This window comes from Melanerpes formicivorus, unplaced genomic scaffold, assembly GCF_026170545.1.
Source record: "Melanerpes formicivorus ecotype bairdi unplaced genomic scaffold, bMelFor1.0.p_v2 SCAF_23, whole genome shotgun sequence".
Lineage (NCBI taxonomy): Eukaryota > Metazoa > Chordata > Aves > Piciformes > Picidae > Melanerpes > Melanerpes formicivorus.
This window is the reverse complement of record NW_027142375.1, coordinates 3,724,160-3,991,828: the sequence shown is the minus strand read 5'-3', so window position 1 is coordinate 3,991,828 and position 267,669 is coordinate 3,724,160. Positions and strand designations below refer to the sequence as shown.

The 267,669-nt window shown below is 45.1% G+C and overlaps 5 protein-coding genes across 10 annotated transcripts in view; 2 read left to right on the top strand and 3 right to left on the bottom strand.

Moving 5' to 3' along the window:
• Positions 1-11,300, top strand: part of GALNT15 (polypeptide N-acetylgalactosaminyltransferase 15) — a 24,479-nt gene extending 13,179 nt beyond the window's left edge. Inside the window, exons 6-10 of the mRNA XM_068152344.1 lie at positions 502-696; positions 4,652-4,783; positions 5,908-6,009; positions 7,380-7,520; positions 8,670-11,300. Coding sequence (XP_068008445.1) covers positions 502-696; positions 4,652-4,783; positions 5,908-6,009; positions 7,380-7,520; positions 8,670-8,816 — 717 coding nt within the window. The 3' untranslated portion in view covers positions 8,817-11,300. The remainder of the gene's footprint in view (positions 1-501; positions 697-4,651; positions 4,784-5,907; positions 6,010-7,379; positions 7,521-8,669) is intronic.
• A 17,035-nt stretch (positions 11,301-28,335) lies between these two features.
• DPH3 (diphthamide biosynthesis 3) lies at positions 28,336-31,859 on the bottom strand. The gene is made up of 3 exons (XM_068152350.1): positions 31,735-31,859; positions 31,522-31,596; positions 28,336-30,063 (listed from the first exon to the last, which is right to left on the bottom strand). The coding sequence occupies exons 1-3, from the start codon at positions 31,840-31,842 to the stop codon at positions 29,998-30,000; spliced, it is 249 nt and encodes an 82-aa protein (XP_068008451.1). The 5' UTR covers positions 31,843-31,859; the 3' UTR covers positions 28,336-29,997.
• Positions 31,860-31,931: 72 nt separating this feature from the next.
• Positions 31,932-54,324, top strand: OXNAD1 (oxidoreductase NAD binding domain containing 1). Of its 4 annotated transcripts, XM_068152349.1 has the most exons (9): positions 31,932-31,966; positions 38,230-38,392; positions 38,655-38,718; positions 43,084-43,190; positions 49,057-49,198; positions 51,778-51,814; positions 51,920-52,020; positions 53,062-53,170; positions 53,968-54,324. In XM_068152349.1, exons 2-9 carry the CDS (start codon positions 38,262-38,264, stop codon positions 54,120-54,122), a joined length of 846 nt encoding a protein of 281 aa, XP_068008450.1. In that variant the 5' UTR covers positions 31,932-31,966; positions 38,230-38,261; the 3' UTR covers positions 54,123-54,324. The 4 variants fall into 4 exon arrangements, with proteins under 4 accessions (XP_068008450.1, XP_068008447.1, XP_068008449.1 ...); XM_068152346.1 differs by having other exon boundaries at positions 51,778-52,020; XM_068152348.1 differs by lacking the exon at positions 31,932-31,966 and adding an exon at positions 32,352-32,464 and having other exon boundaries at positions 51,778-52,020.
• Positions 54,325-60,557: 6,233 nt separating this feature from the next.
• Positions 60,558-181,937, bottom strand: RFTN1 (raftlin, lipid raft linker 1). Its single transcript, XM_068152345.1, has 10 exons — positions 181,734-181,937; positions 171,000-171,155; positions 131,790-131,976; positions 116,373-116,481; positions 98,046-98,454; positions 93,156-93,359; positions 83,402-83,517; positions 70,846-70,949; positions 69,485-69,566; positions 60,558-62,995 (listed from the first exon to the last, which is right to left on the bottom strand). The coding sequence occupies exons 2-10, from the start codon at positions 171,142-171,144 to the stop codon at positions 62,567-62,569; spliced, it is 1,785 nt and encodes a 594-aa protein (XP_068008446.1). The 5' UTR covers positions 171,145-171,155; positions 181,734-181,937; the 3' UTR covers positions 60,558-62,566.
• Positions 181,938-195,644: 13,707 nt separating this feature from the next.
• On the bottom strand, positions 195,645-210,471 carry DAZL (deleted in azoospermia like). 3 transcript variants are annotated; one of them, XM_068152534.1, is made up of 11 exons: positions 210,265-210,471; positions 207,235-207,369; positions 206,884-206,975; positions 206,310-206,361; positions 202,893-202,959; positions 202,489-202,622; positions 201,089-201,166; positions 200,717-200,767; positions 198,004-198,108; positions 197,193-197,291; positions 195,645-196,530 (listed from the first exon to the last, which is right to left on the bottom strand). In XM_068152534.1, the coding sequence occupies exons 1-11, from the start codon at positions 210,268-210,270 to the stop codon at positions 196,477-196,479; spliced, it is 873 nt and encodes a 290-aa protein (XP_068008635.1). In that variant the 5' UTR covers positions 210,271-210,471; the 3' UTR covers positions 195,645-196,476. The 3 variants fall into 3 exon arrangements, with proteins under 3 accessions (XP_068008635.1, XP_068008636.1, XP_068008637.1); XM_068152535.1 differs by having other exon boundaries at positions 197,193-197,288; XM_068152536.1 differs by lacking the exon at positions 197,193-197,291 and having other exon boundaries at positions 210,265-210,470.
• Positions 210,472-267,669: the final 57,198 nt, after the last annotated feature.

Sequence of the window (267,669 nt, the reverse complement as noted above, 5' to 3'; positions counted from 1 at the left end):
TTCCATTCCATTCCATTCCAACACAGGAACCCCCCTGGACAAAACCACGGGGTTACCCACAACTTCTGCCCCCTTCCCCTGCCTTATACAAAGTAAAAGAGAGAGAGAGAAGAGCAGAGAGTAGGCTGTTAGTATTTAGCCACAACAAGAATGCATTCAAGGTCACTAAGAACTAAGCAAAAGCACCAGCTGAAAAGAGAAAAAGTTTTTACAACTAGCTTTGTGTTATTAATCAGACCAATTGGATTATCTAGAGTTTATCATTACTTCCCCTTTTACATCCATTGGTAATGTATTTACATTCTACCACCTTCTACTCGAGATCTGTGGAAACTTTTGTAGGCACAGCCTAGAACTACCACCGAGCCCATAATAATGGTGCTCCCAGAAATGTCCAGATGAGGATTTCCTGAGGCAGAGTCTATAGCATAAGAGCTTCTCTGTTTGGTTTTTTATTAGAGAAAGGTAATCTCTTTTTGTGCTTTCACCTCTGTGTTTCAGACCTGGCTTTGTGGTGGCTCTGTAGAAGTCATTCCGTGCTCCCGAGTTGGGCATGTTTATCGAAACCACTTCCCCCATGCTTTCTCCTATGAAGAGGCCATTATGAGGAACAAAATCCGAATAGCAGAGACCTGGCTGGGCTCCTTTAAAGAGAACTTCTACAAGCATGACACAGTGGCCTTCTTAATCAGCAAGGTAAAGCCAGCAGTAGTCATTCATTTCTGAGGGAGGGAGTGTGTGTTGCGGTAGGTGAAGGGGGTGGAGCAGAGGTAGGGGTTGCTGTGTGAAGTCAAATGCTCAACATGGACAACGCTAAGGATAGTCTCTCTATGAAATCTTCCAGTAGAAGAGCTGTCAGATCAGACAGAACTGTCTGTAACTGAGAAAGCCACATTTTAGCATAGCAGCTATTTACAAGTTGTTTTTATTGTCGGAAGCATCATGCAGGCAGCAGTCCAACCACTAGGGATTTGAGTTCCCAGCAGCCTGTGTGCTAAGGTTTGCAGCATGGCATGTGGCATAGCCCTGGCATGTAGTCACACTTGAAGAATCTACAAACTACCTGCTGTATAGCAATTCCAGAGCAGCCACACTTGTTTTTAAGCCACTATATAATCAATCCATTGCAGATCAGGATCAGGCAAGGGACTGTATAGCTACATATTACAAACCAGTGGAGGTTTGTTGACTGAGAGTCATGCAGCTGTGGTTAATGTCATTAATGATGAGGTTTTAATAATGTGAAGTTCTTAGTGTCACTGCAGTTCTCAGAAATTCTCTGGCTCCATGCCTTTTCTTGTAATGGTTGGGGGTGTTCAGGAGGAGACTTGATAGGGTGCTTGGTTGCATGGTTTAGTTGATTAGGTGGTGTTGGATGATAGGTTGGACGTGATGATCTCGAAGGTCTCTTCCAACCTGGTCTGGTCTATTCTATTCTATTCTATTCTATTCTATTCTATTCTATTCTATTCTATTCTATTCTATCCTATTCTATTCTATTCTCTCCTACAAGGCAGCGGTGAGCAGCTGTGAAGGAATATGCCATGCATCTTCTTGTTCACTTAACAATGCCATACCTTCAAGAAGAAGGTTCAGTGAAAACACTTAGGCAGAGCACGAGTAGGTGCTATGCAATGTTGCCCACCCAGTTTTGCTGCTGAATTTCAGTCCTGCATGCCTCCATCAGTGCAGAGCTGGCCATCATCTAATTAAAGCTAGATCCAGGAGGAGCTACATTGTAGTGGAGAAAGGAAAAGGACTGTGAATTGGTGCGGCCTTTGTCCTGTCAGCTAGTCTGACCTCCAGTGGATCTGCCTCTCTAGGCAATCTGCTATGCTAATCCTAGAGTCTGAGGCTGTCGTATTCCTCCCCCTCCTTTTTTTTTTTCCAGTTCTATTTTCACTTTTTAAAAAAGCTCCTCCCTCCTTGTCTGTGTTGTAGGTTTGATCTCCTCTGGCCAGAAGTTCACCATTTGACTCACAAGAGTTACAGCCATGTTAATTGCAAGGCAGATGTTAGGCCAAGTCATGGAAGATGGTCAGATAGGTCTTCAAATCATAGTATAATTCCCTGAAAGCCTTTCTTGTCAACTCAGAAGCAATCTTCTGTACTAAAAACTATAGCCATCAATGATACTAGCTGCACTAGCTGTAAGCACCATGACCTTTAGCCTGAAAGAATATTTGAATCAGACAAGCACAGAATCACAGAATGGTCCCAGCTGGAAGGGACCTACAGAGGTCATCCAGTCCAACCTCCCTGCACTCAGCAGGGACATCCCCAGCTGGATCAGGCTGCCCAGCCACACCTTGAATATCTCCAGGGAAGGAGCCTCAACCACCTCCCTGGGCAACCTCTTCCAGTGTTCCACCACCCTCATAGTGAAGAATTTGTTCTTAACATCCAACCTAAATCTGTTCTTCTGTACTTTGAAGCCACTGCCCCTTGTCCTGTCACTGCAGGCCTTTGTAAAAAGTCTCTCTCCATCCTTCTTGTAGGCCCCCTTCAGGTACTGGAAGGCTGCTATTGGGTATCCCTGGAGCTTCCTCTTCTCCTGGATGAACAACCCCAGCTCCTTCAGCCTGTCACAGGCTCACAGGCTCACAGGCTATTAGGGGTTGGAAGGGACCTCCAAAGATCATCGAGTTCAACCTCCTGCCAGAGCAGGACCATCCAATCTAGCACAGGTCACACAGGAATGCATCCAGATGGGTCTTGAAAGTCTCCAGGGAAGGAGACTCCACAACATCTCTGAGCAGCTTGTTCCAGTGCTCTGTGACCCTGACAGTAAAGAAGTTCCTCCTCACATTGGGGTGGAACCTCCTGTGCTGTAGTTTCTCTCCATTACCCTTTGTCGTATCACAGGGTGCAACTGAGCGGAACCTAACCCCTCCCGCTTGACCCCCAGCCCTCAGAGATTTAGAAACATTGGTTAAATCCCCTCTCAGTCTTCTCTTCTCCAGACTGAACAGCCCCAGGGCTCTCAGCCTCTCCTCACAAGGCAGTCCTCCAGTCCCTTCATCATCCTTGTAGCCCTCCATTGGACTCTCTCAAGCAGATCCCTGTCCCTTCTGAACTGGAGAGCCCAAAACTGGATGCAATATTCCTGGTGAGGTCTCATCAGGGCAGAGGAGAGGGGGAGGAGAACCTCCCTTGATCTGCTGGACACACTTCTCTTAATGAACCCCAAGACCCCCTTGGTCCTCTTGGCCACCAGGGCACACTGCTGTCCCATGCAGAACTTGTTATCCACCAGCACTCCCAGGTCCTTCTGCAGTTTATTCTTCCTTCCCAGATGCAGGACTCTGCACTTATCCTTGCTGAACCTCAGTAGGTTCCTTGTCTGTAGAAACAGTTACATCTGCCCTGATCTCCAGGGCCCTTCATTTGTCAGTGTTTCTCAGGCATGTTGCAAAGTCCTCTTTCTTTGTGTCTTCTTTTTCTTTTTTTCTTTTTCTTCTGGCTGCAGAGAAATGGCTGGTCTGAAGAGAAGTTATTTATGGGCAATCTTTGCTTATGTTACCAATTTTAATTTCTAGGAATCCAGACCCATTTCCTGGAATCCCAAACTGCATTTTTGAAAAGCAGAAATATCACAGTATCACTAAGGTTGGAATAGAGCTCAAAGATCATCAAGTCCAACCTGTCACCACAGACCTCATGACTAGACCATGGCACCAAGTGCCACATCCAATCCCCTCTTGAACACCTCCAGGGATGGGGACTCCACCACCTACCTGGGCAAATATGAAGGGCAAGATCTACTGCTATCAAGAAAGAGGAGAGAGACCCTTAATGGTGGTGATATATTTTAGTATGGGGGAACTGAGAGGTTTAGGAGAATGTTTTGTGTGGTTTTGAAACAGAAGGATTAGAAACTTACCTGCTTTGAGGTTTTCAGCACCCTGTTAGCAATCTTGAGTGCTAAATACCCACAGATATTCCAGGCAGGTGCCCACAGCTGCACCAAGGGTTGAAGGCACCTGGGGTTTTTTCAGAACAGAATTGCTAGAGGCAGGGTGAGACTTCATCCTGAGTGCATAGCATTCAAGAAAACACATGTATCATAGGATAGATTTTATGCCTGTACAGCCACAAAAACCATTCTCCTACTGGATTTAGTGACATATCAGATGATAATGTGATAGACTATATTCTGGGCCACATTGGATCCTCTTGTCATGGAGAACTGACAATAACTGGATAATGTGGGCTGCTAAAGGCCAGGAAATTGAATTGTAATCAGCAGGGCAAATTGTATACTTAATGACAATCTAATACAATTCCACTGCTTTCACTGCAAACTTGGCCCTGACTTTCTTTTTCCTCCCCTTCTTTTAATTAAAATGAGGACAAAGACTGACTTATCTTGCAATATAATCATATTTTTTAGAGGAAATACTTGTTTTCACAGTGTAGGCTGATCCTGAAATGTTTACTTCTGACACTATGCCAGACTAAGTACTGTTTTAGCACAAAGCTATAACTGGTCCCTCTCCTCTGAGTGCTTGTAAGAGATACATATCAAAATCTATGACATGCAGTATAGAAGAGGTGGTACAAATAATTCCTATGCAGTCATTTTAACTTCTAGCATCTCCAACACAAATACTTGTTGTAAACTTGTTGCCCCTCTGCTTTCTCCATAAAGGCAGAGAAGCCAGACTGCAGTGAGAGACTTCAGCTGCAGAAGAGACTGGGCTGTAGGAATTTCCAGTGGTTTCTATCAAATGTGTACCCTGAACTCTCCCAACGTGAAGACACACCAAGACTCTCTGGCAGGGTAAGAGAAATCACACTATAAAGAATGATTTGTGGTTTTGCAAGGTTCCCAGACCCCAGCATTGCTGCCATGTGCTAAGTACTCAGTGACCATAGGGTGAGAAGCTGTGCCTGCTTTGAAATGTTTATTGTCCAAACAGACAATGCAACAGGGAGGGGATAAGTAAAGAGGAGGCAAACAGCTGGTCCAGATTCTCACATGAGCATTGGAAACCACCCAGTGGCCCAACCCTGACTCAGTTCAGTGTCACAGCTCAGAGGATGCTAACCTTAGATTCTTTAGGTGCTGTTAGTAAAGGAAAAGACCTTATGCAGACAGCAGCTGTAACAGCAGCTGAGGCATCTCTGTGCTGACCTGTGTGCATGAAGAGAAAAAAAAAGCATTTCTCCAGTTCTGCACTACTCCCAAGGGCAGAATGAGTAGCAATAGCAGCTCCTTGGCTGGCTGTGTAGAGAAGGCAATGTTCTTCTTTTTAGTTACTCTTTTTTTTAACTCATGAGTTGAAAATGATAATTAATTGAAATATTCATTTATTTCAGGCAGCCTTCCTGGAAGGGAAGCCTGGCAAGGCAAGGAGATCCACTAATTAAATCACACTCTGCTATCTGTAGCCAGATTTTGTCATGTGCTTTTAATATTTTTTTCTGTTCTTAGTTAGGGAACTTAGCTTGAGTGGAGTGTGAGAAGTGAGTGTGGGTGACAGGAATTGTCACGTGGGGTTGTTGTTTTTCTTCTTCTTTTTCTCACCTTGGATTTTTTTTTTACTGAGCACACTGTCCAGCTGAAGTGCAATTTCTCCATTAGTGTAAAACATTTTGGCAGGGTTTCCTCTGTCTGCCAGAGTAGTTAAAACCAGAAGTGCAAACAAAACCAAACCTCAGGCAAACTTCACTGGGTGACACTGACCTTTGATGAGATTGCCTTTTATGCCAGATCAGTTTGCAAGACCGACATGCAAGATCTCATCTGAAAGAAAAGAATAGTGCCTAATTATGAGCAAAAAAAACCCCAAAACACCCCAACCATGTAAACAAATATAATCACACCACCCAAAAAAAGTTAGCTGAAGGCTATGTAGGTTGTATTTGATTGTGCTTTATCTCAGTATAAACCTTTCCTTACAGCTTTACAATACTGGTGTCGGCTTCTGTGCGGATTACAGACCTGGAAGAGCCATCGCAGAAGGCTCTATCAAACTCTCCCCTTGCAGTGACAGCCTCACCCAGGTACCATCTACCTTAAGTATCAGATCTAGGGAATCATCCAGAGGACACTCACTCCAACATGTAAAGAGCTGGGCTGACACTAGTGGCAATACTGAAGTGTCCAAAATGAGGCATGTGCTAAGGCAATGGAGCCCACACTCCTGCAGCTGAGTGTCACTGGAAAAATGACAGCGTTTCATGTCTTGCTGAGGCCAGATACCCACACTTTGCTCTAGCAGACATCATTAGGTGCCTGTTTGTTGGTGTATTTTGTAGTGTCTGAAGAACAGAACAGCTGGGAGTAAAAATGCATGTAACCATTTGTGGTGGGTTGAAATTACCCCCCCCTCCCCCCAGTATAAAATTGCCAGGCCAGCTCAGTTGAAAGCAAATGAAGCTGTATTTACAGGGAAGACTGCAATCTAAAATATGAAATGCAATGAATCTGTACAAAATATACAATATTTGCATATATTTACCATTTATAAACAGCACAAGAACCCCCCTGGACAAAACCAGGGGGTTACCAACAGCTTCCCACTCCCTGCCCTGCTGTAGAAGGTGAAGAGAGAGGAGAGCAGAGAGTAGCTGTTGGTACTTAACCACAACAAAGTAGCGCAGCCAAGGTCAGCAAGCCAGCAGAAGCACCAGTTAGTATCTGCTAGATAGAAGAAGCAGAAAAGAGTTAGTGTACAAAACTAACTTTATGTTGGTTTTCAGACCAATGGGAATAGTTAGACCTTATCATTATTTTCCCTTATACATCCAATGGTAATTTATTTACATTCTATTTCTTTCTACTCAAGGTTTGTGGAAAATTTTCCAGGCATCACACAATTGTAGACTGATGGGAAAAGATTTCTCCAGTAGTGTCTAAAACTCTAGTTTAGTGTCTAAAACTCTAGTTTAGTGCCTGAACAGCAGAGAAATGGATGTAGACTCCCAAGCTGGTCTTAGACTACCTAGTTCATCTATTGAGAGAAACCAAATCAGTGTAGGGTGACTGCAGATATTTACTCCAAGCCCCAAGCAAGTTTGGCTGCTCGGGGTGAGCTGCAGGCGCATCTCTAACTGCAATGCATGTGAACACTGTCAGAAACACTCTTCTGTTCAAATAGTTATTAAACTAGACATTTTTATTATAGGATGGGTTTGCTTTATGCATAATTACACTCCACAAAGCCTCTCCTTAGGTAAATATTTATGCCAGAATTAGCTTCAGAGGGAATCGCTTTGCAGGGTCAAGGCTGTTGGGTCGCCATCGCTCATGTTTGGGTTGCATCTTGACAAACATGTAGAGGAAATTGTTTGGGGTTTTCTTTGAATTAGCATTTTTAAAGTGAATTGGGATGTCCATCCATCGTTGTTCAAACAAAGCCTCCCTTTTCCAGCACTTTGAATATAACAGCGTGAAGGAAATCCGGCTTGGTGCTGCTCCACTGTTTTGCTTTGATGTCAGACATGGGAAGGTCATCCCTCAAAACTGTACAAAGGAGACAGACAACAGCCACCAGCACTGGGATGTCCAGGAGGTCAGTGGTGACTCAGTTGTGAGGGGAAGGCAGCTGAGTGACTGTGGGATTACTAAGTGACTGACAGGGTTTGGGGGGCAGGGGGAAGGAATAAGGTATTTGAAGGACAAGTTTCACTTCTGTACCATTTTTACACAGGAAATTTAGGATGCCTCTTGCCCTTTTACACTATCTGAAATAAATTAGATTTTAAAGTGCAAATTTCAGGAATCCTCATAGAATAGAATAATAGAATCACAGAATCAACCAGGTTGGAAAAGACCTCAGAGATCATCAAGTCCAACCTCTTACCTAATATCTTATGACAACTAAACCATGGCTCCAAGTGCCACATCCAGTCCTTTTTTGAACACCTCCAGGGATGGTGACTCCACCACCTCCCTGAGCAGCACATTCCAATGGCCAATTACTCTTACTCTACTTAAATCCATATGCCCTTTTTTAACTGTTTGTCTTACTGGCCTTACAGGAATAGAATCTGCATCAGTGGCTGTAAAAGGAAGAGCCAGGCAAATACTTGCCTACTTTTGGGTAGAGAAAGAGTCTGGGAATCCTGAAACCTCCCAAATGAGAGAACCCTGTGGGAGTAGGGGAAATATTTAAAATTGCTTCTGCATTGTGAGAGAAAAGCAAACTTCCTATTAGAGGGATTTGGTGTTATTCAGTAGACTTCAGCCAGCAGAGCAGAAACTCTTACTACGAGACTGGAAAATGTCATGCTTTAGGACAGCCCAGGAAGATAGCAGTTACTGCAGTTGTAGGAATGCTGCAATCCTCTGGTACACTGGCTGCTGTAATTTGCTTTGATTCCTAAGGGGAGCACTTGTGCTTTTGAAATTTTGTGGCCTGCAGTACTGGAGTTGATGCTGATGGCAACCAACCTGTACCCATAGGAAACAAACAGTAGGAGAAAAGGCATTCATTGGATTCTGCACCACCACTCCTGTCAAGTTTGGAGGGAATTATGAAAACTCACCATGCCCTAGGCTCATAGTTAAACTTAGTCATTATGTTTAGAGCAATACTTAATATTTTTTACTGTGCAGTCATTACTGGTGATCTGTTGTATATAAAATATTCAGCCTTTCCAGCTTTTACTGGAAAGCCTTCATTTTTAATTCGTTCTTTCTTCCCCTTTTCTTCTTGTAGAATGGAATGATTGTCCATGTCCCTTCTGGCAAGTGCATAGAGGCAGTGGAGAGTGAAGATGAGAAGGACTTGCTTTTGTTGGTGTGTAACAAGAATGCAAATCAGGTGTGGCAATTTGAACGTTCCCATATGCTACGTCAGAGATGACCAACAGGCCTCTGTGGAAATCAACTCTCCAAAGTTTGACATGGCTTCTGCTTGGGGTTTAAGATACAGTTCCTGCACAGACAAGGAAGAGGTTTTATGTTTGCTGTAGCATGCAGAGAAGTTAGGAAGGTCTCTCTTTTGAAAGCCTGGCTCAGATACTTTGCTGTCAGCTCTTGGTTTATTCGGCTCCAGCTAAAATGTCTGTTTAATTCCGTGGAGCAGGGAATAAAGATACTGTGACCATCAACAGATTCTCAACCCCCCTGTTGCAGAAGACATTTAAGTTTGCCCTTTGAAGGAAACATGGAGATTTGGCTGCCAAACAGCTTGTCTTTAGCATATTCTGTGAATTCTGAAGATGCAGGAAAATGAGTTGGTGAAACTTCTGAAATTGTAAGAGGAAGCCAACCAAACGAGGGTAAATTTGGCCTTGTTTTATAGTGCATTTGATACATACAAAACAAAGCTTTGTATGCATGAAAATAGTAGATGTTTTCACATGAAATAGACAAAATTTCATTTCCAACCAGCTTGAGCCAAATTTCTACCCTCTATGAGATTGCACAGAGCACAAACCAGCACTTAATTAGGCACTAGCTGCTCTAACTGACTTGGATTACCAACAGTCCTCAGCATTTGGCCCATCATTCCTTAAACCCTTGGTCCACCGTATGATTTGGATGGGAGAGTAAGACTGAAATATTAACCAACTCTGGGGTTGTTTTAATGAAATTCAAGAACAACTCTTCAGGAAACTTTGTGAAATGTGGAGGAAGATTGAGCCAGATTAGAAAGGATGGTGACAACTTCCCTGCTTAGTTCAAAATGCATAATATCACAGAATTGTAGAACAGCGAGAGTTGGAAGGGCCCTCTGGAGATCATCTAACCAAGTTAGCAGGTTTGCACAGAGCAGGTTGCACAGGATCATGTCCCACTGAGTTTTGAAAGCCTCTAGAGAAGGAGACTGCACAACCTCTCTGGGCAGCCTGTTCCACGGTTCTGGCACCATCAAAAGAAGTAAGTTTAAAGTGGCATCTGTTTGCTCTTACAGAGCTATGGGTGGACTTTATTGCTATTCCAGGGACAAAAGTGCTGTCTGAAAACAGCAAACTAAAGGAAAAAGCAGGTTTCAACAGTGGCTACCTATACCTAGTGGCTACTGGTGCCTGACTTCCACTTGCTTGCAGCCTGGGTGTTCAGTCTTTCACATTGTCAGTTTCACCCAAGAAGACCTTTTAGATTCTTCCTGTTTTGGGGCTCCAAGCTGATCCTCAAAAGACAGTAGCATTCAGAATTTTCTTAACAAGCTACTTCTGCAAAGCTATCATCTTTGCTGTCTTTCAGAGAACTGAATGAGAGTTGCTGATGTTAGGTGATGAGAATGGTCTCATAGAGTATGCACTAGCAAAGCAAACTTTATCAGTCTTTCGTTAGGACACTTCCAGCTTTGGAGTTAAAATCAGTAATGTTGACACTTTCCAAGAGCCTGCTAAGACAGAAGAACAAAGATTTGGGAGTCTTCCCATGTCAGCACTACACCTAATTTATGGTATAAATCAGTCATAGCCATATGTATTTATTAAAGGGAAGGGCATCATTAATGAAACTTGGGTTTGAGGTTTTTTGAAGAAAACAGATTTTGGTTTGTTTTGGTTCGTTTGCTTGTCTGGGTAAAATGTACAGCACATTGTTTGAACTTTAGAGAAAGGAAGGAGTAAGAGAATATTCTGCTCAGAGCCTTCCAGTCACCTGCACTTAGTAAATCATCAGAGATTGGTTTCAAACATATAAAACTGGTCACAGCAGCAGACACAAGTGGCACTCTGCTTTATGTTGTCCAGAACATTTCCCAGCAAGGTCTCTGTTTGCTTTTGAGCTTTCAGGTTTCACAGTGTTCAGGCATCACCCTAATCACCCTAATTATCACTTACCCTTTCTTTGGTAGCATCAGAATCCAATACTATTTGCTGCTGTGTCATTTAAAATTGCCTGTGACATTCTTCAGATTGCTTCACCTTTCAGCTGAAAGGACGGTAGCAACCTCTTCCAGAGCACCAAGTGATCCCTGGTCATTGCCCAAACCTATTTAAAATTGCTTAAAATCTGACTGAAAGGCTATTTTAAATGACATGTGATTCCTTTATTTTAAATTATAAGTGTGCCAGATGTTTTAATTATGTATTATTTATTACATTTTGGACTCTGCACTGGGAATAGAATTCCCTCGGCATTTAGTTTAATGTTAGCAAAAGTGTGCACAAATATGACAACTGATCACAAGTGGGATTTAGCACCAGGAAGAAGGAAAATATGTTTTGGGTTAGAGGGGAAATGATTGGGATTAAACTTCAGAGATGTGGATATCCTCATCTTTCACTGCTTTTTTAATATAATGATAAAAATAAGGTTTGCTGTAGATATATGTACGATAGAAAAATGTTACATGATACCCCTTCCAACAATAAAATGAAAAGACATGGTTCAGCACCATTTAAAGAATGAGTGTTATTCTGTTTGCTTCTCTTAGTAACAGTGTAAATAGTATCATAGTATCAGTCAGGGCTGGAAGGCACCACAAGGATCATCTAGTTCCAACCCCCCTGCCATGGGCAGGGACACCCCACACTAGATCAGCCTGGCCAGAGCCTCATCCAGCCTGGGCTTAAACACCTCCAGGGATGGGGCCTCAACCACCTCCCTGGACAACCCATTCCAGGGCTTCACCACTCTTATGGGGAAGAACTTCCTCCTCATGTGGGTTTGGTTTTCAAGGGACCTAAACTCCAGAGCATAGGCTAGAAGGGAGCTGCAGTGTGGTCTGGGAGGTCTCTGTGTGGGGACAGCCAAGGAATGCGGATTGTGGGCCACACTATGGAGCACCCTTCCCTCTAATGTCAACTTGTAATTGCACCCAAAATAACACCCCAAAGGGAAAACACTTGTCCTCTGTTTTTCCTAGCTTTCTTCCTGTATGCCTTTTCTATTGTTTGGGTTGTTGTATCAATGCTGTTTCCCCACTGTGGTCATTTACACATTGCTTCTGTGGGTCAGACTCTTGTCTTCATGTAGGTTGTACAGAGGACTCAACAAAGGGGCTCTGCTAAGGTTGCTGGTGTGTTTTCCTCATTCTCACCCATATTTCAGACAATGCAAGGAGGTAGTGATGCTTTGAGCACCACAAAATATGGAATTACTTTTGGCTTTGTATTTAGACAGGGACAACATTCCAGGTTTCCCTAATTCCTGGTCATAGGAGGGAGATGTAAGAACAAAAAGTTTCAGGCAAGAACGGAGTTGCCATTTTATCTTTGAAGACCTCCAAAGTAGAGCCCCAGACAAAATCAAAGACTTTCCAGCATAACATGAGTAAAGATGTTATAGTTTAACTCCACATGTTTCTTTGAATTTGGCAAGCCAGGCAAAATCAATGTTTTGAGCCAAACCCACCCATGAAGCTGAGCTAAAAGGTCAGATTCAGGAACAGGTCACTTTCAGTTGAAACACTTACTAAATAGCCTGGGTTTATTCCTCTGCCAGCTAACTATAAATGGAAGAACATAGAGGCTTGAAGCATATTATTTAGCTTACTTTTAAACCTAGACCCAGTTAATGCAATTGGTACTGGCCATGGTCTGAAGTCTGTCCCATGAGGTGAGGTGTCATCACTACTCAAAGAAACAGAATGGCAGCGTTTTGCTCTGTGTGTTAACTCGAAGGCCGAGCAGTGAGAATGTTAGAGCAAACTTTCTGTCAAATCCTATAGCACAGAAATGTTCAGGGCATCTCTCAGTCCATGTGTAGGTTCCTTCCTTTGAGATGTCACAGGCTCACAGGACTGAGGGATTGGAAGGGACCTCTGGAGATCATTGAGTCCAGGCCCCCATACCAGAAGCAGGTCCACATAACCATAGAATCCAGTGCAGGTTGCACAGGAATGTGAAAGTCTCCAGAGGACAAGACTCCACAACCTCTCTGGGCAGCCTGTTCCAGTACTCTGTGACTCTCCCAGTAAAGAAGTTCCTCATGTTGAGGTGGAACCTCCTGTACTGTGGTTTCTATCCATTGCCCCTTGTCCTATCCCAGGGTGCAAGTGAGCAGAGCCTGTCCCCTCCCTCTTGACACCCAGCCCTCAGATATTTAGACACATTGATTAAATCCCCTCTTAGACTTCTCTTTTCCAGACTAAAGAGCCCCAGGGCTCTCAGCTTCTCCTCATAGGGCAGTGCTCCAGTCCCTTAATCATCCTCAAAGCCCTCCATTGAACTCTCTCCAGCAGGTCCCTGTCCCTTCTGATCTGGGGAGCCCAAAACTGGATGCAACATTCCAGGTGAGTTCTCACCAGGGCAGAGGAGTGGGAGAGAAGAACCTCCCTCTATCTGCTGAACTTACTCCTCTTAACGCACCCCAGCATCCCATTGGCCTTCTTGGCCGCCAGGGCACGTTGCTGTCCCATGCATGTGTCTAGGGAGGTTCTTCTCCCCTCTGTTCTGCCCTGGGGAAACCACACCTGGAATATTGTGTCTAGTTTTAGGCTCCCCAGTTCAAGAGAGACAGGGATCTGCTGGAGAGAGTCCAACAGATAGCCACAAGTATGACTGGGGGACTTGAGCACCTATCCTATGAGAGGGGTTGAGATCTCTGAGGCCGTTTAGTCTGGAGAACAGAAGACTGGAACATAGAAGATTTCGCCTCAACATGAGGAGAAACTTCTTTACAGTGAGGGTGACAGAGCACTGGAAGAGGCTGCCCAGAGAGGTTGTGGAGTCATTCAAACCCCCCCTGGATACATTCCTGTGCAGACTACCCTGGGTAATCCTGCTTTGGCAAGGGGGTTGGACTCAATGTCATCTCTGGAGGTCTCTTCCAACCTCTGATGTACTGTGATACTGCAATATTGGAGGGACAACGAGAGAAGTCCTCAGACCACGCTGCCCATGGCAAGGCACCAGGCTCTGCTTCCTTGTCACCCCACCATAAGAAAGGACATTTTCCACGGGGATGTCTTGCTTTCAACAAGCTGGCCAGGTTTGCTAACAAATTGTTTTGCTGGATTTCTTTGCCAGCTCTATTCACCCTGCTTATAACAATTACGTGCTGGCAAAGACTGCAGGCTCAGCAGAATGAGGGAAATTAATAGTCAGTTTTTAACAGAGGGAAAGCATAAAGAAAAATGGCAGAGGGCAAAAGCTGAATTTCATTTCAATTCCCAAGTATGTCCACCCATTTCTTTTTTTGCAGCACTGGAGCACTGCAGAACAACCCAACAGGGCTGTAACAGTAACAGCCACCTCAGGTTTATTTTGCAAGTACTAGCTCCTAATGGTGTGCCTGGCAGGCAGAGCTTTTCTCCACATTCTCATGCTTTCTGACCATTTGCATTCTCTCTGCTTTCCTCAGCACCTGGGGTGATTTCCATCTCTCCCTGCCTGCAAAGAGAAGCTCTGAAGGGGAGAGGATGAAGCAGGAGGCTGGGGATTAATACACAGAACCAAGAAGGGATTTAATATGAATATCTGAGGGCTGGGTGTCAAGGGGCAGGGGACAGGCTCTGCTCAGTTGCACCCTGGGATAGGACAAAGGACAGTTTATAGAAGCTACAGGACAGGAGGTTCCACCTCAACATGAGGAGGAACTTCTTTACTGGGAGAGTCACAGAGCACTGGAACAGGCTGCCCAGAGAGGTTGTGGAGTCTCCTTCCCTGGAGACTTTCCAGACCCATCTGGATGCATTCCTGTGTGACCTGTGCTAGATTGGATGGTCCTGCTCTGGCAGGGGGAGTTGGACTCAATGATCTCTGGAGGACCCTTCCAACCCCTAACATCCTGTGATCCTGTGTGAAGTCTTCAAAGCTGTTTCATTAGCTGCCCTGCTGTTTAGTATCTTGGCATTCAACTCACTCTTTGTTTTCCCCTAACATTTCCCTCATCAGGTAGATCTGAGCAGGCTGAGCCTTCCTCCACAACTTAACCCTCCCTGGTCTAACTTGAGTGGTCTGACAAATAAACTGAGCATCATCTAAATGTAAGAAAAGACTACCTCCCACTCCTCGGGGACATGTGTGGCAGTTTTAGGCTGTGCCTAGGAAAAAAATCCTCAGATTGAGTAGAAAAGTGGTTGAATGTAAATAAATTACCATTGGATACAAAAGGGAAAACTATTATAAGGTCTACAGAGTCCCATTGGTCTGATAACTAACAAAGTTAGTTGTGTAAACTGATTCCTTCTCTTTTCAGCTTTTGCACTCTAGCTGATACCAGCTGGTAGCTTTTGCTTGGCTGCTGCTGACCTTGGCTGCATTCATTGTTGTGGCTAAACACCAACAAGCTGCTCTCTGCTCTTCTCTCTCTCTCTCTCTCTCGGGGTTGGGGGGAAGGGAGCAGAGAGGGGAAAACTGTTGGTAACCCCCTGGTTTTGTCCATGTAAATGTTGTATATTTTGTACAGATTCATTGCATTTCATATTTCTAGATTGTAAATACAGCTTCATCTGCTTTCCATCTGAGCTAGTCTGGCAATTTTATTGTGGAGGGAGTTTCAGCCCACCACACCATGGCAGGAATGCACAAAAAATCACTCTGTGTCAGAGGCAAAGCCCAAACCCATCTTTTGGGTTCCCAAGTCCAGTGCCATTCCTCTAGTCTGCCTAGTGCTAACCCATACTGTCAGCCAACCCACAGGGGGTTTGGTGACTTGACGCTCGGGTCCACCTTGTGAGAATGCTTCAGTGTCAAATGTATGAGTACTTTGTGCCTCCTTTCCTTATTATTTTTAGGACCTCTAGTGGCAGAAAAAAAGAGGGAAAAAAAAGAAAGAAAGAAAGAAAAAGAGTTTGTAGAGAAGATCATTGTGGAAATCTCATAACATGAAAGCAAGACATGAAACACCAATATAGCTATGAACTGTGGCCAGTAAGGAAAGCATGCCCAAATACCATTACTTTAATTAACATTCTGGATTTGCTCCAGGAAGAGTTATCTCATCTTTTTCCTTCTTATACAGGATACTGTGAAAGAAGAACCTGAAATGGAGCTCTCAGTTTGCAGAGGGAAATAGGCTTTTGTGCTAACCAAGGAAAATGACGGTGTACTGATAGAAAACAAAGCTGTCCTTTCTCCCCTCTGGCACCCCAAAAACCATCCTACTGTTCTTCTGAGAAGAAGTTGTCTAAATCCAGGGCTACTAATGCATGACTCAATGAAGGATTAAAGTCTGACAGGACAATATCCAAGACATGAAATACATTTATAGCTACTGGTGATTGTTTTTTCACACCCATCCATAATCTGTTTTGCAAAGAGCTCTCCTCAATTATTGATATGTCATTATGGGGTTTCAAGGTGAGTCTGTAGATGACAGGTTTAACTCCTAATTTTCTCTTTCTCAGTGGGAGTACTCTTGGCATGGTGAACACTGGAAATGTACAGCAGGTCATGAAACTCCATTCTCCCACATAACCTTCACTTTGACCCTTGACAACAACAAACTGTTGCTTCTTGTCTGCAGCTCTTAGCCAGATCATTCCAGCTGTGCAGGTATCATTAACCACACACACACACACATTGTGTAGCTCTAGTTCTGCTGGGCCAGCAATGTTTCCCCTTGAGCTGAGGAGAATATTAAGCTGCAAAAAGGGCAAGAGAATTTTATACCTGCTCCTCTACTAGGTTGCATCAGTGCAATTAGATTATTTAAAACACTTACACACACCACACACACACACACACCCCCCCCCACACACACAGAGCCCTGCAAAATAAAGAGTAAAATGAACAAACCCTCTAGGAGAGGACAAAGTCTGTATCCCTCAAGAGCATGGGAGAGCTGTATAATTCTTTTCTTGGTTTTGGCAGGTGAAGGACAAAATCCTAATGGAGAACACAGGAGAGCAAATAACAGCAGGAGAAGTGGGAAGACAGAGGAGGTTATTTCTCAGACTGAGAAAGTGCAGGTGGTTATTTGTTCTGATGAGACCAAGATTTCTCTTCTTTTTTCTGGCTGGACGTGTCAGAGATATGCACAAAGCTATACTTGAGGTTTCCTCCTGCCCTGTGTGAGAGGCTCATCTCAGCTCTCTGGTTGCTTTCTGCTAGTCTGGCTATAATGAAAAAGAAATATGGAATTTCCACCCTCAGGATAACTATATTGTGAACTATGGGCAGTCTTGGAAGTGTCATTTCTTGGCACTCATGAGCAATGAATTACAATACTCTACATCCTGAGGGGGGAAATACCGGAAAGAGTCTGCATGGTAAAGATCTGGACAGTGCAAAAAGTAGCAGAAGTAAACAGTATTTCACATTGATAAAACACACTTGACAGGTTCTAATATGACAGCTTAGTAAGAAAGTAGAATATTCAAGTGAGCTGTTTCAGATTTTCTTAGAGGAGTGTTTCTTAACAGCTGCTGTGCCATGGATGGAGCTCTTCAAATCACAGTATCACAGTGTATCACAATATATTAGAGGTCGGAAAGGACCCCAAGAGATCATTGAGTCCAAATCTCCCTGCCAAAGCAGGATCACACAGGGTAGTCTGCATCCAGGTGGGTTTTGAAAGTCTCCAGAGAAGGAGACTCCACAACCTCTCTGGGCAGCCTGCTCCAGTGCACCATCACCCTCACTGTAAAGAAGTTTCTCCTCATGTTGAGGTGAATAACCTCTCGTTCCTTGACTTATTACTGCACACCATTAAAAATAGCTTGGCCCCCTCCACTTGACACCCACCCCTCAGGTATTTATAGACATTGATCAGATCCCCTCTCGGTCTTCTCCAGACTAAACAGCCCCAGGGCTCTCAATCTCATAGGGGAGATGCTCAAGTCCCCTAATCATCCTCGTGGCTCTCCATTGGATTCTCTCCAGCAGGTCTCTGTCTCTCTTGAACTGGGGAGCCCAAAACTGGACACAGTATTGCAGGTATGGTCTCACCAGGGCAGAGTAGAGAGGTAGAAGAACTTCCCAAGCCTGCTGGATACACCCTTCTTGATGCATCCCAGGATTCCATTGGCTCTCACTAAGCATGTTCCTCACTGAGGCATTTTGCTCTCACTAAGGCATTTTGCTCCTCAGCTGGTGGTGTACAATCAACCAGTCAGGAGCACCAAGAGTGTACATAGCATAGCAGGGGTGTGTTCAGGTGCATCCTACGGTGGGGCCAACAGTCTGACCTCAGGAAATAGAACCATAGAATGTTAGGGTCTGGAAGGGACCTTGAAAGATCATCTAGTCCTAATGAGTTATAGTGGTTGAGGCTGACTCTGATTAGACACCTTACATCTGGAGGGTATCCTAGCAGAGATTGCATAGCTGCTGAACAAAACAAGTGAGTAGAAACAAATGAAACAGTATTGTACAAAATAAAAGAGAAATCAGAGTTATTCCTCCCAGAGTGCAGTCTCCTGAAAAATCACAATCTGGAGGAATCAAAGCCACTCAGAGGTTGATGTCAAGGGTCAGCCTGCACAGAGGGATTGTGCAGGGTAAGAAAAACTGTAATATTTTATATTGACCTCCTCAGAATGAAATGATTCCTTTCATAAATGCCGAAATGTTTCAATGAATACTTCTGGACAAAACTGATTTTGTGCATTTCAAATTGCTTTCCCTCTCTCCTCGCTGTTGTTCAGTTCAGCAAGAGATAATGGGGAAAAAAAACAAAACAAAAGGGGAGCCAGAGCTGATCAAGAGACAGACATTCCCCATGGCATTCCAAATACATCACTGGTCAGGACAGGGTTTTGTCTGTGCTTCTGCCTCTACCTGAGCCATAACAGCCTCAGATGTGAAAGACACCAAAATGCACTTGCTCAGTCTGATCTTCTGGCTGATACAGTGAAACAGCAACCAGACTGAGCCTGCAATATTTATGAGAGAGAGAGAGAGTCATGAAGAGCACAAACCCCAGAAATTTATTATTTACTCTACATGTCCTTCATTCTCTGTTCATTGGTAATTCATACAAACTCTGCCCTTTGGGTGGGTGAAGTGGATCTGAAGTAGTATCCCTGAAGCAGCCTGAGTTGCTCCAGATTTCCACAGTTGTGTGGGATGGCAGGATCTGCCTTGGAGCATCTGAGATTAGCTGTGTCTCAAAGGGCACTCTCAATCCGTGGCTCAGAGCATCCCCAGCTCCTTTAATCTTCACAAGCTGCCCTTGCAAGGCAACCTGCAAATGTGTTTACATCTCTAGCACAATACTTTCCTCTTCCCCAGGTTGATTGACCTGTCAGAAATTAATCTCTCTCTTCAGATCTCTATTTTTGCAGGTGCTCCTGGAGTAAAGGCCTCAACCCGTACGAAAACAAACGAGACAAAACGTGCAGACACTTTATTTGGCATGGAAAGAAACCAAGGACACAGCTCTGCTATGGCTGCAAAAATAAAAGAGAGTGTGGGGAACTTGGCCTTCCTCAATGGAAACTCAACATTTGGGTGGCCCTGCTGCAGTCTGTGTGGGGCTGGCAGTCATTGTCTCTGAATGAAGAGGCTGGCTTAACCTGGACCGCTATCAAATCCTCCCCTCTGTGAGACCATGCATTTGGCAGAGATACTGACAGAAATTCTCTGGCTGAGAAAGAGCAATCAAATCCTGTTAGGCATAATACCTTGAGAAGGGGCTCTAGTCGTTTAAAACACTGAGAAAGTTTGACTGTGGCTGCTTGGCATTTTCTCCACTTGATGATTGCTTTGAATTCTCCTTCCAGTTACAAAAATGCCAGATCTGAAAAAAAACTATCAAAGCACAACAAAAAAAAAGGATTTGCAAAGATCAAAAAGTGCTTTGTCAGGAGCAGATTAAATTCTTCCAGTCAGTATCTCTTCTCCACCATTCTTCGCTTGCTGGTGTGGTAGTTTTAGGCTATGCCTTTAAAATTTTCCACAGATCTTGGGCAGAAAAGTAGCAAAATGTAAATAAATCACTACTGGGTGTGAAAAGGAAAATAAAGATAATTCTAAGCAATTCCATTGGAGAGATATTTACCATAAGACTGGTTGTGCCAAAACAATCTTCCCTTCCCTTCCCTTCCCTTCCCTTCCCTTCCCTTCCCTTCCCTTCCCTTCCCTTCCCTTCCCTTCCCTTCCCTTCCCTTCCCTTCCCTTCCCTTCCCTTCCCTTCCCTTCCCTTCCCTTCCCTTCCCTTCCCTTCCCTTCCCTTCCCTTCCCTTCCCTTCCCTTCCCTTCCCTTCCCTTCCCTTCCCTTCCCTTCCCTTCCCTTCCCTTCCCTTCCTTTCCCTCCTCCTCCCCCTCCCCCCCACTCCCTTCCCCTTCCCCTTCCCCTTCCCCTTCCCCTTCCCCTTCCCCTTCCCCTTCCCCTTCCCCTTCCCCTTCCCCTTCCCCTTCCCCTTCCCCTTCCCCTTCCCTTTCCCCTTCCCCTTCCCTCCCCTCTTCATTGCTCTGGAGAGTGACTAACTTGCTTCTGCTTGACCTTGGCTGCATTGTCTTGGTTAAGTCTAACAGCAACTTACTCTGCTCCTTTCTCCCTTCATTTGTACAGGGGGTCTGGGTAGGCAGGGAAGGAGAAGCTGGTAGCTTCCCCTGGTCTTTGGCCATGGGGGTCCTTGTGCTGTTTTATTAATTGTAAATACCTGTAAATATTGCAAATCCTGTATATTTTGTAAATATTAATTTCATTCCATTGTAGAGTGTAGGGCTTAGAGAGCACGAAACAAATACTGAGATTAGTGCCTGAACAAGCATTTGGAATGGGGAGAAAATCCCTCCCCTCGTAAGCAGGAGGAGGTGCTGTACCAGCACATCCCCCAGAGCCTGCCCCACTACCTTGTGCAATCAGTGTGCCTACAGAGGAAATCCCCCAAAGAAAGTTTTGGGTATGGACCTCTCTCCCACTCACCCTTGCTTCCACAGCAACATCTCTAGATTGCTAAGCAGCTTGCAGTGGAGGTGGAGCTGCCACAGAAACATATTTTGATGGCCATGGCAGGATGCCAGCTTGGCATGCCATCACCTGCTGCCCCTCGGGCCTTATGTCAAGGAATATTAAAAATACAGCCTGGGTTCCAGTTCCAGGCAGTGCTTGAACTTCATGAACCCTCCCTGTCAGGGAGTGTGTTTTGCTGCTTGCCATGTCCTATTCACAGGCCTGCAGCATGGGGTTGCATTTCCCCCTCAGTGACCCACTGTGCACCATCCTGGGGTTAGTGAATTTTGCTGTTTCTGTCAACAAAAAATTAATTAAGCTGCTGACTCCACGGCTTTTACTTGCCCAAGGAAAGCTCACAGGCTCTGACCTCAGGCTGTTTGCAAAGCCTGTCAAAAACCATTTGTGTATGGAGATCACAGCAGCGAATCTCACAGTCGAGGCTAAAAGGCAATTCTATGCCAAGCTCATTCTAGGTCACTAACTTCCTAAGGGTATTCTTCCAAGAAATAGTTCTATCTTGAGTAGTTCAGCAAGAGGAGAGAGACTGAGAGTTACAATTAACCCCTTCTTCAAAAGGAGAATGGAATGGAATGGAATGGAATGGAATGGAATGGAATGGAATGGAATGGAATGGAACGGAATGGAATGGAATGGAATGGAATGGAATGGAATGGAATGGAACGGAATGGAATAGAATAGAATAGAATAGAATAGACCAGACCAGACCAGACTGGAAGAGACCTTCAAGATCATTGCATCCAACCCATTATTCAACACCACCTCATCAACTAAACCATGGCACCAAGCACCCTATCAAGTCTCCTCCTAAACACCTCCAGTGATGGTGACTCCACCACCTCCCTGGGCAGCCCATTCCAATGGGCAATCACTCTCTCTGTGTAGAACTTCTTCCTAACATCCAGCCTAAACCTCCCCTGGCACAGCCTGAGACTGTGTCCTCTTGTTCTGGTGCTGGTTGCCTGGGAGAAGAGACCAGCCCTTGCCTGTCTACAACCTCCCTTCAGGTAGTTGTAGAGAGCAATAAGGTCACCCCTGAGCCTCCTCTTCTCCAGGCTAAGCAACCCCAGCTCCCTCAGTCTCTCCTCATGGGGCTTGTGCTCCAAACCCCTCCCCAGCTTTGTTGCCCTTCTCTGGACACATTCCAGCAAGTCAACCTCCTTCCTAACCTGAGGGGCCCAAAATTGGGAGGGATTGTCTACAAGGGTTTGGTTCCTTGCTGCCTGTTCCTGATAACTCACTTATGGTCTGCAATTAAATAACAACCAAAGCACTAGAGAATTGTTTGCTGCTTTTGATGTATGACTCAGTAAAAAATGACCCCAACACAATAAAAAACCCTATCTTGGTAGCAAAATGATAACATAATCCCTAAAAGGTTCAGTATGAGAGAAACAAAACAAATCAACCCCCCCCTTTTTGTTAATATTACAGTTTCAGAACAAACTTAAGATCTTCAGGGGCTCAACTCATGAATTTTTAAAGCTTGGTTTCAGCAACATCAATGAACTGACTGCAAATCTGATAGGGAAGCAACCCTCAGAAGAAAATGGGACACTGCAAGTCCCCTCACCCAACTGAAAATATGGGAAAGAGTGGAAATAAAAGATGCATTGTTAACAATATATATGTGGGGCAAATAGTCATGAATTAATTACTACTCCACAAATGCAGATGAAATTGCTTCTCCACTAGAAAGAAGAGAGCAGGCATAAAAATCATACTACTTATGAGCTAGTTGTGTCTTTAGGAAGTGTTTCACGACAATGAGCTGGGATTTGGAGGGCCCAGAAGGTTCCTTCTCAGTTACACAGCTGCCAGCACTGGTGCCACATGTATTTGAATCATTTCCTTGGCTCACCATATACTGGCAGAGCTTCTCCCATCTCTATGGAGAAGAAAGATAATACCAAGAACAAGGGCAGACATGGTAAGCAAAGAGAGAAGGCTGACAGGGCTGTTCTTGCTTCAGAGCACATTGGGTGGACACTAATCAAGCTTTTGGAAAACAAACAAACAAATGAAGACACATTCAGCTCTAAACTCTTGGAGAGCCCCACATTCTGTTTTGCCTGGTTAGAGGGCTAGATTTGTGTGTTGCAGTGTACCATCTAATGCAGAAAACACCAATTTGTCATTGAATTGGGTTGTTTTAGAGAGAGAACTCTCACAGCAGCTGTGGTGCCTTGCCTGCCTGGCCAGACAACCGCACGGCTGGATGGGGCAGCTCTGCAGCTGACCTTCACGCACCAGGTAGCTGTCAAGAGTAAGCTTCTCCTGGCTGGCTGTGCTCAGCAGCAGGGTAAACAGCATGGCAATTATTTACCATGACACGATGGGAAGCCTGTGCTGGACTGGGGAACTGCCAAGATTTTTGGAGAGGTGACCTGGTATGCAAACAGATCAAAACAGGGACAGCAAGGGGTGAGGAGTGGACAGGTCGCTTAAGCTTTTGCACTTTCATTAGTTCCTTTTGAGCCACTTCCTCCCTGAGTACAGGTGACATTGGGACAGCTGTTTTCCAGCTTGGCCCTGTTACTCAAAGGGTTTGAGTAGTTTCAGGACCACAGGATGTTAGGGGTTGGAAGGGACCTACAGAGATCATTGAGTGCAACACCCTTGACAGAGCAGGACCATAGAATCTAGCACAGGTTGCACAGAAATGCATCCAGATGGGGCTTGAAAGTCTCCAGAGGAGACTCCACAACCTCTCTGGGTAACCTGTTCCAGTGCTCTGTGGCCCTCACAGTGAAGAAGTTCCTCCTTATGTTGAAGTGGAACCTCCTGGGCTGTAGTTTAGATCCACTGCCCCTTGTCCAGTTTCAGGGCTGATGAGCCCACTATAACCACACTTACACAGGAACCTCTGGATCTTCCCTGCCTCCTCCATGCCATGGCTACTATGAAGCGACATTAAGATACCAGTGGTTTAAGTTTCCATGCAACAGAATCCAAGTTCTGTCCTGACTAAATATAATGAGAAAGCAATCCACAAGGAACTGCACTAGGAGAAAATCATAGCAGACTTTTGTTACTACACTATGTGATGAATTCTATTTGTTAAAACACTTCAAGCAGTTGTCGGTGTAACACGTGCCTATCCCTAATTAGCCTGACCTGAATATTAAACTGGAATGGAGAAGAGGGAGATGTGGGAACTGTTGGGTTCTTTGTGTGACAATATATAGCTGTCACTCCACTTTCTTAACTGCACATTGGGATGGTTTCTTTGAAATGTATCAGTATTTGATTCTTGGAAAATAAGCTCGCTTACCGAGGTGACAACCTTCATTAAACTCCTGCTCTGCAGGAGATGTCTCTTCCTTTCTTTCTTTTTGTTTTAAATCAGTGCTGGGATTCAAAAGAATTGTGCTGGAGGGTAAAAAACACAGAATGCTAGGGGCTGGAGGGGATCTCAAAAGATCATCCAGTCCAACCCCTAGCCAGAGCAGATCACACAGGAATGCATCCAGGTGTTTACCTAAGAGTCCTGTAGGACATTAGAACTTCCCCAACACAGAACAAGGGCTGTAGCTGAAATTGGTGGCCTAATGACCTCAATGCTTGGAGGTCCAGGGTCTCTCTCATAGACTTCTAGAGCAACTATTCAAAATTAATCATGTATGCCACTGATATACAAGCACCATGAGCCAAAAGTACATGACCTTCTCAGCAAGTTTCTTTGAAATGCAAACAAGCATCTGACTGCTCAGAGAAGCTGAGCCTCTATAATTTCATGGGAGTTATCTTCCATTTCTGCCCATAAAACTGTGGCAAGAGAGTGCATTGTTTGTTTTAAACACTAGACAGAAGCTTACTGGAGTTTAACAGTGTTAGCCATTTCAGAGCTTGACTCTCTGAAACTGCTCACAAGTGATTTCACTGGCTCTAATTTCTAGCAAATGCCACTTTGTTCCATTAACATTCACATGATGCTGTTTGCATCACACTGGACTCTGTGCAGAAGTCAAGGACCTAACCAAATACATAATCAATCAATCTGCTTGTCAGCTACAAACAGCAAGCAAAAGGCTTCTCTGTGTCCCACACAATTGCCTTTTGAGAAGACAAGTGAACCATTGGTTTCCAAGAACATGTGACACAGGAGTAGTGCATATGGGGCCTGCACGCTGCACAAGAGCCTGTGGCGCTGGGAACAAACCTTGTGACTGCATTCCTGAAGAGGAACATTTCTGATGGGTTACTCAGATTGCCCAGAGTGAGGTTTTGGAATTTGTACTGCATGGAAGGGTTTTTAAAAAGCCAGCTGCAATCACTGGAGTCAAAAACTTCTTACAAATGAACAGAAGACAGAAGCAGGCAGCTCTTTGCTTTTAGTATCACCGAGCTTTCAAGCTGGGTAAACTGTTGCCGCAGCACTTCTCTCTGGAGAGCAGAAGGTGGCAAGGCAATGGAACAGCTCAATGAACTCCAAATACCTCTCTCAGATCAATCCTCACTACCAATACAGTCTGGGGGACGAGGTGATAGAAAGCAACCCTGTGGAAGAGGACTTGGGGGTTCAAGTCCATGGGACCCGACGGGTTACACCCACGGGTACTGAGAGAACTGGCAGATGAGGTTGCTAAACCCCTCTCTATTATATTTCAAAAGTCCTGGCAGTCTGGTGAAGTCCCCACAGACTGGAAAAGGGGAAACATTGCCCCCATCTTCAAAAAGGGCAAGAAGGAGGAACCAGGGAACTACAGGCCAGTCAGTCTCACCTCTGTGCCTGGAAAGATCATGGAACAGATCTTCCTGGAGTCACTACTCGCTCAAAAGAATAGTGAAGAGGTGATTGGGAACAGTCAGCATGGCTTTGCCAAGGGCAAATCCTGCCTGACCAACCTGGTGGCCTTCTATGAGCAGGTGACAAAATTAATAGATGAGGGGCGAGCAACTGATGTCGTTTACCTGGACCTGAGCAAAGCCTTCGACACTGTCCCACACCACATCCTGGTCTCCAAACTGGTGACACATGGGTTTGATGGGTGGACCACTAGATGGATAAGGAACTGGCTTGATGGCCGCACCCAAAGAGTGGCTGTCAATGGCTCCATGTCCCAGTGCAGGCCAGTGACAAGTGGAGTCCCTCAGGGATCAGTCCTGGGACCTGTGTTATTCAACATCTTTGTGGGGGACATGGACAGTGGCATTGAGTGCACCCTCAGCAAGTTTGCTGATGACACCAAGCTGTGTGGTGCAGCAGACACGCTGGAGGGAAGGGAGGCCATCCAGAGGGACCTTGACAGGCTGGAGAGGTGGGCACAGGCCAACCTCATGAAGTTCAATAAGAGCAAGTGCAGGGTCCTGCATCTGGGTCGAGGCAATCCCAGGCACAAATCCAGGCTGGGCAGTGACTGGCTGGAGGATAGCCCTGAGGAGAGAGACTTGGGGGTGCTGGTGGACAAAAAGCTCAACATGAGCTCTCAGTGTGCACTTGCAGCCCGCAAAGCCAATCAGATCCTGGGCTGCATCAGGAGAAGTGTGGCCAGCAGGTCGAGGGAGGTGATCCTCCCCCTCTACTCAGCCCTGGTGAGACCCCACCTGGAGTACTGTGTCCAGTTCTGGAGCCCCTATTACAAGAGGGATGTGGAGGTGCTGGAACGTGTCCAGAGAAGGGCCACGAGGATGAGCAGAGGGCTGGAGCACCTCTCCTATGAGGACAGACTGAAGGAGTTGGGGCTGTACAGTCTGCAGAAGAGAAGGCTCCGAGGAGACCTAATTGTCGCCTTCCAGTATCTGAAGGGGGCCTACAGGAAGGCTGGGGAGGGACTGCTCAGGATATCAGGTAGTGATAGGACTAGGGGGAATGGAATGAAGCTGGAGGTGGGGAGATTCAGGCTGGATGTGAGGAGGAGGTTCTTCACCATGAGAGTGGTGAAACCCTGGAATGGGTTGTCCAGGGAGGTGGTCGAGGCCCCGTCCCTGGGGGTGTTTAAGAGCAGGCTGGATGAGGCTCTGTCCAGGCTGATCTAGTGTGGGGTGTCCCTGCCCATGGCAGGGGGGTTGGAACTAGATGATCCTTGTGGTCCCTTCCAACCCTGAATGAAACTATGAAACTATGAAACTATAATGGATGAGAAGCTGGACATGAGCAGGCAGTGTGAGCTTGCAGTTCAGAAGGTCAATCACATCCTGGGCTGTGTCAAAAGCAGCGCTGGCAGCAGATCCAAAGAAGTGATTCTGCCACTTTGCTCTGGTGAGACCTCACTTCGAGTACTGTGTACAGCTCTGGAGCCCTCAATATAGGAAGGACACGGACCTGATGGAGAGGGCTCAGAGGAGGGCCACAAAAATGATCAGAGGTTTGGAGCACCTCTGCTATGAGGACAGGCTGGGGGTGTTCAGCCTGGAGAAGAGGAAGCTTCATGGAGACCTAATAGCAGCCTTCTAGTACCTGAACAGGGCCTGCAGGAAGGATGGAAAGAGACTGTTTACAGAGGCCTGCAGTGATAGAATGAGGAGCAATGGCTTCAAACTAGAGAAGGGCAGATTTAGATTAGATTTAAATATCAGGAAGAAGTTCTGTACTATGAGGGTGAATACTGGTACAGGTCGCCCAGGGAGGTGGTTGAGGCCCCTTCCCTGGAGATATTCAAGGTGAGGCAACCTGCGCAGCCTGACCGAGTTGGGGATGTCCCTGCTGACTGCAGGGAGCTCACACTGGATGACTTTTGTAGCTCCCTTCTGGGCCAGACCATTCTATTATTAGTCCATGCCAAATGACTGTTTTTTACAACCATGCAGTACTTCAATCATATGCAGTATAAATAATAATTCTCTATGGAAGTTTCATAAAATATTTATGGTCAAATTACTTCTGTAAAATCTATGCACCTGGAGAGGAACTGCACCTAGCAATTCACTTTGATGTAATTCTATCACTGTATACATTCCCTGATAGAATCATGGAATCAATAAGGTTGGAAAAGACCTCAAAGATCAAGTCCAACCTGCCACCCAAGACCTCATGACTACTAAACCATGGCACCAAGTGCCACGTCCAATCCCCTCTTGAACACCTCCAGGGATGGGGACTCCACCACCTCCCTGGGCAGCACATTCCAGTGGCAAATTACACTATCTGAGAAGAACTTTCTCCTCACCTTGAGCCTAAACCTCCCCTGGCACAACTTGAGACTGTGTCCTCTTGTTCTGGTGCTGGTTGTCTGGGAGAAGAGACCAACCTCCACCTGGCTACAACCTCCCTTCAGGTAGAGAGCAATGAGGTCTCCCCTGAGCCTCCTTTCTCCAGGCTAGGCAACCCCAGCTCCCTCAGCCTCTCCTCACAGGGCTGTGCTCCAGACTTCTCCCCAGCCTTGTTGCCCCTCTCTGGATACATTCAAGTGTCTCAATGTCCTTCTTGATGCTCCATTTGAAACTTACCTGCTTATGTGGAAGACTTGTGGAAAAATCCTTAGGATACTTGAGCAGGCAAAATTTGAACAGCAGCTTAAACAAGGCTCCTGTCGATTTGCTTTCTAGCATCTATTGATAGAATTAAACTAACTAAAGTGTAAGAAATTCCAGGGTCATTACCACAGCAGCAACTCAGCACCTCTGGGAATCTCTGTGGTGCACAAACTGAATAAACAAGGGCTCAGTATAACCACTGGGGGAGTTCTCAGTGTCTTTATTTAAATAATCACAATAAATATTTGACAAGATACAGCTAACCTAAGCACCACAACTTCTGGTTTGGTTTGGCAACACAGCTACCGAAGTGACACGAGTGCCACCTTCTGGTTCAGGCATGGCAACGCTCTGGGTCGTGCATACTGCATTCACAACTGAAGGGTGTAGTTTGCTCTTGTTTTTACTGTTGTTTATTTTCTTTTTACATGAAAATTAGAGTGTGTTCATCTAAGACATTCACAGAATGCTTTAAGAACCAAAACAGTTAAAGGCAAGAATTCAGTAAGACTTGCTTATCTTTAGTGGCTGGAGCAAAATAACTACCTCAATGCTATAGAAATCTCTTTTCCCCCCAGTTTAATTCACAGAATTAAACACGAATAACCTTGATTTTAAATAAACATTTAAATGCAGTGGCTTGTAAATACAAGGCAGTAGTCTTGGAATCAATGTACTTTGGAGTATATTCTTTCCACTCTTTTCTACCCCAAAATATTCCTTTGTTTTAAGGTTAAGTGTGCATCTCCTATCCAGGAAGTGACAGAATCTAACATGGGAAGACTGAGAAACTCAGCAAATGTACTACTGCAAATGGCACAACGAACTGCAGCCTGGTTTGTGTTTGCTGTAGTGCTCAAGTTGCAAAGTTCTTGAGAGAAATATATGGAAATGACAATCTACTTCCAAGGCCATCAGCACATTATTGGCTTTGCAGGGCTTTGATCCTTTTGTTTCCTTTCACACAACCTCCACAAAAGTGTTAGAGCTGTTATGTCAGAGAGTCATTTGGCAACAGCTACCAAAGTTGTTCCAAAGCAACTGGAATTGTGAGAAACAAACTCAGGTGCTGCCTCCACTGCAGCTATAAATACAACTGCACTTACTTTGTGCTTTAGGCTGGAGGTTAGGAGGAAGTTTTACACAGAGGGAGTGATTGGCCATTGGAATGGGCTGCCCGGGGAGGTGGTGGAGTCACCATCACTGGAGGTGTTCAGGGGGAGACTTGATGGGGTGCTTGGTTGCATGGGTTAGTTGGTTGGGTGGTGTTGGATGATAGGCTGGACACGATGATCTTGAAGGTCTCTTCCAACCTGGTCTATTCTACTCTAAAAACCATTTGCTAACAACGTTCTAGGTCTTATTTTTCCCCACCACAAGCCCACGGGCAGGAAGCACAGGAGCCACATCAGGCAGGTGATGCCATGCTGTGTCAGAACGGCATTTCTGCATTGCATCATGTCCTATACACTTCTGTCTCTCAACGTTTCAGCTCCCTATGCCATTTCACACTGGTGTATGCCCATGCAAAACCTGCTTTTCCCCACTGCCTCAAAAGCCACTTCCAGATAAACGCTGGGATCCCACAGCTCCGCAGGCTTCTGCGGCGCACTGACCGGCTGTCGGCTAGCTCCTAGAACACAGATGGCAACTCACACACCCTTCAAAACGTACAACCCTTCTGAACAGAGCCCATTCACGTCTTGATGTCCCAGCAAACCCTCAACCACATCAGGAAGACAGCCAGTTATTGCACTTTTATCTCACAGCAGCAAGCACTTCCACGAGGAGGACCACGTCTCTTTCCGGGTCTGCCATCCCCACACGTTCTTATTCCACAGCAGCAACAGTTCATGATGCATTGCTCAGCACTTAACCAGTTCCTTGCTTGCCAAAGGCTCTGCAACGACTTCGTCACGCATGAACTGCTCCTACAGACAGCAAGAAGAGTTTTAGTTGATTTTTGTTATTTCAGAGATCTCCTCTCCCTCAAAAACCCCCAGAGAAGCATCTTCTTTTCTAGCCTGGGTATAACTGGATTGAATCTGCCTCCCAGAAGAAAGCTACAGAATGCCTGCTGCGTAAGAACAATGGCTGGGCTGGCTGAGAGGGCTGCGGTACCATCGATAGATCTTAACATCACACAGACCCCAGGGATCAGTGCTGGGCCCTGTCCTCTTTAACATCTTCACTGATGATCTGGATGAGGGGGTCGAGTCAGTCATCAGCAAGTTTGCAGATGACACCAAGTTAGGAGCAGATGTTGGTCAGTTAGAGGGCAGAAGGGCTCTGCAGAGGGACCTTGACCGACTGGACAGATGGGCAGAGGCCAACAGGATGGCATTCAACAAGTCCAAGTGCCAGGTGCTGCACTTTGGCCACAGCAACCCCATGCAGAGCTACAGGCTGGGGTCAGAGTGGCTGAGAGCTCCCAAACAGAGAGGGACCTGGGGGTGCTGATTGACAGCTGCCTAAACATGAGCCAGCAGTGTGCCCAGGTGGCCAAGAGGGCCAATGGCATCCTGGCCTGCATTAGGAATAGTGTGGCCAGCAGGAGCAGGGAAGTCATTGTGCCCCTGTACTCTGCACTGGTTAGGCCACACCTTGAGTCCTGTGTCCAGTTCTGGGCCCCTCAGTTTAAGAAGGACATTGAGACACTTGAACGTGTCCAGAGAAGCACAACAAGGCTGGGGAGAGGCCTTGAGCACAGCCCTGTGAGGAGAGGCTGAGGGAGCTGGGATTGTTTAGCCTGGAGAAGAGGAGGCTCAGGGGAGACCTCATTGCCCTCTACAACTACCTGAAAGGTGGTTGTAGCCAGGAAGGGGTTGGTCTCTTCTCCCAGGCAACCAGCACCAGAACAAGAGGACACAGTCTCAAGCTGCATCAGGGGAGGTTTAGACTCGAGGTGGGGAGAAAGTTCTTCACTGAGCGAGTCATTCGTCATTGGAGTGTGCTGCCCAGGGAGGTGGTGGAGTCACCGTCCCTGGAGGTGTTCAGGAGGGGATTGGATGTGGCACTTGGTGCCATGGTCTAGTCATGGGGTCTGTGTTGATAGGTTGGACTCGATGATCCTCGAGGTCCTTTCCAACCTAAGTGATACTGTGATCCTGTGATACCGCTGTGTTTCACCCCACGCCCACACAAGCAGGCATGTTTCAAATCCCAAACACCACAGGAAGTGACCAGAAAAACAAGAGACGAGGCAGGAGCCACACTCACAACCAGCAGGGCCACTACCTCACACAAGCCTATCCCACGCTTCTCAGGGACTTGCAAAAGCTGCCACCACTGCTTCCTCAGAGCACGGTGAACCGATACCGGACCCAGCCGACACACCGCTGCGGGCAGCGGGCCGTACCTACATGGGATAGTCCTCTCACCGCACCCACCTGGTCGTAAATGACACGCAGAATCAGAGAGCAGCTGGGGCAGGTGGCCACGTCCTCACCGTTCTCGAGGTCCTCCTGCAAAAGCCCCGGGAAAACTGTCAACGACTCGCCGCCTGCCCGACCCACAGAGGCGGCCGGCGGAGGCGGCCGCGCGGCCTAACGCTGTCTCCCCCTCCGTCTCCCGCCGCCTCGCTGCTGCCCGGCCGCCCTTACCCGCGTGATGAGGAAGCGGTCCCCGCAGGGGCACGGGTAGCTGTAGGTCTCGGTCTCCTCATCGTACTCGAAGTCCTCAATCTCCACCTCATCGTGGAAGACCGACATGGCGGCACCCAGGCCGGCACCGGGGCGGGGAGGAAGTGACGCAGGGCCGCGTGCGCCGCCGCCGCGCGCGCGCCGTGTCGCGGGGCGTGTCTCGCGCGTGCCTCGTCACGTGATGCGGCGGCGGGTAGGGGCTGCGGCGGGGCTGGGGGGGACGGCCGGCGATCGCGGCCCCGGGGCTGCTGTGGGGAAGGGGGACGGGGCCCTCAGGGAGCGGGGCACGGGGCCGCAGGAGTCTCCTCGGCTCGTTCCGCCACACACACACTGCGATCTCTCCCCACATCGCCTGCAGGCGGGGGCCTGCCTACCCACTCCCACTGATGCCTTCCGTTCCTCGGCCTTGCCGGTTCCCCGTCCTGACAGCCTGCTGCCGGAGGGGCTGCGCGGAGGGGCGATCGCGAGCGGCGGCAGGGGCTGGCAGGCTGGTGCGACGACCTTGGCCGTCACCACCTCCCAGGTCACGGCGGGAGGGCGGGCAGGGCGGCGGCCGTCCTGCCTGCTTCGTGCTGCCCTGCTTCAGCGAGGCGCAGGCTTCCCCGGGATTCAGTGTGCTGAATCCTCGATCGAGGGGGGCAAAGCCTTTTTCAGCCTTGACCTTTGCAGGAGGGACAGTTTGTACGGAGAGGTGCCTCTTGCACGTCTGTGTGCATGCTTTTGGTGAAAGATTTCCAATTGTGCTTGCTTGAGTGTCCTTTCTGCACCCTCCACACTCTCCTGCATTAACTGTTGCAGTAACTGGCTGCTCAGTGTGCTACAGGATAACTACAAATAACTGCAGCTACAGTTATCAACAAGCAATGCTAAACCAGGGCCAGTGGGTCTGAGGGTAAGGAGAATGAGCAAATTGCTTGATTTCTGATTTTAAGTGAGGAGAGGAAGGAGTCATATAAAAAAGTATCACATTTCTCTCAGTGGAGCAAAGGAAGTATTTGGTGTCGTTATTTCTGTGAGGGCTCGGGTAAGAAGAGAAGAAAAAATGAGGGAGAGCGTCCCACCAGACAGGAGCTTGGGAGGCTGAAGCGTTGCCCTTCCTGGAGGGCAAGGAATTGCCAAAGAGCTGGGTGAGCCAAGACAATCACGGAGATGACAGATGGAGGAGAGGCTGTTCATGTTTTTTAAAGGCATGACTCAGACTTGCAGAGGAGATCCAGGATTCATTAAGAGAGATTTTAGAATTTATTAGCTACAGACTGGAAGTTTCTATTTCCTGACTCTCAGGATTGGAAAGTGACTGATGGTAGTGTAAATGGAACAAGTATCTTCAACTGCCTGTCAAGAGTTATTTTTAACTTAGGCTAGAGTCTCAGGCTTGAAATAGTCTGTATCAATAGGATCTTTCAACTCAAGACTTCAAAGTTGTAGCTCTTAAAATAAGGTTAACATTTACTTTGTTTTCACTATTATATATTGGTGTTGAACCTGGGTTGAGTTTGTTTTGATTTTCTTGTGTGGAACTGGACTTCCTAAAGTGGCCCCAGTGAAAATGAGAGTGAGGGCAGCTTTAAGTAACAACAGAATTAAACCAAATACATAAAATAAGCAGTTGAGTCTTTGCATTTGCTTCTAAAGTTAGGCCACTTGTTTAACCAGGAGTGTGTAGTTGTGTTTGTGTAGTAGCAATTAATTGATCTGCTGGAGGGTAGAGAGGCTCTGCAGAGGGACCTTGACAGGCTGGACAGATGGACAGAGGCCAAGGGCATGAGACTGAACACATCCAAGTGCCAGGTTCTGCACATTGGCCACAGCAACCCCATGCAGTGCTACAGGCTGGGGTCAGAGTGGCTGAGAGCAGCCAGGTAGAGAGGGACCTGGGGGTACTGGTTGATGGTAGGCTGAACATGAGCCTGCAGTGTGCCCAGGCAGCTAAGAGGGCCAATGGCATCCTGGCCTGCATCAGGAACAGTGTGGCCAGCAGGAGCAGGGAGGTCATTCTGCCCCTGTACACTGCACTGGTTAGGCCACACCTCGAGTCCTGTGTCCAGTTCTGGGCCCCTCAGTTTAGGAAGGAGGTTGACTTGCTGGAACGAGTCCAGAGAAGGGCAACAAAGTTGGTGAGGGGTTTGGAACACAGCCCTGTGAGGAGAGGCTGAGGGAGCTGGGGCTGCTTAGCCTGGAGAAGAGGAGGCTCAGGGGTGACCTTATTGCTCTCTACAACTACCTGAAGGGAGGTTGTAGACAGGCAGAGGTTGGTCTCTTCTCCCAGGCAACCAGCACTAGAACAAGAGGACACAGTCTCAAGCTGCACCAGGGGAGGTTTAGGCTGGAGGTTAAGAGGAAGTTTTACACAGAGAGAGTGATTGCCCGTTGGAATGGGCTGCCCAGGGAGGTGGTGGAGTCACCATCACTGGAGGTGTTCAGGAGGAGACTTGACGGGGTGCTTGGTTGCATGGGTTAGTTGATTAGGTGGTGTTGGATGATAGGTTGGATGTGATGATCTTGAAGGTCTCTTCCAACCTGGTCTATTCTATTCCTCTTCTATTCTATTCCTCTTCTCCTCTCCTCTCCTCTCCTCTCCTCTCCTCTCCTCTCCTCTCCTCTCCTCTCCTCTCCTCTCCGAACCTCTCCTCTCCTCTCCGAACCTCTCCTCTCCTCTCCGAACCTCTCCGAACCTCTCCGAACCTCTCCTCTCCGAACCTCTCCTCTCCGAACCTCTCCTCTCCTCTCCTCTCCTCTCCTCTCCTCTCCTCTCCTCTCCTCTCCTCTCCTCTCCTCTCCTCTCCTCTCCTCTCCTCTCCTCTCCTCTCCTCTCCTCTCCTCTCCTCTCCTCTCCTCTCCTCTCCTCTCCTCTCCTCTCCTCTCCTCTCCTCTCCTCTCCTCTCCTCTCCTCTCCTCTCCTCTCCTCTCCTCTCCTCTCCTCTCCTCTCCTCTCCTAACCTCTCCTCTCCTCTCCGAACCTCTCCTCTCCTCTCCTCTCCGAACCTCTCCTCTCCTCTCCGAACCTCTCCTCTCCTCTCCGAACCTCTCCTCTCCGAACCTCTCCTCTCCGAACCTCTCCTCTCCGAACCTCTCCTCTCCTCTCCGAACCTCTCCTCTCCTCTCCTCTCCTCTCCTCTCCTCTCCGAACCTCTCCTCTCCGAACCTCTCCTCTCCTCTCCTCTCCTCTCCTCTCCTCTCCTCTCCTCTCCTCTCCTCTCCTCTCCTCTCCTCTCCTCTCCTCTCCTCTCCTCTCCGAACCTCTCCTCTCCTCTCCGAACCTCTCCTCTCCTCTCCGAACCTCTCCTCTCCTCTCCGAACCTCTCCTCTCCGAACCTCTCCTCTCCGAACCTCTCCTCTCCGAACCTCTCCGAACCTCTCCTCTCCGAACCTCTCCGAACCTCTCCTCTCCGAACCTCTCCTCTCCGAACCTCTCCTCTCCTCTCCTCTTATTGTGGAGAGCATTATGTGAGGTGATTCCTAAGGACAGTGCAAATCAAGAAGAATGAAGTCTTTATTCTCAGTCCTTCTGAAGGAAAGCACGTGATTCATTCTGGGGATGTGGTGATATAAGTAAAGTCAAAGCTCTTGGCAGACATCCATCACGTTCACTTTGAATGGGTTAATGTGGCGCAGAGCAAGCTTGAAAACATGAATCAAAAAGCAGGAAGCCTAAAAGAGAGATGTAGATGGATGTAATGAAGATACACTGTCTGAAGACTTCAGCTCATAAAAATCTTATGAATTTGAGTCATTCGTGGATTCTTGAGCACTCTCGGTTTACAAAGGGGATGTGCTGAAGTAGAGGAAGGTGACTTCTTCATTAGATGTGTGCTCTGTGTTTTAAGATTGTTAATCCTGTCATCAAAAGCTGCTTCTCATTTGCATGTAACAAGTGCTGAAGTGTTGTTTTGGGTTGTTTGTGTTTTTCAAATGGAGTGCTCTGTATATGCTGTGGCCAAAAAAAAAGGAATAGTTAAGTAGTTTTGTTCATTGTTGGTGAAAGAGTTCTAAATAATCCCACTTTGAAAAGTTGTGAAGCTGTTGTAAGTGCTACTAAAAATGATGGGCAGTTACAAGCTGCAGGAAGTGTTTCTTGAAAGTAGGCATTTTGAGTCCTTGGAGTAAATGTACTCCATTTCTGAGCAGCCTGATTGATGAAAGCCCTGTCTCCCATTCGTAGAATGGACAAATTACTGAGTGACCAGCCAGTGCAGCTGTCAGTGAGAGCCCAGAGCCTATGGGCCTAATTGAGTTGGCTCTTCACCTGGCAGAGCTGTGCTTGGTGGGGTGGACAGTCTCAAGCTGCACCAGGGGAAGTTTAGGCTGGAGGTGAGGAGAAAGTTCTTCACTGAGAGAGTCATTCGTCATTGGAATGTGCTGCCCAGGGAGGTGGTGGAGTCACCATCCCTGGAGGTGTTCAGGAGGGGATTGGATGTGGCACTTGGTGCCATGGTTTAGTCATGGGGTCTGTGGAGACAGGTTGGACTCGATGATCTTTGAGGTCTCTTCCAACCTTGGTGATACTGTGTGATACTGTGATTAGTTAAACAGGATGGATTGTTGCCATTTCAAAGGATTCAGAAAGAGAAGCAAAAAACATTTCAATTCCATGCTTTATAAGAATGCAGGGAAAGGGATTGAATGGAAGCAAAAGATAAGAGTGCTCTGAAGAAGCAGTGGGCTGCCTCGTAGAGTTGATGTAATTTGCTAGGTGGGGATAATAGGATGGAGAATTATGCTGGGCCATTTTAGGAGACACAAAGGCAGATTAATGGAATGAAGCTGGAGGTGGGGAGATTCAGACTGGATGTGAGGAGGAGGTTCTTCACCATGAGTTGTCCAGGGAGGTGGTTGAGGCCCCGTCCCTGGAGGTGTTTAAGCCCAGGCTGGATGAGGCTCTGGCCAGGCTGATCTAGTGTGGGGTGTCCCTGCCCATGGCAGGGGGGTTGGAACTAGATGATCCTTGTGGTCCCTTCCAACCCTGACTGATGCTATTTACAAGCAATGAGAAATAGCTCGTGGCTCACTGTGAACCTGGTCCTGTGCTTGATAAACTAAGGGTGTTTCTGACTGATTTCAGACAGTGTACATATCATTTTCTCTGCAGCACCTCTGTTTGTCTATGAGTTTTGGAAGCTTCACACCATGTTCCCACTGTAGCAGATGTGTCTGCTACGTGCTTAACTGTTTAGAGATGTCAATATTATGTGGGATATAGGGAGGTATGAGAGGTAATGTTTATACAGTTTTCTGGCCAGAGCCTTTCTTTACCAATAGAAAGGAGATGCATAGTCAATGTTTGATCTTCTTGCAAACATAGTATGAGCTTTTAGAACCACAGATATGCTGGCTGGAAGGGACTTCAGAGGGTCATCTAGTCAAAACTCCTGCTTGGTGCAGGACAGTTGCTAGCACTGGTTTAAGGCAGTTCCAGGTAGACCTTTGTACCTCTTGAAGTTCCTGGGGTTTCTCTTTTCCAGAGCTGCAGTTTCTCAGTGCCCCCTTGAAATGAAGCTCCACTGTTCAGCACGTGAGCTATCCCTCTGATGTCGTAACATCCCCAAGTTTGCTGATGGTGCTTTCTATCTTATCCAATTTACTGAGCTGTGTCAGACACAGTATTAACCCCAGGGTACTCTTACTAGCCAGCAAATGAAGCAACTTAAATCCATCAGGTTTTCAAACTTGCCAGCCCAGACAGTTTTCAGCCACTCCCAACAGTCCATCTGGCCTCAGCTTCCTGATGTATATGTGATGGGAGATGGTGTCAAAAGCTGCAGGGCAGTCAAGGTGTGCTGTCCCCTTAGCTCTGTGACCAGATATTTCATCACAGTAGGTGTTTATATTTATCAAACATGATTTGCCCCTGCTAAATTTGTGTTGAATCTCCCTGATTGCTTTCTTAGCTTTTCTGTGAGCATTTTTTCAGAGGGGTGATGCTGACTGGCTGAGGTCACTGCTTCTTGCCTCTTTGGGAAATGACTGTGCATTAGGCTTTTTCCAGTCAATTGGAGACTTGCTGTAATAACTGTTTTTCATAGGCAATAGAGCATGTCAGCTGTGTCTCTTAGCAACCTTGAGTGTAACCCATCTGGCCCTGTGGGGTTGAGTATCTCCAGCTTCTCTAAGCAGTTGGTGGCCCCACTCCTACTTAACCCTCTCTTTCTCAGACATCACTGGTACAAGAAGAGATCTAGGTACAGGCTTTGCCTGTGAAGACTGACTAAGAAGAGGTGTTGAGTACTTCAGCCTCTTCCATCTCATCTGTGACAAGGTTATCTTTTCCTTTGATGGCCAGCTGCATGTTTTCACTTCTTTATGATGCTTCCATACTCCTAAAATTCCTTCTTGTTACACTACATGCTTGTTGCTAGTTTTAGCTCCAGCTAAGCTTTGGCCTTTCTGGTTTAACGGAGATGACAGGTGGCAAACAGTGAGTATTTTATTTAACCACTATTTATCTGCATTTTTCAGGAGCTGGTGATTCTGAAGACACCTCAGCCATCATGGCTCATGCTACTGTTTGTGTGGGGTTTACTGTTTCTCAGTTACTGAGAGGTGCCAGAAGAATTTGTGTCACTCAGTCTGCTCTGATGGTGTTGAGGCACTCTGCTTTTTGTTACTGCACAGTGAATGGGTAGGTCATCCACATACAAAAGCTTCTGTTGCTGTTTTCAGTAGAATGTCCTGATAATGCTGTTAAAGCTGAAAATTACTACAGCCCTGTGAATACTTATTTACCTACTAATCACATACTTAATCCTTAGTTAGATTTATGTCATCTGTGGTCTGGGTGACACTAGGAGATTGTTATGGTGATAGAAATTCCTATCAGGGAGGGCCAGCAGCACAGCTGCCAAAATGACAGTTATCTTTGGGTGTTTTTGTTTTGGTTGCAGCACAGTAAAATCAAAAAGGAAAATGGATCATCTAGAGAGGACAGCAAAGAATTTTCGCCAGGAGGTCAGTATTCTCTTCTTTAAGTATGTAAGTTGGCTACTGGTTTGGTTTGTTGTTTCCTTAATGTGAAGAAACTGGATAGTTATTTGATTCTTTCTACTGGGCTGTCTGACTTGCTTTTCTCATTGTTACATTTGATTCTCTTGTAAAACAAGCTCCTTTTTTTGGTGCCAATGTGTGAATTGTTATGAGTTACAAAACTTGCCAGTTCCATGGGATGCAGTTCACATTGGACAAGGCATTTATTAGGATTCTTGCCCAGCATGGATTATGGTAAGTAATGGAAGCACACTGATACCTGTCATCTCCACATGGGCTTTTTATGGATTTCTACAGTTGTGGTTTGAATTTGAGAGTAAAAACAATGTGCAAAATACTCTTTTGTAACACAGGAGGTAAGATGAAAAGGCATTTTGATGGGAGAGATGATAGCCACTTGTAGAAAGGATTGTATCACATTGTCACTCTACCTTAGAGGTTGGAAGGCACCTCCAGAGATCATCAGGTCCAACCCTCCTGCCAAAGCAGGATCACACAGGGTATGCACACAGGAATGCATCCAGGTGAGTTTGGAATGTCTCCAGAGAAGGAGACTCCACAACCTCTCTGGGCAGCCTGTTCCAGTGCTCTGTCACCCTCACTGTACAGAAGTTTCTCCCCATGTTGAGGTGAAATCTTCTGTGTTCAAGCTTGTACCTGTTGTTCCTTGGCTTATTACTGTGCACCACCAAAAAGAGCTTGGCCCCCTCCACTTGACACCCAGCCCTCAGATATTGATAGACATTGATCAGATCCCCTCTCAGTCTTCTCGAGTAAACAGCCCCAGGTCTTTCAGTCTCTCTTCCTAGGGGAGGTGCTCAGGACAATTGTGTGTATGCACTTTAATTCACAAGCACAAGAAAGACCTCTCCATCCAAATCCAGACATGCTTATTCTGGATCTCAGTTTTGTGCACTCAGCATTCTTCTTCATCATGGTCAGAGGTGAACAATACTCTTGTGCTTCACAGAGATATTTCACTTCTGTGGGTAGCTAAAGTAGGTGTTTCTAAGTTTTTTGTTTCTGGGAGAATATGACTTCAGGTCTCAAAAATGTTTCACTAGTGAAAGAATTCTGCATTTGTCATAGACCTTTGGGGAGATGTGGGGCACTTTGCCTCAAGAGTCCCATCTTGAACTTCCTGTAACTGGAGAACAGTGCCTGGTTTTATTCTCTCAGTCATGATGGGCTAGGTTGGCATGTGTCACACAGCAGGACAAGCTGCCTTCTCCAGCACACTGCACAGCTGTGAATGTGCATGTGCAGGAATAATTAACTCACTTGTCTGCTGGGTTCTTCCCCAGTTACAGTTGAGAAAGAACCACAGGCCAAGTGAATTCTTCTCAAAAGGCAGCTGGGAGCAGGGGATATATAGGTAGCCCCCAAACTGAAGGTTCATCACTTGACACACAGTGTGTAGCAGGATGAGCTGAACACAAGGGTTTTTTGCCTGTTAGCAGAGCTGCCAGGGTGTGAGCCAGCTTTGGGAACCATGTGTCTCTGAGCTACCTCCCCTCCTCACACATAATGTCAGCTTCTCCTGGAGTACAGGTTGGCATGGCCTGTGGACTTACAGCTGCTCAGGTGGTTGTGACTCATGCAAGATTAACTCAGGACAGGGGGAAGAGGAGACAGGGACAGACAGGTGCACATTCTTGTTCACTTCTAATGTGGAAATAGCCTGGAAACAACTCTTGCACCTTTGAGTTTTGCAACCACGTGCTTTTTCATCTGGGATCTTTTTGATTGCTTAACTTTTCTGTTCAACATACATGCTGAATAGTTGGAAGACATGTAGGAAATGGATCCCTGAGAGGTATTGGAAGCTGTGGGGTGGTACAGGGAGCTAAGGCCTAAGAAAGAGAAGCAAGGTAGGATAGAAGAAAGAGCAGGGCTCACTTCTTGCTGCCACAAATTCTCTGCATATCAGAAGACCATGCCATTTCATTTTCTAATGCTTGATTTATTCTTTGTTGCTTTATTTCTGACCACTTTGAAATACTTCTTTTCAGTGCTCTGCTAGGTTGCAGATTCCATATAATTAGCAGTTGTTGGCTTGCTGCAGGCTGTATTTTGCCTTGTAGCCATTTCAGTCCTCTATGGAGGTGAAAGACTCAGAGCTCTATGCTGCCTTAGTGTGCATGCCAGACAATACTGCCTGATGAAGAGGGGAAATGGGAAACAACAGGGCAAGAAAAAGCATCTAACACTCTCTTGAACTACAACAACAAAGTCTGGAGTCCTGTGTCTTCCTCTCACTGCAGCCTTGATCTAGGGCACTTGAATACTCTAGGGACAGTCCAAAATACTGGTTGAATGTCTTTCATCACTCTGACTCTAATCTGATTTTTGTCATGGCTCTGCACTGATCAAGAATTGAATTTCCAGTGCTCTGTCAGCCAAAGGAATTAGGGAGTGTACTGAAGAGTAAGGAGGGGAATGAAGAATATCAAAACTTCATGTCCATTTCCTGCACTTAAGGTTTCTCCCTCAGAACAAACATTTAAGTCATGTCAGACATTTGTTAATTTGGAGTGATTGCATTCCTCATTTCATACTGGCTGCTAAAGTGGAGAAGAAATGTATGCTCCTTTATTTCAAGTTGGCAAATGTCCTGCTGCTTAATGGGACAGTTCAGATGCTGTTTCATGAATGAATTAGTTGCCTGCCATGTGTTTAAAATTAGACCATAGCTGCTTAATGCTCAATTACTACTTTTTTAAACCAGTTTGATCTTAATGAAATGAGAAATGGCAGAGTTGCAGTGATGTTGTTAGTGTTTCCTAGTGTGGTAGGTGACATCAGCACTTCTTTTAACAGAGTAAAATCTGTATGTTGGCCTCTGCAGAAAGTGCCTGGGGCATCACTTTATTTGTAGAGGAAGGAGTTTAGTCATTATAACTCAAAAATACCTGAAGAGGAAGTGTGGGGAGGGGAGGTGATGAAAATCCATGTTGCACTCCTGGGGCATCAATCATCTCCAGTGATCCTTGTTGCAAAATATGCTTTTTATGTAGAAAAGCATTCTTTGTCTTCTTCTTAATGTCTTTTCATAGTGTCATAGTATCAGTCAGGGTTGGAAGGGACCACAAGGATCATCTAGTTCCAACCCCCCTGCCATGGGCAGGGACACCCCACACTAGATCAGCCTGGCCACAGCCTCATCCAGCCTGGGCTTAAACACCTCCAGGGACAGGGCCTCAACCACCTCCCTGGACAACCCATTCCAGGGCTTCACCACTCTCATGGGGAAGAACCTCCTCCTCACCTCCAGCCTGAATCTCCCCACCTCCAGCTTCATTTCAAGAGCTTTTGAGCTATGGCTCTTACATCCTCTTCCATCTGGATGCCAAACCAAAACTCTTGTGTTGGCTGGTGATGAATGCTGTGTGGCAGTTTCCCTGTGTTCATGGATTGTACATGTGGTCAAATGGGTATCTGCCTAAAAGCAGTAACACAAAACCTGTTGGTTTTCTTTCATTAATGCATAGCACTTAGTGACCTCAGTGAGATGCAAATCCAGAATTCTCCTTGGGACTTCAGTAGCAGCTGATCTTTTTATGAGTTTGCTTTGTTCAGCCTGAACATGAGCCTGCAGTGTGCCCAGGTGGCCAAGAAGGCCAATGGCATCTTGGCCTGGATCAGGAATAGTGTGGCCAGCAGGAGCAGGGAGGTCATTCTGGGTGGCACTGGTTAGGCCACACCTTGAGTCCTGTGTCCAGTCCTGGGCCCCTCAGTTTAAGAAGGATGTTGAGTTGCTGGAATGTGTCCAGAGAAGGGCAGCAAAGCTGGGGAGGGGTTAGGGGTTTGGAGCACAGCCCTGTGAGGAGAGGCTGAGGGAGCTGGGGTTGCTTAGCCTGGAGAAGAGGAGGCTCAGGGGAGACCTTCTTGCTCTCTACAGCTACCTGAAGGGAGGTTGTAGCCAGGTGGGGGGTGGTCTCTTCTCCCAGGCAACCAGCACCAGAACAAGAGGACACAGTCTCAAGCTGTGCAGGGGAGGTTTAGGCTGGATGTGAAGAAGAAGATCTTCACAGAAAGAGTGATTGCCCATTGGAATGTGCTGCCCAGGGAGGTGGTGGAGTCACCATCACTGGAGGTGTTCAGGAGGAGACTTGATGGGGTGCTTGGTGCCATGGGTTAGTTGATTAGGTGGTGTTGGATGATAGGTTGGATGTGATGATCTTGAAGGTCTCTTCCAACCTGGTTTATTCTATTCTATTCTGTTCTGCAGGTAACAGTGAAGTCACAGATCTCTCACCCACAGAGGCTTGAGTACTTTTGCTGCAGATGATCTCTACCTAACACCATGGTTTATTTTCCTCTCATTAGGTAATTTCACAGGCTAAAGTGTGTGGAATCACCAATGAATCCGAGACAGTCAAAAGACTTCGCCTGGCTATTGCAGATAAAGATTTTACTTTCAAAGCAGGACAGTGGTAAGATCTGCTGCCATTGGAGGGGAAAATTACTAGCAGAAGGCCACTACAACACAATGTTTTAACAAGACTTGAGCCTTGGGAAGATTATTACTTTCTGTAATGCAGTGTTTTACCACTGGGTGCTCTGTCAGGTAGCTGATGCTTGGCATAGTTTTACAGGAGACATGATTTAATATGATAATGTTTAAAGGGAAGGATGATGTTCTTTAAATGTTCAGTTTGACTTTGGGGGCATTTTCCTCTGGTTTCTGTGTATTACACTGTTTCCTCAGGACCACTGTGAATTACACTGCACTTGATTCTGCAGATCTACAGCTTATCTACAGCCAGCACCAGAACAAGAGGACACAGTCTCAGGCTGTGCCAGGGGAGGTTTAGGCTGGATGTTAGGAAGAAGCTCTATACAGAGAGAGTCATTCATCATTGGAATGTGCTGCCCAGGGTGGTGGTGGAGTCACCATCATTGGAGGTGTTCAGGAGGAGACTTGATGGGGTGCTTGGTGCCATGGGTTAGTTGTTTAGGTGGGTTGGATTGGTTGATGGGTTGAACGCGATGATCTTGAAGGTCTCTTCCAACCTGGTCTGGTCTGTTCCTATTCCTATTCCTATTCCTATTCCTATTCCTATTCTATTCTATTCTATTCTATTCTATTCTATTCTACTCTACTCTACTCTACTCTATTCTACTCTACTCTACTCTACTCTACTCTACTCTACTGCTCTGCTCTACTCTACTCTACTCTACTCTATTCTATTCTATTCTATTCTATTCTATTCTATTCTATTCTATTCTATTCTATTCTATCTCTTTATTGTCTCTATTTACTAGTTAGTTTTACAGAGACTCCTGGTTTGGGTTTATAATTAAACCAGAATTGCTTCCTCTCTGAACACCGAGTCTGTTGGGTCTGATTAATACATAAATACACAGAGGCAAACTTGAAAAAACAAACCAACTGGGATTATTAAACCTTTGAAATAATTAGCTGTTTGTTTAAGCAGCCATACACAGCTTATTTTAGCCCCCCATGGAAATAGTGGGTTTTCATGTTTCTCTTCCTTCCTTGTTAAAAATGTTCCCACTCAAACCCTTTGCTTTTTTTTTTTCCCCTCTTTTAGAAATTAATTAAAACCTCTGAGTGGCTGCTTTTAACTTGGGACATTTAAATGTTCTTCAGGTTTATGTTGGCCTAGGCCATCTGATGGTGGTGGTGCTGGAATCAAAGTATAGCTGCTGGGGTATTAACGCCATATGTTACTCATGGGGTGCTAATGTGCTGCCTTTTAAATTTAGAACCAGAACACAAGCTGATGATTGCAGTAATTTGTTTGTGGAGCAATTTGCTGGCAGTTTTTTTGCACATGTACAGTGACTCACATCAAATTCTGGCTTGCCAGGACTTGGGAAGTGCATTTCCACGCCAAAAATGTTTTAGCAATTACCGTGCTGAAAACTGAAAGCTTTAATTACAATTACTCTTTTTCATCTCCTTCTTCCTTGAAGGTAGCCTAATGCTATTGGAAGGTACACAATGACTTCTCCAGGCTTGTAGCTAGGAACTGTGGTTGCATTTTTTTGATGAGCAGTACAAAACACCAGGCCACAGTTTCCTGAGGAGAAAAGGCCAGCTTGCTAGGATTTGCTGCAGTAAGATCTTGCAGCCCAAGAGTGGCACTAAAGCTGTGAGGTATTTTGTGGAAGTGTTGTCACAGAATCACAGAATGCTAGGGGCTGGAAGGGACCTCCACAGATCAGCCAGTCCAACCCCCCTGCCAGAGCAAGATCACCTAGACCACATCATACAGGAACACATCCAGGTGGGTCTTGAAGATCTGCAGAGAGGGAGACTCCACAACCCCCTGGGCAGCCTGTTCCAGGGCTCTGTCACCCTCACAGGGAAAAAATTCTTCCTCATGTTCACATGGAACTTCCTATGCCTCAACTTCCACCACTGCCCCTGGTGCTGGCATTGGGCATCACCCAGCAGAGCCTGGCTCCAGCCTCTTGCCACTCACCCTCTACATCTTTATAAACATGAATGAGGTCACCTCAGGCTCCTCCTCTCCAAGCTACAGAGCCCTCAGCTCCCTCAGTCTCTCCTCATAAAGAAGATGTTCCACTCCCTAATTAATCATTTTTGTGGCTCTGCTCTGGATTCTTTCAAGCAGTTCCCTCAGGTCCTTCTTGAACTGAAGGGCCCAGAACTGGACACAATATTCCAGATGCAGCCTCACCAGGGCAGAGTAGAGGGGGAGGAGAACCTCTCTCCTTCTACTAACCACAGCCCTTCTAATCCACCCCAGGATGCCATTGGCCTTCTTGGCCACAGGAGCACACTGCTGGCTCATGGTCACCCTCCCATCCACTAGGACCCCCAGGTCCTTTTCCCCTTCACTGCTCTCCTGTGGGTCAGTCCCCAACCTGTACTGCTCCCTGGGGTTGTTCTTTCCCAGGTGCAAGACTCTCCCCTTGCCCTTGTGGAATTTCATTCACTTTCTCCCTGCCCAACTCCAGCATGCCTGATGTCTTGCTGAGCGGCAGCACAACCTCCCAGTGTGGCATCCACTCCACCCAGGTTTGTGTCATGACCAAGCCTCTCAGAAACCACAGGGAATGTGCTTTGCAGGCAGCACGATGGCAGGCAGGTGTTTGCCTGACTTCTGGTAATAATGAGGAGAGTTGTTGCTGTTGCCTCTCTTGATTTACTGAATCCTGCACTGAGGTTTGTGCATATCAGTAACACTTTGAAGAAGTGGCTTTTTGGTTTGGCTGTTTCTGATCTCCTTCTCCAGCAGCTGCTAATTGTTCTGTTCTTCAAGATTTGGTTGAGAGAGCCTTCAAAAAGAGGGAAATGGAGAGTCACAGAATATCTGATTCTATGAGTCTGTGATCTCTGTTCTGCATTGTCATGCACCTCTCCTTGTGGATTCATATTGTTGGTGGGGTGAGCTCTTTTGTTTCTGTTGGTTTGGATTTTTTTTCCCTAGAACTCCTCTTTCTGGTTACCCTGACACAGATAGCATCTCTTCAGGAGCCCTCTTCCTACACAGAGCTAAGATGAGACAAGCTATCAGAGGTACAAGGCAGCCCACTGTCACACAGTATACTGTGCCCTGGAGTCTTCCACACTTATGCAAATGGCAGAGAAATACAAACCCAGAAAGAAACCAAGGCCAAATTAGCCCTGCAGAATGGTGAAAACAATGCTTGATTTCAGCACTTAGGGACAAGTTCTTTACCATGGGGGTGGTGGAACACTGGAACAGGTTGCCCAGGGAGGTGGTTGAGGCCCCTGGAGATATTCAGGGTGAGGCTGGACAAGGCCCTGGGCAGCCTGATCTGGTTGGGGATGTCTCTGCTGACCTGCTGGGTGAGCTGGGTGGATGAGCTTTAGAGGTCCCTTCTGCCCCAAACCATTCTATGATTCTCTGATTCTCTTACAGCAATATTTGAGTTTGTATGTTTCCCCACCTGGCTTGAGCATTGCTTCCCTTAGGTGTCAAGCAGAACATTGAATGGAAATGACTTGAATGGAAGTTGTTCCTTTACAGCATGTGTGTAATTCCTCGCCCCCTCCCCTTTTCCCCCCACTTTTCATTGCAGGCAGCGTTAGCAGTGAGATGATTGTCCACCAGAGGGTGCTAAAGAGCTGCAGTAGCGTCTTGAGACGTTCCTCCCGATAACAATAAATGCTGCAACACAGGACTCTGCCTGTCCAATCTCTCGGGTCCTCACTGCCAGGAAGGCTGAGCCCCGTGGTCAGTGAGGCTGCAGAAGCTGAAGAGAGCAAAACAAACCTTCTCAGCTTTTGACTTTTCATTTGCAGCCTTTATAAGCACCAGCAAGCTTATTAGCAGCAAGTTAAACATCACACCACTATAGCACTGCATCTATCACACTGTGTGCATTCTTCAGGAGAAAGAGATGTTTGTCTCTGATGGGTGAAGCTCTGTGGGGCAGCAGCTGGCAACATTCATTTTTCTTTCTTTAGAAAGTAGTGAACTATCCCAAGTGCTGCTTTTCCTCCCTCCAGAATTTGCAGCCTCCATGAAGAACACAGCCTGGCTGGTTAAGGCAATTCTCTGCCCAGTGGAATTCTGTCTGTGTTTCTTGTTGCATTCTCTAATACTGAGCCAGCCCAGCTCAGGCTTCAATGGAACAATGATCTCTGTGCTTGGCCTTGCTGACAGGTGTGCTGGAGCTGCACTGTTAGTTTAAAACATTAGTGTTAGTTTTAGTCTTCTTTTGAATTGCAAGGATCTTGTTATGTGGTGTAGAAAGCTGAAGTAGTTAAAGATCTGTGCAGTGCAGAGGAGTTTTAAGTGTTGAATCATAAACTGACTTGTAACTTTCAGATACTATTTGGAATATCAGAGACTTCTGACAATTAGTTACATCTCATGTGTAGCAGTGACTGTGAGGACAGACTGAAGGAGTTGGGGCTGTTCAGTCTGGAGAAGAGAAGGCTCCCAGGTGACCTCATTGTGGCCTTCCAGTATCTGAAGGGGGCCTACAGGAAGGCTGGGGAGGGACTGCTCAGGATCTCAGGTAGTGATAGGACTAGGGGGAATGGGATGAAGCTGGAGGTGGGGAGATTCAGGCTGGATGTGAGGAGGAAGTTCTTCACCATGAGAGTGGTGAAGCCCTGTCCAGGGAGGTGGTTGAGGCCCTGTCCCTGGAGGTGTTTAAGCCCAGGCTGGATGAGGCTCTGGCCAGGCTGATCTGTGTGGAGTGTCCCTGCCCATGGCAGGGGGGTTGGAACTAGATGATCCTTGTGGTCCCTTCCAACCCTGAATGATACTATGATATTATGACTTGCCTTCCAAGCTCTAATTAGTGGATTTGCAAAAGTTTAGCCATATGTTACCTTCTAACCTGCAGAAACCCACGAGTGGTTTACTGGAGCTTTTGAAGAGCCCTGCAGTGGTTTCTTCCAGCTCCATTTACTGGTGGCTGGCTGCCAGCAGAGGGCGCTGCGGCTCAACAACTGCAGCGCTGCTGCTGCTGCTGCTGCTGCTAACGCAGTCTCCGCCTGAGACATTCGTTACACAGTCTGCCTTTACTTCAGGTGTTTCCTCACCCAAGAAAAGAAAGTGTTTCATCCGAGGTCACTTCCCTAAAATGACTTTCCAGAACTTCTTGTGTCTGAAAATTGAAGAGCCCATCAAAAGAACCAAAAGGAGTGGGATGAAAGCCACTCTGTCAAGCCCTGCTGTGCTTTTGTTCTAATGCACACATCATACTGGAGTCCTGCTCTGCTGTAAGATGTGGTGTCCAATGCAGAATGGTTTGAAAACCTGCTGATTTAGCACAGGTGGGGACACGTTCCTAGATGACAATAAGGAAATTAGGACTGAGAGGTGACCTCATTCATGTTTATAAAGCTGTGCAGGGTGAGTGCTGAGAGGCTGGAGCCAGGCTCTGCTGGGTGATGCCCAATGACAGCACCAGGGGCACTGGTGGAAGTTGAGGCATGGAAAGTTCCATGGAACCATGAAGAAAAATGTTTTCCCTGTGAGGGTGACAGAACCCTGGAGCAGGCTGCCCAGGGGGGTTGTGGAGTCTCCCTCTCTGGAGACACTCAAAACCCACCTGGATGTGTTCCTGTGTGATGTGCTCTAGGTGATGCTGCTCTGGCAGGGGGGTTGGACTGGCTGATCTGTGGAGGTCCCTTCCAGCCCCTCACATTCTGTGGTTCTGTGAAATGGGATTACTTGAAGTCCTTTCATTGAAGAAGTTCTGTTATGGAAATGCAGAGGTCTCTGTAAAGGAAGGGCAATCAAGACAAGTCAGCCAGTTTGGTTTGATCCATGCTTGGGGTGCTTGGATTTTTGTAAAGCTTTCATTTCTGGTTGCTTTTAGGGTTGACTTCTTTATTCCTGGACTGTCTGTAGTTGGAGGATTCTCCATATGTTCAAGCCCTGGCCTGCTGGAACGAGAAGGAGTATTAGAGCTGGCAGTGAAGCACGCTGATCATCCCCCTGCTCAGTGGATTCACACAAAGGTAAGCAGGATCAACTCTGAGATTTGGCCTTTTCCTTCTTATTGTGTAGTTTTTGGGGCTGGGGAGGGGATGGCACATGTGGTTTCAGACCACTTTTTGCTAGTGCCTGCAAAACTGTTCAGCCATTTGTAACACCAGGTAAATCTTAAAGCCTTTTGTTGAGGAAGGGACTGGAACTGAACATTCATGTGGTTATGACCACCTGCTGCCCCCACTTGTGCTTGGTGGATCTGCAGTGATCCTGTAGTTAGTGCAGACAGGGATCCTCAATCCTTTGGGATTCATGAAGTGAAAAAAGCTGAGAAATCTGTGTTCTGACTTGTGTGCCTGAGAAGAGGCTGTGTCAGATCTGGTAACTTGCCATCAGTCCTGGCCCTCCCTACAAACACAAACTCATTGTCAGGTGAATTTGGATTGCTAATATGGGGAGCAAAGGGAGATGCTGGGAGAGGATTTTCTGAAAGGGTGAAAGAACGGAGTGCTTCAGAATTTCTGTAGTATTCTTCTAAGTGTGCAGTTTTTATACCCTTGGCATGACTCAAGGCTTGATTCATGCAGTATTAGAAGTCTGCCTGGCCTCTTGTGTTCATTTGTTGACCCCATTTAGTTATAGTCAGAAGAGCAATGGCTGCTGCTGATCATATTTCACAGATGATCTCTTCTGTCAACTTTTGTTCTGCTCACAGCCCTCTGTGACCTGTCCTATTTACTGTTCTTTGCCTGGCATTTGTGTTTTGTGAATGTGGCTGCAGTTTGGCAGGTTATGCTAGGTTGGCTGCAGTTTTGTTCAGAGTTACAGTCAAGATTGATGCAGATTTCACAGAATGTGAGGGGCTGGAAGGGACCTCCAAAGGTCATCCAGTCCAACCCCCCTGCCAGAGCAGGAGCACCTACACCACATCACACAGGAACACGTCCAGGTGGGTCTTGAATATCTCCAGAGAGGGAGACTCCACAACCCCCCTGGGCAGCCTCTTCCAGTGTTTTGTCACCCTCACAGGGAACATTTTTCCTCTTGTTTCCATGGAACTCCCTATGCCTCAGCTTCCACCAGTGCCCCTTGTGCTGTCACTGGGCATCACCCAGCAGAGCCTGGCTCCATCCTCTCGGCACTCACCCTGCACATCTTTATCAACATGAATGAGGTCACCTCACAGGCTCCTCCTCCCCAAGCTAAAGAGCCCTCAGCTCCCTCAGGCTCTCCTCACAAGATTTACTAGAATTGAGAATGTGCAGAGTGATGTTAGTCTAGTAGTTAACCATAGCAAGTTGTCTCCACTGGAACATGAACAAAATGACCCTGTTGAGATGTTGTGTAGAACTTGCAGTGCTTGTGCCTGCACTCCTGGGAGGGTTGTGAGGTTTTTGGTGTTGCTCTTTCAAGAATGTGGAGGCACAACTTCCTAATTCCTACTCTCTGAAGACCCTTGGGATTTTGGATGTTGTAGATCAGTTTGCTGTTGCTGAGTGTTCTGGCTGAGCTTATAGGAAGGTCTTTAGTTAGTGGATTAGCTAGCTCAAAGCTGATGCTGTAGAGACACCTCCCAGGTATGCATGGACTCCTCTGGCTCAACAAAAGGGCAGGCAAGGAGAAGATGAAAATAGCAGTGTAGAATTTGAAATGGTTTATATATGGTGAAAAAACTTTGGTACTTACTTGTTTAAAAGTTACTGGAAAAGGATTTGGCATCTCAGGGTAAAAGATGTTATTGGAGTAGTTAGAACTCATTTAAAGGCTCACAGGATGGGAGGGGTTGGAAGGGACCTCCAGAGACCATCGAGTCCAACCCTCCTGCCAGAGCAGGACCATAGAATCCAGCACAGGTCACACAGGAACACAACCAGATGGGTCTGGAAAGTCACCAGAGAAGGAGACTCCACAACCTCTCTGGGCAGCCTGCTCCAGTGCTCTGTGACCCTCACAGTGAAGAAGTTCCTCCTCATGTTGAAGTGGAACCTCCTGTGCTGTAGTTTCTATCCATTGGCCCTTGTCCTATCCCAAGGTGCAAGTGAGCAGAGCCTGTCCCCTGCCTCTTGACCCACAGCCCTCAGATATGTAGAAACATTGATTAAATCCCCTCTCAGTCTTCTCCTCTCCAGACTGAACAGCCCCAGGGCTTCTCCAGACTGGACCTTTTTGGAGATGCTTATTTTTTAATGTTACTGTGTGTTAAATCATTGACTTCCTTCTGTGGCCTCACAGCAAGGCCTGGGCTGGGTTTGGGTAAAGGAGTGAGCTCACATGCTAACCTGGGCTTTTCACAACCACACACTGCTCTTGAAACACCTGCATGAATCCTTCCTCTTGCAACTCTTACAGAGCTGGGAAGGAACTGGGAGTCACCACCCTGCCTTCTCAGAAGACCAAGACTTCTGGGAGCAGATCTTGATCCCTGGAGACACTCAGGTTACTTCAGATAGTTTGAAAGTGCATTTGTGTTCAAGTACTTAACTTTTCCCCCCAGGTCAATAAACATAAGGAAATCACAGTCCAGCAGGTCTTGTACTGTGGTGCAAGAAGATGAATATTTCAACTTTGCTTTTAGTTTTGAAATCAAGTATCTTCTTTTTCATCCTAGTGTGCTCTTGGCTCAGAAGTGGCTCTTCGAGTGGGAGGTGATTTCTTCTTTGATCCTCAGCCTGGTGACGCCCCTGTAAAGCTAGTGCTGATAGCAGGGGGTGTTGGAATTAACCCATTGTTTTCTATACTGCTGCATATAGCAGATCTTCATGCATACCAAGAGGGTAAAGGAAATGGATACAAAATGGGAACGGTGAAGCTGTACTACAGTGCAAAAAAGACAAGTGAACTCTTATTTAAGGTAAAGAATTCCTTCACAGAATAGCTCTCAGATATCATAGAATCAGTAAAGTTGGAAAAGATCTCAGAGATCATCAAGTCCAAGCTGTCACCCAACACCTCATGACTAGACCATGGCTCCAAGTGCCACGTCCAGTCCCCTCTTGAACACCTCCAGGGATGGTGACTCCACCACCTCCCCAGGCAGCACATCCCAATGGCTAACAACTCTCTCAGTGAAGAACCTTCTCCTCACCTCCAGCCTAAAGTTCTCCTGGTGCAGCTTGAGACTGTGTCTGTGACTGTTCCAGTCAGAACAGAGGAAATTTTTTTCCTCATGTTCACATGGAACTTCCTATGCCTCAGCTTCCACCCAGTGCCCCTTGTGCTGTCATTGGGCATCACCCAGCAGAGCCTGGCTCCAGCCTCTTGGCACTCACCCTGCACATCTTTATCAACATGAATGAGGTCACCCTCAGGCTGCTCCTCTCCAAGCTACAGAGCCCTCAGCTCCCTCAGGCTCTCCTCATAAAGAAGATGTTCCACTCCCTAATCATTTTTGTGGCTCTGCTCTGGATTCTTTCAAGCAGTTCCCTCAGGTCCTTCTTGAACTGAAGGGCCCAGAACTGGACACAATATTCCAGATGTGGCCTTACCAGGGCAGAATAGAGGGGGAGGAGAACCTCTCTAAATCTGCTAACCACAGCCCTTCTAATCCACCCCAGGATGCCATTGGCCTTCTTGGCCACAAGAGCACACTGCTGGCTCATGGTCTACCTCCCATCCACTAGGACCCCCCAGGTCCTTTTCCCCTTCACTACTCTCCTGTGGGTCAGTCCCCAACCTGTACTGCTCCCTGGGGTTGTTCTTTCCCAGGTGCAAGACTCTCCCCTTGCCCTTGTGGAATTTCATTAAGTTCCTCACAGGGTCAGCCCTGTGGACTCTCCCCATCAAGTTCCCAGTGTTGAGATGAGAGTCTCAGCACCCAGCAGTCGGCAGTGGGGCTGTGTGCATGCACCATGGAGTGGGCTGTGGTGTTGATGAAGTCTGTTTGGCATTGCAGCAGGACATTCTTGGTTTGATGGCTGCCTTTCCTGGGAAGATCACTTGTCGTTTTCACATCACCCAGCAGCGTTCCCAGATCTGTGAAGAGCTTCAGCCACACGTTACAGGTAAACACAGCAGTGTGTAGCCAAGGTGGTGTTTGAGCTCTGAGCTTGATTGCAGCCTAGGGGATGAAGTTGCAAGCATGGTTTAACACTGACAGATTCAAAACAGGAGTTCAAACCTTTCTAATTTCACTTGGGGAGGGGGAAATTTCCCTTCAGAGTTTTTGGGTTGGTTTGGTTTTTAAGTTCTAATAACAGAGGAGGTTTAAAGCTGAAATTCATTGTGGTATTTCTGCAATAAAGTTTGGAGGGGGAAACTGTTCAGCAAAGTATTTATTTTGCTGGAGGTGGCATTGTATCAGAATCAGTCAGGGTTGGAAGGGACCACAAGGATCATCCAGTTCCAACCCCCCTGCCATGGGCAGGGACACCCCACACTAGATCAGCCTGGCCAGAGCCTCATCCAGCCTGGGCTTAAACACCTCCAGGGACGGGGCCTCAACCACCCTAACTGATGAAGGATCATCTGGCTTCTTGTAAGAGAGGCTTCAACCATGGTTGCTCTCTGTTGCATTGGTGTTGGAGATACTTCCCTGTTTTTTTTTCAGCTGAATTGTGGGGTTTTAGTTACATGTAAGCCATGTTCCCCTTCAGTGAGCAATATCCTATCCATTCCAGCTGGAAGTACTGGTCTAAATCCCCAAAGGTTTTGGAGGCCTCAGCTCTTGATACTTCTTATCCTTGAGCAGGCCTGGCACTTTTAAAGACTTGAGGATTTGGGTAAGCTCTAAGCAGTCATTCATCTTGAAATGACTTCTTGAGTAACATTGCTGTTCTGTTCCCTGCTTTTCATTTGTCAGAGGGAAGAATATCTGGAAAGGATCTGGCAAACCACGTGTCTAAGGATACTTTATGGTACATCTGCGGTCCGCCTCCTATGATAGAATCTGTATCCAAACTGCTGTCCGGCATTGGTGTTCCCAGAGACTGTGTCTTCTTTGAGAAGTGGTGGTAGTGGCACCTGCTGCACAGGAGAGGCAGGCTGTGTGTCCAGTGCATTACTTTGACAAGCTGAAATGCACAGAAATGGACTGTGATTTATTTGATGAGGATGGCTCCAGTCCTGACGGTGTTCCTTGGATTGAGCTGCAATGCACAACACGATGCTGCTCTGGGGGGGGGATGTGATTTTATATTAAAGAGATTCACTGCTCTGAGCTGTTGATGGTTTGCTCATTTCACTTTATAGCCTTGCTTTGTTACTCAACTGTTCAAAGTCTTTCAGTGCCTGATTCAGCAGATAGAATAGAATAGAATAGACCAGACCAGGTTGGAAGAGACCTTCAAGATCATCGTGTCCAACCTATCATCCAACACCACCTAATCAACTAAACCATGCAACCAAGCACTCTATCAAGTCTCCTCCTGAACACCTCCAGTGATGGTGACTCCACCACCTCCCCAGGCAGCCCATCCCAATGGGCAATCACTCTCTCTGTGTAGAACTTCTTCCTAACCTCCAGCCTAAACCTCCCCTGGCGCAGCCTGAGACTGTGTCCTCTTGTTCTGGTACTGGTTGCCTGGGAGAAGAGACCAACCTCTGCCTGTCTACAACCTCCCTTCAGGTAGTTGTAGACAGCAATAAGGTCACCCCTGAGTCTCCTCCTCTCCAGGCTAAGCAGCCCCAGCTCTCTCAGCCTCTCCTCACAGGGCTGTGTTCCAAGCCCCTCACCAACTTTGTTGCCCTTCTCTGGACTTGTTCCAGCAAGTCAACCTCCTTCCTAAACTGAGGGGCCCAGAACAGAACCAGTTAGGTGGTTAGGGCACACCTCGAGTCCTGTCTCCAGTTCTGGGAGGAGAATCAGTTGTGCAGCACTGCCAGCCCAATTTACAGTCGATAGCCACTTCTGCATCTGCTCCACATCACTGTGTGCTGCTGAGGCCACACCCTGCCCTCCCCACTTCTGCACAATACATTGGTGTTTTCCTAGGAGGATGGTTGTGTTGTGACTTCCTTCTCTTGCCATTCTTGTTAAAAGAGGAAAACACAACCTTGTGTGTGGTTTAGGTCAGCCAGCTGTGTTGATGGTGAAAGACCTTTTCTTATATTCAGAGTATTGGTTGTTAAAGTGTGAAGAAGCTGCCAGCCTCTGCCAGAGCTGTATGGTTATTGATGTGTCCCTCGCTGGTCCCCAGCTTGCACTCACATGTGTCACATCCCCCAAAGCAGCTATGGCCAGCCACAGCCAAGACAGGAGACCTCCATGATCCTGCTGCAGCAGAGAGCTTTAGAAGGCTCCAGGATATTAGTTCTCTTTGGGGGGAAAAAAGGTCTGTAAAGTTTGCCCTTTGAAGGTAGGAGTGTACCTCTGAGAGTGTCTCTGAGTGTAATGGCAGACAGCTAAGCCCTTCCTGATTGAAGCAGCTTCCCCCAGCTTGTAGAAAAACTCTTCATAGAAATGATAACCCACGAGTTCCTTAATGATCTGCACAGACAGGTGCAGTCCTTCAGCAGAAGAGGTTCCCATTGTACATCTGAAGAGCTCAATAAGGAACATTTGTTACTCAATGGTTAAAACATTAAACAGGCACAGCCTGCTCCAGCTTCTTTCCTCCAGTTGACTGTTTCAGACAGCAGATAGGTAACAGCACATTTCTTGCCATCAGCATCCCTCTGCCCTGCCTCAAACAGAGGAGGTGAAGATGCTGATTCCATCACTAGCAACAGGACTGCTGGTGTGAAGAGCTTAATCTTTCAAGCATAACTTCCCCATGCCTGGCTTCAAAGGCCTCCCACCCAACCAATCATTTCAGCTTCAGTATGCTGAGTGTAGCCTTAGTCTTGACCTCTTTCTAATCAGTCTCTGAGAGGTTTTGCAGCTTGTAGGGTACCTACTGCCACAACCATGCCCACCCCATCTTCAGAAACCAGTGAGAGCCTAACTAGGAAACTCAAAGCTTTGACTGCAGCACAAGAGCACTGCTGAAATGGTTGCAGAAGTTAAACTGTGATCTAGTGATGAGTGTCAGAGAAACATCCCTACGTATCCCAGCTCAGAACAGACAGAACCTAAGGGACAAGCTGTGTTTCCAGTCGGGAAGCGGTGACTCTGAATGATGGACCTTAAAGATCTGCCCCTCTGGGACAGTACCATGGTGAGTGTTTGCCCATCTTCTGGTGCCTGCAGCCTCATCCACTCAGGTTTGTACTACTGGCTCCCAGGAGACCTTATTGTGGTCTTACAGTATCTGAACTGGGCTACAAGAAAGCTGGGGAGGGACTTTTTAGGGTGTCAGGGAGTGATAGGAGTGGGGGGAATGGAACAAAACTAGAAATGGGTAGATTCAGATTGGATGTTAGGAAGAAGTTCCTCCCCATGAGGGTGGTGAGAGACTGGCACAGGTTGCCCAGGGAGGTGGTGGAAGCCTCATCCCTGGAGGTTTTTAAGGCCAGGCTGGATGTGTCTCTGAGCAACCTGATGTAGTGTGAGGTGTCCCTGCCAGGGGGGTCAAAACTGGCTGATCCTTGAGGTTCCTTCCAGCCCTAACAATTGTATGACTCTACTGTACCATGTGGCCCTAAGTAAGTACAGGCTGAAATGACTTGGCTCCGCCACTGCAGACCCAGAGGGGACATCCCATCAGATCCCCTCCTACTTAAACGAGAGGAAGATTCGTTCTGAGTACCCCTGTTTCGAGGCACGGTTCCTTGTTTGTTCACTCTAGATTGTAAATAGGACAGTGTGCTTGTCAGAGAAAATAAAACCAAGGGGGTTTTGTGTTCACAAAGATCACATCTGACATGTGGGGGTTGATGCTTGAAGGAAGCAGGAGGTTTTCAATACATTGCTATGGGGCAGTGCTGGTGCCTTCAAATACAAACCACTCGCTGGGCTCCTGCGTGTTTTAACAGAGTAATAATGAACAGGTTCTGAGAAGCCTTTAAGTGTTGTTTTCCTTAGGACTTTTAAATCATTAAGTGGATTATAAGCAGGTTTTTTTTCCCCCCTCTGGTAATGCACATGCTTTCTTCACCCCAAATGCCATCTCTCACAAACCACTCCTCAGATTTGCACCAAAATGTCCATTTAACAAAAGGCATCTCCCGGCCCTTCGCGGCTGTAATCACCCTCATTTCCCTCTAACCTCTTTCTGTCATCCCCTGTTACACTCAGGCTGAGTGCTACGGGGCAAGGAGAAGAACACAGCTCTCCAATTGTGAGGGCTCGAAGAGCAGCCTTGAGCACACAAAAGCACACTGGCAGAGAAAAAATAATTCCTACCTCCCCACCCCCAAATTCCAGAGACTTCAGCTACTGCTAACGAGTTCTCTTACCTTGAAGAGATAGCCTGCCAAAGGGCACAGAGCACCTTCACTCCGAAGGCATGCCCTGGTCATCAATGCCCATTTCTGCACTACGAGGCCAGGAGAGTCGCTCCCATCCCCTTCCTCCGTGGCCTTGGCACTGAAGTATCTTTTGGAATGCTGTTTTTCAGTTGGGTTTGGAATGAAACATCAGTTTCACCTTAAACACGTTGATGGCTCTGACTCCACCACAATTGAGGAGAGAAAAGAAACCCAGGGAAATTAACCTCTGTAAATAAATAACTGCAGTTACAGCCCACCCTGGTGGGAACGGCGAGCAGCCTCTGCTGCTCAGCAGCTACTCAGCTGGAGGAATATTCTCAGCATGTGGTCGAATCACAACATGTAATCTTAGACAAGGTTTATTCCTACTGCATTTGTGTCACTGGCTAAGGAGCAACTTTAAGGAGGAGAAGCAGGCTGATGGGTTTCCTATGGCCACAAAACATGAGGGTGTCCACAGGTGTCCAGCTAGCCACTTCTTTCTGCTGAAGCTTCCTGAGACGGTTTGTGTTACCTGGTGCTGGAGCCTGTTTGCAATCAGTTTCTTCTTCCCGTGGCATTGGTTTTAGCAGTTTGCTGTGTACTCAGCTGGTCCAACGGATATGAAGTATTCCTATAGGATTTGCATCAATTAGCTGGAAAAGAGAGCGGCTATTCACATAGCACTGCATCGTTTTGGTTAGTAGGGTGCCTTTAGAGCGAGCAGCAGAGAGCACTTCAATTCAAAGTCCTTTTTGTTCCCCCTTCAGTGTATTGGTAAGGTACTGATTAGAGTCAACTGCCACATTCAGCACCGCAGGCAACCTTCTGCCGATGGAGGCTTTGGCCAGGATCGCCTTTTAAAGCAGCACATCTCCACTAACAGCCTTGGAGACCCAGGAGTTGCATCTACAACTCGGAATACCTAGGTGAGCTGGTATTGTTGGCCAGCATTCCTCAGCCTTTTTGGAAGCATTTATCAGAAAGAAATTAGTATCTGCTCTTCTTACACTCCTCAGTTCTGGGAGGATGGAATTCCTGCATGAAAAGCTGATTGTGCTTTATTTCTGCCCTGTAATTGGCTCCCTGAGGCAAATGCAGAGAGTCACGGCAGCTACGAAGCAAAAGCAGGGCATCCAAACGCAGAGCCCTTCCCCTGCTCACCTCAGGAACAGGCTGAGGGAGAAGCTGCATTAGAGGGGAAAAGAAGTATGTTGTTTGGTGCTTACCTTTACTCCCATGCATATGTTAAAGCCACTCTGAGCTGTTTCAATGACACTGTTTGCAATAATCAAAGAAACTACACGAGATGAAATGCCAACCAAGTAGTTCATGTATTTAACCCCTCCTGATCAGCACATGAACTGCTTTCATTGTGATGCTTCTACAGTTTGGACTTTCAACCCTTCTAGGTGCCCTTCTTGGTACCCTTCTTGAACCCCTTCTTGGACTTCTATCCCTGCCTTCTGCTGTTTCAATAGAAAACTCCTTTTCCACCCTTCCTTTAGTTCAGCCACTCCTCTTTGCCATCTTCATGCAGCCTTTGACACTTCTTCACCTGAGCTAGATTTTCTCCTATGAACTCTTCCCATTTCACTGGAGTACACCCAAGTGCCACTTGTGTGTGCTGTCCTGCTTCATTGTCACCAGGTGGTAGCACAGCTGTCAGCTCCCTCCCTAGGCACACAGGCAGTGCTCACTGGTGTCTCCTCCCTTGCAAGAGAGGCACCTAAGCTTAGATTGCATCCTTCCTGGGAGATTCTGTCCAGTGTGGGGGGAAAAACAGGGCAGGCTTTAAATGCAAGCTCTCTGTGGGAAGAGAAAGGGCCTGGCTTCTCTCTCCACTTTGTGCTGGAGATGGCAAAGCCTGCTATGGAGCTGGTGGCTCAGAGCAGCTTGGCTTCTCTGGGTGAGTCCTGCCCTCCCCCTGCAAGCTGTACTTCCAAGGCTCATTTCAGCTTCTCCCACAGAGTCTCTCCACTGGTGTATTTCCCTACGGGGTCACATTGTCAGCTGCAGGAGTTAAGCTCTGGCCTAGCCCTTTCTCTTCTCCATTCAGGCTTCAAATAAGGAGATGACTGCTTGCTTTCACTTCCTTGGCTACTCTGGTGGCCTTGCTTTTTCAAGCCCCAAATGGCAAAGGCAGCTGAGAGAAAATGCACCTAACAGCTGCAGAGCCTTGCTGCCGTGTCCCAGGCCTGTCCTCCCCAGGCTACATCACTTCTGTGTCATCCATCTACGAGGTGATGGAAGCTGTCTCAGTTCAGACAGCTGAACTAACACAGAATAACTCAGTCACATGTTGGAATTGATTAAGTGACTATCAAACCAAAAGGGTTTGCCCTTTCTAAGCAGACAAAAACATGTCAATGTCCTCTTTCAACCTTCCCAACCCTAACCTGCTGTGGCAGTCACAGGAACCAAGTTTTAAACCAAGCTTTCACTGAAGTGCAACTTCCTCATAGACCCTTAGGTGCTCTGATGGAACAGAATAAACCAGGTTGGAAGAGACCTTCAAGATCATCCTGTCCAACCCATCAACCAATCCAACCCACCTAAACAACTAACCCATGGCACCAAGCACCCCAGCAAGTCTCCTCCTGAACACCTCCAGTGATGGTGACTCCACCACCTGCCCAGGCAGCCCATTCCAATGGGCAATCACTCTCTCTGTATAGAACTTCTTCCTAACATCCAGCCTGAACCTCCCCTGGCACAGCCTGAGACTGTGTCCTCTTGTTCTGGTACTGGCTGCCTGGGAGAAGAGACCAACATCCACCTGTCTATAACCTCCCTTCAGGTAGTTGTAGAGAGCAATAAGGTCACCCCTGGTGGTGGAAAACCAAGCAGCCAGTTCTGTAGCACTAGTAAATACTGCTAATTCATACTGTCATAGTGTCAGTCAGGGTTGGAAGGGAGCACAAGGATCATCTAGTTCCAACCCCCCTGCCATGGGCAGGGACACCCCACACTAGATCAGCCTGGCCACAGCCTCATCCAGCCCGATCATTCAGCAGCAAGAAGCTTCCTGCATCACCACACAGTGACCCCAGGTTCCCCCTTCTGGGGACAAATTATTGGCTGTTGTGCAAGCACCACAAATAAGGAATCTCCTCATGACCTTTATTTTTCTTCAGTTTCATAAGCAGTGGGGATCCAGTGAAACAAGGTCAAATGGCAGTCCAGCAAAGGCTATTTTTTTTTCTTCCAAAGTATTTGGAGACTTCTCTCTACTGCAACACTTTCTACTAGCAAAATACTCATTAAATGGAGTGGATTTTTACACAGGATTCATACAAAGCTGGTCCTCGAAACAGACACCATCAGTAGAAGGATCTTAGGCTAACAAAACTTGCAAACAGGTACTTCAAACTGTACAGAGCAGAGACCTTGCACTTAAGTAGAGCAACTGAAGCAACCTCTCCTTGAGGCTGTTGGAACTCCTCTCCAATCTCAAGGAACAGAATGAAATAATTGAAAAACACTGCCTAAGCAGAAGCTACTTAATGTCCTGGGGTTAAACAAGTGAACTGAAACCCAAAACTTCTTTAATCAGTGAGGGGGGGGAAAAAACCACCAAGGCACCACCATGCTTTGGGTTAAACTGGAATGCCCTTGTCCCAATTAGATGGGTGTTCAAAGGGGTAGGATTTTGCCCTTCTCTGCAGTCTTTCACCAGCTGTGTAATTTGTAGGCCTGAAAGGTGCTTTTGAGCCACTCTAGGAGCACATCTGACCCACAACACACTTCTCTGCACAGCATTTTCCTTCGAAGAGGAAGGAAAATTATCAGACACAAATGGGTGTAGGGGAAAAAAAAAAGCAGCAAACCACTTACAGAGCTCTCACTTTAGGGAAAAAAACACCCAAGGGGGTCAGAATGTATTTCTCACCTTCTTACCAGATTACTTGACCACTTGTCAATAGGCTTGAAGGCTGTTAGGAAAAGAGAAACAGCTACTTCCTACTGCTTTAAGCATCCTGAAGGACTTGGAGAACACTGGCACAGAAGCTATGTTACAGATGTCCATTCACTGGTAAGTACTTTTAATGCAGCTCCAAACATCAAAATGCTGGTCCTTTGGCACAGCTCCATTAGCTGTCAGCTCCAAAATATGGCTACTCATAGATACATATAAACAAATACCCCCAAAACCTCTATGAGGGTCTTTTGCACTTTGTAAAGTCATTTAGTGACATTTGTTGGTCACTGACCCCTGCTATTTGTCTACAGTTTCAGTTCTTTCTCCCAACATTATGTTATAACAGTGAGGAAGTGGTGGAAAATCCCCTGGAAGGGTCAGGTGGCGACATCTAATTGCAACTTTAGTGAAGACAGACACTGACATTAGTACATTTTACCTGTTTGGGGTTTTTTTTTGCCCTCCACTCCCTGTTTTGCTGTCTTCTGAAGTCTCCACAGCTATTACTTGTTGACTGGCAAAGAGAACACAAATGTGAGTGAAGAGGAAATAGCATTCTGCACTGGAATCCTCTGCCTCACACAAGTTCACTGGGGGGTTTGTTTAGCCAGTGTGCCAAAAGCAGGTAGAGAAATTTCTTATTGCTGAAGGAGCTGGAGAAGTTAGAAGAGAGCACCATCAGTAAGTAAGCTCTTGGAGATAAATCAGGTAACAGGCATCTCACCTAAGCTTTCCACTTTTAGCCTGTTTAAGGCCAAACACCATTTCCATGACACTACAAGCTTCATGACAAGTAACATATGGCACAGTAACACCTTCAGCAGAGACACGTGGACATGACAGCATTCTAGAGCAAAATCTGACCAAGTGAAATGTTTGCCCTGACCCAGGCACTAAACCAGTTTGCTAAGGTCACAGAAATAACCCAGGTACATTTTCTGCCCCTACTTTTTAACCTGAAGTGTAGCCCTAGGAGCAGCACAGGGCGGTGGGTAGCATTTTGCAATCCATTTCTGTGGGTTAAAAAGCCCAGACCTGTAGTTACTTAAAACTTCCATTTATTGGTGTGCTAAGGAGCAAAGTAAGTACAATGCCAAGGAAGTGCTGAGCTGAGCAGTGAGCGATGGTGATGAGCAAGAGCTGTTCTTCTGTCTCGGCAGCAACTCAGAGGAGTCCTGCACCGCAGGTCTTACTCGCAGCAGTCCTCCGCTGCCCCTCCGCCGCTCCCGCAGCCCTCAGCTGCTGGAGCACAGTCTCCCCCCGCTGTTACCTCTTCCACGCAGCTGCCAGCGGGGCTCTGGCTGAGGCAGGCCTGCACCTCACTGCCATCAGCGTTGCAGCTGGCAGGACACGTTTCTTCCAACGCCCCCTTGAGATGGGTACCTGTGCCGTTGGTCCCCGCACCCTCCTCCGCCAAGTCTATGACATCCTCCAGCTGCTGCTCTGGAGCCGGCTGGGCTGCTCTTGGGATTTGTGCTTCTAAGTTTCTTGTGTTCTCTGCCACTTCAAACTCCTGCTTCTCCTCTGCCATTTGCTTCTCCCTGGAGCTTGACTTAGCCTTTGTGGAGTTCTTCACTTGTTTGTTGTGCATATCTTCTTTGGAGAATCTCCAGTGAAACTAGAAACGAGAGATGCAAATGTTGAAGGCCATCAGGAACAGCCTCAGCACAGGGACAGTTACTGTTCTGAGCAGGAAAGGCTTTTATTGCTTAGTTTCAATTCCAAGACTAGTTTGAGCAAAAAAGACCTAAAATTTACAGAAAGGGCATGACTAAATCAGAGGGGTTAGGCTCATTGGTGCCTACATGTATACAGCTCCTTGGGTGGGTTGAAATTACCCCAGCTCATTTGGACATAAAATTTGCCAGAGCAGCTCAGCTGGCAGCAAATGAAGCTCTATTTACAAGCAAAACTACAAGCTAGAAATAGGAAATGCACTGAATAGGTACAGAATATACAATATTTACCCATATTTACAGTTTATAAACAACACAACAACCCCCTGCACTAAACCAGGGGGCTACCAACAGCTTCCACCTCTCAACCCCCTTCCCCACCCTCCTGTACAAAGGAAAAGAGAAAAGAGAAGAGAGAAGAGAAAAGAGAAGAGGTTCAATAAGAGCAAGTGCAGGGTCCTGCATCTGGGTTGAGGCAATCCCAGGCACAAATCCAGGCTGGGCAGTGACTGGCTGGAAAGTAGCCCTGAGGAGAGAGACTTGGGGGTGCTGGGGGATGAGAAGCTCAACAGGAGCTCTCAATGTGCACTTGCAGCCTGGAAAGCCAATCAGATCCTGGGCTGCATCAGGAGAAGTGTGGCCAGCAGGGCAAGGGAGGTGATTCTCCCCCTCTGCTCAGCTCTGGTGAGACCCCACCTGGAGTACTGCCTCCAGTTCTGGAGCCCCTATTACAAGAGGGATCTGGAGGTGCTGGAGCGTGTCCAGAGGAGGGCCACAAGGATGAGCAGAGGGCTGGAGCACCTCTCCTGTGAGGACAGACTGAAGGAGTTGGGGCTGTTCAGTCTGGAGAAGAGAAGGCTCTGAGGTGACCTAATTGTGGCCTTCAAGTATCTGAAGGGGGCTACAAGAAGGCTGGGAGGGACTGCTCAGGATCTCAGGTAGTGATAGGACTAGGGGGAATGGAATGAAGCTGGAGGTGGGGAGATTCAGGCTGGAGGTGAGGAGGAAGTTCTTCCCCATGAGAGTGGTGAAGCCCTGGAATGGGTTGTCCAGGGAGGTGGTTGAGGCCCCGTCCCTGGAGGTGTTTAAGCCCAGGCTGGATGAGGCTGTGGCCAGGCTGATCTAGTGTGGGGTGTCCCTGCCCATGGCAGGGGGGTTGGAACTAGATGATCCTTGTGGTCCCTTCCAACCCTGACTGATACTATGATACTATGAAAAGCAGAGGGTAGCTTGTTAGTTACTCAGCCACAGCAAGAACACAGCCAAGGTCAGCAACAGCCAAGCAAAAGCTACCAGCTGGTATCAGCTAGAGCAAAGAAGCCAAGAAAGAGAGAAAAATAGTTCACACCACTCACTTTCTGTGAGTTATCAGCCCAATCAGATGACTTAGACCTGATCATTATTTTTCTTCTGCATCCAATAGTGATTTATTTGCATTCTACCACTTTCTACTCAAGATCTAAAAGCCTAAAACTGCCACACTACTACACACAGGCAAGAGAGCGTGATGCATCCTGCTTTTGCTGCTTCCCATGCCCAGTGGGTTGCTCACCACATGCTGTGTCAGTGGTGAGGCCTGCAGCAGGCTGGCAGCCAACCTGCAGCATGTGCAAAGCAAGAGCAGGTGATGCTGCACAAGCGCAAACGGAGGAAGCGATCCCGTGGCCTTCTTCCAATGTTTGTCACCAGGTTCACAGCACAACCAACACTCTGCTCAAGGCTGCACCCAAACAGTGAAATGTTCTGAACCACTGACAGGAATGTTTTGTGATGAGAAGCATGAGGCTGCCTCCTGCAGCACTCAGCACAAGCCACAGCCACCACTTCAGAAGAATGGTTTTACCTACTGTTAAAAAAGTAAATCATAGAACCACAGAATGGCCCAGGCCACAAGGAACCTCCAGAGGTCATCCAGTCCAACCTCCCCACACTCAGCAGGGACAGCCCCAGCTAGGTCAGGCTGCCCAGGGCTTCATCCAGCCTCACCTTGAGTATTGCCAGGGAAGGAGCCTCAACCACCTCCCTGGGCAACCTGTTCCAGTGCTCCACCACCCTCACAGTGAAGTACTTCTTCCTGATACCCAATCTAAATCTGCCCTTCTCTAGTCTGAAGCCACTGTCCCTTGTCCTGTCCCTGCAGGCCTTTGTAAACAGTCTCCCTCCATCCTTCCTGTAGGTCCCCTTCAGGTACTGGAAAGCTGCTATTAGGTCTCCTGGAGCCTCCTCTTTTCCAGGAGAAATGACAAAGGGGCTAGCAGTGCCCTGAAATACTAACTGGAGAGGTGTAACAAGTACAAAGGCTGACAATTATGCCACTAGCAGATCTCCTTCACTTGTAAAAAGTTAATGGAGCTTCCCAAGGAAAGCCAGGCCACATTCCAAGGCCTTTCTGAGACGTCTTGCACATGTCAGGTGTTCAAGAGGGGATTGGACGTGGCACTTGGTGCCATGGTCTAGTCATGGGGTCTGTGGTGACAGGTTGGACTTGATGATCCTCGAGGTCTCTTCCAACCTTGGTGATACTGTGATGCTGTGATACTGTTTGTGAAGGCCTGGTGAATGTGCACAACTGTTTCATCAGCAGTGTCCACACTGATGGGGGCTCAGGGGTGGGTTAGGATGCAATGCTTGGATAGCATAAATAGTAAATGGAAACAATAAACAATAAACAAGTCAATAATGGAAGCAAGGCTTGGGTGGCATCAGGACACTCAGTGTTTTTCCCAGCACAGCCATGACTGTGCCTCAGCAGGCCAAAAGAAGGACTCGTGGTCATGTCCTTTAGACCCAGCTATGCATTCTTTAATCAAAAAGCCATTCAAAACCTATGAAGGCTTATTAGGATTAAAAAACAACAACAATGGAGCACTCTTATTTCCTTCTGCTAGCCAGAATTTAACCTAAAAATATAGAAATAAAAAAAAGGGTTTTCCCAGGACTCTTCTGGGCTTTCCACAAAGGAAGCCACTTAAATCTACAACTTAGAGAAAGGGGAAAGATTGCATCTCAGCTCCCCAGCCTGGCTGCTCACAATTCACAGACACCTGAATGCCTTCCTCTTTGATTTGCAGAAGTGCTGGGCACCTACAGCTCCCCTTGAACTCAAAGCTCTCTTTGGTGGAAGGCAAGATCAGGGCCCTGAATGTGATAAAGATCAAACTGCAGGAGGCTGCACGTGCACCTGTACGGTTACCCAGGTGGTTACATTCTGTCTCACAGAGCTGTACCCAGCCAGCTCCTGCTGAAATAAGCACCACTTCTGTCTCAAAGGATCACAGAATTGTCAGGGTTGGAAGGGACCTCAAAGATCATCCAGTTCCAACCCCCTGCCATGGGCAGGGACACCTCACACTAGATCAGGTTGCTCAGAGCCACATCCAGCTGGGCCTTCAAAACCTCCAGGGATGAGGCTTCGACCACCTCCCTGGGCAACCTGTGCCAGAGTCTCACCACCCTCATGAGTGAGATAATCTGAATCTAGTTTTGCTCCATTCCCCAAAGTCCTATCACTACCTGACACCCTAAAAAGTTCCTCCCCAGCTTTCTTGTAGACCCTTTCAGATACTGGAAGGCCACAATAAAGTCTCCTCAGATCCTTCTCTTTTCCAGACTGAACAGCCCCAACCCTCTCTCAGTCTGTCTCCATAGCAGAGGAGCTCCAGCCCTCTGATCATCCTCATGGCCCTTCTCTGGACACCTTCCAGCATGTCCAGGACCTTCCTGTAACAGGGTTCCAGACCTGGATGCAGAACTCCAGGTGGGGTCTCACCAGAGCAGAGGGGAAGAATCACCCCCCTCGACCTCTCGACCTGCTGGCCACACCTCTCTTGATGCAGGCCAGGCTCTGTTTGGCTCTCTGGGTTGCAAGTGCACACTGCTGGCTCATGCTGAGCTTCTCATCCACCAGCACCCCCAAGGCCTTTTCTTCAGGGCTGCTCTCAAGCCAGCCCCCTGCCCAGCCTATATTAGTGCTTGGGATTGCCCCAACCCAGCTGCAGGACCTTGCACTTGGTCTTGTTGAAGCTCACGAGGCTGGCTTGTGCCCAGCTCTGCAGCCTGTCAAGGTCCCTCTGGAGGGATCCCTTCCCTCCAGTGTGTCTGCCACACCACAGCTTGGTGTCCCCAGTGAACTTGCTGAGGGTGCCTCAATGCCACTGTCTCTATCACCAGTGGAAGTATAAAGGGAATGAACGTGATTACCTCCTCACTGAGAGAATGTTGCCCTAGTAAGAACACATTTGACCTCATTGCCCTCTACAACTACCTGAAAGGTGGTTGTGGCCAGGTGGAGGTTGCTCTCTTCTCCCAGGCAACCAGCACCAGAACAAGGGGACACAGTCTCAAGCTGCGCCAGGGGAGGTTTAGACTCGAGGTGATGAGAAAGTTCTTCACCGAGCGAGTCATTCATCATTGGAATGTGCTGCCCAGGGAGGTGGTGGAGTCACCATCCCTGGAGGTGTTCAAGAGGGGATTGGATGTGGCACTTGGTGCCATAGTCTAGTCCTGAGGTCTGTATTGACAGGTTGGACTCGATGATCCTCTTCCAACCTTAGTGATACTGTGATGCTGTGATACATCTCTCTCACTGAAGAGAAAAACAAGCTGCACCACCCCTTGCAGGTTTCCTTTTCTGCTCCTCTGGCTAAACACAACAGCAGTTGCTTGCTGTGCACAGGTAGGGTGGATGGGTTTCCAGTGCTGCAATGCCCTTTTCATCATGCCAGCCTATTTCCCTCCTCTGAGAGGTTATCTATAAACATTGCAGCCATGCAGTATCAGAAGTTAACCACCCCCCTGAGAGCCTGTGACGTTGCACATGCAGAATATTCAGTAACTTAATCAAATGCTGTTTGGCATCTTTGATGTGAGTCACTCCACTACTTACAGATGCTGAACCAGTCTTACTTTGCTTTATGTATCTATAAATCAATGAGCCTCATTTTTCCTTGACCTTTGCTATGGAAATGTGCTGTAAGGGATGTGTGCCCTCAAACATGTCTGTGTAGTGAATGCTGCCACAATGAGTAAATCCTTTGTTTAGTCCACCAGACATTGCTAAATAAGTTTTTATCTCCTCCAATGAAAAAAACCCTTAAAGGTCTGACTCATCTGGATGGGGGGCATTTGTTATTGTAACACAAGAAATCAGTACCATACTCAGTTACTTGAAGAGGTACACTCACTTGTAGGTTCCCACCCCTTCCATTAAAACCTCACACAGTGGTAGGGAAAAAAATGACCAGATGCAGGCACTCCAACCCTCACCCCAAGATCCCTTTAATCACTTGAAAACAGAGAGATAAAGCAAGAAAGCTGGGCTTTGCAACACGGTCACAGCATACTCTGAGCTCTGTCTTTGCTAATGAGAGAGCCTAAATCCTGTAATCACAGTCGTGCTCCCAGTGGTTCTCTCCTCCTTCAGTCAGTTCAAACATTCTCCTGGTCACCAGTTCATCTAAAAGATGACTTTCACAGAGCCAGGCTCAAAACCAGTGTGGGCTTTATAGATGAAAACTATCTGTAATTATCTCAAATGCTGGGTAAAATGCTCCTAGAGCTCATCTCTGCGTAGTGTTTCTGATCTCCTACTCCAGGTCAACTTCTGCAGGGCCTCAAGCACACCACTCCTTCAGGTGTGCTTCAGGCTGGCCTAAGGGCACAGAGCTGGAATAAAAATGAGCTTGTATTAATTAGCAACCTTCTCATCATGTGGTTTCAGAGATCCTTTCCACACTCCACCTGGCTTTTCTGGTACTCAAAGGGCAAGGTAAATTCTAGTACAGCAGGAAGGTCAACACTTTTCCCAGTTTCCAGTCCTCATATTTCAATCTCAGCTGGATACCATGACAGGTTTGGGTAGGGAATCCCACAGCTACACAGCTTCCAAATGGAAACAGGAATGCACATGTCTGTCCCTCATGTACATCATTAGCTGTTGGCTATGCTCTTGGATAATTTAGCTGGATTCAGGGGGCCTTTTTTTTGGTTAATTCTAGCAGAATTCATTAACATTCACACAATAGGTAGAAACACCTGCCAAGATCAGGCATGCACCATGCTAGGCTCCATCAAAACAGGTAACAAGAAAGAGAGAGCAATTTAAATAGAAAAGACAGGCAGTGGGAGGGAGAAAATAGTATTGGTTCCACCTTGCAGGCAGTGAACATGGGCAGAGAATTCTAGCCTCAGCTGTAAAGAGAAATCTACATCTCTTCTACTGCTGTGACTTCAATAGAGAATGAAACATAAGAGCTTTCACATCATTTGAGCATTTCTTTGTTTCTCTCATTTGAACAGTTCAGATCCTTGTATCTCACTAAAGTAGCACAGAAATGCTGAATAGGCCTTTTTTTACTTCTCTGGGAAATCAATGCCAGTATTAAAACACCTCCAACAAAACCCAAAGAAACCAGGAGCTGAAGGTTATTTACCTTAGATTCTTTCTTCTTCGCTTTCTGGGGCAAAGAAGGTCTCTGAAGAAATACAATTTGCTTTGTAGATAAATTTCCCTCCCTGAAAAGAAACAAATGCACACTCCTGAGAATGAATTCAATTCATGTCCAGCATCACTCAGAACAAAAATCCATCTCCGTGAGTTATTTCTGCAGGTCAAAGAACAACAAAATGAAGAATGACCTAAACCCTGCCTGTCCCCAGTGTCTTTCCACAGCCTTGTATTTTGGGTTGGGGGGGGTGGGGTGGGGTGGAAGAGCAACTGTGCAGCCTGATAGAGCCTGTCAGCCTGTGACATACTTCTGCTGAATGTTTTAGCCTTAGTGTGTAAACACAGAAAACATTGTTTGGAGCACAAAGCAAGAAATCCAGGCTCCAAGGTGCCTCTGTGGAGCAGCATCTCAGTGACAACACAGCAGTCCCTCCCTGGACACCAATCAGGAACGGGGCTGGGTGCTCCTTACAGCATGACAGGAGGCACAGCCAAATGGCAGCAGGGGTTAGCTGGGGTGGGTGCCCTTCGGCGCTGCCAAGCTGGGCAGCCTTACTGAAGTTACAAATGGGATACAGAAAGCTGGAAGAGAAAGGAAACCACATCTACCTTGTTAATTTTCTGTTCAGTTCTATATTTAAACATACATGAAAAACTTTAAATATGATTTCCCACCCCCCCTGTTTCCCAGCACAGATGGCCTTTACTTTTTAGGTTTTTCTGTGTAGGAGTATTCTTCATCTAGAGCTGAGCATATTTTTCCTCTTTTAAGACAAAAAATGACGACTGATTATGTTGCTGTATAAATATATTCCTGATCAGGGAGAATTCAGAGAGCCCCATCTTCATGATTAACAAGTGGGATGATTGTTTTTCCCCACAGCCACGAAGAGCATTTTGAAGTGACGTGCATTTATAGTTCAAGCCTCAGACTATTAATAATAGCACAGTAGACTGCAAAGCGATTACACATGCAAAGAAGGCACACGGCTCTTCTCGGCTAGACTGTGCATTAGACAACATCAGCTAGGCAACATCTTGCTCCAAGCACTATCACAGGTTTAGTCTGTGCTCTTAAGAGTAGCTGCTGGGAGATGCAGAGCAGGACTTTTACAACCAAGGAGCTTTCAGAGAGGCAGAGATGACAGCCAGAAAGCACACCGCTGCCTCGCCGTGTTCTGTCTGTCGGACACGTGCTTCCTGCCCCAGGCAGCTTGTGATGCTCACAAAACCCAAACAGCTGCACCACAGTTTGCAAGGGCAGCTGCTGCATGCATGCAAGGAGATCCAGGAGCGGTGCTTGTATGGACTTCAGTGTCCTAAAGGCAGTGCCTGACCCCTCCCTACCTGTTTGTCTTCACAATGGGAGTAGGAAGCACGCAGGTCAGCTGCCAGCCGTACATGGCAAGGGAGTTCAGCAGCGGAACGTAATCTGTCTGCACTTCAACTCCCTAGGAGAGGGCAATCAACAGTTAGCATCATCACCTGGAATGCAGTATTCAGCCTGCTAAAAAGAAACAAAACAAGAAAACCCACAAAAAGAAAACATGCATGTGTGGCTTTTCTGGGAGGGAGAATGGGGGTTTGCCCAGGAGTGGGCAGCTAGGCAGAAAGGAAGATGTTGGAAAAGCAGAGAGACAGGGCCAATAGCCTGTATAGAACAAACTGTCAACTGAGATTGTTTAAAATGATACCTATCTGTGAGGCATCCACCCAGCTTTAGGTGGCAGACCTGAAAAGGACAAAGTCACTGTATTTTATCAGTTCCCTTCTCCCAGGCCAAAAGATACTCAAGTCGTTAAAACATGACAGCATTGCTTGTCCCACATCCTGCACCCATCTAGGCCAGAGTAAATCCTGAGGACCTGTGCTGAAAGCAGTCAGGTTACTCCACCATGATGGACCACAAACAAAATGGCCAGCAACAAAAGCACAGCTCTGGTTCCTTTTACCACCCACAACTACACATTGCTTCCTCATCATTCTGGATCGGGAAGCCTGTGGGCGAGACCAAAAGCATTGCCTTTCAGCGCAGGAGTCTGGCTCCAGCCGCAGATCCACCCAGCACAGCCTTGCTCATTTTCTTTCTGCTGAATGGCAGGCCCTGTAATTCACACAGAAAGAGCCAGGGTACTCTCCACAGAGATTGCTCCACCGAGGTGCCTCACTGCCAAACCTTCCAGCAATTGAACAGAAAGATGCTAGAGCACATTTCCTCGTTTTTAACTCTCATAAACACAAAGCAGACAAATGGCAACTGCTAATCTCTGCAAACAGAGCTACATCCCACTGGGGTAACTATTACATTTGCCCCAAAAGCTCAGGCACTTACACTGGTTTCATGTGCACACAAGGAGTTTCAAGGGCCAGTTCTCAGCACAGGGTAAGGCACAGTGGCTTTGCAGCTCCAAAAATAATATATCCATTTATTGCAAAGTAATAAAATAGTCATGTGATCAGAACTAATCCAAATCCTGCTGCAGTTATTTCAAGGTATTTTAGTGAATTCCAGTCTCAGCTATTCCTTTCTTCTAACAAACGTAATTTAGGTCACTTGCTATCTTCATAACTGAATGACTGCCTGACTATTAAAAACCTGATCATGACTACAAAGGCAAATAGCTGAAGAAGCTGTGCTGCTCCTGCTTAAAAAGAACTACATTCCACAAAGCACAGACCAGAGAACACTCTGCTGACGTTATTTCTGTACAGGGGCTTTCAGGGACTTACAGAGACACTGCTGCTTTACAGCATCGCTGTGTGCATATCAGAATTGCTAACTCCAGGAGAGGAAAGAGATGCCCTGCACGAAGGGAGCAATGCCATGGGGTCTTTGACTCGTGTTCTCTGAAGCAACCAGGATGTATACTGCAGCTGTGATTGTGGCAGCTGCAGAGTCTCCTTGGACTGCCATAAGATGGTTATTTCCACCCTCCTTCCAGATTTAAAATAGGGTGTCCAAGGGTAATGCAAAAATGATGCCATCTCTAGATTTCTTTTGAGAGCTGATGCCTCAAGAAAACACATTGAGGATTTATGAGATGGGTCAACATCATCTTCCAAATACTAAGACAAAAATATCCAACATGAGCACTAAAAACAAGGCCAGAGCATCCACCATTCTGCACCTGGAAGACCACATAAAAGGATCTGACCCAAACATCCCTTCCATTAAACAGCCTTTGTAGAGGGGAAAATAAAACAGGAGGAACTCGCTCATTGAGAGGGTGAAAGACTGGCAGGTCAGGAAAGACTGGCACAGCAGACCTTGTTTGTGCCCCAAGCAACATCCTGTGTTGCAAAGATGATTTCCATTTTGATTTCACTGCCTAAGGTTTGCCATTAGCGTGAAGAACCCTCTCCTTGCATCAGGATGTGCATCGAATGAGAGAAATCAGAGGGAGATGAGGGCAATGAGGAAGGACATCAATACCACACAGAGCTCATTTGGCTGCTGCAGAAGCCAAATTGTTTCAGGGACGCACTGTCGCTCCTGCCACAGCCCTCTGCCCCTGCAGGCTCTGAGTGGCAAGACTTTGGACCTGCCTGGCTTGTCAGGAGTAAGCATCATCTCCAGCAGATGATGTATATCACAACCCCGGTGGTGTAGAAAGGAAATGAGCAGGGAAACCACGTTCGGAGTGCAAAGTTACTGCAAAATAAGTGCAAGACTGAAGCCAATTAGGCTTAAAGACATTTTCTTTAACCAACCTGAAAAGGTGAAAAACTCTGCTGAAAAAGTTCTGTACAACAGTTAGAAAAAAGGTGACCTTTCCTTTTTCATATGTGCTGGTACCCAGCCCCACAGTCTGTGTGTTCCCCACAGTCTGTGTGTTAGGCTGTTTGGAGGAAAGGAACCTGATGCAGAGTTGCACACCTCCTCCGAGCTCCACATGCTCACCAGCAGGCTCCCTCCCACTCTGCAGGATGCTTTGCTGGAGTCAGACACTGCACCTCCTTCCCAGGTCCCTGGGGGGAATAAACTGCTCCAAATAATTGGCTGTGCTTGAAGATCACAGTCTAGAGAAAGGAGTCACTCCAGAACAAACAGGTGTAACTCATATGGGCTTCAAGCTCCTTACTTGCAAATACAGATAATTGAAGCTTCCTTTAAGAAGACAAGGAATGACTTCTCCCTCCCCCTCCTGAACCCTTAGTTGCAATCCTATCCCACGACTGGAATTTGTGGACCAGCAGGAGTCAGGGATACAAAGACCTTTAATTGGTGTCATATTAAATGCTTTCCAAAGCAGAAATGCTTCTAAACAATCAATCCCTGGGGGATGGGTGCAGAGAAGAGACATGCTGTATTCTTTTCATATGTAATACAATGATTCAAATTATTGTTTCTGTTATTTGAGACAATGGAAAGAAAATTTCCAGCATGCACAGCTCCCTAAGATGAAATTACAATGCTCCTTCTAGCCAGCAAATACTGGATTTGAAGAGCAGCAGAACTAGAAAGTACATGCCAGAGCCTTATTGAAAAAGAAGTGTTCAAATAATGCATCTCAAAGTGGGAGACATTTCAGTGAAAGGGTGGAAAATTTTAATTAACTTGGTTCCCACTCTCCCCTAGATGGTAAGTAATCTCTGATCACACCTTGAGTGTCAGGAAGCCAGAGCACATTCGGTAAGGCTTTCCCTTGGCTTGCATCACATGAAAACAATTCATTTCATTTACAGTTGCACTGTTTGTTACCAGCACTTTCTCCTCTCATGATTGCTTCTGCTCATTAGGAAAGGGGCAAATGATTAAAAAGTTATCATGATAATATCTGGGGCAAGCCACAAGAACAACTGCATTAACAGCTTTTCTTTTCTTTTTTTCCCCCCTCCTGCTGTGACAATTTTAACCACAGCAAGGTAATAAACAAGACAACTACTAAGCTCTTCTGAGACAGAAGTTCTTTAGAAATCATTCTTCCCTGGGCTAAGTGGATGTGATTTACAAGGCAGCTATGGATTGTCACTACCTTTATTGATGAGCTGGATGAGGGTATTGAGTCCATCATCAGTAAATTTGCAGATGACAGCAAGCTGGGGGCAGGAGTTGATCTGTTTGAGGGTGGGAGAGCTCTGCAGAGGGACCTTGGCAGGCTGGACAGGTGGGGCAGAGTCCAGTGCATGAGATTTAACAAAGCTAAGTGCTGGGTTCTACACCTTGGCCACAACAACCCCATGTAGTGCTACAGGCTGGGGTCAGAGTGGCTGGAGAGCAGCCAGGCAGAAAGTGACCTGGGGGTACTAGTCGATAATAGGCTGAACATGAGCCTGCAGTGTGCCCAGGGGCGCTTGGTGCCATGGTTTAGTTGATCAGATAATGTTGGGTGAGAGGTTGGACTCGATGATCTCAAAGGTCTTTCACAACCTGGTTAATTCTATTCTATTGTATTTAATATTTGTTTCCAGTGTGGATTGAAGAGTGGAAGACTGAAAAGCTCATTAAATACATTTTAATAAAACCTTTGTCGGCAAATCCTAACAGACTGTGTACTCAGATCTACAGACAGATGGCAAAGAGGGTGGGAAGCGAGAAACACAAGTTGCTTTCAAAGGGTAACCTACTGTTTGTTGGGGGAAACAGGCACCACGTTCAAACCTGGCTCCTTCCAAAACCACAGGGGGCAACCAGGCTGGGGAGAGGCCTCCAGCACAAGCCCTACAAGGAGAGGCTGAGGGAGCTGGGGGTGTTTAGCCTGGAGAAGAGGAGGCTCAGGGGAGACCTTCTTGCTCTCTACAACTACCTGAAGGGAGGTTGTAGCCAGGAAGGGGTTGGTCTTGTCGCTCAAGCAACCAGCACCAGAACAAGAGGACACAGTCTCAAGCTGTGCCAGGGGAAGTTTAGGCTCAAGGTGAGGAGAAAGTTCTTCACTGAGAGAGTCATTCACCATTGGAATGTGCTGCCCAGGGAGGTGGTGGAGTCACCATCCCTGGAGTGAATAGAATAGAATAGAATAGAATAGAATAGAATAGAATAGAATAGAATAGAATAGAATAGAATAGAATAGAATAGAATAGGATAGGATAGAGAATAGAGAATAGACCAGACCAGGTTGGAAGAGACCTTCAAGATCATCGTGTCCAACCCATCAACCAATCCAACACCACCTAATCAACTAACCCATGGCACCAAGCACCCCATCAAGCCTCCTCCTGAACACCTCCAATGATGGTGACCCCGCCACCTCCCCGGGCAAGAGGTTCAAAAGGGGACTGGCCGTGGCACTTGGTGCCATGGTCTAGTAGGCATGAGGTCTTGGGTGACAGGTTGGACTTGATCTTTGAGGTCTTTTCCAACCTTGTTGATTCTATGACTCTATGACAGCCCACCAGTGTGGCAACCTGCACCCCCAGCCAGGGCTGGTTACCAGTCCCCACTGCTGCCAGAGCCAGCACTTCCCCTCCCAGGGCATGAAGGGAGGAAGAGGAAGGGGTGAAAGCGGACTTGCACCTTCGTGGAAGACAATAAAATGAGAGAAATTGAATATATGGGCTGTGCAAGAATGACCCAGTAAAAGCCTGCTGCAAATGGTTTATGTTTGCAGTAAGGCTGCTGACAAGGAGGCTACATCTAAGCTCTAAAGTTGTGAATTATGTGCCTCTTTCCTTTGCAGACTTCTTCCAAAAGGTAATTTCTGCTAACAATATAACGTTATTGCTCCATTAAAAACATTTATTGGAAGCAAAAGGACGTTTCACAAGTGTTTCAGCAATAAAAGTTGGACTGTGCTCCTCTAGCACTGAGCTGCTCCTAAATTTCCAAGAGTAACATGCTACAGCATCTTCCTAGCATATTCTTGCTACAAACCCATTAGCTGTATCGCAGAGTGGTTTGGGATGGCTCCTGCACACTCAGAAACCAGCGGTGCCTTTTGTCAGCAGATGGGTTGCTGACCAATACAGACTACCTGCCACACTGGGATCTTAGTGGAAAAAACCCCAAAGTAATAAAAATCAAACCCAGAGGGAGGCCTTTTGCTCATGGCATAGGTAATTTAAAGCTACTTAATACATGTGAATTCATGTAGTGAGAAATACCTTTGAGAGTACAGAAAGACCATAGCACTATGCAGGGCGGCATGCTGGGAAGCGTTCTTCTGCGATTCAGATGCATCCAGTCACCAGCTCAACACACACAGAGGCTGCTCAGTACCAGTCACACCTGGCTCCACATCTAGGCTAAAATAAGGAACAGCAACCAAAAAATCCTCCTGTGCCCACAAAGCCCACTTCTCTCTGTGACTTCTGCAGATGCAAATCCTACTTCCTAGCACATGCAGAAACTGACAAAAACATCTGAGTGCTCCTGATGCTGCCTGCACCTGCAGCACAGAAGCACACACGTGCTCAGCAGCACAGTTTTGCATTCATAAGGAGCATAGGATAGGTAGCAAATGCTGAATGTGCTGACATGGAGGGTTCTCCACAAAGGAAGCATGGAAGCACCTTATGAAATGTGTTAAGCCCGTCATTGCACAGGCAAGGTACACATGATTGGACAACTCCACATAACTGGCCATGGAGCACAAGAGATAAATGTGATCTGGCAATCCATGAGTCCGTTCTCTTAAACAACTCTGGCATTTTTAGCTCACAATTTCTGAATCACTTGTGCACCATACCTTAATGTGAGTGTTGATTTTGCTGTTTGTACATCAACTGCTTCTGGGGGACAAAAAAATACAAACACAGAAAAACAGTACCTGAGAACTTGTATAGTCCAAGCTGCTCTTCCACACACTGCTGACTCATCTCTCTGCAGCCTCCCCCATCATCATTTCCTTTGATTAAAATCTATTCTTAAAAAAATCTAGCTTTTGCAAAAAGGTTTTGTGCATCACTCAGAGGGGATGTAATAAATGTTTCTAAGTATCTGAGGGCTGGGGGTCAGGAGGGAGGGGACAGGCTCTGCTCAGTTGCACCCTGGGATGGGACAAGGAGCAATGGATGTAGGCTGCAGCACAGGAGGTTCCACCTCAACACAAGAGGGAACTTCTTTACTGTGAGGGTCACAGAGCACTGGAACAGGCTACCCAGAGAAGTTGTGGAGTCTCCTTCTCTGGAGACTTTCAAGACCCGTCTGGATGCATTCCTCTGTGACCTGTGCTGGATTGGATGGTCCTGCTCTGGCAGAGGGATTGGACTCGATCTCTTTGGGTCCCTTCCAACCCCTGACATCCTGTGATCCTGTGACCACTCCATCATTATGGACTGAAGATCTGCTTCAGGCAACTGAAGTACAGACTCTCCACTGCCATCCATTCAGGCAGCAGGAGAGTAAAGGCTGGCACTGCCCTTCACTTACATGCAGTCTGTGCATGAGATTTATGGGGGCCCAGCACCTGCTTCCCGTGCCCCTCAAAATGCCTGAACCTGCCTGGCAGCAGCACAGGGTAAAAGGGATGCATTAGCCAAGGCACTACTGCCTGGCTAAAGGTGGGCTGCTGGGGAAAAGAAACATGACTTGCTCCTTGTGGGCTCTTTAACAAAGTACAAAAGAGAACAGATATTTTTCTCAGCGTGTTCTTAAGTGCCAAGCTCAGACCTGGTACATTCACTTTTTCCTGAAAAACGTTATGGGTGAGCAGAGAACTACTTCTTATACCTGATCTTATCACAAAGCTCAGCAAACCATGACAGACAGGAAGTGCTTTTTTTTGTTTTATTATTCATATTGTTTCAAATCCTGTGCTTTTCTGCCTGTGTGCTTCAAGATCCCTTTACTCACGTGTTAATCGATACTGCCAACACCATGAGAAGCTATCAGGGAAGTCCCAAGTTTATACTGCTAGGTCTTACTTAAAAAAAAGCTAGCCTGTGGATTTTAATCTTTTATAGAGCATATGGAAATGGGCAGATTCAGACTGGATGTTAGGAAGAAGTTCTTCCACATTAGGGTGGTGAGACACTGGAACAGGTTGCCCGTGGAGGTGGTGGAAGCCTCATCCCTGGAGGTTTTTAAAGCCAGGTTGGATGTGGCTGTGAGCAACCTGATGTAGTGTGCGGGGTCCCTGCCCATGGCAGGGGGGTTGGAACTGGCTGATCCTTGAGGTGCCTTCCAACCCTAACAATTCTATGATTCTATACAGATACTGAGTTCAGTGAACAATATATATTCATATATGCTACTTGAACATCTTGCATACAAGAATGAGAATTACAAAGACCATTTGAAGATCAGCTTGAAAAGCAACAAGAGGCAAAGTACTGACATATTATGTCCAGGAAACATGTATGTCCTTTGTAAAGAGGATCACACACACACAACTGCTTTTCCTACCCATCACCATCAACTCCTTTGCTGACCTGGTTGTGCCTTCCTCCTACGGCCAGAGACAGCAGAATGTAGCTTAACTGACATATGACCTAAATCAGATTTACAGCCAAATCAAACCCTCATTTCCAGAGAATTTGTTTCAAGGCTCACAGAAAGCAAGTTGCAAGCTAGGCTCAGCAGAGATAGTTTTGTGAAATCTTTCGATCTGGTGCACATTAAAAGGGCTGACCCTGTCTACAGCAGACACTGAGCCTGTTGAGTCCCTCCAAGGAAATGGCAACATCGCAGTGTAGTTGAGATTTAACCCGTGTTGGTACCAAAGATATGGCAGAGCAAGACATAAAGAAGTGATGAATCACCAGCTGAAGGTTTTAAATGAGAAAACACCTGCAAATTAAGGGCAGTATTTTAAAAGGAACAAGGCCACAGAAGCAGAAGCCTACAAGAAATGTTACAGCACTCAATTTTGAAGTCAGTATTAGCTGTTTTGTTTGGGGTAGTGGGGAAGAGAAGGTGACAGATGAGAGTTGAAGAGTGTCGTGGCTTAACCCCAGCCAGCAGCTACACACCAAACCGGCACTCGCTCAAGGAAATCAGGCAGGCTCTGATTAATCAGAACTGTCTACCCACATTTGCCTACACAAGCAGAATTAAAACCATCAAACAAGTTTCAGGGCTAGAGCGCGGAGGCTGCGGTGGAAATAATACGCCTTGACATTGTCAGAGTTAAAGCGATAAGGATGAGAGCAGCGCTTTGTCAGTGGAAGTCCTGTGGTCATTTGCAGAGGACACCACAGCTCTACCTTGAGAAGAAAGAGTTAAATTACTCCGAGCTATTACATCCTGTCTGCTGCTTGGCGGGACCACATACTGTGACAGCTGCGAGCTTTACATCCTCTACAAACTGACATTTTACACACATACTGAGTGCATCACACTCTTCAGCTTGTTTTCTCTATTAGCCTTAGCAATTAAAAAGGCAGCACTTTCTCTGCTCAGAGGTGTGCCAACCCCTCTCTTTTGCCTTTGTGGTAACACAGCAAAACATTACCTTTTGATTTAGAAATGTCCCCTGTTTATGTCTAAGGACACTGATCTATGTCTTCCTTCTTACTACAAATAGCTTTCTTTTGCTGTGGCTTGAGTTCTGCTGTTTCTTTCTTCTTCTGAACTGGGATACAGCAAAACAGATTTACATTCAGTTCAGACCACTTCTGAACAAGACCACAGATCATCCAGATAACCAAACTGGATACAAATTTAAAGTAAGGATCCATAATGCACACTTTTCTGTCATGCTGCCCATCAGGGCTTCTGCCACTGCTTTGGTACACGTGAAAAAGACAAATGGAAAAGGTTAATCTAGATCAGAGCTGAACCTATACCAAAAAAAGAAACAAGGCAGTCTGCAGGAATTAGTCATTCCACTGCTCCATAATTATCTCTGTGATAACTTTGAAGTATTCTTAAAGGAAACAAAGATTTTACTGGCTTTTGGACATCTTCTGTCACTACTGAAATCCATCTCCTTCCCTCACAATGTCACATTTTACAGCCACTGCACTATTCCATGTTTACAGTACATGAAAACTAATTCTCACAGGGTTTAACAACGGGGTGACTTGGTCTTCTGGGTATGACACTTGGCAAGTGCCTACAGATTCCCTGGCTTCCAGTCTTTCTTTTGTGTATTTGATGACTTTACCTACCTATGTCCAGTATGTCTGAGAAAAATGAGGCAGGAAATGCACAGTTAGTTATGTAAATGTCAGGAGAAGAACACAGAGATAGTCAGCTCTGCTCTTCCTCCAAATGGGAAAGACCTTTGCAAGAGTTCCCCAGTGCCTCAACCTCCTACTTTCAGCAGGCTTTCTCTTCTCCATATCCTTCCACTTCCAGGCTGGTGGGCAACGTGTTCAAAATGTCCCCAAGAGAGCCCCTTGATCTCAGAAGAGCAAAATCACCAGGGAACACCCAGCACCCAAATGTTAAATGACAGCAGAGAATAATCTGGTCATAGTGACAAGCTGAGGATATGCTACCAGGCAGTTCCTGAAACTGCACATACTGCATCTTATGTCTGGAACAAGCCCTCCAATGTTAGCCCTCACACAGACATGATGTGCAGGAGTGCAGCATCTCATGACATGCCAGATGGCACTGGGAGGTTGATTCCTTAATCTGTTGACCAGCTGTGTCTCCACCATGGAATTGCTACAATCAAAAGCAAATGATACTCTGTCTACAAGGGCTCTAGCACCTCAAGAGGCCCTGCTAGAAGAGACTCTTCTGCTGTGTTGTACTGTTTTGGTCGCCACTCTGCCATCACAGAATCCCCCTTATCAGATGCTGTCTTCATCATGCAGCTTGAGACCAACTCTCCTACATCCACACAGGCAAACCAAGAGGTCTGCAGGGGGCATTATGCATTACTTTGCTGCAATATCCTACTGAGACAGAGAATCTTTAACTGGTCAATTAAAAGCCAAACTGATTTAGATCAAGAATCCACTCAAGTCAGAAAGCTGTGTCCAATATGGCTGTAAGTGACATCTAAGGAAGAGTAACATGTATCAGGGTAAGCATGTAGTATACCTGCCTGTCCTGGGTTGAGCAGACAGAAAGCTGTTTTACCCCTCCCTGAAGGAGTAAAGTAAAAACTCTCTCCAGGGATGATCTGGGATGATGGACTGGATGATCTTTGGAGGTCCCTTCCATGATTCTTAAATCACCTCCATGATTCTTAAACCCATAACACTGCCCCAGACATTTTTTGTACTCCTCCCAGCACATCTGGTTTGGTCTCTACTAAAAGGAATCCAGTTTGTGCAGTATGAGACAATTCTGTGATGTGGGGCTTGAGTGGGGAGGGTCAGAGGATTCACTTCAAAAACACACTCCTGATCTGAATTAAAGTTCTCCTACAAACACAGAGGTAGGTAATGCAGAGGGAAAAAACATCACTTCCACCTGAACCCATCTGAACTTCTTGAACCTGCAGCATTCTCTAGAAGGCAGTTCCACAGATCTGCTGCCTGCTTCACAAAGAATTACTTGAGTTACCTCCTTTTGGTTTGTTTTGCACCTGACCCTGACTAGTGCCATTTGACAGCCCCTAGTTCTGATACTGGGAAAAATGGCAGTCAATCCCTATTGTCATGCCTCCCATCATACAGGAGACCTCTACCTATTGCTCTCCCTTCAACTCTTCCATTCACAGGCTGAAAGGACACACAATGCAAAGTCTTTCCATCTGTCTGTATCACTGGTCATCCTTGCTGCATCCACTGCATCCAGTGTTAACCTAAGCTTCTGAAATACGGTGCTAAAAGTACACAGTTTCAGTACACAGCAGTATAAGCTTGCTGCTTCACCCTCTATTCTTTTCCTAACAGCTTTTAACATATGGTTAACATTAAAGCTTCTTAACATTTGCCTTCTTGATCAGGACTGACCTAGTGCACTCAAGGAACCATCTGTCATTGTCCCACAACCCAGCTCCTGAGCGGCAACACCCCCATTTGACCACACGATGCACACGATCTTCCAGGCAGGTCTGTGCCAACTGGAACAACGTTAAATGCAATACAGGAATCATTTGTCCAGATGCACACTAGCACAGGAAAAGCTGCCATTAACACATCAGCCTCTTCCTCAAGAAGTTTCTAGCCATTATGATACATTATATGGCCATTTCTTGCTACACTACTGAGTCATCATCTAATAAGCAGACCCGTAACCCTGGGATTTTACACATGCAGGCTAGCATCTGCTCCATTTCCTCTCCCTCTCTCCTCTTGGCACGTGTGTGCCTTGCTTGTCTTTCTGAAGATTTTACCCCACTTACAAAATATTCCAAGCAAAAAGATGAGGCATTGCATTTCAGACATTTCTTCCTGGCAGACTAATTGGCTAAAACAAACCAAACCCAAGCCTTCCGAGAGTTACACAGTGCTATCTTCCTTTCCTCCGTGACCTTTTTGCTTCGAGTCACAACAAAATGTCGAGCCCAGTGTTTCAAATACCTATCTGTGCAGCAGATTTGCTGTGGAAGAGCTGTTCTGACTGATCTGATCTAAACAGTGTTTCCACTCTTCTGAGTGTGCAGCTGAATCAGCAAAAAGCCACTCTATGACACACAGAGTTTGTTTATAGGGACCCATCCAGGCCATACAGTTCTTCCAGCATATGAAGGAGGTCAGACAAACAAATGCAGTTATTTGTGCTGTCTTGCTGCAGCCAAGCCAACCTAAAGGGCCCTCTTCTTGAGAACTGCAACACTACAGTGACTTCTATGATCATGTTGCCCTGACAACCAATGGAGATCCTCTTTACAGTTAATCTAGCAGACATCTGTATTTTTGGGACAGATTGCCCTGAGCTTCACTGCTCATCACCATTCACATTTTCCATCCCCCAACAAAGTATGGAGATTACTAAAATCAAAAGTGGGTCGTACAAACCTAGAGTGTGGTTAACTGGTGTCACTCTCATGTTGCATCCCTTTACTTCAGCTGTCTGCCTTGCACTGCTGAAGCACAGATCAATACATGGCACCCTGCCTCACAGCCTTGGAGTGTTTTGATGTACAGAAAAATCCAGGAAGAAAAACTGCATACATACCTTCAGGACAGTCCATTGCTCTACAACAATTGCATCATAGCCCTGCAGGGTTTTATTGTCTTCCACAGCAACATCTTCAAAGAGAAATATTCCATCCATTGTCCCATGTAAAGAATCTGTTAAAACACAGGGTTATAGGTAAGATTTATGGAAAGTACCCAATCATCACAGAATCACAGAATCAACCAGGTTGGAAGAGGCCACCAAGATCATCAAATCCAACTGATCACCCAACTCTATCTAATCAACTAGACCATGGCACTAAGTGCCTCATCCAGGCTCTTCTTAAACACCTCCAGGGATGCCAACCCCACCACCTCCCTGGGCAGCCCATTCCAATGGGCAATCTCTCTTTCTGTGAAGAACTTCTTTCTAAGATCAAGCCTAAATGTCCCCCTGCACAGCTTGAGACTGTGGCCTCTTGTTCTGGTGCTGGTTGCCTGGGAGAAGAGACCAATCCCCACCTGGCTACAACCTCCCTTCAGGTAGCTGCAGGCAGCAATAAGGTCTCCCCTGAGTCCCCTCCATTAGTGAAGCATTTGAATTTATTAATAACCAATCCTTCCAAGGATGTAAATAAAAAGTACACAGACCTTCTTCTGGTAGTCCAGCTCTATTAACTGAATGAGACTAGTATCTCCACCAGTTTTTAAGAGCAATCCCACTCTCTGATAGCAAACCTCATCATCATCCCCTCTGTTATTCCAGAGTTCATCCCCCCACAAAACCCCACAGCCCTCTTGCTTTCAGTAGAAAAATTAGTTCAGTACTCAGTTCAGCAGTACTGCTCACCTACTTCAAGTTATACACATGCTTTAGGGGCTAAAGACTATGTATCATGCCAGCTTTTGAAGGTACACTGATATTAATGACCACACATTCACTTACACAAGTCAGAACCCTACATATGGATCATCCCTCCCAGTTAGAGTGATTTACATGGACTGAAGATGATCTGGCATATCTGAACAGTGTGAAAGAAAAGATACATTCATAACTATTTAATCAATTTATGAAGGCATTTTGACCATCTGGCTTAGTGGCTCGCTACTCTCATTTGTATTCCCAGCATGTTCAGCCCTTTGTCAGCTAGCACACACTACTGAAGTTACTTGAGCAGCACTTCCTCCTCCAGCTAAGCCCTACACTCCATCATCAGCAAGCAGTCCCATCAGGAAGGACTCAAGTTTTGCCAGCTCCATGACAGAACAGAATGAGAGTAACTTAAAAACCCCTGTGACTTACCTTTCTTTGCTAAAATGCACCAAATGATGATGCAGTAGAATTGCACTTGGAAAAGCAGGCCCGTGCTCTTCGCGAGCACAGCAAACTCCTACACCCTGTCACACAGCGTGCTCCCCAGCCTTCCGAGTCTAAATAATACATCAACTTCATGTGAGTGATTACAAAGACCTTGCTTCTGCCTTCCACAAATACTGTATTTTGCATGATAGTTTCTTTGTATTTTTAGGACAGCCACGTCCCTTGCACTGCGATGATACAGGGCTTTGAAATGCAAGCGCGCCGGCCAAGCCAACAGATTCCTGTACTGACACAAGGAACTTGTGCCTAAGTTTGCTTAGCTGTTTCATCGTCCTCCTGACTCCCCTGGTAGATCACAGACAGACTCACAGAATGTTAAGAGACTGGAAGGGACCTCCAAAAGTCATCCAGTCCAACCCCCCTTCCAGAGCAGGATCACCTACACCACATCACACAGGAACACATCCAGATGGGTCTTGACTCTCTCCAGAGTGGGAGACTCCACAACCCCCCCGGGCAGTCTGTTCCAGTCTTCTGTCACCCTCACAGGGAAAAAATTCTTCCTCATGTTCACATGGAACTTCCTATTCCTCAGCTTCCACCCAGTGCCCCTTGTGCTGTCACTGGGCATCACCCAGCAGAGCCTGGCTCCAGCCTCTTGGCACTCGCCCTTTATAAACATGAATGAGGTCACCTCTCAATCTTCTCTCCTTCAAGCTAAAGACTCCCAGCTCCCTCAGTCTCTCCCCAAAAGGGAGATGTTCCATTCCTTGGGTAATCTCTGTGGCCCTGCACTGGACTCTCTAGCAGCTTCCTGTCCCTCTTGAAGTGAGGGGATGTTATAGTGTCAAGAAATGCCTGACTCCTGTAGCTGGAGGCCTAAAGTCTACAACACACCTCTGGAGCAAGACTGTCGTGGGCAGCTATCAAGCAGTTGCTCCCTTGCTTGTATTTGCACAGTCTCTTGCTGCAGTTTCAATCTAGTCATTAAGTCCTAAGTGAGCAGATGCAAACATTTCTATCTAACAGAGTTTGTTTGGCTTTTTGGTGTTTTTTTGGTTCAGTTGTGAAGGAAAAAGGTTGCAAGCCACTTACTAGGGACTTTCCTTGGGATTCTGTTGGGAGACCCAAAGAAGTGAAAAATTATGTTGTCTGCTTTCACACTGACTGTCTCCCCAGGCATGTTTCCTGTTACTTCCTGGTTTAGAATAAGGAGAGACAAAGAATCCCCACCACTACAGTAAGCCAGTACTGAACATTGCTGCAAAGAGAGTGAGCTGGACGACAGAGCAGTAACTCATGTTATCTAGATATATCTGTCACCCAAGGGAGGAGACCAGACATTTTTCCTGTGAAAGAACAGGCCAGGTAACTAAGTAGCTGGGTTACAGGTTGGAAAAGCCAGGGAGAACAAGCTTGCCACATCCACATTGGTGCAAAATTTAATTAGCATATTTCAGTCAGAAGTAGGAGTTTGTCAGACCCTACGTTCCAAAGCAGGAACCAACTCGACTTCTGTGCAACAGATCACGTTCCAACATGCAAGTCAAATCTATTTTGGGATGTATAAAGTACAACCAACCATTTACTTTTCCAAAGCAGGGCTGACAGGAAGGCATCTAAGGCCGAAAGCAGAAACCCATAGTTCCCTGCTGGACACAGACATCCAAATCTTGCCAGGAAGCTTTCTACAGCATCAGTGAACTGCTCCCGTATCGTGTATCCTCTTAATGACATTCAGTGTCATGCTGTTGGCACAACTGCAGCTCCAGCTCGCCCCATGCATTTGCCAGCTAATTAATAAGTGATCAAAACACAATCAGCATGCGTGTGTTTATGCTCCCTCGTAAATCAGCCTTTATGTTTCACTCTGCTGCACATTCCACTCCTGCAGATCACAGCTCTCACATATGCCAGCGTTATGGCATACACTGTAATGTTTTAGAAGCTAATTGCTGAGCTCTTCAGCCCCTAACAGGCAGCAGATAAACTTGGCAGTGTTAGGGTTACAGTTGAAGTCAGTGATCTTGCAGTCCTAGTGGACAGCAAGGTCTCCATGGGACAACAATGTGCCCTTGTGGCCAAGAGAGCCAATGGGATCCTGGGGTGCATCAAGAAAAGTGTGTCCAGCAGATCTAGGGAGGTTCTTCTCCTGCTCTGCTCTGCCCTGCTGAGAGCACTTTCATGCACATCCTTCCACTCTGCCCAGGTCCACATCAACTGCACCCCTGTGTATGGGATCATCTGCAAAGCTGACCAAAGCAAGTCCTGAAGCCTCTTCTGCACTATTGACAAAGTTGTTAAACACAGCATGTCCCAGGACAGATCGCTGATACTCTGCTTGTTACTCCAGGTAAAGTGTGACCCCCTGAGCCTAGCCACTTTTCTACTTGTCTAGGTGTCCCCTCATCTGGGCTGTAGGGTTTTAACTTGAATACAAAAGTATTGTGAGAACCACTGTCAAATTGCCTTGATGAATTCACCCAAAATGACATCTCCTCCTTGCTCTTCATCCATAAATCCAGTCATTTTGTCACAGAAGACAACCAGTTTTGTAGAGTGTGATTTACTCCTCTTAAATCCGTGCTGATGGTTTCAAATCACTTTCTTCTCCTTCCTGCACCCAGAAACACCTTCCATGAGGACTTACTGAATGATTTACCCAAGAATGAAGTGAGGCTGCCCACTCTGGAGGTCCCTGGATTGCACTTTTGGCATTGTTTTATTTTAATATGGGTGTGACCTTTGCTTTTCTCAGCTGAGGTGTTAGAAACCTTTCCTGATCTCCATAACCTTTCAAAGATGACTAAGAGTGGCCTTGTTACGACACCAGCCAGTTCCCCCAACACCCTTGGGTGCAGAAGATTTGGTCTCAGGAACCCAAGCAATCCCTGGTTTAATTTTCATTCACTGCTGCTAGTCCTGCACCTCCTTGAACCTTGCCTGTAAGCTCAAAGGCCTGAACGACTGTCAGTGAAGACTAAGGCAAAGGAAGGACTGAGTACCTTGATCTGCTGTCACTAAATCACCCCCTTCAGTCCATCTGATCTCTTCTACATACATGAGGGAGGGTGAGCTGGATCACAACACAAATGCCACTGACTATATTGGTCTATGGCCTAGGTCTCCACTGATCATGAGACAGTTTGGGGGATAACTCATAGGCAGGGCAAATGCCTACATTTATTCAGTTGAATCCTCCCTAACCTATCTACAGAGATCAGCCATCTAAAGCTTTACAAAGTGAGTTGGCCTTCCTGGTTTCCACTGTTTCTCGTGCAAGGTATTTCCTGATTCTGATGCAGTTGTATTCCCTTTTGGTCCTCTCTTGTTTAACGAGATTGAGCTCCTGGAGCTTAGCCCACAATTAAAAATGCCTCAAGTAATTCCAGTCGTTAGTTGACTTGCAGTGGGTCCGTGAGGAATGTCAATAAAACACAGCATTTTGACCTGGCTGTTTGTGGTATAATCTCCCAGTCTTTACTCTTGAACTGATGCAGTTTCACCCTTTCTTAAAGGAAAGGCTCTGAACATAAAGGTTACAATCGTTGTCCTTCCTTTGAAAAATGTTCCACTACCACTGAATTTTTTATGGAGGTATCCTACTGTGCACAAAAAGCTACTTTCACTGGCTTGTATAAATATTTGATGCAGCTGGATTGACAAAAAGCTATTTTGATGTTCTTGCTTCTTATTTACAAGAAGCACACAGGAGAAGGTTTCTTACTTTACCATGACAGCTTTCCTAGTGGGCAACAATTTTCCCCTTGTCTTTGAACTACAAATCTAGGAAAAGGAACCTTTAGGCTGCTGAGGCTCTGAATGAGGAGAACCAGCTATCTGTGGCTTTCTGTGATGTGTGACCTGAATGTTGGCCTTTGCTTTATATTTACATTCCTCCCTCCCCCTGAATCATTTCATCTTCAGTACACACAAAGAAAATAACTCCATAGGGACGAGGAAAATACCAGCCACTTCATTGGGCAAGGTGACTGTAATTGGCCAAATGCACCACTGGTTCATCTTTGTCAGAGACAGTGCAAACATAAGAGACAGACAATCTGACCTTCTAAAACCCAGATTACTTTCCTCTTCCAAGCAACTTACATTTTTGTTTCATTTGCTTTGTCTTTAAGTACTGTCAATGTTTTCTGGTTGGCTGGCTGGCTTTCTCTGAGTTGGAAAGGCAGGAAATTCACAGACAGAATGGTAAAACAAATACAAGCATGCCAGGCACTTAAAGATCTGCAGTTCAAAGCAACTAAAGATGAGCAGGTTTGTGATCACTGTGTTAAGGCATCAAAATGTAACCCTAGCTCTGATTCTTCCTTCCGACACCAACTGAAGACTTGCTGTTAAAGGAAAGGAGACCCCACCTGTTACATCCCTTCCACTTGCAATGGTATTAATCTGCAGCCTGCTGCTACAGATTCCACTTCTCACTAGAAGAGGACAAGTGTGAAGTCCTATGATCACTGTAGATCACCAGGCAGGGTCAGTTTACACCTGGGACTGCAGGCAGAACTGGCAATGACAGGAGCTGGATAAACACCACCAGCAAGTAACTGAACACCCATTTAAATGTTCCTAGTCAACAAAACAACATTCAAGGACCAAGCAAGCTGCTGCTGCTGCTAACATGCTAGCAAAATCACAGAATTGCCAGGGTTGGAAGGGACCTCAAGGATCATCTAGTTCCACCCCCTCTGCCATGAGCAGGGACACCTCACACTAAATCAGGCTGCCCAGAGCCACATCCAGCCGGGCCCTAAAAATATTCAGGGATGAGGCTTCCACCACCTCCCAGGGCAACCTGTTCCAGCATCTCCCCACCCCCAAGGTGAAGAACTTCCTCCTAATGTCTAATCTAAATCTCCCCTTCTCTAGCCTGGATCCATTCCCCGCAGTCCTATCACTAACCAACATCCTATAAAGTCTCTCCCTGTCTGTAGGCTCCCTTCAGACACTGGAAGGCCACAGTAAGGTCTCCGTGGAGCCCTCTCCTCTCCCTTTAGTAGATGAGGTAACTCTGCATGGTTTACATACTGCCATTTGTAATGTTTTTCATATTTGTGTTTATAATCATCTGGTACAAGAAGCAAAAAAGAAAGAATTGTTACCAGTGAACTTTAAAATTCTTTTAGAGACTAATTATTAAACTGTTGGCAGAAGGAAGAAACAGATTTATGACTACTGACAATCTGGAAATCTTCACTTCATTGGGTATTCCAAAGACAAGGAGGAAAAGAAGAAGATAATAACCCTGCTTTTAAGTCTAATAAGCAAAATAATGAATTTGTACTTTAAGCCAAAGAGAAAACCAGCCTCTAGAACAAAGAAATGTGATACAACCAATTAGGGACAGTATGTTAGTGCTACCTCGATTTGGAAGATGATTAATCATGGAATAAGGAGAGCAGCTATGAAAGGCTGGACAGGCTGCCATAAAAGACTAGAAAAACATATGGAGCTGAAAGCCCTCAGCCCCCTCTTTATTCCCTCCTCCCTACCTGCATCAGGAGAAGTGTGGCCAGCAGGGCAAGGGAGGTGATCCTCCCCCTCTACTCAGCTCTGGTGAGACCCCACCTGGAGTACTGCCTCCAGTTCTGGAGCCCCTATTCCAGGAGAGATATGGAGGTGCTGGAAGGTGTCCAGAGAAGGGCCATGAGGATGATCAGAGGGCTGGAGCACCTCTCCTATGAGGACAGACTGAAGGAGTTGGGGCTGCTCAGTCTGGAGAAGAGAAGGCTCTGAGGTGACCTCATTGTGGCCTTCCAGTATCTGAAGGGGGCCTACAAGAAGGCTGGGGAGGGACTGCTCAGGATCTCAGGTAGTAATAGGACTAGGGGGAATGGAATGAAGCTGGAGGTGGGGAGATTCAGGCTGGAGGTGAGAAGGAAGTTCTTCACCATGAGAGTGGTGAAGCCCTGGAATGGGTTGTCCAGGGAGGTGGTTGGGGCCCCCTCCCTGGAGGTGTTTAAGCCCAGGCTGGATGAGGCTCTGGCCAGACTGATGTAGTGTGGGGTGTCCCTGCCCATGGCAGGGGGGTTGGAACTAGATGATCCTTGTGGTCCCTTCCAACCCTGACTGATACTATGATACTAGGGTTGTTTGGTACTCATTGCTGTATGAATGGAAAAGCTCTTCTGTATCTCTGCAGCATGGGGAAATTGTAGGATTTAAACCATGAGCATTTAAATGCAACTGATAGGAATTTAGAGATGCTCTTAGCAGATGTTCTTCTAATAGTATGGGCATGTTCATGGTGTTTTAATGTAGCTGTTCTAATTAACACACTTTTAGAAGCCTTAGCTCTGAGCTTTTTACTTCCAAACAATTTCTTCCTGTAACTGTAAAAACACTTACAATAATGTTCATTAATTCTTCATCTTCACCTCTAAATTAATCTGAAATCTAACCACTTTTACATAATTTGATGTCCTGTTTGCACTGAAACGTTACTGTCATCATTTAAGCCTACTTTATCTATGTCTACAGGCAACTCCTCACACTGGTATCCCAGTACATGAACTTTCCCCAGGCCTCTGTTATGTAAATGAAGCTCTGAAGTTTAAGTAACAGAAAAATGCTGTGTTTAAAACATTTTAAGAGCACACTGATAAGCAGTTTTTATTAGAGAAAACACTGAGCCTGACAGAGCCAATTAGGCTTGCCTCTATGAGTTGCAATTTATACACATAAAGTAAATGGCCATTTGTTTTGAAGCAACTTAACTAGCAATTACAAGGCTTTCCAGGAAGCTGAGTGAAAGCATTCCAAAAGATGAACTTTAGACCTTCCTTTTTGCTACTTGCTGGCAAAATGGAAAATTAGGATTGCTTCTTAATTTCCTGATTGACTTTTACCAGAACTGACTCAGATTACTGTTTGGTTTATCATAAGTCCTGGAATTCTGACCAACAGTGAAATGGGAAGAAGAAGCTCAGAGTGCAGTTCCCCTGTAATTTTGAGGCACAAATCCACTAACCTTAATAGCAGTGCTAAATCCAGGGGTTACTACATTCCTTTTGAAGAACACAAACCAAAAGTAGAGGAAAGATTCAGCCATAAATACTTGAACCATTAAGTACAGTAAGTATATAAGTGATATAATTTTCCAGTTAAATTAATTTGGCTTTAACTTCAACACTTTTTTTACATTCAAGAAATCCTCTCTTTTTTTTCTCACATCCCCTTGGTTATGTCTCTCAGATTCCTAGTAAGCACCAAAATCTGTCTTTGTACAGCAGGCTTGTCTTCAACTCCATGATAGTATAGACTGGCTGCTGCATTAAGCCAGACCCAATGCTTCACTTCCACAATGTGCAAAAATCTGGTTTTTAATCTTCTGTTCTTCAATCAAGGCCAAGATTTACCCATCACTCCCATGAACTTGGTTACAGTGAAACAAACCTAGAGGACAATTCTGTAAAGATGTGTGCCATGAAGGTAGAAAGGGTCTCTGCAAGAACTGGGAATACCTGGCTATATGGGCTGCATCAAAAGATGCATTGCCAGCAGATCCAGAGGTGGCTCTGCCACTTTATTCTGCTCTGGTGAGACTTCACCTGGAGCACTGTGGGCAGGTCTGGAGCCCTCAACATAGGAAAGACATGGACCTGATGGAGAGGGTCCAGAGGAGGGCCATGAAAATGATCAAGGGGTTGGAGCACCTCTGCTACAAGGACAGGCTGGGGTTGTTCAGCCTGGAGAAAAGGAGGCTCCAAAGAGACCAAATAGCAGCCTGCCAGTACCTGAAGGGGGCTACAAGAAGGATGTGAGAGTTTGTTTACAGAGGCCTGCAGTGGGAGGATGAGGGACAATGGCTTTAAACTGGAGAAAACCAGATTTAGATTGGATGTTAAGAACAAGTTCTTTACTCTTTGGGTGGTGGAACAATGGAACAGGTTGCTCAGGGAGGTGGCTGAGGCCCCATCCCTAGAGATATTCAAGGTGAGGCTTGACAAGGCCCTGGGCAGCCTGATCTAGTTGGGGCTGTCCCTGCTGACTGCAGGGAGGTCGGACTGGATGACCTTTGGATGTCTCTTGCTGCTGGACCACTCTGTGATTTTATGTTGGCCAGATGAAAATGGAAGGTCCTTACAGCGACCTGCACTCAGACCCAGATGCAGTGTGTGTGGCCAGACAGCTAGGAGGACAGGCACTCTTCCCTTTATGTCATCTGCTTTACAATCTGATTAGTTTAATCCATTTTCCTTGGTGCTGCTTATTAACTGTAGATTTCTGCAATTACAGGATCCTCTTTAGGATCTTTGGAAAAGACAATACATGATCTGTGTCCCCTATTCAAATGCCAAAATATTTCCTGTGCTTTCATTCCATTTCACTGAAATAGGCTGATCTCAAACAAATCCGCCCCAAGCCTGTATTAAAGCACCTCCCAAACGTCTTCTCTTCAAAGATAATGGCCTCTATTAGAAGAGAAAAAGAATCATAATCACAGCTTAAATGCTTGCTGTAATTTCCATACCATTTACCATTCCAAGGCTGAAGACTGCGTTTACCAAGGAGCCTCCTTTCCTGAAGTGATCAGTCATATGCTCCAGCCAATTTGCTTCTAAGCTGCTGACAGTCTGCCCATTCCTGGAGATCCTCATCGGGATAGTCACTGTGTAATACTGGCTGCATTTTTGGGGGCTTTTTGGCTTGTTGAAGAGAGCAAAGATCTCTGCTTCTACCAAAAGAAAAAAAAAAAAGGAGTCATGCAACAACTGTATCATAATATTTCAGCTAAAACAAGGTATAACTCCCTTCTTGCCCTCACCCCATTGCACTTTCCAACTGGAAAAAACATTCTGAGATGTCATCTCCTTAATGAATTTCTGCAGTGTCCAGCACAGTAGAAGAATGGAATGGAATGGAATGGAATGGAATGGAATGGAATGGAATGGAATGGAATGGAATGGAATGGAATGGAATGGAGTGGAGTGGAGTGGAGTGGAGTGGAGTGGAATGGACTGGACCAGGTTGGAAGAGACCTTCAAGATCATCATGTCCAACCTAGAACCCAAACTCCAGTATGCCCTAATGCACAACTGCCCTAGTGGTTACCAGTGCAAGCCAAGACAGGACAACATGCTCCACAAGCTGCTTTAAGAACTATAGCAGTCTCCAAGTAACTAAAAACCCATGCATGGAGTACTTCTGTTTTCCTACTGAATGAATCTTTAAAACAGCTGTGAGACTAAGGCCAGTCCCAATGTAAATCCTTACTGCAGATTCAGGAGGAATTGCATTCATAGCCATGAAACTAAAGCATTAAATAACTTGGGTTATGGCATGGACCCAGCAAGCAGTAGTATCATCTAAAGAAAATGCAATCAATCATTAATGTAGAGACCATGCTAGCTGGTTTGTTGATTTACTCTGGGTCTGAGCCAAGGTGAGACACTCACACAACAGCAAATGAATTCTGGAACTATGAAGGGTCTTATAAATGAGAACATTTTCTAGATTGTGCTCCATATTTCATGCAGTAGATCATAAAACTAGTTAATGTAAGCTCACTATCACAAAAAAGTCATTGCTGACAGCAGAGCTGAGCTTTCACAGCCCTAAACTGGGAGCAAGTTTAGGTGCAGATACACCTTCCAAGTTCTCTGAAGGGTACAACTCTCAGTAGAAGTACTGGTTAAAAAATGTTTGGACATTATTGTTTTACTTATTAATGGACACAGAAAGCAATGCTAACAGTTACAAGTGAAAACAGTATCTCAAAACAAATGAATATAAAAGGTAGAAACATTACATGAAATTCACTCAATAAGCTCCCTTTGTTTCCAAGTGATTATATTCTAATACCAAGTATTAAAGAAAGAGATGTCAAAAGAAATGCTAAGATTGCTCTCCATCAGACATCACTGAGCAAGAAGTAGGATGTAAATTGAAAAAGATATTAAAAGGGCAATGCTCCAAGACAGGCTGGCAGCACTTGGAGAGCTCTCAACGTAACAAAACATGAGAGACTTTGTGACCTCAAGCATAAACCATGGATTCAAACAGAACAAGAAGGACTAAGCTGTTGATATGAATCCTCTTGCTGTTTACCATTTGTTTAGGAAAAAATAAATCAGGGTAATTCTAACTCAGAAGAGCATACACAGAAAACTCTGATTCTGACCCCCAAACCAGAAGCATACTGGAAATGGAGATCTTTCTGGTGCTAACAATAGCAAACCATGAAACTGAAAATCCTTCAGGAGATGGTAGCCTGGATTTGACACTGGGCTGTTGATGACACACTGGTTAGGCCACACCTCGAGTCCTGTGTCCAGTTCTGGGCCTCTCAGTTCAGGAAGGAGGTTGACTTGCTGGAGTGTGTCCAGAGAAGGGCAACAAAGTTGGTGAGGGGTTTGGAACACAGCCCTACGAGGAGAGGCTGAGGGAGCTGGGGTTGCTTAGCCTGGAGAAGAGGAGGCTCAGGGGTGACCTTATTGCTCTCTACAACTACCTTAAGGGGGGTTGTAGACAGGCGGATGTTGGTCTTTTCTCCCAGGCAACCAGTACCAGAACAAGAGGACACAGTCTCAGGCTGTGCCAGGGGAGGTTGGGAGGAAGTTTTACACAGAGAGAGTGATTGCCCATTGGAATGTGCTGCCTGAGGAGGTGGTGGAGTCACCATCCCTGGAGGTGTTCAGGAGGAGACTTGATAGGGCGCTTGGTGCCATGGTTTAGTTGATTAGGTGGTGTTGGATGACAGGTTGGACGTGATGATCTTGAAGGTCTCTTCCAACCTGGTCTGGTCTGGTCTGTCTATTCTATTCTATTCTATTCTATTCTATTCTATTCTATTCTATTCTATTCTATTCTATTCTATTCTATGCCATGCCATGCCATGCCATGCCATGCCATGCCATGCCATGCCATGCCATGCCATTCCATTCTACTCTATTCTATTCTACTCTATTCTATTTCAGATGTCTGGAAGTCTTTCAGTGGCTGACTTGGTTTGTCACCATTACCACGTGTATTCTGTGCAAGTCCTAACAAGTCACTATTGGCACCTTTTACAAGTGAGTCTGCTCACTCACACATGGACAGACATCTTCAGTTTTGTTCCAGGTAAGACAGCACTGAAAAATCTGTGCCTTGCTCACAGACAAGTCATTTTCAAGAGTGCCTATTAAAGATAAAAGGGAAAGTGAACAAGCACTACAAGATATTCAGTGGAGGGGAAAAAGGAGCACAAAACTAAGACTTGAAAAGCATAAAAACTAAAATAAAGAATAAAATTAAGATTCTCCAAATAGTAAGATCTATTGATTTTTATTTCCCCTGAAGTTTTCCAAAGGGAAGTTCCAGTTCCAGAGGGGTAACTTCCTATGGAATAAGTGGGATAACTGGAAAAAATCCAACACCTGATGCTTTCTATCTTCACGTTCCCAAGGAAGGATGGGGAACTGGTGCCAAAGACTGAATTACATTTTCCATGGGAGGAAAAGGGAGTGCTGCAATAACACAAAATCATACAAAAGTAATAAAGAAATCAGCAATGCTCCATGGGCAATAGATCTGGGAAAATCCTACTACAGGTGTGCTGTCACATAAAACTGCCTTCTCAGACCTCCTGTCTTGGAAAGTTATTTGCATAACTCATCAATTAAAAAAAAATGTATGACTCAGAGGAAGATGAAACTAAATATGTTTTTAAAATAAACCCTCTTATCTGGCAAATCAGCAGCTGTAACAAAACCCTGGTTGGTATGATTGGAGGTGATCAGATTCATATTATGCAGAAACATTAAGAGTGTGGTTACTTGCAGCAAAAGATTTTTCCTGTTAAGTATAGAGAGCAATATGAGATTGGCTATGTTGACTCCCTCCAAGACAGCATGTATAAAAGGAGAAAGCACTGGTTTGACTAGACTCAGAGATAACTAATTTAAGACTATAAAAGAGATTTTATAATGTGTAAGATTCTGATGTCAACCAGAAGAAATGCACTCGAATAACAGCTATGCTTTCACCAAATCTGGGTGCCCCCTTGACCAACAACAATTGAAGAGTGGTGAAGGTTTGTTAGAGTGTGATGAAATTTGATGGCAAAAATCTGATTACACTGAAATGCAACAGAAACTAAGACAATGCCAAGTCATTCCCAGTCCTACATATATAAAACCCCCAAGGGGGTAGAATTGGCACTTGGTGCCATGGTCTAGTCATGAGGTCTGTGGTGACAGGTTGGACTCGATGATCTTTGAGGTCCCTTCCAACCTTAGTGATACTGTGATAAAAAATACAGATAAACTGAAGTCAAGGACAGTACAGGCTGAAAGGAATGGAGATGGAATTTCCTTACATAGATCTGTAGTGTGTAAGGAACATAAGCAAAGCAGAAGGGGAAACAAATGTACACACTGTTTTCCAGGATTTAAGGACAACTAGGAAAGAAAAATATCTTTATGCTTAAACTGGAAATGTGGCAAAAATACATTTTTCTGATGACTTCTCATTTTCTAGGTTACTCTGGTCCACATGCTATTCTGAACTACAAATTCTGCTGCTGAAGTAAACTGCAAGCAACAAGCATCTGAAGGAGGGTATTTTGAGACCTCGGCAGAGACTTTTGTGTTTGGATGGCATAACATGACATTTAGAAGTGGAAAGCACACCTAAGGAGAAATATGTCACAGAAATGAAAGAACAAACACTGGTATATGTAGAATAATCTTACACACAAAAAAAAGGACAAAAAGAGAGGGAGAGAATGGGAAGGGAAATTATTAGGGGCACCATTACCAAGAGGACCTTTACTATGAATTAGCAAACATGAGCCATTAACAACAATTACTGCTCCTTTCCAGTAATTACAGTTCTGGCAGTAGCACTGAGCCCAGCCTGACTGTAGGATACTAAGAAACTGATCATGCATATTCCTGCTGTTCCTGATGTGGTTTAAATTCAGTTATCTGTTCAGCTGCCACAAAGGGGCTAGCTGTGATAAAGCTTTGTGCTATTCCTTCTACGGCGGCAAAACCTCGTGGGGCAGATGAGCAGCGCTTTTCCTTCCCACAGACAAAAGTGATGCAATGATCAAGAGCTCTCAGGCTATCACAACAAATTAAAAAATGAACCAATTCAACTGAGCAGTCGACAAAAAGAAGTCTTTACACTCAAGCATACAAGTGGGCCATAACTAAGTTGCCTCCACCCATATCACCTCTCCATTTTTCATCTGACTTACACTCAGTTGCTGTGAACAGCGTAACCATGCCGAAACCAGGTGAAGTGGCTCGTTTGGCACATCTTTTCTTTGCTATTACAGTGACAAGGTCCTCCCTAGGTCCCTCCAAAGAGCTGGGAGCATAATTGAGACAATTTTAACTTGGCTTTTACTATGAGAGGTCACCACAATACTTACTGCCAGTAAGTGGTTTTAAGCATCGTGCTGGCGTTTCATTCTCCACAAGTCCATTCAGCTTGTCTGCTGCTTCTGTTACACTTGGGTTTGCATGATGAAGCTGCTCTTCATTTCCCTTCAGCTCTTCAGTAGCCTGTCCTTCACCTTTCCAGCCCTCCTTGGATGTGGCACGTTGGTCAGCACTTTGCTCACTTGGTGCTGCAGTGCCGCATCCATTAATGCCATCTATTTTCTCACCATCCGGTGAAGCATGATCCTCAAGGTAATTTGAAACAGTTTTATTATCTCTCGATTGCACAGAGTTGTTACTGGCAGGTGTCAGGGAGGTGCTGACAAGACAGTTCTTTTGGGAATGGTATTGAGGTATAATTCCAACAAATTTCAAGCCCTGACTCGCAGCATCTTGAATCTAGGAATCAAAGAAGATTAGATTTTTAACTGTCAAGCTGTCTTAGCTAAACAGAAATACAGAAAATAACACCCTTCAAGGCAGTTAGCTTGTCATTTTGCTACTTTTGTCCACTACCACATGAAATTGTCAGGTTGCATTTACATAAAAAGTTACATTCCAGAGAAAAACACCCTAAGCCATCTGAAATAAAATGACAGTGGAAGAAGGAGGCGGGGGGGGAAAACAGAGAGAGATAAAATACCTACATATTTCTTCAGAGGAATAAAAGCATCTGTTTGAAAAGTTTATTTAGGCTACATCACCAGACGTTGTATTAACTTACACAAAGTTTTAGGATCAACCTTATGAAGTCAGAGATCTAATATTACATCTTACATGCATCCAGCATGTGAGCATGACATTTATGCAAGGAAAAGGTTATTAATTCACTCTGCTATATGCATCGTTACAACAACAGTTGTTGTTTGTCCTATTTTGGATTGAGACACAAATGGCAAGCTTTCACATAATGAGTACATAAAAGCAAAGCTATTTTAACACATGACTTTTGGGAAGATACAGAACTCAGAACAGAAAAAAGTCATTGCAAGAGGAGCTAAGAGGAAGATAAGCAGAATTTAAGGGATGCTATTATTAATGCTTTACAGTGCAGGTAAAGGAGGAAAATGAAGGAATCAAACAGTAGATCCTAGAGAAAAAAAGAATTGGCATAGTAGTATGTGGTGGGTTGAAATCACCCCCCCAATATAAAATTGCCAGACCAGCTCAGCTGGAAGCAAATGAAGCTATATTTACAGGCAAACTAGAATCTAGAAATATGGAATGCAAAATATACAATATTTACACAGGTTTACAGTTTATAAACAACACGAGGACACCCCGTGGACAAAACTGAGGGTTTCTGCCCCCTTCCCCCCTGTACATGGGAAAAGAGAGAAGAGAAAAGCAGAGAGTAGCTTGTTAGTTACTTAGCCACAAGAAGAATGCAGCCAAGATCAGCAACAGCCAAGCAAAAGCATCAGTTGGTATTCGGCTAGAGTGAAGAGCGGAGAAAGAGACAGCTATACAACCAACTTTAGGTTAGTTATCAGTCCAATGGGGTTATTTAGACCTTATCATTATTCTCCCTTTACATCCAGTAGTAGTTTATTTACATTCTACCACTTTCTACTCAAGATCTGTGGAAAATTTCCTAGGCATCAGCCCCAAACTGCCACATAGTAATAACAATCAGATAAAGCCAGAGTTAACTAAGGAAGGTTTGAGACAAAGCAGCAAGAGAAACCTCTTTTAGGCAGACTAAGCACGCCAGCTGCACCATCCATTCAAGTCACCAGCATCACACCCCTCAAAACCAGGACAAGCTGCACTGAGAGTGCTGTGGAGACATGCATGCATCTGCTGGGTCATGTATCAAAATCACCATCCAACAAGGAGAGGCTTCCATGCAGTGTGTTCCCTTCATACAGTATAAACACACAGAAATACTGCAAAAAGAAATGCCTTGGGAATGGAGCAATCATAGAATCATAACATTGTTAGGGTTGGAAGGCACCTCAAGGATCAGCCAGTTCCAATCCCCCTGCCATGGGCAGGGATACCTCACACTACATCAGGTTGCTCAGAGACACATCCAGCCTGACCTTCAAAACCTCCAGGGATGAGGCTTCTACCACCTCCCTGGGCAACCTGTGCCAGTGTGTCACCACCCTCATGAGAAAGAACTTCTTAACAACCAACCTTAATCTACCCATTTCTAGTTTTGTTCCATTCCCCCTAGTCCTATTACTACCTCACAACCTACACAGTGCCTCCTCAGCTTTTTTGTAGGCCCCCTTGAGATACTGGAAGGGGAAAGAGGGACGGGGACTAAGCGTAGATGGTATGCAGACAACCCATGGGCTGAAGGGTGAGGGGATTGAATCATACAGCTTGGAAATAGAAGAGAGATAAAGAGAAGAGATATGGACATCTGTTTCACTTTCTCTGCATACCATCATCATATCCAGAGAGTTCAAATGTTTTAGTTATGCTCTGAGGCTTGATTTAGTATGAACTGGAATAGTTCTGGGCGTTTGCTTTTTTTGTTTGGTTTGCTGGGGTTTTTTTTCCCCAGTCACAAGTAAATAGGAAGAATTTTGTGCAACTTCTGTTTATTCCTTTTTTTTTTCAATTCAACTGAAGAAACAAGCTCTTTTCTGCATCCTCCCTCCCCAGAATGAGGGGTTTTTTTTTAAACAAATCACCTACTTCCTGGCAACACACTGCTGTTCTGAACAAACCTACAGATGATATCCGATCAACAACAAGAGCTTCCTCTTTCAAACCACTATTATATTTTCCATGTTAAATTAACTCTTGATTTCATGATCACAGGAACTTAAAACAGAGCTCTCCAGGAAACAAGGTAATGGTAGTCACCGGTGGTTAGCCTGGTAAATATCAGATGCTGACTAAAGCTGGCAGTAACCTCCTAATAAAAGTCATACTAGCAGCACCCTGATCAAGTGTTTGTCCACAAAGAAAGTTAGCACATAACTAGCTTGCTCAGAAAGGTTTAAGTGAATGTCAATGATCGATGCACTCACAATATGCTTGATAAGCCTTCCTCCCTGTTGTAACCCTGCACATGCTTTTTTATGCAGTCAATGAGAGAGTTGCTAATTCAATTCAGCTCTTATCACTAATGTACAGACACACCACTGTATTTGTTTAGTAGAATAGAGCAGAGCAGAGCAGAGCAGAGCAGAGCAGAATAGAATGGAAGAGAAGAGAAGAGAAGAGAAGAGAAGAGAAGAGAAGAGAAGAGAAGAGAAGAGAAGAGAAGAGAAGAGAAGAGAAGAGAAGAGAAGAGAAGAGAAGAGAAGAGAAGAGAAGAGAAGAGAAGAGAAGAGAAGAGAAGAGAAGAGAAGAGAAGAGAAGAGAAGAGAAGAGAAGAGAAGAGAAGAGAAGAGAAGAGAAGAGAAGAGAAGAGAGAAGAGAAGAGAAGACAATAGAATAGAATAGACCAGACCAGACCAGATCAGACCAGACCAGGTTGGAAGAGACCTTCAAGATCATCACGTCCAACCTATCATCCAACACCACCTAATCAACTAAACCATGCAACCAAGCACCCTGTCAAGCCTCCAAACTCCTGCAAGTAGGTTGCAGGGCAGCTAATTATAGAAATTTAACTAGTTTGCAACTGTTGAGAGTTTGTGGATAGTGCACATGTAGACATTTTATTGATGCTGGTCAATGAAGATTGTTAGTCAACTTACACCAGACTCATGGTGTGATTTGGAGAGCAGCTTTCACAGCTATTGTGGCCATCTTTTACAGCCTCAGCTCACTCAAACAAGCAGTGTTTGTTCTAAGGAATACCTGACCTGAGTTTTCCCTTCTGTTCTCAAGAATGGACATAGGAGTAACTACAGACTAAATGATAGCCTACACCATATTAGCTTAAGAGTTTAGCAGAACTAGTGGAAAAAGACTGTCTCATCAAGGCACTTCCCTGCTAAGTTCATTGGTAGCATAAAAAATACAAAATCTTATTTAAACCTAGATTTCAGACTTTTCCAATTACATAAGGGAGAACCAAGTGTCTCATTACTTTCAATACAGCCAATGTAGCAGGAAATGTTACACCAACCATGCAAGGTAAGCTGCAGCACAGCAAAGTGATGTATCAGCAGAGTCAAACAGTCTTTCCTTCCAACTTTCCCTAAAACCATGAAGAAGGCAGCTCTCATCACAAGTGAAGTACAAAGCTTGAATATCTTCAAACTACAAACACAGATAATTTGATTTTTTAGTGTCCTGCTGAGAGCTTAAATAGTGTGTTACATTTTAGTTGTCTTCACATGGAGAATGAATTATGCCACCTAGTACACATTCACATTTGTAACTTAGATTGTAACTTGGATTATTTCTTGCTTTGTGTATTTGAACTACTGAGGGTTTGAATTATAAAACACAAACCCCCAGACTTAAACAAGCCCAAACCAAGGCAGCTTGTGCCCAGGAGCTACAGAGAGCAGAAGTGCTACTCCTACCAGCCACCTGCTGATTTTGGATCCTCTGAGGCATCCTGTGCATCTTAGCAGACACAGTGCTGGGAATCAGCAACAGGGAAATGCAAAGGTGAAAGCAGGGCTACAGCTGAACTGCTGGGAAGAACAGGATGCTTCTGTGACAGGGTCACCCAGACCATATTCCAGATCAAATAAATACTACTATTACTTGTCTTTATGAGAGTCAAAGAGTACTAAAAAAGGTCCTTGCCATACTACACTGCATGACTAAATGAGAGTGACTGCCCATTGGAATGGGCTGCCTGGGGAGGTGGTGGAGTCACCATCACTGGAGGTGTTTAGGAGGGGACTTGTTGGGGTGCTTGGTGCCATGGTTTAGTTGATTAGGTGGTGTTGGATGATGGGTTGGATGCAATGATCTTGAAGGTCTCTTCCAACTTGGTCTATTCTATTCTATTCTATTCTATTCTATTCTATTCTATTCTATTCTATTCTATTCTATTCTATTCTATTCTATTCTATTCTATTCTATTCCATTCCATTCCATTCCATTCCATTCCATTCCATTCCATTCCATTCCATTCCATTCCACCCTATCCTATCCTATCCTATCCTATCCTATCCTATCCTGTCCTATCCTATCCTGTCCTATCCTATCCTGTCCTATCCTATCCTGCATAAAAAGCAGAACAACTGCATGCCCACCACTTACCACACCAGGAAAAAAGGCAGATTTAAAGTGCCCTTACATTAGGTGGACTACATTAATTGAAATTGTTCTGCTGACCTTTTTGTGTTTTAAATCTGCCACATGTCACTCTTCACATCTTGGGAAATTTCCAAGAAAACCGAAAATCAACCCACACAAATTCTTTGGTTCTTTCCCCAGATAGGAACAGAAATGTTCCTGTCACCTCACAAAGCACTGATTGGTTAATATTTACCACAAATATAAGAACTGGTCTCTATCAGAAAAGATGTCACTCTTCACCAACAGAGGCAGAACTTGACTCATTTATTTCAACCTGGATAAACCCCCAAGTGGCTACACCCAAATTTGTTTATAGCTGGCTTGCAAAATTTGGATTTATGCCAGTCTAAAAATAGAACCTGCTTGAAGAAGGGGTGAAATTTAATGTGTGTGGAGGGCCAAGGCAGTTAGAGAATTTAATGTCATCCCTATAATTTGCTTGATTAGAAAGCTGGCATTTTCCGTGAGGGGAAAAAGAAATGACAGATTTGCTCTCTGTGAAATAAATACCAAAGCTTCCAGTAGCTCTGGAGCGGGAACAGGAACAAGCAACATGTCCAACCCCAGTGTCACTGCCTTAATTGAATTTTAGCTGGGGCACTTGAGTTAACATTCTTAACATTTCCAAGTGTTATTGTTTATTTCAGAATGCACTGACCGCTATTTTTGTACCGCATTGGGGGGAAAAAAAAAAGCAACAGTTCAAAGCGGTGCCACCAACGAGTCTGTGGATGCAGCAAAACTATGTTCCCTCTTCCTCAACACTTCTGGTTCCCTTGAAGGCTCCCTAATTAGGCAGAAAAGAGGGGAGAGTCTAATTTAAAGATCTGTTAAATCTAATGTAAAGATCTGCCAACCCACACCTGGTAACAGTCTGACTGAAGGAGGAAATCCTCTTTTCTAGAAACTCCTTGTTTCTAAACTATAGGCCTCACAGGCAGGGAAGAAGTGCAGAGATTCCAAGGCCAAAAGCTTCTTTTAAGCAGACACACATAGGTATTTTTCTTCAAATCTCTTCAGAATCACAGAATGCAAGGGGCCAGAAGGGACCTTGAAACATCACCCAGTCCAACTCCCCTGCCAGAGCAGGATCACCTACGCCAGAGTACAATGGAATGCATCCAGGCAGGTTTTGAGTATCTCCAGAGAGGGAGACTCCAGAACCCCCCTGGGCAGCCTGTGCCAGGGTTCTGTCCCCCTGGGAGGGAAATTTTTTTTTCCTCATGTTCAAATGGAACTTCCTATGCTTCAACTTCCACCCAGTGCCCCTTGTGCTGTCATTGGGCATCACCAAGCAGAGACTGGCTCCATCCTCTTGGCACTCATCCTGCACATGAGTGAGGTCACCCCTTGATCTCCTCCTCTTCTCCAAGCTAAAAAGCCCTGGCTCCCTCAGTCTCTCCTCATAGGGAAGATGCTCCACTCCCCTAATCATTTCTGCAGCTCTGTGCTGGACTCTTTCAAGCAGTTCCCTGAGGTCCTTCCTGAACTGAGGGGCCCAGAACTGGACACAATATTCCAGATGCAGCCTCCCTAGGGCAGAGTAGATGGGGAGGAGAACCTCTCTCAACCTACTAGCCACACCCCTTCTAGTGCATCCCAGAATAAAGACACTTGGCAATTTCATTGCACAGTCCACACATTGCCTGTGACTCTGCATTTCTTTTTGCATTATCAGCTCCATAATGATCTCCTATGCCTAGCAAGAATGGTGGTACTCCTTACAAATACAAACATGGCCTTGGAAACAACAGCAGGTTCATTTTGCTCAGAGCTGTCTGTCTAAAGCAAGCACACAATACAAGCAATGGCTCTCTCTCTCTGGTTACTTGGTGGCTGCTTTTGAAAGAACACTGTTGGAGGCCTTAGGTCTCACAATATGCCCCACAAACAAGATCATCTTATTTTTCTACCTTGTTTTTAGGATTCCAGCAGACCTCCTTAGACAACAGACAGAGCACTGGGGATCTTCATGCAAAGAACATGGTCTTGTGGTTCGGGGAGAACACTACATAGTTGTTATAGGTTGAGGACTAACATCCTATCATAAATAAAAGTTCTTCAGATTACTAGAGAGTACCAGGGGGCTGGAAATAGGATATTATGAATACTTTATCCATCCCAACCTCCTGAAAAACTACATAATCAGACATTACAGCTTCCTCTTTCTCTTTTGCACTTTGCTCTTGCTCTCTCCCTTTCCCCTCTCCCTTGCTTAACTTTGTTTGGGTTTGCTATGTGGGAGGTAAGGCCTAGTGAGGCAAGGATGGAAAGTCACTATTGTGGCTGTGCAATGCAGGCTTTGGGCTTGGTCTGGGGGGGTGGGATTGGGCCATTGTAGGGTTAGATACATACATATAGATATAACCTTTCTGTTTTGTATACTTCTGTAAGTATTATTTTCATTTAGCTTCCAAATTCTGCGCAAGTGTTGTTCTTTACTCCCTTGGGGTAAATCCCACGTTCTGTCTGGTGCCAAACCAGCATAATAGTACATGCCAGGAGTTTGAACTGGGAAAGGATGATTGAAACTACAGTCTTCTAACTGTGCCCTCCTTCATTAACACATAGCAGCACATGTTTCATCACAAAGACTGCACATCCCCTTCTAGTTCACTGATTTCTGAAAACAGACATTAACACTTAAGGTAGGTTTTTACTTTGCCTTTGGTATTTTCTGTACGTCTCACATGCTCCTTCCTGAGAAGACAGCAACAGTCAGCAAGAGTTTCAAGTTTATTTTAAAACCAACTAAGCTTAGCTAATGTTCTGAAGAGGGGTTTAGTTAGAATAGAATAGAATAGAATAGAATAGAATAGAATAGAATAGAATAGAATAGAATAGAATAGAGCAGGTTGGAAGAGACCTTCAAGATCACCGTGTCCAACTTAGTTCTTTCCACATGACTCAAAACTTTCGTAGCTTGGGCATTTCTGCCTCTCTAATATTGCATTACAAAAGAAGCAAATGCTCCTAATCAAACAGCAAAGCAGCAACTGCTAATCTTTTCTCTGTCTTGATGCTCCCAGACTGTTTCACCCCTTACAACCTTTCTGCTGGGATGCTGTCATTTAATCCTGTACTTCCCATGCGTTCTTAACCTCTCCTGGTTTACACTCATCAGTTCTGTATTTGAGAGAGAGAGAGTTCATGTCTGTGTAAATATAAGCATGTACAAAGGTAGCTTTTAGAAAGTCAAAACTCAATTCACATTGAGGCTGTCCAATTACCCTGTATTTCCACTGTCACTTACACAGAAATAGGCCATCAGGGATAAAACCCTGGAGGGCTGCCTTGAAAAAGGTTACCATAATCTTGAACCACAGAGCTGTCCTTTAAGCAGTGTTGTGGATTGACACTGTTTACATTCATTCTTCCAATGAAAACCTTGACAAGAATTTTACCATTCAGGAACTTCAGACAAGACTACTAGAATGAAGTTGCCAGATCCAAGAGAAGATCCAACACCAAACCCAAAAGATAAAAAGTAACCAGTTTCTTGGAGAAACAGATGTGTATTGCCTTTCCAGCTTGGCAATAAACAGCCCATGCCACTGAACCATTGACTTGACACTTCAGGCTCTCATTGCATTTGTGGTAGAGCACCACAAGGCATGGAACAGGAAAAAGAAAGCAATCTGCAGTTTTACAACACGTTCATTGGTAGCTGCCTGTGCAAAAGGGAACTGAAAGCTACACACAGAACAGGAAGAACAGTCGTGAAGCAAGTAGCTGCTGTAGGTTACTGCTATGCTGAATGACAAAGACAGGCTCTTAGGACAGTGCTGCCAAGAGATATTAAGTTACAGCAAGCTGTATGTCTACTGCTACTGGAGCTATGGCAGGGATATGAGTAACGACTTGAAGTTCCTCTTCAGCTTGCATGAGCTGTACATTGATTCCAGAAAACAATATAACCATAGCAAACATCTAGCACAGCATGCTACTAAAGTGTGCTTGCTCTTTTCAGCGTACCTCACTAGATGACAGCTCTTGAAACCACACTACAGCATCCTCTGTAGTCTTTAGTGTGATGTAGGTTGTGGAGTCTCCTTCTCTGGAGACGTTCAAAACCTACCTAGATGCGTTGCTGTGTGACCTGCTCCAGGTGATCCTGCTCAGGCAGAGAAGTTGGACTAGATGATCTTCCCAGGACCCCTCCAACCCCTAACATTCTGTGATTCTGTGTATGTTTACATACATCCATTCCTTCACAGAGCTGTTAAAAGGCAAACATTGGTGGTCACAGGCTATAATTGCAGACTACTGACTGCAGTCCCTGTCCAAAAGCCATTTAACATACCCCTGTCTTCCCATCATTGCCCTAAACTCTGAGAAGAGATCCCAAATTTATCCATGTAATTCAAACTTTATTCCCAAAACATTATTTTAGATAAACTGCTGTAGAGCAGCCAGCCATGATCACTCAACCCAAATACTCCATTAGAAGCATAGCCATCAGGTCAAGGGAGGTGATTCTCCCCCTCTAATCCACTCTGCTGGGACCCCATCTGCAGTAATGGAGCCCCCAAGACAAAAAGGATCTGGATGTGTTGGAACATGTCCAGAGAAGGCCATGAGGATAAGCAGAGGGCTGGAGCTCCTCTCCTATAAGGAGAACAGACTGAGGGAGTTGGGGCTGTTCAGTCTGGAGAAGAGAAGGCTCTGAGGAGACCTTATTGTGGCCTTCCAGTATCTGAAGGGGGCTACAAGAAACCTGGGGAGGGACTTTTTAGGGTGTCAGGGAGTGATAGGACTAGGGGAAATGGAAGAAAACTAGAAATGGGTAGATTCAGATTGGATGTTAGGAAGAAGTTCTTCCCCATGAGGGTGCTGAGACACTGGAACAGGTTGCCCATGGAGGTGGTAGAAGCCTCATCCCTGGAGGTTTCTAAGGCCAGGCTGGAGGGGTTCTGAGCAACCTGCTGTAGTGTGAGGTGTCCCTGCCCATGGCAGGGGGGTTGGAACTGGATGATCCTTGAGGACCCTTCCAGCCCTGACAATTCTATGATTCTATGATATATGCTCCAAAAAAAGTCTGTAGAAACTCTGCCTCAAGCACTTGATCTAGGGAACAGGCACTTTGAAAATGCAGACTATGTCTTGTGCATTAATCTTCTAAGAGAGACTCCTACTCTAAAGGGTGACCATAAACAATGGAAGACCAAAGATTTATAGGGATGGGTGGCTGTCTGTTGTAGCTAATAACCATTTTGGCTGGGTGAAGGCAATTCAGTGTTCTTTGTAGAACATGAGAAAGGTCACTTACTTGTGACCCTGCTTTAGACCATCTCTGTCCTAAGCAATGAAAACAAAACCTCAAAAGGTTCAGGACAAGAGGATTGCTTTAAAAATTAAGAGATTACTTTGCAGGAAACACTTTCTTCTATCTTTATATAACCCAAGGAATGTCTCTTTAAAATCACATTGTTTCACCATGCCATCTGTTGCAGCCAAAATTACAGTTTCAACAATTTTGGTTTAGCACAGTGTAAAATATCCTCATATTTACTGTTGTTAAAAAAAAATATATATATTAAAAAAAGTTCATTTTTTCCCACCAGACAGAAGTGGGATGATGAAAAAACATCAACTACATGCTTCACAACATCTATTTTTATCCTGGTGAGGAGGAGCTGCTGGGGGCAAAGGATTATAAAAGCAAAACCAGGCTCCTGGGAGAGGCCTGAAAGTAGTTTTGCAATGTCCATGGAAGATATATATCAACACCACTCTTACTGGGATAGTCAAAAGGGCCCAAGTTGAAAGAAGCTTAACCAGGAACAGATGTTTCCCTTCACACCAGGCTGTCCAAAATACAGTATGTACTATTTTTTACCAACTCTTGTTATAGGCACACTTACAAAATGTTAACAAAATGCACTTCAATAAATGTTATCACAGCAGTTCACAGACAGATCAACCACTGAGGCTGAGTTTCAACTTCTGCCTCATGACCATATCTGCTTCTAAGATCCAAATAAAACAGGGGCTCTGTTTGCACTGAAAACATGCAGAAAACAACGCAGTCAGCTAAGTGTTCAGCAATGGTTTTCATTACAATTTGCTTAAGAAATCACAGGATTGCTTCAGCTGGAAAGGACCTCTGAGATCATTGAGTCCAGCTGTAAATAAATGCTGTATTGTTCTTTTGCAAATACCCTAGAGGGTGAAGATTTGGAATGGGATTTTTTTGGGGTTTGTTCTAAGGATGGAAATTATTTTAGAAGAGGTTGAGATCACATCTAGATAAATAATGCTAGGTAATAAACAGTACTCTAGAGAGGTAATTTCCTAGGCACAGAAGTACATTTCAACTGTTCAGTCACCTGAAGAACAATCCTCTGAGAAGTATTAAAGACTCAATTTCCCCCCCTCTTGTCTCTTTTACTGCCACCTGGTAGGCCTGTATACTCCACAGGAAATTTCTGAGCAGGCCAGCTACAACCTATCTAAAGCAAAGAATAATGCTTAGGATTACAATAACCATGTCAGAAACTCTGGAACCAATAAAGTAATCAGGGACTCTGCAGAAGAGACCTTTGCAAGACTCCACCAAACCTCTGGTGCTCTTCGGAACACGTAAGCTGCATCTCTTTGTTCCTTCTGACAAAGATTAAGTAGATGAAGAACAAGAAATGACAGAAAGAGACAAGAATGTGAGAAATACTGGAACAGCCATGCAGAAAACAGTCTTCTTCAGACAGGTTTTATAACTAAAAGTTAAAAACAACTGCAAATGTCTTCTCATTTGCTTGTCAGACAGTCACCAAAAAAACATATGTATGTATTAAAAGTACATATCATTATGAACTACTTTGTCCTATGACACACTGATCATCTTCCACATCTTGCTGTTTCACAGTCAGATGTTGAAGAGTTCTACAGCTCTGAAGTTGAGAGTTCAAAATCATTTAGTATCACTTTCACACACTGTGTGGCTATGTGAAGTCCCCTGCTTCGATCATGCAAGACAAATTCTGATGCAAGCAAATATGGAGAGGATAAGTAAAAAGCCAAACCTGCCTTGACATAGACTGTCTCTCATGCAGCAGATTTCATCCCAAGGTGTTTCAAAACAGCAGTTGTGTTCCAAGATGAACTGGTCCTCTCAAAATCATAGTATCATAGTATCAGTCAGGGTTGGAAGGGACCACAAGGATCATCTAGTTCCAAATCCCCTGCCATGGGCAGGGACACCCCACACTACATCAGCCTGGCCACAGCCTCATCCAGCCTGGGCTTAAACACCTCCAGGGACGGGGCCTTGACCACCTCCTTGGACAACCCATTCCAGGGCTTCACCACTCTCATGGTGAAGAACTTCCTCCTCACCTCCAGCCTTAATCTCCCCACCTCCAGCTTCATTCCATTCCCCCTAGTGCTATCACTACCTGAGATCCTGAGAAGTCCCTCCCCAGCCTTCTTGCAGGCCCCCTTGCAGGCCACAATTAGGTCACTTCGGAGCCTTCTCTTGATTCATCTGTGTGGCCTTAGTTGTGTTAGAAGAAACCGGACTCATTTCTGAGTCAAGGAAGGACAGACTAGCAGGAGAGGTCCTTGCCTAGTCAAAATCACAAAAGCAAGATGCTTGCATCTGAAAGTCAGTTAAGCTGCACCGATTTTAAGCCACACTCTTCCATGCCATCATACTTCCCCAGGGAGGGATAATGAGTCCACTGGGACATGAGATATGAACTCTGCAATGAATTCATACTGAAAAAAACCTTAACAAACAAGCATTCCCTTCTGACAGAGCAGGAAACTAAGGGAACAAAGATGTGCTTCCTAAATTTTTTGAAGTCAAGACTGAGAAGAATGGACACAGAAACTATTCTCCATTTCCCAGCCTTTCACCAGCACTGCAATGATGTGAACATAGAACTAAAGCCTTCTGACTATTACAGTTCTTCTAAAGTATGTAACTCAGACTGCTGTTGAAAACAAAGGTCGTGAGAAACTTCTCTTGCATTCAGATATGAATTTGCATCCAAAATGATCCTTTGCTTGGGAGGTCAGCCTCGCTTCTCCTTTCCTTGTCTCAGCAGGTTCAGGAGAACACAATCAGATGAAAAAAAATGGGAACAGGATACACAGAAATAAAGAGCAATTGAGGAAGTAATTAAAGACTACCCTATTTTACATGAGACACAAGTCAAAGTATTATAAAACATGGAATCCTAGACGTAACATCTCTGACTAGCAACAACTTCAGAGTGATCTGAGCCACAGTGATCACAAGTTCAGAAGTTAGCTTTGCTGATTAAGCAGCAGATAAGCATTTCTTTAATCAATGTTTTGCCTGAGAGCTAAAGACAGGAGTGCAAATACCAGTACAGCAGTAAAGTACATATACAACAGTTAAGTTACTTCTTTCATTGCCCCAGAATTAAATGACAAAGACACCATGAGACTGGTTGAGCTCTTTAGGACAGATTGAGCTGCCTTAAATCCAGGTTAATATGAAACAATGAACAGAATGTGGTGATGTCAAAATGCTTTGCCTTATGAGGAGAGGCTGAGGGACCTGGGGCTTTTTAGTCTGGAAAAGAGAAGACCTAGAGGGGATTTAATAAATGTTTCTAAGTATCTAAGGGCTGGGGGTCAGGAGGGAGGGGACAGGCTCTGCTCACTTGCTCCCTGTGACAGGACAAGGAGCAATGGATGTAAGCTGCAGCACAGGAGGTTCCACCTCAACACAAGAGGGAACTTCTTTACTGTAAGGGTCACAGAGCACTGGAACAGGCTGCCCAGAGAGGTTGTGAAGTCTCCTTCTCTGGAGACTTTTAAGGCCCATCTGGATGTGTTCCTCTGTGACCTGAGCTAGATTGTATGGTCCTGCCCTGGCAGGGGGGTTGGAATCGATGATCTCTTTGGGTCCCTTCCAACCTGTGATCCTGTGAAGGTCCAGTAATCGTGTATCTCATGCAGCATTATGTCCTAAATACTTAAATGTGTGTGTCCTGTCTTCAATGTCTCTGTGACAAAAAACGTACAGAAGAGAGTAGGGAACTGGGACAGAGTTTTAAAGCACAGGAGGGTATCAAGAACAGAACACAGGGTTGACCAGAGAGTTGTCTTTGGCATTTCTTAAATGTTTTACAGTCCACACTGTACAGAGAGAAATAACTTCCTTGTTCCTACTTCATTGCTCTTCAGCATTTATATGGAGTTATAGAAGAAAAAAGATTGCCTATGCTGTATGCCACTGCAAAATTGTTTTGTGTTTGCCAGAAGCAAGCAGTTGATATTCACTGTGACACACAGTTCAATGCAACTAGAAGTCAGCTGAAAAAAAGTTATTAGAATTGCATGCATGTTCAAACTCCACGTAAACAATGCTTACTCGGCAGTGCACACTAAAATCAATACCATCAATTTTCTCAGGGTAGAGGAAGTTTTTGCTAGTAAATTCACAGCTGGAGGAAATTCTGACTTGCTATTTTGTTTTGAAAAATAGTGCTGGGGCTGGTCTCTTCTCCCAGGTAAGAGGGAGTGGCCTCAAGCTGAGACTGGGTAGGTTTAGACTGGACCTCAGGAACAAAAATTTCCAGGGCAAGAGTAGTCAGGCATTGGAATGTGCTGCCCAGGGAGGAGATTGAGTCACCAACCCTGGATGTGTTTAAAGGTGGTTTGGATGTGGTGTTTGAGGATATGGTTTAGGGTGAAACTTGTAGAACAGGGTTTTTGGTTGGACTTGGTGATGCTGAGGGTCTTTTCCAAGCTGGATGTTTCAGTAATTCTGATTCTGTGAAAGTATGGCTACTCTTTTAAATACAGCACTTTGCAATGCAGTAGAGATGGTATCACAGTGTCACCAAGGTTGGAAGAGACCTCAAAGATCATCAAGTCCAACCTGTCTCCACAGACCCCATGACTAAACCATGGCACCAAGTGCCATATCCAATCCCCTCTTGAACACCTCCAGGGATGGTGACTCCACCACCTCCCTGGGCAGCACATTCCAATGACGAATGACTCTCTCAGTGAAGAACTTTCTCCTCACCTCCAGCCTAAACTTCCTCTGGTTCAGCTTGAGACTGTGTCCCCTTGTTCTGGTGCTGGTTGCTTGAGAGAAGAGACCAACTCCCTCCTGGCTACAACCACCCTTCAGCAATGAGATGTCCCCAAGCCTCCTCTTCTCCAGGCTAAACAATCCCAGCTCCCTCAGCCTCTCCTCACAGGGCTGTGCTCAAGGCCTCTCCCCAGCCTTGTTGCACTTCTCTGGAAGTGTTCAAGAGTCTCAATGTCCTTCTTAAACTGAGGAGCCCAGAACTGGACACAGGACTCAAGGTGTGGCCTAAACAGTGCAGAGTACAGGGGCACAATGACTTCCCTGCTCCTGCTGGCCACACTATTCCTAATGCAGGCCAGGATGCCATTGGCCTTCTTGGCCACCTGGGCACACTGCTGGCTCATGTTCAGGCAGCTGTCAATCAGCACCCTCAGGTCCCTTTCTGTTTGGCAGCTCTCCATGTAAAAGCCTCTGTTATGAAAAGCTCTGTGATCAAGGATTTGCCTATTCAATTAAAAGACTCTATTAACTTCCATTGTAATACACAGTTTGATAACAACTTACAGGTGGTTGTTTTTTTTTCAAAGCAAGCAACTGCCCTCTCCCACAGCTTTTTGTTACCAGTTTCTTGGGAGAAGATTCTTTATTTTTAATTTATTTGTTTGCAAACACCTGTTTTATATACCCTTAAAAGGAATGGATGTTTTTGTTGCTCAGACAAATTAGTTAATACAGCAACTAATCCTTGCTCCCAACCAAGCCCTGTTTCCTGAGACAAATTTACATAAAGGTGTTGAGACTTTCACAATGTGTTTCATCAGATGCAGACAGTGACACAAGGCACACTTGACAGCAACAGCTTCAAAGAACTTCAAACTCCTCTACATCAAATAACATCTGAGGATGAGTGACATACCTAGCCTACAGAGGAGCAGTAAATATACATTTTTAGATATTCAAATTGAAATGATTGTATTTCATAAAGGCATCTTCCTAACCCCTAAATCAAATGGCTTCTACCAAGTGAAACATTTCCATGTCTAGAGAAGCATTCTGAAGGGTCTCAGAATCGGATATGCATGGCAATGAGCTGACTCCTGGGTTGTCATTTTGTTTTCATGTCAGCCATAGCCTTTCTGAAGTTACAAATACAAAGGAACTTTCGGTTGCAGTGATGGGAAATTTCCCTTCTAGCTGTGACAGGTAAGCCTATATTTCTACTCAAAGAACTGAAGAACAAAATCAAACATGTTGAAACTGATACACAGGAAGTACACCAGCTCTGCCTAAGTGTGAATATATTAAAATAATTGAGGATAGTGTCAGAATAAAAGTGCAACACCACAATAAAACTTGAAATGCAATTGAGACTCAGCCTTCTGATTGTTAGGAAGCATTCAGAAAACTTCAGTTTGTTCTGATACCAGAATCTAGGTATCATTAAGGATGATGATGATCACAGGATCACAGGATGTTAGGGATTGGAAGGAGCCTCCAGAAATCATTGAGTCCAAGCCCCCTGCCAGAGCAGGACCATAGAATCCAGTGCAGGTCACATAGGAACACATCCAGATGGGTCTTGAAAGTCTCCAGAGAAGGAGACTCCACAACCTCTCTGGGGAGCCTGTTCCAGTGCCCTGTGACCCTCACAGTGAAGAAGTTCCTCCTCATGTTGAGGTGGAACCTTCTGTACTGTAGTTGACATGCATTGCCCCTTGCTCTATCACAGGGTGGAACTGAGCAGAGCCTGTCCCCTCTCTCTTGACACCCAGCCCTCAGAGATTCAGAAACATTTATTAAATCCCCTTCAGTCTTCTCTCCTTCAGACTAAACAGCCCCAGGGCTCTCAGCCTCTCCCCATAAGGCAGTGTTCCAGTCCTTTCATCATCCTGATAGCCCTCTGTTGGACTCTCAAGTAGATCCCTGTCTGTCCCGAACTAGGGAACCCAAAACTGGATGCAATACTCCAGGTGAGGGTCTCACCAGGGCAGAGTAGAGGGGGAAGAGAACCTCCCTGGATCTGCTGGACACACTGCTCTTAATGCACCCCAGGATTCCATTGACCCTCTTGGCCACAAGGGCACATTGCTGTCCCATACAGAACTTGTTAACCACCAGGACTCCCAGGCCCTTCTCCACAGGGCTGCTTTCTAGCAGATCACCTCTTAACCTGTGCTGGTGCACTTTACTCTTCCTTCCCAGATGCAGGACTCTGCACTTGATGATGATGATCAGACAGTCTCAGCTGCATCATTTTTAATTCATTGTAAAAGGAAAGACTGAACAGGAGTGCAAGTCTGTCAAGCTGAGCCCCTACCATGCTCATACAGCCTGTGCTGAAAATTGTGCTACAAAATTCTCTTAGCTATTATCACTGCAAGATGGATTACAGCTAGAAGAGTATGCCACTCACACTATCCTTACACCATGTGGCTAAGTAAATATAGTTTGCAATGCTAGTTTGGGTAACATGCAACAGGACACAACAGATGCTGCAGAATCTGAAGCCCGCACATTGAATCTGTCTTCACTGAAATGGACATAACCTGCTAAGTTCCAGTCTGACAAAGCATTATTGCAACAAAAATAATGTTAAAAAGAAGGCAACAAGGACAGCATTACAGGGTTCTTTTCAAATGTCTCAGTGCATAATAAAAGTTAATTGCAAGCAACACTGTTCAGGATGGCAAAGGTGCTTAGGTTCCCATTACTATCTCTGTGAACATCGTGTGATAGTGAAACTGTACTTAAAATAATCTGGGAGACTCCAGGAGTCAGTAAGCCTTTCAAGTACAGAGCTATGCAACAGGACATTCTGACACTACAATGGAAATGACATGCATTGTTTCAGCTAGAAATATTTACACCATTACAGGGCTGTCTTCTGCATTGTTAACTTAGTTGGTGTTGTCTGTGAGAGGTCACTCTCCTGTGAGACTTGTTTCAGTCAACAAGCAGAGCTGCCCTTCAGCTCCTTCAAATTACAAACCACCACATTTCTGCTGCAGCATTTCAACTGCACAAAATGCCCCCAGATTTCTACTGTCAGGCTGAGAGAACTAGAAGCAGCCATTCTAGTGCAAACAGAAGCATCCTGTGGTCTGGGGGGTGCCTTGGTTTTTTTACTCACTTTCTTAATAAAATCTGGTATCTCCTTTTTGTCTGAAAGCTGGTTTAAAGAGGAGCAGCACTCTACCTCCAAGACATATCTTTCACTACGGACATCACCTTTTGGAGACCTAAAGAGACACACAGAAAAAAAAAAGCATCAGTTTTGTTCTTAACACTGGATAGCCAAACATCCACTTCATAAATACATCCCATGGAGAGATAACCTTCAGAAGAAACTTCAGCTCCAGCAGATTGACTCCACTGAGCTCAACACAATTCTGACAAGCAGCAGCTAAAGCATCTCACCTGAGGGACTTCTCAGGATCTCAGGTAGTGATAGGACTAGGGGAAATGGAATGAAGCTGGAGGTGGGGAGATTCAGGCTGGAGGTGAGGAGGAAGTTCTTCCCCATGAGAGTGGTGAAGCCCTGGAATGGGTTGTCCAGGGAGGTGGTCGAGGCCCCGTCCCTGGAGGTGTTTAAGCCCAGGCTGGATGAGGCTCTGTCCAGCCTGATCTAGTGTGGGGTGTCCCTGCCCATGGCAGGGGGGTTGGAACTAGCTGATCCTTGTGGACCCTTCCAGCCCTGACTGATACTGTGATACTTGCTAGGAAAGCAAATCACACCAATGACTGTGACTGGTGGAAGGCCTCAGAGACTTCCAAATCCTTTTTACCTGTCCAAGAAACATTTTATCAGCCTGGCACCTATGGCTGATGCCAAGAAGATGGACAAGTAAGGAGATAACTCCACTGGGCCCCAGAGGGGGAACTGATGCAGGGTGTGTTTCACGGACAATAATTAAAAGAATCCCTTCTCTAATCTACCACCATTCTAAGTGTATGTTTGAAAACCAAGGGCTAATTAAAGCAGCCTTTCCTTCAGTCCTACCTTATGCTTTGTTGCTGAGAAATGTAAAGCTCTGTGTGAAATCCCCTCTCCTCCAGACGACACTAACTCCTAAAATAATTCAAAGCGTCTGGCATCTGCCATATACCTTGCTGAGAAAATCACTGTTGTGGAAACACAACTTTGGTCAGAATATGCCAAAGCAAAGTTTGGAAGTTATCCTGAACGATCCTGAGAAGCAGTCCATAGGTATGCACTGCAAGGCAGTCCTGCTGATGGCAGTTTTCATCTCCAGGTGCCCATGAAAGGAAACCGATATGCCTGATCAATAAAGGAAATCTCAACATTCAGTTACCAGTTCTTTAGAACACATGGAGGAATGCACAAAAGCAAAAGCCAGCCTACACTCTGAGATTAGTAACAAAGTGGCTATTTTAACATCCCATATGGAAAAATCAAAAGATCTAGCTTGAAGTACAAAAATAGCTCTGGCCAGCAGCTGCTCAGTGCTCTGGGTACCTACATGATGGGAAGAAAGGTGTAGAGGTTTGAACTGAGAGTGCTCAGGAAGCAGTGGAACAACAAACCAAGGGCTTTGCAGGCATGCCAAAGCAAGCCTGTATAAAAGCCCTGCTGTGGGGACTAAGAGTGTGAGACATGCAAAACACATCTTAGCTGCAGACAGTCCCAGGAGCTTTCCCTAGATGTTAAGTTACTTGGAGCCACAAGGTGCATAGGCTGCTGGCTGCAAGCTGGCAGTGTGGCTCCTAGGCAACGCTGCAGAATTTTTCTGAAACTATCATATGATATTTTATACTGGATACCTCCACTTTCACATATTTCACTTATACACGGGACAGGCAGCACCACACTGTCAATATCTGAGACCACTGAAGAAATTCTACACAGAGAGAGTGATTGCCCATTGGAATGGGCTGCCCGGGGAGGTGGTGGAGTCACCATCATTGGAGGTGTTCAGGAGGAGACTTGCTGGGGTGCTTGGTGCCATGGGTTAGTTGATTAGGTGGTGTTGGATGATAGGTTGGATGCGATGATCTTGAAGGTCTCTTCCAACCTGGTCTGGTCTGGTCTGGTCTGGTCTATTCTATTCTATTCTATTCTATTCACTAAGCCTCTACAAAGGTGTAGATCGAACACCTACTCCACGTCCCTTGCCAGGGACTACTCAGCACTCATCACAGTCCCCTTCCAGACTGGCTGAGAAGCCATACTCCCACACCAGAGACTTTGAAACAAGACAGCTGAAATTCAAAGTTAAGCTATCAAATCCCAGAAGTGAGGTTTGTGCCACGCTGCATCTCTGCCCACCCTTTGGCTAAGGCCTGCTCTCCTCTCCTTACACAGCGCTCAGGTCTCCATGCAAACTGCAGTGCTGCTGTGAATTCTGCCCACCCCAAACTTCAAAACTTACAATTCCAATTGCTGCAAAAGAGCAAGCCTGACTGCATTTGCCTGTTAAAACCCACTGCCTACCTGCAAAATCAAATTCTATTTAGCTTATGTTGGTGAGGTTTATACAGAGGTATAAGGAAGAGGGAAGTTCACCCATAAGCTTCTAATTCCTCTCCTCCCCCTCATCAGCTCCATGGACTAGGATTTGGTGCTGGTTTTGGAGGACCTACTTCCAACTTCTTTGAAAGGAGTACAAGTTATCTGGGATACAGATTATATCCATAAAAACAAAGTGATTCTTACTGTAACTGCTTAAAGTGACCTGTTTCTCTTATCTCCTCTCCTTTAACAAGCACATACTTTGAAATACACTTGCTGCTTGTAAATTCTTAAGCCAACTGGAGACAATAAATTTTTCCTCCAAGAGTCTCAGAGCTACCTCTGCACTAAGGATCATGAAAGGAATTGCATTAAATACCACTGCAGTCTGCTAGGAACATTATTTTACAGAGTATGTGTTACAAATCCTGCTAATGGCCATAAAATCTTTAGTTAAAACCTCCCAACAGAAGTAGTCTGTGTTACCAACAAGTATTTTTCCATGCCTTGAAGTCATCTTGAAGTCAAGTATTTGTCTACTGTGGTAGTCTTCACCTTTTATTTTGGCAAAACCAACCAACCAAAACAAACCCCATACATTTTCACATTAAAATAATCCATGGCTGTGGAATTCACAGCCCACAAACAGTAATTTTCTGGGCAAATACGGGTGGGCAAGAAACTACTTCCAGCCTCTAGACAATAAAGAAAGAATGCACTCCCTAAAAGCATCACAAAGTATTTCATAAGGGTCATCAAAGACTCTTCTTAAATTCTTTTAGTTTTATTAGGATAGCCATAAAACAGCTAAATAAAGGTATGGGTGCATTCTATATTGAGCAGAAATCGGGGTATTTTGGGGTTTATTCATTAGTCATAGTATCAGTCAGGGTTGGAAGGGACCACAAGGATCATCCAGTTCCAACCCCCCTGCCATGGGCAGGGACACCCCACACTAGATCAGGCTGCCCACAGCCTCATCCAGCCTGGGCTTAAACACCTCCAGGGATGGGGCCAGCCAGGACTACTTTTAGGACCACTTTCATGAGAGACTCTGGATTAGGACCCCCTGAGCACATCAAATCAAGATCACAGAAGTCATTGGAAAAGTCAAAACCAGAGCTCAAGCCTTATCCCTGCACTTGGCATCACTGCTCTCTTCTGAAGGACTAAATTCAACCATTTGAGAAATAACCCAGTCCTCCCTGCTCTGGGGTCTCTTAGCAAGTTTATAGCAAAGGAAGTTTCTGGGAGTCCAATATACAAAGTAAATTAAAGCAATGGTTTTATGTAGTTTCCACTTTCCCATCATAAAATATTAAAAAATACATAAATATATATATATAAAAAATATATAGAGCTAAAAGACAAATGTGCAAGCCCCAATAACTGGAAAGACTTTGTTCTTCTTCTGGGTGTACAATCAGCAATTTCCTCCTCCTACAGCAGAACACTAAATCTTCCTCCCTTCATTGTCTTCAAACATTCAAGGCTGCTTTATTACCTTTTTTCCTCTAACAAAAAGTCTCTGGGTTAATTAAAAATGGCCCATCCCTGAAAAAAAAGCCCATCTGGATGCAGCAATGCTGTTCCTTTCTTGAAAGCAAAGATGTAGCAGTGAAGCTGGTGCAGCACAACTCGTTACAGTGCCCTGCACTCACTGTAATGCATTCCGTGACACCCAGAAACCACAAGGGAAAGCCTGCAGAGGGATTGGACAGCCTCCTGCCCACTGCCCCAGGAGATATAACCACCACTGCTTAGCCATGGAGATTGACAGCAAATGTCACTGTTTCTTGTACACCCTAGGTTTTAATTTGGTTTTCTTCCTTTATTATGTATCACATGGGTTTTTTTTAGCTTTACCCATTCTCCTGAAGAAGGATTTTTCTGTCACTGGAGGGACCCTCCGAGGCCACCATGGTCAACCTGAACTAGTGGGTGGCAAATAGCTGAGAGAGAATTTTCAGTCTAGCTAGCAATGTGCAGAGGGATGGCACTGGCAAGAACATTGGGGTCAAGGGATTGGGTACCCTCAAGCATTATTGATACAGAAAAGGCTGAGGACCACACTATTACAGAGTAGCACCTTGAATCCTAAGTAGGAGCTCGAGTACCAGTAAAGAAGAAAAAAATACATAGAATAAGTAAGACTTTTCACTTATAATTGGAAGTTAACCAGGCAGAAACATTTTACACTGGTTGTTGCAGTAGGCTGTCATTTCCTGTACAGCTGTTTGCAGTTAAGCACCATTTCATGGTAGATAAACCATTACCAGCTGTAGGGTACCAGTGACTTACACTGTAACTACTAAGGCTGACAACATGGTGTCTGTTACACACTGGATTCCCAATCCTTTGCAGATACAAAAAGGAAATGTGGGAGCCAGCATTTGGTCCTAATTTTCCTGAAGCTCTCCACGCCCATGAATTCAGAAAACCAAAAGCACACTTGCAAGCTGCACAGCCACTTAAAGAGCAGCTATTTGATTAAGATGATATCAGGCACAAAAGTGCAGGTTTGAGATTTTCCACCACGCAGGAACAGCTCCACAGTTCTAAATATAACTGCACAGTTCTAACAAACTAATCTACATTAGAAAAAACAATAATAAACTCACATCATTAACATGATTAACATGAGTCACTGGTATCTGCAATTCCAGGTTAAGAATCTAGTCAAACCAGAGCACCTGAACAGCAGAAGTGCAGCAATTCAAACCCCGCAGGTTTTCTGATGCCCACCCAAAAAAACCCCACACCATTATTTATGTTAATAAAAGCAGGTCTCATCATAGTATCAGTCAGGGTCAGAAGGGACCACAAGGATCATAGTACCATAGTATCATAGTATCAGTCAGGGTTGGAAGGGACCACAAGGATCATCTAGTTCCAACCCCCCTGCCATGGGCAGGGACACCCCACACTAGATCAGGCTGGCCACAGCCTCAGCCAGCCTGGGCTTAAATACCTCCAGGGACAGGGCCTCAACCACCTCCCTGGACAACCCATTCCAGGGCTTCACCACTCTCATGGGGAAGAACTTCCTCCTCACATCCAGCCTGAATCTCCCCACCTCCAGCTTCATTCCATTCCCCCTAGTCCTATCACTACCTGAGTTCCTGAGCAGTCCCTCCCCAGCCTTCCTGTAGGCCCCCTTCAGATACTGGAAGGCCACAATGAGGTCACCTCAGAGCCTTCTCTTCTCCAGACTGAACAGCCCCAACTCCTTCAGTCTGTCCTCACAGGAGAGGTGCTCCAGCCCTCTGATCATCCTCGTGGCCCTTCTCTGGACATGTTCCAGCACCTCCACATCCCTCTTGTAATAGGGGCTCCAGAACTGGAGGCAGTACTCCAGGTGGGGTCTCACCAGAGCTGAGCAGAGGGGGAGGATCACCTCCCTTGCCCTGCTGGCCACACTTCTCCTGATGCAGCCCAGGATCTGATTGGCTTTGTGGGCTGCAAGAGCACACTGAGAGCTCATGTTGAGCTTCTCATCCCCCAGCACCCCCAAGTCTCTCTCCTCAGGGCTGCTTTCCAGCCAGACCCTGCCCAGCCTGGATTTGTGCCTGGGACTGCCTCAACCCAGATGCAGGACCCTGCACTTGCTCTTGTTGAACCTCCTGAGGTTGGCTTGTGCCCACCTCTCCAGCCTGCCCAGGTCCCTCTGGATGGATCCCTTCCCTCCAGCTGTCTGCTGCACCACACAGCTTGGTGTCATCAGCAACCCTGCTGAGGGTGCACTCAATGCCACTGCCCATAGATTGTATCATAACAACTTCAGGTCTAGCTCATGTCACACTGTTTATTACCCAAACATTTTCTTTAGTAAGAGTCCCCATCTACAGGAAGACTTAACACTGGAATGTGTATTGCCTGTTACTAAAATTTTAAGCTGTTTTTAATGACATCTCACAGAGCTTCTTGAGGGCAACTTTAAGCCTGTATTGATACACTGGCACCTTTAAATGTGTAGTGTTTATCATTTTAAGAACACAGATGAAAGAACATTTATTTTTGGGTCCATGTTAAAAGCTGGTGCGAGGAAATATGTATTTCTTTGAACTTGAAACAAATAACAAGGCTTAAAAGCTCAAGCCATTGTCCCTTGAGCTAAAGGAAGATGGGTATGGAATAAATATTTTTTCAGCTAGCTGCAGTCAGCCTGCTGAGAGCAACACCACACACTGCTTTTGCACACAGAGGATGTTTGATCCTAGTTTTCATGAAGCCAAGGTCAGACATCTGCCATCTTCAAGCCTAAATCCTACATGAAACCCAAAGAGATACACACATATATACACCACACACATACCTTCCATTTAAACCAAAAAGAGAGTGTAACAATGCAAAGTATCCACTTCTACCAACTCAAGCAAGCACTGCAGCACTGGAGGAGATACTTTTTGCCAGGCTGCATTATTTTGAAATGCCTTCAACTGAAATTCCTTTATTTCTGCAGAGACCTTCTGCAGCACACTTCTGGGCCCATGAAGGAGAAGAGAGTTGGAAAGAGCCAGGGTGGACACAGCAAGGGCAAATCATGTTTGACCAGTCCAGCTGCTTTTGATGTTGAAACGAGTTGTTTGTCAAGAAGTGGAAGGAGGGGAGTGGCTTCTCTTATTTTTGGCATTGGCTCCCACACTATTCCTGTATGCAAGTTAGAATATCACAGGCTGGAAAAACAGGGAAAATGAATCCCATGGTTAATGGCAATGACCTGTCTGGAGGCCAGTGACAAGTGGAGTCCACAGCCAGGGGTCTGCAGCCTGGTTCCTGTCATGTTGAATGTGCTGCCCAGGGAGGTGGTGGAGTCACCCTCCCTGAAGGTGTTCAAAAAAGGATTGGAGGTGGCACTGTAAGCCATGGTTTAGCTGTCATGAGGTGTTAGGAGGTTGGACTTGATGATCTCTGAGGTCTTTTCCAACCTGGCTGATTCTAGGATTCTGTGTTTACCATCCTCACTGATGACATGGAGGAGGGAACAAGGTGTGCTCTTGTCATGTCGGCAAATGACGGCAGAACGGGGAGGCAGCTGATGTGGCAGAGCTTGTGCTCCAAGTAAGCTTGAGGCCACTGTGCATGTTTCCTACAGTGATGTACCACTGAAGGTCAAATGCAGCATGAAATTGTTCACACTGAAAATGAAGAAATCCCCACAGAAAGTCAAAGACAGACTTGGCAGGCAGAGGCTCCAGCCATGGCTCAAGGGCTCTGCCCACTGAATTCTAGAGCCAGAACTCAGTTTCATGTGCCTGTAAAAAAAGCATGATGAGAAGAAAAGCCTTTTGGGGCTAGAAGGTGTCTTAAAACAGCTATGAATCATAAATCTGCTGAATTGTTTGGATGTTTTCCTTTGCTTGGAAGGCAAACATGCAAATCCGAATGCCAGAGGGCCAGCTCAAAGCTTCAGAGAACAAAACACTGCCAGCAGCTGCTGTTTCTCCCCAAGACTATTATGTCTTTTCATCCTTCAACAGTTCCTTGGTATAATATGGTTTTCCTTTCTTCCATGGGAAGGGATGTTCACTAGCATTAAAAGGAGAGTTCAGTATGATTAGAAAAAGACAGGAGTGAGAGAGCTGATCTTTCAGATGTGAAAAAACTAAGGTTGCCCCAACTTAGCTACCCCAAACCTTACCAATACTACATCTACACTGACAACTGGAAATGCAAACACAGCATCAAAGAAGCAATACAAGTGCTGTCTTTTTAAAGTCATCTCACCTCCCATGTCTAAGCCATTTCAGTATCTTGCATTTCCATCATGCTGCTTTAGATTGTCTATAAATGTAGCCATTCCATGTGCCCATTTCTATGAAAACTTAGCCACCTCTCAGAAGATGCCATTAATTAAAGCCACCTGGAATGAATACTGCATAGAATCACAGAATGGTTTGGGCTGGAAGGAACCACCAAAGGTCATCTGCTACAATCCCCCTTCAGTCAGAAGGGACATCCCCCACTAGAGCAGCTTGCTCAGAGCCTCATTAAGCCTAACCTTGAATATTTCCAGGGATGGGGCCTTAACTGCCTCCCTGGGCAAGCGATTCCAGTGTTCCACCACCCTCATGATGCAGAACTTGTTCCTAACATCCAACCCAAATCTACTCTTCATTTCAAACCTTTGCCTCTCCATCCTATCACTTCAGGCCTTTAGAAACAGTCCATCTGCAGCCTCCTTGTAGGCCCACTTCAGGTACTGGAAGGCAGCTATTAGGTCTCCCTGAAACCTTCTCTTCTCCAGGCTGAACAACCCCAGCTCCTTCATCCTTTTCCAACCTTAACCAGGTTGGAAAAGACCTTTGAGACCATTGAGTCCAACCTATCACCCGACACCAACACAAAACCATGATGCTTTACTATTAAACCTTTGAACTCAGCCTGTCAAATTCCTTTGCAGCTCAATAGAATTATTTTTGGCCAAGTGGTGGAAGTTTGCATTTCATCAGGATTAATGGATATAGGGAAATTGCACAGAATCAGAATCATCTCATCAAGTGAATGACTGGAACACCTGACACCTCATTATCTTTCAGAAAGGGAAAGCAGCTGCAGAGTTGTCTGAGGTAAACATAGTCTACATGTCAGTGTTTCTCTGCTGATTGCTTGGTTGGTAGGAGGCAAAACCTTAGTATCATAGTATCAGTATCAGTCAGGGTTGGAAGAGACCACAAGGATCATCTAGTTCCAACCCCCCTGCCATGGGCAGGGACACCCCACACTAGATCAGCCTGGCCACAGCCTCGTCCAGCCTGGGCTTAAACACCTCCAGGGACAGGGCTTCAACCACCTCCCTGGACAACCCATTCCAGGGCTTCACCACTCTCATGGGGAAGAACTTCCTCCTCATGTCCAGCCTGAATCTCCCCACCTCCAGCTTCATTCCATTCCCCCTAGTCCTATCACTACCTGAGATCCTGAGCAGTCCCTCCCCAGTCCTCCTGTAGGCCCCCTTCAGATACTGGAAGGCCACAATTAGTAAGCAACATATGTGCTACTCTCTCATCTTGATAAGACAAAACCTGGGCTGGAACAATGCTCACTATCAATACAGGGGGATGAGAATGGAGCCCTGTGGAAATGGATTTGGGTGTGATGATGGATGAGAAGCTGGACATGAGCAGGCAGTGTGAGCTTGCAGCACAGAAGGCAAATCACAGCCTGGGCTGCATCAGAAGATGTGTTGTCAGCAGATCCAGAGAGGTGATCCTGTCACTTTGATGTCACTTTGCTCTGCTCTGGTGAGACCTCACCTGGAGTACTGTGTACAGATCTGGAGCCCTCAATACAGGAAGGACATGGACCTGATGGAGAGGGTCCAGCAGAGGGCCATGAAAATGATCAGGGGATTAGAGCCTGCTATGAGGACAGGCTGAGGGAGCTGGGATTGTTCAGCCTGGAGAAGAGAAGGCTCCAGGGAGACCTGATAGAAGCCTTCCAGTACCTGATGGGGGCCTACAGGAAGGATGGAGAGAGACTCTTTACAAAGGCCTGCAGTGACAGGACAAGGGACAACAGCTTCAAACTAGAGAAGGGCAGATTTTGAGTGGATATCAGGAAGAAGTTCTTCACTATGAGAGTGGTGGAACACTGGAACAGGTTGCCCAGGGAGGTGGTTGAGGTCCCTTCCCTGGAGATGTTCAAAGTGTGACTCGACAAGGCCCTGGGCAGCCTGATCTTGCTGGGGCTGTCCCTGTTGACTGCAGAGTGGATGACCTTTGGAGCTCCCTTGCTGCTGGACCATTCTATGGTTCTATGAAATGCACAGACCTGCCCCTGTCATGCCCAGAGAGGTACAGACACATGGTCATGCTTTCCAGGCTACCACCACAACCCCCTTTTCCTTAGGTTCTTGTCTTCCTGTGTAAATCAGTGTCCATCAACTTTTCTCAAGCATGAATCAACACAGAGCAGCAGGCCAGGGGATATACTTCACACCTGGAGCCTTCCCTACCTTCAGCAAAAGAAAAACATCCTGTAAAAATGTGGGCTTGAAGACATTTTTCTTCACTTGTTTCTTTATGAGATGCCTTCTCCAGGAAACCCAAGCTCAGAAGCCAGCACAGTGAAACAGGCAACTGCTTTTCACTTAAGGAGTTCATTGAAATTTAGAGAGAGTGGAAGGTAGAAAGCACTGACAAGACAACTGAAGTTGTAATTCCTTTTTCTGACTCCAAGCCTCTCCCAATCAGCTGGTTAGTGTGCACAATGCAATTAGGGGCTACAGAAATATTTACCTTTATTCTATGAAATCTGATGAGACAGCAGAATTCTTCAGACACTTGGCAGACTACCCTCATGCCCAGTGCCTTTCTAAAGTTCTTACATTTACTTCATTTACTTTAATTGAACATCAAACTTCTTGAAGTACCAGCAAGGACACAGTCTCAGGCTGCGCCAGGGGAGGTTTAGGCTGGAGGTCAGGAGGAAGTTTTACACAGAGAGAGTGATTGCCCATTGGAATGGGCTGCCTGGGGAGGTGGTGGAGTCACCATCGCTGGAGGTGTTCAGGAGGAGACTTGATAGGGTGCTTGGTTGCATGGTTTAGTTGATTAGGTGGTGTTGGATGATAGGTTGGACACGATGATCTTGAAAATCTCTTCCAACCTGGTCTGGTCTGGTCTGGTCTGGTCTATTCTATTCTGTTGTTGACTAAAAAAATGGGGGGATGGGGGGGAAGTAATCCGCCCTCTACTTTTGTATATCCCTCACATTTCCAAGGGTCAAATTCTGTCCTTCAGCATATTCAGCATCCATCTAAGTTAGGGATGCACTTCCTCAAATGTCCTGAAAAGGAAAGACTCCTACTTCCTTATTTACCAGAAATTATCACATAGCTAGGGATAAACCACACAGGAAACTGTACAGATTAAACTCAAAACTACCCTAGTGACTTGAAGTCACATTAAATTCACAATGACATTTGAAATTTACACTATTATAGAACCCCAAGACAATGGCAAAATAGGAGGAGTAACACAAATAGATACTTTTCCCATGAGTTTTAATGTCTAAGATGTCTAAGAACTACCTGCTCCATTTTATTCTGGAGCAAAACTGCACTGCAAATCTCAGTGCTAGCAGCAGCGTGCAGCTCTTGATTCACATCATCTGTGGCAGCTAGTATAGCTCTTCCTGCTGGTAGAAAGGCAGTGCTATAAATGTAAGCCCTCAAAATGTGAGTCAACAGTATTCATTTTAAAGCATAAAACTGACATATAAAGCTGCAACACTGATTAAAGACTAATTCAACTGTTCAGATCTGCCTCTGTATACACAGAATTGACATTATTGTACCAAAAAGGCACTGATACAACAATTTCATTTCTGTTCCATTCAGGCAACTAAAAGAGCAAGGTGACAAACCACACCAGGTATCTGCCAGACAACTGACAGATAAAGGTTATAGCATGGGAAGCATGAGTAGTGAAACACCTGCAGTACAAAAGGACCTACAGCCCTAGGTGTTTTGCTGAAAGTGGCCAGGAAGCCCAAGCATGGGTCCCACACCAAGGCAGAGAGCTTCTTATGACACCTTGGTTCCCCCCATGAACACACTGACTAGGCCACACCTCGAGTACTGTGTCCAGTTCTGGGCCCCTCGCTGGAAGGTGTCCAGAGAAAGGCAACAAAGTTGGTGAGGGGCTTGGAACACAGCCCTGTGAGGAGAGGCTGAGGGAGCTGGGGTTGCTTAGCCTGGAGAAGAGGAGGCTCAGGGGTGACCTTCTTGCTCTCTACAACTACCTGAAGGGAGGTTGTAGACAGGCAGAGGTTGGTCTCTTCTCCCAGGCAGCCAGCATCAGAACAAGAGGACACAGTCTCAGGCTGCGCCAGGGGAGGTTCAGGTTGGATGTTAGGAAGAAATTCTATACAGAGAGAGTGATTGCCCATTGGAATGGGCTGCCTGGGGAGGTGGTGGAATCACCATCACTGGAGGTGTTTAGGAGGAGACTTGATAAGGTGCTTGGTGCCATGGGTTAGTTGATTAGGTGGTGTTGGATGATAGGTTGGAGGTGATGATCTGGAAGGTCTCTTCCAACCTGGTCTGGTCTGTTCTATTCTATTCTAGTCTATTCTATTCTATTCTATTCTTTGTATCATCACAGCAAACAGCAGGGGAGCACTTTGTATTCCAGAGCATAAACAACATCATCAGTAATGCTACAACTGTGACTGGACTCCTTATACTCCTAAAATCTTATAACAGAAATAAACACTCATGTGACCAATGAATATCCTAAGCAGACCTTAACTTCTACCCAAGAATTCAACTGCCTACAGATGCCAGAGATCTCATAGTACTCAGGGGAAAAAAGAATTACATATATATATGTATATATATATGTATTCTTTATTAGCAGTGCAATGAGAAAAGCTACTTAAAAAGTATTTAACCTATATCTTTCTTTTCATCTCATTGCATTTTTGTTCTCCCCAGCTGTTGGTGGCTGTGGGATACACTCAGAGTTCACATACAGAGTTCACAGGCCACAGTCAGAAGCAATCCGTGCAACACCCAACTCTCTTCATTGTACTTGGCAAAACATTCATCGCAGCCACACGCTATGGATGCAACTTCTCCCAAACTCTCAGCCAAACTCAGGAACACCTAAACTAGAAACCCCACCAGACTGAGGCCATTTCCCTTTCTGGAACTTCCCAGTGATTTCTCACTGCACTAAGTCTCTTCTGCTTCCCCAGGAAGTCAGAAACAGCAGATAAGGGAATGCAAAGAAATGGAGTGTGAATGTAAAAGGAAGTGTAATTGGTTCAAGACTTTCTACTGTCTTCAATTTCATGCAGTCATTTACAGCTGTCTGAAGTGTGTGAAACACTGGCACCCATGTGAGTGAGCAGGCAATTAAGATTTTGTACTCCTCCACAATCATTCCTCACAGATGTAAACTACTGGGGACAGTAGGAGACAGCAGCAACACACTGAGGGCTCTGGCTTCGAGGCTGCATCGCTCTGCTGCTTTTCCCTGACCTCCCTCCTACAAGATACTGAAGGCCTGGACTCCAAGCCAGGAGAATTGCTTAAGCACTTACTTAACACTGCAAACTCATGCATGTAAATACTTCCATTATTTGTGGCAGGGTATTATGCAGACAAGAAAAGCAAGGCCCCCAAAAGCAGGCAAACTTAGCCCAACATTGCTTAAGAACACCACTGTTCAGCCTCAGATCTTATGGTTTGATCATAAAATTGGAAACCCTTTGAGCAATATCAGGCAAGCCAGCATTAAGTTCCTCATTAATACAACTAAAAGCAAGTCAAGGTAAACTGAGAGTTATTTTAGAAGCTGAAATTGCCTGTGACACCCAATGCCTACAGGTATTTGCTAATGAAATGCAAAACTTCTTCCTTAGGTGCCAGACTGAAGTATGACCCTGTCCATAATTGATATCAATTGATTACCAGGCTGCAGTAAATTGAGTGGTGGATTTACTTTGGTTTTAAAGAGGTGTCTAAAGAAGTTACATCCTTCCTTCAAGCATGAACAGAGGAGCTAGGATTGGAAAGTGGAGGTTTCAGAACAAGAAGACACAGTCTCAAGCTGTGCCAGGGGAGGCTTAGGCTGGAGGTTAGGAAGAAATTCTACACAGAGAGAGTGATTGCCCATTGGAATGGGCTGCCTGGGGAGGTGGTGGAGTCACCATCACTGGAGGTGTTTAGGAGGAGATTTGATAGGGTGCTTGGTTGCATGGGTTAGTTGATTAGGTGGTGTTGGATGATAGGTTGGACATGATGATCTTGAAGGTCTCTTCCAACCTGGTCTGGTCTGGTCTATCCTATCCTATCCTATCCTATCCTATCCTATCCTATCCTATCCTATCCTATCCTATCCTATCCTATCCTATCCTATCCTATCCTATCCTATCCTATCCTATCCTATCCTATCCTATCCTATCCTATCCTATCCTTCAGTACAGGCCACTCTAAGAAGTGATGGACTGATGAATGCAATTAACAGCAGATTGTACAGAATGGCTGCCACAAAGCTGGTAGCCACAGAGCTGTGCATGGTCAGGTAACAGTAAATCATGTTTTAAATCATTCTGCTAAAAATCAGAAACACATGTTTATAAATATTCATGTCTGAATTCTCTTTTGGGCTATTCACCAGCACAGCCTATTGATTTTTTTTTCTAAATCACATTAAAATATGGGGAAAAAACCAAACAGTATTTCTGCTTATTCATCTTCAGACTTCTCAGGATCTCAGGTAGTGATAGGACTAGGGGGAATGGAATGAAGCTGGAGGTGGGGAGATTCAGGCTGGAGGTGAGGAAGAAGTTCTTCCCCATGAGAGTGGTGAAGCCCTGGAATGGGTTGTCCAGGGAGGTGGTTGGGGCCCTGTCCCTGGAGGTGTTTAAGCCCAGGCTGGCTGAGGCTCTGGCCAGGCTGATCTAGTGTGGGGTGTCCCTGCCCATGGCAGGGGGGTTAGAACTAGATGGTCCTTGTGGTCCCTTCCAACCCTGACTGATACTATGATGAGGTAAAATATTTCTTAATACATTTGAAGAGCCTGAACAAACCAGAAGGCAGCTTTTTTATTGAAGGAGTTTGCACTGACTGGAAAATTCAAAGAGCCTACATTGTTTAGAGGAAATAAGGGCCAAAAGCCTTCACATGGATTTCAGAAGTATGCATTAGCACTGCAATGCTCAAATTGACTGTACTAACTGTGACCATCCAACATGCCTTTTCTAAGCAAACACTTCTTGTGCCTCAATTTAACCTAATAAATTCCCTAAGGGTACCAACAGGACCACCCTCACAAACTGTCAGACATAAGGCTTGTTTGTTTGCCTCTCCTGACAACACATCCCAAAATACAGAGCATATTTCAAGTTGTTACTCTCCAAGTCCCCTGCCAAACTGCAGATGAATTGTAAACATGCAGAACAAGTGAAAGCCTACTCAAGCCCCCTCAGAAAAATAGAAAGGAAAGGAACAAAAAGTCATCAAGTCTTGCACAGTAAACTCTGCTATAATTTCCTGATGTAGGTCAAACCTCAGCAGGAAATCACATTGTCTATTTTTATCTGAGTTCACTGGAAGTGCTTTACCTCTCTGTTTTCTTGATAAGCACAGCCCTGAAGATTTGTTCCTGAGGAGTTTTCTCTTTCTCATCAGTTGGTTGCACGAAAGGGTGGACAGCAGCCAAGACGAAGCCCTGCTGGTACAATTCTTGCAGCTGAGCAGGAAGATCACACAAGGAGGAGAGCTTGATTGCAGATGATCCTGGCAGCTCAGCTGGAAACAAGAAAGGAATTGATCAATAATCCCACAGCAGACTATGATGGTTTTTAAAATCCAGGCTCTTCAGAGTCAAGCAATCTTCACGCTGATGTACAATATTAACACAAAAATTGACCTTCCCTTAGGTCCTTTTGGTATGTCAGCTTTTAAGCAGTCTGCCTTGGCAAAGGACTTGTATCACACGAGAAACTGGTGGAGTTAAGAAGTCAGATGCATTAAAATGCTAAATTCACTACTTAGTGAGGCAGAGATGAAGTGGAGGATCTATCAGAAACAAGGCAGTCAGTCAGCAGAGATTCTAACTGTTAGTAGTTGTCATAGTAACAGAAGTCAAGGAGAGCAAGCCCTAAGTCAAAACTATAAAATGAGAGAAAGAGGACACTCACTGAAGGTAGAACATGCCCACTTCAAAAGCAATAAAGAGAAGGATCCATCCACACAAAAGCTGTATTATCAGACCAAGAGATCACTGATGCAAAATGCTGTTGAGACCAAATATCTACCACTGTGCCTAAAGAGTACTTTGTAGGTATATAAATAACAAGAACATTAAGAGTAATGCATACCTGCAGTGATGAGAAACCTTTCAGCATAGACACTAAACCTCACACCTCAGTGTTAAAGCAAACCTATATGTACCAGAGAGGAGAATGAGACCCAGTGCATGAAAATAATCCTTCCACAGTTTGCTTACCGTGGGGTTTTATGCCTGCCTGTGAAGCATTTGATGCTGACATCTGTGAGACAGTCACCATACACAAACACACTGCAGTCAGTATAGAACAGAACAGAATAAACTTCAGAATAGAATAAACCAAACCAGGTTGGAAGAGACCTTCAAGATCATCATGTCCAACCCATCAACCAATCCAACCCACCTAAACAACTAAACCATGGCACCAAGCACCCCATCAAGTCTCCTCCTGAACACCTCCAGTGATGGTGACTCCACCACCTCCCCAGGCAGCCCATTCCAATGGGCAATCACTCTCTCTGTGTAGAACTTCTTCCTAACATCCAACCTGAACCTCCCCTGGCGCAGCCTGAGACTGTGTCCTCTTGTTCTGATGCTGGCCACCTGGGAGAAGAGACCAACCTCTGCCTGTCTACAGCCCCCCTTCAGGTAGTTGTAGAGAGCAATAAGGTCACCCCTGAGTCTCCTCTTCTCCAGGCTATGCAGCCCCAGCTCCTTCAGCCTCTCCTCATAGGGCTTGTATTCCAAGCCCCTCACCAACTTCGTTGCCCTTCTCTGGACATGCTCCAGCAAGTCAAGATCCTTCCTAAACTGAGGAGCCCAGAACTGGACACAGTACTCGAGGTGTGGCCTAACCAGTGCAGTGTACAGGGGCAGAATGACCTCCCTGCTCCTGCTGGCCACACTGTTCCTGATGCAGGCCAGGATGCCATTGGCCCTCTTGGCTGCCTGGGCACACTGCAAAATAGAAATTGCCCTGAATACTTTGGAGCCTTGTAAGCTTCAAAAGAAAATCCCCTAAATCATCCAAACCAGCCTTCCATTAACGCTCATCCTGTGTCAGTAATTCTTCATATGTTTTTGATATCTTATGTGAAAAGACATCTCTTTTTCCTGACCTCTTCCTCTTAATTTCCATCTCTCAAGGGTTATTTATTATTTCATCTCTAAGCACACTGGACTAATGCAGGGCAGCGAGGTGCTGGATGGTTCCCCCTCCCACTGAAACCAACAGAGAGGAGGTGTTGCAAGAAACAGAACAGAAATTCCCAGCACCTTGCTGGCCTTCATTAAACAAAAAAAAACCACCCCAGCACCTGAGAACAGTTTGTATGAAAGACAGCAGCTATGCAAAATGTTTCATTGTACTGCTTTTTTCATCAAACTCCATGGCTACCCTTTATGAATAATGAAAGAGGTTATCAAAAAACTAATAAATATTCAAAACCAATAATACAGAAGAATAATTTCAATAGTAATGAATAGCTGTGCCTGATATGCTTTCCCTTCATAAAAGACCCTGCTCCAGAACAGGATAATGGAACTTTTTGACCAAGAACTGTAAAATGCAGCGTTTCTATTATTTTTGCAAAGAGAATGAGAAATGCAAGCAACATGGCCACTGACAGACAATAGAGCTCTGCCTTCGACAGCAGCACAGAAATACCTTTACAGTCATAAAAAAAAAGATGTCCCAATGAATAATGCATAATAAATAATAAAAATTACTGTTATTGGCTGGACCATACTGGGGATCAAAATGGAAAAAAAAGAAACCCAGATGGTAGAGCTACTTTTTCTCTCTTGTGGCTCAGAGGCTCCTAACAATGTTAGACTACAGAGCTGGAGCCCCTATTACAAGAGGGATCTGGAGGTGCTGGAACATGTCCAGAGAAGGGCCAGGAGGATGATCAGAGGGCTGGAGCACCTCTCCTGTGAGGACAGACTAAAGGAGTTGGGGCTGTTCAGTCTGGAGAAGAGAAGGCTCCAAGGTGACCTAATTGTGGCCTTCCAGTATCTGAAGGGGGCCTGAAAGAAAGCTGGGGAGGGACTGCTCAGGATCTCAGGTAGTGATAGGACTAGGGGGAATGGAATGAAGCTGGAGGTGGGGAGATTCAGGCTGGAGGTGAGGAGGAAGTTCTTCACCATGAGGGTGGTGAAGCCCTGGAATGTGTTGTCCAGGGAGGTGATTGAGGCCCCGACCTTGGAGGTGTTTAAGCCCAGGCTGGATGAGGCTCTGGCCAGGCTGATCTAGTGTGGGGTGTCCCTGCCCATGGCAGGGGGGTTGGAACTAGCTGATCCTTGTGGTCCCTTCCAACCCTGACTGATACTATGATAAATAGTTCAATTACTTAAAAGAATATGAAAGCTGGAACACCTTTGTAAATGAGGGGTTTGCTTCCTACAATGGGCTGTCTAAAAACTATTCAGTAATGTTCATTCTGGTCATCGTCCTTCAGTTTTTAACGATCACCTATGGAAAATGGATGCTTGTCTTGCATCTCAACCCAGCATCTGGATTCTTCTGAGGATGCTTTGGTTAAACTAGTAGAAATTGTAGCCGTTAACATAGGAGAGTGATTGCTTCCTCCCAAAAGCTAAGCTTGAGGAGAAAGTGTAAGAACACAGGTAATTGGAGCCTTGGGATGCACAAATTCTGATTAACAAAGAAAGGTAATAGAAAATGGAGCTAGTTCATGCTATCACCTAGAGCCAGGATCATTTCTAGGTTATCTGTTTCTCAGTTTTTCTCATCTGGTTTTGAAAACCTTTAGTAATGGAGATTCCACAAGCCCCTCGTGTTATGTTTCAATACTTCTCTATTCTTGCTATTCAAAACCTTTTCCTAGCACCTGGACTGAATTTCCCTCTCTGAAATCCAATACTGCTACTTCCTCACTAGAATATTTCATTTTTGCATCAGCATTTTTCAATTCTTCATATCTTTCACACCCTAATCTTACCTCCTCTAGACTAAATAAACTCAAGTCTTTTCAATGTGCCCTGCTGCATTGTGCCTTCTAGATTTCCATGTAATTTTGATAGCTCTCTCCTGATTCTCTTCAACTGGTCCACATCTTTCTGCAGGTGTCTTTCCTAAACCTCACCCCAGTCATCCAGCATAAGCCTCATTACTGCCTTATAGAATCCAAAAGCTCTTTCATGCTTATTATATATTCCTGGTCAGTTTACATCATTTGAGGGGTGGAAAAATTCTTTTCCTGCCCTTAATGGCTCCTAGCTTTTTCTTTTCAGTTTTCAAGAGCCATCCTGGATTGCAGCCTCCACAGTGTGAGCAGCACTCCTCAGACTGGCAAATCTCAACAAACATAGCAGCTTATAGCTGGAATAGTTAATTAAAACAGCTAATTTTAGCAGACTCTAGGCAACTGATTATAAGCCTTGCAGTTGGTATGTCTTCTGGGGTTGATGCTAAACTACTGCTACTTTGTCTTTGGAATAAAGACCCTTTAAAAAGTTAAGATGGTTCCTATTTCACACCTGATGCCCACAAGGTCTGCATGAGGTTCCTGAGTCCACTGACCTGTGCTTTGAGTTCTTGCTGCTCTCCCGCAGACACACTGGTTTGTAGCCAGGAAGGGGTTGGCCTCTTCTCTCTAGCAACCAGCACCAGAACAAGGGGACACAGTCTCAAGCTGCGCCAGGGGAAGTTCAGGCTCGAGGTGAGGAGAAAGTTCTTCACGGAGAGAGTTATTTGTCATTGGAATGTGCTGCCCAGGGAGGTGGTGGAGTCACCATCCCTGGAGGTGTTCAAGAGGGGATTGGACGTGGCACTTGGTGCCATGGTCTAGTCATGAGGTCTGTGGTGACAGGTTGGACTCGATGATCTTTGAGGTCTCTTCCAGCCTTGGTGATACTGTGAGACTGTGTTATGCAGATTCCTCCCCAGAAATCCCTGTTACTCAGCATCCTCTGGATATTTGATAAGTTACTTGTTCCAGTAGCTTTCTGGGTGTGACCGTTTGAGGCTGTGCCTTTAAGAAAGCTGGGCCTTCTCTCTCAACCCACTACACCAGGCATTAAGTTAGGCTGAGAATAATCACAGTTCTCTTTAAAATTAGGGTGAAAAAGTAAATCACACTTTCCTGAAGGGAAACAGTCTGCAAACTTAAATTACAAGATTTGAATTCTTTCTTCATCTACATTCCTCTAAGAAGGTTGTACCTACTTGAAAATGTCTAATTGATGCTGCCAGGTGCTGATCCAGTCTTTCCTTACTTTGCCTTAGAAAAATGCTAACATTTTCAGAAAACCTTACACAACTCTCAATAAAACCCATTAGAACTTTTGGTTTAGCTATGACATGGAATTCTAATCATGCCACTTTTGAAAGAAGAGGGGATTGGACGTGGCACTTGGTGCCATGGTTTAGTAGTCATGAGGTCTTGGGTGACAGGTTGGACTTGATGATCTTTGAGGTCTTTTCCAACCTCATTGACTCTATGAAAAAGGAAAACCAAAAGTGTGTACAACAGGGACTTGCATAAGCTAAAAGAACAAATGAAAACCACAGTAAAATCTTGTATAACTCCAGTACCTATTACAAGCTTCTCTTCTGACAAAAGCTAAAAGCTGAATTCTTTTAGCTCCATGTTGCCCTTGAAATGCAATTAGCTCTAAGCTTTATGTTCTGGTCCACGTTTCCCTATTTATCGTTGCACTTCACAACCTGACCTCAAGCGATTCCTCTGTTTACTCTGTCTGTATCTCCAGGAGTGCACAAGAAACTCCTAAATGACAGATGCTGTGTTTCTCAATTTTGCCAAGGCTGAAAGTGGGAATAGAAGTGCTGGGCTGGTTTTGCAGCTGATTACCAGGCAAATTAGTTTGTTGCTTGACTGATAATTGAAGCCGAAAAGAAAGGTTGTGTTACACAACCGACATTCACAAGGTGCCTTTCCTGGGTCTAAGGAACGTCTTGCAGCTAATGGAAACACCTGACCAAACACACTGACACCCCTTACACACACACACACACACTGCTACAGGGGAAAAAATGTTTAAAAAATCAATAAAAGGGTTGAGATGACAAAAAAATCCACAGGTTGAGTCATGTATGCTTGAAAGGAATCATCTCTGCAGTTCCAAATAACAATTTGTGGGAAAAAGGAGGTGGTCTGCCATAGAGATCCTAAGAGACTAACAGCAGGCTGAGAAACAGAGTTGGGGATAAGAGGATTGATGAAAATTGGTTCCTACCATTACAGGGCTCCTCTTTCCCTGCCCATGGATCATCCAGGGCTGCTACCACAGAATCACAGAATTTCTGGGGCTGGAAGTGACCTTGAAAGATCATCCAGTCCAACCCCCCTGCCAGAGCAGGGTCACCCACACCTGATCACACAGGAACACATCCAGGTGAGTTTTGAGTATCTCCCCCTGGGCAGCTTGCTCCAGGGCTCTGTCACCCTCACAGGGAAGAAAATTTTCCCTCATATTTATGTGAAACTTCCTATGCCTCAAGCTCCACCTGCTGCCCCTTGTCCTGTCATTGGGCACCACCAAGAAGAGCCTGGCTCCATCCTCTCAGGACTCACCCTTTACATATTCATAAACACTGATGAGGTCTCAGTATCCTCTAATCTAAAGAGCCCTCAGCTCCCACAGTCTCTCCTTGTACAGAAGATGTTCCATTCTCTTAATCATCCTTGTGGCTGTGCTGGACTCGCTCAAGCAGCTCACTCTCTTCCTTGAACTGAGGGGCCAGAACTGGACACAGTATTCCAGATGCAGCCTCACCAGTGCAGAGCAGAAACCACAGAAATCAAACAGCCACCAGCCAGCAGCTTACTGAAACATCTCATATGACCTCTGACAACTTCACTATGATCTGTACTAAAGAGGTAGATGTATACTGATTGGATATTAAAAGAGAGTCACATAAATTGTTTGCAAGAAGTGGGATGTTTTTTCTGTATTAAAACAATAGATTTGGGTGCCTTTGAGATGCTAAAACTCATAGCAAACTGCTGGCCAAGCTGTCAGCCCATGGCTTGGACGGGAGCACACTGCGATGGGTTAGGAACTGGCTGGAGGCTGAGCCCAGAGAGTGGTGGTGAATGGTGCCACATCCAGCTGGCAGCCAGGCACCAGCGGTGCCCCCCAGGGATCAGTGCTGGGCCCTGTGCTCTTTAACATCTTTACTGATGATCTGGATGAGGCACTGAGTCCATCATCAGTAAATTTGCAGATGACACCAAGCTGGGGGCAGGAGTTGATCTGCTGGAGGGTAGAGAGGCTCTGCAGAGGGATCTCGACAGGCTGGACAGATGGGCAGAGTCCAAGGGCATGAGATTGAACACATCCAAGTGCCGGGTTCTGCACATTGGCCACAGCAACCCCATGCAGTGCTACAGGCTGGGGTCAGAGTGGCTGGAGAGCAGCCAGGCAGAGAGGGACCTGGGGGTACTGGTTGATGGTAGGATGAACATGATCTGCAGTGTGCCCACAAGAACACAAGCCCTATGAGGAGAGGCTGAGGGAGCTGGGGCTGCTTGGCCTGGAGAAGAGGAGACTCAGGGGTGACCTTATTGCTGTCTCCAACTACCTGAAGGGGGGTTGTAGACAGGCAGAGGTTGGTCTCTTTTCCCAGGCAGCCAGCACCAGAAGAAGAGGGCACAGTCTCAGGCTGCGCCAGGGGAGGTTCAGGCTGGAGGTCAGGAGGAAGTTTTACACAGAGAGAGTGATTGCCCATTGGAATGGGCTGCCTGGGGAGGTGGTGGAGTCACCATCATTGGAGGTGTTCAGGAGGAGACTTGATGGGGTGCTTGGCGCCATGGGTTAGTTGATTAGGTGGTGTTGGATGATAGGTTGGACATGATGATCTTGAAGGTCTCTTCCAACCTGGTCTGGTCTGGTCTGGTCTGGTCTGGTCTATTCTATTCTATTCTATTCTATTCTATTCTCAACACTTTCAAGGAGGAAAGTCTCTGTAAACTAAAGCATGGATGCACCTACTAGCCCATGCTTAATCATGAGTCTCATCAACTAGATTATATAACAGGAATATATACACCAAACAGAACCAGATACTTTTAAGCCTGTTCTATTTGATTAGCAGCCATTTCCCCTTCCTGCTGGTTATGTTTATGACAAAGCTAAACCAGACTTTGCTTTTTTCACTTTCTGCTTGAATGATAGCTATGCTGCAGGAAAAATACAATGTTAAATGCCAAAATGGCCTTTGTTTCACTTCTCTCTACTGAAATGCTCAAATTCAGGGTCATATTTCTGTCTTAGTTTCTTGGTGCTTATCTGTAACATTTTATCTGAAAGCAAAAGCACACAGTTCTACTCTAAATTACTATGATCCTGTGTTAGTTGGCTTGCACCAACCAAACAAATTAAGTGTTGGCATGGTTTTGCCTTCATTTTTTGACATTTTCCTGATTAAGCTCTTATGCCTTTCTCTCAGTTACAGCTGTTAAACACTGATGGAGCCCTAATGACAGTTCACATTACATGTGACAATGTTTCACCAAAACATTGGACTCCATTGCAGCAGTTTCTGGTCTCAAAAAAAGTTTGGATGTTCATCTCCATTTTCAAAGTAATGCTCCTCAATTTATTATGAGGCTTTCTGGGCTGAAAGCTCACACTGCTGGCTCATGTCCAGTTTTTCATCCACTGCTATGCCCAAGTCCTTCCCAGCAAGGGCTGCTCTCAATTCCTTCCTCCCCCAGCCCGTATTGTTACTGGGGATTTTCCCAACCTATGTGCAGGACTCTGCACTTGGCCTTGTTGATCCCCATGCAGTTCACATGAGCCCACTTCTCAGCCTTGCCCAGGTTCCTCTGGTTGGCATACAGCACATCTGGTGGTCAAACCCACCACTCAGCTTAGACTCAAGTGAAAACCTGCTGAGGGTGCATTTGATCCCACTGTGTCATTTGGTCAGGCCTAACAGAGTGGCTGGAGAGCGGCCAGGCAGAGAGGGACCTGGGGGTACTGATTGACAGCCTTCTGAACATCAGCCAGCAGTGTGCCCAGGTGGCCAAGAAGGCCAATGGCATGTCAGCCTGTATCAGAAATAGTGTGGCCAGCAGGAGCAGGGAAGGAATTCTGCCCTGTACTCAGCACTGGTTAGGTCACACCTTGAGTCCTGTGTCCAGTTCTGGGCCCCTCAGTTTAGGAAAGATGTTGAGTTGCTTGAAACGTGTCCAGACAAGGGCAACAAAGCTGGGGAGGGGTCTGGAGCACAGCCCTGTGAGGAGTGGCTGAGGGAGCCTCATCCAGCCTGGGCTTAAACACCTCCAGGGAGGGGGCCCCAACCACCTCCCTGGAAAACCCATTCCAGGGCTTCACCACTCTCATGGGGAAGAACTTCCTCCTCACCTCCAGCCTGAATCTCCCCACCTCCAGCTTCATTCCATTCCCCCTAATCCTATCTCTACCTGAGATCCTGAGCAGTCCCTCCCCAGCCTTCCTGTAGGCCCCCTTCAGATACTGGAAGGCCACAATTAGGTCACCTGGGAGCCTTCTCTTCTGCAGACTGAACAGCCCCAACTCCTTCAGTCTGTCCTCATAGGAGAGGTGCTCCAGCCCTCTGGTCATCCTCGTGGCCCTTCTCTGGACACCTTCCAGCACCTCCAGATCCCTCTTGTAATAGGGGCTCCAGAACTGGAGGCAGTACTCCAGGTGGGGTCTCACCAGAGCTGAGTAGAGGGGGAGGATCACCTCCCTTGCCCTGCTGGCCACACTTCTCCTGATGCAGCATTACCTTGCTCTGTTGCACCTCACACAGCATCCCACCATGGTGGTCCTAACAGCACGTCTGCTGACAGGAAACCAAACAGCAATGAGGAATGGAGACAGTGTGGGAACAGAGTATATCACTGAGCACAAATAAATCTGTCCTGAGCCCACCCAATTTCCCATACTTTCGCACAGGGCACTTCCCAAGCATGTTTATAATTGTTTGTCACAGCCCTGATCATTTTGCTGAATCCCAAAGCCAGCACACTTCCTCTATTTAGTATGAGGATTGCTGCTTCTTAATTTAATATTAGTTCCTTTCCAGCAAGTCTAATTTAATTTAAAGGAATCAAATCTACAGCAGACTAAGTTCTGGCAGAGCAAAACATTGGTCTTTGCATTAGGGCCAGTCAGGAAATTTTGACTAGAAAGGGTACCACAAGAAGATACAATTTCAGCTGCAGAAAAAAAGTATTTCCTAGGAACATGTCAAAGGCAAAGAAGTTTTTCATTTGGATAACATTCAGAAGTTGTAACTAGAAGTAAGGCATTAGTGTTTTATGTGATCAGACTGGTTACCCAAGCAGCACTTTTTCAGTGGTTCTGTGAATTTCCACTCCAGCTGAACCTTTCCAATCACCTGTGTTACTGGAACTGGGTTTGCTGGTCGGCAAGCACGGCTGTGGCGATGGAAGGTGGGCACTCCCAGCAATTAGGACACAGAAACAAAGCAGTGCTGCTCCAAGCAGCTGGTTCCTGCATGCTGAATGCTGGACTGCTACAATGAAGTACCATCCTGTCAGGTCTCTTCTTGGTTTGCCTAAGTCCTCGGGTTTATCTGTGCAGGCCCCAGGACTGAATGGTATCCCAGCTTCTGGCAAAGAGGCAGGTGAACACCAGCTGGAGGAAGGTGCAGGGTAAAGATCTGTTGGGAAGTGGTGGCTTTCATCTAACAATGCAGCATAGGCTGGAAAAAAATGCCCTCTCTGTACTATAAATAAGTACATTTTTAAGGCAGTTTTCACTGACTTATTTAGCAGTTGGTTTGGAATAGCTGAAGGAATCCAGATCATCATTCTTTCCAACTACTAAGGGCTGCTAAGGCAAATTTGCCACTCTGGATAGCAGAAGGCAAACCATTACTTGAATGCTTACCAAAACACTTACTGACTGATCCTGGGAGAACATGGTTACTTCCAATCAGTGTTAATCTCAAGCAACAAAAACCCTAGTGAGGCATCTATTGCAAATTTCCGTTCCTTGTTGCTAACACCAAAGAACTCTTTCATGCAACACAAATTGTTTGTGTGGCAAAACAACGCCGTCATGTTGTCCTCACTTAACTATTCTTTCCTCATTCAGCCCACAAATATTTTCTTGCCAATGACAGCAACAAAAAACTACCAGAGAATCTGTTCATTTGCCAATGAAAATAGAGGAAAAAAACCACTAATAATGTAACTGAAAGCACACAAAGCAGTAAACAGATTGCTGGCAAGTTTGGGGAGAAACTCCAAATAATTGTTTCTGAACTACAACCTACCAAACAAATGCTAAAGCAATATGAATAACTAAGTAGAAAAATACATGGTGCTTCTGACATTGTCACACAGCTTTAATTACCTGAAACACACTAATGCTGGAATTTAATGAGTTAAAAGTGCAACCTTTTGGGGTAACAACCGTAGAAGCTATGTAGGTCTCTTCCAACCTGGTCTATTCCATTCCATTCCATTCTGTTCTGTTCCGTTCCATTCCATTCCATTCTCACAGAATCAACCAGGCTGGAAAAGACCTCAGAGGTCGTCAAGTCTAACCTATTACCTAATATCTAACACATCACAACAACTAAACTATGGCTACAAGTGCCACATCCAATCCCTCTTTGAACACCTCCAGGGATGGTGACTCCACCACCTCCCTGGGCAGCACATTCCAGTGGCAAACAACTCTCTCTGTGAAGAGCATTCTCCTCACCTCGAGCCTAAACTTTCCCTGGTGCAGCTTGAGACTGTGTCCTCTTGCTCTGTTGCTGGTTGTCTGCCCCACCTGGCTACAACCTCCTTTCAGGAAGTTGTATGGAGCAATAAGGTCTCCCCCTGAGCCTCCTCTTCTCCAGGCTAAACAACCCCAGCTCCCTCAGCCTCTCCCCATAAAATAGTGTCTTTTCCTTCTGAATAGAGCTTGAGCTCCTCTGAGGTGTACATAAAGGTTTCTTAACTTCAAAGACAAGAGAGTCCAGGTGCACTACTGTTCCCGTTGTCAGCAGTGGCAGGACACTGGATGTTAACATGTAACATTGATTTTTAGGCTAGGCTAAACGACGTTCTTGGTATTTTTTTCTTTCAGGCTTCAAGGCAAAAGAAAGAATGAACATGCAGGAGAAATCAGGATTTTAAGTGAAGGATGACTGCTCAATAAAAGCCTACTGTTTACTTTCAGTATCAACGTAATAATGGAACTCAAAAATATTCAGAAACAAAGCCCTGAATCTTAAGGTAGAGAGGGGAGAAAAAACAAAACACAGAAAGACTGCCAAATTGCATACATACCCTTTTAAAGTATGTCTGCATATCTTTGTGCATGTATGTACACACACAGAGAAATACACATAGAAACATACACAGAGAAACATTCCTGTCTTTCCTTTAGGAAAGAGCAGGTATGTGCATTAGCCATACCAAGAAAGCACTAAGAGAACTCACAGAGGCAATGAGATTAGACAGCTTTGTCTAACCAATTGTGTTGTCTAATCTCATTGAATCTTCAAGCTATCTTGGTTCTTGTCCAGTCAGTTTCATTTCTGTATCTTGCAAGCATAAGACAAGTATCTTGAACTGGGTATGTTTCCCACAAACACAGAATCATAGAATTGTTAGGGCTGGAAAGGACCTCAAGGATCACCTAGTTCCAACACCCCTGCCGTGAGCAGGGACGCCTCACACTACAGCAGGTTGCTCAGAGCCACATCCAGCCTGGCCTGAAAAACCTCCAGGGATGGGGCTTCCACCACCCTCCTGGTCAACCATGATGTGACTATACATGAGATGGTTTCATTTTTGGTGTTTCAGGGGAAAAAAAAAAGGCAATGCCCAGGCTTACCATCTCCACTAAGTGGAAAACAAAACCCAAAAATCAACAACAGAACCAACCAACCAAAAAAAAAAAACCCTCCAAAACTCAAAACCACAGCAATAAAAAACAACCCAGCACTCACCAGAAGTTTAGTTATCTAAACAAACTGACAAGGCACTTCTGAAATTACTCACAGCTCACATGCATTTGCTGGTAAAGCAGAATGATGCAAAATGGGCAAAATGAAGACCATCTACTAGATGCAAGAATGATTAATGACTGCAGCAAAAAGCAAGATGAAAGAATGAAAGAACCAAATCCTAAGCAGCAATTTGAAATGGTATTTCTTTTGTCTCTTGCTTGGTTCTGCTTCCAAAACTAATGGAGAGGCAAACAGACAACATAGAGAACTTACATCTCAGAAATCTAAGAAAACTCCAATTATGTCTAACCAAAAAGAGAAGGTGTTCAAAATTGCAATATTTTATTCATAGAGACTTATTATCTGTACAAGTTCCAAAAGACTAGTGTTCATAGAATCAATAAGGTTGGAAAAGACCTCAAAGATCATCAGGTCCAACCTGTCACCCAAGACCTCATGACTACTAAACCATGGCACCAAGTGCCACGTCCAATCCCCTCTTGAACACCTCCAGGGACGGTGCCATTGCATGGTAGAAGAGAGGAAGGGTTAATTCTGAGCTACAAGAAGGACCAGCATGTTAATTTGTATCTATTTCCAACCACCAAAAAATTATTGGTTCCCTGCCATAAAGCCTTTGGACACCAAATTAATCTCATAATGGAAATACTTCAGCTGCCAAAGTCAAACACTGAATAATGTTCATCTTTACAGCTTAGGAAGTAGTGAAAGAGGACATGACATCAGAGAGCCATAGAATTGTCAGGGTTGGAAGGGACCTCAAAGATCATCCAGTTCCAACCCCTCCACCACGGGCAGGGACACCTCACACTAGGGCAGGCTGCTCAGAGCCCCATCTAGCCTGGCCTTAAAAACTTCCATTAGCCTGCAGCAAGTTACAGCCTCTCACAGCAAGCAGCCAGGCATCAAATACTTTAAAAGCGAGGGAAGGAGGAGCTAACACAAAGAGAAAGAAAGAAAGAAACAAACAGAAACTTACTGAAGAGACCTTCTGGCATCTTAGATGCCGATAGCATCATAACATTTGGAGGACTGAAGCACCCTCTTTGTTTGACCCCTCTCTAGCAATTGTGCTTGCCATTTATTTTAACAGTAGAACTAATGAACAGTACCAACAGGCAATTCTTTTCTTCTTGGCATAACCTCCTCCTCTTCCCTTTCCTCTGCTCCTCTGTTTAATGTTTCTCTTTGATGTTCTGTCCACATTTCTGGCCAATTTTCATGTCAGATTTTAGAGCTGTAGAATATAACATGTAACACTGGATTCTTTGCAACTTTGACAATAACCAAACTTGGACTGCAGCAAAAGAACTGTAAATAGCATAGATGATCTCCTCAGAAGAGTCAAAAATTGACTACTTCAGTAAACCCAAATTATGCAGATTTATTCATTTAATGGTATACTTTGCTAGACAAGAAAAGGCTCCCCTGAAATGGAATTTGGATCATTTCTCAGCTTTCCAAATCACTGTCTTTCACTGTCAATAAAATGCTGCATGTGTTGACTCCTCAAGGAGATAAAAAGCAGGAAGGATGATGTATCAAGCTACGTATTTCCATTCAAACCAACCCAGAACCACCTTAAGATTACTGTTCTTATTCCTAACAAAGCACAGGTGAACAAATTAGGCTTGCAGGCATTCTATCAGGAATTTTTTTCCATAATCACAAGGCAGTTAATAAGTATTCATCTGACTGAAGTCTTAATATCCAAACTGATAAATGTCAGGAGGATTTCAAACCTTACAAGGAAAAAGGCAGAGAAAGGTATCAACAGTAGCAACTGTGGCTGAATACATGCACTGTGATTTGATGTACTTTTTTCATGATACCCTGAAAACTGTTATTAAAAACAAAGACTTAGCACAACTGAGACAAACAGGAAGATAAAACTGCCAAAGTATTACAGTAACAAGAGGGATTCCCCCCGCCCCTCCAGTTCAGAAGATAAATGCTGTGCATCATAAGTATATGGCAAGAGAAATAACTGGAAATTAGGGAGAACATTTTAAAGTTTGACTTTTATACATTTAACCTTCAACACAAAGATCTAATCACTGACACATCCAATAATCTCAGGAAGAAAGGTTTGTATTTAATCCAGATCGCTCTTGCTCCCCAAGCCAAGCCATGCAGCAGAGACCCGACGGTCTCCAGGGAAACAAAACTCCTCTTGGCAGGTCATGCCTGTATACATTTTATACATAACACTTTGCATTGTATACACAGAAAAGGACAGCTAGCTTGATAAACGCTTTGTTGGCTTTATTCAAAATGTTACCTCCTGCTTTCTGCTTCTTTTCACTTTAACTCTGCACTGCTTCCCATGCATTCTCCCCTTCTATTGTAATAGGTGTTTGCAGTCCTTGTAAAATCTTGTTTAGGATGATACAAGCTTGGCTTTACAAAAAGTTCAAAACCAGTTTTTTCCCAACCCTGTCACTTCAGTCCATATAGAAAGCGACTTCAGATGTTCCCATTTCTTGACTGCATCAACCAATACCATTCCTTTGCTTCAAAACACAGCAGTGCATGCTAAACATTTAATATTTGAAATCACAGTAAGTGAAGTGACTTTCATCTTCCTATTTTTTTTTCTCCTGACTTGAAGTACTTTATTTTTTTTTCAGATAAAGAGAAAACATTTCCAAATGATGCATGTTTTTCATTTGCAAGATAACAGAAAGTGTAACTTCTCAGAACTAATTTAGAAATAGAAATAGAATAAACCAGGTTGGAAGAGACCTTCAAGATCATCGTGTCCAACCCTTCAACCAATCCAACACCACCTAAACAACTGAACCATGGCACCAAGCACCCCAGCAAGTCTCCTCCTGAACACCTCCAATGATGGTGATTCCACCACCTCCCCGGGCAGCCCATCCCAATGGGCAATCACTCTCTCTGTATAGAACTTCTTCCTAACAATCAACCTAAACCTCCCTTGGCGCAGCCTGAGACTGTGTCCTCTTGTTCTGGTGCTGGCTGCCTGGGAGAAGAGACCATCATCCACCTGTCTACAACCTCCCTTCAGGTAGTTGTAGAGAGCAATGAGGTCACCCCTGAGCCTCCTCTTCTCCAGGCTAAGCAACCCCACCTCCCTCAGCCTCTCCTCACAGGGCTGTGTTCCAAACCCCTCACCAACTTTGTTGCCCTTCTCTGGACTCGTTCCAGCAAGTCAACCTCCTTCCTAAACCGAGGGGCCCAGAACTGTTTCAGTGCATCTTCGAATCAAATTCCCCTATTTGGCAAGCCCTGTAATTTTTCCACAAACTTCTGCTAAATTGTTTTCAGCTTTACTGGCAAAACTAAATAAATGTTAAAGCAGCCAAAAAAAAATTTAACATGCGCTGTATAACTAAGCAAGCAGTGTTACCTGGAGCTACGCTCTCAATCAGATTCGGGCTCCGGGTTTGGTTATGTTTGAAAAGGAAAGCTGAGTAAAAGAAGGCTACATGATGAAGTTCAGTACAAATAGATGGTACTGAGGGGCAGGTAAATTAAGTTAGGAGGTAAGGGAGATACAACATGCTGAGATTTATTGTTTAAAACACATTACTCTGCAGTGACCCTAAGACAAACACTTCCATGGGCACTTAAACAAAACCCAGAACTCACAACAGACGTTAGATCATAAACAGAAACAAATTTCAATGATCAGTCTAACTCCATTGAACTTTCCAGGAAAGCACCAAAGTTTCAAAAGGAATAAATAGTAAACCAGATCTGTCTTCATTTCCAATCATTAGGTCTGCAAGGGGAACTGCAATAAAAAACAAATGCCAAAGGTTGAAAGACATTGAGACACTTGCATGTGTCCAGAGAAGGGCAACGAGGCTGGGAAGTGGCCTTGAGCACAGCCCTGTGAGGAGAGGCTGAGGGAGCTGGGGTTGTTTAGCCTGGAGAAGAGGAGGCTCAGGGGAGACCTCATTGCTCTCTACAACTACCTGAAGGGTGGTTGCAGTCAGGAGGATGTTGGTCTCTTCTCTCAAGCAACCAGCACCAGAACAAGAGGACACAGTCTCAAGCTGCACCAGGGGAAGTTCAGGCTGGAGGTGAGGACAAAGTTCTTCACTGAGAGAGTCGTTCGTCATTGGAATGTGCTGCCCAGGGAGGTGGTGGAGTCACCATCCCTGGAGGTGTTCAAGAGGGGACTGGACATGGCACTTGGTGCCACGGTCTAGTCATGAGGTCTGTGGTGACAGGTTGGACTTGATGATCTTTGAGGTCTCTTCCAACCTTGGTGATTCTGTGAAGATTCTCCAGAAAGTATTTACCATTCTTCTTAGCTCCCCTGCTTCACTCTTCTACATCTCTGCTTGTATTGATAACAGGAATATATTCCCACCACTGCAAATCATATAAATACCTCTGTTGCAGTATGTGAATTTCATGTGAAGAGTCTACATCTGCACATAAGGAGCATTTAATTTTTCCTGTTGCAGTAGACCTCATATGACACGCACAGGACTTGCTCTTCACGTCACTACTGATCTCAGCTACTCCACAGTATGGAGCAATCTTTAGCTGCAGCTAAAGCTTTTCTGGTATTTGCAGCAGAACAGGCCTGATATGGATCTTGTGATCCATATCCTCACTGTTTAAAACTGTCACAGGATGCCTTTCCTCCAATGAGAGAGACCTGCTGGAGAGAGTCCGAGGGAGAGCCGTGAGGACAATTAGGGGACTTGAGCATCTCCCCCAGGAGGAGAAACTGAAAGACCTGGGGCTGTTCAGTCTTGAGAAGGCTGAGAGGGGACCTGATCAATGTCTTCAATATCTGAGGGGTGGGTGTCAAATGGAGGGGGCCAAGCTCTTTTCGGTGGTGCACAATAATAAGCCAAGGAACAACAGGTACAAGCTGGAACATAGAAAGTTTCACCTCAACATGCGGAGAAACTTCTTTACAGTGAGGGTAACAGAGCACTGGAGCAGGCTGCCCAGAGAGGCTGTGGAGTCTCCTACTTTGGACACACTCAGAAATTGCCTGGATGCATTCCTGTGCAGACTACCCTGGGTGATCCTGCTTTGGCAGGGGGGTTTTACCCAATGATCTCTGGAGGTCCCTTCTAACCTCTATAATGCTCTGTGATTCTGTGATAATATAGAATGGCAACAATCCCTGTGAAGCAATTTCCCCAATGGTTCCTGACTGGCTCAGCACATGGAAGAGCCATGTATTACCCTAGCTATGATTTTTAGACTGACCACATAAACAAAAACCAATGCCAGAAAATACAATGCAAAATCACCAAATGGATCAGTTACTTTGCAATGAGTTAGGCAATTGTGTCCTCTAGAAATGAGGAAATGGAGACCTTCAGCTAGACCAAAGAGGATCTACTTTCCAGTCAGTATGTTACTGACCTTGCTGATTCTATTGGAACACAAAGATGGTTAAAGATCTGATTAAAATCAGTACTAGATAGAACACTTTTGGCTGACTTTTTCCTGCCTGTATCTCTACATATAGTGCTATTACATGAACTTCTACTCATTTTTTTTCCCATTAGCATACCTAATGAAGAATGACTCCCACTGACGAGGCTTTTATTCTGCTATCTCACTTCTGCCATAAATTTCCCTTCCTCTCTTTTCTTCCCACCCCTTGGATTCCTCCAACAACGATTCTATGGCTGTGCTGGCTCACTGGCCAGTGCACTGTCCCCAAGGGGAGCATGCACAGCTTGGCTCTCCCCACCTCTCCCCAATCAATATAGGTCTCTCTCCTCTACTCAACTGCCAGCTTCCACAAATTAGGAGCAGCCTAATTGTCTTTAAAATTTTCCAGCAAATTGGTTTGAAACTGTACAGTTGTAATTATTTGGAAGGATGAGGCAGACTGACTGTGAGCCTTTTTTAACTCTGTTTCCCTAGGAAACCAGCTCAGAAACAAAACAGAAAAACCTATGGCACTGCTACCTCCAAACCCTCTGGCAAAAAAAAAACAACCAACAAAACCAAACCCCAAACAACACAATCCTTCAAAAATCAGGACCTGAAAAGAAAATCCTGGAAAAGGTATTACAGGATACTGCCTTCTGTACCACCCCTAGCAGTGTATTTAACAGCAGTGAGGCCTTCTCAGAATACTGAGAGCTGCTAGCAAGCAATAGTTCACCACTGGCACCTAAAAGAAGTATGTCACTGCCAAACACACCACAGCACTTCGACTTGGCAAGAACGCTTGATAGAAAGCCAAAGAGTAGTGGAAAAGGCTGTTAGAAGTTAACAAAGCACTTCCCAAAAGTACTGTTTTGTTTTTTTTAAGCAAGTCTGCTAGAGCATGGGTGATGGATTTACTAAGGAAAAAAAGTTTTTCTTGGCAACACAGCCTGCTTTTTTTTTTTTTGCCTAGAGCAAATTTTCCTGTCAGTCTCCAGAATTTGAACTCCCACTCCTTCATTACAGGAAAATGTGGCCAGTTTCTGTTTTCAAGTGAAGAAATCCCACACAGTAACACTGATAGAATACAAACCTATTGCTTAACATGGGTCATGGGAAAACGGCCACGAATTCGACCATCGTTGGGATGGAATGACCCAAGTCAAGTTGGGAGGGGTTTTAGTTTAGGGGTTTTTTTCAGTCTGCAATAAAAATTATTGTTATTGCAGTTGTGTTTGCAATGAGTGGTGTAATACTTCTTCAAATGTTTATGAGAAGGCATCCTTCTACCTTTATTTCTCAGTGTCGCTCTCCCAGAAAAGTAGTGCTGCAACCATGGGAAGTTGCAGGGCAACAAACAGAGAGACCTTACCTTCCAGGCTGCTAAAGAATGATCTCATGAAATTATTACAATCTAATCCCAGAGTAGTACACATATCTAATAAAGAATGTGCTGTCCAATAAGAACAGCAAAGCTGTTTTCAAAAGATCTGTGTTGACCTAGACTGAGGTTGAACTTAAGCAGGCAGGTGTCCAGGCAACTGGCTGCAGAGAGTGCTGGAGCCTGGCACCTGCAATGGAGGGCAATGGAGAGAACACCTGCATTAGGTGTGAACAGCTCAATTATCTGCTTAATCTAGTGGCTGAACTGAAGGAAGAAGTTGCTAGACTTAGGACTGTAAGGGAATGTGAAATGGAGTTGGATTTGATGAACCAAGCTCTGCTGGCTCCCCTAGCAGAAGGAGGTGACCCAAGATGCAGCAGGAAATGGATACAGGTCCCTGTTAGGAGAGGCAAAGTAAAACCCTCACAGCTCCCCTCACCTTCCCAGCTGCCCTTACAAAACAAGTAGGGGGCATTGGAAGTTGAGGGTGAGGTGGAATAGAAGACACACCATCTGAGGAGTTGCCTAAAGCAAAAGAGCCTGCCCCCCACCATCAGGACTGGCATCCAGTTCAAGAGGGTCAGGGATCTACTTGATAGTCCCAACAGAGGGCTATGGGGATGATGAAGGAACTGGAGCACTGCCCTATGGAGAGAGGCTGAGAGACCCAGGGCTGTTTAGTCTGGAGAGGATTTGATAAATGTTTCTAAATAGCTGAGGTCTGTGTGTCAGGAAGGAAGGGACAGCCTCTGCTCACTTGTGCCCTGTGACAGGACAAGGGGCAATGGATAGAAACTACAGCTCAAGATGAGGAAGAACTTTACTGTAAGGGTCACAGAGCACTGGAACAGACTCCCCAGAGAGGCTGTGGAGTCTCCTTCTCTAAGGGCTTTCAAGACCTGTCTGGATGCATTCCTGTGCAACCTGCACTAGATTCTATGGTCCTGCTCCAGCAGAGGGGTTGGACTCAAAGATCTTTGGCGGTCCCTTCCAGCCCCTAACACGCTGTGATCCTGTGGAAGCACGATCCCCCTAGGCCTGGGCTAATGCTGGTTTCTCACTCTTCCTAATGGAGCAACCCAAAGAGAAGTCACAAGCAACCCCACATAGCTCTAACTTCCAATCATATGACAGCCCATGCTCAAGACACTTTCACTTCCCTCCATTCCTAAATGTATTCTGCAAACCAGAGAATCACTTCTAAGTCCTTTCAAGTCAAGAGGTCAGACCTGCTACTGACTAATAATGAAATAGCACTGATAAAAGAGCCTGAGCTTTCACCAGTGCTTCTGGAAGGACTCTCTGGAAGTGTCTGTTGATAAGCAGACCAACTTTCCCCCCCAAAATTTACTATAATGGAAAAAACTAAACAAGCAACAAAGCTGACAAGGAGTGCAAGAGGGCAGCTTGAGAACAAAGTATTTTATTCAGTGAACACGTGGTGAGGAACAATGAAAATAATCCCACAGAATATGTACAATTTCATCCATTTGATCATTTGAAAGGCTTCATCAAGGCATTCAACCCCCAGCTGGAAAAAATCGGGTAGAAGGAGGACTTGCAGAGAGAGACAGATGCTACATATGGGCTGAGCACTCCTAAACAAACAAACAAGAAAAACAAAACACAACACAAAGTGATTCTGACACAGTTCCAAACTTCCTGAGACAATAACTTCACAAAAGACCATTTATTCGGCGACTCTCCCCTCTCTCTTTTGTTCTGTGTTTGGAGATAAAAGTAGATGCTAATTTCTTCTGCTTACTACTAATCTGTACAGTAATTGCTAGTGAATCAACCCATGCAATTTGGCACTATTTGTCGATTCTTCTATCAGTTGTTATTAAGAAATTCAGGAAACAATTGTCCAAACAAAGGAACACCAAGAGAGGGCTTAGCAACCACACAACTGCAGCAGGAGGCTGCTGTTTATTTGTACTTCACCAGCAACCATCTCTTGGCTTAGCTCTAATTTTTCTGAGGAATCTCATCTATTTATTTGTAAACCTCATACCTCATTCTCTTTCAGATGTAGGGCCTTTTATCAGCTCATTTGGAAAGGCATGGCATCTTTAGGGCTTCTCACATCCTTGAGGGCTTTAATTTTTTATGTGCCATACAGCACACAAAAGCCTCTGTGTTCTCAGACTGAGGTGAACTCTTTCAACTGATGGCTGTTTAACAGAGACAGGCAATATGTTTGCAGTTTTAAACTCACCTGATGACTGTCAAGCTTCTCTTTCTTGTGTTGATCAAGAGCTGCAGCTCACAGCAAAGGCTTAATGAGATTCCCTTCCTCTTGAAAGGATTGTTTCTTTCAAGAAGAATCTGTAGCTAATCACTGCAAGCCTCAAGTTGAGAGGATGATTATTTGAGGGGAGAAGGAAAGCAAGGAGGCCAGGAATTCTTTAGCATTTCAACTAAACAAAGCATTTATATGAAATAAGGAGGGCTTGCAAAAACCAACTGGATGGAATGCCTTAAATGGTAAGGAAATGCAAGCCTCTGCAGTTCCTGCAAGATCTTATCACAATGCATGAGATACTACTTACCAGTAAAAGCCACACCAGTTAGCTACAGCTGCTGAGTAAGCACCAAATTCAGCTGAAATTTCTCATAAACCACTTGACATCTGGGAAACACCAAGGCTGCTGCTGCTGCTCCTAAGTTTATCATACAGCACAGTGTGTCACACATGTCAAACCATTTGCAGAAGCATAACTGCATACCAAGAGTTTGTTGGGTGTGCAAGTTAGATCACAGAAAGCCAGCTTTGATTTCATACAATAACTGTGTCACCTGGACTCCTCTTATACCCAGGATATCACAGACTTGTATGACTGCAATAAAATGAAGCCAACTCGCTGAGATTAGTGTTTGTGGTGTTTAAAACACAGGACAAAGATGTACAACACAGGCCAGGGTTTTGCCAAGATAGCTGAACAAGTGCTAAAGGAGCTAGCTTGGGAAGTGGAAGGAAATGCTAATAAATTCTTGAGCCCCATAGAAGCCAGACCACCACACTGCTTACAAAACATTGATCTGGGCTTCCAGATTCTATCTTCATGAGCTTTACAACATCTTATGGCTGTGAGATAGCAACTTTCAAACAGCATTACAGCAAGAAATTAGAGTTCTGCAATTACTGCAGACTGGCCATGAACCAGCAAGCAGGTGTCAGAACTACCTGGAATGCAGCATTAAAATGAGACCTAATGCAAAAGGGTGCACTGTAACAGGCCCAACTTGAGATGTTTGCTAGTAGTACATTTGTCTCTTGTACAGACAAGACACTTAAGCTACCTATGCACATACACACAGGCACTAAAAAAGCAGAACAAAAGTCTCATGCAGGTAATGCACTATGCTGGACACAGGATGAATGCCTCTCTCTATATGATGACTAAGTTAAGAAAACACAGGTCAGGCATCTGCACACAAAATCCATGCAAATGCCATAAGAAGACTAGCCTGAAGAACAGTTAACACAAGACACAATCATTAACATTTGCAAACTACATTATTTTGCTGAGTACAATACTCATAACCTTAAACTGTGGTCATAGTTATGCTTGTTGCTAAAGCAACAGTTCCCCAAGCTGGACATGAGCAGGCAGTGTGAGCTTGCAAAGACAAATCACATCCTGGGCTGCATCAAAAGATGTGTTGCCAGCAGATCCAGAGAGGTGATTCTGCCACTTTGCTCTGCCCTGCTGAGACCTCACCTGGAGTACTGTGCACAGCTCTGTAGCCCTCAATATAGGAAGGACATGGACCTGATGGAGAGGGTCCAGAGGAGGGCCACAAGAATGATCAGGGGATTAGAGCCTGCTATGAGGACAGGCTGAGGGAGCTGAAGGTGTTCAGCCTGCAGAAGAGGAGGCTCCGGGGAGACCAAACAGCAGCCTGCCAGTACCTGAAGGGGGCCACAGGAAGGATGGAGAGAGACTGTTTACAAACATCTGCAGTGACAGGACAAGGGGCAATGGCTTCAAACTAGAGAAGAGCAGATTAAGACTGGATACTAGGAACAAGTTCTTCACTATGAGGATGGTGGAACAACAGAACAGGCTGCCCAGGAAGGTAGTTGAGGCCCCTGCCCTGGAGATATTTAAGGTAAGGCATGATGAGGTCCTGGGCAACCTGATCTACTTCAGAATGTCCCTGCTGACTGCAGGGAGGTCAAACTAGATGACCTTTGGAGGTCCCATCTGGCCTGAACCATTCTGTGATTCTACAGCTACTTACAGGACTGGGCAAAGAGAATGAGGAATTCTGCAGTTTGCAGGCACAGAGGTGCTAGATTTAAACTACTTCCAGGTTCTCACATTAGTCTTCAGACTAAATGGTAATCCTTACTGCAAAGGACAGCATTTTAAGGTTTAAAGTAGCCTTCCCCTGTTCAGTAAGGAAGTGTCTAACACATTCAAGAGGGTTTCATCATGACACTTCCATGAAACAAATTCTCATGAAAGGCCCAAAAGGGTTCTGAACCCAGAAATGTAAGACATCATCTTCAGTACAAGATCATATGCCTGCCCATGCACAATTTTATCCAGGCAGAACTTGATAGCAAATCTTGTTAGCACGACAGCCACGGTCCCTGCTGGGCTTCCTTGAGATCAACACAACAAAGAAACATCCCTCCAGGAATGAAAAGCTCCCAAACACTGAAGAGTCACACAATGCCATGTCTTGTCTTCCTGCTCAACAAATCAAATCATAGCTGTTGCTCCATTTTTACCATCACCCCCAAGGTTTTGCAGTTTGTAAACTCAGCTCCTCCTGTCCCTTAATATTCTTTCCAGACTTCATCTGCTGTTTTCTCCTTTCTGAATGCCTCATCTTCTCTCCCCACTGTGCACAAGCACCCACATTCATCCTGGCAACAAAGTGAGCAGAGCAGATGAAGTTACACTGACACAGACCTCTTAGGCACACATACACAGAGAGATGCAACTGTGAAGCTCCTTCCCCGTCCAAACACAGACGAACACAGCAGCCAACACTACAATAATGCACTGTACACAGTGTTTGGGTCTCCATGCCCATGACCTTCAATAACATGGGCCCAGGCCAGATCATTACTTCACCACCTTTTTTCTCTTTGTTCCTGGCTCCTGAAGTTCCAGATCCCATTTTCTCTCCTTTGGTTTTCATTTCCTCACAAGACTGGGCCATGATGTGATGTTCCTCCCTGAGAATAAAGCTGACAAAGATATTGCTCACTATCACTTTCTGATCTATTGCTGTTTAGAATAGAACAAACCAGGGTGGAAAAGAGCTTTGAGATCATGAAGTCCAGCCCATCACCCAACACCATCTAATCAACTAAACCATTTGTTCTGTTGGTGGATGCCAGGGAGAAGCGACCAACCCCCACCTGGCTACAACCTCCCTTCAGATAGTTGTAGAGAGCAATAAGGTCTCCCCTGAGCCTCCTCTTCTCCAGGCTAAGCAACCCCAGCTCCTTCAGCATCTCTTCATTTCTTTGGGCTATGCTCCAAACCCCTCCCCAGCTTTGTTGCCCTTCTCTGGACATTCCAGCATCTCAACCTCCTTCCTAAACTGAGGGGCCCAGAACTGGACACAGGACTCAAGGTGTGGCCTAACCAGTGCTGAGCACAGGGCACAATGACCTCCCTGCTCCTGCTGGCCACACTATTCCTGATCCAGGCCAGGATGCCATTGGCCTTCTTGGCCACCTGGGCACACTGCAGGCTCATGTTCAGCCTACTATCACCCAGTACCCTCAGGTCCCTCTCTACCTGGCTGCTCTCCAGCCACTCTGACCCCAGCCCATAGCACTGCCTGGGGTTGTTGTAGCCAATGTGTAGAACTCAGCACTTGGATGTGTTCAATCTCATGTCCTTGGACTCTGCCCCTCTGTCCAGGTCCCTCTGCAGAGCTCTCCTACCCTTTAACAGATCAACTCCTGCCCCCAGCTTGGTGTCATCTGCAAACTTACTGATGATGGACTCAATCCCCTCATCCAGATCATCAATAAAGGTATTGAACAGGATAGCTGCAGCTGGGCCTTCCACTCCACTTTTTCAGCCTAAAATGCCAGTGTCTTCTTGGGTGCAGCAATAAAACTATTGTCAGTGAGCCTGGACTATTGATGTTACTCATCACATGGCTGACAGAATTCTGAGTTGTTTGTGGGAAGGAGCATGGAGGCAGTTTCTGGGATTGAAGGATTCTGGCTATGAAGACCCTTTGGAGCTTCATATAAGCTGACGTGTCAGCTGAGTGTTGACAGCCCATCAAGCAACTGACAGGGCACAGTCCTCCTCTGAACAGGGTGCCTCTGCCAAAAGCCTAGGAAGAGGAGTGGCAGGCCATTTCCTCTGCAAGTTAAAAGTTAAGCAGGGAAGGAACAGATGCTTCTCAGGGACATTTCCTTGTGGAGAATAAGAGCGAGCTGATATCCATACTGCAGGACTTGACAAGCCTGTACTACTACCCTCCCTTGTCCTTAGAAGTCTCTCCTCTCCAAGCCAGGCATGCAGAAGGACAGAATTTATCACTCTTCTCTTTGTCAGTTCTCTCCACTTTGTCACTTCACAGAAGAGTAGGGCACAAGATTCACCCTAACCCATCCCGTTTCCTACATGGCATGCTGCTGCTACTTTTCAGCTATGTCTTTCCTTAGCTAACAACTCAGTGCTCAGTCTGTTAGGTTTCCTGAAGGCCATGGAACCAGCAGTCAAAGGCCTCTGCCAACAGGGTAAAAAAAAGACAAAAGTAGTCAGAAATGGGCATTCAGAGTCAGGGAACAGACAAAACAAATATGTCCACCTAAAAGAGATAAATGATCAACTGTTACCAGGAAAGGAGTCAATCTCTTCACTTCTAGACATTGTCAGCTCTGCTGTGCCTGGCAGCAAGGGCAGTGTTTGCAAGATGGCCTTGCAGACCATTGCATCCAGTGATGACAAGGTCATGGAAACAGCCTGTAACAACAGCAAGCTCTGACTCACCACATCACCCTCAGTGCAGAGGGGCAGCCACTAGCCCTACCTGTCCAACCTTGTGTCCTACACCCATAGTACCCACCAGTGCATGGAGGGTAGAGCACACAGGAGATTGAAAACCCAAGAAAGTAAAGCACAGTCCATGACTTCCTCCTCAAACTAAGTAGAGAGGGAGCAGGAGGGAGTCAGCTCTGCTGAAGTGTGCTCACACAATAGCTGATACAGCTGCAGAAGGATGCTCATAGTTTTTGCAAGCGGCAAGAAAAATCAGAAGACAGCATCAGGCAGTAGGTACAATAGTAACCTGTATGAGAAAACAGAAAACAAATTGGGAGGAGAAGTAGAGCAGAAATTGGACTTGCTTCTGCATGTGAAATCCCTGCACAAGTGTTATGGGCAGAGGCAAGGACAAGCTAGAGTCATGTGCACAAGATGGGCATTAGGACCAAATGGGACCTCCTACAAGGGCCCCCAAGCCAGAAAGCAAACATTTCCCAGAGACCTTTGATTCAGGCTGCTTTGGAACACATGGAATAGGTTAACACACCTGCAATAGGGTGTTCATTGTACAAGAGGGTGCTAACTTGTGTTAAAAAGCATTCAATGCTACATAAGCTGCCCAGAAGCAACTGCTCCAACCTGGCTGTCCACTCCTCTGGCACTACACTACTGGCTTAAGACATGCACTGCCAGTGTTGAGCTCTGGGGACCCTTGGCCTGACCTATCAAGGCACTGTTACAGGCTATGTGCAATAGCTCAATACCCACATTGTTTCTATCACAAAGACTTTTTATTCTTCACATAGGAAGATCAGAACAAGTAGCTGCAAACAGAAAAAATGCCACACAACCAAGGTACATCTACTCAGTGTTTTCCTTCTGGTATGTGTAAGAAAAGCTACTTCTGAGTCAAGAGAAGTTGACAGCAACAACTCCTCTTTTCTCTCAAAGGCTGTATCCTGCTCTCAGGATTAACCAGTCCTAAAATCTTTCATCCAGCCAAACTACAACACTTATCCAGAAAGTAAATGATGAAGAGCTCCATTAAAATGAAATTACTGCATCATTTTGTGCATCATCTTTTATCAGGCTGACGCCAAGAAGTGTTTTTGTAAGGAGTCACAAAGGGACTAAGCAGATTACTACAGAGATGACTCTTAATCACTTCTTTCCCATAATAAAACCATGAGGTATTTTACTATTCAAGGTTACAGCCACTGTATGATCTCCCATTCCAGTGAAACACAAGTGAAGTTTTGTTTCTGAGACTACAGGATTGGGCCCCTGTGGCTTGAAAAGATTTCACCACTCCATCAGGAATGCCTGTCTACCAGCTCTGCAAACTGCCAGATCTGTCTCCTTGGCTCCTGAGCAGCATCAGAAGGATGAAAACCACATGAAGACTGGAAAAAATGTACAAAGCCAGAGGCAAGAGACAGAGCAACTCAGAAATCATGTGCAGTTCCCAAGTTACTGATAGACAGTAAGAGTTCCTTGGAAGTTCAGAGCTCTCTTTAGACAGCTCTGTAATAATCTTTCCATGAGTTGAGTGAATTACAACATTCCTGTCTGTCATGCACAGGATGCAACTCTTGTTAGAGCTCAGTAACTACATTCAACTGGGCACACATCCCTCACTGTAAAGAAGTTCCTCCTCATGCTGAGGTGAAATCTTCTATGTTCAAGCTTGTAGCTGTTGTTCCTTGGCTTATTATTGTGCACCACTGAAAAGAATGACCCCATCCATTTGACATCCACTCCTCAGATATTGATAAACATTGATCAGATCCCCTCTCAGTCTTCTCTTCTCCAGACTAAACAGCCCCAGGGCTCTCAGTCTCTCTTCACAGGGGAGAGGCTCAAGACCCCTAATTAGCCTTGTGGCTCTCCATTGGATTCTCTCCAGCAGGTCTCTGTCTCTCTGGTCACAGTATTCCAAGTGTGGTCTCACCAGGGCAGAGTAAGGTGGGGGAGAATAACCTCCCTAGACCTGCTAATGCACCCCACAATAGCATTGGCTCTCTTGGCCACAAGGTCACATTGCTGTCCCTCAGTGTATTTAGGGTGAGATCCAATAAAGGCACCTAAAACAAAACTACATTTTTCATCACAAGTTGAAAGTGCAGTGCCAAAATACACCATGTATGTGCTCTTTCAAGTAGTTGAGATTTCCAATACACACAATAAACTTAATTGTTTTCCTTCCATTTGAAAGGTAGTATGCATTTCCATTTGAAAGCCAATTGCATTCTGGGCTGCATCAAGAGAAGCAAAGCCAGCAGGTGTGGGAGGTGATTTCTCCCCCTTTACTCCACTCTGGTGAGACCTCACCTGGAGTGCTGCATCCAGTTCTGGAGCCCCTGTTACAGGAAGGATCTGGAGGTGCTGGAAGGTGTCTAGAGAAGGACCATGAGGATGAGCAGAGGGCTGGAGCTGCTCTCCTATGAGGACAGACTGAAGGAGTTGGGGCTGTTCAGTCTGGAGAAGAAAAGGCTCTGAGGAGACCTTCTTGTGGCCTTCCAGTATCTGAAGGGGGCCTACAAGAAAGCTTGAGAGGGACATTTTAGGGTGTCAGGTAGTGATAGGACTAGAGGGAACGGAAAAAATAAATAAATAGAGACAGTTAGATTGAGACTGGATGTTAGGAAGAAGTTCTTCCCCCTGAGGGTGGTGAGAGACTGGAACAGGTTGCCCAGGGAGGTGGTGGGAGCCTCATCCCTGGAGGTTTTTGAGGCCAGGCTGGATGTGGCTCTGAGCAACTTGATTCAGTGTGAGGTGTCCCTGCCTATGGCAGGGGTTTAGAACTAGATGATCCTTGAGGTCCCTTCCAACCCTAACAATTCTATGATTCTATCCTTCCCCCTCTTTTTCTGAATTAAAGTTTATTGAGTCAGGCTGCAAAATTAGGAGTGGATTATGGAATTTTCTCTCTCAAATGCCATAATTCAATGGATTGCTAAGACAACTTCTCTTTGAGTTATGAATTTACTTCAGTATTTCCACTACCTACCCTTCAGACAAAGATTAACATTTGCTGAGCAATAGGACTGAAAAAGCCAAACCCTTTCCCTAAATTCAGTGGGATTTTAAATGGTTCTCATGCCAATAGTTTTTTATTCACTCTTGAATTTCATGTCATCCTTTCATTTCTTATGTCAATATACACAAGACCTTATTTTGCAAATAAGGTAGCTTCAGATCCAAAGCCCATCAGTTCCCCACAGCTACCATATTATGTTTTGATTTCTATATACAGCTGGAAAAAAAATATATATATACACCCTTAAAGATGCTTACTTGGTCTAGTGGAAGGTGTCCCTGCCCACAGCAAGATGGTTGGAACTAGATCATAGAATCACCAGAGTTGGAGGTGGCCTCTAAGACTCAGCTCCTTTAACCCCTCTCCCTCCCCTACCAGCAGCCTTCATCTCCCCACAGCAGCTCCTGCTCCCTCTACACCATCCTCCAACCTGCCTAAACAGTTTCTGCTCCACCACCACCACTACTGCACCCATCCCAGAGCCAAGGGCAAGACCCTCAACCAGACAAGGTACCACCCAGAGAAGCTCAGCCCCAGTGAGAAGGCCCAGACAGCACCCACAGAGGATATTGGATTGGTTATCAACTCTGCCTAGCTAACCGGGGGGCCAGCAGGCCCCCCGGCCTTTGTTGTCACCACCACCATCACCCAGTGTGCACCAGGGGCACTCACCAGAGATGAGAGGAGGATCCTCCAGCCCAGATGGGCTCAGCTTGGGGCTTCTGCCTCTCCTGGGAGCGATTAAAAAGGGGAGTGGGTGGGGAGGGCCAAGTGTCCACACCTGGCTAGGGCAAAGTGTCCACACCTGAGGTGGGAGGAGACTCCAACAGAGCCCAGGTGCTCTGGGATTTAAGGGGAAAAGGGGCAGATGTGGTGGGAAAAGAGGGGATTTGAAAGCAGCTTTATTTTACATAAATCTTTCATAATGCACAACAGCAGTTCATGGTTTGCTTTGCCTCCATGCAAAGAGAACAAATCCATCAATACTTCATAAAATAAAGCACAATGGTGGGCATTACAGTGGAAAAAAACACACTACAAGTAGGTACATTCAGATTGGATGTTAGGAAGAAGTTCTTCACCATGAGGGTGGTGAGACACTGGCACAGGTTGCCCAGGGAGGTGGTACAAACCTCATCCCTGGAAGTTTTTAAGGCCAGGCTGGATGTGGCTCTGAGCAACCTACTGTAGTGTGAGGTGTCCCTGGCCATGGCAGGGGGGTTGGAATTGGATGCTCCTTGAGGTGCCTTCCAGCCCTAACAATTCTATAATTCTATACATATAGAAGAGGGAATGTGTGCACACAGTCTACCACAACAAGGATCTAGATACAGTGATTATGAGAAGCAAAGCTTGTATTTAGCAACTAGAATATGTCTAACAGATTTTCCTCCAGTTATGTATCCTTATGCAAAAGGCAACCGTGGTAAAAGAAGAGCAAATTATTCCTAAAAACTCTCTAAAGCAATTACACTTACAGTGTAGCTATTGCATTTATTAAGCTACTGACATATGGAATGCTCCTTTTATGTCAAACTGCAAGTTCCCCAAGACACCCAAATACATTCTGTAAACTGCTGCAGCATGAACACTTCATTCTGCTGTGACTTACAGTGGCAAGTCCTGAAGGGTTACATATTACTGCAGACTGTAACTCACTTGAAACCAAATACCAAGAGAGGCAAACAAAAGAAAGATTAATTTCTTTATGTTCACATTAATGGAGAAGACTGAAGCCCAGATCTGGCAATCTCCTTATGCTGACTCTTTTTATTATGTGCATACAATCAAAGGAAGTTGAATAGGATATGTGCATGGACAAAGCTTAACCAGAAGGGAAGCATCCACCTGGAGTACTGCATCCAGTTCTGGAGCCCCCATTACAGGAGGGATGTGGATGTGCTGGAACATGTCCAGAGAAGGGCCACAAGGATGATCAGAGGGCTGAAGCACCTCTCCTGTGAGGACAGACTGAAGGAGTTGGGGCTGTTCAGTCTGCAGAAGAGAAGGCTCCCAGGTGACCTCATTGTGGCCTTCCAGTATCTGAAGGGGGCCTACAGGAAGGCTGGGGAGGGACTGCTCAGGATCTCAGGTAGTGATAGGACTAGGGGGAATGGAATGAAGCTGGAGGTGGGGAGATTCAGGCTGGAGGTGAGGAGGAAGTTCTTCCCCATGAGAGTGGTGAAGCCCTGGAATGGGTTGTCCAGGGAGGTGCTTGAGGCCCCAACCCTGGAGGTGTTTAAGCCCAGGTTGGATGAGGCTCTGGCCAGCCTGATCTAGTGTGGGGTGTCCCTGCCCATGGCAGGGGGGTTGGAACTAGATGATCCTTGTGGTCTCTTCCAACCCTGACTGATAGTATGATACTATGATCAGCAGAACCTTGGCTACCCAGGAGTAATCTATTGGCCTCTCCTGCTCCTGGTCTTAGTGCTCTGTACCTGCTATTACTGCTCTCCTCTGAAGCAGTATTTCAGTTTGTTGCAGATGATCTACACGCAGTCCAGCTCAAGCTGTCACATCACCCTAATAACCTAACAACATTTTGCCCTGCTAATGTTATTTTATGACTCCCAAGAACAAAATGGTGGTAGCAGACCTGGTGAGCCTGAAAAACAAAACCCAAATGCTAATTTGATTTATGTTCTTTTGGTGCCAGAAATGAAAACAGGAAATCAAAGAGCTGTACCGCTGGGGAAACCATTGCTTTGACTAGTCTTAAATCTAACACCAACACCTGCCAAGGCAGGGCTGCAGCATTTCTGCTCTTCTTTGGGTTTTTTTCAGATGTACAGTCACTTGCTCAGAGAAGTGGGGGCTTTTGGTTGGTTGTGACGTCTGGCTTTTTTTTAAGTGAGTGGTGAAGAGAAACAGAAAGCAGAAGCCAGGCACAAATAACTGCTTAATGCAATATAAACATTACCCACAGGAAGAGATGGTAAGTACTGAAGTCAACAACAAATAAAGTGCTCTGCAGGAAACAGACTCTGATGATTACAAAACCCATACATATTCCATAGGAAATATACCTTCTCTAACCTCAACTCACGTGGCTTTCCAGTGCATGACACTTCCACGTTCCAATTAGTCTACTCATTTTACTACTCTGAGGAGAAAACTGGGAGTTTTATTAAGCCTCAAATTAAAATCTCTCTAGCAACCAGCACCAGAACAAGAGGACACAGTCTCAAGCTGCACCAGGGGAAGTTTAGGCTGGAGGTGAGGAGAAAGTTCTTCACTGAGAGAGTTGTTTGCCATTGGAATGTGCTGCCCAGGGAGGTGGTGGAGTCACCATCCCTGGAGGTGTTCAAGAGGGGACTGGATGTGGCACTTGGTGCCATGGTTTAGTCATGAGGTCTGTGGTGACAGGTTGGACTTGATGACCTTTGAGGTGTCTTCCAACCTTGGTGATACTGTGAGACTGTAAAATCTCAAATTAAGAATATGTCCATACTGAAATGGTTCTTCTAACTACTGATTTCAATACAGTAATTATGTCTTTTGGTTGCATGGTTTAGTTGATTAGGTGGTGTTGGATGATAGGCTGGACACAATGATCTTGAAGGACTCTTCCAACCTGGTCTATTCTATTCTATTCTATTCCATTCCATTCCATTCCATTCCATTCCATAAAGATTGATTAACACATTGTCTGAGCCTTGCATTAAAAACCAAAGAACTCAAAATCAAAAGCCCAGCCATAGCAGTTGTAAAAGACAGGAACAAATGTCTTCTGAGCAGTATAACTGGTTCCAAAAGGTTACTGTAGAGTGTCCAGAAGCTTGTCAAAACATGAAAGATGGAGACATTTTCACATTTTATATATACACACACACACACATATATAAATATATATATACACAATACATACAACACATATACAAAATGCTTCAAATCAGAAGTTTGTGTGTGTGTAGTGAATTTAGAATGAAATAGAATAGACCAGGTTGGAAGAGACCTTCAAGATCATCGTGTCCAACCTATCATCCAACACTACCTAATCAACTAACCCATGGCACCAAGCTCCCCATCAAGTCTCCTCCTGAACACCTCCAATGATGGTGACTCCACCACCTCCCTGGGCAGCCCATTCCAATGGCTAACAACTCTCTCAGTGAAGAACTTTCTCCTCATCTCGAGCCTAAACCTACCCTGGCTCAGCTTGAGACTGTGTCCTCTTGTTCTGGTGCTGGCTGCCTGGGAGAAGAGAACAACCTCTGCCTATCTACAACAGGCAGTTGTAGAGAGCAATAAGGTCACCCCTGAGTCTCCTCCTCTCCAGGCTAAGCATCCCCAGCTCCCTCAGCCTCTCCTCATAGGGCTTGTGTTCCAAACCCCTCACTAGCTTTATTGCCCTTCTCTGGACACATTCCAGCATCTCAACCTCCTTCTTAAACTGAGGGGCCCAGAACTGGACACAGGACTCAAGGTGTGGCCTAACCAGTGCAGTGTACAGGGGCAGAATGACCTCCCTGCTCCTGCTGGCCACACTGTTCCTGATGCAGGCCAGGATGCCACTGGCCCTCTTGTTATACTAGGAGTATTTTCCCAGTAAAATACATGTCCTTAGACGACAACAACTTAGACACTCAAAGAAAATATAGGGTAGAAGTGATAGAATGCAACCCATAACTTTACTTTTGAAACCATTTTATGACTTCTTTTTTTAACTAAAGAGACAAATTCATGAAATTAAGGATAAAAACCATGCACCTCAGCATTCACATTCTACCTTATGAACTTCTTTGGGATGTGAAGCATTGCTATTTTTCATTCTGTCAGTCACAACATCTGGAGTTTAGTGGTTTTATAGCACAAATGGCTTGTTCAGAGCATAGCCTTTCCCCATTTCACAAAAAAATTTATACCCCCATTTCACTCTCATCACATGGCCAGCATATGTTCCAGGCCAATTTTATTCCAGGCCAAAACCTGTCGTAACTCATCAGAGCAATGAAGTGCTACAGGACTGTAAAGCAAAGCAAAGGAAAAGGAAAAAAAATACAATAAAATAAAATCTCCTAAATACCAGAAAAACTCCACACCACTCTGAGAAGGGGAAGAGATAAATACGGGCCATGAGGATGAGCAGAGGGCTGGAGCACCTCTCCTACGAGGACAGACTGAAGGAGTTGGGGCTGTTCAGTCTGCAGAAGAGAAGGCTCCCAGGTGACCTCATTGTGACCTTCCAGTATCTGAAGGGAGCTACAAGAAAGCTGGGGAGGGACTTTTTAGGGTGTCAGGTAATGATAGGACTAGGGGGAATGGAATGAAGCTGGAGGTGGGGAGATTCAGGCTGGAGGTGAGGGGGAAGTTCTTCCCCATGAGAGTGGTGAAGCCCTGGAATGGGTTGTCCAGGGAGGTGGTTGGGGTGCTGTCCCTGGAGGTGTTTAAGCCCAGGCTGGATGAGGCTGTGGCCAGCCTGATCTAGTGTGGGGTGTCCCTGCCCATGATAGGGGGGTTGGAACTAGATGATCCTTGTGGTCCCTTCCAACCCTGACTGATACTACTATGATAAGATTCCTGGTTTCTCTCAGGAGGTCATCGTAACTCAAAAGAGGTGGAAGAAATAAAGGATGAAGAGAGAGAGCTCAGTTTCTGTGCAACCTGTGGTTCCAAGTTTTCCATTGCAAGTCATGGATGTTTTCCAAGATAAGTAGATCAGGTAGTAGTGGGGAAGGAATGCAAATTACTGAAACATTTCTCTTTCAAACAAACTAACAAAACAAAAGAGAGTCACTGCTGAAAACATTGTTGCTTTAAATTAAGACTATGACATTTGTCAGCACATGTTCTCCTCAGGTTCACTCACCATTTACCTTCTGTTCTCAAATAAACTTGGAGATAAGAGAAGCACAAGATCATTATTCTTATGTAGAGGGGCTGAAAATAAATAACAGCATTTTACTTTTGGGCAGATGACATAGTATTTTTAGGTTTGGGTTTTTATTTCCTCCAATAAAGGCCTTAAATATATCCACATAGACCTCAATTTGCTTCTGTCTTTATAACAGAAGGTTTCCTGCAGCTTCAGTCTAGATCAAGTATTTTTAGGTTTGTTTTTTTTTTTCTCCAACAAAGGCCTTAAATGTATCCACATAGATCTCAACTTGCTTCTGCCTTGATAACAGAATGTTTCCTGCAGCATCAGTCTAGACATCTGTCAGAAGAAACCAGCTGACGATGGAGATGACACAGGAGTGGACTGTACAGTGACAGATGAGCCTGACTCAGTGAAGGAATGAGCCTCACAGGATGGCAGTGAGGTGGGTGTAGAGTTCAGGAGCTGGATGAGCCTACCAGGGATGAAGCTATATGTTAACAGTCAGGGAAACTCAGTAGCCTACTTTCCTTGAAAGCCTGGGAAATCGTTCTCCAGACACTTTACTTCCAAGGACATCAACTCTGTGAAACTGGGAAATGTCAGGATAAAGTTTACACTTGCATCCTAAGTTCTGTATTTTGCACCTATGCATCATTTATACAGTACTTAAATAAGTGATCAAACACTATTTTCCACTGGTCATCTGCATAAGTGCAGAGTGAAGTTCAGAAATCAGTAACATGTCTAATAAAGGAGCAGATTTCCCTACACACCTTCTGCTGTCTATGCCAGAAGATAAACAGCAAAAAACCACAGCAAGCAAGCCAAGCTAAGTTTCTGACTATGATAGCATTCCATCCCTATTCTCAACAGAATTATGCCAAGGGAATGAGTTTATAACAGTGTGAGCTGATTTAAAGAAGGTCCTATTTCTCTCCCTGACTGCACAGTCCCACCACTTCTACCATCTCCACCATTCTTCAGACCCTTCCACAAGACACTGATGTGGCAGAGTGTAACCAAACAAAAAGACTACATAGCCTCCTGCCAGACCCATGAGTTACATCAATTCACAGAGCTAACAGGAGGCAGAAGAGGGGAGCAGTATCTTACCATATACAGCTGCAGAAAACCTACATCCACCTAGCTGCCTGTGAAACTGCAGTTAAAACATACACCACCTTCTGAAAGTGACCTCTGATTATCTGGATATCAGATTTGAGAACACATGCAGTTCCAAACTGCAAACATGACCAGCACCCTCCTTTATGACTAAAGTCAATGCAAGCTGCTCTTGCAACCCATGAAGAGAAGCTAAGGAGTTTGAAAACTTCTGGCAGTGATCTGGCAGTGATATTAGCTCTCATTTGCAACATGGAAATAATCACATCCTTCTCACCATTAAGACTAAACACTTGTGAGAGAGACAGTTATCAGAGCAGTTAATGCAATAGAAAAGCCCCAGAGAAAAATTAGTACCTGTCTTCTGAGCCAGGTTCACTAGTCTTGTAAACAAAGCCTAGAGTAAGGATATAATAAAATACAGTCACCCATAATTTAACATGGCTTTTTCTCAAAACCTAATGAGGCAGAAAACTTGTGGGGAAAAAGTGATGTCAGGATATAAATGCACACTGAAAGTGCTAAAGTAGGTTCACAGAAGTCGCATTTCACAACCCAAACCTTCTTATACAGCTGTGAGCATTTGATTTGTAGAAGCCTCTGAATCCATATACACATAGGTGAAACACCTAGCATTGACTCTGGTTATCTGCAGAGGTTATTTCTGAGCAAAAACAGAAACCAACCTGTGATGCTGTTACCATTAAGAAAAACCTGGAACATGGTTAACACTACACAGTGCAACATGAGCCTTCAGACAGCCAATGACACAAAACAGGGAGTGAGCTGCACAGCCACTAGCTACTGCCCTGCCAAACCTGAGAGCACGTAGCTGTGGGTGATACTACAGAGAAACAGCAGGAACAACAGCTACATCCCCTCCTCATCTGCCTATCCACTGGCATCTGAAGACTCAAATGATGGGGATACAACAGGCCCAAATAGAATCCAGTGAGAGCTGGATACGGCTTACACTCGTTGGTAAGCCAAAGAACTTAACAAAAGCACTTACAGTCTCTAGAACCATGCTTCCTACATTCATAGTAAAGCAATCTATGGTGAGTAAGAAAAATGTACAAGTATGCCTTACAACAAATCTATCCATTTCAGCAGACTTGGAAAGTCTGGATTTCATTTTTTGTTGTGTGCCAGACAGCCTTTGTGCCTGAGGCAAGTCACATTGCTATTGCATGTACCAGCTCTCCTTCCAAACAGTGACAAAGATGACTTCAGGAGGTATAAGGAGAATGCACAGGCCAAAGCCCCAGTAAAGCCCATAAAAATGTGTTCTTAAGTCATTGTCACTAATGACATAGTGTACAGAACATCCCAGTAGAAGTTGTCAAACTATCAAAGACCATAAATAGGTCACTTTGAAATGAAAACCCCAAACCATAAACACATAATGCAGTACATAAAAATGAACAACAAACCCTCCCCATTGTTTGGTGCTCAGAGTAACTGCTGTGTACCCCAATCAGCGTAACAAAACACATCAGAATCCACAAGTGCTGGTGATAGGCTGGGAAAGACAAAATTTCTCAGCTTCCATATCACCTACAAAACTGCACTCCTGTCCAACCACCTACTCCAAACCTCCACCTTTTCCAAATTCAAGTTCACTTGCAGCAAGTTTTAAAACCCAGCAAATTCAAATCGCTCTTGGCTGAACGCACTGAACTGCACTAGAGGTGTCACACCAAGTGAGAGACTTACCACATTGGCTTTGCCTTTGACCTGACTTGCAAAACAAGAGGAGGAGCAGCACACCGCAGGGCAAAAGCTCAGAGGCTCTACCTGGCATCCTGCCAGCTAACTGTAACAGATTTTGGTACTGTGTTGGTTTATATATAGCAAGAAGCAGGTCCCAGCCTTCTGCTCAAGCTTCAGACTTCCAAATGGTGTGAGGAGTAATTGCTTGTAGAACAGGCTAATTTTGAAGTGAAAGAGGGCACAGGCAATACTGGCAGAGATGTTTAATGTCAATCAGAGGGGAAAGAAAAGGAGTTATTTGTGGATTGCCATGTGAATTAAAGCAAGACTACTTGAGAGTACCAAAATACCAAGGTCAGAATTGCAGGAAACTGGACCTTCACTTCTGTGATGTGTTAGAGGTTGTTTTCTGTGGGAGAGGTTTTCTGCCATTGCTGTTTCCACCCACATGGGTGCACCTGTAACTGCATCAGTGTTATCTGAAGTAAGTTAGTAGAACTGAAAACAGTCACTTCAACCTCCCAAAATAATCCTGAGGGAGGAATGGGAGCAGAAGGGGATGAAGAAAACCATAAGTCTATAACCTGGCAGACATGAATTGCTTTACCATATGAAACTCAGATAAAATGCAAACCAGGGAAACAAACCTCCATATTTCAGTAAATAATAAATAAAAAGACAACAAAAAGGGGTGTATGTGTAAAGTAATTTAAATCTGATAACAGCATCACAGTATCACTGAGGTTGGAAGAGACCTCAAAGATCATCGAGTCCAACCTGTCACCACAGACCTCATGACTAGACCATGGCACCAAGTGCCACATCCAAGCCCCTCTTGAACACCTACAACTAGCTCTAAGGATAAAAAACTACAGAGCATTCTCAATAAGATCTCTGCATGTACACATTCATAATTTAGGGGTGAACCTTGTAGAGTAGGGTTATTGGTTGGACCTGGTGATCCTGAGGGTCCTTTCCAACCTGAATGTTTCTATGATCCTGTGCCTCTATGATTGAAAAGAAGACCTTTGCTTAAAGGAACAGAAGACATTTAAAAAACTTAGCTCCCATTTACAAAGACATTATGGAGCAAGGAACATGTTCATTTGAATAGAAAATCTTCTACAGGAAAACATAGTGTACTTACTATCATTTAGTGTTGTGAAGTCCAGGAATCGATACTCATAGCAAACATCGATCTTGGTTTCTACCTGGGGCCTCTTCAAAGTTGAATAGATATTACCAGGTCGTTTATCATCATGCTTCTCCAGTTTGTTCAATCCACAACCCATTGCAGCAGCTCCTGACACAAAGAGGCATGGAAAGGGAAAACAGAAAATGGACAAACACCATTAATTTGGGGGGGTTCTTTATGGTCTTATGGCCCACACTAGCACACTACTGTGGTCTTTAGTTTTTAAGTACAAGCTCCCTACAAACCCTACAAAATTGCATAATTAAATAAATGCTCAGATGGTAACTGAAGCATATACCACTCATATCAGCTCCTAGGCATGCTATTATTTTATTGGAAAATTGACAGTTTAATGCATGTCTTTTGCATCTTTTGAATGCATTCAACAGTATACCCTGAAAGACACATAATCCATTATAAAAAAATGGCTAATATGAGGGCTGACAACTTAATAGCCATTTCTATACATGCAGCTACTATGAGAGCAGATAGTATTATCTTTCACAAAGATGTTTGTAACATTCAAATTAATATCTAGACTTGCAATTCAATGGAAAAAAAAAAGCAGGTTTGCAGAGAATTAGCAGCATTTAGAAAACTACCTCACTTCCTTCTACCTTGTTTTTGTCAGGTAAAGCACAGGAAACAAGGACATTTTACAGAAGCCATCTTCAAACCACAAGAGGCACATGACCACAGAACTGCATTAGATAAATCCAGTTCTCTTTAATAAGCTGCCAGTTCACAACATTTTAAAGGGCTTACTTCTGACAACCATTTCTGATACACAGTAAATGGTTCTTGATATCCTGCACATAATTGCTCATTTGGGTATGAAAGAATGGAAGAATTGCTTGGTGAAAATACTCAGAATGATCCAAATCCTCTCATTTGCCTTCAGCTGCACTGGTCAAACTGAGGCAAATCATTTCAACCAGCAAGGAATATGAAAAGATAAAGACAGATCCATTAAGACCTTGAGGTTTTTCATTACAACCCACCCAACATCCTGCCACCGGCTACATGGAGAAGCCCATGTTGTGGGGATGGGGAGGGGAGCGCAGAATAATCACTCAGTGACAAAGAGGGGCTCCCACAGGCCTCTTTGAGCACTGTGAGGCCCAAGATCCGTTCAGTGTAAATGTGCTGTATGAGGCATCACAAAGATCAGTGTTTCAGCACCCCTGCAACCTCTGGTGGGTAGAAATGAGCCCCTGAAAAACTTCAGGCGCAGACCACGGATACCTTCACCACAACAGTTAATGAACCTAAAGTGGTGAATGAAAAACCAGTTCAGGTTCTCTGTCTCCAAGTGACTGTAAACCTGTGTCACAGCTCCATTCCTCAAATGGCTAGAAATTAAGTCACATATCCAGCCCCACTGTATTTGCAATCTACATATTATGCTTTAATTTGTATAACTTTGTCCCTCTGAAATATTCTTTAGGAATAGTAACCAACCCCCTTCTTTATCACAGTATCACAGTATCACAGTATAACGAAGGTTGGAAGAGACCTTGAGGATCATCAAGTCCAACCTATCAACACAGACCTCATGACTAGACCATGGCACCAAGTGCCACATCCAATCCCCTCTTGAACACCTCCAGGGACGGTGACTCCATCACCTCCCTGGGCAGCACATTCCAATGACGAATGACTCGCTCGGTGAAGAACTTTCTCCTCACCTCGAGTCTAAACCTCCCCTGGTGCAGCTTGAGACTGTGTCCTCTTGTTCTGGTGCTGGTTGCCTGGGAGAAGAGAGCAACCCCTTCCTGGCTACAACCACCTTTCAGGTAGTTGTAGAGGGCAATGAGGTCACCCCTGAGCCTCCTCTTCTCCAGGCTAAACAATCCCAGCTCCCTCAGCCTCTCCTCACAGGGCTGTGCTCAAGGCCTCTCCCCAGCCTTGTTGCCCTTCTCTGGACACGTTCAAGTGTTTCGATGTCCTTTTTAAACTGAGGGGCCCAGAACTGGACACAGGACTCAAGGTGTGGCCTAACCAATGCAGAGTACAGGGCACAATGACTTCCCTGTTCCGGCTGGCCACACTATTCCTAATGCAGGCCAGGATGCCATTGGCCCTCTTGGCCACCTGGGCACACTGCTGGATCGTGTTTAGGTGGCTGTCAATCAGCACCCCCAGGTCCCTCTCTGTTTGGGAGCTCTCAGCCACTCTGACCCCAGCCTGTAGCTCTGCATGGGGTTGTTGTGGCCAAAGTGCAGCACCTGGCACTTGGACTTGTTAAATGCCATCCCACTGGATTCTGCCCATCTGTCCAGTCGGTTGAGGTCCCTCTGCAAAGCCTTTCTACCCTCTAACTGACCAACATCTGCTCCTAGATCCTAGATCATTTTGCTAGCATAAGTGTGCTTAAGTTCCTGCCACTTGCAAGATGAGATCTCTGCTCCCTGCTCACTCCATCACATCTGTTTGCATTTCTCTACATGAACACAGGTGACCCAATGCTCAAAATCAGATTTTAGCAAGGTCTATTAAAGTAATATTGATGCTTCCCTGTCTCTACTGCAAATAACATGCCTACTGCACCTAAAATCATCACTCACAGCTGAATCATATTCACAGTTTACTATCAGCTTCCCAGCAAACCAACCCCCCATTTCTCTTCATTTTTACCCAACACAGCTAATTGAGCAGCTTCCAACTCATCCCCCATAATTTTGCTTTATTCCTTTGCATTTCTACACCTCAGTAAGAATCTTGTCCCATTCTCCTGCACCCCTGGAAGAGCTGGAAGTCCTTCCAGGCTCAGCAACATCAGCCAACTTCATCTGCTCTACAGAGTCCATAAGTGCATGCCTACATCTTCCTGCGCAGTCACCGCTAAATACACCGAGACAGGAGTGACCAATACATCAAACCTGAGGACTGCTTCATTTTAACAGTTCCTACAAATGAAAGCTAGGTTTGAGGATTTAAAATTTTGTCTTTTGGCATTTAAGGTTAAAAATTCTTAGGACCTTTCTCAGTTCCCAAAATGGTGCCTTCTGTCATTTGTTCGGTTTGGGGGGTTTTTGGTAATGACAACCTCTAGCATTAAGTAGATAAGAGTATTATTCTTTCATACAAACAGCAACTGCTTCCTTTTTCCTGTGCTTCCTTTTTCCTGTGCTTCCTTTTTCCTATGCTGCTTCATCAGTAAATTTGCAGATGACACCAAGCTGGGGGCAGGAGTTGATCTGCTGGAGGGTAGAGAGGCTCTGCAGAGGGACCTCGACAGGCTGGACATATGGGCAGAGTCCAAGGGCATGAGATTGAACACATCCAAGTGCCGGGTTCTGCACATTGGCCACAGCAACCCCATGCAGTGCTACAGGCTGGGGTCAGAGTGGCTGAGAGCAGCCAGGCAGAGAGGGACCTGGGGGTGCTGGTTGACGGTAGGCTGAACATGAGCCTGCAGTGTGCCCAGGCAGCCAAGAGGGCCAATGGCATCCTGGCCTGCATCAGGAACAGTGTGGCCAGCAGGAGCAGGGAGGTCATTCTGCCCCTGTACACTGCACTGGTTAGGCTGCACCTCCAGTACTGTGCCCAGTTCTGGGCCCCTCAGTTTAGGAAAGATGTTGACTTGCTGGAGCATGTCCAGAAAAGGGCAACAAAGCTGGTGAGGGGCTTGGAACACAGCCCTATGAGGAGAGGCTGAGGGAGGTGGGGTTGCTTAGCCTGGAGAAGAGGAGACTCAGGGGAGACCTTATTGCTCTCTACAACTACCTGAAGGGAGGTTGTAGACAGGCAGAGGTTGGTCTCTTCTCCCAGGCAGCCAGCACCAGAACAAGAGGACACAGTCTCAGGATGCACCACGAGAGGTTTAGGCTGGATGTTAGGAAGAAGTTTTACACAGAGAGAGTGATTGCCCATTGGAATGGGCTGCCTGGGGAGGTGGTGGAGTCACCATCACTGGAGGTGCTCAGGAGGAGACTTGATAGGGTGCTTGGTTGCATGGGTTAGTTGATTAAGTGGTGCTGGATTGGTTGATATTTTGGACGTGATGATCTTGAAGGTCTCTTCTAACCTGGTCTATTCTATTCTATTCTATTCTATTCTATTCTATTCTATTCTATTCTATTCATTCTATTCTATATAAGTAACTTAAGTCTAACATGTCATTTATTTTCATATATATTGTACATTTATGTGCCTCACAAGATACTATGAATATTTCCATGGACTGTAGTGGAACACCTCTAGCAGTATACTTATGCTTTAACAGATTGCACAGTAAGGAATTAAAACAGCAGTAGGTGTTAGTATCAAATTTCCTGTTCCAGTGATGGTCCAGTAATTCCTGTACATCATAGTATGGCATTTGTGTAAGGGGGGAAAAAAAGTCTGTGTCAGAGGTAATTGAACTCTAGTGCCTGCAACTCCTAGTTATACAGAGTCTGAAATCCACAGGACCCTTCAGACAGTAAGACAGTGATGGATGATAGGGATTCAGCATTTCACATCACAGAGAGTTTTGCAGTGTTTCCTAAATTGTGGTGAAAGTGCTAGAAAATACAAGCCTGCCCTCCCAGTGGCAGCCACCGCCAGTCTCCTCCTGTGCTTCTGTAGAAAACATTTCCTCAGCCCTTTTGAGAAAACCAGTCTACCCTCACTGCCCATGTGAGCAGTGATCTCTGCAAACGGTGCCAACCCACAACCAGGCAGTATGGGTCTCCTCTGAGCCTCCTCTTCTCCAGGCCAAGCAACCCCAGCTCCCTCAGCCTCTCCTCAAAGGGCTGTGCTCCAAACCCCTCACCAGCTTTGCTGCCCTTCTCTGGACACGTTCCTAAACCGAGGGGCCGAGAACTGCGTTGGCTAAATGGTTTATTTCAGCTCTCTCAGTATTACAGAAAGCAATGTGTTGATGACTGCTTACAGGCTGATTTGAAAATAATTCCTAAACAATTCCTTTAAATACTTACAATATTGGACTCAGCTGCTAAGTATAAGCTCATATATTCTATATTCTCATTTTCCAATAGACATGTCAGTGCAGTACACTACCAACTGAAGCAGAAACCAGATAGTTTTAAGATGGCATCCAAAGAAAACGTGGTGTGTAGGTAAATTATGCTACTGTCAGCTTGGGTTTTAGGTGTAATTAGTGAGAAAAAGCCTGCCTGCATTAGCACATTTAAAATGTTTGTTGTCCAGAACTAGTGACCTTACTTTTTAAGCTTTATCATGAATTAATTCATTTTTTGTAGTACATAACTTAGTGCTAAAGTTCCTCTCATAAAATTCAGACAGTCGGTGTTCTAACAGAGGAGTCCAGCAGCGGGGAAACAAGACAACTGCAACATAGTAATAGGTTTTCTCTGTTGATTCTGGTTAAGTCCTTTCATCCTGCTTCATCCTTAAATGGGCAATACTTCGCAAGCTCACAGGGAGGCTAGGAGGGTTTTAGAAATAATTACAGGACTTCACATTTGTTGTGCAGCATGGAGAAACACTTATTTTCTTAAAACCTCACTGCTGCAATCTTAACCTTTTCATTTTCAAAATAATAAGCACTTCACACCCAGCTCAGTTCACTTGCTGGCATGTGGTCACTCCTTACGTCCTTCCCAGGCTGCAAAACATCAGTGTATTTAGTCCCCATTCAGCACTCAAAAAAAACAGCCCTGAGCGAGCTTGCAAATTATGGCTGAGTCCCTTTCCTGGCATACTTAGAGCAGTGAAGCAGAAAAGGAGAAACAAGGCAAAAGGGAAAAAGCAATAAAAAAAGCCAGGCAGAGAAGGATAACCAAAGCAGAGTATCACAAACACTAGAGCTGGCAAACTGGGTGTGCAAGTAAAGAAAGAAGAATAGGATGATCCTTTACAGGTTTCCAGAACAGCACTGTCTGTGCCCCTGACACGTCCCCATTTTCACCTCTCTGGCTTACCACTGCATAGGGCTTTTTGTGAGATCATAGCATTTATCTGTGGGGAAGGATCAGTTGTTTAAGTAACTAATGTTTAACAAGTAATTTAAAATAGTCTTAAAGACCTCTTTTGAAAATACAAAGAACAATGAATGTGGCCTTCCAGGATCTGAAGGGGGCTACAAGAAGGCTGGGGAGGGACTGCTCAGGATCTCAGGTAGTGATAGGACTAGGGGGAATGGAATGAAGCTGGAGGTGGGGAGATTCAGGCTGGAGGGGAGGAGGAAGTTCTTCCCTGTGAGAGTGGTGATGCCCTGGAATGGGTTGTCCAGGGAGGTGCTTGAGGCCCCAGCCCTGGAGGTGTTTAAGCCCAGGCTGGATGAGGCTCTGGCCAGCCTGATCTAGTGTGGGGTGTCCCTGCCCATGGCAGGGGGGGTTGGAACTAGATGATCCTTGTGGTCCCTTCCAACCCTGACTGATGCTATGATACTAAGTCACACCTGTATATTGCTGGATGTCACAACTGACCAATTCTTTTCACCATATACTTACCAATTTAGAATTAGAATAGAATACAATTAACCAGGTTGGAAGAGACCTTTGAGATCATCGAGTCCAACCTATCATCCAACACTAATCAACTAAACCATGGCACCAAGCACCCCATCAAGTCTCCTCCTAAACACCTCCAGTGATGGTGACTCCACCACCCCCCTGGGCAGCACATTCCAAAGGGCAATCACTCTTTCTATAAAGAACTCTTTCCTAACATCCAGCCTAAACCTCCCCTGGCACAGCTTGAGACTGTGTCCTCTTATTCTGGTGCTGGTTGCCTGGGAGAAGAGACCAACCCCCTCCTGGCTACAACCTCCCTTCAGGTAGTTAAGTAGTTTAACTAGTACCATCAGGATTTTAGACTTGCAGCCAACAACTAAGCCTCTGTTTATACAGAGGTAGGTGAAAGAATAATCCCAGATATATTCTTTATGATAGATTTTACTTAAACAGTAGAGCAAGCAAAGTAAATCTGAAATTAAGGTTTTCAATTTCAAAAGGCAAATTTAAAAAAAAAAAAAAAAAAAGATGTTATTAGTGAGAGGAAAAGAAATGAAAAGTTGGAGAACACAAGCACAGGGGAGGTCTGGAACATGTTTAAACTACAATATGAGTATCTGCAGAATTTGTACCCAGAGGAAGTGACATGAGAATTCATAGTATCATAGAATCAGTCAGGGTTGGAAGGGACCACAAGGACCATCTAGTTCCAACCCCCCTGCCATGGGCAGGGACACCCCACACTAGAGCAGCCTGGCCACAGCCTCAGCCAGCCTGGGCTTAAACACCTCCAGGGACAGGGCTTCAACCACCTCCCTGGACAACCCATTCCAGGGCTTCACCACTCTCATGGGGAAGAACTTCCTCCTCACCTCCAGCCTGAATCTCCCCACCTCCAGCTTCATTCCATTCCCCCTAGTCCTAGTCATAAGAAGGTTTCCAGATCCAGTGATACAAATTACCTAACAAAGAAGGAAAAGTAGAATAAGCAGAGAGCTTTCAAGTGACAGGAAAAAAAAAGGCTCAGCAGAGGAAAGCTATGGTCTCAGATCAAGAAATACCAGCACAAAGTGAAATGTGCCAGACGCTGGGCCCAGTTAGAGAGGTCAAAGATACCACAACTAAACAGAAGCAGAACACAAATCAGGAGCACTAATTTGGAGTCATACCAAGAATTCTGGAAGACTTGTCATGACAAACTGCAGATCCAGTTGCTAGAATTAAAAGAACAAAGTATTGCACCATGTTTAGTGTCATCTCCCTAGGAGACAAGAAAACGTACTGTCTACATGAGAAAAGGAGGGAAATAATTTAGCCAGTTAAGACAACTGCTAGTCTAGTCTCAAGAGTTTGCTGAGCTTTAGGGAGAAAACTGAGTAATAGGTGGATAACTATGGCATGGACTCAGTAAAGCTAGAGCAGACCATGCTGATAGGTCTCATATACAACAGTCACACAGCACGCAAGCACAGCCCTAGCATGCAGCATGTCAAATCACATGCCACTGTGATAACATGATTACAACAAAATGTTATGAGGTGCTATTGTTTTTATTGCAGTGTTCACAGCACTGGTCCTGGGCTCAAATCTGCTGCCCTACATAACACATACTTACTTTCCTCTGTACTGCCTCTGGGTCTGTAGGTTGGTGACCCACCTCTGCAGGCTCCCTGCCCATAACCAGGGGCTGCCACTAGCTGCTCTTAACCTCTCTAGGCAAACAAAGCTGTTTTGCATGCGTGTGCATGTGGGTGAGAGGGTGGGAGGATGAAAAGCAAACAGGATCAGAGAGAACTGGTGGAGGAGCAAGGCAAGTGTGCTGGTGCTGGGGAGCAATCTGAGGAAGAGCAGGTTGCTGGGAGACCCTCGCTTCTTACCCCACCCACATCATCCCATAACACTCATACAAAGGATTTAATACTTAATGATACCATGATGCTTGTCTTTCAGTACAGCAAAATATCTCTGATGGTACAACATATTTGAACCTGAACTACCCTGCCTAAAAACATTCTGTAAAGATAACTAAGCCACACAAAGCACAGGTTAAACTTCTGAAATGCTGCTGCTGTGAACGTTCAACCAAGATACCTCCACGTGAAGACAGGAGACTACTGAGATGCTAAGGACTAGAGAACTACTCTCAAGAATTTATGGGGAAACTATAGTAGCTAGATTTATTGTTCAGCAAATTAAAGACTGAACAGATCAAACAGAAATGTGCATAGCAATATTAGATATAAAGCTGATCTTCTTTTAAAGTTAATCCCACACCACTCCAAACCCGAAGGAAAAAGGTACAACAGATACCTACTGCAACATATGCACAGTGGCTTCACAGAGAATAAAACCTGGCCAGCCAATTTGGAGTAAAAAGCAAAGTGATCCACTGGAACCAGGTGTGAAGCTGGAGAATCTCCCATGAAGCTGGGGGATGGAATCATAGTTATGCAGTGTTTATTTCAAATACCGACTTCGTCCACTTGGATTTTTATTCTTCAGAGTGCTGTGGCTCCACCTTTTCAGCTCTTCCACCACAGGTTGTAAGGCCACTTCCTTCTAGTCAATATGGTATCTGCATTTCTCAGTACCACAGCTCAGAACTCCCCTAGGTATTTAATCACAGCTGCGTAGACTCATTGCGTGCTACATTCTCGCTCTCAGACCAGGGGAATGCCAGCATTCAAGCAATGGAAAGCCCCTTGTCTAATGGAACTAAATTAATGGCAAGTCAGATTCCTAAAATAACTCTTCATTCTGAGCTTTTTTTTTTTCTTTTTTAAAGCAAAAAAACCCCAGAAATTAACTACACAAATGTGACCACTAGTATCGCGAAAAAGAGCTTTATTGCCAGGAGGCTGTTATTCAATACCAGGAGCTGCAACGGAATGGATTCGTTACAAATAAAACATAAAGGCAGATGTACAAAAAGATTGAGCCTTGTAAACTAGAGGGTCAGCTACATCTTGACAGTGTTAGTTATTCTCCTACTAAACAGAAAAAAACCCAAGTCATAATTTCCTGAGCTTTTTTATGGGAATAAAAAATAAGCAAGTACACAATCGCAGCACGGCTTCCAAACTTTGGCTGAAAACACCCAGGAACGTTTTGTCAGGTAGAGTTGGGTTTTTATCATTTCACATCCAACAATCACTTTAGTACACCAGCCACCTCTGCCGAGACCAAACAGTTAATTAACTCCAGCACTGCTCCCTGTCCTGCCACAGGGAGGTTGCAACTTCTCTGCCTGGTCTGAGCTGGCAGTGCTCTGGATCCAGAGCCACGCTCAGTCCTAATGGAGAACAAATGTCTCCCATTAATTACATGACGAAGTTGGAAGTATCACAGAAGAGCTCTAGAAGTTCATCCAACTAAACAACCCTTTTCCAGAAACACACAGGCTGCAAGTAGCTGCTGTGACAAGAAACTAGATAAGCTAGAGGTTCATATCATACTCAGATACACAACTGATGCTCCGCACTACCTCTCCTCATTGTTAGCAAAATGCGCAGAAACAGTATCGCGGACTTCAAAAGGCAATCTGGAGCCCAGCCTTGGAAAAGAACAGCTGCACAAATGCAGACCGCAGGTAGCCACAGGCTGGCACGCCGAGGCACTGCCGCTACCAGGTGCGCAGCGTGTGAGCAGCAGCGCCGGGCTGGGCGCGCAGGCGGGCGCCCCGGCTCCTCTCAGCGCCTTTCCTGCCTCTGCCTCACCGCGGCGGTGGCTGGACGCGGAGAACGGCGCTGGCTGACAGCGATTTTCAGCAAAGCCGCCTCCGGTACCCGCAAGCGCCCCGGCTGCAGAAGCGCCAGCAGAGCGCTCCGGAGGTCTCCTTACCCTCTGACAGGACGACGAAGCCCGCCGGCCCCAATGCCTTCCCGGGCCCAACGGCCAGCGCCAACCAGCTCCGCACCGGCCCCTCGACAAGCGACAGGACCGCGAGGGGCTGGACCGCCGCCCCTCTCGGAGCAGCGTTTGTGGGCACTGCACGAACCGAGCTCCGGCCGGGGAGAGGGTGGCAGGGAGCGCCGCGCCCCCGGGGTGCCTCCAGCAGCTCCCCAAAGCCGGGCACGCCGGCCAGCCCCAGCCTCGCTCCGAACTTCAGCAGACAGAAGATGAAGACGAATCAGAGCTCCGGAGCAGCTTTTCCCGCTCTGCTGCGCCAACTCTGTCCAGCGGCAACCCCTCGCCAGCCCCGGCTCCTCTCCCGCCCCCTCGCCGAGTTTGCCCGCCGGGCCAAGCGGGTGCCGGACGGTACCTGGGACAGGCGGTGGACGAAGCGCAGTCCGGCTGTGCTGAAGGATGCCCGGGGGGCGAAGACAGCCAGCCCCACTGACAGCGCTTCCTCCTCCTCCGGCTGCCGCCCGTGCCCGCCCGCCGCGCTCCGGGGCCGCTCCCCTCTCGGCTCGGCGACAGGGAGGTGCCGGGGCAGCGCTGCGCCGCCACACGGCCCCGCTGCCCGGCGCAAAGTTTGTGCAGCGCAGCCTAGAGGCGGTGGCAAGACGCGGGGAGACGCCTCCGCGGGGCCGCGCCGGGCAGCTCCGCTCCGCGCCCAGCCCGGCCGGCCTGGCGCCCCGGCCACTTCCTCTTCCTCCGAGCCGCAGAGCCGAGCCCCGCGCAGAGCCAGAGGCGCTTCCCGCCTACTCCACCGACGCCGCCCGAAGGTGAATTGCTCCGCCCGCCGGCCGGGGCTGGAAGTCCCTCACGCAGAGCTCGACTCAGCCCCCTCCCCTGGCGCTGGCCCCTGCTGTAGCTTTGCTCCTTGCTCTTCAGCCCCAGCCAAAGGAGGACCTGGGTTCGCTACTTTCAGTCCCACAGTCAAGCTAAACGTGGGCTTAAAAGCAGTGGACTGGGCTTAAAGCCTCTTCCTATCAGAGCCGGCACATTCCCCTGATCGTCTCCTCAGACGGTGGCAAGCTCTCTCTTCTCCAGATCAAATGTTCGAGCTTGCCACCTTCCTTGTCACAGGACTGTGAGGGGAGATAACAGACTTGGACAGAGTCTAGAAGAGCCCCTAACGTGTGCAGAAGAGAAGAGAATGCTCCTTCCAAGCTACTAGCAGTGTTGTTACCTTTGTTGGGTATGGTCAGCTTACTGCCTTACTAAGCTGTTCACAGGCTTTGAAACAGCACTGGTACCCGGACAGGCAGTCCTGTCTGTGTGCAAGGTGCCCTCCCTTCCCAGAGGCAGAATATTTGTGTTAAATTTCCAGAAGTTCAGTGGCCTCTTTTCAAGCCTGCCCAGGTCCTGGACAGCTTGTCAGTGGCAGCCCTGAGTACGTGGTCATGTGCAGGCCTTGGAAAAGATGCTACAAAACAACAGGTCTCCACCTGCTACTGCCTTCGAGGCGAAAGTACAGCCCATTAAAGGGCAACTGTCTTGAACCCAACCACTCAACAAGCTTTTTAACCCATTTAGCTGTCCACCCACCCAGACTACAGAATCCTAGAGCACATGCAAAAATAGCAGAGGAGCCAGTGCCAAGCACCTCACTAAAGTTGCCATGGCACCCAGTACCATCCCCATGCCAACAAATGCAGCCATTTTCTCATAGAAGACAAAGAGTTGGTGTGGCATGGTATCACCCCTTCTAGACGGTGAAATACACAAAAGCAAGTCTGTGCCAGGGGGACTCAGTTTTCCCAGTGACTGATTTCCTAGCAATTCCTCAAATTGTTCCTCTGGCCTTTTCTGTAAATGGGTGCAACGTTTGCCTTGCTTCAGTTGTTGGGGACCCTCCTCAACCCACTCTAAAGAGTGCAGAGAGCAGCTGCTCGCAAGAGTGAGCAGCTGCTAACTCTTCACGGAACTCTCAAACACAACCCAGCTCATTGTACAGGTCAAGTTCTCAGAAGAATCTCTTTCTTGATCCTCATTCTTTGCTGATAGACCGTTGCCTACTTGAACCTTGCCTCCCAGCGCACGGGTCAGGAAGACTGAGACAAAGGAAAGACAGCTCCAAGTACATGGGCCTTACCTGTGCTCACATTCAACAACAGGCCTTAAGCCTCTTGCTGTTAACAGGGGTTTTTTTGAGAGCAACATGAGACTCTACAAGCCACTGTGTGTCACGTTCCTACATGCCTTGACAACATTTCTCACAACTCACAGGTTCACAGGGTGTTAGGGGTTGGAAGGGACCATCAGAGATCATCAAATCCAACACTACTGACAGAGCAGGACCATAGAATCTAGCTCAGGTCGCACAGGAATACATCCAGACCTGTCTTGGAAGTCTCCCGAGAAGGAGACTTCACAACCTCTCTGGGGAGCCTAAATCCTTCATCATAACCTGTTCTTGCTTCCACCATCATAGCTTTGGAAGAAAGTTCAGTCAGGTGTTCCCTATTTAGTCTAGCTGATGTCCCAACTCATCAACTTACTTTCCTATTTGGATGTTCCACTCTTGTACAAGGAAAACCTGCCATCTCTCCTATGCTCCTTTCAGAGCTGCCTCCTATGGTACCCTATTTACCAGTTCCCCATATAATCCAAAGTTCACTCTCAAGGACTTGCCTTCCTCACTTCCTTCAGGATCCTGAGCTCCACTGTGTGATTGTTTCTACAGCCAGGGTTGCTAGTATCACATACCTGAACAATTTTTCCTTGTTAGTGGACATTCATTTATGCAATACCTCCAATTAGCCCATTCAGTGTATCTACCAAGAAAGCTACCTGAAATCTGCTGGATTGTTTGCATCCCACCATATTATCCTTCCTGATGTCCACATTAACTACAAGAATCAGGATCTGTGACCCAGAGAGGTTGCTGAGCTGCTAACCAACCTTCATCATGAGTAGCTGGTCTGTAATCACCAACATGTCAGCCTCAGTAGACTTTCCCTTTTGATTGTTAGCATTCTCAACCAGCCTGTTAGCCATTCATACATTTCAGCTACTCTCTTAACAGGAGGAGAAAAACCTTTCACCCTCATCTTCCCTCTCTCCAGAAAAACGTGTATTGATTCCAAATGTCATGCTTGTGGAACTGTGCTTGCCATCTTCATTGTACTTCCCCTTATTAGGGCAGAAACCTCTTCAGCAACTCCTAAAACGCTCTTGATTAATACTGAAACTGCTTGAAGCCCATGTGCCCAGCTGACAACTACAATTGCTACACTTTGTCCACCTAAGAATCTCTCTCCCTACTATGTACGTGCATAAACCTCACTTCCTTCCTAACTGCAGAGTATTTCTGTGTTTAAGGTTGGTAGATGAAATCCAGCTGAAAACACTCCTTCCACTTTTCCCTCCAGTGCCATCACAGAACAAGATTTCCCCTAGAGTGGCCTTTGTCCACATTCAAGTCCTCCTGAAGCACAATTCTCAGTATTAGCTAGTAGTCAACAGCCAAAAGCATAACATCAAAACATTGGAAGTGGGGAAATCAAGTCACTCCACCAGTGCTGAATCACAAAGCAAACACTAACAATGCATAGGGACTTTACCCATCTCCTTTCTCTATTTCTTTGTTTTCTCTCCCTTTCTTTTAATTATTTACACAGATTTCCCTTTTTTCCTTGTCCTCCTCCATTTTTCCACCATTCATTAGTTTCTCTGGTTTTCCAACTGTGTGAGAAAGCAGCATGCAGTCACATCAGGGTGCCATGTAATTGAGCTGTTTTTCTCATACTACTGTTAAAGCATATGGGGAAGGATTGCTAAGTGTGTAGGAAGAAGTGAAAGTGCAGCTTTCCCAGTATTATAAACACATCAGGTCACAGATAGCTCCAGAAGGGGCAACCTGGACACCAGATGTTGTAGACTTCATAGGATTTGCAGATCTACACCGCTAGGTTCGAACTGAAAGGATATCTGACAACGTTAAAGACTTTTGCTGGTGCAAAATCTTCTCAGATACAGAGAGGGATATCATCACCACAAAATCATCATTCTGGGATGACCACAGATTGCTATGAAGTAGCACTCCTGTACAGGCACTGTGAACCTTGTTTCCACCACACACACCAGTCAGTAACAGACACACCTGCAAACTTTGAGCTATCAGATATGATGCACCAACTTCAACCTGGAATTCCTCCACTCCAGTGTTAAATACACAACCCATTAAGGCACTTCTGCTCTTCTTAGAGATAAGTTTGAATTAAAACTTTGTTCCACAGGATTTTTGACATGGAGTCGTTTTCTGACTACAAAAGTGTATTGGAGAAGATTAATAACCAGGGTAGGATACCACTACAACCACTATTGAGGTATCTGCACTGAAATTCAAGAAGAGAAAGATGGTTCAAGTGCCTGCTATCAAGGCACATAGCTGAAGCACAGCATGCAATCTAAATTCACAATCTAAATCGACAATCTAAATTCACAATCTAAATCCAAACTGTTGTTTCTAGATTACCACTGGGAGAACTTCAGAATACCACTCTGACCTCCTAGTGTTCATAGATACTGCCCAAAAATATAGTTTCCCTATTTTGAAATTACCTGCCTCTTGAGGAAGCATTTTGATACAGATTTCATTTGGCAAGATAAGATCTAGAATTGTATTCTGAGTGTATTTCATGTGCTCCTCTGAAAATAGGCAGTGATCTCAGGAGAAACCTGGTGTACTTGAAAAAAATCTAACAAGTATCCTGGACATCTCAAGAGTTTTAAAAACATGTGTATATATACACAATATAAATACATAAATATATTAAAGTGTGTGCATACACACAGACACATCCCCCCCAGTACTACTCCAATAAACTACTGCAAAACACAAGTGACTTAATTAAACAGTAAAGTACTGCTCTAACAACCATTTAACTATAAACAACTGAAGGACCTTATTGCTTTAATCAACAGTAAGATGTTGCCCCTAGACACTCCATTAGGATTAGATTACCTTAGGAGTTTAAAAGTGCTTTGAGATATGCTTCATTTCTGCTACTAGCCAGAGTAATCTCTCTTGTAAATCCACATATTGAGCACTGCAGAGGTCTACAGCCTCCTGTGTCACAAGCAGGAGCAATCACATTTTCCATTTGCACTCTGTAGCGCCGGGTGCAGCAAGATCAGCGCAGGTGTAAATTGCTGCTGGTAGGGCACTGGAGAATTCTGCTGTGCCAAGTATCTGTACTTCTTGTGGCACAGGCAGAGAAGATTACAAATTGTGAAAAGCAGCAAGAAATCACATGTGCAGCATTTCTCTTTCATGGAAGGTGTTTCTAGTTATGCCACCAGATACCCAATTGCTCATTTATTCCAAGCATTGCTTGAAATTATGGGAAAGATCCACATCAGTGTAAACCTTTTTGTATGTGTATGAATTCAGTGTAATGTTACTGTTGTTTTCACTAGACTCCAGCATTCAAGCTAATCACATGCTACCCTTCCAGTTTTCACAGTAGCATAAAACATTAAAAGCTAATTTAGAACAAAATTTATTTCCTCTGTCAAAAAACAACAGACACCTACAACATCACATCACACAGGATTCAGCAAAACTTGTTACTTTTGATTAAGTTCATCAGAAGCATATAAAAACGCTGGTGAAGAAGTTTTGCTATTTACCTGCCACTCCAAAAAAGCACATTCAGCATCCTCCAAGATGTTTATTAACAAGACTAAATATAAAAGGCTAAATAAGAAAGTCTAGACTCCATTTGAGACAGCCATTTGCTGGATTTCTCTCATTCACTGCTACTGTTTGTCTCAAATCACCAGTACAAACTATCTTACTCTTCAAGGATCAGACTTTTTTCTTATTTGTTGATGAACAACCTTTTTAACTTCCAGTTTGTGTTTTGGGCACTGTAGCAGAGAGAACATCTGTCCTACTAACGCCAAATGTGTCATTCCCCCTGTACTCCTTTCCATTTCCACCTCAGTTGATGGGAATCAGTGTGATGGCTAGGGAATCCCATTCCTTTAGTTTTGCACAGCTGCTTAGTGCCAAGCAATCTGCCACCACAGCAGCTCCAAGAAAGCATCTGTAGCTGTCTGTCCCCTATCTGCTTCTGATTTGTTTTACCAAAGCTCTTGCGCTCTCAAGGCCTTGAATGTCCTGTAGCTCACTACAGCTTTCAGTCATCAACAGGATGAAGCACTCAGGATGAACAGGTGATTATAAACTTCAGTGGAAATGAAAATGCTGATAAACTGTGTTCTCACTCCAAAGAAATTCCTTCATTGTGTGTAATTCAGCAATAAGCCATAGCTTCTCAGAAATACCAGGAAAACTGCTTCCAAAGCACAGAAAGAACACTGAGACAGAACAGAAAGATATGGAGAAGTCAGGTCTGCTAGGGAAAAATCCAACCATTGCTGGTGATGGCATAACCCTTTCTGCCCCATTCAGCAGCACACAACCTAACCTCTGCACAAGAGCAGCAGCTACTTCTGCCTTTCCAGGGTTTCAGCATAGGGAAGGCTCTTATGCACATGCATGTACTCATTCTAGGTCACAGTTTTAGCCCAGTTAGTTACTGGAAATAAAATATTAGCCGTTTTTAAAGAAGAGTAACTTAAACACCACAATAATTTAATGGCACAGGACAATTTTGTTTTAATTACTGAAGTGCTTCTATTGCTCATTTGTAGGCAACAATTAGAGTTGCAGAGGCTAGGTATAATTAAAGATCAATTTTCTGCTTTTGAAGCCATTTCTGAAAGCTAAAAGTCTTGAAACCTAAAATACATGCATGGCTGTACATTTCTGAAGCCTACAGAGATATTATGTGCAGGTAATTTTGACTTGCTCAGTACTTGATGAGATATGCTTCTGTAGGAGTCAGAGAAAAGCTGTGCCTATGCTTGAGAATTACTCCTAACTTATTTAATTCATCCCTATTAATTTACCTTTCTTGAATGTTTCACTGAATCATAGAATTGTCAGGGTTGAGGGTTCAGAGGGACCTCATGGATCATCTAGTTCTAACCCCCCCCGCCAGGGGCGGGGACACCTCACACCACATCAGGTTGCTCAGAGCCACATCCAGCCTGGCCTTAAAAACTTCCAGGGATGAGGCTTACACCACCTGCCTGAGCAACCTGTTCCACAGTGTCTCACCACCCTCATGAAGAAGAGCTTCTTCCTAACATCCAATCTGAATCTACCCATTTCTAGTTTTGCTCCATTCCTCCTAGTCCTATCACTTCCTGACACCCTGGAAAAGTCCCTCCCCAGCTTTCTTATATGCCCCCTTCAGATACTGGAAGGCCACATCTGTGCACACCTGACAAATACAGATTTCATAGTCTCATTTCATTAATGGTTTTGTTTAAATCCAAGCTGTAGAAACAGCTTCAGAAACAAGAGGTATGTTCCAAAAAAGCTGCATATAAAATGACTGTTGGCTGAAGAGCAAGATTTATTGCTATATGAAGTTGGCACTAAATCAGCTCTTGTTCGAGGTGATCAAAACACTGGCCAAATTTTCCTCTGTTAGGAAGGAACCAGGCATTTGGGAAGCCTTTGCTACTCAAGGAGGCATAGTAGATCACCACAGTATTTCTTTTCTCCTCAGATCCTATGTTAATCTTGTGCTTTAGCCACTTCTGTCTGCTTCATTCACTCTGGGTATGGAGAATGGGGGCACCTACAGCAACAGCAGTAAGAAATATTGAGGATTTCAATTTCACCTTGCATGAATATCCTTCTATTGCCTCCTATTACCAACTCACAACTTGGTTTCAGATCACATACACAAGTTGTTGCTCTCATATCTCTGAAGTGAAAGTGGAGAGGTTTATTCATCTGTGTAAGGTTCTGCAAGTGAAAACCCCATATAAATGGTCAGCTAGTAATAAGGCAGTGCAGAAAACTTCAGTATTACCAAGAAATGCTAAATTACTGCAAGGAGCTGGAATATCTGTTTTTTCCTTTCTTTGGACATCCAGAGTGACATCAGTAAGGGTTATTTCATACATATTTCTGCTTCCTGAACATTCCAGTAGTTTAATAGAGCCCTCCAAGCAATCAGTGCATCTCTCATTTTCTCCAATGCATTAAGCTAATTCACCTAAGTGAAAGTAACTCTTAAGAGCTTTTGATGGTTTAGATTTCCACCAGATACCTGGTGCCCAACCACACTAATGAGGTCAACTGAGATTCTCATTTGAATATGTTTCACTAATGTGAGAAAGAACTAGACCACCAGGCACATTAAATAATGCAAAGAGAGTCATGAAATTTTTAGTAAGTGTTAGACACCATATTACCTTTCTGGCAGATGGAAAGGTAAGATACACCTCACAAAAAGCTATCATAGTGCTATCAGTCAGGGTTGGAAGGGACCACAAGGATTATCTAGTTCCAACTCCTCTACCCTACACTAGATCAGGCTGGCCAGAGCCTCATCCAGCCTGGGCTTAAACACCTCCAGGGACGGGGCCTCAACCACCTCCCTGGACAACCCATTCCAGGGCTTCACCACTCTCATGGTGAAGAACCTCCTCCTCATCTCCAGCCTGAATCTCCCCACCTCCAGCTTCATTCCACACATTAGCAGCAGCCCAGGTATTCCAGTGGCACAAACAGCAACTGGACTAGACAAATGGCTAGAATGGGTTCCTACCTTAAGGTTAGGAGCAATTGATTCTAACCCTATTGGTAACAACTTCAGGAAAAAGTCTGCTTCACTCCCATCTGAAGGAAATGCTACATAAATACAAGTCCCAGGAAATTCAGGACTTAATGCAATGATCTGAAATTGGTACATCTCTACTTAAGAGTTTCCCAACCTACAGTCAAAAGTATTTGTGGGTAGTGGAAGAGGAGAAGCAATAGCAGTTTGATATAGGAACTTAAAATAGAAACTACATCATCCAAGCAGATGTGGTTCATTAGGCTAGCTCTACCACAATTAGGACTTCCTAATTGAAGAATACTTCTCCCAATTCAAAAGCAATTTTACCAGTTTAAAAGGAAGAAGTGTCAAGACCAGAAGTGTTCAAGACCTGGAAAAAATACACCCCATGGCAACTGTAATCCTTTACATGGCCCTAAGGCCTCAGACTGAGCTCTAGTAAAGGAAGCTGTCACCACATTCTAAGCAATTTCACCGTTGTATGGTATCAGGGGCTTTTCTGCAAGTTAGCTGAAGACATTTAAGGTTTCTTAGACACAAATAGATCAGATCTGTAGCAGCTGCAATGGATGCACAGGACCAAGATCAAACTCTAGTTCCCAGGGAGCAACAGGGCACAAAAATTACAAATACCACATGATGAGACACTACAGCATGCAGAGTCTGGTTTACACTAGAATTAGAATTTCAAGTATTGATGATGCAGTCAGGCAAGCTTTGATGAAATCTCAAAATTAGGGAAGTGGTTGTACAGCTGCCCACCACCCAATGCCTTAAGTACAAGACAATGTCACACTGAGTGACAAGAACTAAGGCAAAGTGTCTTAAGTCTAGGTGGTCTGTGAATATACTCTAATATTCATCACCATTGGAATTATCTGAAACAGTAATGTAATCAGGATGGGAGGCTGAAAAGTCTCAAGGAAGTGTCTATCAATTTGGGGCAAAAAGAAAGCTAAACAGAAATCTTGGAACTCCTCTTTTCAAGTCATGATATTTGTTAGTAACTATGCTGCAACACAGTTGAAAATGTACAGCCAGTCCTCCCAACAATTAGAATTCTACCTGCTTGGCAGAACTAACATGTACAGATTCCTGAACTGCAGGTGAAAAGTACCTTACCCCTACCACAGCTAAGGGTATCACTGTTGAATATAGCAAACAATTTTGCCTAGTAGATGCATCTCCAAATTTGTTGGCAATCAAACAAAAAAAATAATCACTGATGTGTCACAATGCTTACTGAAGGAAGTTGTAATGAAAGAATCCTTTTCCCAAACTTAGGATCTCATACAGGCTGTACATGAAATGTGTATCCTGAGTGTATTCACAGGTTGTATATGCCCAAAGCATCACCTTGGCATGAATTACTCCACCTCTAAGTTTAAAGAGAACTACTCACACGAAACCTTTTCCAACAGTGCTTTACCCTCTACAGCAAAACACAGAAGGCTCTTCTTGAATGTCCTTGTTCCTTAAGTGGATCAGGTATAGCTAATAAGATAAAGCTTGGCAAGACACAATATGAACAAAGACCACAATCTAACCCAGACCACCAAGCAGCAGTTTCAAGAACTGAGAATCAAAAAGCACTTTTTATACCTAAAGTAACATTTCAGGAGAGAAGTAGCCTTCTCCAAAGAGACTCAGCTATCAAGAAAAGAGGATGAGTGGAGGAGCTGTGCATTAGTTTCAGCTTTTGAAAACTAGAAAACCCTACTGACCTAGGCAGTCCCTTTAAGAAAGTGATTACAGCATGCAGAACTTTATCATCTGTGATACCAGAGACACAAAGATGTGTTGAAGAGAAGCTGCTTGAACATACTGGACTCATACAGCAATTCCTTTTATTTACAGCTGCATTCTAGCAATATACTCTTGTACTTGGTACTCCATCCAACATACATCAAAAAGAAGGATCAAAGACAAGGTCAGAAGTCCCAAGGCACAAGCTGCTCCAAGCTAAGCACGTTCTTGAGGATCAGTTCTCTTGCCCTGTTACTTTTCCATTTACAGACAAGCTCCCAGTATTGTAGTTATGATACTGCCTAGATAAACCTCCATCTGGACAAGTCTAGTAGTTCTTCACTAAGATTGCTTAAGGGTCACCACTAAATGTAAGAACTCAACAAAATATTTTTCTCCTCTTCAGCAGTGTGTCTATAATAAGATAACAGAACTCGGGTTCACTTACGTGTTGGTTAGCTTCAGAACAGCCTGCAATAAAAACTGTCATTTCTATTGGAAAACATCATCCAAGAAAGTGAACATTTCAGCTCATAATTACCTAGGGGAAGTAGACATAGCAACTGAAAATTAAGTTATCCATATTTTCTGCTAGGTAAGCTCCCCTCCTCCAACCAGCTAGAGAGATGTAGTCCTAGGCAACATCAAAAAGAGCAGGTAACATTAAGCACTGGTAGCAACAGCAAAAACGCCTAGCTGAGCTCCCACCCATTGCAAGAACAGAGAGGTCCAGAAGGAGCATCCCGTTGAAAGAAGTGGTTCATGTTCTTACTCATTTCAACCTTAGCTATGTAAAAAAGGGAACCTGGAAGGCTGAGTGTATATATTCAGACTATACTGAGATTCAAGTATCACTACAGGCTTTTCTTTTTACTGCTTTATCTTTCTCAGGATTGTAGAATAAATCAGGGTTACCTGAAAGTGGAAAGGAGGACCAAAGCCTTTTCTCACTTAGAGCCCTTTGAAATACTGTCAAATTCATTTAAGGATTTAATTTGTAAGCAGTGTAAAAATGGAGAGGAACTGAAGAGAGGATCTGAAGAGAGTTACAGATAAGCTGACAGGCATTTTGAGCTACAGAATACACCAGTGGTTTAAACTTCCCTAGGGAGCACCCAGCTCTGTCCTGACATGCTCTCAATGGTGTCCAACCTGCAAACAAACCCTGCCTTCCTGTCCATCCCATCCTGCACTGTAACACCTTTGGCATCTTTCATTGCATTTCTTGCAGCTGGGTGGGGTTTTTGTTTTGTTGGGTTTTTCCAATGCAGAATGTAGAAGAATTGCTCCATTCTGCAATGGGCAGCTTTTCCTGCAGAAAGGAGAGGATGCAGCCTTGCACAAGAGCAGTGGGTTTTGAACGCTGCTGTCGGGCAGGTTTTTGTTAGCTTAATGCCCCACCTGCTGGCTGACGACTAAATGACAGCGTGACAGCTCCCCAAGAAGTCGCACGCCTATTATTCTACCACCGGTAGGGAGCTCTACACTGTCATGGCAACTGGCACAATTCTACATCGAAGACGGACTGCACAGCTGGGGCCACCACAGTGTGAAGATTAGCTTACAGAAATCGAACCTGGATGGTTATAAAGCAAGTGTTAGTCTCATTTTTAATATCATCATAGAATTGTCAGGGTTGGAAAGGACCTCAAGGATCACCCAGTTCCAAGGCCCCTGCCATGGGCAGGGACACCACACATTAGGTCATGTTAGCCATCCAGGCTAACCACACTGAAGTGTTACAAAACATAATACGAGTAAGGAATACAACCAAAGCAGTGATCTCCTCATGGATCTTTAGTCTGTAAGAATTCCTACACTTTCATCTGTGCCTAACTCAGTCACCACACTGAGCTATGTTAGACCAGGTATAGGTACTCAAAAATAGATGAGTCTAAGAGGAAAGGCAGAAATCACAGCTTATAACAAAAATGTTTCAGTCTATTTAAGAATACTGTTTGAAAGAAAAACCTTAAAACTCAACTTACTTTGCAGAATGATTGTAGTCTACTGCTGCTACTAGCCAAGGACTAGTAATTTGAGCAAGCAAGAGTAAGGCACCTTACAGAAGCAGATATGCCTGTGTCATAGCAATCCTCAAAAGCTCAGGGAAATGGAGTCAGTGGACAGCTGCTCAGATCTGCTGAGACATGAAACATTCCTGCAGCAGCCCTTAATTTACACAGGAACCTAAAAAATATCCTATCCCCAGTTGTTGCCTGCTAGTCAACAACTAACATGGTCCACTTGGTTTGATAGTGCTAGAACTACAAGTTTGCAGGAAGTTCCAATTGTGCACCTGTTTTGAAAATGCCTTCAGCTACAGCCCTATGAAACAGATGTTTTGGCTCTGAGTGAAATGAGAGAGATTTACCTACTGGTTTTGTATTATGCTTATAGGGCACTTCAAAAGAACACTAAAAATGCACATTCTTAGCTATAACTTGTTCCTTTCACTGGCAGATGCCACAAGAAGTAAAATTCACAGATGGGAATTCAGCAAAAAAATAAATTAGTTTCCTATGGGTGAGAAACAGCTAACAAAACCAGCACAACACAATCTAATGGGAAAGAAAAGAAATGGCACTCATAAGGCCCAGGCTATGCATTTCCCCGGGATAAGCGTTCTCAGCACGCTTGTTTGTACCTAGCATCACCATTTCGAACACACTGAGCAATCAGCTTGCTCACCAGATGGTCCTATGGGTAGCACTTGGTCAAATACACATAAAATAGGTACTCTATGTAGGTAACTTCTGGTTTCTCTCTCTTCTTTTGGTGCTGAGACTCTTCAATGACAACTGTACATCTGCACTTTGTTTCCTTATCACTACAGCATAAAGCCTCAGATACATCCCAGGGCAAATCAAGCCAACTAGAACATTAAGCCAAAATGAAACCTGCATTTGCAAAGAAGCAATTACCTTTACCAATAAACCAGCACCACAGCTGTAACAGCCTAAGTACACCCTTAAGGTACTTAAAGTTGCAAAGGGTCCTGAAAGTCAGAAAACGCTACATTTGGGAGGGGTTTTTAATTACTGAATTTAGCTGTGTGAGATTAAAAAAACAAACCAAAACCCCCACCAAACAAACCAAAACCCCCACCAAACAAACCAAAACCCCCACCAAACAAACCAAAACCCCCACCAAACAAACCAAAACCCCCACCAAACAAACCAAAACCCCCACCAAACAAACTTGAAGCTGGTAACAGAATTTAAGTGTAATCAAAGCAAAAAAAACATGGCAAATTAGTGTCATGGAAAACCCAGCACTGCCTTTAGAGACATGAAACAGCCTGAGACAAGGTTACCAGGTTTGCCTTTTCACATCAATTTATGCTGTCAGAACACTACTACAACTCCACATAAAATGGACACAAGATCTGTAGTAATTTCTATCCCCCCCTTTCTTTCTCTGTTCATACAATTCCAGAACACTCCTGAGCAGCAGTTCCTGTGCACTTTTCACGCTGCAGCCATACTCACACGTCCAGCAACTCAGTTCCTTTGCATACACTTCATTAACATCTAGCTCTGGGTCTTTTCCTGGCCATTTCCTTCTGGAAGTTTGAAGCAGAGCACAATCCCCTCTGAACTCATGCACACACCCCTCAAGAAAGGCCTAACTTTCATTTTTGTTTAGAGAGTGAAGTGTTGGAGGCAGAGAACACCCAGGCTAGGATTCAACATGCATGCAAGGCTGAATAGAGCTCTCAGTTCTACTCTTTGAATAGTGCAGCTATTAACTATTGCAAGATGCCTTACTATTTGTAACTGGAATTTTCACCTCAATCTTCAAGAAGCTTCCCCAAATCTTTATTACACTGTTCCAGAGCTTAACTCTGGTGCTGTATTTAGCAGGTCACTAGACAGTTGGAAAGCCAAGTTCAAAGTAAAAATTTATTTTAATGGTTTCAAAATACATTACTAAAAGCTACATAATTATTAAAATAGACTTACAGACATTCTTTGATTAACAGTTTGCATCATGTAACAAAGGCTATTTTAAAGGCAGTGTTATCACAATTTTAACACACAGGTGCTTGGTAAAAGTTCTCAAGTAAAAAAGCATACTGAGTAGCCAATGCAGCTAATGATATTCTTGCATCTGAGGAATTTTAAGATTCTTAATTTGTTTCCCAAAACTAAGTGATGCTGAAGACTGCAGGTACATAAGCTGTCACGAATAAACATAACCACATTGATTAGGTAGTCTAAAGACAACCACAACTTGAAAGGGCTTCAGTTAAGTTACAACTTGACATCTTCCGTTCCACTGATTAAGAACTCAGTTTTAAAATGCAACCTTCTTGGGCAAATAACTACTTCCATTCTTAAACTGCAAGAGAACTGGTGAGTGTTAATCAGGTAAACTGGGGTTTAGGAAAAACAAAGTGTAACATGCAAACTGTACTTTAAAGCTCAGAAGAAAAACTGCATGCACCAAACAAACCAAGACTGTTTTTCCCATATAAACTTCTTACCATTGCAGTTAGTTACCACAGGAAGCATGCAAACAAAACCTGCAACTCTTGTCAACTCTTACAACTTTTAAGCTTCAACTACTCAAACAAGATTGAGTTCAAACAGGTAGAACAGGAACAAACTTCAACTTGAAGCAACTTTTTGAAAGAGGTTATACTGCATACATTGCTAAACTGAACTGTAGTAACAGCAAGGTAACAAACTTCAGATACTTCCAAGTCTTCACTGATCACACACTTTTGAATACTGCTCTTCCTTTTCTGTAGTGATGCACCTTCCTCTCCTGGAGTAAGATAGGAAAAACAAACAGGAAAAGAGTTTTCTCAATCAATAGAATACAGCAACTAAGTTTCACCAAAAGTATCTCAAGACATTCTGTATTCTATTCACCCTGCTACAAAAGTCATAAACATGGCTTCTGTGTTTCTGCTTCAAAGTACATGTGTCCAGTCATGTGTCTGTACTTCTTTAAAAAGGAAGCAAAGTCTTAAACACAGCATTAATAACAAATAAAAAATACCCACCACAGAGTGCCATCAGAAATTGCAGCTCTACCAAGGCTGAACACAGAGCAAAACTCTGACAGCAAGCTACAGAGGGTACTTAACTGGTATAAAGACTACCCAGGCTCAAGCTCAGTATCCCCTATGCAAACTAGGGAGCGACCCCCTATCCTTTCAGCAGTGTGTCAGTACGTCAAACTATCCAGCCTGAGTTGACTGTTCAGCATGTTTTTTTGTGCAGGCTTGATAAATACACTAAGTCCCATTTCAGCATTTGCTTCAGCATTAAGCATCTGAGAACCAAACCCATACACCTCAGTATGTACAAGAAAGAATTCAAATGGAATTCCAAATACAAATCCTTTCATCTTTATGGTGTATTACAGGTGATAACTGAAGGCCAGTTGTGTTTTAGGGATTCAATTATGCTTCCACTACATACCTTAAAATAGTCTTCTTGTGATACAAAGGTGTTCCTCAGACGGTTCTCAGGATTAAGCAAACAGGATACTACTGTTTGTATACTCCTGTCCACAGACTTCTGAAATACAGTTATATGTGCATCTAACAGTGATACTGATTTTCTCAGCCCACTACTAGCCATGTGGGCACATCACAAGGCTCACTTTGTATTCAGTGCTCCTCTCAACTGCCTTGTATTGCCTGAGCTCTTGTCCCTTTTTAAAAGCAAAACCCAAAACACCAAAACCAACCTTTTCATCTTAACTCATTATCACCCTTAGATGTTACAACACAACAGTTCTGACCAGTAACATGCTAGTTCAGTGGTGGAATAGGCTGACAGGCAAAAAATAAAGTCACCTTTAGGAAAAAAATCAATTCAGAGCCAAACAAGGATTACCTTCCACAAAAAGAAAGTAAAATGTTACCAATTCAGATGGTTTAAGTTTAAAATGAATCTGCCTAAGATCAGGTAGTGGTACATAAGCTGCTTTTTCTCCCTCTACTACTTCCTTGTCATTTAAAAACATTGTTGTACTTACTGATCTAAGATCACATTTTCACAGCCCTCAGCACCACAGCCTAGGCCCTAATTTTTCCCCAAGGAAGTATGTGAGCCTTTAAGTTTCACACAAAAACCAAATCCACTGAATTGAGCAACTGCTAAAGCAACAGCTGTAACCTCCATTTCTAGGATACTGGTCAGAAGCCCTCTCCATCATAATCTTCATGTGCAAACTTTAATATTACTGGAACAGGGTTTATGACTAAAGTTGTGAGAAGGCACTTACCTTTTGTGGACAGTTACTAGAGGACTGCATGGGCTCCGGAACAGCACATTCTGTCTGGACGAATTCTGGATCCTCTGCACAGTGATAGCTTACTGAAGCATAAACCTGTGTAGTTGAAATACCACCCTGCTTCAGTAACACTGGAAAAACATGCACAGTACTGATGACACTGCTCCTCACCTAGCCATAAGCTGTATCAACTTCACCTTCACAATTCATTAGAAGTTCTTCAAATGGGGGAAATACTGCATACTGATCTATTTCTAGACAGCTTTGCCTCCTGCCAGAAAGGATCTACTCAAGGAAATGTCTTTTCTCTTCACCTTCACCACTCTTAAGTTATCTTCCCAAAGGAGTTTATGGAGAATTTGGGAGAAGCAGGAATTCAAAAGATTATTCACTGAAGTATAATGGAAGAAGGGGAAGCAAGCTATCTACCATCATTGCCCCTCCAAGGAACTGCTTTTCCATACAGAGTCCCTTTCTTATTTGAAGCTTCCTTCATGCTAATGTAATTGAAATTTAAGATGTAAAAACATCTAGAGAAGCACAAGACATTTCAGTTTAACACTCTCCTCACTTCCCTCTGCATACAGTGCAATGTTGCAACTGGCAAGACAGTACTGACTTTAATCACAAGAAAGAGGCTGATAAAGCAGTTACTGTTTATAAAGATCCTTCCAGATAGGATTGGAAGCTTTTACAGCCCATTTCACCAGGATCTCAAAGGCAAGATTATGCAGCCTCACTTTTCAGGGGCAAAACACTGTCCTTCCTCACAGCAGTCAAGATTTGCTCAGACTTGGCAATAGTTTTCAGTTTCTTTCAATATCAGCTTGTGATGGGTTGAAGTTTTCCCCCAGCATTAAGTTTGCCAGAGCAGCTCAGAAGCAAAGAAAGTTGTATTTACAAGCAAGAACTACACTCTATTATAGAATGCAATGAGTATGTACAAAATATACAGCACTTAGAATATTCCACTGCCCCCCACTCCACAAGAGAGAGACAGAGAGAAAGCAGTGAGTTAAGACTTCATTTCAGCCAAGGCCAGCCGATAAGCAGGTCAATCTCTCCCGAGCAAAACAAACCAGCAGAGATCCAGAAAGAAGAGGGCATTGTTTAGGTACAGCCTGTCTTATTCTAGATATTTATCCAATTAATTTGTTTAGAACCATCTTTTGTTTTCCTTTTTACACCCAATAGTGATTTACTTATATTTTTCTACTTTTCTGCTCAAAAATCTGTAGCTAAATTTTAAAGGCATAGCCTAACACCAACACACAACTACAAGGTGTACCATCTGAGATCCCCAAAAGCCTTTCAACACCAGAACTCTGATTTCAAGCTGGCAATATCAGGAGATAGGGAAGACTGGTGTTAAGGCTACTCCTTTCTGAGCAACATCCCTAACCATCAAATGGGTATCATGTGACCTCATCAGAACAGGGGCATTTCACTTATGACTGGCAATCACAATTACCCACCAAATGAACAGGAAGGTACAACACAGGAAACTCCATCCTTCAGTCTGCTATCTTTCCTACATGCTTGTCCTCTTTTGAGTCTGTCAAGGCTGATACTGAAAGTTGCATAACTGAGATAGCTCTTCTAGAAAAGCTGCCTGCTCACATAACCAGATTTTAAATGTCTACTGAAAACTACCATGCACACCTACTCTGAAGATGTTTTTGGCTTGCCACAATGTTAAGTAACAAATTATTTCAAGCCCAACAGGGTAATTAGTATTGCAGAGACTTCAAGTTTTTTGATTTGTGTTTCTGCCCCCTTAAAAGCAGTTTTCACTACCAGGAATACAGGCTTCCAATGAAAGGACTGCTTTTTTGCTAAGAAGCTGAAAGCAAAACTTAGAACATGACTGAAGCAAGCAGATGTAAAAGTATTCTTCTAATATGATCAGAGACACCAATTGTCAGATGCATGGAGGCAGCAATAGATAGGTATGCCCAAAGTTCCTTTGTTTTTCCACATATTCTACAGACATCTGCTGAGAATTAGCTTGAATGGATAACATTTAGAAGAAAACTGAGGAATTGCAGCCTTTAAACATCACAGAAATTGTAATCCATAAATACAAAGACCATGAGGATGTCTAAGATACAGGTTTTAAGTTTCAAGACCACTGAAGAAACACAGAACATTTTCTCTTCTGTGAATGTCACTTGTAAAGACACAAAACAAAGTTATTCCTTTAGAAGCCACCAGTAACATCTACAGTCTGTAGCAGCCTGGCCAATTATTTTTAAAAGCTGTTGAAAGGAGCTGAAAAAATTACCAGTCTTTGCAAAGCAGACTACTCTGGGGGGTGTGGCATTACAAGAAAACCTGAGCAATAAGCAGTAGTATTACAGAGATCTTGTCAGCCAGGCTCATGCATGAGATGGCCAGTTATTTTTCCTTCAACCTTCCCTGAAAATAAGAATTCTGTTCAGGTTAGAACTCCAGGATCCTGTGAGCAGAATGTTTGGAGTAACACTACAAAGCAGGTAGTTCTGTTCTGCCAGGCAGCTCCTAAAAACAACATCCTGCCAGTAGGAAATCCTAAACAATTTCCTATTCTGTCAACAGCTACAGATTTATACAGACCAGATTACACACACTTTCTGTCAGCAAACAACTTTTTAAGGACCAAGCTGTCAAAACAGTGTGCTAATTGAGAAGGCAAAGCTCCAGAAGTTAAACTTTGCAGACTTACCGGAGGCATAACGTAGTTCCTTTGCTCCCCAGTAAGCCACTGAGGTTGAACCTTAAACAACAATTGGACAACATTTAAGAAACCCAGCTTTTATTCATTCATTTCCAACACAAGCAGTTGTTCTTTAAGAGCCACCATTCACAACATTGCATGTACAGACTTTCATGAAACATTTCAGTCTTGCCTAGTAAAATCTCTCTCTCAGGCATACTTCACACCGTGTTCAGTCCAAGGTCATCCTTACCACAAACTAAGCTTCCTTCTTTCTCTTCTCATTCCAGGATTTATAAGGTACAGAAAGACCAAACTCCTATTAACACTATCCATTCTGTTCAAGTTTCTCAGCCTTTCTGCTACTGAACAATTGCATACCTGATAGCTGTAGGCTGGCTGGTATCCCACAGGAACTTGCTGCTGTATCAATAAAGCTGGTGAGCTGTATGGATACGTCTGCAAACAGATTATTGTTTGTTGTTAAGGCAAGTTTGAAGCAAGATAAACATGTATTTGTAAAGGTATTTATGAAGCCAGGAGCACATTCTTAGTGTATAGTCACATTGTTACTTCAATTCCTGTTTCAGACTAGCTTTGTTATTTAAAAAGCAAGCTTTATGATTTCCCTTGGGGCTTCAGCACTTCATGCACTAAATTCCCTTGAAAGTTGGGTTCTGATGTGTATTACATATCTAAAGCCCACACTTGCTTGTAGCAATGTGATCTTAAGTCATTTCAGAAGTGCAATTCATCCCCTAAACATTAAGTAGACCTGAAACAGGTCAAAAAAGGGACTGAGGATCAGTTTCCTGGAGCCAGAGGCAAGCGAAATACTGCAGTTCAGATGATTCCCCAGCATTTCTTCATTGCAAGTATTTTGACACAATGTTAAGCTGGAACCTCCTCAGCTTCTTCAAAGAACAAAGGGATATTCTAGCACGTTAAAGAGAATTGATTCTTCCTACACTATTTCACTTTCCCAATGAACTTAAGAGAATGTGAACTACTACTATCAAGCTCAGCCTTAGCAAAAAGCATTTCTGTGAGTCGCTACAGTTTGCTCAGCTTCAGTTGCTTATGAAAATACATATAGCATAATCCATTTGCAATTAACATCCCCCTATCATATGGAGTTAATACAGGAAGAGAGTATCATCTGGAAAGCCTTCTGCTCACAGTACAGGACTTGTAGCAAGGCCAGAAATACTCTGCCTACAGCTCAGTATGAATGCTTTTCTGAAGTACCAACAAAGAGATGTGCTGTAGACATACTGCACTGGTCACAGCTGTTAGCAGCAGATGTTGCAATGGTGTTCTTACAAGGACACAACAGCAGTTCACAAACAAGAATCTTTGCAGGTAGGAGGAAACAACACCCCAAGATGCTACAACCAACTTCTAGTTTAAAAAAACCCACATTTTAGTGTCTGTGGAGCAGTATATTAGATATCCAGGTGTATTTGTGACAAGTAAAAAGATTACTTAGCTTATATAATTAAATCACAGCTCCACTTTCTAAAGTTTCTTCAGTCTCAACATAGGAAGTCTCTCCCTGTGTATTGTTTCATAAAGAGATCACATAGTTGAAGAGACTTGCCAAGGTTGCTGGCACTCTTTTGAAGCGCTTTGAAGTTGAGCAGCACTTCTTGGGGAAGGCAACAGGAAAATAAGCAGGTAAGGTTAAGATTGGAATCTCAGTACCTACTCCTGAAGTTCTATGTGCTTGCACCTTCAAAAACATGTGATGATTCAGAAATCAGTGGCATGAACAGCCTTACCTGAACATACTGTGTTACTGGGCCCATTACAGCTGGAGGCTGCATGAAGGTCTCTGTATTTTGGTTACTCCATACAGTATGGAACTGCGGTGGAGGAGGATTGAAGACTACTGGTTTGGGATGAGCATAAGAACCTTGTGTGAAGTGGAAAAAAGGTATTAGGATATTTTCACATATATTTCTTTAGCAATCTCAAGTCAAGCTGCAAAACCACCTTTATGTTTTGACTCTTGAATTAACTCAGATTACTGTGCTACTGAGTTTTATGATCAAAACTCTACACCCACTAGTGCAATTGTAAAATTCATAACTGAAATTTAACTTCATCCTATGTCAGAGAAAATGTTATCATTAGGAACCTCCAGACACTTCATATGAAGAAATTGGTTGATGTATACACTTACACAAGTTCTGTTGCTTCCTAATCGCTGGCCCCAGTTTCAGCTTTTTGCCATGGAAGTTGATTTGCGACTGCAAGACAGGATATTGTGTGAGCTGGGAACCAGCGAGGTGTGCAGGTGGTTTGATCTCAAAGTGACTTCTCTCTGCTTACACAGCACAGTATCATCACCTCACCTACAGGCTCTAGAGCTTCCATTCTCTTCCCCCACCTCAATACCTTGTGCCTTTTACCTTTAATTGCCTGCAGTGCTCTCAGGACACCCACTGGTTTACTTACCAACTATTACACACAACTTGCCTTACCAGCAACACTGACTAGTAGTTTTCAACTACATTAGTGACTGTCAGCCTTCTGGTTTAATACACACAAATTTGAACTAGTCTTATCTCAGTAAGGATCCTAACAGAGTTCCCTTGAGACTTTATAGTCACTTACCTTCACAAGTTTCCTAACATGCTTTATGTAACACATTAGAAGCTGTCCACACAGTGTTACAGGAAATGGAAGGCTAAGCACTGTTTGCCTGCATGTCACTGTGTTCTGCCCAAAGCAGCATTCACATGCATTCCTTCAGGACATCCAAGCATGCTCACATTCAATTTTTTGACCAAAGCTCCTATGCAGTGCACAGACTAATCCAAGAAAGTGCAAAACTGAAACATGGTCCATGTGTTCCTCAAATAGCCAAACCCTGAACATAAGCATCTTGAAAGACTTGAAAACAGAGGCGGAAGCATTCCTTAATAGCCAGTTTCTCAGTCAGCACATTCTACTAGCTCAGAGAGAAGGCAGGACTTCAGACTCAGTGATCAATGAGTGAGTATTATTTTGCCAGCACAGCACCTGAAGTCATAATAAAGCATAGGAAGAACTTCAAGCAGCACCCCCTCCCTGCATAAGTTGCCTATGTTCTTCACTGAAACTGTTTAGTTTGAAAACTAGCAGAGGACTTGCTGATAGATATAGGCTGAAATGGCACCACAACCACCTTACACTTCAAGGTCTTTTTGGACTGACTGCAGAAGATGGCCTGTAAAATTTTGCTCTTTACAAGATGACAGTTTAAGTCTGGAGTATAGAAAGTTGCTTTAGTAGCTGGATTTAAACAGATTAACCTTTATTCAGGTCCTCAGGAACTTCACACAACTCCCAAAAGAGAATTCACCTTTGCATCTGATCTTACAATCTGTCAAGATGGTGACAAGAAACTTATTTACTTATCCATGAAGATGTGCATAGCACAGATAACATAAGCTAAAATAAGCCCTCTGAACTGCAGCAGATTACTAATGTTGAGGTTTACAAATGCTTTACACACAGGAAGTGAAAGATTTATTCAAACCCAATTGAAACAATTCAGTACCAAGTATTAAGACCAGCCATAGATGCAGACAGTCTCTAGATTCTCTCATGCACCACTAAGGACTTGCCTGCTTCAGAAAAAAGTATGTAACTCAAGATACTTCACTAAGCTTTTTCCTCCTATTTCTGCTGAAGTGCTTAGTACAGAGAACAGCAAATTCATTGCTGTTTGTAAAACCAAGCAGAAAAATAGCACTATAAAAGAACTCTTATTTGACCATCTTCTCACACTGATAAAAAGGAAATAAAGCAATGTGGTGGAAAAAAGTTAAAATACTTCGACTGGTTTGATATGTTTGGGGGTTGGTTGGGGGGGTTTTGGGGGTTGTTTTTCCTTTTAGTGATCCTGCAATCCTGCTGTGCCCAGAACCATGTAACTGTCTTTTCCACCTGAACAATAAGAGCCCTTGAAAGAGAAGCCTCCCCTCAAAGCACAAAGTAGCTTTCTGTTTTGAACTGCAAACATTCACACTGGACCAGAGTGCAGTTACAAATTAAATCTGACCTAAATCAGAAGGAAGAACTCTTCCCAAATGGACAAAGCTATAGCTAGGCAGATAAACACAGGCATCAAGAGCAATTTGTGGAGAGGCTCAGTCTTGTTCATTTGTTACACTGAGCCCTCAGTACAGGCAATGCCTGAAGTGGTTTAGAGAGGTGATATCTGCTTATGACTTGAGCTCTAAAATGCAGATGTTAATGCTTTCCCTTTTTCCATCCCCTGCAGAAGACAACAGCCTCATAAGATGATTTCTTTCTGGACATAGCTCCTGACAAGGCAGTAAGTTGTACTGGAAAGAAAAAGAGACATATACCTCTGGGTCTTCCAAGACCTTTGGTCTACAAAGTCATATCAATGAGTACTGTAGGAATAAGAGATAGGCTGAGGGCTTTCAGTTTTGAAGAAAGGCACAGAAAAACTCATGTAGCTCAAACAGCAATGCTACTCGAGAGGGCTCTACAGAGACTGCTGCTTCAAAGCAAGTATTCCACACTGATCTAGTACAAGTGTAACCCACAGTAAGAAAAACAAACAAACAAAAAGGCATTCTCAGATGAAGTGTGTTGCTTGTTACAGAGGTATTTTTTGTCAGCATACTATGAGAGTTAAGAGAACAGTAAGCTTCTGAAGTCTTTTGACAATAACCAAAAAAAAAAATCTCCTGCTGAAGTTTCACTGCTTTCCACTTTGTTCAAATGTTTTCTTCTCTCTAAAGGAGCTGGACAGCCAGTAAATACATCCAAACATGACAGAACACTAAATGTGCCTGGAACATTCCCTATTCAAGAGCTTCAGAAACAGATGAGAAGCTGTTTATCATCCAGAGACTTGGGAGATTTGAGACAACAACATGAGAGGGGGAAATACTTCAATACCTGTTATTTCACACATGTTTTGGGAGAAGAGGGAAACAGCTTCATCAGTGCTTTGTGACCTGCTGCAGCCTATCAGAACCAAGTAACAGATATGGTTGTACGCAGTGAGATTTCCATTTTCACTTCAAGGAGTAGAGCTGTTGCAGCCCTAGTGGTCTTAGAGTTATCTCCTGCGAGAACTACAGAAAAATTGTATGACATGTGAAGAGTTGCATCTTCTAGCTGAGGAGGCTTTAAAAGACAACATATTTGTGTTCCCAGGTAATATCCAAACACATGAATACCACAGGGGGGAAAAAAAACCAAACCAAAACCGAACACCTACTTGAACTGCCGAGAAGTAAAAAAACCTCCTGCTGCTCTCCTTGTTACTCCTTCCCCATTGTCATGCTAACAGCTCTACGTAAGCACAAAGGCTCTATGATAATCACCCAGGACAGAAAGCCATCAGCCCAAAAGACCCAGAGAACATAAGCGAATGAGAACGACTAGAAATACAACAAGAGACATTCAAGCACAAAGCTAAAACAATTTGTTTCTTGAAGTAAATTCACAAACATTCTACCACCAGTTTACTTTTTGGGCAGCCCTAAATTTCCTTTCATGATTTCCTAAGTGGGGTACATCTCCCTAAACACATGCCATTAACTTCTTCAGGTAATTCAGACAAAGAACTTACTTCTACTATTTTCTGAACATCCACATTTTCCACAAAAGATACAAATCCATACCTGAAAAGGAAAACAAAAGCCAGGTTACTCAATAATCGAGGTTGAATTGTTCATCAGCTAAATTCTGAACAGGAGCAGTTAACAGCACATATGCCAATACATTGTATTGCAAACCAAACGTAAGTAGGACTTAAGTTTAAAATTCAGCATGAAAGTTTGCTGCTGGGAGCATGTGCTACTAGGCTAGATGAAAGGCACTACAGGCCAGATTCTAGAATAATATTTAATAGATGCAAGCATCAAACAAGTTTCAAGCTTTGGTTCTACTGGCTGAGTGGCAAACCCCTCTCTTTCCTATAAAGCCAAAACCAAACCAGATTGAAAGCAGAACAATAAGGCTGTTCTTTATTAAGATGATACAAATTTAAGTGGCAATCTACATTCAGAGGTTTCACAGTGTTAAATGACCACAACAGAAAACAGCAGCTACGGTTAAGAATCAATTCGAGCTAAGCAGCTGCAGTGACAGAATAATGTCCACAGAAGCAGCAACTTAAAAGCAACTATTCAAGGTCTACTCACCCTTTGGAAACACCAGTTCTGTCAGTGATTACTTTCACCTCTTTCACAGTACCATATCTTTCAAAGAAACTTCGAATTTCTGCTTCATTCATCTAGAAGAAAAATTTCTTCAAGCACATTCAGCTATTTACAATTGACTTAAAAAAACCAGTACCATGTTTCCAAACCGTCTTTTACTACTGTAAGGACTAAGGCTACTCATCTCTTCCAAAATTCTCATGACACTGCAACACCTTAATCTTAAGAAAGGCAAACCACCATAACAAAGGGACAAGCAAACATAAAACTCCCATTTCCTTTCCACTGAAGTGGCCCTATAGCTATCTTTAACAATTAAAAATACATACATACCCTTATATCAATTCCACCAACAAAGACTGTGTTTGGCATGATTTTCCCTTCTGGTAAAACATATCCTTGACTGGTTGTTGACAAATGGGTATTATCCTCTGAGACGCCTGCACACTGGGTCTCCACACTTGTAGACTGAGAAATTTACACAGGAAAAAAGATTTCAGTCAAATTATTACAGCAAGCTTTCAGACACTAAAATGCCTGCATCGTCCTATGGATACAGTGAGGGAAGAGGAGTTTCACTAGCACCTTTTCAAGGCCTTGAAAGGAAGTACATGCTGCAAATATACCACTCCTTGGAAAAAAGGTTCAAGTGATTACATTAAGACACTTCAAAACATTAGATCTAGACTTAACCTAAGCTACTCTAAGTAGCCCTGACTGCAGGAAGCTTCGTGACCAGTGTTGCTACTACCCTACATATAGTGACAACCCCCAAATTATTGATTTCAGAACATTACTATGTGAGCAAGAAATTAAAAGTCTTTCAAGGTGCAGTTTACTGTAAATTGCATAACCCACACAAAACATTCCAAGCTTTAAATACTCGAGATTTAGGTTAGCTTACATATAAATAGCCTTAGAGCACAGGTAACAGGGAAACAGGGATATACCAAAAGTAAGCTCTAAGAAATTAGATAGGTCTTGATGGAATATTCATGCCATTCATTTTCTCAGGAAAAGAATTTTGTCAGCTTAGCTACAACAGGAATATGAAGGACTACAAACTTGCTCCCGAGTTGTTTGCATTAAAGTAAGATTTTGCTGAACTTGCACTATGTCACAGTAATTAGGACTGTGCAGTAGAACATTTCTCCTGTAAACAGAAAAAGGGAAGATCTCCTCCTTCCCTCCTATTACAGCAGAGCAACTCTTCACATCACTGTGCAAGCAAATAAACCCTGCAATTTACCGGAGAAAAGTCTTGTAGTGCTTGTCAAAACCATCCACTCCTGCTCCAAACTCATCCTGCAGTTACATAAACACTTGTGCTACCATAAAAAGCACAAGGGCAAAAGTGATGCAAGTGGTGAAGACGCCACTTCCTTGGCTGCACCCCCGCTAAAGGGTATTTGAACTGAAAATGGAAACTGCAACTCCATAGCAACCTTGAGCTGATCACACTTAGCTTCGACTTCTTTCTTTCTGGATCTGTTACAGTGAACCAGGCTAAAAGAGAAGCAGTCACTTCGCTGTGCAAATTCTCTGGCAACCCAGAACAGGAAACTACTCACAGCAGAAGCACCCAGCTAGTGCCAGAGCAAGTACAAAGAGGTGGGCAGGCAAACAGATACTGCCTGTCTGCAAGGCTGCAATGGAAGTGCAGCATTCTGAGGTCAGATGAAGTGGCTGCCCTGAAATTATAGGCTGAAATGACCCAACCCTTCAAAAATAACCTAAGTGAAGGTGCTTCGTCTGGCCAGCACATGTAATATCTTTGAAATTCAAGTTTCTGTATGTCAGACAACTCGGGCTTATTCAAAGTTTATCAGCCTGCAGAAATTAATAGGGGTTTTTCCTTTCTCTCAGCACAAGGGACATTTAACCATCTTGCTCGCTGCATTATTCCAGTAAAAATCAACTTTAATTCGGTACCAAAACACTGGATTAACCTCTTGAGTCAAAACTTTTGGAAGGGGAAAAAAAAAAGCGGAAAAGGCCTGCCACCAGGACCAGGCAGGGGGAATACCTAGCTACTCAAGCAGCTCACAAACATCAGTCTCCTGCACATCTTCTGCTTCTGGCCACAGAAGTACGAGTGCCTGGTTCCTTGGGCTTCTCCCCGCCCTTCCCTAGCCGCACATGCTCTTTGTTTTAAACAAGCATTGAGCATTTTCCTTTTTTTTCTATTTTTATTTATTTTATTTAAGCCTCCGATAGGTGGCCGCGGCACAGCCCTTCCCTGCGGAGGAGCCGGTTACCATGACAGCGCAGCGCCTACCCACAGAACATGGCGGCCGGGGAGGTCTCCCCGCTGGGCGGCAGGTGGAGCCATCAGGCAAGCACTTGGGGACGCCCGCAACACAACAGCGGCCGCTTAACGCTTAACTTTCACATAAAAGCTTTTTGTTCTTTGGCGGTGGGGGTTTTGGGGACGGCTTAGCCTTCTTTTAAAAACGCCCTTCTTCTATATTGGTGTCGAGGTGTCCGGGATACACTCGTGAAATCCATCTTTCAATTAAAAACTCCTGAACCTTCCACGGTGGAGAACAGCAACGTGCGAGGGCAGCGAACTCTCCCTGGCCACGTTAAGTCCACAACGCGCTGGGTGAAACCTCTTTTCTGGCACGTAGAGGAGGGGGCAAAACAAACAGAAAAAACCCACACACACCACAAACACCACAACCAACACTGGGAACCTCAGGCAAGCGACACGGAGCCGCCGCTCCTCTAGGGCTGCCCCCAACCGCAGCCCCGCGGCCGCTCACATCCTGCAGGCTTCGCACCTCGCCTGCCGCGTTACCAGAAAAGGCGCCGGGGATCTGGGGTCTAGGGAAGGGCAACGGGCAGACGCGAACGGCCCGAAATCCCCAGCCAGACAAAGTCCTCGCCTAACCCTCACAGCAAGCGCGGACAGACACACAGCCGGGTAGTGCCTCGCCCGCCAGGCCATGCGCAGAGCGGAGAACGCGGCGGTGCGGCACGGCACCAGGCGGCACGAAATGGCTGCTGACGGTGTGAAACGCATCTCTCGCAAAGCCCTCGCCACACCTCGGCGCCCACAGCTGCGGCGGGCCGACACTTCGCCCCACAAGAAGCCCCAGGCTTTTTACTCTATTTTATTCCCAATCTTAACTGTTCACCTATTCTTAAGATTGTTGGGGTATTAAACGTAACTCTGAGGGGTCCAACCCTGACAGCGGCACACCACTCAGCGCCCTACAAGGCAACTACGACGTCCTCACCCCAAGAGCCTTCGCTTCCTGGGGGAGTACCCGAGCAAGTCACCACAGCCCCCCAGCAAAAAGCCGCTCCACAACTAAGAGCTCATCCCAACTTCCCCCTGTGCCGACCTTCTCCACTCACCATCATTCACCGAAGCTTGAAAAGAAACGATGCCTTTAAAACGAATATCAACGCCTTTGAGAAAACAAACACCGGAGGATTATATTTTTTCCCCTTATTTTTTTCTTTTTCTTTGTTTCCTTTTTTTTTTTTCTTCTTTTTTTTTCTTTTTTTGTTTTTTTTTTCTTAAATCTGGAGAAATGCAGCTCGCCCTCTTCCCCCCTCCTCTCCTTAAGTAGCCCCAAGTGGGAAGGGGGCGGGGAAAGGCCACACCTTGCCCTCTCAGCCAGCACCGGCGCAGTGCGAGGAGGTTGGGGGGGGGCCTATTGACCCCTCCCGCCGCTCAGGGGCCAGGTCTTGTGGTGTCTGCGCTTGAGGAGATTGTCTACAGACAAAAGGGGGAAACAGCGCGGTTGTTCTCTGAGTTAGGAGGCAGGGTGAGGCTGTTGCTTGCGGCCTTGTTCAGTGGATGTGGTAGCAGCTCTTGTCATGGAACCATAGAATTGTCAGGGTTGGAAGGGACATCAAGGATCATCCAGTTCCAACCCCCCTGCCATGGGCAGGGAACCCTCACACTGTATCAGGTTGCTCAGAGACACATCCAGCCTGGCCTTAAAAGCCTCCAGGGATGAGGCTTCCACCACCTCCCCGGGCAACCTGTGCCAGTGTCTCACCACCCTCAAGGGGAAGAACTTCTTCCTAACATCCAGTCTGAATCTCCCCATTTCTAGCTTTGCTTCATTCCCCCTAGTCCTATCCCTACCTGACACCCTCAAAAGTCTCTCCACAGCTGTCTTGTAGGCCCCCTTCAGATACTGGAAGGCCACAATAAGGTCTCCTGGGAGCCTTCTCTTCTCCAGACTGAACAGACTCCTTCAGTCTGTCTCCATAGGAGAGGTTTTTACGACTAGAATATTTTGACCAGAACTAGCACTTGGTCTGTTGAGGTCTGAGAGTGGTGTAGCGTTGAAGAGGCTTTCTTTCACTCTCAGACAAAACCTGGAACATTTTTATTGCTGTTTTCATAAACCAGTGTTACATAGCTGCTCTAGAGCAAGCCCTTTTCATCACATCTCTTATGGCCTGTACTGACAACAAACCCACTGTTCATCAGTCACCCAAGACCATTCGGGAAAGAAATCTCTCCAGAAGCAATTCTAGTTCTGCATTAAGAAGATGCTCACACTATGTGGTTTGTTTTTATTAGTTCTATATAATTTTTCATAGCTGATACCAAATGTGAAGAACAAGGGCTGATGTTTGAGGGTTTGAATGAGAGGGGAAAATCATGGAAATAAGTTTCTATAAAGGTAGAGGGAAACTCACCAAAATCAACCTCTGACTGTCATAGCTTAATAAGTTTTTTTGTTTGATTTGTTGTTGTTGTTGTTCTTTTTTAATAGCAAATGCATAAGAATCATACCTGTTCAGGATGAAAAATGAAAGCACAAAGCTGAGCTGACAAACTGAGGTGTATATAACATGTAAGCTATTTTTGCCTATGAGATTTTATTTCTGCTAATACATGTATCTATTTTTAACAATGTACCAAATGTTCCCCTTTCTCAGGTGCTGATATTAACAACCAGAAGTAGACTCCTGTACTAGACATACCTGGCCCCAGAGTTGCTCTAGGTAATGGCAATAACAAGCCCTGATCACAAAAGATGTATTTGTGTTCACTACGGGAAGGACTGTGTAAAAGCTAATGGGGCTGATTATCTAAAGGTGTTCTCTAGTAGGGTATTATCTTAAGGCAAGCATAGAAGAGGGCTTTCATGCAGCTGATGCCCATTTACTTAAATATAAGGGGTGCTCTACAATGCCATTTTTATTTAAAATGGCTGAAACCTTGACAGTGTGGTCCAACAAAAGACAGAAAATAATGCATAATACTTAGTTCAATAAAATGCATTCATATTCGGCCTTAAGAATGGCAAGAGGTTGGTAGCACTATTTTTTTAATGGAAAAAAAGTAAGCCTCCTCTTAGTAACTTTTGAAACTAAAACTAGTCTTAATAACCCAAGGGAGAGCAGAAGCCAGATTCATGGGGAGCTGGTTAGGTTTTTACCTTCTTTAGTTCTTTTGTATGGTCTTCCTAGGTGAAGAACTAAAATTGGATAGCAAGATGATCACGCAGCATTTGAGTTTTAGTAACATCCCTTGTAACTCTTCTGCTTGAGAGTAATTTGAGTATTTCTGTAAAGCTAACACATCTAAACTGTTTTTAGGAAATAATGTGAATATGAAAAACATTAAAGAGAGAGTCAAGCTATTGGGTAAAGAACAGTGTGAAGGTTCCCAGTCTTAGACAACTAGGCAAGCTTGCTTAAGAAAAAGATTGAGTTTCCAAGTTTCCTGTTTCATACTGAAGAAAGAATGCCACATACATTTCACAGCAAGTCAGTTTCAAGGGACCATGGTGTATCCAGTACCTGGGGGTACTGGGGTGCCTGTTCAAGGGGACATACCATAATAATAGTGTTATTATTTGCATTGAAATTGCTAGTAGCTTTGGTAAGCAAGACAGGATCTGATGGATCGTTTGTGACTGCCTTAGTTTCTTCCTAAGTCTTTGAAGTAGAGGAACACAACTAACTTGTTTTAAGAAGACACAGTGAATTTCTGCATGTGTAAGATTTCACTAACATTGTTACCCCCCTCACCCCCCCACCCCAGTTTGGATGAAAACCAGAATATTGTTCTGAATATTAATCCATTGACTTAACTTTCAGTAGTAAAATTCCTCTGGGAACTTCTTCTTTTTTTTTATTTTTAAATAAATGTGTTGTTTTAGAACACTTGAATCAGTGGGATAATAAATTGAAGTCAATGCAATAATTGAGTGAAATACAACAGGCAATAAGTAATTCAGTGAAAGCACCTACCCTGTACATGCTCGAGTTATCCATATTCTGAGCCAGGGCAATGCCAAAATCATTGTATGAGATTGTTCTGTGATCTGTAGCCTTCCAGTATCTAAAGGGGGCCTACAAGAAAGCTGGGTTGGGGCCTTTTGGGGTGGCAGGACTAGGGGGAATGGAGCAAAAATAGAACTGGGTAGATTCAGATTGGGTGTTAGGAAGAAGTTCTTCCCCATGAGGGTGGTGAGACACTGGAACAGGTTGCCCAGGGAAGTGGTAGAAGCCTCATCCCTGGAAGATTTTAAGGCTAGGCTGGATGTGGCTCTGAGCAACCTGAGACCCTTGAGGTCTCTTCCAACCCTAACAATTCTGTGGTTCTGTGTTATATGTAACACTACCAACTCATTGGAATTAAATCTGTAGGTATTTAAATTCTGCCTAGCCCATACACACTTTATCATGAATAACTTTGCTACTATGGGAAAGCTGATACATGCTTTCGTTTGTACTGTGGCAGGTGACACAACTGGAAAAAAATGACTGTATTGCACAGACATGTAATGTTCTTCATCCAAACATGTTACAGGAATGAAGCTATACCAGACAACTAGAACAAATGCTGTCTGCCACACAGATTTTACTGTCATAGAATCATAGAGTCATAGAATCATAGAATCAATAAGGTTGGAAAAGACCTCAGAGATCATTGAGTCCAACCTGTCGCCCAACACCTCCTGACTGTCATCACTTCCTTGCAGTGTCACCCTCCCATCTGCCACAGAAGAATGAGAAGGAGGAGGAAAAGCAGCATCCTTTGATGCTTTTCTATAGAGTCTGGAGTGGGATGCCAGCCTTTGTGGAAACATGCATCCATGGCTCAGAGAGCTCTCTCAATTTGATGCCTTGGCTCTGATTGAACACATCTTTTGGCCAGCTGTTGGCTTCTGAAAGATTTCAGTGTGCTTCTGAGTCTCATGGGTGCTCACGTGGCATACTTGATACTGTGGATGATTCTTTCTGCAGAAAGACTAAAAATGCCCTTGCAGTTCAGCAGGATGAGGACTCTACAGTGCTTATTCTCTTATGCCTCTGTGGCAAATGATACCCTTTTTGCTTTCACCATTTGTACCCACTCTATTGCCTAAATTTCAGCCAAGATCTTAGCAAAGCAATGACTTCCACAGAGGCTGCATTCCATAGTGCAGGAACTAAAGTCAACAATTTATTTATTTTTTAAATTAAAATTATTTATTGAAAAAAAAAAAAAAAGGGCTGAGGGAGGGCTAATTGTACTTTTAAACCTCTTGTTAGGCAAAAGTGCTGCTCAGTGATGCCCAATGACAGGACAAGGGGCACTGGGTGGAAACTGAGGCATAGGAAGTTCCACATAAACATAAGGAAGAATTTTTTCACTGTGAGGGTGATGGAACCCTCGAGGAGGCTGCCCAGGGGGCTTGTGGAATCTCCCCCTCTGGAGGCATTCAAGACCCACCTGGATGTGTGCCTGTGTGATCTGCTCTAGGTGATCCTGCTCTGGCAGGGGGGGTGGACTGGATGAGCTTTCAAGGGTCCTTCTGGCACCTAACACTCTGTGATTCTGTGAAAATCTTTTGCCAACCATAGCAGCTAGAATTCTTCAGGAAGGACAATACTGTCCTAAACATGCTTTTGCCTAAGGGAGCCACAAAATACGTTCAGATAGTTCCTAGCACTATGCCACGTTTTATTTATCGGAGTGTTGGTAATCAGCTAAGCCGGAAGTCATTAACTCCCTGCAAAGTGCGCTTGATACGAATTTCCAAACCCTTCACAATCTTTTACCTGCCAGCTTGAAATCACATATTTGAATAGGGAGTAAGAAAGCTATAGGTTATTGACCACACAAGAGCTGTCATCGTGGTGTATCTTTCACATGAAGCTGCTGTTTGTAGGGTGGTGTTGAGACACTGGCACAGGTTGCCCAGGGAGGTGGTGGAAGCCTCATCCCCGGAGGTTTTGAAGGCCAGGCTGGATGTGGCTGTGAGCAACCTGCTGTAGTGTGAGGTGTCCCTGCCCATGGCATGGGGGTTGGAACTAGATGATGCTTGAGGTCCCTTCTAACCCAGACAATTTTATGATTCTGTTTGAAACAAAGCCCACTTTGAATTGCTGTTTTGGTTTTTTCCACAGTATTATTTGGTGATTGGTCATCTGGACAGGCAGCCAAAACCATTCCTTTTCAAGCATTTACAAATGTTTGAGTCAAAGGAAACAAAAAAAAAGAGGAATGGCAAGAGCTGAGAATGAGCTGTGTACAAGTCTTACAAATGTTCCTCAGTCTAGACATACATTATGCCAAAAGTATTAGGTGGTGTTAATGCTATTGTGTTACTGGCAATACTCATCTTGTGGCCTGAGCTCCCTGACAGTCTTCTGGAGAACTTCTGCATGAGCATGTTCATCTTGTTTTCCCCTTCCACTTCAGTACCATTGTGCAAAGCTTATCACCTTTTCCCATCCTTTGTGTAAGGACACAACCAAGGTGATAATACACCAATGACAAACAGCTGGGTGGGGGCTTTGCTCTGGCATACAAGTTGCTTTATTGCACAAGACAGAGGAAAAGGAAGAGGTTCCAGTTCCCTGTGCCATCTTCTGATATGATCTTTGTTATGCAGATATTGTGGACTGTGAAACAGCCCTAACACTCCAGTAAGATCAGATTGTTTATGGAGTAAGAGAAGGGAGATCACTACAAGGCCTGAAACCTTAAAAGCGTTCAGAAAGTTAGGACTTGTGTGTTTTTTCACTGTGGTGTATTGCCTTGTATTTTTCTTCCTAATTGAAAAAGGTCAAACTACTGCTGATGGTGAATTAATGGTTTTAAATCAGATATTTAATTTAGTATCATAGTATCAGTCAGGGTTGGAAGGGACCACAAGGACCTTGACAGATTGGAGAGGTGGGCACAAGCCAACCTCATGAAGTTCAATAAGAGCAAGTGCAGGGTCCTGCATCTGGGTCAAGGCAATTCCAGGCACAAATCCAGGCTGGGCAGGGACTGGCTGGAAAGCAGTCCTGAGGAGAGAGCCTTGGGGGTGCTGGTGGACAAGAAGCTCAACAGCAGCTCTCAGTGTGCACTTGCAGCCCGCAAAGCCAATCAGATCCTGGGCTGCATCAGGAGAAGTGTGGCCAGCAGGGCAAGGGAGGTGATCCTCCCCCTCTGCTCAGCTCTGGTGAGACCCCACCTGGAGTACTGCCTCCAGTTCTGGAGCCCCTATTCCAAGAGGGATCTGGAGGTGCTGGAAGGTGTCCAGAGAAGGGCCAGGAGGATGATCAGAGGGCTGGAGCACCTCTCCTATGAGGACAGACTGAAGGAGTTGGGGCTGTTCAGTCTGGAGAAGAGAAGGCTCCCAGGTGACCTCATTGTGGCCTTCCAGTATCTGAAGGGGGCTACAGGAAGGCTGGGGAGGGACTGCTCAGGATCTCAGGCAGTGATAGGACTAGGGGGAATGGAATGAAGCTGGAGGTGGGGAGATTCAGGCTAGATGTGAGGAGAAGGTTCTTCACTGTGAGAGTGGTGAAGCCCTGGAATGGGTTGTCCAGGGAGGTGGTCGAGGCCCCATCCCTGGAGGTGTTTAAGCCCAGGCTGGATGAGGCTCTGGCCAGGCTGATCTAGTGTGGGGTGTCCCTGCCCATGGCAGGGGGGTTGGAACTGGATGATCCTTGTGGTCCCTTCCAACCCTGACTGATACTATGATACTATGATCATCTAGTTCCAACCCCACACTAGATAATTTAAGATGCTCTTGCAAGGAGACCCCTGCAGAAAGACCTCTAGGCCATGACAAAACTTCTTGTATATTGAAGCATACTGATTATTTTTGCTGTAAGAATCCAATTTGGTCTCAAGTAATTGAAATAGTCTACAAATGATTCTGATTAGTCCGTGTAGAGGCAGCTCTCATTCCTGAACAAACCAGTTTGCTTGAACTGAAATGGAATGAGTCACTTCTGCAACAAGACTGGCCCCCATGTGAAGTTAATCAGGAACAGTGCCATGTGTAGAAAACCCTTAATTAACTTTTGAATCAGTTTCATTTGTAATGTCTTTGCTGGAATCTATATTTGGATCTAGATGTATATATAGGGTGCTAAATTACTTGCAAATCAGGCACTAAATCTTTGGTTTAGACTTTTTTTGCCAGAAGGCTTCATGATGATGTTTTTATTTTTTTCCTTTAAAAAATTTTATTATATATTGGTGGGAAAACAAAATTAGAAAAAGCTTTTAAGTCTTTAGTCAGTAGGTTAAGAGGTTTGATTTTATGTTACATGAGTAGCATTTTCCCATTTTGAAGTTTAGGTTCTTGATTGTACTAAGAAAACCCCAACAAACAAATAGTGTAAACCTTCTACATGCTTTAATTACCCAAATTCATGTCAGTAGTGTTGATCTTCATTGATGATCTGGATGAGGGTGTTGAGTCCATCATCAGTAAGTTTGTAGATGACACCAACCTGGGGGCAGGAGTTGATCTGCTGGAGGGTAGAGAGGCTCTGCAGAGGGACCTCAACAGGCTGGACAGATGGGCAGAGTCCAAGGGCATGAGATTGAACACATCCAAGTGCCAGGTTCTGCACATTGGCCACAGCAACCCCATGCAGTGCTACAGGCTGGGGTCAGAGTGGCTGAGAGCAGCCAGGCAGAGGGACCTGGGGGTGCTGGTTGATGGTAGGCTGAACATGAGCCTGCAGTGTGCCCAGGCAGCCAGGAGGGCCAATGGCATCCTGGCCTGCGTCAGGAACAGTGTGGCCAGCAGGAGCAGGGAGGTCATTCTGCCCCTGTACACTGCACTGGTTAGGCTGCACCTTGAGTCCTGTGTCCAGTTCTGGGCTCCTCAGTTTAGGAAGGAGGTTGACTTGCTGGAAGGTGTCCAGAGAAGGGCAACAAAGTTGTTGAGGGGCTTGGAACACAGCCCTGTGAGGAGAGGCTGAGGGAGCTGGGGTTGCTTAGCCTGGAGAAGAGGAGGCTCAGGGGTGACCTTATTGCTCTCTACAACTACCTGAAGGGAGGTTGTAAACAGGCAGAGGTTGGTCTCTTCTCCCAGGCAGCCAGCACCAGAACAAGAGGACACAGTCTCAGGCTGCACCAGGGGAGGTTTAGGCTGGAGGTTAGGAGAAAGTTTTACACAGAGAGAGTGATTGCCCATTGGAATGGGCTGCCCAGGGGGGTGGTGGAGTCACCATCACTGGAGGTGTTCAGGAGGAGACTTGATGGGGTGCTTGGTGCCATGGTTTAGTTGATTAGGTGGTGTTGGATGATAGGTTGGACACGATGATCTTGAAGGTCTCTTCCAACCTGGTTTATTCTATTCTATTCTGGAGTGAATTTGCACCCTGTCGACTCTCATTGCCAGAATGATTGGAAATTTCTTTCTTGAGGTGATTGTATTGCTTACTGTGTGATGCTTACAGGTGTGTTTGGTGTCCTTCCTGAGCTGTTCATTTGGGACAAAAAGGTAACACTGGAGTTTAATGCATTGATGTATACTTGAAGGACAGTACAGTCCATACATTTTGATACAGTAATGCTCACTTAGAATTATAGAATCATGGAATCCGCCAGGTTGGAAAAGACCTCAGAGATCATCAAGTCCAACCTATTACCTAATATCTACCACCTCATCTAATCAACTAAACCATAGCTTCAAGCGCCACATCCAGATGTGGGGCTGGGGGTCAGGAGGGAGGGGACAGGCTCTTCTCACTTGCTCTCTGTGATAGGACAAGGAGCAATGGATGTAAGCTTCAGCACAGGAGGTTCCACCTCAACACAAGGGGGAGCTTCTTTACTGTAAGGGTCACAGAGCACTGGAACAGGCTGCCCAGAGAGGTTGTGGAGTCTCCTTTTCTGGAGACTTGTTCACGGCCCCTCTGGAAGCATTCCTCTGTGACCTGAGCTAGATTGTATGGTCCTGCTCTGGCACGGGGGTTGGACTTGATGATCTCTGGAGGTCCCTTCCAGCCCCTGACATCCTGGGATCCTGTGAGGTGATAGGCAGAAGCATGTGAATTTGGGCAATGTAATTGCCACCTCAGCCTTTGAAACACTCCTCCAGCTCTTTACATACCTGAAATCTGGACTTTCAGAATTGATTTATAATGACAGTTGCTGAAAGATGTTATTTAAAGATCTGAATGTTAAGCTTCAAGTATTTGCTACTATGGATGTAGATTGCTCCAGATTCACACTTCAGTAGAGTAATGAGAAAATTATCTCCTCTGTGAGAAAATGAATTGTGTACTGTGTTACTGTTAACATCACTGGCATCTTCCCTCAGTTGCCTGGACATGCTGCCATCCATCCTCCCAAATCTTCTATTTATCTTTATGAAAACAGATACTGACATGCTTCAGCTTTCCTATTAATGAGGTGCTTACTCAGTCTTGGTAAAAAGAAGATAGGAAAACAACTTGTGTGTAATGCTTCATTTTGGAAGCAAATTCTATCAAGTTCTGTCACTCTGATCCTTGCCTAAGGAAATCTTGATATTTCACCAGTGATCCTGTCTCTCTTTTTTAGAAAATTGACATCTCCAGCCTTCAAAAATGCTAGTTGAGCTCACAAGTAATCACTAGCTGGTTTCAGAAACAGAGGCTTGAGAAAGACACCCACTGCTGGTTCTTTTTCTCTGCTTTCCTGTCTTACAGTACTTTGGATTTGCATTTTCAAGCTTTTTTTAGCAACTGAAAATTAGAAAAGTTTTCTGCCCAAACCAGATGTTCAAAATAATGTATTAGGCCTCCAAAAATAATTGCCTTTAGAAGTACGGCATTCTATAAAAACACTTTGGCATAGCTTACTGGGTGGGTGTCGAGCTTTTGCTCTGCACATACTTTGTATTTCGGGGGCCTACATGGCCTAATAGGCAGACTGGGAAGTTGTACAGTTTTGCTTCCATTGAGATACTTGGCCTTCACATGGCTCTGTTAGTTTGAAGGACAACAAATATACTACTTGTGGTAAAACTTGCATCTATTGTTTGGTTTTCTGCATTATCTTGATACATCTACTTAATATCTTAATAGAGCAAGGGGGGATGAAAATGCCCCTGTGAAACCCTACTGCGATGAAATGATTTCATTTCAGAGAACAAAAATAATGATTTTGAAGTGAGTGATGTTGTTAAAGTACTGGTTTTGTTGCAGAAATGAAGATCTCTCTCTGTGTAGTTACACTTACCGTGATGATGAATGTTCTAGAGGTGCCTAAAATAGAGCTAGAAAGAGTTACACTTGGATTTAATGCTCATATCCAGAAAGCAAAGGAATGAGCAGATGCTCAATACTAAATGACCCATGTGACATTTTACTTTGACCTTGCCTTGTGTGCACTAGAGCATATGAAAGGCAGCTCTTTCATTTTAACAGCTAATTATGTAAGTCAGAAACAGAAGAAACTTAGTAGGTCAGCCTGCTCCTAGTTAGAAAAAGGACATTTGCCCTTTCATTACAGTGCTGTGGAGTAGGACTGCAAATGGAACGTGAGCATGGAAAAGTTCTGTATTCTGTCTGAATTTTGGTCTTTATGCATGGAAGCACTAGAGAGTTAGCTTGTTAATTAATATGGTCTTTAAAAAAAAGAAAGGAAAAAAGCATTTCCCTGAGGAAAAAAAAAAACAACTTGAAAAGGGAATCGTTATCTCCATCTTCCTTCCTTCACAGGACTATAGATTGTAAGCAGTGGGCATGTGAACTGTCATAGTGATGGCTAAATGTATTGGTACTGTGTTAGTTTTGTGATGTGACACCAATCATAAAGGGATGTCCTGATCTGCACAGCCTGTCTGGGCAGTTGTGATTAGTCTTTGCTATCTTCTTCCCAAATTTCTCTCCTAGAAAGCTTAAGTAGGTAGCTGTTCACCTCTTTGCTCTGCCAGTAAGAGGGTGGAGGGACAAAAGTCAGGCTATACTGTCCCTTGCTTGCCAACTGATTGGGCTTTCCTTTAGTATAATAAACAGAACATCTCTGTCAGATAAAGCAATTTGAAAGTCCTGATCCCAGACTGGAAGTGCATAAATGAAGTGGTGCAAGGAAGACATCATTGGTACCCCTCTATCAGCATCCTGCATCCTCCATCACAGGATGATCCCAGTGACTTTATCCACTCAGGGATTATGAAAGGATTCAAAAAGTTCTGGTGCTGAAATATTTCAATAATACTATTTTCAGACTTTTGATTGATATCATCAATCATTGATATCATCACCTGAAAGGTGGTTGTAGCCAGGAAGGGGTTGGTCTCATCTCCCAGGCAACCAGCACCAGAACAAGGGGACACAGTCTCAAGCTGTGCCAGGGGAGGTTTAGACTCGAGGTGAGGAGGAAGTTCTTCACCGAGTGAGTCGTTCATCATTGGAATGTGCTGCCCAGGGAGGTGGTGGAGTCACCATCCCTGAAGGCATTCAAGAGGAGATTGGACGTGGCACTTGGTGCCATGGTCTAGTCATGGGGTCTGTGTTTATAGGTTGGACTCAATGATCCTCGAGGTCTCTTCCAACCTTAGTGATACTGTGATACTGTGACACTGTGAAGGGTGTTGTGAACTGAGACATTATGCTGTGATCTCAGCTAGGGCCTCATGACAGGTCAACAGTAAGAGTATGAAATGCTTGTACAAGAAAAAGAACCATCTAATTGTGATTCCCTGGTTATTGAGGAGCTGCCCACATCTTTGTCATAAGCCATCACTTCACTGCTGACTTGGAGACCAGCAAGGCTTTTGATATGAAAACTTGCTAAAAGCCAAGAGCTTTTCTCAGGAAAAAGGAAATAAAAGGGTGTCTGAATTCCAAAGGATCAATAATTCATGAACTTGAAATAAGCACTCGGCCTTACAATCTTGTCTTCCTAGGACTGAGAATGCTCACACTACTGAACTTGCAGGAGTCTTCCTAGGACTGAGAATGCTCACACTACTGAACTTGCAGGAGTCTTCCTAGGACTGAGGATGCTCACACTACTGAACTTGCAGGAGACAGTGCAATTGGTAACTATTGGGGGTTTTAATTAAATTTGTCTTATTTGCAAATATCCCTTTGCATGCTTACACCTGCAGCTGGGTGGTTCTGTCAGGTGCATCTTGACATGATGATCTTAGAATCAGAGAATCATAGAATCAACCAGGTTGGAAAAGACCTCAGAGATCATCAAGTCCAACCTATGATGCAGCACCACCTGACAACTAAACCATGGCTCCAAGTGCCACATCCAGTCTTTTTTTGAACACCTCCAAGTGGGAAAACCAGGAAGCTTGCTGCTCAACAGCTAATGCACCTTATCTGTCTGGGTCAGGATCAGAAGTGTCCAAAAGCATATCTTAAGTGGCTTTGAGTCAGTGTTTCTGAATATGATTCCTGCATGGTGAAAATGGTGACTGTTAAGGGCCCAGTTAAGAAGGTGCCAAAACAGTAAGAACTGAATAGTTTATCTCACTAACCCCAGTCCTTGTAGCAGTCAGTTTGGTTCTTCTTCCTTCTGCCTCACTCTGACATTTGGCATACCTGATTTTAAAAGTCACCACAGAAAAATATTTGCAGAGTGCCTTGGAAACCAAAGGCTAAAGAGTACATGAAGTAAATGTCAGAGTTATAGAAAATATTAAAACATTAATCAGAAGCAGTGGCTTTAGACACTTCCCAGCTATGAAGTAGTGAATTTTCAATGCAAAACTGAGGCCTGTGAAAATGCATAGAGCAGACCTCAATTTGCAGTCCTGAGCACGCAGAAAAGACACTGCAAGGTCTCATTTCATTTTACTGTATCTCATTGCCTCTCAGAGATCAGACTGCACAAATTCTTTCAAGTCTCTCTCGGGCTGTTCTAGTATCCCAAGTAAGAGATTCCCTGTCATTTGTTGTCAGAAGAAATAGCTGTGACAATTCAGTCATTCAGAATCTCAGGTGAGCCACATCAAAGGATATTTCCTGGATGTCTCTTTTTATGAACAACCTTCTCAACCTTCATTCACAGAGCCTGGCATCCCATTTTCCAGTGTAAAAGTGTGTGTATTTTTGCATATGCTACTACCAGCTGGAAAATTAATGGCTTCATGACTTCATGACTCACAGGCTGTGTAATCATCCTGTTGCAAGACTGCCTGCAGAAGATGCAGTTGCAGTTATCCTTTCTATCTCTGAAAGCTGACAAATAATTGATTACTATGGGGCAGAGGAGGTGACATCCTAATGGCTGAACTGCCAGAGTTATACAGGTATCTGAGCAAGCAGTAGGTGTGGAGCTCAATGGCATAAACCATCTCTCTGATTTGACAGCTGAAAGTACTTGCAGAAACTCAATGATTAATTTCCAACCTCTGTGACTCTGTCAGTGATGTCACAACTGTTAATGCCAATCTTTATCGTTGTTTGCCCATAACAAAGTGCCTGAAAGCAATCCACCCCATCAAACCCCACTGATACAGAGTATTTCTGATTGGCCCTATGGTTTATGTGCTGGCAGGAAAAGCTCTGAAGAGCACAATCTTTAGCAAACCTGGAGTCACCTGAATGAAAACTGGCAGTCTGTGTGGATGACTATGCCTGAAGTAGCAAATAATCTTTGATTGTGTTATGATGGGATCAAAAAAAAAAAGCCAAGGATTTCTTCCACAGTCTGCAGTGTGATTCAGTTTGGGCTGGAGTGGGGAGGTTGTCACTCAGGCAGGGAATGCAACCTTATAGCTGTCAAGAATATGAGGCAAGCATCAAAACCAGCAATAAACCCCATAAATGATTCTTTATGATTTCATAATATTGTCATAACTGTAATCATTTCTGACATTTTCTAGTTGGCCTAAGGACAGTCTACACAATCTTAGGTAGCAGCATGTAAAGAAAAAGCAACACAGAGAAGAAAGTATTGAGAGGAAGAGTGTTGAAGAGTAAACCTGTGATGATTACCATGCTGGTGAGATTTTTACATTCATTTTTTATCTTGCTTTTTTTTTTTCAGTGACTATAGTAGACATTTGAATACTGACCCTGGGCTGAAAACATCATCTCTGCAAAATAATTATTATAGAATCATAGAATTGTCAGGGTTGGAAGGGACCTCAAGGATCATCTAGTTCCAAACCCCCTGCCATGGGCAGGGACACCTCACACTACAGCAGGTTGCTCACAGCCACATCCAGCCTGGCCTTAAAAATCTCCAGGGATGAGGCTTCTACTACTGCCCTGGGCAGCCTGTTCCAGTGTCTCACCACCCTCATGGGGAAGAACTTCTTCCTAACATCCAATCTGAATCTACCCATTTCTATTTTTCTTCCATTACCCCTAGTCTTTTCATTACCTGGCACCCTAAAAAGTCCTTCCCCAGCTTTCTTGTAGCCCCCTTCAGATATTTGGAAGGCCACAGTTAGGTCTCGTTGGAGTCTTCTCTTCTGCAGACTGAACAGCCCCAACTCCCTCAGTCTGTCTCCACAGCAGAGGAGCTCCAGCCCTCTACCCATCCTCATGGCCCTTCTCTGGACATGCTCCAGCTCCTGCAATAGGGGCTCCAGAAGGGGATGCAGTACTCCAGGTGGGGTCTCAGCAGAGTGGAGTAGAGGGAGAGAATTACTTCTCTCAATCTTTTGGCTACATTTCTCTTGATGCAGGCCAGGCTCTGGTTGGCTTTCTAGGCTGCAAGTGCACACTGGTGGCTCATGTTGAGCTTCTCATCCAGCAGCATCCCCAAGTCCTTTTCTTCAGGGCTGCTCTCAAGCCCTTCCCTGCCCAGCCTGTATCAATACTTGAGATTGCCCCTTTACTATACAGCATTTCTTGTAAGTGGCTACACATCTCAGTTCCTAGGTCTTAACAGCAAGCCAAGTTCACGAATCTTAAATCCACATATATGCTGATGCTACTGAGAGAATGAAAGAGATCAATACATTAGTGAATACAATGGATATAAAAGAACAAGCTGTGAACGCTACCAGGATGCTTACCAAGGTGCTGCAAACCAAGAGATTGTGCTCAGGAGTTAAACTGTGGCCACATCTGGAACTGCTTTTTTCAAATGAGAGAAGCTGAATGGCATTAAAATAGTCCATGTGTATCCAAGTGTCCTGAACAGGAAAGGTCACAGAAACAAGAACTGGTTGCTAAAAAGCAAAGAGGTGATGTAAAGCAGTGGAGCAAACAGGACAGGTATCTTCTCTTTGCTCACATTAAGAGTTTGTAGAACATGTCTGTTTTGAGGGAATATTGAAATAGTTGTATTTTCTAAAGCAGATTGTAAACTCAGTCATTTTTAAAAGCAATGCCTGGCATCATCCTGCATCCTGTCCTCTGTTAAAATTTGTGGCAAAATTCATCCTGAGCAGAGATTATTCTCCCTCTGCAGCATCTGCTACTGTAGTTCTCAGAGACAGATTTTTGGGGTAACATAAACCAACATCTAGACCCAAAAGGGCATTTCTTATGCTCCTAATTAATATATTGAACAGAGTGGTGGGAGATCCTTCCCTTAGACTAAGAGCTAGGGTAGGGGAAAGAAGAGTAACACAAGATGAGACAGCTGTCACATAAAACTACATTTATATCACATCACATACAACATGAGAGCAAACCTTCACTGCTGCTATAGCACTGCTGTTTGAGTTTGAAGTTAATCTGATGGCTGCCAAGAAAAAAAGGAGAAAATATTATGGCTACATATTGGAACAACTGCAGTGGTTTTAGTCAGCACTGTAAAGGCAAATGAAGCGAACATCTGTTATGTTTAAATGCTCGCTTTAAGACAGAGAATTTCACACAAGCTTGTATTGAATACATGCATAGATGTAAGCATAAACCACAGCTTCATTCACTGAAGTGAATTCACAAGAGATTTTAAGCCTTATAACAGAATCACAGAAAACATTCAGGTTGGAAAAGACCCTCAGGACCACCAAGTCCAACCCAGAACCCTGCTCTGCAAGGGTCACCCCTACACCGTATCCCCAAGCACCACATCATAGTATCATAGTATCATAGTATCAGTCAGGGTTGGAAGGGACCACAAGGATCATCTAGTTCCAACCCCCCTGCCATGGGCAGGGACACCCCACACTAGATCAGGCTGGCCAGAGCCTCAACCAGCCTGGGCTTAAACACCTCCAGGGACAGGGCCCCAATCACCTCCCTGGACAACCCATTCCAGGGCTTCACCACTCTCATGGTGAAGAACTTCCTCTTCACATCCAGCCTGAATCTCCCCACCTCCAGCTTCATTCCATTCCCCCTAGTCCTATCACTACCTGAGATCCTGAGCAGTCCCTCCCCAGCCTTCTTGTAGCCCCCTTCACATACTGGAAGGCCACAATTAGGTCACCTCGGAGCCTTCTCTTCTGCAGACTGAACAGCCTCAACTCCTTCAGTCTGTCCTCATAGGAGAGGTGCTCCAGCCCTCTGCTCATCCTCGTGGCCCTTCTCTGGACACATTCCAGCACCTCCAGATCCCTCTTGTAATAGGGGCTAAAAACACATCTAGGGTTGGTGACTCAACCACCTCCCTATGCAGCACATTCCAATCCCTGACCACTCTTGCCCTGCAAAAATGTTTCCTAATGTCCAGTCTAAACCTACCCAGTGGCAGCTTGAGGCTGTTCCCTCTTGTTCTATCACTAATTACCTGTGAGAAGAGACCAGCACCAGCCTCTCCACAACCTCCTTTCAGGTAGCTGTAGACAGCAATGAGGTCTCCCCTCAGCCTCCTCTTTTCCAAACTATCCATCCCCAGCTCCTTCAGTCACTCTTCATCAGATTTATTCTCCAGGCCCTTCCCCAGCTTCCTTGCCCTCCTCTGCACTGGCTCCAGCACCTCCGCATCTCTCTTGGATTGAGGTGCCCAAAACTGAACACAGCACTCGAGGTGTGGCCTCCCCAGCTCTGAGTACCAGGGGACAATCAGCTCCCTACTCCTGCTGGAGTCATGGAGTCATGTCATGGATCATTTAACATGTACCAGAGTATTCTGAGTGATTTTGAAAAATGCATTCATTTTGAACCATTTAACCAATCTCAGGTCTTTTTCAGTGAGGTGTCTAGCCTCCTTCATCTTCCTGCTATTTCAGGCCTTTCTATATCCCTGTAAGGTTTCCTACTTAGCAATTAAAAGATAGGCAATTCTCCAAGGCTTAAAACTGTTCTATCAAGTTTTTTTTCTGCATACAAGCCTCAGTCCATAAATAAAGTTGTCCTTGAGATTTTGTTTCCCTCTCCCACCACCTGAAGTTAGCATTGTATGCCAGGCTACACAGTGAGTAGGTATTTTTAGCTCAGACTAAATGTCTCCAACCTGTTTCCTTACAGATGGTCCTTTTCAAAGTTCCCCTCAAGAGATTACTTAGTAAAGCTTTAATGTTACAAACTTTGTTCTAAGCAGAATTTACACACCTGAAAAGCAAACTGCAAATGTGAAAGTTCTGGTAAGTCTGCTGAATAACTTAAGAAGCTGGATCAAATGGAACACTTGGAACATACATTACAAAATTAGCCTTTCTTCATTCCCACTCATGCCTCTGTCTTCACAGCTATGTCCCTTAGACCCTTTGGGGTTATGTGAAGACCCCAAAGATCTAGAGATCATAGAGAGATGTGATTGCAGCAGATGTCAGCATCCCTAACCCAGATAAGTTGCCTATTGCAGTACAGTTGAGCAGTGCGATAACTCTGCTGAGTAAATGTCCTCTGCTCCATAAGGGTGAAGTCTGTGCTGCTGCAGCTACATTGCTATGGATATCCAAGCCCTAAACTGCCAGTAAGAATGACAATTGTATTCCTTGGCTACTACACAGATCTATCCCTTTGTAGTATGTAGTGGACTCTCCTTCTCTGGAGACTTTCAAGACCCATCCGGATGCATTCCTCTGTGACCTGTGCTAGATTCTATGGTCCTGCTCTGGCTGGGGGGTTGGATTTGATGATCTCCTGAGGTGCCTTCCAACCCCTAACATCCTGTGATCCTTTGTGTACTCCTAACCACACTATACATTGCATCTGAAAACAAGGAGGGATTTTAAATGTGTCTGTGCTTGGGATAACTGCCCACAGCCAGGCAGGTCCATGGTCTGTTAACCGGGCTGTCATAAAGTGAGGAAGCAATGGAGTGAAGCTAGTTTGTGTTTGAAGAGAAGGCTCCCAGGAGACCTTCTTGTGGCCTTCCAGTATCTGAAGGGGGCTACAAGAAAGCTGGGGAGGGACTTTTCAGGGTGTCAGGTAGTGATAGGACTAGGGGTGATAGTAGAAAAATAGAAATGGGTAGATTCAGACTGGATGTTAGGAAGAAGTTCTTCCCCATGAGGGTGGTGAGACACTGGAACAGGTTGCCCAGGGAGGTGGTGGAAGCCTCATCCCTGGAGGCTTTTAAGGCCAGGCTGGCTGTGTCTCTGAGCAACCTGCTGTAGTGTGAGGTGTCCCTGCCCAGGGCAGGAGGGTTGGAACTAGATGATCCTTGAGGTCCCTTCCAACCCTAAGAATTCTATGACTCTATGCAAGAAGAAAGCCAAAGTGTGGATTCCAAAATCCAGCAGGATAAATGTTTCTTTTTCCACAGCTGATGGAGATATAATAGTGAGATATGTAGAACTTTAATACACTGAATTTGCAGTTTGCTTCTGCAGATAAATGTAAAATCTTCCTGTGGCAATTTTTCTTTGTTTGTCCTTTATGTCTGCAATTTGCTGCACTTTGAAACTCCTATTTATCATGGAATGGAATTCATACTAAAATAAACCAAAACATATCTGCCTTCATCCATCACTGTGATATTATCTTGTGCACACTTCCCTGTCTGCCTCAGTGCCACAGAACCTTGCTTTACTGTTTATTCACCCTTAGGATTGGGTCTTCATCTCATAAATCATGTTGACAATGAGCTAAACCCAAAATAAATGCTATCTTTAGCATGAGGTTATGTTTTGCCTCTTGGACACAGTTTGAAAGTAAGAAAAGAGATCTTTTAATTTCATAGTTTTCTTGGGTTCTTTTTAACCCTCCTATGATATTTCTCACTCACTATAACTCTCACTTAAGTCCCTAATGGGTTATTCAATCAGCTCTTTATTCCTGGATCTATTTCTTAAGTCTTGAGCCAGCCAACCCCTCTTAGCTTTCTGCATCTGTGCTAATTTTCTCCTACTCCCTGATTCTCTCAGACCTTTAGCTGCTATGACCATGCCCAGGGAGGTGGTGCAGTCACCATCCCTGGAAGTGTTTAAAACAAGCCTGGATGAGGCACTTAGTGCCATGGTTGAGTTGATCAGATGGTGTTGGGTGATGGGTTGGACTTGATGATCTCAAAAGTCTTTTCCAACCTGGTTAATTCTGTGAGTCTGTGTTAGTATAAATCTGCTCAGCAGGTGGAAATGAAGGCATCACAGGCAACCCTAATCCTGCATCTCCAAACCTGTAAAAATGCTTTATCATCTGGTATTAAAGATGTTTGAATTTTTAGCATTTTGCCTTTAGTTTTGTGTTGAGTAAGAAGAAATGTCATGGCTGACATCTACAGAGGTCACCAACAAGGCAGTAACTGCTGTGTTAACTGTAGAAACTCCTGCCAACTCCAGCTGACAAGCCAGCTCCTATCAGCAAGGTGGCTGTCAGCCTTTACAGGGGCCATATCTGGCCTTGTTTCAAAGACAGTTGATAACAGCAGAGTAGCAGGAAGACCCCTGTGGGGTCTATCTCATCTTAAAATCCCCCTGATTTTTATCCTGTTGGGTTGCCTTCCTCAGCCCTCAGCCCTGCACCCAGGGAGGGTGCAGGGTAGATGATTTCCATACTGTTCTTCGACTGTTGTGCACACTCAGCATCCCAGCTGCTTGCCTGCATTCCAATGAGTAATTTTCAGCATCACCATCTACTTCCCAATCTGCAGATATCTTTGTGCTGCACTCTGCAGTGCAGTGGGTGCATATATCACCTGCTTCTGTGTGGGTGTGCACAGGTACTCTCAGTGTCTTAGTCGCAGCAGCACGCAGCTCAGACAGGTTCATTTTTCTTGCCAGGAATTCTCCTTTTGCAAGCCAGTCTCCTTCTGCACCCTGCTTACACCCTTGGCTGCACCTTTTAAAAGTCACAGGCTCACAGGATGTTAGGGTTGGAAGGGACCTCCAGACATCATCGAGTCCAACCCCCCTGCCAGAGCAGGACCATAGAGTCTGGCACAGGTCACACAGGAATGCATCCTGATGGGTCTGGAAAGTCTCCAGAGAAGGAGACTCCATAATCTCTCTGGGTAGCCTGTTCCAGTGCTCTGTCACCCTTCCAGTGAAGAAGTTCCTCCTCATGTTGAGAAGTTCCTCCTTCTCCTGTGCTGGAGTTTCTATCCACTGCCCCTTGTCCTATGACAGGGTGCAACTGCTCAGAGCCTGTTCCCTCTCTCTTGATGCCCAGCCCATTTATTAAATCCCCTCTCAGTCTTCCTCTTCTTCTGACTAAAACCCCCAGGTCCCTCAATCTCTCCTCACAGGGCAGTGCTCCAGACCCTTCATCATCCTCAGAGCCCTCCATTGGACTCTCTCCAGCAGATCTCTGTATCTCTTGAACTGGAGAGCCCAAATCTGGATGGAATATTCCAAGTGTGACCTCACCAGGGCAGAGTAGAGGGGGAAGAGAACCTCCCTGGATCTGCTGGACACACTTCTCTTAATGCACCCCAGGATCCCATTTGCCCTCTTGGCCACCAGGGCACATTGCTGTCCCATGCAGAACTTGTTGTCCACCAGGATTCACAGGTCCCTCTCCATGGAGCTGCTCACTAGCAGATCATCTCCCAGCCTGTACTGGTGCAGTTTATTCTTCCTTCCCAGATGCAGGACTCTGCACTTGTCCCTGTTGAACCTCATTAGGTTCCTCTGTGCCCAGCTTTCAGTCTGTCCAGGTCTCACTGAATGGCTGCACAGCCTTCAGGTGTCTCAGCCAAGCCTCTCCGTTTGGTATCATCAGCAAACTTGCTGAGCAGACTCTGTCTGTCTGTCCCCTCATCAATATTATTGACGAAGATGTTGAGCATGACTGGACCCAGTACTGATCCCTGGGGGACTCCACTAGGTACAGCTCTCCAGGTGGCCTTGGCACCATTGACCACCACTCTTTGGACTCTATTTTGTAGCCAGTTCCTAATGCCTCTCACTGTCTGTTCTTCTGTCCCACGCTTCCTGTGCTTAGTCATAAGGATGTTATGGGAGGCAGTGTCAAAAGCCTTACTAAAGTCAAGGTAGGCTCCATCCACTGGTCTCCCTGCATCTACCCGTTCAGTTGTGGCACAGAAGGTTATCATATTAGTCTCCTGACAGGATCTGCACATCCAGTGCTGGGATGACAATCACTGCCAATGATTTTGTACCTCACGGAGGCTCTTTGATCTGGAAAACAGTGAGCTTGTCGTTGGCAGCCACTACGTGTTTGAAAACCAAAATGAAGGGGAACACTGTGTGTGGCTTTTGATATCCTGTACCTGGATTCATCTCTGCTTACAGTACATGACAGATTTTGACAAACAAACCTGCTAGGGCTTTCCTTTCTGTGCTGCTGCCTGCTGGGTTTGCAGGTATTCTAAAGTTGTTCTTGGAGCAATTAGAGCAGCAGCAGTAAAGACAGTATCTTCAAATGCCTGCTTTAAAATCCCATGTGAGCGTGGTTAGAGTCTGCAGTTTTATGTGGCAGAGAATATGTGGCTCTGTTAAGCCACACTGATAGGAATACATCTGAAAAGCTATGAAGAATTTACCCCAAGACTCCTGAAATCAGAAAGTTCTAACCAGAGAAAATAAGAGCTAAGATGATCAGGAAAGTAGCACATCCAAGCAGTAAGTGCATTATTTGTTTGGTTGGTTGGTTTATTCTTAAATGCAAGGCAAGAGGAGTGTTAAGACCACAGAAACTTTGACAGCTCTGAGACAGCTCAGTCCTCCAGTTCAGAAGATACATCGCTGTGCCACGTCTGGCTTGCCAAAAACATTCCCACTAAAATTCAGAGCAGTAACATAATTAATAGTGCCCTGGATTTCCAGGTTTCAGAACTTCTTACAGCATCCTCCTACCAGTCACAGCTTCTGTTTCTCTGAGGCTGCTAAGAATGTAGGTCTAGTAAGGTCTTTCTGGGACAATTTTGCTACTCTCTCCCTTTGGAGGACCTAGGAGTCCTGGTGGAAAGTTCTGCATGGGACAGCAATGTGCTCTTGTGGCCAAGAGGGCCAATGGGATCTTGAGGTGCATTAAGAGGAGTGTGTCCAGCAGATCCAGGGAGGTTCTCCTCCCTCTCTATTCTGCCCTGGTGAGGCCTCACCTGGAATATTCCATCCAGTTTTGGGCTCTCCAGTTCAAGAGGGACAGGGCTGGGCTACCAGGATGATTGAGGGACTGGAGCACTGCTCTATGAGGAGAGGCTGAGAAGCCTGGAGTTTTTAGTCTGGAGAGGAGAAGATTGAGAGGGGATTCAATAAATGTTTCTAAATATCTGAGGGCTGGGTGTCAAGAGGGAGGGGACAGGCTCTGACCAGTTGCACCCTGGGATAGGACAAGGGGCAATGGAGAGAAACTACAGCGCTGGAGGTTCCACCTCAACATGAGGTCACAGAGCACTGGAACAGACTACCCAGAGAGGTTGTGGAGTCTCCTTCTCTGGAGCCTTTCCAGCCCCATCTGGATGCCTTCCTGTGTGACCTGCACTGGCTTCTATGGTCCTGCTCTGGCAGGGAGGTTGGACTTGATGATCTTCAGAGGTCCCTTCCAACCCCTAACATCCTGTGATACTGTGACTCCTAATGCAGGCCACCACATATATTATCATTTCCTTTATAAAGTTATTAATCTTCATCTGGAAATGACTTAGTTTTTGTTTGCTTGTTTGTTTGTTTGTTTTGTTGGCTTTACACACATTGGAAATCTGTCCTGGAGCCTCAAAACTCTTTGTAGATTACAAATCTGTTTCCATTTCCTAGGTTAAATATATTAATGATCCATTTATACCACTTTGAATGTCTTATTTGAAAACCCCCTCTGTCCTTTAGGTTGCATCTCTTTGTCCAGAGTATCTTTACCCTCTAATTTCTCTGTGGTCTTTTCCCTTTCATTTTTAGACCATGTACACTGCACTTTTTCAGTCACATGTCAGAGAGGGGCTCTGTGCTCTTTCCATCATCCAAGTAGCCGTGGTCCAGTGTGAATTCATCCCTCCTGAAGAGTACACACAACACATCCAGCATGTCAGATGAACATTCAGCACATAAAGAGGTGGTACTATTCAACAGTAATCCTTTTATGTTCTTTGTGACAGTTGCCTTTTTCACAGCTATATGCATGGTGCCTCATCATTTGGGTGGCTGACAGTTTTCTCTCTGCCTTGTATTTTGCTTTTCTTTTGGTATTTCCAGCCCTCAGCTCACTGTGATGAGTCTTGTTGCTTTCCACCAGCATGACAGAGCCTTTACATTATTTTGTTCAGTAAGGGCATCCAAAGTTATTAATTAAACCTTTTGTTTAAGAGAGCCATTGCTTAGTTCAGTAAACATTAACAAACACGCAGTTTTTTGCTTCACTTTCCTCTTTCACAGTGGTGAAGAGCTGTATGCCTTGGTAATTATTGCTGTGTTTATTGACCAAAAAAACCCCAACCATCTCAAAATAACATCTAAACATGATATAAACTACACACAGGGGGAGAAATTACAGTAATCATCAGAACAGATGGATAGACAGCATTTTGATCTCCTAGTTACCTGCTGCCAAAGTCAATCCAAATAACATGGCTCTAAAACACTATGGGCCACAAGGGAGGGATCAAATAAGTTGATCTGTTTGTTGACCTAATAAAATCTCCTTTCTGGATTTGTATTCCACATCTGTGCAATCATCCAGTTTCTTCCTCCTCCACATCTCCTCTGACCTCTCTTCCATTCCCTCTCCTCTTCACTTGCAGCCACTAAGGACATCGAATGGCACATGGCATGGGTGGTTGTGAGCTGAGCAGACCCTGGGTTCATGCTGAGTGGGGGCACTAATTGAAGTGCTCTTTCTATCAGAGTCTTCTATCCAGCTGCCAAGCATCAGAAAGTTTCTGGGATCTTAATACATTTGACATCTCTGTACATCTGTCAGATTTGGCTGAAACTGGCTAGTTGTTTCCACCATGAACAGGGATCAGTGAGGATACAGGATAGCCACCTAAAAACAGCCTGAAAATTAAGTAGGTTAAATTAAAGAGTTTGGGTTTGGTTTCAGTGAAGTTAATGCATACCTGCAGGGATGGATGGGAGCTGGACAGGCAGTGTCTTTAAAACTTTAACAAAGAAAAACCAACAAGTAAACCAACCTCTTTCTGGAGCAGATGCTGGCAGTATCTCCTGGTCCTGGGCTGGTCTAATGGAAGTGCAGAGCTCCATAGGATTGTGCAGTTCATTCATCATAGTCCTTTTAACTCAGCTGCCTGCCTTTTCACTGGAAAAAATAGTCCCTCCTATCAGTCCTATGCATTATAATTTGTCCTGCTTTGCCATGTAATATCCTGGTTTTCTCCTTAACACCTGTTGCCTTCATTATCATACGAGGAACTCTCTTCTTTCCCATTGTGGAGTGGAATGGGTCTGGTAGTACTAATCTCACAGAAACACCAATAACAGCCCCAGGCAGTGCTACAGACTGGGGTGGGAGTGGCTGGAGAGCAGCCAAGTGGAAAAGGAGCTGGGGGTACTGGTTGAGAGCAGCTGAACATGAGCCAGCAGTGTGCCCAGGTGGCCAAGAAGGCTAATGGCATCCTGACCTGCCTCAGGAATAGTGTGGCCAGCAGGAGCAGGGAAGTCACTGTTTCCCCTGCACTCAGGACTGGTTAGGCCACACCTGGAGTCCTGTGTCCAGCTCTGGGCCCCTCAATTTAAGAAGGACATTGAGACACTTGAATGTGTCCAGAGAAGGGCAATGAGGCTGGTGAGAGATCTCAAGCACAAGCTCTATGAGCAGAGGCTGAGGGAGCTGGGGGTGTTTAGTCTGGAGAAGAGGAGGCTCAGGGGAGACCTTTTTGCTCTCTATGACTACCTGACAGGAGGTTGTAACCAGGTGGGGGCTGATCTCTTCTCTCTAGCAACCAGTGGCAGAACAAGAGGACACAGTCTCAAGCTGTTCCAGGGGAAGTTAGGCTGGATTCTTCCCAGAAAGAGTGATTTGCCATTGGAATGTGCTGCCCAGGGAGGTGGTGGAGTCACCATCACTGGAGGTGTTTAAGAAGAGAGTGGATGGGGCACTTAATGCCATGGTCTAGTTGATTAGATGGTGTTGGGTGATAGGTTGGACTTGATGATTTCTGAGGTCTCTTCCACCCTGGTTAATTCTGTATTCTGTACCACAAATCTGACTTGCAGACTCAAGAAACATCACCTGGGTGAATTACGGTGATGGTGCAATTCGGGTGCTGGACAGCAGAGGGCGCCCTTCAGATAGCCTTAGAGCAAGCAAAGAGCTTGCCTACGGACGCTGAAAATAGCCAGAGGTCGGCGAACTCGCCACGCCAAGGGAAAGCTCTCTGCGAGTGCTGCAGGGAGGCTGTGCGAGGCACAACACAGCCTACACTGTGCGGCCAGGAGCCGCAAGCTGCTTGGACATTAATAATAGACGGCCACAGAGCTCCATCTGAACAACAGGAGTAAGAAATAACTAGAAAGACCCTGGACAAGTGTTTTGATGGAGGTAGAAATCGCAGGTACACGGTGCTAGGAGCAAGCTATGCTGTTAATATTTCTGCTGCATTCAGGAGGTGGCTGCAAGCTTACAGATTTCGCATTGTGTGTGCACCAAAGTCTCCGTTCTGTTTAGATTAATGCTTTAGAAGGTTGTCACTTGCTCCAGACTGTATCTCATAAAGCGCCTGAAGAAACAAGCCCTGTCCTTGGCTGCCTGCATGCAGATGTGATTTTTGACTCATTCTGCCGGCTGCCCTGACATGTATACTTCTACAGGCTTTGCACTGGCTGCACTGAACAAGCAAAAAGGCTTCCACGTTGTAAAGCACTCCCATAACATTGATCCAAGCTCAATCAATTACACGAGGCAGCTGAAAGGGTAGTTTTATCTGTGTGAAGCATTTTATTCAGGGCTAGAATCTGACTTGCTGTGATAACCAGGCAATAAACTCAGAGGCAGCTGTCAATTTCTGCAGAAATGAGGCATCACCAGAGTTAAAGATTTGTTCCAAACATTGCTACCCAAATAAATCACGTCTCCTGGCTGGATAATTCCACTGGTTTAGGCAAGGAAGAAAGAAAATAATTGTCTTTGGGTAGACCTAGGGAAGCTAAATAAAGTTGTAATGATTGCAAGCCAGCCGTGTCTACACACAGGATTAATGCAACTGCTCAAGGTGCAAAGCTGTGTTTATTTTTAAGCCTTGATTTAGCCTCTGTGTTTTGCAAATTAGAAGAGCCCTCACACGCTCCTCATTGGATCATTTTTTGTGTTCAAAATATATGCCATATGTTTGAAACTGCCTGTAATGCATTTAAAGGAAGTAATGATCAGTGTTTTCAACGAGCAGCCTGCAGTGTTAGATGGGGAGTCATGAAACAAAAATATACCATGGATCAGCTTAACAAAATTGAACTGGCACTTTTCTAAAGGCCCCTTCGGATGGAATTGTCTTTCCAGGGGAATGTGCTGCACTGAATAGGATAGGATAGGATAGGATAGGATAGAAAGTATAGAATAGAATAGAATAGAATAGAATAGAATAGAATAGAATAGAATAGACCAGACCAGGTTGGAAGAGACCTTCAAGATCGTCGTGTCCAACCTATCATCCGACACCACCTAATCAACTAACCCATGGCACCAAGCATCCCATCAAGTCTCCTTCTGAACACCTCCAGTGATGGTGACTCCACCACCTCCCCAGGCAGCCCATCCCAATGGGCAATCACTCTCTCTGTGTAAAACTTCCTCCTAACCTCCAGCCTAAACCTCCCCTGGTGCAGCCTGAGACTGTGTCCTCTTGTTCTGGTGCTGGCTGCCTGGGAGAAGAGACCAACTTCCACCTGTCTACAACCCCCCTTAAGGTAGTTGTAGAGAGCAATAAGGTCACCCCTGAGTCTCCTCTTGTCCAGGCTAAGCAACCCCAGAACTGAACTAGGTGCAGAATAAGCTGCAAGAATAATGATGCAAGCCCCCGCCGCTAGGACCATTGCAAGTATATTTGTCTTCCTTAATTCTTACACTGTGGGATGAAAGCTTCACTCCAAACTCTGTTTCATCTGTAAAACTGTTTAAAGCATGAAATCTAAAGTGTGTCCTGAACAAATGTGGCACAGATTCCTTCTGAATTGGTGAAAACTGTGATTGTGGGTAACCAGAGTTTATAATGTTGTGCTACTTTATCTTTGCTGAGCGGGGTAGGAATGCACTGGGGCCAGTGTTTTGTAGCCACATTTACCCAAATACATGAGGTCACAGTATCACAGTATCACAGTGTCACTAAGGTTGGAAGAGACCTCAAGGATCATCGAGTCCACCGATCAACCCTGAGAAGACTGTAATGGGCTCTACAGGAAGAGTCACAGAAAACAAGAGCAAAATATTCCAACCCTGAAGAAGAAATAGTGGCTTGCCCAGGAGTAATAGGAAAAGGACACCCTGCCTTTTGGCCATAAATTCAGCTTCCCGTGGGTGAGGTTTCTTTGCCGGTTATTGTATGGTCAACACAAAAAGACTCAAGTGTAAAGTAAAATTATTGTCTCGATATGTGACATTGAAAACAAGTCAGGAGATGAAACTGTGATGGTTGACTGCTTGCCTTGCTCATCTTTATGTTTCCTGAATACCCTGAATATTCAGAAGTACTTTCTTCTACTGTGGAAGCAGTTGAACAAAGCAGATGTGTCAGTGCTGCAGTTTCGGGAGAATAATAAGGCTACCTGTTTAGTCTGCCTTGTGGAGCAGAAATTACATGACATCCTGACAGCAAAATAGACTCCTAATCATAACAAATCTAATTCATCTCTGCTATACCTTGAACTGGACTGAACTTTCTCTGCAAGACAGAGGAGTAACTTATAAATGTATTTATTTGGAAGAATCAGAGGCGAAATCAATACATTTCGCTCCTGATGCACATCAGTAGGTTGTCATAACACTGATTGTGTGTAGTCTACGTCAGTGATGCAGACTACATCAGTAGTCAGGGCTGAATGTTCAGGCTGCTCTGAAAGTTTCTCTTACCTGATAAAACAAGCAGAAGTTGGTTCAGGCCAGTGCCAGCCTATGTTTTTATTTGAGTTAGTATGGCTCACTCAAGCTGGCAGTCAACACTTACTGCTTGTTTGCTACTGACTATTGCTACGGTGTCTTGTTAGATGATTTCTTCAGTAAATGGCCCAAAGTAATCTCTATCACAGGTCCCTCTGCTTTGGCCATGACTTTACTCTGCTTCAGCAGAGAAAGAAGCTTGGAAAACTGATATCTGCAAAAAGATGACAAGCCGTATATTCATAGAATGGTCTAGGTTGGAAGGGACCTCAAAGATCATCAAGTTCCAACCCCCTGTCATGGGCAGGGACACCTTCCACCAGACCAGGTCTCTCAAGGCCTCATCCAACATGGCCTTGAACATCTCCAGGGAGAGGGCAACCACAACCTCCCTGGGCAACCTGTTCCAGTGTCTCACAATTTACTGTAAAGAATTGCTTCCTAATCTCCAGTCTCAATCTGCCCTCCTCAAGCTTCAGCCATTCCCTCTCATCCTATCACTACAAGCCCTTGTAAAAAGTCCCTTCCTAGCTTTTTTGTAGCCTCCTTCAGGTACTGGAAGGCTGCTCTAAGATCTTCCCAGAGCCTTCTTTTCTCCAGCCTGAACAGCCCCAACTCATTCAGCCTGTCTGCATAGGGGAGGTTCTGCAGACCTCTGATCATCTTTGTGACCTCCTCTGGACCCTCCCCAGCAGCTCCATGTCCCTCTTACACTGGGGGCACCAAATCTGGATGCAGTCATAGAATCATAGAATCAATATTTGCAGCTTCAACATCTTTTTATGAGGAAAAGAGGAGTCATTGTACACCAGCAACAATCAGCATCATATCCTCAGGCTAACAAACAACTGAATGCTGCAGTGAAACATTGAGAGAAAGAGCAGAGACTGCTAAACTGAAAGTGCGGGGAAAGTTTCACTTCAGATTTCTTAAAGCACAAACAGCCAGGTGAAATGCAGGAAAGCTGGGGGAGGTTTTCAAAGCAGAAGGTAAATGCTGCTCTGTTACAGGTACTTAGAGGAGAAACACCACTGTACTAGGATTCGAGAGAAACCATCCAATGGAACACTGGCGGAACGCTGGAACGGGTCGCCCACCCGAGGTGGCTGAGGCTCCTTCTCTGGAGGTACTCAAGGTGAGGCTTGATAGGGCCCTGGGCAGCCTGATCTAGTTGGGGCTGTCCCTGCTGACTGTGAGGAGGTTGGACTGGATGACCTTTGGAGGTCCCTTCCGGCCTGGACCATTCTGTGATTCTATGAAACAGGATAAGGAGAAAAATGTTAATAGCTTCTTTTTGTGCTACCAAGGGCCTGCAATTTGCACAGAATCAGTGAAGTGCAAAACCCCCTGTGGAGAATGAGAGTTTCTATCCCAGTGCTGGCTGACAGGGAAAAAAAGTGACCTGGTATTAGAGCTTACCTGGTGGATAGATATGAAGAGTTTCTCACTGTGTGTATCTTAGGTGTGGCAGCTTTCTGGCACATCCACCTGCAGCCTGTGCTTTGTGGTGGGTTTTCCAGTGTAAGATGCACAACAAGAGCTGGAGGACTAACATCCTGCCAAAACCACTTCATCACCTCTGCAAGACACAAGCAGTGCTGTGCAAGTTGTGAAGGAGTCTTTCATGGGAGCTACCTAGTTCTACATCATGTTGTCAATTTCTTTCTCTTGGTTACTCAGCTGCTTATTTCTTGGCTGCACAATTAGTGCTCTGGTTAATCTGCTTCTACCCCATCAGCACAGGTGGTGAGCCAGTGTGCTCATGGGGCAGCCACATCATACATGATCTTATTGTAGTCAAAGATTGGGAGGCATGGTGAAGGCTGTGGGGGCTTTTAATACAAGTGAGGTCTTGTGGCCACAGTGATGGCAGTTCTGGCATGTCCTGAGTGGAGAATGTAAGGGATGGAGAGGAGAAATTGTAGTGGATGCAAATCCATAACAGACCAGGATGCACTAATTCCACTGCCTGAAGAATGACAGCAGTACAAAAATTGCACAGAAACATCTGTAGTGATGAAATAGACCCGAGGCCAAGCTGGGAAGTCAAATCAGCAAAGCAATCATGGGGATTAGCAATAGATACAGCCAGGCATAGGCTTATCTGTACGCAGCTCAGGCGAGGGCTGATAGCAAGGGCCTGAGCTCAAATGCAGCTCCTGAGCCAAGGGGCAGAGGCCCCAGATAAAGACATGTCTTGCAGCTCTTTCTCAGACAACACTTTCCAGGGCACTCTGATCTGATGTTACACAACTCCACCATATCAAAGCTGACCTTGAAAAGTGGCAGCCAAACCCCTGAGTGGGGGACAAAGGAGAAAGAGATTGTAGTGTATGTCTGTGCCCTTGTGGCCTGACAACACACAGTGAGGCAGCTTTAAGGATGCAGGGTTGTTGGATTGGGGGGTTTTAAACATTGGACTTGAGCTCTTAAATCTGGGGGGTTTTGTGGGGAAAAAAGTTCACAAAGGGGTGAATTCTCATTTCTTTAAGAAACCAGTGTTTTAGCTGTGGTTTCTCACGTGGAGACAAAATTGGCTTCTATCCTAGTAAGACTTTCAGCATGTCCACTAATTAGCCTGGAGAAGAGGAGGCTCAGGGGAGACCTTATTGCTGTCTACAACTACCTGAAGGGAGGTTGTAGCCAGGTGGGGGTCGGTCTCTTCTCCCAGGCAACCAGCATCAGAACAAGAGGACACATTCTCAAGCTGCTCCAGGGGAGGTTTAGGCTGGATGTTAGGAAGAAATTCTTCCCAGAAAGAGAGATTTGCCATTGGAATGTGCTGCCCAGGGAGGTGGTGGAGTCACCATCACTGGAATTGTTTAAAAAGAGACTGGATGAGGTACTTGGTGCCATTGTTTAGCTGATCAGATGGTGGTGGGTGACACGTTGGACTTGATGATCTCTGAGGTCTTTTCCAACCTGGTTGATTCTGTATTCTGCACCCACCACACTTAGCTTTGTGTCTGCAGCTTCACAGTTGGTGACCTGTCTTCTGTAAAGACAGAGGCCATCTGATTCTGAGCAAGCCTAACTAGAGGAGCAGCAGAAAAAGCAGAGGTAGAAGGTGGATGAGTTGCTTCTGATTGCCTTGATTCCTAGAAAGGAGTTGCTTGAAGTGAATGCATTGGTGACCTGTGTAGTACTTGGAGCACATCTTTGGATAGAAGAAAAGGTATCTGAGTGCCCTTGTGTTGATGAGTCCTCAGTTAAGTATCCATCGAAGTGTTCATCATTAAATGTTACTGCAAAGAAGTCATTTTGTGGAGAACTTCGTTTTAACACATGCAGGCTTCAAGCATCTTAATTAGAGAACTGGTTTGCTACCTAAATATTTCTTTCCTGTGCTTTGATCCTGCTGTATTGTGTGGAAGAGCTTAGCAACAGGGGACAGAGCGTTGCTTTCAGTCCTCAGTGAGGGTCTGCCACTGCTCAAGTGAGCACTAGAAGACTTACAAGGAGATCTCACAGAACTTGAATTGCTCTGGAAAAGGATTTGATATTTGACAGATAATACAAACTCCTCCTCTTCTCTGACCCCTGCTATCCCAATCCAGTTGACACCTCATATGAACCACTATTAAAAAAAACATCAGGAAAACATCTGTGACTTTACTTCAGCTCAGCAGCTTTAAACCAGAATGCAATTTTTTTTCCACCCCTGAATATATACAAGGTGCTGGAGAAAAATTAAGACAGTACAAGACAGTTATATTAAATTCAGCAGGAGTCTTCAGTTTCATGGTTCTTGCAATTTAATCTGCCTGTCAACAAAACTGAAGAGTTACATTACACAATCACAGGATCACCAAGGTTGGAAGAGACCTCAAAGATCATCAAGTCCAACCTGTCACCACATTGGCTGTGGGTTATGAGCCTGTAGGCCTGCAGTGTGCACTTGCAGTCCGCAAAGCCAACCAGATCCTGGGCTGCAGCAGGAGAAGTGTGGCCAGCAGGGCAAGGGAGGTGATTCTCCCCCTCTGCTCAGCTCTGGTGAGACCCCACCTGGAGCACTGCCTCCAGTTCTGGACCCCTTATTACAGGAAGGATCTAGAAGTGCTGGAGTATGTCCAGAGAAGGGCCACGAGGATGGGCAGACGGCTGGAGCACCTCTCCTATGAGGACAGACTGAAGGAGTTGGGGCTGTTCAGTCTGGAGAAGAGAAGGCTCCCAGGTGACCTCATTGTGGCCTTCCAGTATCTGAAGGGGGCCTACAGGAGGGCTGGGGAAGGACTTCTGAGGATCTCAGGTAGTGATAGGACTAGGGGGAATGGAATGAAGCTGGAGGTGGGGAGATTCAGGCTGGAGGGGAGGAGGAAGTTCTTCCCCATGAGAGTGGTGAAGCCCTGGAATGGGTTGTCCAGGGAGGTGGTTGGGGCCCCATCCCTGGAGGTGTTTAAGCCCAGGCTGGATGAGGCTCTGGCCAGGCTGATCTAGTGTGGGGTGTCCCTGCCTATGGCAGGGGGGTTGGAACTAGATGATCCTTGTGGTCCTTTCCAACCCTGACTGATACTGTGACACTATGATACCTTGCAGGTTTGTTTCTCTCATTGTATGAGGTTTTCCTCCCCTGTGGATAAGCAGCATTGTGATTTTCAGAGGAACACAGTGTGGTAGTTTTAGGCTGTACCTTTGAAATTTCCCACAGCTCTCAAACAGAAAGTGGTAGAATGCAAATAAATTGCTGTTGGGTGTAAAGAAGAGAATAATGATCAATTCTAAACAATCCCATTGGGTGGGTTACAAACATAAGCTGGTTGTGTAGGCTAACTTTTTCTCTCTTCCTCTCCCAGGGAAACACTAACTTGTGCCTTCTGCTTGGCTTTGCTGACCTCTGCTGTGTTCTTTGTTTTGGCTAAGTGCTGAAAAGCAATTCTCTGCTCTTTCTCTTGTCCCTTTGTGTACAGGGGATTAGGGAGGGGAGCAGAGAAGGGGAAAGCTATTAGCTCCCCTGGGGTTTGGCCAGGGGGGTTCTTGTGCTGTTTATAGATGGTAAATACCTGTAAATATCTGTAAATGCTGTATATTCTGTACATGTTCATTGCATTCCACTGTAGATCATAGTTTTGCTTGCAAATACAGCTTCATTCCCTTCCAACTGGGCTGGGCTGGCAATTTAATGTCGGGGGAAACTTTCAGCCCACCACAAACAGCACGTCTCTTTTGAATGGTGGTGGATCAGGATTTACCTCACACTGGGGGTGCATTCTTAACCTATTGAGTGTCATATATAGCTAATATTTTACAGAGGACAGCTACAAACCTATGTAGTTAAATAACTGGTTTTCAGGACTGCCTTTGTAACGAGTGTTTGTCTTTGTTCTGTCACAAGCTATTATGCTATACCCATCACTCCCCAGTGCTACTGTTAGAAGGAGCTAAGTAATGTTGGGCCTGATGCAGTTACAATGAATACATCATTTCCCATGAGTAATTAATTCTGCCATTGTAGTGTTTATATAGCTTTTGTCTGAATGTTTCCAGCTTCAGTTTCCATTAGTTTGCTGTCATCCTCTGACAGATGACAGACAGGACAGGACAACACTGATTTTTCCTGTGGATCTGGGAGGGGTGTGTACAGTAGGTTGCATTTGTCTTAGTTTTCTGGTTCATTCCTGTGTACATGCAGAATTGTGTCTGCTGCATGCACATTGCTTTGGTCCCTGTGTCTTGTCTGGATCATAGAATCATAGAGTCAATAAGGTCGGAAAAGACCTCAAAGATCATTAAGTCCAACCTGTCACCCAAGACCTCATTACTAGTAAACCATTCAATCCCCTCTTAAACACCTCCAGGGATGGTGACTCCACCACCTCCCTGGGCAGCACATTCCAATGGCTAACAACTCTCTCTGTGAAGAACTTTCTCCTCACCTCAAGTCTAAACTTCCCCTGGTGCAGTTTGAGACTGTGTCAGGGGAAGTTTAGGCTCGAGGTGAGAAGAAAGTTCTGAGGATCAGTGCAGCTGGTTTCCTCTAGGAGAAAACCTGAGTGTGTCTGGAGGGTTTATATCAGTTACTGTTCCATATGAGAGTAGAGATGAAACTGCACTAAAATCTGACTCTTTTCTCCCTCCCCAGTCCTGCATCTCCGCCTCACCATCATCTCAAGCCCTACATGGCCTCAGGGTGTGCTACACATACCCCCAGCATCATGTTACAATAACAGTCCTCTCTTTTTTGGCACCTGGAATGGAAAACAAGGGCGGGAGTGTGGGGGGAGGTGGGAAGGGGAGGAGGGAAGTGGTGTTTTAAGATTTCAAGGGCAACAAGAGTGTCTTGAAAGCTGTGTTGTGAAGATGAGCACGGCCACGAATACTGTTGGCCCAGAGCAGTCTGTATGTGAGTTGCTCTGCACCCCTGGGCTGGGAGGCTGCCTGGAGAGGACATGTTTAGAGAAGTGGATGTTGCCTTTGAATCATAAGCCCTTCCATGACAACCAGACATTTCCACTGATGTAAGTGGGCTGCTCTAAATGCATCTAGAGCTCGATGTGGCCACAGCATAGTTAGCAAAGGGAAGGGATATTCGCAGTTACAAGGCCACAGTGTGCTGGGACACACACAGAGGTAATGAAGGCTGTGTGGGTGAGGACACATCCTGCTCTGTCCTTCTCTCTGGCTGTTGTGTGTGATGCTGTTCAGACCAGCAAAAATGAAGAGTTTTGCACTCTGTATTTCTTTTAGCAGTTAACTAAGGATTGGGGTTTTTAAAAGGCAAGCTGCAGGAACAGGCTGCCCAGGGAGGTGGTAGAAGCCCCATGCCTGAAGGTTTTTAAGGCCAGGCTGGATGTGGCTCTGAGCAACCTGATGTAGTGTGAGGGTTCCCTGCCCATGGCAGGGGGGTTGGAACTAGAGGATCCTTGAGGCCCCATCCAACCCTAACAATTCTATGATTCTATGATTTTCCTATCATCCCATCTTACCCCTAGTAAAAAATATCCTCAAGTGAACAGGAGTGAGAGAGCCATAGCCTGATGACAAAAAGAGGCCTCTGGGGGCAGGATAGCCACTTCTGTATTTCTAATTAATTTTATGCTTCCTTTGCTTTTGAAAGGATTTTTTTGTTTGCAGGTATGCTTAAATTTTTGAACACCTCCACTACCAAAAAATCATAGCTCTGTCCTCCATCTGTAAGGCTGCTGCCTAGAAAAGCTACGTGCTCCATCAAGTAGAGATGAATACTCTGATTACTTTTATAAGATAATGGAGCCCCAAGTTTTTCCTGCTCTGTTTGCACATTAGCCTAAAAATGAACTTTCTTGCTCAGTGGTTTCATTTGTATCATCATCTTCAGTCACTAAACCGTAAGAAGTACCACTCTGATTCACCAATCAGTTTTGAGCACTTCCTGAACTGCAGCAGGATTTCACGACTGCTGCTTGCCTGAGTGTTAGCTGCCCTCATTTAAAGTATGGCCTCATTTTACACACTGACTCTTCAGACCTTGGGCAGTTATGATGCTTATCACTGCATTTTCAGTCTTTTCTCCTTGACTGTTCTGCTTTTCTGTTATCTGCAGGGACAGGCTCAGCCCTGGCAAGTTGCTGCCCTTCCTGAGGCGCGATCAACACAGTTACACCAACAGGAGAAGAATGTGGGGTGATAGAGTTACAGCTTCTTTTTCAGCAGAGCTACCTTGTGCAATGCCTTGCATGCACCATTTATAGATGAACTAACTGCTAGCCCTTACTCTGTTGTTCTATGAGAGGATAAACTATTACCAGCTGAGCACCTTTCAATTGAGGGATGAGAAATGACACAAGCTAATACACTTCTGACTCCCCTGTAGAATAAAACGGTGTAATTTTGCTCTGTAAACACATGCTCCAAAGCCAAAAGCTTAAAACCTGATCCCTCAGGTCGCTGTGTTTCTCCACTGCTTCCCTTCACCCCTATTTCAGGCCATGCATACAAAGTATGTAGATCATGGCATGCTGCATATCGGGTGTCTGCAACAGCTGGTAACACACTTGCATAGCACCGATACTTCCAAAGGCAAGAGGGAGCCAAAAGACTTCAAAGGCCTGCAGTGATAGGGCGAGGGGCAATGGCTTCAAACTAGCGAAGAGCAGGCTTAGATTGGATGTTAGCAACAAGTTCTTCACTAGGAGGGTAGCGGAACACTGCAACAGGTTACCCAGGGAGGTGGTTGAGGCTCCTTCTCTGGAGATATTCAAGGTGAGGCTCAACAAGGCCTTGGACAGCCTGATCAAGACACTTGAAGGTGTCCAGAGAAGGGCAACAAGGCTGGGGAGAGGCCTTGAGCACAGCCCTGTGAGGAGAGGCTGAGGGAGCTGGGGTTGTTTAGCCTGGAGAAGAGGAGGCTCAGGGGAGACCTCATTGCCCTCTACAACTACCTGAAAGGTGGTTGTAGCCAGGAAGGGGTTGGTCTCTTCTCCCAGGCAACCAGCACCAGAACAAGAGGACACAGTCTCAAGCTGTGCCAGGGGAGGTTTAGACTTGAGGTGAGGAGAAAGTTCTTCACCAAGAGAGTTGTTTGTCATTGGAATGTGCTGCTCAGGTTGGTGGTGGAGTCACCGTCCCTGGAGGTGTCCAAAAGGGGATTGGAAGTGGCACCTGGTGCCATGGTCTAGTCATGAGGTCTGTGGTGACAGGTTGGACTTGATGATCCTCGAGGTCTCTTCCAACCTTGGTGATACTGTGATACTGTGGTACTGTGATCTAGTTGGGGCTGTCCCTGCTGACTGCGGGGCGGTCAGACTGATGACCTTTGGAGGTCCCTTCTGGCTTGGAACATTCTACAAAACGTGTTTACAGCCTACAGAAGAAATTGCAGGTTGGCCCCAGGGGATTTGCTGCAATATGCAAATCAAATACATTCTTTTTGCTGTCTAAATGCAGTAGAATAATCTCAAAAGTCACTTGCCTTCAGTGCCTTTTTCTGAAGACAGTTGAAATATGAAAGATTGTTGAAAATAGAATTTCATTCAGGTGACATAGAAGGCTTTGGATCGAATTCAGGTAATTTAGTTTCACTATTTAATCAGAGCAAGGCAGGCATGTGCATTTATTGATGTAATACTGCTGACTGGCAGAGCCAATGTGCACAGAAAGAGCACTGGAAGCAACAGCTGCCACTGTCCACAGATTAAAATCAAGGGAGAATTTTAAGTATGTTTCTATTAATTGAACATGTAATCATTTCACTTAGAAGGATTTTAATTACACTTAGACACATTGTCCTCATTATGCACTTACCCAGACTAAATGTCCATAGTCCTGGAATAAACTGTACTTAGAGAGAAAAGAAGATGGGGGAAAGAACAGAAAATACATTTGAAGGGGGAGAGAAATAACCTAAAGCCAAAATGTCTGTGTAGTTCTCACAGCACAACTGTGAATGTGAAATAACAGCAAGCAGACTTTCACTGCAGACTCTCTGGGAGGGGCTCTGCATATTATGGGGTTCTTTTAGAGAACAGTATCAAATAAGTCAATATCTACAGAGAGGTTATCTTGATTTTATTCAAGTATGCCACATCCAGGAGATCAAGCTAAGGTTGCCTATCCAAACTGTTTTCTTACTCTATAGTCTGTCTTGCTCTGGGCAAGAAAGTATTTGGCTATGCTTAGCTTACACATCTCACAAGCTCACAGGATCACAGATCACAGGATTTTAGAGGTTGGAAGGGACCTCCAGAGATCATCAAGTCCAACCCCTCTGTCAGAGCAGGACCATAGAATCTAGCACAGGTCACACAGGAATGCATCCAGATGGGTCTGGAAAGTCTCCAGAGAAGGAGACTCCACATCTCTGAGCAGCCTGTTCCAGTGCTTTGAGACCCTTGCAGTGAAGAAGTTCCTCCTCATGTTGAGGTGGAACCTCCTGTGCTGGAGTTTATATCCATTGCCCCTCATAGGGCAGTGCTGCAGTCCCTTCGTCATCCTCATAGTCCTCCATTGTACTCTCTTGAGTAGATCCCTGTCCCTCTTGAACTGGGGAGCCCAAAACTGAATGCAATATTCCAGGTGAGGTCTCACCAGGGCAGAGTAGAGGGGGAGAAAAACCTTCCTGGATCTGCTGGATACACTCCACTTGATGCAACCCCCAGGATACTGTTGGCCCTCTTGGCCACAAGGGCACAGTTAGTTATCAGGCAGTCAGGTCTTAATCTTGCACTTGTTCTTGCATCCTGGTGCTTTAATTGAAGTCTAGAGGACTTTGTAGGTCATGTTCCTTGAGAGAGTTGTTTTATTGATTTGCTTCAGAAAGAAAAAGAAAAATGTTTACAATTAATTTAAAAAAATCCAACACTTTTCTGGGGCAGGATTCAAAAAAGCCAAACCCCCAAACCAAACGTGCTAAGGGATGGCCCTGAGTGGAAACAAAGCACTGTGAGAGAGCAGTGCTCGCGGCTGATCTAAGGCAGAAGAGCCACTTTGCAACTCAGGATGGGGAGACAGAGATCTCATTATAAAGCCTCAGATTGCAGCTGGGACACTGCAGGGAGACATGGCTTCCAGACACAGAAATAAATCTTACAGGCAGCTTCAAACCATGTGCAGTCTGGACGGTGCGACAAACATAGCAGGGGGGCTGGAGCTGGGTGATCTGTGAGGTCCTTTCCATCCCAAACCCTTCTCTGATTCTATGACAACAACCCTGCCCAGAACGGCAGGAGAGCATTGCGGCAGGAACGGAGCCAGCTGTCATTTTCTAGGGACAGAGAAAGTACTCTGTGAAGTTTAAGCAGGAGCTGGGCACATCAGTCACTGCTGCAGCTGCTGCAGCCACCTCGCCTTGGGAAGAGAAGCCACAACCGGCAGAAGGTAAAGCAGCAAAACTGGAGTCTTGTTCCTGAAGGCGAGAAGGTGTGAAGATGAGGAGGGGAAATGTTTGCCTCATCTCTCTGCCACTGTGGAAAGAAGCTGTCGTTCTGCAGAGGTGTGAAATCTGGAGTGCAGCATCTCAGTCAGGACTAAAAAGGGAAGGCCTGAAGGCACAGCAGGTTGCAGGCTCTGTCAGGTATCTGTGGGCAGAGGAAGCCTTTTGTGTTTGCGTAATGGAGTTTAGCGTCAGGCAGCAATCTGCTGAGACCCCACCTGGAGTACTGCATCCAGTTCTGGAGCCCCTGTTACAGGAAGGCTCTGGAGGTGCTGGAGTATGTCCAGAGAAGGGTCATGAGGATGATCAGAGGGCTGGAGCTCCTCTCCTATGAGGACAGACTGAGACAGTTGGGGCTGTTCAGTCTGGAGAAGAGAAGGCTCCAAGGAGACCTCATTGTGGCCATCTGGGATCTTACTAAAGCCTACAAAGAAAGCTGGGGAGAGACTTTTTAGGGTGTCAGGGAGTGATAGGACTAGGGAGAATGGAAAAAAACTACAAATGGGTAGATTCAGACTGGATGTTAGGAAGAAGTTCTTCCCCATGAGGGTGGTGAGACACTGGAACAGGTTGCCCAGGGAGGTGGTGGAAGCCTCACCCCTGGAGGTTTTTGAGGCCAGGCTGGATGTGGCTGTGAGCAACCTGCTGTAGTGTGAGGTGTCCCTGCTTGTGGCAGGGGGTTTGGAACTAGATGATCCTTGAGGTCCCTTCCAACCCTAATGATTTTCTGATTCTATGGTGTGGAACAGCCTGAATGCAGGGGAGGTCTCCTCCTGAATACAGCAGCAGGGAATTTATTGCCAGCTGACAGAGCTGGTGCTGGTGCTTTGAGGCAGCACTTGCAGGCTCAGGTAGCACTGCAAAGCAATTCAAACACCATCAGCTAATACACAAATGAATATGTGAAATTCTGAATTACATTAATGTTGTCTGTTAGCATTGCTGTGTTTTGGAAAGGCAATTATGAGCAATTGCCTCCCAAAGGGGCTTTCCTATAAACCTCTTGGATTTGCCATCAACCCTTTGGGAACAAGATTTTATTCAGAATTTCATATGGAGGGGACTAGAACTTAAACTACAAAAGGAATGTGTCTCTTTCATTTTCTCTTTGTTTAAAGCATCATAATTGAGCAGACCCTGCAGAAAGAACAGTCTAGGCAAGGTGGAATTTGGAGTCCCTATGTAATGCAAATGCTTCAGAAAATCCTCCTCACTGCAAACTGTGTTTATGAATGTGCATCAGAAAGCTGGATAACATGAACAGCACTTCAGCTAGCTGCTTTGGGGAATACCTTGTTGACTTCTGCTGTGCAGAGTAGAATCATAGAACATCGGGTTAGAAGGGACCTCAAGGATCATCTCATCCAACCTTTCTCAGGAAAAGTAGGAGGTGTTCTTCCTTGAGTCAGAGAAAACATTGTTAAGGCTGAAATCGCTGGCAGGTGGAAGGTCACATTTTTGTGTCCAGCTTCTTCCACCATGGACATACATGAATCTTCATGGGAGATGAATGTCTCAGTCCACTGAGAACAGGCTGAGAGCAGGCAGCTATTTGCAGCTCCTTTCAGTAGTTCTTTAAACATTGGTTTTCCTCCTGGTAACTAAGTCACTACGCTCAACCGGTATTGTTTGTGTGTGCAACTGGGAATGCTGGCTAGTTAGGAATGTCAGTGCTGTACAGGATGAAGGACAGATGTGCAGGATGAAGGACAGATGCACAGGTGGTGGATGACACAGTTCTTGATGTGCACTAAAGATTAACTTCCCTGTCATGTATTTTGCATGTTGAAAACATTAATAGATGCAGATAAATGCATGATTAGCACTTGCAAACGAACCCCTTATCTGTTAAATCAATAAGCTGTGATCTGATTCATCTGATCCTGAGGATTAATTCTATAAGCCAGCTCACTGTTCAGATCTGTAGAGAAAAAGGAATTTAAATGGCATGTTAAGATATATTCCACTCAGAGCAGTAATTGTGTTTTAAAACTTGTCTGAGTTGGAAAATTAAGTTTGGCCTGAGGGTTTTAGAGCTTTTTGATCTATTAGGTGATACTGATGGGGGGAGGAAAAGAAAAAAGTATTTGATTTAGGAAACTACAGATTCCAAGAATCCTTTAACTGAAATACAACTAAATAAAAAATGGAAGCTTAGCCAGTAGCAAGAAAAGTAAACAAAAGTATTCACACACACACACAGAATCACCACCAAGGTTGGAAGAGACCTCAAAGATCATCCAGCCTAACCCATCACCATAGACCTCATGACTAGACCACGGCACCAAGCACCTCATCCAATCCCCTCTTGAACACCTCCAGGGATGGTGACTCCACCACCTCCCTGGGCAGCACGTTCCAATGGCTAACGACTCTCTCAGTGAAGGACTTTCTCCTCACCTCCAGCCTAAACTTCCCCTGGTGCAGCTTGAGACTGTGTCCCCTTGTTCTGTTGCTGGTTGCCTGGGAGAAGAGACCAACCCCCTCCAGGCTACAGCCACCCTTCAGGTAGTTGTAGACAGCAATAAGGTCTCCCCTGAGCCTCCTCTTCATTCCTGGCATACAAGGGATAACAACCTTGTTCAGTAAAGATCTCTCCTTTAAATTACAGGATAACATTTGCAATTATTGTAAGGGTTTTGGCCAGACATTTGTTTTTAAAGGATCTATTTGTCCTCCTTAAGCTGAGACCTGAGAGCAGCTCTGTTGTTAGAAAAATACTCTGTAAATGAATGAGGTGAGTTATTCCACCAGACAGCCAGCAGATGTACTGCAGATGAAATCATTGCCCGGCAGAAAAACTAAGGAACGCTACACGGTACGTAACAGATTGCACTGGGACTTGTACAGCGTAGGGGGGCTCTTGCATTAGTCATACCCTCCAAAGCTCTGTCCACTCGGGATGTGGACACTGATGAAGAGTTTCCCACTAGGAAGCCTCATATGCAAAAGTTTCAAAGCAACTGAGCATGTAACTTGGAAAAATCATACAATTGTCAGGGTTGGAAGGGACCTCGAGGATTGTCTCATTCCAACCCCCCTGCCATGGGCAGGGACACCTCACACTAGATCAGGTTGCTCAGAGCCACATGCAGCCCAGCCTTAAAAGCTTCCAGGGATGCATTATTTGTATCAAGTACAGAGAAAGCAAAACATATTTCATCACAGCAAGCTTAGTGCTGACCCCTAAGTAAATAGCTGTCTTTCATTAGCTATAACAGAAATAAAACATAAGGCAAACCCCATTCAAGATGTACTAATATTAATGTATATGAATTATTAGAAATAAAGATACTACTAATAATGATTAGTGTTAGTAGTAAATTAATAAAACATTAAATCATTGACATATTAAATAACTGAAATATTAAATCATTAAAATATTAAATCATTGGAATTCTTTTTTCTCATTCTTTTTGCTTCCACCACCTCCCTGGGCAACCTGTCCCAGTGTCTCACCACCCTCATGGGGAAGAGCTTCTTCCTAACATCCAATCTGAATCTACCCATTTCTAGTTTTGCTCCATTCCCCCCAGTTCTATCACTCCCTGACACCCTAAAAAGTCCCTCACCAGATTTCTTGTAGCCCCCTTCAGATACTAGAAGGCCACAAGAAGGTCTCCTTGGAGCCTTCTCTTCTCCTGACTTAGCCCCAACTCTTTCACTCTGTCCATAGGAGAGGAGCTCCAGCCCTCTGCTTGTCCTCATGGCTCTTCTTTGAACACAGTCTCACAGTATCACAATATCACTAAGGTTGGAAGAGACCTCGAGGATCACCAAGTCCAACCTGTCACCACAGACCTCATGACTAAACCATGGCACCAAGTGCCACATCCAATCCCCTCTTGAACGCCTCCAGGGTCGATGACTCCACCACCTCCCTGGGCAGCACATTCCAATGGTGAATGACTCGCTCGGTGAAGAACTTTCTCCTCACCTCGAGCCTAAACCTCCCCTGGCGCTGCTTGAGACTGTGTCCCCTTGTTCTGGTGCTGTTTGCCTGGGAGAAGAGACCAACCCCTTCCTGGCTACCACCACCTTTCAGGTAGCTGTAGAGAGCAAACATGCTCCAGCACCTCCAGATCCTTCTTGTAACAGGGGCTCCAGAAGGGTTTCTATTGCTGAAATCAGGCATGTAAATATGTGTATACATATTCCAAAATCCATTGGAATATTGTTTTGCTTTTACTATTTAGAGGTGAAAATATAATGCAAATTCTATATTCCTTTCCAGTGCCTGGTGAGTCCTTAGCTGTGAGCTAAGTGACCTCTGACAGCTGTGTCCCATTGTCTTTCAACCACTGCGGTGGCTCTTCCATGCACTGCCAAGGCTTTGTGTTCAATCAAGATGCCTGAGCCTTGAAAAGCATCTTGATATTTTTCTCCTCAGAAAAACCAAACAAGCATGGGTGAGTCAATAAGAGGTTGATTGCCTTTTACTGGAGATGTACCTTTTTGCTGTCTCTTTGTTATGAGAGAAACAACGTGCCTAATGTGGTGATTCCCACCTAAGCAGCATACGAAACAGGAAGGAAACTTTCCTCTCTATGGCTAAAATGAAAGAAAGATGTTAAGATTGACTTCTTATACTTATGTTGAGGTGTTTCATTTGATCATGGATTCATATGATCAGCAGGACTCAATCAACTTATATCCTATTTTTCACACAGTCCCACTTACTCCAGCTTCATCTTGCTGGTTGTGCTTGCTGCTGGCTGTGTGAACAACCTCTATTGTTCCCATTAATTTTTTGGGGGGTCTAATTACAAGGGAAAAAAGCCCCAGAGTGAAACTCTAATAAAAAGAGTTGCCTTGCATCTCATCCAGGCCTAATGTGTTGTATTTTTGTATTGCTACATTTCTACCAAAGAAATTGGTGTGCTCTAAAGGCTATCAAATGCTTCCTAAACAAGTTGGGAGTTGAGGCATAGGAAGTTCCATGGAAACATGAGGAAGAATTTTTTCCCTGTGAGGGTGACAGAAGACTGGAACAGGCTGCCCAGGGGGGCTGTGGAGTCTCCCTCTCTGGAGATATTCAAGACCTGCCTGGATGTGTTCCTGTGTGATCTGCTCAAAGAGATTCTGCTCTGGCAGGGGGGTTGGACTGGCTGAGCTTTTGAGGTCCCTTCCAGCCCCTAACATTCTGTGATTCTGTGAAGGATTGGCATCTCAGCTTTTTAAAACTCCTCTTTTTCTCTCATCATGATGTAAAATATATTTGTGACTTTCCATAGTCCTCAGAAATCCCAAAATACTTTCCTTGTCTCTTGGTTGATGCAGCTTTTAGGCTGGTGTAGGACTGAAATCAGCCCACACCAGGTTTATTCCAGCACAAGCAACATCAAAGTCAGACTGTGCTGCTCGCTTGGTGACTGTTGCACTTCTACTCCTGTTTTTCTCTTCTTCCTGTTTGTTTTTGTTATTCATAAGCAACAGTGCATTGAAGTTCTTTGAAGCAAAAAGCATTTCTTCATGTGTGTTTGTACAGTATGTAACTTACATCTACCTTGTCTTAGGGACTCTCTGTAGTGCCTACAGTACTATTCAGTGCACAGCAAATGCACAGCAAACCCAATGAAATAAAACTGGTAGCAAATATGGTTGAGTGCACTGGGCAGAAAAAGTTTTCATTTAATTTCTGAACAAGGCTTTGGGAAGTTAGGAAGAAGTTCTTCCCCATGAGGGTGGTGAGACACTGGAACAGGTTGCCCAGGGAGCTGGTGGAAGCCTCACCCCTGGAGGCTTTAAAGGCCAGGTTGGATGTGGCTCTGAGCAACTTGATGTAGTGTGAGGTGTCCCTGTCCATGGCAAGGAGGTTGGAACTGGAAGGGATCCTTGAGGCCCCTTCCAACCCTAACAGTTCTATGTTTCTATGATTCTATGATCCTAAGTCTTGTTTTGCTCTCTCTTCCCCAGCCCTAGGTAAAGATATACGTACAGTTTTAAAACTGGGCCAGCAGACCTTGTACGTAGGCAGGGATGTGGCTCTACCTGTCACACCTACCTCATTTCATCCCTTTTGACACAGAGCATTTCTGAGGAGCCTTTCAGTGCCACCCCCTGTCTCTGCTCACCATATATGTGTAAGCCCAGAAAACATTCCTTGCCTATTGTTTCCCCTTTTCTGCTGGAGCATTTAGTGGAGAAGCTTGGCAGAATCTTGCCCAGATTGCCCTAAGTCATGCAAAACAAACAGTTGGGAGGTGAAGAAATACAAATTGTTATTTCAGTTATCTTAACACTGATTCAACTGAGCTGTAGACTGCAGTAGACTAGGAGGAGAAGAGGTGTGCAGGAGGGGACTTGATGGGGTGCTTGGTGCCATGGGTTAGTTGTTTAGGTGGGTTGGATTGGTTGATGGGCTGGACACGATGATCTTGAAGGTCTCTTCCAACCTGGTCTATTCTATTCTATTCTATTCTATTCTATTCTATTCTATTCTATTCTATTCTATTCTATTCTATTCTATTCTATTCTATTCTATTCCATTCCATTCCATTCCATTCCATTCCATTCCATTCCATTCCATTCCATTCTATCATCTACTTCCAAATCCCTGCTATGGGCAGAGACACCTTCCACTACCCCAGCTTGCTCCAAGTCCCATCCAACCTGACTTTGAACACCTCTAGGGAGGGAGCATCCACCACCTCCCTGGGCAACCTGTTCCAGCATCTCACCACCCTCACTGTCAAGAAGTTTTTCTTCATCTCCACTCTAAATCTACCCTCACAGCCTCCATATCCCTGAAAGCATGCACAGCCCAGTCCCCCACAGGCACAGATGCAACACAAGAGGAACAAGCAGAATTTCAGACCCTCCAAACAGCCACAAACCCACAATCTTCCCACTGATGCAGACACTTCTCAGGCACTGAGAATAATTACAGACAAAACTGCTGCAAATATTAACCAAGAGCCATTTAACCCTGGAATGTCCTTCATCTCCAGTTGCTGGAAGAACTAGTGGCATCCCCTCCCTTGTAGTTTCAGATTACCATATTCCTCAAAATAGAACTATAAAACCAAATTGTAACCAGAGCGCCATCCAAGCTGGTCAAAATGTTTTTGAATTGAAAGGGCACTATGAAATCCCTGTCCTGAAAAGACTGAAATAATTCATGGGTGTCTTGGAGGGGAGGAGAGGCAGACTAGCCTTTCAATAATAAAATATAATCAAAACTACTGTTTAACATTAGGATTTACAAGCTGGCAGCAGCGTGCTACATGCCATATAGACAGTGCTGAAAAGAAGCAGTCAGGCTCTTTAATGCAATACAACCACCCTGTGCTATAAAATAATGGCAGTAGCTGGTCCCCTGACAGGGTAACTGGCACAGCAAGGATTGCTTCACTTGAAATGTGTGCCTGCTGTAGAGAGCATCTAGCAGTCTCCTCGAGGTTGATATATCACAGCAAAGGAAGAGGGCTGAAGGAAAGGAATTCTCTGAAGAGGTTTATTTGGAGACCTTTCCAGGTTTTGGGACCTACCAGGAGTTTCCTCTAAGATGAAGGGGGTAATCCTTGAGCAACAAGAACAGCAGTGATCATGAGTACACAAACTATTTCAATCTTTAGGTTTCTATCCTAACAGTAGGATTGGCAGCACTGAAAAATAACAGAGCAGTTGAGGTTGATGTCACAGAACCACAGAATTGCAGGGGCTGGAAGGGACCTCGAAAGCTCATCCAGTCCAACCCCCCTGCCAGAGCAGGATCACCTAGAGCACATGACACAGGAAATATCTGTCCATAATGAAAGCAGTTTGGATACGATTTCTTCAGCAATTGTTAGGGGAAAATGGAAGATTTGCCTTTACTGAGAAGTAACATCTTGGAGCTGAATATGCTAGCTAGGATGTGTCTGGACTCTCTAATCACTGGGTTTGGGGGTTAAAATTGTTGGGTTTAGCCTTCTTGCTGATCATGAATCATGACTTTGTTTCAAGAGTGTGGGGGGTTGAAATTACCTCCCCAGATAATTTGGAGAACTACCCCCCAAAATATCATGCAATCTTGAATACTTTTGGAAGGTGTGTTCTCCCCAGAATAGTGTTGGAACAAAACAAATGCAGGAGGGTTTTGAGCTGATATTCTTAAGAACTCTGGGTGATGATGAATGTGTCTTCAAAGTCAAACGTGGTGGGTTGAAATTACCCCCAAGATACATTTGCCAGACCAGCTCAGTTGAAAGCAAATGAAGCTCTGTTTGTGAGGACACTAAAATCTAGAAATATGGAATGCAATGAATGTGCACAAAATAGACAATATTTACAAAATAGACAATAGTTACATGTATTTATAATTTGTAAACAATACAAGAATGCTCCTGGACAAAACCAATGGCTTCCCCCTCTCTGCCCCCTTCCCTCCAGGACAAGGGAAAAGAGAAAAAGAGAAGAGCAGAGGGTAGTTTGGTATTACTTAGGCACAAGAATGCAGCCAAGGTCAGCAAAAGCGAAGCAAAAGCCACCAGCTGGTATCAGCCAGAGAGAAGAGCTGAGAAAGAGACAGAATTAGTTCATACAACTCACTTTGTGTTAGTTATCAGCCTAATGGGAATATATAGACCTTATTATTACTTTCCCTTTACATCCAATGGTAATTCATTTTCCTTCTACCACTTCCTACTCAAGATCTGTAGGAAATTTCCTAGGCAAGAGCCTAAAGCTGCCACAAAGAGGAAGGAAATATTCCTAACTTCTTGCTTTTCAGATCCTTTTGCAGTAACATTCAGGCTAAGAGCCTTTGGGACTGCTGCTTACTGGATCTCATAAATACAGTCTCATTTGGAAGCCCAGACTAGAAAATTGACTGCAAGACTAAGTGAAATGTTGTTTTTTCCCCACTCTTGAATTATATCTAAGAGCACAACTGCTTTATTGGAGAACTGAAGCAAACACTGCTGTAATTAATTCTTCTAAGGAAGCAGCAGATAGCTAGGCATGCACATGAGACTTCTGGCATCTCAAAGAAAACTAGTGGAGAATTAACCCTTTGAGCCAAGAGTTAAGTATATAGCCTGTGGACATTCCTGGGAGGAGGAAAGAGAAAATTACCTTGATTCTAGAGACTTGGGACACTGAAGTGAAATTATGACCAAAAGATAACCTTGGGTTTAGAGACCTGGGACACTGAAGTGAAATTATGACCAAAAGTATGATGAGAGCTCGAAGCAGAAGTGACCAAAGGAGCAGTTATCACCTAGAAGATCTTTGATATTTGCAACAAGGGACAAACATTGACAGATGAATGAGGAAATAGATGGAGGAAAAAAGCTATTCAGAGAAAACAACTACTGGTTCTTTGAGGATCTAAACCTGTCCAAAATACTAATAAAAGTCATGATAACCTCATGAGGTTCAACAAGACCAAATGCAAGGTTCTGCATCTGGGCCAGGGCAATCCCAAGCACTGATGTAGGCTGGGCAGAGACTGTATCATAGTATCATAGTATCAGTCGGGTTTGGAAGGGACCACAAGGATCATCTAGTTCCAACCCCCCTGCCATGGGCCAGGAACCTCCCTTGAAGAAAAGGCCTTGGGGGTGCTGGTGGATGAGAAGCTCAGCATGAGCCAGCAGTGTGCACTTGCAGTCCAGAAAGCCAATCACATCCTGGGCTGCCACAAGAGAAGCATAGCCAGCAGGTTGAGGGAGGTGATTCTCCCCTTCTGCTCTACTCTGGTGAGACCCCACCTGGAGTACTGTGTCCAGTTCTGGAGCCCTTATTACAGGAAGGATCTGGAGGTACTGGAACGTGTCGAGAGAAGGGCCACAAGGATGATCAGAGGGCTGGAGCACCTCTCCTATGAGGACAGACTGAGGGAGTTGGGGCTGTTCAGTCTGGAGAAGAGAAGGCTCCAAGGAGACCTAATTGTGGCCTTCCAGTATCTGAAGGGGGCTACAAGAAAGCTGGGGAGGGACTTTTTAGGGTGTCAATTAATGATAGGACTAGGGGGGGATGGAACAAAACTAGAAAAGGGTAGATTCAGATAGGATGTTAGGAAGAAGTTCTTCCCCATGAGGGTGGTGAGGACACTGGAACAGGTTGCCCAGGGAGATGGTGGAAGCTGCATCCCTGGAAGTTTTGAAGGCCAGGCTGGATGTGGCTGTGAGCAACCTGCCCTAGTGTGAGATGTCCCTGCCCATTGCAGGAGGGTTGGTACTAGATGATCCTTGAGGTCCCTTCCAACCCTAACAATTCTGTGATCTCTATCATTGTTTTTAAAGCAGCACACACAGAATGCCAGACTCTGCTGAATGGGATTTTCAGGTATACCTTTGAGGGTCGGTGATTTCCATACAGGGGGGGAAAGGTAATCTGTTATTCTACAATGACCTGTACATAATTTGTACTCCATGAGGAGTCTGGGGTAAGTTGGTTGTCTACATTTGAGATTGGATTAGTCATAAAAAAGGTGGCCATACACTAAGGAAAAAATGATGTTGTGATACCTGAACCTCTAATGGCAGAAAGCATGGCAGACATTTAAGAGCTGCTAGGACAGAGGAGAAAGAGGAGTTGACTATAAAAGACACAGACATTTGATGTTGAAATGGTATCCAGGAAGCGAGATAGGAAATGGAGATTGTATCCTTGCTTAGAAATATGAGAACTAGACTATTTTCTGGCAGCAAAAAGAGCCAGAGTATAGAGCAGAGACTGGATGGATTTCAAGAGCTTGAATGAATAGCAGGAGGGATAATAGGAGAAGATTGCGGGGTAGGCACTGTGCAGAGAAAGTGCTCTGAGGAACAGGGGACAGGGAGAGTCCCTGAGAAGAGAGATGCACACTGAGATTGGTGATATTTCTGGTACTGTTTGCAGGTAGGGAACAACAAACTGTGCAGAAGGAATGGTTTCATCCAGGGTGACAGCAGGCACCAATATCCTGGATGTCGAAAGAAAGAATGAAGAAAACACAAAATAGTGCAAGGAGATGGAGGCTGGAGGGAGGGAGAGTGTGGGGGCCAGGAAATGGGGGAAGCACTTAAAAATAAGAGAAGGAGTGGGAAAGGAAAATAAGGACAGCAGGGAGAGAGGGAAGGAGAAATTTTAGTTTCCTCTAAGTATCTCTGGCCAGGCTGATCTAGTGTGGGGTGTCCCTGCCCATGGCAGGGGGTTGGAACTAGATGATCCTTGTGGTCCCTTCCAACCCTGACTGATACTATGATACTATGAATCCACTGGAAAAAGCCATTTGTGTTTAAAAATGTTATTGAATATATTATCAATATGTAATACCCAACTCATTAGTATCAGCTTCATGCCCTCAGGTGCTCCCTAAGCATTTACAAGGATGGAATAAATAGGATTTGAATGCTCTGTGAAATCTGCTTTAGAAAGGTAGTCAAGAAAGCAACTATTTAAACAATATTTCTATCCTGTTCAGTCCAATCCAAGCATGTGGAGTTGGTGTTATGGTATGTAGGTATTGTAACACCTCTGCAGGTACAATCTAGAATTGTCAGGGTTGGAAGGGACCTCAAGGATCATCTAGTTCCAACCCCCCTGCCACGGGCAGGGACACCTCACACTACATCAGGTTGCTCAGAGCCACATCCAGCCTGGTCTCAGTCTTCTCAGTCTTCTCTTCTCAAGACTGGACAGCCCCAGGGCTCTCAGTCTCTCTTCATAGGGGAGATGCTCAAGTCCCCTGATCATCCTTGTGGCTCTCCTCTGGATTCCAGCAGGTCTCTGTCTCTCTTGAGCTGAGGAGCCCAAACCTGGACACAGCATTGCACGTATGGCTTCAGCAGGGCAGAGTAGAGGGGGAGAAGAACCTCCCTAGCCCTGCTGGCCACACTTTTCTTGCTGCACCCCAGGATCCCATTTTCTCTCTTGGGCACAAAAGCACATTGCTGTCCCTCTTTATTTAAAAGGTGCTTTTCACTGATAGATCTGAAGGAACTTCTCCAACCAAAACTTTTGCTATTGCCCTTCTTCTGCATCAGGATGTGTGGGGATGTTGCTGTCTCACAGCTGCAGGGTGAGTGGTGCTCACTGTATGCTCAGGGGAAAGATTCACCCTGACATTTCCTGTGTTACAGAATAATTTCCCAGTTGCAGGAGCATTTTCTATCTCATATAAAATAAATGTAGCATTGTGGGGTTAGTCTTGGTCTTACTCAAATCTAAACTTGCTGGTGGCATAATAATGTTGTTGATTAGTAGGCTAATTAGATTAGCTTTACCAAGTTACAGAAGCACGAGACATTGACTACAGTCAGGGTAGATTTTGATAGCTTGATTCTTTCCAGTCTTTTCTGGTGACATCTCAGACTCTGAGCAGGTTCCCTTTCCCACTCTCCCTTCCAAGCACCTTCTGTTAAACTTTGATTTTGCTCTCAGATTGGAAATAATCCTTCCCTTGAATGATGGTGTTATCCCCAAGCCTGAGTTTTTGCCTCTCTGCTCTTCCACTCTCTCAGCTTTTTGACCTGCCACAAAGAGTTCAGCAGCTGAGACATTTAGGGAAACATGGCTCTTATATAGAGTACATTGCTCTAGTGCTTTGCCTCTGCTCCTGCTTTCGCTTGCATGGCTGTGCGTGGTGCCAGACTCCCTAACATATGTAAAACATGGAACAATCCAGCCTAAAGCTGTCCCTGCAGCTGCAGGGAGTGGAAGCACCTCCTGAGTCAGCAGTATTGTCCTTGGTGGTCCTGGGATTGTCTGGCTGGGGCCATGCCTGAAGTGCACAGCCAGAGCTCTGTAAGTGCTGTAGGCTCCTGAGAGTGTGCTCATCCTGAAGGTGAAGGTTGTCAGAGGGTTGCAGGGATCTACTTTTTTTTTCCTTATAAATCCTGAAAAGGAGATGAAGTGGAAGGCAGGAAGAACACAGTATTAGAAAGAAAGAGGTCGAGTTTTTTCCCTCCAATCATCTCATCATTATCTTTCTCTTTGTGCAATGCTCTGCAGCCCTCCTGCTACTCCAGCTGTCCTGAGGCATCTCTCTGCCTTGCCACTCTTTTCTTCTAGGGCTGTGACTTCTCTGCTCGGCACCAGCAGCCCAGAGCTGGGAAGAAGCCCTTGGGGAAGACAGCAAGGCCCCAGGGCATTTGCCAGCAGCAATCATTCCTGCAAGCTCTGCCAGCCTCCAGCTGGCAGCTGTGTGCTCCCGGGAGAGTTCAGTGAAACCATGAAGATACAGATGCTGCAGAGCTGCCAGGCAGGCAAATTCCCACAGGACTTGACCCTGCTCTTGCTCTTTTGCCCAACTAGGCAAGCCTGCACAGTATGTCTAAATTAGCCACTACTGGGATCTTTGCATGTTCCCTAATGTAGTTGGAGTCTTATAACCAGTAGCTGATAGATTGCCTGTCTGCTGGTGTTCAAACCAACTGCTCTATCAATCCACTAGGAAATGACATCAATGTACAAGAGAAGCTCTCAATGCTTTTAAGCTTTCTGTATGTCCCAGTCTCTGCTAAAATAGCCTGGGTTTCCTTCCCTGATCTTCAGGGCTATGGGCAAGAGGGAACAATACCTGAAGTTTCCTCCCTGGACCTGATAAGTAGTTGATAATTTATCAAGTGCAGGAGGAGCAGATATGGACAGTGTACAAGATAGGATGCTGAAGCTGATAGGCTTTAGGTACTACAGCTGGGAGATACCAGGGAGAGACTGAGAGCCCTGGGGGGTTTTTGTCTGGAGGAAAAAAGACTGAGAGGGGATTTAATCAATGTTTCTAAATATCTGAGGGCTGGGTGTCAAGAGGGAGGGGACAGGCTCTGCCCTGTGATAGGACATGGGGCAATAGATAGTTTACTCCAGCACAGGAGGTTCCACCTCAACATGAGGAGGAACTTCTGTACTGTGAGGGTCACAGAGCACTGGAACAGGCTCCCCAGGGAGGTTGTGGATGCATACATGTGCATCACCAGTGGTGAGAAACAGTGTTTCCACATTGAGTCCCTTTCCACATGTACAGACACATAACTTGCAATCCAATTATTCTAAGCAAAGAGAGAGAGAGAGAGAGAGAGAGAGAGAGATTGTGCTCTGTCTGCTAAACCCCAATCAATAGCCACTGTAAGGATCAATAGTCTAAAAAACTATTGACTGCATATGTCACAACCTGTACTTTCCATTCCAAACAAAATGCGATCATAGATCAATATATGCCAGATGCCCATCTGGAAACAAAACATTCTGGCTAGCCCTGCAGAAACCAAAACCAAAACCAAAGCACCACCAAACCACTGGCTGTTACATTTTATTTAAGCATTCTCTGGTGTGCTGTAGTATTCCACTAGCAGCACCTCCCCGAAGTCTCGTGCCCTTGCTTTGCTGAAGGCAGCCAGGGAGTTACTTTCCGTGGCTTTCATTAGTCCGTCCCACATTGTACAGATCAGACAACGTCCTGACAACAGAGATGTGTTTACTTGGAAGAGGATGAGAGGAAAGTGCCTGATGTGGTAATGAGGGGCAGTTCCTCATCTTGAAAGAGAGTTGACTGGCAAGGCTCACACCCTGGTCAGGCAAGCATCCTTCTCCTGCACACTCCACAGTGTCACAGTATCACAGAACATTAGAGGTTGGAAGAGACCTCCAGAGATCATTCAGTCCAAGCCCCCTGCCAGAGCAGGAACACCCAGGGTAGTCTGCACAGGAATGCAGCCAGGCTAGTTTTAAAAGTCTCCAGAGAAGGAGACTCCACAACCTCTGAGGGTGCAGAGCACCTTCCAGTGCTCCAGCACCCTCACTGTAAAGAAGTTTCTCCTCATGTTGAGATGAAATCATCTATGTTCAAGTTTCTACCCACTGTTCCTTGTCTTATTACTGTGAACCACCAAAAAGAGCTTGTCCCTTTCCACTTGACACCCACCCTTCAGATATTGATAGACATTGATCAGATCCCCTCTCAGTCTTCTCTTCTCAAGACTGGACAGCCCCAGGGCTCTCAGTCTCTCTTCATAGGGGAGTTGCTCAAGTCCCCTAATCATCCTTGTGGCTCTCCACTGGATTCTCTCCAGCAGGTCTCTGTCTCTCTTGAACTGGGGAGCCCAAAACTGGACACAGTATTGCAGGTGTGGTCTCAGCAGGGCAGAGTAGAGGGGGAGAAGAACCTCCCTAGCCCTGCTGGCCACACTTTTCTTGGTGCACCCCACGTACAGCATGGATGAATCTCCTTCGAAAAGCAATTATCCCTGTTTTTTAAAGCAAAAGGCTGAACAATGCTCCTCAGCTGTTCAAATCCCACTGCTACTCCCCCAAACCAATCTGAGGCACTGAATTTGTGGAGTGTGGGAATGTTCCCATTTCTCAGTTGTAGGTGGCACAGTCTCAGGCTCTGACACACTCCATGCCCAAGGAGCTGCAGCACTGACCAAGGCTGCACTGGTGTGGCCAAAGGGCAGCGGCACAGCAATTCTCTCCCCTGAGTCCTGTGCTGGGAACTGAACATTTCTCTGCCCTGAGTCCTGTGCTGGGAACTGAGTAAGTGCTGTGGCACTTCACATCTGAAGGAGGAGCTGGATCTTGTGCAGTCAGAGAGGGAGAGAAGGTTTAAATAGGTAATTTTTAGAGACTGTCAAAACTGAAAAGTGTAAACACTGTTAACATTTCTTTCAAATGCTGGCAGGGGGTGGCAGGCGCCTGGACATGTGCCAGCCCACAGTTGCAAAAACGTTTAGCAAACCATATGCTGCCCCAGAAGACAGGTCCTAGACACATCCTCCCTGACAGCTTTGAGACCAGCAACAAGCAGGCCTTGGAGCACTGCTGACATTGCCCCACTCAACACCATTTGCTTCTTGCTTCTGCACTGGGGTTCAGGAGATGTGCAGCCACACAAGGTCCTGGAGTTAGTGGGCAGCACTGGTTTTGACATGGGAAAGTATGGATGTGGCTCTTTCCAGCTGTGAAGAGTTCCCCCTTCCATTTACATTCCTGCAGCAGGGATTCTGATTTATCTGCAGGTTATTAAAGAGAGTCTAAATGTCCTTTACATTTGATTTTGTGTATTATAATTACACAATGTAATCCTACATAACTTGTAGGGCAGCAAGGCATCTTGTGAGAGAGGTTCTCCTCCCCCTCTACTCTGCCCTGCTGAGGCCACATCTGGAATATTGTGTCCAGTTCTGGGCCCTTCAGTTCAAGAAGGACCTCAGGAACTGCTTGAAAGAGTCCAGCACAGAGCCACTAAAATGATGAAGGGAGTTGAACATCTATCTCCTTTGTGAGGAGAGACTGAGGGAGCTGAGGGCTCTGTAGCTTGGAGAAGAGGAGCCTGAGAGGTGACCTCATTCATGTTTATAAAGATGTGCAGGGTGAGTGCCAAGAGGCTGGAGCCAGGCTCTGCTGGGTGGTGCCCAATGACAGCACAAGGGGCAGTGGTGGAAGTTGAGGCATAGGAAGTTCCATGGAAACAGGAGTAAAAATGCTTTCACTGTGAAGGTGACAGAACCCTGGCACAGGCTGCCCAGGGGGTTGTGGAGTCTCCCTCTCTGGAGATATTCAAGACCTGTCTGGATGTGTTCCTGTGTGATCTGCTCTAAGTGATTCTACTCTGGCAGGGGGTTGGACTGGCTGAGCTTTTGAGGTCCCTTCCAGCTCCTAACATTCTGTGATTCTGTGATCTTTAGCTCCACACCAGTGTAAAATGGATGTGATTTCAGAGCCAGACATTAGGATTTTCACAAGCTTTCTGTAGATCAGAAAAAGAACACTGATTCAATAACTGCAGACCCACTGATTCAATAACTGCAGTGTAGATGTTTTCTACATGCTGACAATGATTGCTGTGCAATATGACTCGAAACATTTAAAAGTCAATTGCTTACACTGTACTCTGTTGTCTGAGCAGTCCTGGTGAATTTCTCAGCACATGAGTGTAACTAAAGCAGAATTTCTCCTGGTGATGCAAGATGTCATTAGCATTTCAAAACAGGCAACATTTTGCAACAATGACAAATATCCTGGAACTCACAGAAATTACATGCACTCCTGCCAAACAGATTTCTGCTTGGTCACACAGAAGACTCCTTTTTTCCCCCTTAAATTCCAAATGGCTAAAAATGGATCACTTATCCTCAGTCAGACTTCCCACAGGCTTCCCATATCAATGTTAATTAATCGAATGATTCTCAACCCTGTGTCTTCTCAGTCCTCTGAATTACTCTGGTCCTTTCAGCCTGACATTAATTGCAGTGCCCCACAATTCACACTGACACGCTTCATTGTCGACTCAAACCATGTCTCATGGCGATAGCTTCCACCAGACCTACCAGTCCTTCTACAGTTCACAGGCTCACAGGATGTGAGGGGTTGGAAGGGACCTCCAGAGATCCTCGAGTCCAACCCCCCTGCCAGAGCAGGACCATAGAATCCAGCACAGGTTGCACAGGAATGCATCCAGATGGGTCTGGAAAGTCTCCAGAGAAGGAGACTGCACAACCTCTCTGTTCCAGTGCTCTGTGACCCTCACAGTGCAGATGTTCCTCCTCATGTTGAGGTGCAACCTCCTGATCTATCTGGTGTCTGTAGACATCATCTTTTCATTCACTCTCATCCCTTCTGATTGAATTGGGCATTTTAAGTAAGGTTCTGTGGGTACTCTTGAGTGTACTGAATGTTAGGAATTGTAAAACAAGCTGAAGATATTTGTTTTGTCCTGTACTGAGCACTGGTTAGGCCTCACTTTGAGTACTGTGTCCAGTTCTGGGCCCCTTAATTTAAGAAGGACATTGAAACTCTTGAACACATCCAGAGAAGGGCAGCAAGGCTGGGGAGAGGTCTGGAGCACAGCCCTGTGAGGAGAGGCTGAGGGAGCTGGGATTGCTTAGCCTGGAGAAGAGGAGGCTCAGGGGTGACCTCATTGCCCTCTACAACTACCTGAAGGGAGGTTGTAGCCAGGTGGGGGTCAGTCTGTTCTTGCAGGCAACCAGCACCAGAACAAGAAGACACAGTCTCAAGCTGGACTAGGGGAGGTTTATCCTTGAGGTGAGGAGAAAGTTCTTCACAAAAAGAGTAATTTGCCATTGGAATGTGCTGCCCAGGGAGGTGGTGGAGTCACCATCCCTGGAGCTGTTCAAAAAAGGTTTGGACATGGCACTTGACGCCATGGTTCAGTTGTCATGAGGTGTTAGGTGTTGGGTAATAGGTTGGACTTGATGATCCCTGAGGTCTTTTCCAACCTGGTTGATTCTATGATTCTGTGAAAAGAGGCGATCCATGGGGAAGGACTGGCACACAAGGCATGGCAGTGAGCTACAAGCCAAGTCATGCCTTGAGGTGTTAGTTCTTGCCATTGCTATTTATATTTCAGTGCAGACTGGAGTCTTTCTTCTGGCCACAGCATAATATTCCCACTACAGGCAATAGGCAGCTAACGCTCCAGTTACTCTGTAAATAACTTAATCCAGCATTTGCATTTGATCTCTCCTGCAAGAGCTAGAAAAAGGACTGAGGTGTTTACTGTACAGACTCAATGCTCATCTACACTGACTTCTGGAGTAAATAAAGTG

Excerpts from the sequence above, each read along its gene's own strand:
- DPH3 (XM_068152350.1), bottom strand. The coding sequence starts at position 31,842 with ATGTCGGTCTTCCACGATGAGGTGGAGATTGAGGACTTCGAGTACGAT. Across the intron at positions 31,597-31,734 it reads ACCGCTTCCTCATCACGCGG|GAGGACCTCGAGAACGGTGA; the intron begins GTAAGGGCGGCC and ends GGGCTTTTGCAG. Across the intron at positions 30,064-31,521 it reads TGCGTGTCATTTACGACCAG|GAGCAGTTCATGCGTGACGA; the intron begins GTGGGTGCGGTG and ends TGCTGTCTGTAG.
- OXNAD1 (XM_068152346.1), top strand. The coding sequence starts at position 38,262 with ATGGCTCATGCTACTGTTTGTGTGGGGTTTACTGTTTCTCAGTTACTG. Across the intron at positions 38,719-43,083 it reads CAAAGAATTTTCGCCAGGAG|GTAATTTCACAGGCTAAAGT; the intron begins GTCAGTATTCTC and ends TCCTCTCATTAG. Across the intron at positions 43,191-49,056 it reads ACTTTCAAAGCAGGACAGTG|GGTTGACTTCTTTATTCCTG; the intron begins GTAAGATCTGCT and ends GGTTGCTTTTAG.
- RFTN1 (XM_068152345.1), bottom strand. The coding sequence starts at position 171,144 with ATGGGTTGTGGATTGAACAAACTGGAGAAGCATGATGATAAACGACCT. Across the intron at positions 116,482-131,789 it reads CTTATCAAGAAAACAGAGAG|GTCTCCAAAAGGTGATGTCC; the intron begins GTAAAGCACTTC and ends GTGTCTCTTTAG. Across the intron at positions 70,950-83,401 it reads AGCAATGGACTGTCCTGAAG|GGAGTTGAAGTGCAGACAGA; the intron begins GTATGTATGCAG and ends GCCCTCTCCTAG.
- DAZL (XM_068152534.1), bottom strand. Across the intron at positions 206,976-207,234 it reads TTGGTGGAATTGATATAAGG|ATGAATGAAGCAGAAATTCG; the intron begins GTATGTATGTAT and ends TTTTTCTTCTAG. Across the intron at positions 197,292-198,003 it reads CTAGTAACTGTCCACAAAAG|AAGTCTGTGGACAGGAGTAT; the intron begins GTAAGTGCCTTC and ends ACTGTATTTCAG.